Below are 268,494 nucleotides of genomic sequence, written 5' to 3' on the forward strand. Positions count from 1 at the left end.
AAAAATTTATTTCTTCCAAATTTACCATTCTAATCATTCTGAATTTTCCAGAGTTCTAGTAGGTGACTGAGCCCTAACTCAATCCTGAAGAATAGAGAATTTTATTTCAATTTTTTAGTAGTAGCACCCTACACCCAGACGCCATCAGACAATCAAAATTTGGTAAAAACGAAAATAAAAATTTATCTCTTCAAATTTAACAAATGCTATCATCTGAAATTTTCCAGAGTTCTAGTAGGGGACTGTAGCCCTACTCAATCCTGAAGAATGAGAAGAATTTTATTTCAATTTTTAGTATTAGCAGATCCTTACTGAAGGGAGTGGGGTCCACCCTACGTCCATCAGACAATCAAAATTTGGTAAAAACGAAAATAAAAATGTATCTTCTTCCAAATTTAAACAATTCTAATCATCTGAAATTTTTCCAGAGTTCTAGTAGGGACTGAGCCCTACTCATCCTGAAGAATAGAGAATTTTATTTCAATTTTTTAGTAGTAGCACCCTCACCCGAACGCCATCAGACAATCAAAATTTGGTAAAAACGAAAATAAAAATTTATTTCTTCCAAATTTAACAATTCTAATCATCTGAAATTTTCCAGAGTTCTAGTAGGGACTGAGCCCTACTCAATCCTGAAGAATAGAGAATTTTATTTCAATTTTTTAGTAGTAGCAGGTCCACCCGTACGCCATCAGACAATCAAAATTTGGTAAAAACGAAAATAAAAATTTATTTCTTCCAAATTTAACAATTCTAATCATCTGAAATTTTCCAGAGTTCTAGTAGGGACTGAGCCCTACTCAATCCTGAAGAATAGAGAATTTTATTTCAATTTTTTAGTAGTAGCACCCTCACCCGAACGCCATCAGACAATCAAAATTTGGTAAAACCGAAAATAAAAATTTATTTCTTCCAAATTTAACCATTCTAATCATCTGAAATTTTCCAGAGTTCTAGTAGGGACTGAGCCCTACTCAATCCTGAAGAATAGAGAATTTTATTTCAATTTTTTAGTAGTAGCAGGTCCACCCGTACGCCATTCAGACAATCAAAATTTGGTTTAAAAACGAAAATAAAAATTTATTTCTTCCAAATTTAACAATTCTAATCATCTGAAATTTTCCAGAGTTCTAGTAGGGACTGAGCCCTACTCAATCCTGAAGAATAGAGAATTTTATTTTCAATTTTTTAGAAGTAGCACCCGTCCACCCGAACGCCATCAGACAATCAAAATTTGGTAAAAACGAAAATAAAAATTTATTTCTTCCAAATTTAACCATTCTAATCATCTGAAATTTTCCAGAGTTCTAGTAGGGACTGAGCCCTACTCAATCCTGAAGAATAGAGAATTTTATTTCAATTTTTTAGTAGTAGCACCCTCACCCGAACGCCATCAGACAATCAAAATTTGGTAAAACCGAAAATAAAAATTTATTTCTTCCAAATTTAACAATTCTAATCATCTGAAATTTTCCAGAGTTCTAGTAGGGACTGAGCCCTACTCAATCCTGAAGAATAGAGAATTTTATTTCAATTTTTTAGTAGTAGCAGGTCCACCCGTACGCCATCAGACAATCAAAATTTGGTAAAAACGAAAATAAAAATTTATTTCTTCCAAATTTAACCATTCTAATCATCTGAAATTTTCCAGAGTTCTAGTAGGGACTGAGCCCTACTCAATCCTGAAGAATAGAGAATTTTATTTCAATTTTTTAGTAGTAGCAGGTCCACCCGTACGCCATCAGACAATCAAAATTTGGTAAAAACGAAAATAAAAATTTATTTCTTCCAAATTTAACCATTCTAATCATCTGAAATTTTCCAGAGTTCTAGTAGGGACTGAGCCCTACTCAATCCTGAAGAATAGAGAATTTTATTTCAATTTTTTAGTAGTAGCAGGTCCACCCGTACGCCATCAGACAATCAAAATTTGGTAAAAACGAAAATAAAAATTTATTTCTTCCAAATTTAACCATTCTAATCATCTGAAATTTTCCAGAGTTCTAGTAGGGACTGAGCCCTACTCAATCCTGAAGAATAGAGAATTTTATTTCAATTTTTTAGTAGTAGCACCCTCACCCGAACGCCATCAGACAATCAAAATTTGGTAAAAACGAAAATAAAAATTTATTTCTTCCAAATTTAACCATTCTAATCATCTGAAATTTTCCAGAGTTCTAGTAGGGACTGAGCCCTACTCAATCCTGAAGAATAGAGAATTTTATTTCAATTTTTTAGTAGTAGCAGGTCCACCCGTACGCCATCAGACAATCAAAATTTGGTAAAAACGAAAATAAAAATTTATTTCTTCCAAATTTAACCATTCTAATCATCTGAAATTTTCCAGAGTTCTAGTAGGGACTGAGCCCTACTCAATCCTGAAGAATAGAGAATTTTATTTCAATTTTTTAGTAGTAGCAGGTCCACCCGTACGCCATCAGACAATCAAAATTTGGTAAAAACGAAAATAAAAATTTATTTCTTCCAAATTTAACCATTCTAATCATCTGAAATTTTCCAGAGTTCTAGTAGGGACTGAGCCCTACTCAATCCTGAAGAATAGAGAATTTTATTTCAATTTTTTAGTAGTAGCACCCTCACCCGAACGCCATCAGACAATCAAAATTTGGTAAAAACGAAAATAAAAATTTATTTCTTCCAAATTTAACCATTCTAATCATCTGAAATTTTCCAGAGTTCTAGTAGGGACTGAGCCCTACTCAATCCTGAAGAATAGAGAATTTTATTTCAATTTTTTAGTAGTAGCACCCTCACCCGAACGCCATCAGACAATCAAAATTTGGTAAAAACGAAAATAAAAATTTATTTCTTCCAAATTTAACCATTCTAATCATCTGAAATTTTCCAGAGTTCTAGTAGGGACTGAGCCCTACTCAATCCTGAAGAATAGAGAATTTTATTTCAATTTTTTAGTAGTAGCAGGTCCACCCGTACGTCATCAGACAATCAAAATTTCGTAAAAACGTTTCTTGATTATTGACCATAGAGCGGCGTACGCTTGATTGTATATCGATACACTAGCATGTGTATCTTAACACTTTTAAATAGTTATGTGCGATTCCATGGGAGATTTTAGTTTTTTCGGAGTAAGTAAACCAATTGCAATGAAATTTTGGAATTTAAATCTACACATAAAAAGACATATTTCCACCAAATATTACGTCAAAATATTCAGTAGTTTTTGAGATGTCAAAATTTTGGAAAAATTTTGAAATCGTTATATCTTCTTTCCATCTTGACCAAATCACTTAATTTTTTTTGGAGAAAATTCAGCATAAAAAAACGAAAAAGTTTTTTATATTATGTTTCTACAAAATTTTTGTAAACAAAAAATTTATTAAATAATAATTGAATAACTTTTGAATAGCTTCACGGAATTGAATGAAATAAACACTAAAATAATCTTACTTTTGATTTCTTTAAGATTCCGAAAAAAATACCTGGCAACGAGATTGTCTTCATATAATATTTTTAATATTTTTGTTCACTTATGAGCGTAAACATTAGAAGTTTCTGCTACTTTACGTGCAAATTCAGGTGCGCGCGCAGACCTCTCTTTCTAATCATCTCCGAATTTCCGGTTTCAGAGAGAGAGGTCTGCGCGCGCACCTAAATTTGCACGTTTAGTAGCAGAAACTTGTAATGTTTACGCTCATAAGTGAACAAAAATATTAAAAATATTATATGAAGACAATCTCGTTGCCAGGTATTTTTTTCGGAATCTTAAAGAAATCAAAAGTAAGATTATTTTAGTGTTTATTTCATTCAATTCCGTGAAGCTATTCAAAAGTTATTCAATTATTATTTAATAAATTTTTTGTTTACAAAAATTTTGTAGAAACATAATATAAAAAACTTTTTCGTTTTTTTATGCTGAATTTTCTCCAAAAAAAATTAAGTGATTTGGTCAAGATGGAAAGAAGATATAACGATTTCAAAATTTTTCCAAAATTTTGACATCTCAAAAACTACTGAATATTTTGACGTAATATTTGGTGGAAATATGTCTTTTTATGTGTAGATTTAAATTCCAAAATTTCATTGCAATTGGTTTACTTACTCCGAAAAAACTAAAATCTCCCATGGAATCGCACTTATTCCAAAAAAAAATTATACAATAGGTATATATTGTATTAATGAAGCTAAATGATCATGAAATGATCAACTTGTTTTAATTTCTTCGCAAAAATAAATTAATCAAATTTTTTAGATAGTGTCAATTACAATAATAATAATTATAATAAATTATTTATTTTTGTATTTAAATTATTGAATTTTTGTAGAATTTTCTAATAAAAATTGTTTTAAAAATGAATTTTAGTTGAAATATGAGATAATAATTGAATATTTATAGCATTACAGAGTAATTTTTAGAAATAATTTAATTTTAAAAAAGTTTGAAATTAAAATCTTTGAAAATCTGAATTTTTCATACTTTTCCCTAATAATTTTTGTAAAATTATATTTTTTTCAAATAATAGAAATCCTGCGAAGAATTTTAGTATTTAGGAGAATAATTGAATTTTCACTTCGAATTTTTATTATATTGTTTTTTTAAATAATTAAAAACCTGTTAAGAATTTTATTATTTATGACAATAATTGAATTCTTGTAAAGAATTGTGTAAAATTTTTTTTTTTTAAATTTGTTTATGGCTTCTTAACTTAAATTTGCTGATTGTGCAAAAAAATATGTAATCGGCCTACGTGAGCAGCCTTGAAATATTTTTGTCCTAAAATGATTAAGTATACTAAAAGAATAACTTTCTGTTGCAAATTTATAACTTTTTTTTCGTTTACTTTTATTATTTTGTTACTTAATTATTTTATGTTTTTTTTAGATACTCATTTATGGTCCAAAATTGGACTGCGGGAGTGTATTTTGAATAAATAAATAAATAAATAAATAATTCAAATTCTGTAAAGAATTTTAATATTTATGAAAATGATTAAATTCTTACATCGAATTTTATTAAATTTTTTTTAAATAATTGAATTCTTTTGAGAAAAATTTATTTAAATAGTAGATTTTGAAAATATTTGAATTTCAGCGAAGAATTTCATTATTTTTGAAATATAATTGAATGCTTGGAAAATTTTTTTTTTTAAATTACATTTTTCAAGGAATTCATTTAAAATTTTATTAAAAAATAATTGAATTCATGTAAAAAATTTTATTACTTGTAAAAATAATTGAATTCTTATAACGAATTTTATTAAATTTTTTCAAATAATTGAATTCATGTAAAAAATTCCATTACTTGTAAAAATAATTGAATTCTTGCGAAGAATTTTATTAAATTTTTTGTAAATAATTTAATTTTTTTGGAAAATTTTAGTTAAATTTATATTATTATAAAACATGAAGATATCGATCTTTTTGAGAAATTTTATTTATTAAAATAGAAGATTTTGAAAATATTTGAATTTCAGCGAAGAATTTAATTATTTGTGAAATGTAATTGAATTCTTACAACGAATTTTATTCCATTTTTTTTTAAATAATTGAATTCATGTAAAAATAATTGAATTCTTGCTAGAAATTTTATTCAAATGTTTGTAAATATTTTAATTTTTTTGGAAAATTTTATGAAAATTTAAATTATTATAAAACATGAAGATATCGATTTTTTATAAAGGTTTGAATTTGACATTTTTTGAAAATCTTAATTGTTGTGGAAGAATAATAATGATTAAAATATTTTGTTGATAAAAGATAAATAAGTTACAAGAGAATTAGAAGCGATTATTAGTTTAATTTAATATTAATTGTTATTAACTAAATGACTTTTTATTTTTAGTACACTGATGGCGGGGATTTTGCCGTTTGGAGCAGTTTTCATTGAACTATTTTTCATTCTCACTGCTCTTTGGGAGAATCAATTTTATTATCTCTTTGGATTTTTATTCCTCGTCTTCTGCATACTTGTTATATCATGTTCTCAAATATCGATAGTCATGGTGTATTTCCAACTTTGCGGAGAGGTAAGAATTTTAATTGAAAAATTTCTAAAAACTTTAAATAATAAAATAATTTTATTTTTAAAATAATTTTTTATTGTATAGTTTTTTGCAAACAGTTTTTGTTTTTATTTTCAGGATTACAGGTGGTGGTGGAGAACATTTGTAGTGAGTGGTGGATCAGCAGTGTATATTTTAGCCTATTCCATATTTTATTTCATGACAAAATTGGAAATCACAGAATTAGTTCCAACATTATTGTACTTTGGCTACACGGCGTTAATGGTCTTAACTTTTTGGCTTTTGACCGGTACGATTGGATTTTTCGCTGCTTATGCCTTCATTCGAAAAATATACGCCGCTGTAAAAATAGACTAGTCAAAAAATCCCCCGAACTGTCAATAAGACTACAAGTATTCGTTATGTGTGAATGAATGGATGAGAAACTTAACGAGCAAAAGAATATGAGATCTTTAATATATCATTTCTAGGCGATACAATGATAATTTCCTCTACAATTATCATTTAACACCGTTTCTTTTTAACAGTTTATCCCTAAACTCGTGATTGTATCAAGTTTTTTTTTTATTTGTAAGAATTGAAATTTCTATGAAACTTCAAGTCGTATATTGTCACTGAAAAACTAAAAAAATTTAGAATTAATATTGTACTGTAAGAAATCAAACTATCACTTAACTCGAGAGTTGATAAGAAAAGTTAGTAATTTTTGTCAATGAATTTTGTTTATAAAAAAAATTAAAGATATTTTATATTCAAATCTAGTTTTATATTATAAAAAATATGAAGGAAATATGAAGGAGATGATTATTAACAATTTTGAGTCTCAAGCTATTGATTTTTGTTTGAAATCTAAATTGCAATTGAACTAAAGGTTATCCTTTATATTCTATTGATTCCATCCAAAATGAAACTAAAGAAAAAAGAGAATAACATATTTCAGTCATTCATCAATAGGTTTAATAACATTATCGTAGTTAGAATTTGAAAATATATTTTTGAAATGCAGTTTAATACTCCATTTTACTTTTTCTATAATTACAAACAATAATAGAACGGAAGTAGTGGATTATTAATTTAGGGAAATGAAAAAATCGTAATGGGGATAAAGAAGATTATTTTAATAAAATTTAAAGAAGAATCGTAATTAATTGTAATTTTCATATACGGGATTCGGATATATTTTTTTGTTTAATAATTTAGCGATGAATGAAAAATTCTATTAACTGTTTTGCGATTTTTGATTATATTAGAAAAAATATATAATGTACTTTGTAATCGACAGCAGAATTCATTCATACATAGCTCGTTGAAATAATTGTTAATATTAAGAATACGCATTGTAAATATGTACGTAAATAATTTAAGAATTTATTTACTTCAGCGAATTTTCTTTATATCTTTTTATTAATTACTTTTACTATTTGTGAAATAAAAACAATTCGATATTAATTGTTTTTTATTCTCGATAATTTATCTCTGTTACGAAACACAAATAAAATTGTTTTTTTGAAAGAAAAGGAACAATTTTTACAATATACAATTCAATTATACGTTTGTTTTTTAGAGATTATTTTTAATTCATTTTTTGTTTCAATATTTTTATTTATAAAATTTCTGTACAAGACTTATTTTACATTATAAAATATACTAATTACACTTTAAAATAATTTACTTTGACTCTTGCGCAATGTAACTTCGAACTGTCGTCAGTTGGCGCACTTCGCACAACTTTAAATAAAAGGAAAAAGAAGTATCGAAAATTTTTTTAAACTAAAATTGATTTTGACCCTTAGAAGCATACGATTTTTTATCTCAGTCAAAAATCTGCAAACAAATTGAATACTTTCAGTGAAAGTTGGTCGCCATATTGGATCCGCCATTTTGAATTCTTTTTTATTAAAAGTACTGGAAAAAAATTTTTTTAGAATTTATAAAAAAAACTCTGAATTTTGTGTTTTTTGTTGGCCTCATAAACTATAAAATTACCACGAATTCTAATACAAAACCTTCAATTTTTTTTTATTTCTGACAATAATTTCTTTTTAAATAACTTAATTTTTCAAAAACTATCACAAAATTATAACTCATAAATTATTTAATGAATAATTTTACTTCAATATTTCAAAATTAATTGGATTTCAAAAGAGTTGCGTTTATAAGTTTCATAAATAGATGAACTTTAAAAGATTTCAATATAAAATTTTATAAAATTTCAATTTTGAATGAATATAATTAGATAAAATTTTTCTCCGAAATTCAATTATTTTCCAAAATTCTAATAAAAATCTTGTCAAAATTTCAATTTTTTTTAAGAATTTTCAATAGTTCAATGATTTTCAATATTTTCTAATATAATAAAATTTTCCAACAGAATTTTAAAAAATTTTAATAAAATTCCATCTTCGCAAACATTCAATTATTTTCATAAATAGTAAAACTCATCGCAGAATTTTAATTATTTTGAATACAAGTTTAATCGAATTCCTCGAAAAATGTAATTATTCTGAAAATTTTTATTAAAATTCGTCAAAAACAATTTAATTATATAAAAATTTGATGATAAAATTCTGCATGAGAATTCATTTTCAAGAAACATTCAATTATTCAATAAATTATTTATTTTTTCTTTTTTAAATAATTGAATTCTGTTTGGAAATTTTATGAAAATAGTAAATATTAAAAATCATTGAATTACGAAAAGTTTTTAACAATAATTAAATTTTACAAAGAATTATATTAAAATTTTTGAGAATAATTGAATGTCTGTGCAGCATTTTATTAAATTCTTTTGAAAATAATTGAATTTCCAAGAAGAAATTTATTAATTTTAAAAATAATGGAATTTTCGGGAATAATTTTGTTATTTATCTTTAATAATTGAATTCTTTCAAAAAATTATTTATATATAAATAATTGAAATCTTGGGAAGAATTTTATTAAAATCTAAAAGAATAATTGAATTATTTCAAAAAAATTCAATTAAAATTGTATTTAAAATAATTAATAATTAATTAATTAATTTTTTCGAGAAATTTAAATTAAATTTTTAAGAATAATTACATTTTTCGATTAATTCCTGTAAAATTGTATTAAGAATAATTGAAATCCTGCGATAAATTTTATTATTTATGAAACTAATTGAATTATTGCGAAAAATTTTATTAAAATGTTTAAGAAGAATTGGATTTCTGTGAAAAATTTTGTTATTTTTGAAAATAATTGAATTCTTCATAATAATTTTATAAACATTGTTTTAAATAATTAATTTTTTCGAAATATAAAAAATATTATTATGAAAATTTAATTTTAAATAATCAAATTCTTGTGGAAAATTTTATTTGTGAAAATAATTGAGTTTCTCTATTAATTAATTTAAAATAGTATTCAAAATAATTGAAATTCTTCGATGAGTTTTATTATTTATGCAAATAATTGAATTCTTTCTTAGAATTTTATCAAAAATGTTTTTAAATAATTGCATTTCCATGAAAAATGTTATTATTAGTAAAAGTAATTGAATTCTTATAAAATTTCGAAATTTTTTTAGAAAATGCTATTCTTAGTTAATTGAATTCCTGTGGCAATTTGATTATTTATGCAAATAATTGAATTTTGGATGAATTTTATTATAAATTTTTTTTCTAAATAATTGAACTCTTTTGCGAAATTGATGAAAATACTAGATATTGAAAATAATTAAATTTCGTCTATTTTTTGAAAATAATTGAATCGTTTTAAAGAATTTGATTATAATTTTTAAAAATATGAATTTCCATGAAAAATGTTATTATTTGTGAAAGTAATTAAATTATTGTGAAGAATTGTATAAAAAATTTTGTTTAATAATTGATTTTTTCGAAATTTTTTTCAAAATTCTATTCTAAATTAATTGAATTCCTGTAGGAATTTTTTTATTTATGAAAATAATTGAATTTTTGATGAATTTTATAAATTTTTTGTTTAAATAATTGAATTCTTTTGCGAAATTTTATGAAAATAATTAAATTTCGAATATTTATTGAAAATAATTGAATCGTTTTAAAGAAATTGATCATAATTTTTGAGAATAGTTTTTGATTTCTAGTATTAGCGAATTTAAATTAGTGGAAATTCTCAAAAAAAAAAGAAAAAGAGAAATAGGAGCTTTTAGTGACTGAAATCTAAAAAAAGTACCCTGAATAAAAATTGATTTGAAAATGAATTTCAGTTAAAATTTTAGATAATAATTATCTTAATAATCTTAAAAAAAGAAGCAGTTTTTTTAATTAAAAATAAAAAAAAATGTAGTCAATAGTAATGACGACCATGCATCTAAGGGTTAAGGCAAGCTTTCGGTAAAAAAATGACAAAATTTATACAATATTTAAGAAATAAAGTGTGAGACCTAATTCGTGTGAAACTTCGAAGAAAAACGGCGACTGAGTGCAACACAGAAGCAAATAACAATGGCAATAATTCCAAATACATAAATACGAATAACAGTCGATTCCACTGGCATGTGACATTTAGATGTTGAATAATCATTAGGTGTAAACTCCCCCTAAAACAAAAAAGTAAATAAAAAACTATTTTTCAATAATATTTTGTCTTTTCTTCTATTATTCGTTTACCATTAGAAATGAAGGATTGTCTTTATTGCGCCAACTAAAGGAAGGAATTGTAATTTCTAAAATATTATTCCTGTGAATATTTTTACAACCATGATGAGTGTGGCCATCGACTATTAATCTTGGATTTAATATGTCTAAAAGCTGTAACATGAGTATAAAATGTTATTTATTTATTTTTTCTTTATTATTTATATTATTTATTATTTCTTCCAGTTTAAAAGAATTAAATATTACTGTAATATTTAGACAATATATTTCTTTAAATTGAAAGAAAAGTCGAACCTGATTCGTAGCTTCTTCTGAAAGACATTCCCACTTTTCTCGAAATTTACTATTCTTTATGTCTAACGGAGCTTCGTCCAATTCACTGCATATTTCATCAGATTCACGATACATTGGAAAATGTTGTAAAATAATGGGTCGACTGTAATGTTTTATGGAACTATTTTTTGTACAATCTACAACTTCAGTACCTCGTGCACAATTCAATTGTTCTGAAAAAATTGGTTATGGATTTTAATTTTTCGTATTTTCAAAAATACCTAATAAAGCGTAGAAAATAAAACTTACTTGCAATTTTTTTTACTGTAATTTCAGTTGATCGACAAAGAAAACATTCATCACCCTCCAAAGCCATACTGTTTATCAAAATAAAATGATTTCCTCTAATACTGATCCTTCGAACACTGGGAGCTTTCATTCCATTTACAAATCGTTGATGTAAATACGGTGTTATCACTGTATTGAAGTCAATAAATAAACTACAGTAAACAGGGTTGCCACAAAAAATTAATTTTACTTTTCCCTGATTTCCAGAAAAAATTTTCATTTTTTCCTTGACTTTAAAGAATAAGTTTATTCACTCTCAAAATTTTTATAGATACACAAAAAAAAGTTTCATTACATTTATTTATGAATTTCTTTAATTGTAAAATTATTCGATAAATTCTTTTTTAAATAAATATTTAATTATTATTATTCCATAGGAATTAAGATTTTCAAAAAATTTCAAATTCAAACCTTTATGAAATTCAACAACTTAAAATAATATTTTTTTATAAATAATTTTTGCAAGTAAAATTATTATTACAAGTAATGGAATTTTTTACATGAATTCAATTATTTAAAAAAATTTAATAAAATTCGTTGTAAGAATTCAATTATTTTTACAAGTAATAAAATTTTTTACATGAATTCAATTATTTTTTAATAAAATTTTAAATGAATTCCTTGAAAAATGCAATTTAAAAAAAAAATTCCAAGAATTCAATTACATTTCAAAAATAATAAAATTCTTCGCTGAAATTCAAATATTTTCAAAATCTACTATTCAAATAAATTTTTTTTAAAAAGAATTCAATTATTTTAAAAAAATGTAATAAAATTAGTTGGAAGAATTCAATTATTTTCATAAATATTAAAATTCTTTACAGAATTTCAATTATTTAAAAAAAATTTTATACAATTCTTTACAAGAATTCAATTATTGTCATAAATAATAAAATTCTTAACAGGTTTTTAATTATTTAAAAAAACAATGTAATAAAAATTCGTTGTAAAAATTCAATTCTTCTTCTAAATAATAAAATTCTTCACACGATTTCAATTATTTTTAATACTATTTTAAAAGTAAATTTCTTCGAAAAATGTAATTATTATCAAAAATTTTTTACAAGAATTCAATTACATTTCAAAAATAATGAAATTCTTCGCTGAAATTCAAATATTTTCAAAATCAATAAAGAATTTCAATTATTTAAAAAAAATTAATACAATTCTTTGCAAGAATGCAATTACTTTCATAAAAATTAAAATTCTTTACAGGATTTCAATTATTAAAAAAAAATTTAATAAAATTCGTTGCAAGAGTTCAATTACTTTCATAAATAATCAAAAATTCTTCACAGAATTTCAATTATTTTTAATAGAATTTTGAGTAAATATCCATGAAAAATGTAATTATTTTCAAAAATTTTAATAAAATTCTTCGAAAGAATTCATTTATCAATTTTCAATTATTTTTAATAATTTTTGCAACAGTTCCTTGAGAATTTTCGATTATTCGGAAATTCTTCAATTAAGTAAATATTTAGAAAATAAAAACATGAAATAATTTTTAATGAAAATACAATTAAACTTTTTGAAAAAAATTAATTCTATACAAAATTGTCAGTTAAAAAGTATGAAAAATTCAAATTTTCAAAGATTTTAATTTGAAACCTTTTCAAAATTCTGCCTTTATTGCTTTAAATATTCAATTATAATCTGAAATTTTAACAGAAATTAATTTCTAAATCAATTTTTATTAAAAAATTCCACAAGAATTCAATTATTTAAATACAAAAATAAATAATTTATTGAATAAATGAATGTTTCTCAAAATTGAATTCTCATAAAGATTTTAATCACCAAATTTTTAAATAATTAAATTTGTTCGACGAATTTTAATAAAATTTTTAAGAATAATAATTACATTTTTCGAGGAATTTGATTAAAATTATATTAAAAATAATTGAAATTCTGCAATGAGTTTTGTTATTATTTATGAAAATAATTGAATCTCTGTAAAAAAATTTATTATTTTTAAAAATAATTGAATTATTGCGAAGAAATTTATAAAAAATTTGTTAATTGAATTCATGTGAATTTTTTTGTTATTTTTGAAAATAATTGAATTTTTACGAAGAATTATTTCAAATTTTTTTTTAAATATTTGAATTCTTTTGGAAAATTTTATTTAAAATTTATCGAAGAATGTTATTGAAATTTTTGAATATAATTGAATTTCGTAGAAGATTTTGATTTTTAATCATAAAGATAATTGGAATTTTGACGAGATTTAAAAAAAATTTTTGAACATAATCAAATTTTTGCGAAGAATTTTTTTATTTTTAAAAATAATTGTATTTCGACAATGGTTTGTTACTTCTCCAAAATTCAATTTAAATAATTGAAATTCTGCAATTTTATCCTACTTTTGAAAATAATTGAATTCCTAAAAAGAATTTTATTATTAAAGTTTTTTAAATAATTCAATTCCTTTGACATTTTTATTGTGAAAATAATTAATTGTTTGCGTAGAATTCAATTAAATTTTGAAAAATAATTGAAATTTTGCCAAGAACCTTGTTAAAATTTTTGAAAAAAAAAATTAATTTCTAAAAATAATTTTATTATTCATAAAAATAATTGAAGTTTTGAAGAGAAATTTTAAAAATTTTTGAACATAATTGAATTTTTGTGATGAATTTTATTACTTTTGAAAATAATTGAAATAAATAAATAAATAATTGAATTTCTGCAATAATTTGTAACTTCTTCAAAATTCAATTTTTTCCAGAACTTTAATAAAAATCCCTGACTTTTCTCTGAATTCCCTGACCTGAGGCAACGCTGGTAAAACATTTGTTGATAATATGAATATTCACTAAAAATGATAAATACCATAATGAAAGCCAATATCATGATTGCCGGCCACCACATGCAAATTAGTACTCTTTGGAACGCTGAATATGGAACGAAATCTCTTCGTATAGCCTTCGAATACTTCTGGACTAGACCAAAGACCTTCATCAAATACATCACCTAAAATGAAATAAGAAATGCAAATAAGCAACAAAATTGTTTGTTAAATAAATAAATAAATCATTAGCATACAATCAACTAACCTAATATAAAAACTACGTCAGGTTTATGAATTGCCATCGCAGTTTGAAATGTTCTGTACATTTGCCATTCCCTAAGTAAAAGATATTACATTTAAATTTGTTTTCTTAATTTTTTAGGTGGGCAATAATTCCACGTGAAATTTTCCTACGACATTTTAAAATCGGTTAAATAGTTAAACATATTTTTTTATCTTTGTATAATTACTCAAATTTTCGAGTCATATGAATTTTCGAAATTTGCGGAAATTTTTAAAAAGTAGACCTATTTTCAGTAGCAATTATAAGTTTAAAAGTATTGAGTTTAGAAAAATGTTGTAGTAGAAAATTAGTCGCACCTTCTTAGCTTATCAAACCAATGTCCATTTCGAGGTCCAAGCAAGTGTGTGTCTGCCAGAAACATTGCTCGCACAGGTTTCTCCTCAAATGTTGGACGAACGATTGTTGGATCTAAGTTTCGATGGTCCATGACAGGCCAATGACACTAGTAACAAATGATACAAATTTATTTTTTTTGTCAATGAGTCTCCTACATAATCTGGATAATTATTAATGAGTCATTCCATTAAATTTCGACTAAATTTATTGCCGAATAATTTAAAAAATATATAATACTTTTCAGGAATTATTTTAAAGGTATTAGAATCCCAAAGAGATTCTTAATACCTTTGGTATTAGAATCCTCAAATTTTTTATCATTGATTATAATAGTAAAAATTGATGACAAACTGATTGACGTTTTTTCTATGAGATATCAAAATAAAAAGAAATTTTAAAAAATTTTTTAATTATAAATACAAAAATGTGAAATTTTAGAGATTTGTTGTCTATACTTTCATAGATAAAAAATCGAATGGTTTTTTGTTTTTCAAAATCGGTTCCGAAGATTTTGAAAAAAATGTCTCCCCCTTTTCAAAAATGTGTTTTCCAGAAAAACAAGTTTAAAGGTTTCGTATAACGACGATAAAAATTGTAGTAAACTTTTTTCTTTTGTATATTTCTTTAAAAATGTTTTAGAGCAGTTATTTTTTGATACTAAGGAACATTTTTAATGTGCCTTACATTGTTAATTGTTTACAAGGGGGATGATTTTCAAATAGAATGAATAGAATATTTATAATATTGACATAATACTAACCTGTATAAGAACAATATAATAAATAAAGTACTCGCAAAATGTCATCAAAATTAAAACGGAAGACATAGCCAACAGAATTAAATATTTGCAGGAATATCTCTTCGTTCTTATCATCTTGACGTGTAAAGTTTTTACACCTATTAAATTATTATTTGATGTAATAAAGTAAACACCAATAACACAATTTGTGGCTATTTTTCATGATTTTATTTAAAAAATATTTACAAAAATACGTGTAAATAATTATAAGTAACTATGTCAAAGAGAGATTTTTTAATGTCATTATATATCGTCATTTTAAATTATAAAAACTAGTTTTTATCTTATCTATTTGTTGTATTTGTTATTGTCCTGCAACAGTGCAACATTTGACAGCAGCCGACTACAGGTAGGAGATGAAGGTGCTTTCACAGCCGGCAACGAGCTAAACATAAGGGTGCATTTACAACTTTGTCGGTATTAGTACGTTGCGCCACTGACGAAACACGACAAGTTCCAGAACTACAACCTCCCTACAAGAATACAGTCATTTTATATGTACTACATTATTGCCGTTCAGAAATGCATATTTCATGTTCATGACGAGCAGGCACGAGCAGGTGATAGTAACCAAGGTAAACAACAACAAATTCGAATCATTTTTAACATTTTAACAAGTGATTTTAGTGGTTTATAACAATAATAGACTTTTAATTTACATCAAAAGTGATGTATTAAAAATATAGAAAGTTTCATTTATGACAAACAATTTATTTCTTTCTCGAAAGTTATACTTGGGAATTAGAAATCTAAACTATAAGTTTTCCGGTACTCGGTATTTTCAAAATAATAAGTACGCACGTAAGTATTATCCCATTTACGTAAAATTTTATCATTTTATAATTCTTGATTTTAGTTAAAAGTAATTATTAGTATATAATGCTATTATGAAATATAAAAATATTTATTTCAAGGATTGCAAGTGTTATTTTTTGTTCTATTTTGAGGTTGTGTCATTTTTCTTGACGATGTTATTTTTTAAAAATTTGAACTGAACACGTGAATCTGTTTAGTAAAGCAGGTGTTATGTATGTAACTGAAACATCTGGCAGGTGACAAGCATTAATTTATGTAACGAATTAAAAAATTTACAGGGAAATAAAATCAAAAAGTTGAAAAATAATAAAAATATGGAAAAAAATAACAATCTTTATTAGTTTAAATTTTCGAAGTGTCTATTTCGCTTGACAGAAAAATACACAGTGACGGGCGAAATAAGAAGAATAGTTTATTTTGCCCGTCAGAAGAATAATACAGAATAAAACAGGCGAAATAAGAAAAAAAGTCTATTTCGCCCGTTGGAAAAAAAAAGTTTTCAGAATAAGAAACTGTCGAAATAAAAAAAAACTAGATTAATTCGTCCGTCAGAGAAATTATAATGATACGATTTACAGAATAATGGATTAATTATAGAAAAAGTAAATTATTTTTGCGTATAAATAATTAATCATAACCTCCAATTTATAACAATTTACAAAGGTGTAAATTTTGATTTAATTACAATCGGAAATTTAATTTATGTTAAAATTTTAGGATATATTCATTTTTATATTATTTTATTATTTATTTCTTTACAAGAGACTTATTAATTAAATTTAATTAATTAAATTTATAAATTTATGGTAAATGCGTATAATTTTAATTAATGTAAATTATGTTTATTAATTTCAGGTAAAACTTTAAATAAAAAATGCTTTTAGTAGTCTGTCAATAAATTTTAAATATGGAAAAAAACAGGAAAACTTTAAAGCATTCGACACAATCTCAATCGATATCAAGTAACGATTTGACGGCTCGTAATAAAAAATATGCCTTATGGAAAAATTCTAAAATATCTCTGAACCGTGAGATAAGAAGTAAAAATGTAAATATCAGTGAACAATCTACAAGTCCGCAAAATTCTCAACAAAATGAGTCAAATTTACAAGTGCAATCTAAGTTCAATAAATCTACAGATCGAGGAGAAAAAAGTGACAGTGTATCAATAGTATCAACAAATAATACTGAAAGGGAAATTGCTGAAACGCTTTATTTACTGAAAAAGGAAATTAGCGAGTGGAAAGCACGCGACAGTTCGAGAAGTAGACTGGAAGGTAAATGATAATTTAAATCTTATATTTTCCTGACACTATAAAGAATATTCTGATTAACTCTCAAAATTATTAGATACTCAAAAAAATTTTATATTACATTTATTTACGAATTTCTTTAATTGTAAAATTATTCCAAAACATCAATAACTTCATTTTTAAATAAATATTTAATCACTATTATTTTTCCATAGGAATTAAGATTTTCAAAAAATTTTTAATTAAAACCTTTTTGAAATTCGACAACTTACAAACAATTGTTATAAAACATGAAGAAATCGATCACTCCGAGTCTTCGACTCGGAGCAATCGACTTCTTCATGTTTTATAAATTAAAGATGACCGAGTGATAAAATAATTATTTTATAGAATTATAAGAATATTGTTACTTTGACTTCTTAAAAATTAATTTCATATCTTCAATTCAATTATTATTTTCTAGAATTTTTAAATAAAATTCTTCTTCAAAGCAATTATTTAAAATAATTTTCAAAAAAGTTCTTTGGGAATTTTCAAAATTCAATTTTACGAAATTTATAATATTTGGAAATTCTTTGATTGATATATTAAAAAATAAAAACTTCAAATAATTTAAATAAAATTGAATTAAACTTTTTCAACAAAAAATAATTCTACAGAATTGTCAATTAAGTGTGAAAAATTCAAATTTTCAAGTATTTTAATTTGAAACCCTTTCAAAATTCAATTATATTTTCAAAACCTCAGGCTATAATGATTTTAATATTCAATTATCTAAAATTTTAACTAAAATTTATTTTTAAATCAATTTTTATTAGAAAATTCTACGATAATTATTCCAATACAAAAATAAATAATTTATTGAATAATACTTATTGTCTCTTAAAATTGAATTCTCATAAAGAATTTTATCAACAAATTTTTAAATGATTGAATTCTTTCGACGAATTTTAATCAAATTTTTAAGAATAATAATGACATTTTTCGAGGAAATTTATAAAAAAAAATTGTAAATAATTGAATTCCTGTGAAATTTTTATTGTTTATGAAAATAATTAAATGTCTGCGTAGAATTTTATCAAAATTTTTTTTTTAATAATTGAATTCTTTTGGAAAATTTTATATTTTATATTTTATTATTATTTTATTTTATTTATATATATATATTTATATATTATAATATATATATATATATATATATATATTTATATATTATTTATATATATTTTTATTTTTATTTTTTTTTTTTATTTTTTTTATTATTATTTTTTTTTTTTTAGACCAAAATTTTTGAAAATAATTAAAATTTTGCCAAGAATTTTATTAAAATTTTTGAAAATAATTTAATTTCGTAGAAGAATTTCATTATTTATAAAAATAATAACAATTTTAACAAAAACTTTCAAATCCATTTGTTTACAATTATTCAGTTTTACGAAATTTCGATTATTCGCAAATTCTTCAATTAAATGTATATTAGAATATAAAAACTTGAAATAATTTTTAAAAAAATTCAATTAAACTTTTTCAAAATACATACAATAATTCTACAGAATTGTCAGAAGTATGAAAAATTCAAATTTTCAAAGATTTTAATTTGAATCCATTCATTTATTTCTCAAAAATAACACTATAATGCTTTTAACATTCAATTAATTTATTATCTAAAATTTTAACTGAAATTCATTTTTAAATTAATTTTTAACAAAGAATTCTACGATAATTCAAATATTCAAATACAAAAATAAGTAATTTATTAAATAATATTGATTGTTTCTTAAAATGAAATTCTCATAAACAATTTTATGGACAAATCTTTAAATAATTGAATTCTTTTAACGAATTTTAAAAAAATCTTTAAGAATAATTAAATTTTTCGAGAAATTCGATTAAAATTGTATTAAAAATAATTGAAATTCTGCAATGAGTTTTATTATTTTTGAAAATAATTAAATGTTTGCGTAGAACTTTATCAAAATTTTTTTTAATTAATTGAATTCTTTTTGGTAAATTTTATTAAAATAGTAGATATTGAAAATCGTTAAATACAGGAAATTTTTTTGAAAATAATTGAAATTTTGACCAACATTTTTATTAAATTTTTTTTAAATATTTGAATTTCGGAGAAGAATTTTATTTTTTTTATTTTAAAAATAATTGAAATTTGGACGATAATTTGAAAAAAAATTTTGAAAATAATTGAATTTCTGCGAATAATTTTATTACTTTTGAAAATAATTGACTTTCTGCAATCATTTGTAACTTCTCCAAAATTCATTTTTTTAATTTGTTTTTAGCTAAAATTCTTCTATAAATCCATTATTTTTAATAATTAATTAAACAAATTTTAAAAAATTTAACTAATTTCAGAAGAATTTGAAATATTAAAATTTTTCAAAAATTCGAGTTCATAAAAATTTCTAATTAAATTAATTGAAAATTGAAATTTTAAAAAATTTCAAATTGAAAAATTTTGAAGTTCATCTATTTATGAAAATTGCAAACGTAACTCTTTTAAAATTCAATTAATTAATTTTGTATTAGAATTCGTGGTAGTTTCATAGTTTTAATGGCAAACAAAAAGTCACCAAAATTCAGAATTTTCTTATGAATTCTAAAAAATTAATTTTTTTCCAGTACTTTTAATTAAATTCCCTGACTTTTCCCTGATTTCCTTGAACAATTCTCCTTTCTCTGACTTCCCTGATCTGTGGCAACCCTGAAAATAAATACTTAATTTTTTAAAATTATTTTTTTAATTATTAAAAAAACAAAATGAAGTTGAAAAGTTCTAGAAAAATGACCTCATACGTGTTTCACGTGTATATGATACTAAAAATAAAACAAGAATTCATAACTTGTTACAAGAAATGTTAAAAGGCACCTATGTGTTCTAAAAATCGATTTTTACTTTTTTAACGATTCTTACAGTAGATTCTACGCTGAATTGTTTATTTTGAAGAAAAGAAAATTTTCCTTATTTTAAAAATTAAAATAAAATATTTTTTTAAATTTCAAAAAAATTTGTTTTGATACTTGATTTTGAATTTTGGAAATTCTGCTTAATATTTATAATTAACAATTTAAGGAATATCCGAAAAATAATAAAATTCAAACAAATTCAACGTTACAGTCTTTTGTTCACTGTCACTTATTTTCATGTCAAAGTATAACATTTCTACGAGTTAAAATAGTTCAAATACAGGTGTCTTTTATATAGTAAAAAAGCAGATAAACTTTTTGAATAACAACTTTGTTTGAAATTATTATTATTAGGTATTATTAAGCAATGAAATTTGTTGGAAATCATCTTTACCCCAAAATATTTAACTTTTAACAATTAATTTAGTCTTCCATTTTAAGAAAATATTTGTCAATTTTTTAATTAAAATTAAAAGTTTTATTAACTGTCAAATAGTATATTTATATAGTCGTTCCACGTGGAAGTATTTTCGGAAAAGCACATAATTGGAAATTCCTCAAATTACTTAAGGAAATTTTTCAGAATAGTTCTGGTCATTTTCGAAAGTTTTTGTCACGCTGATTATTAAAAATCTGCAAAGAAAAATGCCATATCATGTCGAATTTTTTTTAGAAAATTAGAGTTAAAAATTAAAAAAGCGTATTTTTGACCATCTTAGGTGTTGAATTTTTTTTAGACTAACTTCTTTCTTACTTTTTTTAAAATAGAATTATCAATTTTAAAAATAATAGAATTTTCGTTTTATTTGCCTTAATTAAATTTTAAAAGAGTTGCGTTTGCTGTATATTCATAAATAGATCAACTTATTCAATAGGATTTAATTTTAAAATTTATAAAATTTCAATTCTTAATGAATTATTGAATTTAAATAGAAAAATGAATTTAGATTTTTGAAAAATATAATAATTAAAATTCTAATTCTCTGAAATTAGTTAAATTTTTTAATATACAATATTTAATTAATTATTAAAAATAATGGATTTATAGAAGAATTTTAGTTAAAAATACTGAAAAAAATTGAGTTTTGTAGAAGTTACAAATTAGTGCAGAAATTAATTATTTTCAAAAGTAATAAAATTCTTCGGAGAAATTCAATTATGTTAAAAAATTTTTAAAAATTCTCTTTCAAACTTCAATTATTTTTATAAATAATAAAATTCTTTGTAGAAATTAATTTCTTTTTCAAAAATTTTAACAAAGCAATGATTTTCATTATCTACTATTTAAATAAAATTTTCGAAAATAATTCAATTATTTACAAAAAAATTTAATAGAATTCTACGCAAACAATGAATTATTTTCACAATAAAAATTTCAGATGAATTGAATTATTTACAATTTTTTTAAATAAAATAAATATTTATAAATTCAATAATTCAATTATTTTTATAAATAATAAAATTCTTTTTAGACATTTAAGTATTTAAAAAACTTTTAATAAAATTCATATCAAAATTTCAATTATTTTCAAAAAATTTTCCTGAATTCAATGATTTTCATGATATCTAGAGATACTATTTTAATAAAATTTTTCAAAAGAATTTAATTTTTTTAAAAATTTTTAATAAAATTCTTTTAAATTCCTTCACAATAATTCAATTATTTTCATAAATAATAAAATATTTTTCAGGGATTTAATTATTTTTATAAATAATAAAATTATTTTAGGAATTAAATTATTTTCAAAAGTAATAAAATTGCAGAATTTCCATTATTTTTAATACAAATTTTAATCGAATTTCTCGAAAAATTTAATTATTCTTAAAGATTTTTTTAAAATTCGTTAAAAGAATTCAATTATTTAAAAATTTGTCCATAAAATTGTTTATGAGAACTTAATTTTAAGAAACAATCAATATTATTTAATAAATTATTTATTTTTGTATTTGAATATTTGAATTATCGTAGAATTCTTTGTTAAAAATTAATTTAAAAATGAATTTCAGTTAAAATTTTAGATAATAAATTAATTGAATGTTAAAAGCATTATAGTGTTATTTTTGAGAAATAAATGAATGGATTCAAATTAAAATCTTTGAAAATTTGAATTTTTCATACTTCTGACAATTCTGTAGAATTATTGTATTTTGAAAAAGTTTAATTGAATTTTTTTAAAAATTATTTTAAGTTTTTATATTCTAATATACATTTAATTGAAGAATGTGCGAATAATCGAAATTTCGTAAAATTAAATAATTGTAAACAAATGGATTTGAAAGTTTTTGTTAAAATTGTTATTATTTTTATAAATAATGAAATTCTTCTACGAAATTAAATTATTTTCAAAAATTTTAATAAAATTCTTGGCAAAATTTTAAATATTTTCACAAATTTTGGTCAATTCTATGATTTTCATTATCTACTATTTTAATAAAATTTTCCAAAAGAATTCAATTATTAAAAATAAATTTTGATAAAATTCTACGCAGATATTTAATTATTTTCATAAACAATAAAAATTTCACAGGAATTCAATTATTTACAATTTTTTTTGATAAATTTCCTCGAAAAATGTCATTATTATTCTTAAAAATTTTATTAAAATTCGTCGAAAGAATTCAATCATTTAAAAAATTTGTTGATAAAATTCGTTATGAGAATTAAATGTTAAGAAACAATCAGTATTATTCAATAAATTATTTATTTTTGTATTTGAATATAATTATCGTAGAATTTTCTAATAAAAATTGATTCAAAAATGAATTTTAGTTAAAATTTTAGATAATAATTGAATATTAAAAGCATTACAGTGTGAATCTTTAAAAATAATTGAATTTTGAAAAAGATTCAAATTAAAATTTTTAAAAATCTAAATTGTTCATGCTTTTAACTAACAATTATGTAGAATTAATTTTTTTGAAAAAGTTTAATTGAATTTTTAAAAAAAATTATTTAAAGTTTTTATTTTCTAATATATATATTTAATTGAAGAATTTTCGAATAATCAACATTTCGTAAAATTGAATTATAAACAAATGGATTTGAAAATTCTCAAAAATTTTTTTCAAAAATTATTAAAAATAATTGATTTAGAGAAGAATTTTAGTTAAAAATTCTAGAAAATAATAATTGAATATTGAAATGATGAAAATAATTTCTGAAGAAGTTACAGTAACAATATTCTTATAATATAAAATAATGATTTTATCACTCCAACATCTTTAATTATATTACATAAGTTGTTGAATTTCAAAGAGGTTTGAATTTGAAATTTTTGTAAATCTTAATTTCTTTGAAATATTAATATAATGATAATAATTAAATATTAATTTAAAAAGATGTTTATAAATATATATATTTTTTTTATTCAAAATCAAAGATGGTTAAAAACACGCTTTTCTCATTTTTAACACTAATTTTCTCAAAAACTTGACATGACAGGGCATTTTCACTTGCAGTTTCAATTTTACTCTAAAAAGAATAAATAATATTTCAATTTTATGAAAACGTTGAAAGTGATGTATAATGCTTGCGATTAGAAGTCATGAAGTCTGACTGCGTAGTGTAATCGGCGGCAGTTTCTCAAGCCGAAATAGCTCAGTTGGGAGAGCGTTAGACTGAAGATCTAAATGTCCCCGGTTCAATCCCGGGTTTCGGCAATTTTTTTTTAAAAATATTCATATATGTATTTAAAATTCAATATAACATTTTTTTTTTTACAGATTCTGAAAAGTTAATAATCAGCTCTGATGAAGAGAAAGACAAGAAAAAGTTTGATGAAATTAATAGTCAACCTGAGTGAGTACTTTTTATTTTATATAATGTAATTTTATGCTAAAGTTTTGTTTAAAAAAAAAATACGGGTCATTTTGTTTCAAACCGTTTCACTTATAAAACACCATCAGCGAAAGGTTGACAAGCGAAAAAATAATTCTTTTTTTCATAAAACGTTTTGTTTATTCAATAAGATAAATTTATTTCATCTGAATGAGACTTTAAACTAAATATTAGAAAAAACATGATTTCATATTTCAGATAAACGCAAATATTTTATTTAGTCAAGATTCTAGTTCCTTTAAAAATGAGTTAGGATTCTACTTCGTACCACTTGTGAAATTTTTTTAAAAATACTTATTTTAAATAATTTTTATGTATAGGTATAAAATATCAGTCCCGGAAAATTTTAATAATAGATAAATAAATTATTCGGGACTATATTTTAACATAAAAACTCTATAAGAAAAATTCTGCAAATAGACATTTTTTACATAATTTCAAAAAATTCAAATACACACAAAAAATGATATAACATTAAAATTTTTTAGAATTATTTTTAACATTTCGGAGAACACACACAATTATTCTTAGATGTTTTATAGTAATTTTTTAACAATCAATTATTTTCGAACAAAGTAAATTAAAATTTAATTTTTTAGACTTAATAAAATTTTGGAAAAAACATGTTCATATTATTTTATAATTAAAATTCATTAAGGGGAGGGACCGGTGAAATTTCCACCTATCGATAATTACGTTTTAAAAAGGGGACAATTTTTTTTTTTTTGCATAATTTATTATCTAAGTCAAAATTAAAAAAAAAAAAATTTCGGACATTTTGAAAATTTTATTTTTTGAAAAAATTAAAATTTTCCAAAATCAATACGATTGATTATTCAGAATCGTAAAAAAAGACTACAAAAAATTTGGCAAAGAAAAATAATAGCAAAAATGTGGAAGTAGTTGAATTTTTTAAGAACTACTAGTAAAATAATTTTAGCCAATCAAAAATGACCATTTTTAGGGGTATCAAAATTTTTTTTTACAATTTTCCAGTACCTGAAATCATATTACACTATAGAAAATTAATAAAAGTAATTTTTAACTGATTTACTTTTTTTTTATTTTTCAATAAATTTCAATTTTTCGAAAAAATTAAAATTTTATGAAATAGTCAAAATTTTTGAAAATTGTTTAGAATTATGAAATAAGTATATAAAAAAATCGGCAATGAAAATTAATAAAAATTACGAGAGTATAGTTAAAATTTTTGTTTTGAAAATTTTGATAAAAAAAGTTTTTAACTGATTAATTTTTTTAAATTTTTCGAAGCATATTTGAATTTAAAATACCAAAATTTGTTAGAAAAAATATTAACCGCCCATAAACAACAAAAATTTAGATGAGTTGGAATTGCACTGGTCCCTTCCCTTAAAAATTTTATTATTTTTTTTTATATTTTTCAAAAATTCTTTCATTTTTAAAAGTATTTATTACCAAATTTCAATTATTTTTAATACATTGTATCAAATTTCAATTATTATTATTATTATTAGGTTTTATCTAATTTCAATTATTTGAAAATTTTTCAATTTGACATTTAATTAAAACACTATTATCGTTCAAAAATTATTTAAAAATATTTTTAAAAAAATAATTTTTAGAATTTCTTTATTACAATTTTTTTGAAAATATTATATCTACTTTAATATCTTTTTAAAATAAACAATTATTATAAAAAATTGAATTTTTGTATTTAAATAATTGATTTAGAGATGAAATTTAGTTAAAAACAGTAGAAAATAATTGAAGTTCGAAAGGACTATAGTTGGAATTTTTAGAAAGTATTCAGAAGGTTTTAAATTGAAATTATAAATTTTATTTTCTGTAGAAAAACAAATAAGAAGTATATAAATATATATTTAACAAAATTATTCAAGTTTTGAATAATATTGAATTCAGAAATCAGTGAAAGGTGAGGGAACCCTAAAAATTAAATTTTTGTGACAACACTGAATTAAATAAAACGACTTTTTTTGTTTTTTAATTGACTAAAGTGATTTTTTTTGCCCCTTGAAGTTGATCAGTATTCGCAGTAAACTCAAAAAGCTACTATGTCAATTTTTATAAGTTCATTGTTTATGGAAAAAATTTTCTGAAGTGTTCAAATAAGAAAGCGAAGGCCTAATGTTAGTAAAATTCATTATTTACTTTTTGCTACATTTGTTATCATTAATATATTTATAGCTATGTAATTGATTAACAATAGTTAATTTGTAATGTTAATTATTTAGTTACTATTCTACTTTTGTGTTAATAGGAATGGAAAGGATTATTAATTTTGTTGATAAATTATTATCACGATAAAATTAAAAAAAATTCTAATTATGAAACAAAAAATGTAACCCCAACAAAACGGTTCGGTTAATTTTTAATAAAATTTTTGAATTTGAATTGTTTGTGCAATAAATTTTTATTTATTAATATTATTTACAATATGGGTAATTTACCCTCGAAGGCTAAAGTCTTACGACAGTTCCGAGGGAGGGTAAAGGGCTCCAAAAGAAGGGTTACGGGTTTTAGTGGGTCGGGCTGGTAGTAGGTCGCCAGTTTATTAAATTTATTATAACATTTATTTATTTATCCTTTTTTTTAAATTCCCTTTTTTTTTATTTTACCAACCTCACATAACCTTGGAGTGCGGAATCCAAGGTATCTGTAGGCAGATTTCCCAAAATTCCCTAAGCAAAAAAAAAAAAAAAAAAAAAAAAAAAATATGGGTAATTTATAATTTTATTGTACATGTGAATTCGTGAAACAACTTATTTCTTACGTAACTTCTTAGCAACTTTGAAATTACGTGCTTCTGATTTTGTTTTATACAAAAAGAAGACTTCTGCAATGAATATTACAGTTGATAATAAATATCCGACAACAAGGATCATAAACATTTGCTTTAATATTGTTTGCGACTCTTTACTTTTGTTAAAACAGTGAACATTCGTGACTGCATTTTTCACCATTCTCTTCCTATATGGAGATTTCCATTTTTGAGCAATTCCAGACTGGATCATTTTTTGTAGTACAAAGTTGATCCTTTTCACGTAAGGAGATCGAGGAGTGAGCACTGTCTGACTTATGGAATGAGAGAGATGATCATTCTCCAATAGCTTTACTTTTGGCAAAAGACACTTGTCATTGGCATTTCGTAGAAGAAATTTAGCATTCATTGAAAATGCTACGCAGACGATATTTTTCTTCGTGACTAATTGTTCTAGACATTTTGCAGATAATCTCTCAGCTTTAATAGCTTTATCTATTAAAGTTTGGACTTTTGGTGAGCCGAATATTTGCAGCAACCGATAATAGTTTATATTGATTTCAATGTCTAGATCTGATTGCAGTACGTCGTCGATTGATTGTAAGGAGTAGGTGGTTTTCTTCTCCAAACCGATGTCTGTAAACGTTGTATAGATGACTGATGAATATAGAGTGCATGTTACTAACATGAAGATGAAAATAATCTTTTCTTGTAAATTCCGAGGTTCACGCGGTACTGCTGCTCCTAACAAGATTTGGATCATATATGTCAACTTTAGATCCTCAATTTTGATTTTAGCAATTCGCATGCATATCCAAATTATCACGGGTAAAATAATGAGGGCAAATAGGTTTAATAATTTCCAATAGTCGTTCAATATGTAGGACTGCTTTGCGAAAATTGGTACAACCAAGCATAACTCAGCCTTAGTAATTCCTGTACTCCATTCGAATATTTTGTTCTCACAGTCTGATAATTTTTGAAACTCCATTGAAATGAAGTGAGATTGTTTACTTATCATGTTGTAGTAAGCACCAGTGCTTTTGTTTTTATCTACGCAATTCAAGTAGCCCCAATTTTCAAGATACTCCGTTATTAGTCGGAAATTCATTATTTCCGATAAAGCATTTAACTTTTTCCATCCCAATCCTGAATACTCTCTACGACCCATTTTATCCATTTTTACAAAAATTTCTGGCTCATAAGCAGTTATGCTTACGGTCAGATTGTAACCGTGCAGATTTCGAGTTTTATCTGGAAACCACTCAACTTTAGGTGAGAATTTCTTAGACCGCGAAATATTCGTATGCGGATTGTAATAGTAAAGACGGATCTTCGGCAGACTTTTGGAAATTTCGTGATTCGTACCACCTTTTCTGGGGTAAACTGAAACTACAGTAGCATCCAAAAAGTCATGAGACCACATTTCACGAAGCAAACTGTTGCATTTTTGCAAAGTTATTTTCCTCGTGAAGATTACTAGAATCTTCGGTCGCGATCGATTTGGTTTAAGATTACTTACGAGGCTGAATGGCTTCTTCAGTGAAGAAAAATCCTGATCGTCAGCAATTAGCACAAAAAGCGCTTCTTGTGGATCACTGATTATCAGTTTTGAAAACTGATCGTCTGCTCCAGGTGAAATCTCCATCATCGCAGTAGGAAATCGCGACGCTATGTCTGACAAAGCATCATTTAAGTTGTGAATTTTTTCGATTTTATCTCTGCCTCCTAAAACAATCACTTGATTTACTTTTGCATCTTTTTCAATGTAATTCGTCAAATGTTGCGACCATTTGACATCATGACACAACTTGTGGTTAATTAAGAGAATTAACAGAAAAATTGAAACTTTGGAAATCATTGTTTTGGCGAAAATGTCCAAGTCGTATTAAAGATTCTTTAAAAAGTTTCCATTATAGAATGCAATCTTGTCTTACAGATTGACACCGTATCAACAACTAAAAGGCCAAATTCAAACTGAGACTTTTTGAAAACAGTGTTATTCTATTTCTGAAATATTGATTCAACTAAGTGAAGAGTTGATAGGAAAGATGGGTTATAATTTAACGCCGTTTTGTACTGAATGTTCTTAACCTACTTTTTCATGCACTGTAATTATAATCTTACTTTAGACAAACTTGTAATTGTAAAATATACAAAAATGAGTTGTTAGCAACTATGTTGATTGATATTTTTAGCGAATAAAAACTTTGCATTTGAGTTCAAAAATTAAATCGTAAACGCAGTCAAAGGTTTAATTTATTTTATGATAACAGAATGTTATTAAGGTTCTACATGGTTCACATGGGGACGCGTGATTCTATCAAAATGCATAAGAAATTACTTTTGTTTCACTTTTCTTAATATATTCTTTTGTGTTTTTACTTTTTAATGAATTAAAGTTCAATATTGATGATTTTATAATTCAGAGTTAATTAAAATAGGGATTTTATAAAAATAAAAAAAAAACAGAATCCATTAGTTATTTTTTTTTAAAAATACCGGAAGTTTTACAAAGAATATTGAAATTGACAGCAACCCTACTTCTTGCTTATATAGCTTATGAGAAAATTCACTTCCCGCTTCTAGGGTTAAGATTCTGATAGTCAATTACTGAGTTAATACTGTGCGGCCGATATTAAATTCTGACAGAGCAACAGACCCTTCTAATTGGATAGAAATACGATATTTCGGTAAAGTGAAATTTGAGGAATCTTCATTATTTAGCAAAAATTTGTCTATAGTCTTAAAAGGACACTTCAGGAATTTTGTTCCATAAATTTCTTTTTATTTATTGCGCAAATCAATATTCTATTAAAATCGTTCAAAAAACGCTGTGAGAATATTTTGGAAAAATTAATAATGAAATAAAATATACAACAACTTTTAGATTATCAATGTCAATAAATATTTAGTTTTTCTATTATTTTTTTACTAAGCGATTAAAAGTAATTAAGATAAGAAAAGATGGTTCTTTGAAGAGAATTTTTTCGCGTATAAAACACAATTTTGGTTAAATGTTACCAATTTGGCTCAATAACATTTTAGGTCGACTCTACCTCTAAAAATAATCAACAAAAAGAAATTTCTAATCTCTATATCATATAAAGTATTACAAATCATTTTTTAGGTAAAAGTGCCATTTTTTGAAATGAAAATTGAAATTTGACACAAATTGAAATTTGACACAAATTCAAATTTCTTTGAGATACGGACTTGAAATTATTTTTTAAGTTGATTTTTTTGGTTGTAGAGTCCTCCTGGAAATTTAAGCCGCTTCTGTAGCTTTTTATCAACAATTGTGCGTTCTACTCATATAGAATCTTTCCCTAAAAATATAAAGTATAATTTAGGTTGCTGATTTGAATCACTTAACGGAAATAATACATGAATACATTGTATAAATTACTATAGAGGTGCTTTATACTATTTTAAGTGTTTTTGTGTATGTTTGTAGTTTTTGGTGTCAGTGCTACTTGTTTGAAATAACTCAAGATTAACTCCAAGGTAAGTGGACAACACTTTGCATAAGTAAATACAGTATACATACTAATTGTGTATTATTTAATTTATCCCATTTACGGATATGCCCAATGACAAAGTCTATATCTACAGGCAGTATGTTTATTGGTTCAATTATGGAATTTCATGAAAATTTCTTAGTTGTGAGGTTATTTATAATATTTTTTAAAAGATACATATGCGGTATAATCCAGATGCATGCAAACTGGAGGATGAAAAATTGATGAAGAAAAAATAATAAATTACATAAGTAACTGTAAATAAATGATAGAAAGAAAGCGGAGATCATTTATTCTACATAGTAGGAGTAATAGCTTTCGTCACTAAGGAATTTTTGAAAGTTTCAATGAACCGGTTTTTAATTACATGTGCATACATGAGAATATTATACTCATCCTTATGTTTTTTTTATACTAACAACAAGTGAAGCTACCCAAAAGATACTTACCGATTGAAATGAAACAGCGAAAATGTTGTAAAACAATGGAAAAAATAATTTATATGTTTCTGAACATGTTTTTAAGAATTTCTAATTCTTCTTTATCGATAATAAATTAGGTATTTATTATTATTTATTATTTTGGTGAGTTTGTGAAATTTGCAAAAGTTCAGTCAATAGTTGGAGTTCGAGTTGGAGAGTAACATTAGGGTAGGTTTTCTTGTTGATGGTTATCAGTTTACGGAAGTATGGCAGTTGTCTGACTTAATATTGCACTAAACTTTCGATAGTCTGACCCATTCTTACACGAGACGCATCGCAAAAATCGACATTCTACACAAACTCTTTCTCTCTCTCTTTTAAAAATATATATATATATATATATATATATATATATATATATATATATATATATATATATATATATATATATATATATATATATATATATATTTAAACCGGTTTGTCCGCTATATAGTATACGAGAGAGTGAGAAAAAGAGTTGCAAATTTCATCCTGAATGGCTGAAATCTGATTACTATAATAATAATCATACTTGTTTTGTTATGAGTAACTTTACATGCCTATTAATAAAATTAATTTCTAACAAATTTAATTATTTACACTTAATATTTAATAAATGAAAACAGACATTTGATTATTATTCCCATATTACATTCTGGACATATATTTTCAATCTTATCGGGGAGGTAAGGCAACAATTAGCTTGATTTTTAGTAAAAAAAATTCTTGTTTCTTGAAAATTATAAATTTTAACCTAAGGTATGCTTATGGACACTATTAAAAGTTCCCTGAAGTTCGGTTATATTTTATATAACCAAAAAGTTAATAAGGAGAAATTATTTTATTTATTTCATATTTTGATGTTTTTCTGTCAAGAATATTCTTCTTTCATTTTCATTTTTTATGTTATATAAAAACAAATTACCTCGAATTCTAATACAAAACCTTCAATTTTTTCTATTCCTGGCAATAATTTCTTTTTAAATAACTTCATTACAAAGAACTATCATAAAGTTATTATCTACTTAGAAATTATTTAATAATGAATAACATTACTTAAGTAATTTAAAATTAATTATTCAATTTTAAAATAAGAGTTGCGTTTACAATTTTCATAAATATGAACTTCGATTCTTGAAACATTTTAATAATTCAAATTCTGAAATTAGTTAAATTTTTAAATATATACATTTAATTAATTACTAAAAATAAATAATTTATAGAAGAATTTTAGTTAAAAACACTAAAAAAATTGAATTTTAGAGAAGTTACAAATGATTGCAAAAATTCAATTATGTTAAAAAATTTTTTTAAATTCTCCTCAAAAATTCAATTATATTTATATTTTTATTTATAAATAAAAAAATTTTATAAATTATAAATTTTTTCCAAAGTTCAATTATTTTCAAAAATGTTAATAGAATATTCTTGGTAAAATTTCAATTACTTTCAAAAATTTCTCTTGATTATAAAAATCTACGCAAACATTTAATAATTTAAATAATAAAAATTTCACAGGAATTCAATTATTTACAAATTATTTATAAATAAATGAAATTTTGTACAGGGATTCAATTATTTTCGGAAATATTAAAATGTTTTTTAGGAATTCAATTATATATTCAAAAGTATATAAAACTCATCGAAGGATTTCAATTATTTTTAATTAATACAATTTAAATCGAATTCCTCGAGAAACGTAATTATTCTTAAAAATGTTATTATTTCGAAAGAATACCCAATTATTTAAAAATTTGTTGATATAATTTTTTACGAAAATTCAATTTTAAGATACATTTAATTACTCAATAAAAAGCGCGAATTTTTGTTTTTAAATAATTGAATTCTTGTAGAATTTTCTAATAAAAATTGTTTTATAAATGAATTTCAGTTAATATTTTAGATATTAATTAAATATTAAAAGCATTATAGCATGAATTTTTAGAAATAATTAAATTTCGAAAAGATTTTAAATTAAAATTTTTGAAAATATGAATTTTTCATACTTTTAACTTACCCAAAGAGAAATGGCTCATTTTGATCAAATTAATCGTCAAATTTTCGTCAAATTAATTACTCTAATTTCTCTTATTTTGACCCCATTTTTTGACATCAAGATAATATTTTTTAGTAGTTAATAAAAATAACTTTTGTTTTAATTTTCAATAAATTTTTCATTTTTAAATTTTTATTTGAAGATTTTTCATTAAAACTTTTGAGAATTTAATTATTTTCAAAATTTGCAATTAAAATATTCTTTAAATTTCAATTTTTCAAAAAAATTTTATAAAATTCTTTAACCGAGACGTGTAAAGTTTATATTAGTTAAGAAGTAATTATTCTTTAGTTGAAAAAAGTTTAACTCTTGAATTTACAAGTCATTATTTTTAATAGGGAATGAATTTATAGAAAATTTTTTTATTTTTACGAACTTTTATCTTTTTGAATTTTAAGTAAAAATTGATTGTTTTTTTTTTGTTTTTTTTGATGAAAATTGAAATTTAATAAAAAAAATGCATAAAACCTAACATACAAGTAAATTAATTTGATAAAATATAATAATATTAGTTATTTCAACTTATTAACACTTTAAATAAAATCGTCAATTTTTTTTTAAATTTTGATCATTGATGATAATAGTAAAAATTGACGTCAAGTTGATTGACGAGTTCTTTAAGGGTGAGCTCCAATTTTTTTTGGAATTTTGTAGCAAAAAATTTGCAGATATCTATTTTACCAACGGAGGTAAATCGGCTTCGGTGTCGATAAAATAAATTTCTGAAAAATTATCATTTGTATAATAAGACTAATTTCTATTTTGACGTATGTCCGTCGCGTCGGTAAACTAAACATCTGCGCTGATTTATCATTTGGCAAGCTCATGATGACGTCAAGTTTGAAAGTATCGAATGCTATATTGCTATATCGATGTCATGTCGAAATCAGCCATTGTGAGCTGTCCGCAAATAAAATGCGGCACGGCACAAATACATTTTTTACGTAACGCCACTCTACACTCCACACGCAACTTGTCGTGACGTCACCACAGGCAACAGTCAGAGTCGTTGTCGTCGTCGTCGTCGTCGTCTTTGCAGCAATCGACGCCGCCTGCAGCAGCAATGCAGCAGTAGTGGCAGCGGGCATGAAATTTTTGCGATGAAATCACATCATGTCGCAGGCAGGAGGCGGCAACGTTGCGAGCGTCTACTAGGTTCAAGGGTACGAGTGGAGGTTGGTTCCACGGTGAGCCAAATCTCGGAATCGTACTGGCTCAAGTCCACTTTTATTTCATTCAACGGGAATCTTCTCGAGCCAAGTGCGCAGGGCCGCAACGCCTCCAATGTTTTAAGCGTCTTAAGAGTCAAAGGGTTACGAATCGAATTCTATCATCTTTGCGAATATGGATCATTTCCTTAATGTCACTACGCTGGGCATAGTTTTCTTTTTCAAATTTTCGATTTCGAAAGCAGTATGACAAACAGCGTCTATCGATTTACTTCGGATATGGCAGGCTTCGCACTCATCTACTAAAACCTACTATTTACTACTTTTTTTACAATTTCCTACTATTTGCATACTTTTTTAGATTTATGACATTTTCGGTTGGAGGACAAAAGTTAAAGAAAAATGTTCCAGAGAAAAAAAGTTCCAATAATTCTTTGTTCCAAAAATCAAAAGGTTCAATAATTCTTATTTCCAAATACCAAAAGGTCCAACAGTTTCTTTCAAATTCACAAACTTTTTTGTGCTGTATTCCGTCACTTCCAAGAATTACGAGAAACAAAATGGCGACGGAGAAATAGAACAGCTAGCGATCCACTTGAAATTTTACAATTCATCTAAATTCGAAATTAAACGGAATAAAATGACGGTATTTTTTTATACCAATTTTTCCCTATGGCAAGAATGTGATCCATATGTAAATAATATTATTAAATATAATTCATTAAAATAATTTGATTAATAAAGTTAAATCATTCAATAAGATTATATTTATTAAAAATTTACTATTTTATTAATGTTTTTTTATCATTTAACTATTAACAACATGTGCTATACAATTACTATTAATAATTCTATTTAGTGGTTTTTTTTTCAAATTAATTCAATTTTTTATTATATGTTCTAATATTTCTAAAAATTGTAATATAAATTTCTTTAAAACAATTCAAATTATTCTCAAAAACTTTTCTAAAATCAATGATTTTCAATATCTATACGATTTTAGTAAAATTCCACAAATGATTTTTGATAAAAAAAATTCTTCGCAAACATTCAATTTTTTTATAATAACATTTTCACGCAGAAATTGAATTATATAAAATATTTCATAAAAAAAAAATCAATTAAAAAAATTTTTATAAAATTCTACAGCAAGAATTCAATTATTTTCCAAAATAATAATTTGTGAAAATAATCCTTCTATGTTTAAAAAATCTGTTTTAAGATTCGTAATCAGCGACCCCAAAAACCCCTAGATACCAAGTTTCATTAAAATCAGACAATGTTTTAAAAATTCGACCGCCATATTTGATCCGCCATTTTGAATTTTCAAAATCTGACCTCAGATTCGTAATCAGCGAGCTCAGAAACCTTCTAGACATCAAGTTTCATTAAAATCAAACAAATTTTTTTTTAATTTCGTCCACCATATTGGATCCGCCATTTTGAATTTTAAAAATTTGACCTTAGATTCGTAATTAGCGACCCCAAAAAACCCTAGATACCGAGTTATGGAAAAATCTAACCATGTGAAATATTTGTGCATTTGGAAACGACTTTAAGGGTTAAAATTCTTACGCAACGGTTAATAACTTTGTTAAATAAATTAAATATTTAAAAACTTCTTATTTGTCTCTCCATTAAAAGAATTTCAATTGAAAATCATTTGAAATTTAATTATTTCTCAAAATTACAACATAACCCTTCTAAAATTCAATTATTTTTTACAATTTTTAACTAAATTTCATCTCTAAATTAATTATTTTTAATAATTTTCCAAAAAATTTCCCAAAATTCAATTACTTACATATACAAAAACTGAATTTTTTATATAAAAATTGTAAGTAAAACTGTCCGTGTTTTTTTAATAGTTAAGATTATAATGTTCATTTTCAAAAAAATATAATAAATTCTTAAAATTAATCTTTTAAAAATGTTTTTTAATAATTTTTGAAAGAAAAAATTTCTAAACAATTAAAATTTGCTGTCAAATCTTTTAAGACTGATTGAATTTTTGAAAATATAAAAAAAATAATTTTTTTTAAGAATTTTGTGTATAAGGGTTTTTGGAGTCGCTCAATTCGAATTTGACCTTCATTTTTATAAATTCAAAATGGCGGATCCAAAATGGCGGACATAATTTTTAACATTCCTTTGGATTTTTATCAATTTCAGTATAGTGGGGTATTTTGTGTCGCTGAATTCAAATTTGACATTCATTTTTAGAAATTCAAAATAGTAGACGTAACTTTTTTAGGTCAGAATTAAAATCAGTTACCCTAAAATAACCTTTATATGACCGAGTAATAAAATCATTATAATTTTATATTATAAGAATATTGTTACTGTAACTTCATTAAAATTATTTTCATCATTTTAATTCAATCATTATTTTTTAGAATTTTAAATTATTTTTTATGCGAAAATAATAATTGAATTCCTTAAAAAAAATTTATTATTTATGAAAATAATTGAATTCCTGTAAAATTTTTATTATTTATGAAAATAGTAAAATGTTTATGTGCAATTTTATTAAATTTTTTTTTTAAATAATTGAATTCGTTTTGGGAAATTTTATTAAAATCTTAGATATATTGAAAATCATTAAAATTAGAAAAATGCATTTTATTTTTGAAAATAATTGAAATTAGGACAAGAATTTTTTTTTGACATTTATGAAAATAATTGAATTTTGGAGAAGAATTTTGTTATTTATAAAGAAATTGGGATTTTTTTTCAAATTTTGAACATAGTTGAATTTTATGAGAAGAATTTTATTTTTTTTTTTTTTTTTGAAAATAATTGAATTTCTGCAATTATTTGTAATTTCTCCAAAATTGAATTTTTTTTAGTGTTTTCAACAAAAATTTAAATTAGAAAATTTTTAAATTCTATTATTTTTAAAATTGCTAATTTTATTTTTAAAAAAAGGCAGTAAGAAGTTAGCGTGCTTTAGCGCGCGAATTGTTGCTAGTATCTGTTTAAAATTGATAAATTTTGTCCGTCGTATTGGATCCGCCATTTTGAATTTCTTTTTGATGTCATATTTGAATTCAGCGTTCGCAAAAACGCTTGTATACTAAGTTTCATATATAAAAATTCATCGACCTGATTTTGCTGGACATTTTAGGCCAATCATATATGAATATTTTTCCAAACAGCAAAGGGGTTAATTGAAAAAAAATGAAGCATTAGATTCGTGTATGAAAAGTTTAAATTTCTTGAGTTTGCCCATTGTTATTGACAATCTTATTATGTTTGTCACTTTAGGAGATCTCTTAATCTTATTGTTGAATGGAGATAATTGAAAAATTAGTCTTGGGTCTAGACAAAGTGTGTTAATAATGGAAAGAGTCAATATTGATTGACTAAAGTTGCATAGAGAGTAGTAGGTGGTGGATGATCGATGAGAAAGGAAACAATGGAGCTGATAATTGTTTGCGTACGGCCCTGTCGTCGGAGCCACGGGAAGTGGATTTACGACCTCCTGACACCAACGCGAAAGTGGGCTGAGCTCGCACGATTCGCAGAGTAGAACCCAAGTTATTGTTATTCTCGGTGGGATTGCGTTTAAAAATTTGAGAAAGGAATCCAATTAAAAGAATGGACGCCTCTTTGTCCGCAGCACGTAGACATCGTCACTGTGTGTGTGTGCACTGTGCATATTCATCATGCAGAACCGTACAGTAATAATGCGTCACACGTCTCACAAAATTCATGTACTTGCATATACATATATATAGTATAACTTTATTCCGTAATGCAATTTTTTTTTTGACATTGATAATTTACAAATTTTTGCTAGTGATATTTTTCTTTAAATTACACCATGAAATTTAAGTATTCAAAAAAAAAGTTATTAAAATCATTAGTATAATACAGGAGCATATTTTTATTATCCCCATCCCTTTGTGATTATTTTCCACCTTAAAATTTGGTCTAATTTTGTGCAGGTGTATTTTTTCACGTTATAATTACAAAATTTGCTTTATAGCTGAAACTTCAACCGTGAACTTCAAAATGCCGTTGCCGTTTGCCATATTTGTAATTTAATGATATACGTGAAAAGATTTCCGGGAATTTTTTGTGCAATAAATCCGGAAGTAGGTCTCCGAGAATTTCTAAATGTCAAACCGATCACAGGATATTTTTTTTTCTCTCAGAGAATGATAAACAAATGTGAATCCGAATTTGAAGTCAGATTTAAAAAATTCAAAATTACGGATCAAAATTGACGAGTAAAAATATTTCTGGACAAATTCGTCAACTTTTAAAAAATTTGGTCGCCATATTTGATCCGCCATTTTGAATTCTTAAAATCCGACCTCACATTTGTAATCAGCGACCCAAAAAACCCCTAGATATCAAGTTTCATTAAAATCAAACAATTTTTTTTTATATTCGTCCGCCATCTTGGATCAGCCATTTTGAATTTTCAAAAGAATTATCTATAAAATAATTCAGAGAACAAAAATAGAAAATACGAAACACGAAGACGTTAAATAATAAATAAAATAATAATAGCTACATAAAACGATAATGAGAATACACGAAGACTTTAAATATAATAATTTAAAAACATCAAATAATAAGTAATAAATAAAAATACAGAAATAATGTAAACTGAGGATAAAACAGAATTAACTTAATACAATACCAAAATTATAATGAATATAAAAATGAATGAAACCTTTTTTTAATATTATGTAAATTTAGCAACTAAATTTTGCATAATTTACTATACTTACAATATGCAAGTAAATACCAGTGAAATTTATTGTTATAAACAATTATACTTTTTGTTATGTTATATTAAAAAATTCTTTTATTAACAATTTTTATTTTTTTAACATAAAATTAATTATATTTTATCAACAATTATTATTACTAGTTACGATTGACAGAAAGTATTTTTTCAAAATTTTTTTTTTTTTAAATTTTAATAAATTTTAATAAATTTAATTTAATGCAAATTTTTTATTTTTTCAAAAAATTTCTCAATTTTTTTATTTAACATTTGGAGTTAGTAACTTAAATATTAAACTATACTAAATGACTAAAATGTGTTAATGAAGATAGAAAAATAAAGTTACACGGAAAGAAAAAGTCCGTCAACCATTAATGGATTAGTATATTACTTTGAGACGGGACTCTTTTTCCGTTGATGGTTACTTAACTTTACTTAACGATTGAAAACGAGTCATGGATTGATTAGAATGCCAGTATGTGACCAATTGTTTTAGATTTAATGCTGAATTGTTATCAATGGCTGTTTGAATGTTTACGAATCATTAGTGAAAGTTTGTGAAACGTTAGTTGACTCGTATTCTAGATCGGCGCTCTTCACTAGCGCATTGTTGCGCAGTGTACCGATGCGCATTTCTTCCGGTTTCTCTATAGTCCATGTGTTTTTGCTGTCTGCTATACATATCCCTATATACTATTATGTGTAATGTGAATATTTAACTTAACTAATAATTTGCAGTTGAATTGCGTCTAGAAATTGACCTCGATGAAAATATATTTTCTTTTATATTTCTCGCTAATTAAAAAGTAGTTATTAGTGCAAAATCATTTCTCACAAGTTGTGAAAAATTTTGTTATTAATTGGTATATAAGAACAGTTCGCTTCTAAACTTAAAGTGTTATAAGTGTGCGTTTCTACGTGTAGTTATTATAAGTGCGAAAATGTGTTGGTCTAAAGCGTCTAAGAGTGTAAATAAAATATCGGAACTGTGCAACGAAAAAAATGTGTTCATTCTGTACCAAATAGTGTCTAAAATTAGGGATAATTCTGAAAGAAGTTGAATTTTTTGAATGCTTTTGATAGTCATAGAAAATTTAATAGACAGTTTTCTAAATTTTAGTGAACGAGTTTTATATATTGATGACAGTTTTCTATATTTTAGCAAGCAACTCGTCACTGATTGTGACTCAAAGTATGTTATCCATTCAATGATTTTGTGTCCCGTCTCAAAGTAATATACTAGTCTATTAATGATTGACGGACTTTTTCTTTCCGTGTAATTAATAAAATGAAATTCAAAAATAAAAAATTAATAGACAGGTTTAATTTTTTGATAATTTGTTTCCAAAACTATGTAATTTTATAAATCATTGTATCAAAAGGTTTTTAAGATCTTAGATTAAAAGTCAAAAGTCTGTTCTTAAAAAACCCAAAAAGGCCGATCCAATATGACGATTTAATTTTGAAAAAAAATTTTAATTGTTTTGATAACTTGTTTCTTATAAATAATGGAATTTTATGAATCTTTGTATAAAAAAATGGTTTTGATTTCGCTAATTGCGAACCGGAAGTCTGTTTTTAAAGAATTCAAAATGGCAGATTTAATATGTCGGTTTAATTTTCGAAAATGTTTAAAATTTTTTTTAATAATTTATTTCTAAAATGATGGAATTTGATGAATCTTTATATCGAAGGGTTCTTTAGGTCGACTGATTACGAATATGAAATATTTTCAAATCTATTTTTTGCCGTATTAGCCGGAGATAATAAACTTTTAAAAATTTTTAATTTTCGGAAATAAGACTTAAAAATTTTGTTAAGAAATGTAGGAGTGAATTTAAAATCCGCATAACTAATTTGTAGAACCTTAAAAAAACGCTTCGATTGACCTATTTTTGAACCTAATTTGATTTAAAATTACGAAATTATTGGTATTTTAAAAATAAAAAATTGCAAAAAAGTCTTATTTTTGAAGTTTTTTTTTAATTGTGGAAGTAACTTTTAAAGTCTTAGAAATAACTTGCAGAAGTTTAAAAATCGTTTTGATTCACTTATTTTTTAACCTAATATGCAAATTTAATGAAATTCCAGATGAAATAAAAAAATCATGTCCGCCTTATTGGATCCTCCATATTAAATTTTTGAATTTTAACATCAGATTTTAATTCAGGGTTCCCGAAAACCCTTATACACTAAGTTTCATAAAATTTCGAGTAAAATAAAACTCATGTCAGCCATATTGGATCTGGATCACTGTGCCTTAAAGTGCCCATCAAGGAGGTATTCAAAATAGATATTAAATTCTATTTAATTCAAAGTAAACTTTCAGTTTGAATTGTTTTCGAACTTTTACATAGTACTAGCCTTGTAAGAAATAAAGATATCATATTCAATTTTATAATCATTATCACTAAAGAAAATAATTTAAAAATTACGAAAAATTTCGATTATGCCACTATATTCCAACTTTATTGGAAAATTCGGTAAAATATATAAGGAATAAATTTTCTCCCTGTATATACTATAAGAAAAAAAGTGAATTCCATTTTACCACCTTTGAAAAACATCAATTGCCCCTAGATCAGATTCTGAATGTACGCCCTTGTTGATCCTCGCAATTAGAAATCAAAGTTAAGAAATTCGGGAGCAAGGTCTTTCATGAATGTTTTCTTTGTCCTGAAACTTCCGGAGGGGGATCTTGAATTGAGTCACACAGGATGCCAGACATCGTCGTCAGACACTATACAATTGTTTGTCTTACTCCAAGCTTTTTTTTTCAAGTTAAAAACCCAAATTGTTACTGAATTTGATAGAATTTCTTCCGCTTCTATTTTTACGGATTGATTCCAATTGTTTCTGAACTTTTAGTGTATAGTTTCAGCCACATTTGAAGTAATTAAATTTTCATCCAAAAATCTTCTAATTGTATATGTTTGAAATTCGGTAAATAGAAAGTTTACGCAATATTAATTTTCAAAAGTCTCATTCTGTGACATTTTGAAAGAAGAAGAAAAACCGCAAAAGCTCTTTTCCTTTCTTACTGTTTCTTACGAGCCATTGATGGCTGAGACAAAAATAGTTGTGCGCTAATCCTTTGTCCATCATAACACGTTGAACATGCATACGGAATGTATTGCACACCGAAGGGATAACATCTGCTTTAAATTGTACAATGGCTCCAGGCATTATTGTACACATTACATTATTGTACTGAGCTTGAAAAGGTCTTTGGCCAAAATCTTAAGGACTGGGTCAACATCTGTCCTTTTTTTGGGGGAGAAATTGTCAAAGGAGGAAGGAAGAAAAGGGAAGAAGCTCCTCAACGTGACAAGCGGGAAATTATCATCAGGAAATTCCCTTTTTCTAAATTTCAACGGAAAGTGTCAATTGATATTCACACATTGCATCAGCAAGGATCTTTGACCTAAATAAGTCTCTTTTTAGGTTAGCAGGTCAAATCGATATTTTCTTCCGCTCCTGAAAATATAGAAGCTATAAACATTCAATGGATTTACCACCAATCAACCTAGTATGAAGCTCTGGTGAAATTTAATTGTAATGATTCAATTTTATTCCTTAAAGTAACAAATAACATTGCTTAAAAATTCAATTCATAAATTATATTCTTTAAAAAATAAATTTTTTTAAAATAGAATATATAATTTGAAAAGTGTAAAGGAAATGAGAGAAAAATCTGTGGCTTTGTGTATAGATAGACAATGTCAAAAGGTTAATAGATTAAATAGGTTATTAAACATTTTTTGACAATTAATATTTGCTAAGACTACTTGAAAAATAATTATAAATTAAATTTTTCATAACTAGGTATAAAACATGAAGATATCGATAACTCCGAGTCTTCGATTTCTTCATGTTTTATAATAATTAAAGATGACCGAGTGATAAAATCATTTACAAGAATTTTTAACTAAAATTCCTCTTTAAATCGATTATTTTTAATAATTTTCGAAAAAGTTCTTTGACAATTTTTCAAATCCATTTCTTTACAATATTCAATTTTACGAAATTTCAATTATTCGTAAATTCTTCAATTAAATAAATATTAGAAAATAAAAACTTAAAATAATATTTAAAAAATTCAATTAAACTTTTTCAAAAGAATTAATTTCGATATTCAATTATTTCTAAAAAATCACGCCATATTGCTTTAAATATTCAATTATTATCTAAAATTTTAACTGAAATTCATTATTTAAATATAAAAATAAATAATTTATTGAATAATTCAACTTTTTCTTAAAATTTAATTTTTCTAAAAAATTTTATCCTCAAATTTTTAAATAATTTAATTCTTGTTACGAATTTTAATAAAAATTTTAAGAATAATTACATTTCTCCAGGAATTATTTAATTAAAATTTCATTGAAAATAATTAAAATTCAGGGATGAATTTTATTAGTTATAGAAATAATTCAATTCATGAAAAATTTTATTATTTAAGAAAATAATTGAATTGTGGCGAAGAAGTTTTAAAAAATTTGTTCATTGAAGTCCTATGAAATTTTTATTATTTTTGAAAATAATTGAATTTTTGCGAAAAATGCTTTCAAAAATTGTTTTAAATAATTGAATTCTTTTGGAAAATGTAAATATTGAAAATCGTTGAATTGAGGGAAATTTTTCAAAATAATTGAAATTTTGCCAAGAATTTTATTAAAATTTTTAAAAATAATTGAATTTCAGAGAAATAAATTATTGAATCTATCTTAAAATTGAATTCTCTTAAAGAACTATATCAACAAAGTTTCAAAGAATTGAAAAATAATTTAATAATTGAGTAATTGAATTCTATCAATGAATTTTAATAAATTTTTTTAGAATAAATACATTTTTCGAGAAATTCGATTAAAATTGTATTAAAAATAATTGAAATTCTGCAATGAGGTTTATTATTTGTGAAAATAATTGAATCCTAAAGAAGAATTTTATTATTGTTGAAAAAATATTTAATTTTTCCAAAGAATATTATTATTCTTAAAAATAATTAAATTTTTGCAATAATTTGTAACTTTTACAAAATAAAACTTTTTTTCGTGTTTTTAACTATAAACATCTTCTATAAATCCATTATTTTTAATAATTTTCGAAAAAGCGTTCTTTAAGAATTTTCAAATTCATTTGTTTACAATTAAATTTTACAAAATTTCAGTTATTTATAAATTCTTCAGTTAAATATATATTAGAAAATAAATAAACTTTAAATAATTTCAACAAAAAAATTCGCAATTAAAGTTTCTCAAAAAAAATTAATTCCACATAATTGTTATTTAAAAATATGAAAAATTCAAATTTTCAAAAATTTTAATCTGAAATCTTTTTGAAATTCAATTATTTCTAAAAATTTTCGCTCTAATGCCTTTAAAATTTTTTTAAATTCAATTACAATCTAAAATATTAACTGAAATCCATTTTTAAATCAATGTTTATAAGAAAATTCCTCTAGAATTCAATTATTTAAATACAAAACTAAAAATTAATTGAATAATTACATGTTTCTTAAAATTTAATTCTTTTGACGAATTATTATAAAAATTTTGAGAATTTTTTTCGAGGAATTCGATTAAAATTGTATTAAAAATAATTGAAATTCTGCTATGAGTTTTATTATTTATGAATATAATTAAATTCTTAAAAAGAATTTTATTATTTACGAAAATAATTGAATCCCTGTAAAAATGTTATTATTTATGAAAATAATTGAATAATTGCGAAGAAATTTATAAAAAAAAGTTTGGAAATAATGAAATTCATGTGAAATTTTTGTTATTTTTTGAAAATAATTTAAAGTTTGTGTAGAATTTTATAAAAATTTTTTTAAATAATTGAATTCTTTTGGAAAATTTTATGAAAATAGTAGATATTGATAATCATTGAATTGAGGAAAATTTTTGAAAATAATTGAATTTCGGAAAAGAATTTAATTATTTCTAACATTTCTAATAATAATTGAAATTTTGATGAGAATTTAAAAATATTTTTGAACATAATTTAATTTTTGCGAAGAATTTTATTAATTTTGAAAATAATTGAATTTCTGCAATCATTTGTAATTTTTGTGACGTTCTGTAGAAAAAATGGCGCTAAGGCATGTAAAATTTGTGACGTGGGTAGGGGGGGGGGGGGTGGAAAAATTATGCAAAATTGTGTGACGTAGTTTATGAATGGCCCTTAAGTTAATAAGTTAGTTAGTAAGTTAGTTCGAAACTAAGGGGCCATACTTAAATTATTTAACGCCTCAGGGGGTATGGAGGGGGGGGGGGCAAGATATTTGTTAAACTCAGCAAAAAATGGCGCTAATGTATGGAAAAGTTTGTTACATGGGGGAGGGGTCTAAAATTGAAAAAAACGTTACGTAATTTAAGTACGGCCCCTAAAAGTTAATTAGTTAGTAAATTAATTAGTATAAGTAAGTTAGTTAGTATAAGTAAGTTAAATAGTATCTAAGTTAATTAATTAATTAATTAGTTAGTTAATTAGTTAGATTTTGAATTTGACATGATATTAAGGGGTCGATTGCCAACAATAGAACCATTTAGTCTGGATAGATAGAATAAAAGCCCATGCACGTGTTAGCAAGGGGTGGTACCAGTCAGGTTGCAGTGAGCGGCCCAGAGGCAGTCACTCCAATACCTGACTGGTATTATCCCTTGCAACCACACGCAGGGATGATTATTCGTGTCGGACCCTCATTTCCATTATTCGAAGGATCATATTTACAAATGTTTCTATCCGGCCTGGAGTTCACGGCCTCTTTAGCTCAGTGGTAGAGCACTGGTCTCGTAAACCAGGGGTCGTGAGTTCAAACCTCACAGGAGGCAGGATTTTTTTTTCCATCACACTACTTTCTTTTAATCGTTTTCTTATTTTAAGCATTCAAAATTAAACAATTTAACTAACTTTTACTCAATTTTAAAGGAAATAAAACAATTTTTGATGAAACTTAGAAATTTCAATTTGTATTTTTATACTTGTCGGCAAAATTTGAAATCGTAAATATGTTTACTAATTTGAATTAATTACTGACTTTTTGATTTTAAATTAGTAAATTTTACTAATAAATGAGTAGAGTTTACTATTTATAATTTGTAAATGTTACTAATAAGGGTCCATCCTCTTATCATAGACAACAGCTTGACACCTCCCCCCCCTCCCTTGAAGTGCTATGTATAATTTATAGACAACCCCTAAATAGTAATTTCTACTAATTTATTAGTAAAATTTACTAATTCAAAAGCAAAAAGTCAGTTACTAATACAAATTAGTATATTTAACATTTCCATTTGACATGAAATTCATTTGACAAAAATTACATTGGATATAAAATTCATTTGACATAAAATTCATTGAATATAAATTTCATTTGACATAAAACTCAATTAACATAATTCCTATTTGACATAAAATTCACGTGACATAAATTTCATTTCACATAAACTTTATTTGAAATAAATTTCATTTTACATAAACTTTATGTGATACAAATTTCATTTGACATAAAAATCAATTTACATATAAAACTCATTTCTGATAAAATTTATTTGGCATAAATTTAATTTGACATAAATTTAATTTGATACCTATAAAATTCATTAGATATAAAATTAATTTAACATTTTCATTTGACATAAAAATCGTTTAACGTAATTTTCATTTGTCATTAATTCTCATTAATTCTCATTAGACATGAAGATTATTTGACATAAAAATATAGGCGCGAATGTTAAACGTGACCAAACAAAAATATCTTGATAAAATCTGAATGGTCATTTTTAAAATTCGTGCCTTTATTTTTTTGTCAAAGAATTTTATATTAAATAAAATTTATGTCAACTGCAATTTATATGTCAAATAAAATTTATGACAAAATGAAATTTAGATAAAAATTATTTATACAAAAGTTATTTAAAATTTTCATAAATAAATAAATATCAAAAGTTTACAATTTGAAATTTTATAAAATTTCAATTTTTAATTAATGAATTTAATTAAAAATTTTAAAGAACTTAGTTTTTTGGAAAATATTCAAATTCTTCTAAAATTAGTTGAATTTTGTATAATATGTATTTAATTAATTACTAAAAATAATGGATTTATAGAAGAATTTTAGTTAAAAACTCTTAAAAAATTCAATTTTGGATAAGACATAAAAGCAATTCTTATAGAAATAATAATTGAATTTTGGAAAGGTTTCAAATTCAAATCTTTGGAAAAGTTGAATTTTTCATATACTTTTAATTAATAATTCTGTAGACGTAATATTTTAGAAAAATTTTAATTTCAATTCTGTTGAAATTAGTTAAATTTTTTTAACAAATATATTGAATATTATATTTCAAAAATTTTAACTCAATAATTCTTAAAAAGAATTCAATTATCTTGATAAATATCAAAATTATTTCCAGAAATTTAATTATTTGTCAGGAATTTTAATAAAGTTCTTTGCAAAATTCAATTATTTTCATAAATAATATAATATTCATCACAAGAATTAAATTATTTTCAAAAGTAATAAAATTCTTTGCAGAAATTCCATTATTTTAAATTTTTTTTCAAAAAATTCTAGTTAAGACTTCAATTTGCCATCTTTATATAAATAGCAAAATTTTTCGCCGAAATTCAATTATTTTCAAAAATTTTATTAAAATTCATGTCAAAATTTCAATTATTTTCAAAAATATTTCTCAATTCAGTGATTTTCAATATTTTTAAATTTTTTTAAAAAAATTTCTTCGCAATAATTCAATTATTTTCATATATAATGAAATTTTTTACAGAGATTCAATTATTTTCGAAAATTATTTTCAATTATTTTTAAAATTTTTGCTCAATCAGTGATATTTATATCTACTTTTAAAAAAATTTCCCTAATGAATTCAATTATTCAAAAAAAAAGTTGATAACATTCTACGCAAACGTTCAATTACTTTCATAAATAATTAAAAGTTCATAGGAATTTAATTATTTAAAATGAAAATTTTTAATAATAATTTCAATTGAATTCCTTGAAAAATGTATAATTAATGTTCTTTAATTTTTTTTTATTAAAATTCTTCGAAAGAATTCAATTATTTAAAAGTTTGTTAATAAAATTCTTTATGGGAATTGAATTTTAAGAAACATTCAATTTTTCAAGAAATTATTTATTTGCATTTTATTTGTATTTAAATAATTGAATGCTTTTAGAATTTTCCAATAAAAATTGATTTAAAAATAAATTTCAGTTAAAAATTCAGATAGTAATTTAATATTAAAAACATTGCATGGATTTTTAGAAATAATTGAATTTTGAAAAGATTTGAAATTAAAAACTTTGCAAATTTGAATTTTTCATACTTTTAACTAACAATTTTGGAGAATTAATTTTTGTGCAAAGGTTTAACAGGGTGTCTAACAGTCAGGGAATTTAGGGAAGTCAGGGAAAAGTCAGGGAATTTTTTTGGTCAGGGAAATGGCATGGAAAAGTTTTTTTAATGTCAGAGAATTTCATTGAAAGTCAGGGAAATTTCTAAAAATGTGTACAAAAATTAAAATTTTTGTGAATAAAAAATTTTTTTAATCTAACAAAACTTAGAAGATTTTGATTATTGTTTGTTTCTATCATTAGATATTAATTTATTATATGTCAGTTACCATATTTTCGTCCCAAGAAAGCAGAAGTAAAATTAGTAAAAAGTCAAGGAATTATTTTCTCAATACTTGTTAGACACCCTGCTAAAATAAGTAAAGAGTTATTAAAAAGCTAAAAAATAATAAAGCTAAATCCGTAAAAGAGAAGAAAAAATGTTGAAATTTAAAAAAATTGGGTTTTTGAATTTTTGATAATTTTTAATAATTTTAAATTTTTTACCTAAGGGTGGAGACTATTAAATAAGTGAAGTGTTTTTGAAGGGCCCAAAAATAATGAAGCTAAACTGCTAAATCCCGTAAAAGAGAAGAAAAATGTTGAATTTTTAAAAAATTGGGTTTTTCAGAATATTCTTTAGGGTCAGGAAAAAAGTCAAAATTGTTGTCTGGAAATCAGGGAAAAATAAAATTAAATATTTGTACCACCTTGTTATAATTATTTCTTTTAGTTTTTCATTTAAAGTTTTCTATTTTAAAAAAAAAATCTAAAAGATATTTGCAACAACAAGATGAAGAGTGGATGTGCGAGGATTTCACAAAGAGTTTTAAAGGAATATACGGCATTGTTTCAATTCAACTTTTTTTCAATGTGCCACCAACGAGAATAACTGGTTCTGCCAATAAAAAGGATGGTATTTTTCAGTCGATTCAGGCCACACACAGATCATGCCCTTATTAGGATAAACCTGTCGTTACCTTCTCGCTGGTCAGGCAAGAGTTGCAGTGTAATAAAGTTGCTTTGATACGATCGACGAAAATATTTCGATACTTGTTCTTCAACCTGATTTTCAATAAAGATTTATGCTCCTACACTGTGTATCTATATAGATGTATTTATGGGCAAATAATAATTTTTAATTATATCACAGAAATCAAATAAATCACTATGAAAGAAATTCATTTTTTCCAACCGATCTTTATAATTGCTTGTATTCGGAGAAATCATTTATAAGGTTCGAGAATGATTCTTTTTTTGGCCAATTTTATATTTATATTTAACTTTTCACTTTATAGTTGTGAGAAAAGAAACTCTTTGTAGACGTGCGGTAGTTTCAGGTAAAAGTATATGAAAAGCAAAACATTTTCTTTGAAATGTAAAATAAGAATCAAGTGGAAATTTCACCTATTTGACTACTCGAGGAACACGATGGCAGGAGAAAATCGATAAGTCCAGTTAAGCCTATTAAAAAGAATGGTCTCGTAGAAATGTGACGATTTCGTATTCAGTTTACGTGTCACGATTCTTGAAATGCAATCCACGTATAAGAAGAGAGTCCAGGAGACTCTCCTCTGTATTCTAGAGTTAGCACTGGTGAGCCGTACATCTTCCGCAAAATATTTTAAAAGTAGGAAGCCGGAGGTTCACTTACAAGGAAGTGAGAGAGGGCGAGAGGTACGTTTCAGAATAAAAAGTAAAAAAATAAAACATTGGCCAAAGTTCTGTGAGACTGAGGGGCGTTTTTCTTATTGTTTTTGGCGCTAGAGAATATTGCGCATCATGAATCTTAAGATGCGCGATTCAAATTATACTTTTATTTTATAAATACGCGAACTCTGATTTCAACCGGTTTCCCATGACAAGAAAGCTGGTTGATAATTTGTATTTTAAAGTGAGTGAGGTAATGGTCAAATTATTATTTTCAGTAGTTAAAGAAGTGCATAATATGCAAAAAAAAAAAAAAAAAAACAACTATATTATGTACATATTATACTATACATGAGAATGTTGTTAAATATTTTTCTTGTTAAATAAAAATGAGAATAGGGGTTCGGATCACGACATTCGACTTTTTCAAAAAAAATTAATTTCAAAATTTAATTATTTCTAAAAAATCACGCCATATTGCTTTAAATATTCAATTATTATTTAAAATTTTAACTGAAATTCACTTTTATGTTAAATGAAAATCAATTTTTATTAGAAAATTCTACGAGAATTCAATTATTTAAATACAAATTTAAATGTAAAAGTGCAAATAAATAATTTATTGAATAATTGAATGTTTCTTAAAATTCAATTCCCATAAAGAATCGTTATCAACAAATTTTTAAATAATTGAATTCCTTCGACGAATTTTAATAAAATTTTTAAGAATATTACATTTTTCGAGGAATTCGATTAAAATTTTATTAAAAATAAATAAATAATTAAAATTCTGCTAGGATTTTTATTATTTGTGAAAATTATTGAATCCCTATAAGAAGAATTTTATTACTTTTGAACAATATTTAATTTTTGCGAAGAATATAATTACTCTTGAAAATAATTGAATTTCTGCAATAATTTTCTAACTTTTACAAAATTGAATTTTTTTTTCGTGTTTTTAACTAAACATCTTCTATAAATACATTATTTTTAATAATTTTTGAAAAAGTCCTTTCAAAATTTTCAAATTCATTTGTTTACAATTTAATTTTACAAAATTTGAATTATTTGAGAATTCTTCATTTAAATATATATTAGAAAATAAAAACTTTAAATAATTTAAAAGAAAATTCGCAATTAAAGTTTCTTAAAAAAAATTAATTTCACAGAATTGTTAGTTAAAAATATGAAAAATTTAAATTTTCAAAAATTTTAATCTGAAATCTTTTCGAAATTCAATTATTTCTAAAAATTTTCGCTCTAATGCTTTTAAAGTTCAATTATAATCTAACATTTTAACTGAAATCCATTTTTAAATCAATGTTTATGAGAAAATTCTACTAGAATTCAATTATTTAAATACAAAAATAACAATTTATTGAATAATTGCATGTTTCTTAAAATTGAATTCTTATAAAAAATTTTATCTAGAAATTTTTAAGTAACTGAATTTTTTTGACAAATTTTAATAAACTTTTTAAGAATTTCTTCAAGGAATTCGATTAAAATTGTATTAAAAATAATTGAAATTCTGCGATGAGTTTTATTATTCATGAAAATAATTCAATGCTTGCAAAGAAAATAAAAAAATTTGTAAATAATGAAATTCCTGTGAAATTTTTGTTATTTTTTGAAAATAATTTAAAGTTTGTGTAGAATTTTATTTAATTTTTTTTAAATAATTGAATTATTTTGGAAAATTTTATGAAAATAGTATAGATATTGAAAATCATTAAATTGAGGAAAATTTTTGAAAATAATTGAAATTTTGCCAAAAATTTTATTAAAATTTTTGAAAATAATTGAATTTTGGAGAAGAATTTATCATTTCTAAAGATAATTGAAATTATATTTTCAAAAGTATTCAAAATTCAATTATATTTCTAAAAATTCATAGTACGATTTTAATGTTCAATTATTATGTAAAATTTTAACTGAAATTCATTTTTAAATCAATTTTTATTAGAAAATTCTACGAGAATTCAATTATTTAAATACAAAAATAAATAATTTATTGAATAAATAAATGTTTTTCAAAACTGAATCCTAATAAAGAATTTTATAAACAAAAATTTTTAAATAATTGAATTTTTTCGACGAATTTTAATAAAATTTTCAAGAATAATTGTTAATTATGTAATTTTTTAGGAATTCGATTAAAATTGTATTAAAAATAATTGAAATTCTATGATGAGTTTTATTATTTATGAAAATAATGTAGTGTAATCAACACTTTTTTTGAATAATTGAAATCTTTTAAAAAATTTTATTATAAAATAGTAAATATTGAAAATGATTGAATTGAGGAAAAGTTTTGAAAATAATTGTAATTTTGTTCAAGAATTTTATTCAAATTTTTGAAAATAATTGAAGTCTGGAGAAGAATTTTATTATTTTTTAAAAATAATTGAAATTTTAAAGTTGTATTTTAAAGAAATGTTTGATAATTGAATTTCTGCGAAGAATTTTATTAATTTTTAAAATAAATTGAATTTCTGCAATTATTTGTAACTTCTTCTAGATTCATTTTTTTCCAGTATTCTAATAAAAATCTCCGACTCTTTCCTCACTGAAAGAAATGATTTCCGTATGTTAGAAATTTGGTTATGTTTATGAATTTCTGTCAAGTTTTAAAAAACCAAATGTTGATTTCACCTCAATAGTTAGGTTAAATGAGAAATTTAAGAATGAGGAACACTTAACCTATAATTTGTAATAAGTTTCCGTAATTCAAATATCTGTATATCAGAATCACACGCATCTTTTTTGTGAGCGAACGAAACTAATTTCAAATCTGGTTAACAGGTTAGTGCGCTCTAGAAATTTTCGTCTAGTTCTAATGGTATGGTTGAAATATCCTAACTGTTGGGCTGTTTCTATTCCAGCAAAACTATATGGGTAATATAACTTAAATTATGCCTGTACCTTCTATTTTTTTCTTTCAGTGCTGATTTCCCTGACCTATGACAACCCTGGAAATGTTAAATGGTACCCGGGGGGCCTTGTCCATGGAATTTATCGACGTGGGAAATACCATGATGGTTGAAAATATGATGATGACGGTCACTATTGGTCAAACACGAGGTGAATAAAATAAAATAGAAAAAAAACTGAAAAAATGTATGTGCCAAGTTATATCAATTTAAAAAAGTTTGCAAAAAGTATCATATTACAAATTATAGGATCAGGTTTACTTTTAGGTGATAAACCTTTTATTTATCACTTTAATTATTGATATCATGCATTTTGGCACCAGACACTAAGTTTAAATGGTTTTTCACCAATTCCATACTGAAGACTTAATGCAAACCTGTAACAAATTACGCCAGCTACGGCAGTACTCGTTACGTGACGGGAATACATTGTCTGGCTTATATGTGACGTATAGTTACAGGAACTGACTGTATTCGGCGCACATTCTCCACGCTTCTAGTATGTATTCCGAATGTATCCTAGGTACCCTCGGAACTACTGACTACGTGACGAGCATCGTTCGCTATCTCTCAAGAAAGCCACCTTCCAGTCCACGAATTACAGAATATTCTGTAATTACAAAGAGAATTGCCGCTGCGTTTTTGCGCACACCCAAGTATATATGCTGATTTTTATTCTATCATGTTTAAAAGGGTTTTTAATCTCTACTAGGTTTTTAATCTAAATCTCTACGGATCTAATGTTATGAATTACAATTCCTTAAATTACACCGCGTCTTATGCATTAATGCTGCTGGTTTTTGGTAGTGGTTACTATTTTTTGTGAGTTTTCCTAAACGAGGTTTTGATAAATTATTGTCACTCAATTTTTCATACACTGGGAACGCTTTTCGGTAGAGGAATTGTATATAGTTCCACAAGCTTTCGCTTTTTGTTAACTGCACCAAGTTTTCGCAGTAAGTGATTGTATCGTTTTAGACTGAAATTCATCAGAAGGTATCCTAGAAAGAATTAAGATGGACCAGCCCTTTGAGTTAAAATTATTCGTCACCCACTATGTTACCATTTTCCACCCTCGAGTATAGAATCCTCGTACTCGGTACGTAAATTTAAGAGTAAGCAAACCGAAAACCATCTACCGTCACCTTCACCCTTTACCCCAACATCCATTCTTGTTTTAGCAACTTCTTCAATTCCTTCCCTTGCACACCATTTTATCCCATCAACCCAAATGCATTCCCTACCCATTCTCACCTATCTTTCATTTCTAGTCTCATTTCATGCTTTATCTCCCAGCAAGCACCTTATTCTTCTCTCCCTTCACGTTCTTTGTCTTTATCTATTCTTTCCACGCTTCCTTTCAACCTCATTACTTCTTCTTTCTCCTCCTAATTTTCCAACTTTAGTAACCATGACTTCGGTATTCTCTTGCCATTCTTTCCTATCGATTGTGCCCGTATGATATTTACCCCACCCATCACCCTTGTAATCAATCTTCCAACTTCTTGCCTAGCCTCCATATTAATCCTGACGTATTTCGGATTACTATTTTCTTTTTCATAATCTTCAACCACTTTTACTACTTTCGATTCTAAATCCTTACTTCATATTTCTTTCCTGTTCTCTTCAACCTCCTTCCACTTTTCTTCACCTATTTCATCTTTTCCTCCTTTTCTATTAAACATTTTCCAAATCTGTCCATTATCAGTTTCTTTTACAATAAAAATCTAACGCTAGTTTTCTACTACTAACTCCGACGGAATGTCAGTTAGTAAAACAAAATCATCTGCATAACTTAAGAGAATAATTTCGGTATAGAACAATTTACAGAAAACCCTCTACAGTTATGTTTCATGAATGCAGCGGATATAAAGGACTTATATTTGCTGCAAATATTATAAATTCAAGTGGCCTTAGAACTTCTCCCTGTGAAATCTCCTGAGTGACTTTGACGTCGTGGCTGGTACCCTCTCAAGTTCTAATGCATTAAAAGCTTCGTAGTAATTAAAAGTAGTGTCCACACTTCAAAAATAGTTTTATTTCGCCATTTCGGTTTTTGACTCTCTGGGTCACGGCGCGTGGAACGCCATTTGGAACGCCTTGTCAGTGAAGTGATTAATTATTTTAGTAACTTGCTCTAAAAATTAGGGTCCAGAAGGGAAACATTTTTTGATAATATCAGACAAGTGTGAATATAATCATTCACTGAGGGTATGCCAATATAAAATTAATTAACCTTCAGAGTTTCACACTTTCAAATGCGCAGAAGTGTAACTTGTGATTTACGCTTGCGCAGTAGTTTGCCTCTTATTCTACACATAAGAAGTGAAATTTACACGACTTACTGCGCAGTAGTTTGTTTTTTATTCTACACATGCGCAGAATTGTTATTTACAAATTAAATATTCATCCTGATACTTTTACAAGTACAGAACTTATTGTTTTGGTCACGAATACGTAATTTTTCTCCACATTCGTTTATAGTAGCGGATACGATTACTATTCCCTCAGACATTTCATATACCAAGTCGGCAACTTAGAACAACACTAAAGTCACATCACGTGTCATTTTGTGTCCACAAAACTGCTGTCTTGTGATTTTATATTTAGAGTGTCAATAGAACTGCACAAAATTATATCTATCGGTACAATTAAAAATATCTGTTATTTCGTGTAACAATTCTTTTAACTATATAAACAATGACACTGCAAGAGTCTGATATTAAAGTATCATTAGCTATTATGCAATAACATTTAGCCTCGACTTTTGAATACAAACTGATTAATCATTCACGTGATGGACTTTACCCAAAAGTACCAAAACGCTAATATTGATATTTTAAATGATGGAATACTAAATGCACAATAGTTTTAAGAGAGTTAAAGCGCAAACACGTGTGTTTGTTTCCAGCTGTACGGTGTTATGTGTACGCATAACAATTAGTACATATTTAAACAAGTTCATTTAAATTCAAAACTGTAAAGAATTCATGATCGGTTATCTATAATATATGTTAACAATTGTGTCACTATATAACCTTTTTTTTGGTAAAATTTTTCTTAATTTAATTAAGAAATTATTTAAATTGTATTAAAGAGAAGATAAGAATAATGTTATTGTAGCCGCTTTTTTATTATTATATTCCGTTTGCATGAAAGTATAGAGGATGTTTTTCAGAAATCTAAAATTTGAAAATAGTTTTTTTGCTCCATTATTATGATTTTGAACAATCAACGGATTTACGTCACTGGAGAAATAAATTGAATGATTAAATCTGCAATGTACATGCAGTCTGCTTTAAAGTTTCTTTACGTGTTCAAGTATTTGTCTTATCATTGTCGTATTATATCTATGTTTACGAATGTATGTAGTAAAGAATTTATCACTATCAACACGCAAGCGTAACGTGACTTTCACATTCAACTGACAATGAATCGATATCTTCCGCGTGGAATTCTTCCCAACTTCGCCCAAGTTATATAATTGGAAACCAAACTGGGTTTTCCTTTTGGAAAAATGAAAAAATAAATAATTGATTGCAACAATAATGTTACTTCAAAAAGATGTATGTTAGGCTTTTAATTCGTAAGCACAAGCAACAAAATTCTTTAAAATTTTTGTGTCAACTTGAGAAATGTATATACAGAATTGTTGTGTTGTTTTCAATCACATGAATAGTTACCCCAACCATATCTCTTCTTCCGTGTGCATATTTCTTTGCAACCTTTTTAACATACATACGAGTTTGAGTTTTTTATTATGAAGAAAGAAAGGAATTCAAGGTCATCTTCTTCTTGTACGGCCATGCTATGTGCACTGCTTAAATGTTGAGTTGAAGCAAGGAGGACATCGAACAATAAAGTGACCTTGATGAATCTTCCCCTTCAATGTGAACTGAAATTTCGTATCATTCTGGGAGTTGAATTATTTCAACAAGTTCGAATAATATATAAGGCTGACTCCATTAAAATTTTCTTATTCTTGTCCCTTGACAAAGAAACCTACTTAATGAATTTTTACAACTTTATTGAAATTCTTGTGTTTATTCAATAAAATATAATTAATAAATAATTATATTCTTAGGTGAAACCTTTTTTTAACTTACAAACTCTTGAAAATGATTTTTATACTTAATAATTCATTTATAGCATAACTCCTATTTGACATAAAAATCACTATACACAAAATTAAAAATGGTGGATCCAATATGGCGGACATTGTAATTAAAATTTGTAGAATAATTAATACGGTTAAACAAAAATCATAGATTGTAATTTAAAATTTAATCAATTTTGAAAAAAATGGCTATCAACTTGAATTTTGAAAATTTTGAAAACCTGACTTTAGATTCGTAATCAGCGATTCCGAAAACCCCTGAGTGAGAAGTTTTAAGCAACTTTGAGAAAATTTTGAAAATTAAATTTTGCTATTTTTTTTAACAATATATACCAGAGGCAGAAAAGGGTTAAATATTAAATTAAATAGAGTTAAAAAATACGTATTTTATTTTTTCCGCAATTGGAATAAAATGATAAAAAATTGAAAAGTTTACTTTTAACGACCACCCCAATATGTTCGTATATATATTGTGCTTCTGTATTTATTTGAGATTTATTGTTTAGGATTTAAAAATCAAATTTTGATTCTCTGTGAAGATATATATGGCTGCGTTGACTTTAATAAACAACAGGTGCCTTTTACGACTACCGATCCTACGTATGATAGGTGCTCTCCTAATCGTCTTCTAATATGCACGTTGGCAGCTGCTTTTTCAAACATTTTATCCAGCCTTCAAGTTTCGTGACACGTGCGCGACCGAGAAACTTCATTAATGATCTCCTTTTCAGTCCTCCAGATAAGCATCTAACAGATTTAGATTTCTATAGATTTTTTAAACCATACGTTTTCAACTTTCAGATTTTCTTATATAAATTAAAAATGAATAAAATTTCTTTTCTTCTTTTTAAAAAGAGTTCAGATGTTTAAAAGAAATAAAGTTTTCACGAAACTGAACAATTGGGTAAACTTTAATTAATTATGTAGGTAAATATTAAATTAAAAGTAATTGAAAATTAAATATTAAAATAACGTAACTAATAGGACTTAACTTATCTGAACTATTAAAATAGTGGTTAGACATTAATTATAACAATAAGTGTGCGAATTGCTGAAGTGAGAAAGTGAATTGTAACTCTTTTAGACTTTGGTATATTATATTACAGACGTGGAATTTATTGGGACATATAATAAATTCCTAAGAAGTAAGTTTTTATATTCAGAGTTATAATGTTAACGTCATCAACAAAGAGGTACGTTGTAATCGTCAAGGCCAATTTCACACAAGTCGTCATCAAAGAGTGAATGACCTTATGATTACAATGCTGCAATAAAAAAATGAAATGAAATTAGTTTGACTCATCGAGTTTATTTTACTCGAAAGTTAGCACATCGATGTAATAGATGACCCGTGAGTAATATTATTGGTTAAATTTAGTTGTTGAATTCGCAACGAAACGAAAAATCCGGCACGAGAGTATCTTCTTCTTTTTTATATATATAGGTACCTATACACATGTGTATAAATTTGCCTAATATAAGTCTGTGCGATGCGAACGTTAGTCATCGCTAGTAACCCACATTTATGATAGACCGTTTATAACGCTTTCTTTAGTAGACTCCCATCTGTTAGGGCACCTGACTTGATTCACCTGCCTCAGGTATGGACTGGCTGGCTTGGCTGGCGTCAGGTGTTGTTCCTTCTACCATACCAGCATAACGGCAAGTTCTGCGAGCCATATCTTGAAACAAAGAAAAGTGAAATTTTACGTCTCTCCTTTTGCGCAAACGGTTTTGTCAAGGAGGACTCTACGAATTCAATTAAGGAAGTATTATGCGCATCTATAAATTTAACGACGAAAACTGTTTCGGCGAACTTCAAAACAATTTTTTTAAATTAGTTTTTGTGAAAATAAAAATAAAGGTATTTTTGAATAAATAACGTCTGCTAACTCTAATCTAAAATTTATCGAAATGGACTTTCCTTTTCAACGTTGATAAAAAGGTTTAATTTTGAAATATTGATGATCTTACTTCGTTTTACAATCTTCCGATTCAAAACAAAAGCTCATAGAGATACATTATCTAGTTCATTACAGACGGAACTTCCTTCATCTTCAACTTCTTCATCAATAGCGACAGTTTTTTAATCATCAGGATGATTAAAAAACTGTTGCTATTGATGTAGAAGTTGAAGATAACAGAATCAGCTGCATTTGGAATCGAGATCCTATTCGAATATTTCTCGTGTATAAATTTTCGGAAATTAGTTGTGTCTTAATGAAATAATTTCATTTCTTAACCCGTTGACTATCGCTGACGCATAATTATGTGTATACGCCATACGAAAACTGGCTAAAAGTATATACTCATGAAGTCATGACGCATAAAAGCGCAACTTAATAAAACAAGTTGTTCATTTCATGCGACCATTTAGCTTCCTCATTATGATAAAAACAAATTTCTTCTTGAGATAAGAAAAAATATTCATGTTATGAATATAATTTTCAAAATGTTTTACGAATTTTTTGGTGAAATTTAAACCTTAGAAATACACGGGTGATTTTTAAACAATCAGTGGTCACTTTTTGATTTCAATTAGGGGATGACTATTCACTAATTCAAATTTAGAAAGTAATAACTTTAAAATATACAAATATTATATCGCAAGTCATGTACTAGACAAATTGTAATTTAGTAATCCCCGTGTAACTATTTTCATGCGAATTCAGTCGTTTTTTAATTTTCATATCCGACATTTTGAATTTTTAAAACTGACCCTAGATTCATATTCAGCGACCCCAAAAACCCCTGAATAACAATTTTTAAGCGAATTCAGTCGATTTTAAATTTTCATGTCCGCCATATTGGATCCGCCATTTTGAATTTTTCAAAAACTGACCCCTGATTGGTATTGAGCGACCCCAAAAAACCCTCGAGTAACGATTTTCAAGCGAATTCAGTAAAAAGAAAAATGCATGACTCAAATAGTTAAAAAATGTCATTCCGTATATTATGTGTGTAAACATTACATTTTCATAAATTCTCGAGATTATGAAGAGCTTTAAGGATGAATTTTTTTAAAAATTGTTTGAATATAATTCAAATAGAAATTACGAAATTATTATATTGGTATTTTAAAAACCAAAAATTGTAAAAAAAAGTCTTATTTTTGAAATTATTTTTAAAAAATGTGGCAGTAAGTTTTAAAGCCTTATAAATAACTTGTAGAACTTTTAAAAATAGCTTTGATTTGCCTATTTTTTAACCTAATTCGGTAAGAAACACGAAATTATTCTTATTTTAAAAACCAAAAATTATATGAAAAATATATTATCTTCAAAATTTAAAATAAAAATGATTTTATAAAATCAGAAGTGGTTAATGTAATAAAATATATCTATTTAATAAAAATTTATTTAATAATAAAAAAACTTGACTAAAAAAAATCTCTATATGAAAATGAAATGTCTATCAAAAATGTAATTTTAAGAAGAATCACCCACGTGAGTGTAAAAAAATTGCTAGAATATTAAGTCATTTGAAAAGAAAATTTTAACTCCATTTTTGTTACAAAATTTTGGGTCAATCCAATAAATTTTAATTTTGCGGACGGCTGTTTTTTAACAAATGCCTTATATATATAAATATGAGTATCACTTTCTTTGCTATCATCTATAATATCATGATTTTGGATGATACACGAATTTATAGTCTTTTTGAAATCGTATATATATAGAAAAGTCCTGTGACAATTTGCCGATACACGCAACTTATGGGTGCATATTGGACATTTGTAATGGAGAATTGGCGTGTTCTTGGCGTATAAACAAGTTCGAAAGAGAGGGTGGGTCCAGTGAAATTTACGAAACGCGATATCGCGTGTCTTGCGCATTTTGTCGCGTGCGTTGCAAGCACGCGTGCAACGACTGCGGTGCCTCGGTTAAAAAATGCACTGGTCTCTGAATTGTCTATTTTATGTTCGACCCTCTGCTCTCATCAGGTGGCTCTGACCAAATAAAATATTCAACTCACACGAAACCTTATTTACAACAAAAAAAAAAACCAAAAGAGAAATACACATGTGTGTATAAAGAAAGCACATATATTTAAAGAAACAGTTTTATTCAATAATACATAAAAAGTACTTAAACATTTATTTATTTAACAATTTATACGGGAATGTTGGACTTTAAATATGAGTCTATTTGTTTGTCGGTTTCTTAGCCAAATATTAAGAGGAGTCAGCAACGAGATCTGAGATAATAACTCCGGACAATCGATATCAATATGACTGTTGATAATATTATGAAGAAATTGAAGGTCCAATTTTATAAATCTGCTATGAATAGTTAGTTAGCATTTTTATAATTTAGTGCAATTCGGTATAATCATGCTTATAATGCCTAAAATAATCAAATGTTATATCTAACTGTTTTGCGTCAAATCTTAAAAATGTTGTATTTTTTCTAAACTTTCTTGTTGATAAATATATTGAGGATAATAGATAGTTGATAAGCATTCGATATGAGGTCTAACATGAGAAAAAAACAATATTTTTAAGGACTCGAAGGTTATGAAAAATTGCACCAAATCTTACAATCTGACCAAGTGCTCTTGATGATTTTTTAATGACATGATCAATATGATTGCTATAATTTAGAGCAGGGTCCATAATCAATCCCAAATCTCGCTGATGATCCATCCTTTCAAGCTCTGTTCCAGACTATATTATAGTAAAATTGAATAATTTTTAATTTTCTGTTAAATTACATTATGGTACACTTGGTGGTAATCAAAGGCAGACGATTTTCGACAAACCACTGGGAAACCCTATCAAGACAGATCTGCACTAGCATGAAACGGTGTTTTGTAAAATGTCTTGAATAATACAGGATAAACTTTGGAGCTAGTAGAATAAATACCTAATATGTCTGAAGTTAATTCTGTACTATTCACCACACTTTACGGAACTATCACGAATGTCTGGTATCCGCAAGTTCAGAATGTTCTGTAAAGTTCACAGATGAACTTTTTCCATGTATGCACCCTTGTGAGAAAATTGGAATTGATTTTTCTCTTAGGGTACAAGTAATAATTTAGTATTCTCAACCAAATTATTTGGCTACCCTAACCGAAATGTATTGTCTGCTGAAATAAAGTTTTTTTAGCAGGGTGTTCAGACGCTCCAAATAAAGTTTTCGTATATTCAGCTACACGGAATTATCTATACTATTATACAAATTTTTAAAATGCATGAGCAGTTGAAAATGGAAAATTAAAACATAACAAGCGTTTGTAAATGTTATATCGTCTGTAGGTAACAATGATAATCTTATTATAAAAAAAGTCATACTAAGACCAACTATTCATTAGTTCAGCCAATTTGTCAATTCAATCCTGCGTCTATAAAAATCATAACAGATTCAAAAGCTGAAAACTGGAGTGAATATGAGATGAGTATTTTTGAGAGAACTACAAGATTTTATAACATTCAATGATATTTTAAATTCAGAAATCAAATATGTTGTTCAAGCATGTTTAGATGGAATTGCTAAAGAGTGGCGAAATTTAGTTAAAGAAGAAAATGATCACTTTGATCATTTTAAAGAAAAATTTATTAATCGATTTTGGAATGAAGATATCAGATTTAAAATTAGTACAAAAGGTTCTTACAAACCCAACGGAAAATTGTCAAGGTCGGCATATGCAATCCCAGTATAATAAACAAAGCGAAAGACTTAATTCCGTCAGCCTTAAAAACGAAATTGTTTTGAAAATTGCAAGACATTTTAGTGATGATATTCAAACGGCAATAATAAGAGGAATTAAAAAACTAAATGATTTATTAGATTTGTTAGAAAAATTTAATAGAGCAGGTTCAGTTAACTATCAAAGAAATTTTTCAAAACTCTGGCAACTATCAAAACAATTCGAGGAGTGGTTCTGACAATTATAATCGTCACCAAAATTCGCAAAATCAATACACGAATGTTACAACTATAAACGTATATCTACTCAAATAAGGTTATTAAACATTTATAACTCGAGAATAATAATAAAAAAAGTAAAATATAATGTTGAAGTAAATCATCTTTGCCTTCCGTGTGGTTTGAAACCTGAAAATCGTGTTCACGTGTTAACTCTCTGTCCCACATATAAACACAGTTAGATACAAATATCTCAAGATTTTTAATTGTAATTTTTGTACATGATTTTCTAAAGGTATTTTCATTTTGATTGGTACAGTCTACTAATTTTTTCATCTCACGATTTTGATGTCATGATACTGAAAGTTTTACACTGGAAACTGCGGATTTATGTATATCGATTGGAGAAAGGTATGATTTATATCGAGAAAAGTAGAATAACATCGAAGCAGACGTAATCAGGAAGGGTCGAGCGAACTATATATGTGGTATATAGATTGCTTTTTTGTCGCTGCTATTTTAAAAACAGTGAGAGGAAGTTGTAGTTTTTTGTTCATACGTACGGCACTATGTATAGTATAAATCTAATCCTAGCATCTCTTCCCCTTCTTTTTGATCACCGAACCACAGTTTCCAATTGTGCACAGAAAACAAGAGTAGGTTGGAACATTCATGGATCAATTCCTGATAATTATTTTCTGTAGTTACCACGCATTCCTTTCTCAGCTTGACATGTATTTTTTATTGTGCAAGTTTTAATTTGATAGCAGAATGTTTTATTGTAATATTTTCTATATATTCGCGATTTGAAAAGAATTTCCAGAGAGTACCATGCGTTGTGCTTAAAAAAATTCGGTTTTAGAGTATATAGATGAACATCAGAGTGAATCTGAATGTGAAAGCACTCGTTTTGTAATCCTTTTCGGAATTCAATTGATGTTTTTAAATATAGTTGAGGTGGGCCTCAGATTTTCCAAGGTTTGCAATTTCACCATGAATACCATAAATATACCATATCAATACCGCGTAATCTTAAAAACTGGAATACTACCAACTTGGTAGTTAAAGAACTTGTCCAGGGCCTCCTGGACTTCTCCAACCTCGAGAAGGTAATTTACGTCGCGGATCTCCAGTGTGATTCGTATTATAATGTTTTATAATAATGTAATAATGTTATTACTTGCGCATCAAATAGTCTAGGGTAACAAGTTCTGCAAATGCTTCATGGGAGTACTTCGTTATGTGAATCGTAATCTCCATTTATAAATTTCTTTTTTTTATATATTTGCATTCATAAGAAATTTATTCGGCTTCGTTTTCCCAAAGAAAATTATTTTACTTCAACGTCCGCCTACTTTGCCTATGTAAGTTCAGGGTAAGAACAAGTTTTAGTCTTGTCCATTATATAGCCGTTATATGACAAACCTGATGGATTTTGATGAAATTTGGTAGCTAGGGATTTTTGAAGTCGATGATTACAAATTTGAAGTCAGATTGTAAAAATTCAAAATGGCGGACGAAAAATTTTAAAAATTGATGGTTTTTGATAAAACTTGGTATCTGGGGGTTTTTGAGGTCGCTGATTACGAATATGAAGTCAGATTTTCAAAATTCAAAATGGCGGACTAGAATTTAAAAATCTGTTGGGTTTTTTATGAATCTTGTTATCCGCGTGGAGATGCCCTGGATGTCAATGGATAGATGGAGCACATGTGTCTACATGTGGGGTATAAGAACAGTTGAATCTTGAAAATCCTACTTCAGATTCTCTATCAGCAACCCGAGAAACTACCAGATAGCAAGATTCATAAAAATCGAACAGATTTTTAAATTCTCGTTCTTCCATTTTGAATTTTGAAAATCTGCCTTCATATTCGTAATCAGCGACCTCAAAAACCCCCAGATACCAAGTTTCATCAAAATCCATCAATTTTTAAACTTTTGGTCCGTCATTTTGAATTTTTAAAATCTGACTTCATATTCGTAATCAAAGACCTCAAAAACCCTTAGATATCAAGTTTCATCAGAATTCATCATTTTTTTAAATTTTCGTCCGACATTTTGAAGTTTTAAAATCTGACTTCAGATTCGCAATAAGAGGCCTTAAAAACCCTTAGGTACCAAGTTCTATAAAAATCCACCAACTTTTAAGAAAATTTCTAAAAAATTATCAATTTCCAAATAATTTCGTTCGACATTTTTAAAATCTGACTTCAAATTCGTAATCAGCTACCCTGAATCCCTCCAAGTAATGAAATTTCAATCCAAACGCATAAATTTTCAAATTATACGCCATATTGGATCCGCCATTTTGAATTTTGAAAAACTGACCTCAAATTCGAATTCAGCAATCCCAAAAACCGTATATTTGATGAAATTTTATTTTTTTTGCGACATTATGCAATTAGGAGATCTGAACTATTATTTTTCTACTTAGATCTTTATTTGCGCTCTAGAAATTAGTTCTAGTATTAATTTGCACTTTAAGTGAGCTTTAGTTTTTAAATGTTTTACTGAATAACAAGTGCGTTTTTGTACTTTTTGTTAATTATAGATATGCCATTTCGTCTTGTGAAATTTTATCGTCAGTATATACAATTATACTCTAAGCTTGTTATGTTAGAAATTTGTTTAATTGGAGAAATAAATTAGTTGGAATTACTTTAGCAAAAATTGTAAATAAATCGAAATAATACTACAGTTTGGATATGCTGTCAGTATTCAACTTTCACTACCGTGTTTATACTCCACTGGTGGTTGGTACAACTTTTTTTTCCTTTGGGAATTAGATGAATAGAGACGTTCTAATGAACCTGAAAGAATAAGAAAGAGCTCTTGCGAGTTTTGCACAGCAGTATAGATCAAGAGCATTTCTTTTCCACAACCGGATGTTGAAACACAGCAATCACGAAAAACTGGTTGGAAATCTCGAGAACAAGGTTTTCGTGACTGAGAGAAAGAGAGGGATCTGGTATTAACTGTATGTATTTCCTTCCACGCGAATCATCATTGGCATCGACGAAACATCGATCAGACTCAGCAAGCATGGCTGACGTGACAACATGACGAAAAAAAGAGAAAAATTAATGAAAAATGGAGAGAGAGAGAGAGAGCGCAAGACGAGAATGCATTAGTGCGCAGTGCGCGTAGGTTGAACCTCATCGGGATATTGACCGCTTGCCGGGTTGATAACAACTATAGGTACGATAAGATTTTTTGGAAATGAGATGAGAAAGAAGAGATAATTTTTGTTTTGTAGAGAATGATTAGGAGAAGAAAATTTAGCGACGAACCTTTATTCATCAGGCAAACAAAGATAAGAGTCTTGAGCGGGAAGAATGGGCGAGAAGAGGAGCGACGTGGAGCGATGGGAATTGAAATGGTGGGCAGCAGCGGTAGTGGGCGAGCAGCTGGGGAGATGACAAGTTTGCGCGCGGCTTATAACCGGCTGTAGCGTGTTCGGAGGGGGAACTATCAAGACGACATCAGCACACAATTCCAACTGCGTGTGTGTAAGTAGGTAACAGACGGTCTGCTGTTGGCACGTTATATTGCATCGACCTTTGCGTGTGTAGCTGCAGTCTTTTAGCGGATCGGATGGTTCTTTTCCCTCTCCTTACAAACTCCTGCGTAACCAGCTTGCAGTCCATACGTGACGTCATGCGAGTACGAGAATTCTAGACTCGACACATATCAAGCAATCGAACAATGAGAATATGTAGTTCCAAAATTTTTCCGATTTTAACTGTGAATTGCCATCTTTCTCTTAATTGCAGTCCCTCCAGTCCTGTCTCCTGCTAATCACCTTTCCGAATGCCTCGGCTCACAATTTCATTAAAACCGACGACTCCCCCTCTTGTGTGTTACAAAAAGCATAAACTTGTGCGAATATATAGCCAAGCACACGCAAGAGGAAGAGAGCCACGGAAAGCTGGGTCTACTTTCCCAGGGCTCGTCGTTCGATCGAACGAAACCACGTTGCTTTCGTTTTTTCCCCTCTTTTTCCCGGCATTCGTTTCCGAGGCCGTCGCCACGGAGACTGCATCATATCCTCTGTAGCTACATCTACATCGTGTATGCTATGTCGTGTACTTGACAAACTTCTTCAGCTTTAGTCCTGGAATGCATGGCTCACGATAAGGACTCTACATTGAAATACAAAATTCTAATATCAGCTTCTTAGACTCTAAACATGGAGCAATTTTAAAATTACTGCTTGTAGAAATTGTTAGTAATTCTCAAAGTCAGAAGTGGTAGTAATTACCTTTACTCACGAAATAGTACTTCCATTCAATAATGGAAATATTTATCAAAAATGTCTTCAAGACACTGACAAGGAATTTATGTTTCAAGTTAGTTGTATTGTATCTAACAGGGATCACAGTCCCCTCCTTTATCTCAACCTTAATATTATGGATTATGAGTGAAGTTTAAATAATAATGCGTGAAATTATCACGAATTACCGAACTTCTTTGTTCGATCTTTAGTTTACGTTATGCAGATAATCATCCAATGTTCTGTCTCACAAAAATATAAACTAAACCTCACTCAGAACTAACTCATGGATAAACAAATATAGAATTAAATAAAGAAAAATGTTTGATACATTCCTCTGGGCACGGAAGCGTCTTTGTTCTAGAAACGTTCCTAAAACGTTTTTAGAACGTTTCATGTCCGCTACATAACTGCTTAAGAACGTCTAATATTTTAAAAATGTTTTTAGAACATAAAACGTTCTTAAGACGTTATGTGGAGGACATGAAACATTCTATAAACGTTTTAGGAACGTTTCTAGAACAAAGACGTTTCCGTACTCAGAGGGTATTTTTACTTTAATAAACCAACATTTAAAATAATAAAATCCCTTAAAACACCTAAAATCATGTATATTCTACTTTTCCTCCTCTTTTTTTTAAAAGAAAAATTTTTCACAAAATTGTTTTTTCTTTAAGTTAATCATCTGCTGATGCTAACTTACTCCGACTCTATCGCCATGGAACGTAACTCCCATAGACCCCACCAGGCGTCTAAAATGACGATTTTTAACGATGATGATCGTTACCATCAGCAGAGGGTTAAAACAAATTTTTGTTATTTTAAAGAAAAAAGTTTCTACTTCTTTTCCAAACTTCGGAAAAATGATCGTTTTTTTGAAATACCATTTAACGTCCAAATTTGTTTTTCATTCAAATTTTATAAAACTTAGTATCTAGAAGTTTTCGGGGTCGCTGATTACGAATCTGTTGACAGATTTTCAAAATTCAAAATGGCGGATCCAATATGGCGGACGAATTTTCAAAAACTCATTGGATTTGCTTTGAAACTTGGTATTTTTAATGTTGCCCAACTTTCACCACGAAGAGATATAAGGGGCCGTCGATAAATTACGTAAAACATTAAGGGGAGAGAGGGGGGGGGGGTCAGAAAATTCTTACGAACAATAGAAAAAATGGCGCTAATGTATATAAAATATCTTATGAGGACGGAGGGGGGGGGGTCAAATTTTCCAAAAAATAACGTCTGTATAGCATAATCTAACAGACTTCCTAAAGCACTCGATAATCAAGAAAACTAATTTAAAGACAAACTATAAATAACTCCAAAAACTCTCACCCTATGGAATCCCTATATAAATATTTCCCCAATCACATATATATAGTAAAATTAATCGAGAATTTTTTAAACCAGGAAGTGGTCTCTTTAAATATTTGAGATACTCGTTACTATGGCAATATTCAACCACATTCCCCGCATTATTCCCTCGAAATAAATTTCACAATTTTTTTTAAACCACGCAAACAGCTATATTGGAAAAAGTAATCGCGAGTTCAACATTGAGTGAAACTCTTAAGAAGACCGTGTTTTTGATTTTAAGTGGTCATATTTTATGTTTCATGCGCGAGATATCTCTCTTCGGATGCGAATAGTATAAAAGAAAGATATTTCCGATCTAGTTGGAGGTTTAAACCGTTAAGTAAAATTTTTTGGCTCTGATCTCTTCATGAAAGCATGAAGTGGTGACGTCAACCCATTGACACAACTCTCAACACTATAAACGAAAACTATTTTTGTCGACCAAAGAAAACTAACACGGTTCAAAAGGCCGAAAAAATTTAATAGAATTTCACGCGAATCGAAAATAAATCTAGGACGCTTTTAAACGCGCATTATTTTTTTTCGATAATATCACATAATATATCACATTTAGGGTGATTCTACAGTAGAATTCCTGTAGGCGAAAAGCGATCATAACCTCAAACTTTAGGGTCATTCTACAATAGTAACTATATTTGAGAATTTCAAGATATTTTTTGTTGTTTCTAAAAATTGTTTGTCTTCTGAATAGGATCTAAGGTCTGAAAATTGAAGATTTTTATAAAAAAGTAAGGGTGAAGAGGCAATAAACGTGTTTTTAAGAGAATATGTTAAAAACCCTTAAAGGCCCCTTTTATAAGTCTTTACCCCCACTTTTCTCAAAATCCTGACGTACTAGACAATTTCAGAATCCGGTATCGCATGTGTTGGCAAAAATACAACATGGAAACCATTTACATATTAAAAATTAAAACAAAACCATTCAAGCCGGTGTGATTAAATATCCTTTTATCCTTCAATGGTTTAATGTATTATTAAATATAATTGATCTGGGTAAGATAAGGTAAATGGAAATTTTATTTCATTTACTTCTCTCTGAACATTCATTTTTAATATAAAAATTTAGGTTACAGTGACAAATGGTCATATCAGAAAAAATAAACTAAGGGTTGTATGTAATAAATAATACTTCGTGAAAATTATATTTATGTCCTAATTATAGGAATTTGAAGAATTGTGTCAAATGGTTATTTGTAAATATAAAAATAGAAATAAGAAAGGATTATTAAATATAAATATAGTGTATGTTACATATGTATTTATTTGAAGAAATATAAATCGAAAAATTTGTAAAAATAAAAATAAAATTTCATAAAATTTCGCAAAACAATTCAATTCTTTTTAAAAAAAATTGATAAAATTCATTCAAATTTCAATTATTTTCAAAAATTTTCCTCAATCCAATGATTTTCAATAACTACCCACTATTTTAATAAAATTTTCAAAAGAATTCAATTATTTTCATAAATAATAAATCTCATCAAAAAATTTCAATTATTTTGAATACTACTTTAAATTAATAAATAGAAAAATTCAATTATTTTCACATATAAAATTTTCCACATAGAATTCAATTATTATTTTCAAAAATAACAAAATTTTTCACAGAAATTCAATTCTTTTTAAACATTTTAATAAAATTTTTCTCAATAATTCAATTATTTTCATAAATAATAAAATTATTCATACAGAAATTCAATTATTTTTAAACATTTTAATAACATTTTTCGCAATAATTCAATTATTTTCATAAATAATAAAATTATTCTCAGGAATTCAATTATTTTTGAAAATTTTAATGAAATTCTTAGCAATTATTCAATTATTTTCATAAATATGTAATAAAATTCATCGCAGAATTTCAATTATTTTTAATATCTACAATTTTACATGAATTGCTCGAGAAATATAATTATTCTTAAAAATTTAATTTCAATTCCTCAAAGAAATCAATTATTTAAAAAAATGTTTTTTTTTAAATTCTTTGAAATAATTAAATTATTTACAAAAATATTACAAATTTTTACAGGAATTCAATTATTTTCAAATATTTTAATAAAATTGTTTGAAAGAAATTAATTATTTTAAATACAATTTTAATTAAATTTTTTTGAAATAATTGAATTATTCTTTTCGATTTTAATAAAATTCTTCCAAATAATTCAATTATTTACATAAACAATTCTTCGGAAAAATTCCATTATGTCAATAAATAACAAAAATATTACCAAAAATCCAATTATTTTGACTTTTGAGGCATTTTAATAAAATTCTTTGCAAAATTCAATTATTTTCATAAACAACAATATTCATCAGAAGAATTCAATTACGTATTTTTAAAAGTAATACATTTTTTCTTGGAAATTCAATTATTTTAAAAAATTTTAATAAAATTTTTCGCAAAAATTAAATTATTTTCATAAATAGTAAAATGCTTTTTTGGAATTAAATTATTTTCAAAAAAAATTTAATAAAATTCCACAAAGACATTCAATTATTCTCAAAAATTTTAATAGAATTCTTTGTAAAATTTAATTATTTTTAAAAACTTTTCGCAATTCAATGATTTTGAATTATATCTACTATTTTCATAAAAATTTCAAACATAATTCAATTATTTAAAAAATGTTTTGTAAAAATCTTCGTAAGAATTCAATTTTTATCATGAATAATAAAAATTTCTCAGGAATTCAATTATTTAAATTAGAACTTGCATAAAAATAAGTCGAAATAAATCAATTATTTAAAATAATATAAATGATATAATATAATATAAAAACATTTCGCCGCCGCAGAGTTAGAATTTCTAAGGGCCCCCTCATGAGGGCCGTTACGTTACGTCAAAACATAGGTCAATTTTGTTTGACTTATTTTTTTACCTTCAGGTCAAAAAGAGGCCCCTATAAGGACCCTTCAAAGGGTGGTTACCCTAGGTCAAAATTTAGGTCAAATTTGACTGATTTTTTAACCTTCAGGTCAAAAAGAGGCCCCTAAGGACCCTTCAAAGGGTGGTTACCCTAGGTCAAAATTTAGGTCAAATTTCACCTATTTTTTAACCTACACGTCAAAAAAAACCTTTCTAACCGAATATACTTTATTTTCTACAGTAACTATAATAATTATATTTTTAATTAAAAGTACAACTGTTACTAATCCACTTAATCATCTCATTTCAGCACTGATTAAAAAGTAATTAATTATGATTTGTCGAGTAAAAAATAATCCGAATATTTAAATATTTTAAAGCTGATTCAAATAAGAATCATAATAATAAAAATAATAAAATTGAAATTTGGGGTCAATACTAAGTGGGTAAGTTTCCAGCACGAAAGTAATGAATAATAAAAAAATGTCAATTTATTTTTATACCTTTAATTCGATGGATAAAATAAAAATTGTATATGATCAAAATGAAAATCCATTAGACGAATGGAATTTTTTTTTCCACTTGAAAGTTGCCCTTGGCAATTGAAAGTAAATTAAAAAAAAAAAAGAAAAGAAAAAAAAAAGTATATTCGGTTAAAGATTTTTAAATGCGAGATTTCTTTCGCAATGCATTGAGCGAAAAATTAAAGTACCACGAGAAAAGAGCATGCAACATCCTTCGCAAGACTCAATCGTACCAATATGGGGCCAAGGACATTGGCGAAGGCTCAAATTTAAAGCCCATAATCATTGAAATCGTGTATATGATGTTGTGCAGGAACCGAAAACTTATATCTCTTTATAGACAAATGGATTATTTTTTTTTTCCTACTAAGAAAATTCTAGTTGACACACCTGAAAAGGTATATGAACTCAACAGAAATAACCTAACGCAACCTCGGGTCAATATCGCAACAGACTCTTAAAGAGCTTTATGTTTTCGCCGGCAGTAGTAGTGCAGGGAGACGCGTTTTTACGGCTATGTTAGTAGAGGAACCGGATTGATTTTCTCTGGCTGGCTGGCTGGCTGGCTGCCGCTTGTGACGTGACAGAATGGTTTTGTCTGCCCCCAGCAATGCTTCCCTCTCTCTTTCTTTCTTTCTCTCTCTCTCTCTCTCTCTCTCTCTTGAATTTCCCATCTCCTAAACAAAAAATAAATGCAGTAAAACAAGAGCGAGTATATGCACTAAAACAAAGTTGAAAATTGCTTAAATGAATTTAACGTCTTGAAGTATTAGCATAACGAAAGTATGAAAAACAACATACAACAGGCAGGCAGGGAGGCAGGCAGAATGTATGCCTCGAGATATAGACAATGGCAACGTCGCGAAACGCTGTTGCCAAACATGAGAGTGACGTCACGAGACATGACTCGCGAGCACGTAAAGCCGGCAAGCAAAGCGTGACTTACACTAGGAAAAATCATTCATTCTATTCCATCGATTGAATTTCCAACTAATTTCTGTCTTTTGTATTGATTTTCATACCAACTGTATATAGAGAAGCACATGTGTGACATATGATTTTCTTTATTTATAGTCTTGAATTTTGTAATTCTTTACCTACTTATAAGTCATACTCGGCAGAGCAGATTATCAATTTTCTCTGCTTGAGGGTGCATAATAATAACTATCACAAAACTTGGGCATACTTCTTATTAACCCATCGAGCATTATGCGTACACTTGTATTATGAATCATGCGTCTTACTTTCTTATAGTTGTCTAACGAAAAGATTATAAAGTATTCTTTACTGTACTTCCATATAGTAATACGCCCCATACAGCACCTAGAATTTACTGATTTGAAAATTTATTGAAGATTCAAGTGTAAACCACGTAAAATGCTTCCTTAAAGTTACCTTAAGGTTACCTTAAGGTTCTTCTTAAGCTGTTACTCTTGAAAAAATCTATAAATTTTCAACAAATTTTGAGGAAATGTTTCTTTTTGTACATTGATTTTAACCCCTTCGCTGTTAGGAAAAATATTCATACGATTGGCCCAAAATGTTCAGCAAAATCTGCTCGATGAATTTTTATATGAAATTTCATATACAAGCAATTTTTGCGGCCAATGACTTCAAATATATGACGTTGAAAAAAATCCAAGATGGCGGATCCAATATGGCTGGCAAAATTTATCAATTTTAAACAAATATTTATAGAAATTAGTATACAAGCATTTTTGTGGCCGCTGAATTCAAATATGACCTCAAAACAAAAATACAAAATGGCGGATCCAATATGACGGCTAACATTTTTCAACTTCAAGCAGATACTCATAAAAATAAGTATATAAAGGTTTTTGGGGTAGCTGGCTCTAATTCTGATGTAAAAAATTACGTCCGCCATTTTAAATCTTCCATTTTGAATTTCTAAAAATGAATGTCAAATTTGAAATTAGCGACCTAAAATACTCCTTGATACCTACTGAAATTGATAAAAATCTGAATGAATTTAAAAAATTATTATAAAATTTTGGATCCACCATAACGAATTTTTTAACAATGAATATAAAATTTAAATTCAGCTAGCCAAAATACCCCTCGATACTGAAATTCAAAAAAATCCGAATAAACCTTCAAAATTATGTCCGCCATTTTGAATTTTTAAAAATAAAGGTCAAATTCGAATTCAACGACCCAAAATACCCCTCGATACTGAAATTCATAAAAATCCGAATAAACTTTCAAAATTATGTCCGCCATTTTGAATTTTTAAAAATAAAGGTCAAATTCGAATTCAACGACCCAAAATACCCCTCGATACTGAAATTCATAAAAATCCGAATAAACTTTCAAAATTATGTCCGCCATTTTGAATTTTTAAAAATAAAGGTCAAATTCGAATTCAACGACCCAAAATACCCCTCGATACTGAAATTCATAAAAATCCGAATAAACTTTCAAAATTATGTCCGCCATATTGGATCCGCCATTTTGAATTTTTAAAATTCAACATCAGATTCGTAATCAGCGACCCCGAAAACCCCCGAGTAACGAGTTTCAACTGAATTTCATGAATTTTACAAAATTTGTCCGCCATATTGGATCCGCCATTTTGAATTTTTGAAATCCGACTTCAGATTCGTAATTAGCGACCCCAAAAAACCCCCGCGTAACAAGTTTCAAGTCAATTGAATCACAATTTAAAAATACTTTTGTGCCCTTTCCACACCTTTTTAAAAAAAAAAAAAAATACGCTTATCAAAGGGTTTCAAATATTATTTTTACTTGTAAAAATGTAGGTACATTTCAATCATTTGAATCAAAATCCCAAATGGCTCAAATGTAGGCCTCAGAGACCCTCCTTTTTTCCAAAAAATTGTGATTTTTCATATATAAGGTTTTTGGGCTCGCTAAACTCCAATTTAAGGTCAGTTTTTCAAAATTCAAAATGGCGGATCTAATATGGCGACCTAATGTGACGGATAATTTTAAAATTGATGTGTTTCGATAAAAATTCATTTCTCGAAGGTTTTTGGGGTCGCTAATTATGAATCTGACATCAGATTTTCCAAATTCAAAATGTTGGATCCAATATGGCGGAGAAGAAAATTAAAAATCATGCAGATTTGCTTAAAACTTGTTACTCGAGGGGTTTTCGTATTATTAAAATAATGCACTTTATCTTGGTCTAAACTTTATTTTTTCATCAAATCAAAAGGACAAAGCCTTTTATTACTTTTTGTCACCAGAGTGAACTAAATTATTTCGTAAATAACAAAAAAAATACAAAATGTAGGACAAAATTTTTAAAATCGTTAAATTTTGCTGAAAATAGTTACTTGAGGTTTTTTTGGGATCGATAAAATTGATTGTTTGTTAAATTTAAAAATTCAAGATGACAGGTAAGGATATTATCTATAGTACCTCCGAGTAACCATTTTCAGCTAAATTTAACGATTTTTAAAACTGTTGTCCTCCATCTTGAATCCGACATTTTGAATTTTTTTTTATTATTTACGACATAATATATATTGAGTTCACTTTAGTAAAAAAGGTTAATAAATGTTAGTCTTGATTCGATGGCAAAATAAAGTTTAGACCAAGGTAATAAAGTGCATAATAAATTCCAATTTTGTTGACATTAAACTTATGTTTTATAAAAATGAAAAATTTAAAAAATCGTGTTTTTTTTTGCAAAAAAAGCAATAAAAATAAATTTTTAAACAAATTTTTAGTGAAATATTTCGAAAGAGCACATATTCAAATACATAAGAAAATGGTACTTGAGATAAAAATCTTTCTTCTCGTTCTCGTTCACGCAGTAACAAAGCTTATTCAATGACGAAACATATCTTTTGCTTCCTCATGAAAGCATTATTTTACCAAAAATTTTCAATCTTGATTTTTTGTCATATTTTTATATTTTTTTACCTCAGGAATTGAAAAATGACATTTTTAAAAAATGTCATTCTGTATGTGTGTATATGTGTGTGTAAACATTACATTTTCATAAATATCTCGAGATTATGAAGGAGCTTTATAGGGATGAATTTTTTATTAAATTTTAGGTCTCAATTGTTGACATAAAATGAGAGTACTTTCAACAAGATTACGAAAGATTGAATATTTTTTGTTCATGATAGTCTGAGTTATTAAATTTTTTAAAAATCTAATGAAAAATAAAACTTTTTTGAAAATTTTGTTAAAAAATGTAGGACTTACTTTAAAAGTCGAGTAATCAACTTGTATATAGAGAATTATAAAAAATGCTTTGATTGATTTATTTTTTAATCTAATTCGATTAAAAATGACGAAATTATTGGTATTTTAAAGACAAAAAATTGTGCACGGAGAAAATTTATTCCTGAAATTTTACTGAATTTAGTTCGGTAAAACTGGGATGAAGTGTCAAAACAGTAATTTTTCAAGAACTAGACTGTAAAAGAAATTGCATTGAAAAATAATGTAAAAATCATAAAGCTCACGATACATGTATTAGCGCTTCAGTTACAGTTCGGTAAAACGTAAGCCAAGTGCTCGCTACATTCATATTTATTGAATAGTTCGGTAAAACGTAAGATAAAGTCTTCGGTAAAACTGACGAGTTGCAATTTATTGAATAGTTCGGTAAAACGTAAGATAAAGTCTTCGGTGAAACTGACGAGTTGCAATTTACTGAAAGTTCGGTAAAACTTGAAGAACAAAAATAAAAAATAATGTTACTTCAGTAGATCTATATTAATACTGCCGTAACTCTCAATTTACCTACTTTAATCACTACCTAAACCCCCTACAATTGTTTACGAACAAATACTAATTGATACACCTGCCTACAGTACATTCTAAACGCATACACTAATACACACATCGCACGCTTTACATTAATGCTTCAGAAAGTTTCAACTGTCCTTATATATTAATCTCAATTTTATTTTACCGCTTGTGAGAAAGATTCAAATTAATAAACTATCGTTGTACAAAATTAAAAATTATTTATATTAATGAATCATTTCTAACTATATTCAAGGTCAATTTATGAAATATTTTTAAATTATGTTTTTATTATTATAAAGAAAAATGTTTAAATTTGTATTTAATGGAATAAAACAATAATTTATGAAAATCCTTATTATTCTCAAATTTTTGTGTTTAAAATTAAAAATATACATATTAAAAGTGCAAGTTGGAAATTATTAAATTAATTAATAGAAAATTAATCTTTCTGAAATATTAAATAATAATTGTAAGGTATTAAAAAGCGAAAAGGAAATAAGCAAGTAAGCAAATAAGGAATGAAGTAAGCAAGAAGGAAATAAGCAAGAAAGAAAGTAAGCAAATAAGAAAGTAAGTAATCAAGAAGGAAATAAGCAAGTAAGAAAAGTAAGAAAGGAGGAAATAAGCAAGTAAGCAAAGTAAGCAAGAAGGAAATAAGAAAGTAAGCAAGTAAGCATGTAAGGAAGTAAGTAAGCAGAAAGGAAACAAGCAAGTAAGCAAGAAGGAAATTCGGAAGTAAGCAAATAAGTAGGTAAGCAAGTAAGCAAAGTAAGCAAGAAAGAAATAAGCAAGTAAGTATGCAAATAAGAAAGTAAGCTAGTAAGCAAGCAAGTTATTTCCTTTTTGCTTACTTGCTTACCTACTTATTTACTTACTTACACACTTACTTATATGTTTAATTGCTTACTTATTTATTTCCTTTTTGTTTACTTACTTATGTTTACTTGCTTACTTACTTGCTTTCTTAATTGCTTGCTTACTTACTTACTATTATTCATATTTAATTAAAATGAATAAATTATATGTTAAAAAAATAAGTATGTTATTGCCATTTTATATTTTCTTTTTACATGATTTAAAAGCATTTATTACATATTTGGCAATTAATAAGTGTTTAAAATAATTAATTAATTGAATTTTAATTTAAATAATAATAAAATGATTATTAATTAAGTCTAAATAAGTTGGAAAAATCAACTATTAGTGTGAAAGTCTTTCATTTGGCTGCGGGACACTTGAAATAAAGTATTTCAATCCAGAAAACTAAAACTTTAGGCAAGTCAAGGAAGTTTTACCGAACTATTCCTGAAAACTAACACTTTAAGCAAGTCAAGAAAGTTTTACCGAACTATTCCTGAAACGTTAGTGCCCATCAAGGAGGTATTTATTTAATTTGCATTAAACGTTCAGTTTCAATTTTTCTTCAACTTTTACAGTACTAGTTCTTAAGGAATAAAGATATCACATTAGATTTTAAATATTGTTACCAAAAAAATAATATAAAAATTATTAAAAATTACGATTATGCTACTATATCCCAACTTTATTGAAAAATTCGGTAAAATGTAAGGAACAAATTTTCTCCGTGTGCAAAATACCATTTTCTCAACATTTTTTAAAAATGTTTAAAATCTTTTCTTTATCTATTAAACTATATTATAACCATCTTATAGAGCATTTAAAAATATATTGATTGGTTTAAGTTTTAATCATATGTTTGACCCTATTTATGAAAAGTAATTTTTATATTTCAATTATTATTTTTAACTCTAAAAGGAAGCAAAGTGTTCATGAAGTGAATACAAGTTGGCTACGGTTTTAAAAATTTAAAGATGGCGGATGCAAAATGGCGAAGGTAGACATTTTTTTAAAGAAACAACATTAGTAAGCTAATTCTTAGAAAAATGTTGGACATTCATGTCACTTGCGGTTTTTAGAAGTCTTTTAGGTCCTTGATGATGTGTAATATAGCTTGAAGTCTCTGAAAATCCCGAGTTTTTAATTTTTGAAATCTGATGTGAAATTCATAATCATTGACCTTAAAAATCCTCAGGTAAAAAAGTTTCAAATAAATTTTAGTAATTTTTAAAAATTGATTTATATTGGATACGCCACCTTGAATTTTAAAAATCTGATTTAAAAATTCAAAATGTCGGCTCCGAAAACCCCCAATTGAGCATTTTTAGCCGAATCCGTAAGCTTTTAAATATTTTCGGCCGCCATTTTGAATTTTTTAATTTAAACCAAATATTCGAATATTCAGTGACCCCAAAAACCCCTAAGTAAGCATTTTTAGCCAAATCCGTAAACTTTTGAATTTTTGAATTTTGGTCAGTTCTTTTAATAAAGTTTCCTTATTTCCCTGACCTGTGTCAACTTTGAAATATTGTAAATTTCACAACAGAGTAAATTTTACTAAATTCTTGACTAAAATTAGAAATCAGGAAGTGTATGAAGAAATAGTAAAATTATAGAGACTAGATTTTACTAGAAAAGTATAGTATAGAAGTGATTCATAAAATAGGTATAAAAACTAAGAAGGACAGGCATCACGAAATTTAAGCAAGATTTTTGTAAATCTGCAAATACCGCATGATAAGCATTAATATTTTTGAAAAAATTCCATTTATATATACAATCAAAGAATAAAATTTTAGATATTCTAATCGAAACGGTTGAGAAAGAGAAAGAAATAAATAAGGAATCCTATCAACAACTCGAAGTAGCTTTCCATTGTATAAGTTTGACGTTATCAAAAAGCAAGTCTTATCGAAATGTCACGTGCATTGCAGCAGACGACCATCTGGCTCATTAAAACAACAAAGTTATATAATTTTTACAACTTTATCATCATTGCTTTGAAAATTTATTATTATCATTGCTTTGCAAAGCATATTTATTAATTTCTTGTTTGCGATGCAATGTTTAAATTTTCATATGAAACTTATTCCACTCATTCATGAGGTCAGAACGTGAATAGTTCTATCATTGGATGAGTTTCTTATTCATCTTTGATCAATATACGTATATGTATATACTCTAGTTAGAGATGGTACAATCGATTTACCGAGGCGGATACACGTATAAAGCGAATAAAGCGAATAAAGCGTATAAATATAGACGTGTGAGTGTTATTCGTCAGCCATGTTGCTTTTCCTCGTACTCCAAGTTTCGGGCGTCACACGTGCTGCCATATAGAAATCGATACGACTCAAGGTCGAGGGTATGATCACCCTCTTTTAATGGGTATCAAATAAAACAGATGCGATAGGTTATTGCTTATTTCTGGCCATCGTGCCATGCTCTTTGTATCCGTTTCCAATTGAACCTCCCAATTCTATAACTCGATCTGCGCTCGAACGATCAGCGTAAAGACAGTCAGTCGGGCCAAAGTATGAAAAAAATTAAAAGTTAAAAATAAATATTTTTAAAAACACTATCTTTTATAGAATGAAAATGCGCAACTTTTTTCTTTTTAAAATTTTTTTGTAAAGTGAATATTGTTGACAGTAGAGACAAAAAACTAGAAATTTTTTGTTACACAATTTCATTGAATTTTAAAACATAAATCGTCATAACTTGGACAAATATTGACGGATTTTGTCCAAAATTAATATGCAATTCCGTTAAGGTCTACTGATGAAGATAAAATAATAAAAACATGAAAAGTAACTTTTTTTAAAACAATATTTAATTATAAATAGGGGAGTGTCGGTAACGACGCATCCTATGTTTCGACGACAAAAAGTCTGCGGGGAACTTTTGAGTTTAATAAACTTTCAGTGACAAAGTTTCTCATTATGAATCAAGGAAGTTTTCTAAAAAGGTTTTAGACCGATTGTTTGAAAATTAACAAAAATATAGCCAGATTAAAAAATCATGCGGCGCAACGACGCGCCGCGCCGTTTGACATGTGTTCTCGTCCTATGTGTATCACACGTTACAAACGTATTTCCTTCCAATAAGGTAGTTCAAGTTGGGTGGGGGAAATCCAATATGGCTGACATCAGCTGATTTACCGGAGGACAAACAATGCATTGAATTCAATGGGACAAATCAGTTTTTTAACCATAACTTTTTAAATATTCATTTTTGAACCATAGTGTAGTGGAAAATTATTCTTTATTTATCGAAATCTATTTTTTAAAACAATAAAACCAAAAAATTAAATTTTATTGTTTTAAAAAATAGATTTCGATAAATAAAGAATAATTTTCCATTACACTATGGTTCAAAAATGAATATTTAAAAAGTTATGGTTAAAAAACTGATTTGTCCCATTGAATTCAATGCATTGTTTGTCCTCCGGTAAATCAGCTGATGTCAGCCATATTGGATTTCCCCCACCCAACTTGAACTACCTTATACCAAACACATGTCAAACGGCGCGGCGCGTCGTTGCGCCGCATGATTTTTTAATCTGGCTATATTTTTGTTAATTTTCAAACAATCGGTCTAAAACCTTTTTAGAAAACTTCCTTGATTCATAATGAGAAACTTTGTCACTGAAAGTTTATTAAACTCAAAAGTTCCCCGCAGACTTTTTGTCGTCGAAACATAGGATGCGTTGTTACCGATATTCCCCTATTTATAATTAAATATTGTTTTAAAAAAGTCACTTTTCATGCTTTTATTATTTTATCTTCATCAGTAGACCTTAACGGGATTGCATATTAATTTTGGACGAAATCCGTCAAAATTTGTCCGAGTTATGACGATTTATGTTTTAAAATTCAATGAAATTGTGTAACAAAAAATTTCTAGTTTTTTGTCTCTACTGTCAACAATATTCACTTTACAAAAAAATTTTAAAGAGAAAAAAGTTGCGCATTTTCATTTTATAAAAGATAGTGTTTTTAAAAATATTTATTTTTAACTTTTAATTTTTTTCATACTTTGGCCCGACTGACTGTCTTTACGCTGATCGTTCGAGCGTAGATCGAGTTATAGAATTGGGAGGTTCAATTGTCGATAAATCTAATTAAGAAACTACTATACTGTATTGAAAAATCATTTTTTACGCGTCTAATGTTAGGTTGCGTCCAGGACAAAATTCAGTCAAATATGTGGAAGATTTTAGTTTAAGAAAAACTGTGACATAATGAAATTTTTTTTTTTGTAATTTTCATCGAATTGGTACAACAATTTGCATCAAATTATATGATTAGAATAATCATATAATTTGATGCAAATTTTTGGGATCAATTTTATATATCTTCAACACAGTAGAAAGAAAATCTTCATTTCTAAGATCAGTCTTAGATTAAACACTGCCTGCAAAGCTTCGTACATAAATTACGTCACACTTTTTAGGGGGGAGGGGGTCTATGAAAATGTGACTAATTGTGACAAAAGGGGGGGTGGGGATGTTTTATTTTGTTATGTCACACTTTATACTCTATTTATTATAATGAGAAAATTGTAATAAATAAAAATATCAAATATATTTCTTGTTTTTAAAATATTAAAAAGTGTACTAATTATTATGAGGCATTTTACGTGAAATGTCCTAAGTTAAAATTGAAACTTCTTGAAAAAAATTGAAACTCGGGGAATTTGTTGTTCTATCAAGTAGAAATGACCCAAAAAATATTTTTGACTTTTTCGAAAATTTTGAGCCAATTTTACGAATTTTGATAACACCGGCTACTTTGTGAATTTTTTCAGAACATACTTGTAATGGAAAATTTTTTTTAGAATATGTTTCTGAAAGGTTTTTTCGTCCCTTTTCCAATGGTGAATTTTATTTTTTAATATTTTAAAAATTTACCCTAATTTTTGATAATTAATATTTAATTTTCAATTTCCCAAAAATCGGTCCGTTTTATTTAAAAATAAATTATTGCAAATATGTTCAGAAAAAATTCACAAAGTAGGCGGTGTTAGCAAAATTGGTAAAATTGACCCCCTCTACCCCCCCCCAATTTTCAAAAAAAAGTCAAATTTTTTAAAGGGGGGTTTACGAATTGTGACGTAATTTAGAGGGAGGGGGTTCCTTCAGATGTTATGTAGTGTGACAAAGGGGGGGAGGGGGTCAAAAATGGGCTAAAAACGTGTGACGTAATTTATGGACGAAGCCCATGGAAACCATCTTGAAGTTTTAAAAACTGACAACTGATTCGTATAATCAGCGACCCCAAAAACCCCTAAATAACATGTTTTAAGACAATCCGATTAATTATTAATTTTCTTTTAAATGTAATTATTCTTAAAAATTTTATTAAAATTCGTCGAAAAAATTCAATTATTTCAAAATTTCTTGATAAAATCCTTTATCAGAATTCAATTTTGAGAAACACTTAATTATTTAATATAAATTATTTATTTTTGTATTTAAGTATAATAAAATTCTCGTAGAATTTTCTAATAAAAATTGATTTAAAAATCAATAATAAATAATTGAATATTGGAAAGATTTCAAATTTCAATGCGTCTATACTATTTTATTAAAATTCGTCAAAAGAATCCAATTATTTAAAAATTTGTTGATAAAATTCTTCATCAGAATTCAATTTTTAGAAAAATGAATGAAAAATGAATTTTAGTTTAAATTTTAAATAATAATTGAATATAAAAAGCATTATAGCTTAAATTTTTAGAAATAATTCAGTTTGAAAAAGATTTTAAATTGGAATATTTGAAAATTTGAATTTTTCATATTTTTAACTGAAAATTCTGTAGAATTAATGTTTTTGAAAAAGTTTAATTGAAATTGTTTAAAGTTTTTATTTTTTTTTTATCCTATATTTAATTGAAGAATTTACGAATAATCGAAAATTTCGTAAAATTAAATTGCTATAACAAATGGATTTGAAAATTTTCAAAGGGAGCGTTCACAAATGATGTCACGCAATTTTTTGAGATTTTCAACCCCCCCCCCCCTACCCCCTGTCACGCAATTTTTGCAATTTCACATGAGAAAAATACATTGTGTCACGTTTAGTATGACCCCCCCCCCCCTAACCCCCAAAAGCGTGACATCATTTGTGAACGCTCCCAAAAGAAGATTTTCAAAAATTAAAAAAATTTAATTGATTTAGAGAAGAATATTAGTTAAAATTCTAGAAAATAATATTAATTGAATTGAAATGATGAAAATAATTTGAAGAAGTTACAGTAACAATTTGTAATATATAATAATGATTTTATCACTCGGTCCCCTTTAATTATTACAAGTCGTTGAATTTAAAAAAGGTTTGAATTTGAAGTTTTTGAAAATTTTATAATTTCCATGGAAAACTAATAATTATTAAATATTTATTTTGAAAATAAAACTATTGATATTTTCAACTATAATTTTACAATTAAAGAAATTTGTAAATTAATTTAATAGGACATTTTTTTTAAGTATATGAACTTTTTTTGAAATAAGTATAATTAAATTTTTAAGGAACTTTAGCAAAAAATATTTAAAATAATTGAATTAAAATCTTGAATATAATCGTTTTTTTAAAGATATAACAACTTTTAATTTTCTTCATAAAAATTTTTAGGCAAAATTTGATTTTAGAAAGTCGTCCATCTGATAGTTATTCAGAATATATATATATGTATACTGGAAGAGTAATATTCAAAGAACTAAATTTTTTAGGCCGATTTTTCAATAAATTTCATGAATTTAATTTTATTGCATGATTGTAAGTCTAAAAAAGATCCATTGGTCCCTTTTTGAAAAGACTAATTTTTTGAATTCTTTAAAGCTACTGATAATCAGAATTGAGTATAGCCATACTGAATTCTGTTTCAGTAGCTTTAAAGAATTCAAAAAATTAATCTTTTCAAAAAGGGACCAATGGATCTTTTTTGGACTTAAAATTATCAGTAGGCAATTAGAAACAAAGTACATCAAGAAATAACAAAAATTTTTGAAGCACTTTTTGGGTCTCAACCCACCGTGTTTACTTTTTTTTAATATGAAAATATTCCATTTTCCGCAGACGTCTTCAAAAAGATAACGCACCCTGGCGCAAATTGTTTTCGGCATTTTTGCAACTGTTTCACTGTGCGAGACGTGGGGGAAAACAGTTATCTGTTTATTTATTTATTGATTGTTATTTCTGTGTTGAAAAGTAGCGTGAATGACGTGCAGTTGCACCTTGAAAACCAATAAAGCGCGCAAAGGTCGAAATCAAGCACGAATTGGTCATTTCTTTGACATATGAATGAAACTTTATCTAGATAAAAGTAAAGCGAAGACTAATATGGAATATTATATTGACTTAGCCTCAGTCTCTCTCTCTCTCTTTAGCGTTATCTATATACAACAAGTCGGAGTTAAAAATTGAAATATTATGATATGCACACTGATGGAAAGAAGCCGTATGCACTAATCATTTATTTATGTCTGTGGGGGAAAATAAAAAAAAAGTTGCTTGCGATGATCGGAGAGGACATTATCACGGATTCACAACCAATCTCTTCAATAAGTAAACGCGGTTCACGTTTCTGCCTCATGTTGCTCATCATGCATGATGTCATAGTGATGTCACTTATGCACCAGCGAGACAGTGGGTGACAAATAATAAACTCATTTAATGCTCAACAAAGACCAAGCATCATTTAAAGCATCATTTCTTTTAGAAAAATTAGGTACCTAAATAAACCCAACCAAACCGACTAGACTTTTGCATATACTGCAAACATGGAACAATATTTACAGTTATTGCATAAGCACGATAGACACAAAACTTAGGGAATTAGCATTTCAATGGATACAACTATTTTTAAATTTTTAAGCAATTGTACAAAAAATCTTGAATGATCATCTTATTCTTCGCTCTAAAAGAAAGTCTTCTTTAGCTTCAAAATCCTACTATAATATAAGATGTTTCTATATTTTTAAATTTCATAACTATACCTGATTATAATTATTTTTGTGTTTAGGTTCTAATTACTCTGTAAATCTGAATTAGCAAAATTTCACTGATTCCCAGCAATAGGCATACCAGTAATTTAAAAAAACGTATAAGCAGGCTTCGCACTCATCTACTAAAACCTACTATTTACTATACTTTTTTTATGTTATGCTATACTATTTGGAAACTTTTTAGACTTCAATCACTAAAAGCTAATATTTCTGTTTGTTTTAGACTTTCCACTACTTTAAATTCACTAATACCGGAAATAAAAAAAAAACTATTCTCAAAAACTGTAATCAAATTCTTTAAAAAGATTCAATTATTTTCAAAAAATATGCAAAATTCAATTATTTTCAATATCTATAGTATTTTTATAAAATTTCGCAAAATAATTAAATTATTTATCAAAAAAATTAATAAAATTCATTCAAAATTAAATTATTTTTATAAATAATAAAATTTCCACAGGAATTTAATTAATATAGAATATTATCAAAAAAATTTCGAAATATCAAAATAATTCAATTACTTTCACTAATAATAACATTTTTCATGGAAATTCAATTATTTAAAAACATTTTTGATAAAGTTCTAAGGAAGAATTCAATTATTTTCATAAATAATAAAACTCATCGAAGAATTTCAATTATTTTTAATACAATTTTACAGAAATTGATCAAAAAATGTAATTATTCTTAAAAATTTAATTTCAATTCCGCTGGAAAAAATGAATTATTTAAAAAAATGTTTTTTTTTAAAATTCTTTGCAAAATTCAATTATTTTTAACAAATATTCGAAATTGAATTGTTTTCAATATCTAGTATTTATATTAAATTTCCCAAAAGAAATCAATTATTTAAAAAAAATTGTTAAAATTCATCCAAAATTCAATTCTTTTCATAAGTAATAAAATTTCCACAGGAATTCAATTAATTAAGAATAGCATTTTCAAAAAAATTTTGAAATTTTATAATAATTCAATTACTTTCTCTAATTATAACATTTTTCACGGAAAGTCAATTATTTAAAAAGATTTTTGATAAAATTTTAAGCAAGAATTTAATTCTTTTTATAAATAATAAAACTCATCGAAGAATTTCAATTATTTATTAATACAATTTTACAGAAATTGATCAAAAAATGTAATTATTCTTAAAAATTTAATTTCAATTCCTCGAAAGAATCAATTATTTAAAAAAATGTTTTTTTTTAATTTTTTTGAAAAAATTCAATTATTTACAAAAATATTAAAATTTTTTACAGAAATTTAATTACTTTTAAATATTTTAATAAAATTAATCGAAAGAAATCAATTATTTTACGTACAATTGTAATTAAATTTTTTTGAAATAATTCAATTATTCTTTTAGATTTTAATAAAATTCTTCGAAAGAATTCAATTATTTTCATAAATAACAATATTCATATTAAAAATTCAATTATTTTAAAATTATTTTTAAAAATTTGAATAAAATTTTTATTTTTTGCAAGAATTCAATTATTCTTATAAATAATAAAATTCTTCTCAGGAAATAAATTATTTTTGAAAATTTTAATAAAATTCTTAGCGACTGTTCAATTATTTTCAAAAAAGAATAAAATACATCGTAATAGGATTTCAATTATTTTTAATACAATTTTACAGGAATTCCTCGAAACATAATAATTTTTCGAAAGAATTCAATTATGTCGATAACTAACAAAATTATTCCCGAAAATTCAATTAATTCATCACAAGAATTCAATTATTTTCAAATTATTTTTAAAAATTCTAATAAAATCGCTCGCAAGAATTCAATTATTTTCAGAAATATAATAAAATGCTTTTTAGGAATTCAATTATTTTAAAAAAAAATTTAATAAAATGCCACAAACGAGGCCACAAAGACATTCAAATATATTGTCAAAAATTTTAATAGAATTCTTTGTAAAATATAATTGTTTTTAAAAACTTTTCGCAATTCAATGATTTTCAATATCTGCTATTTTCATAAAATTTCCAAACAGAATTCAATTATTTAAAAAAATTTTGTAAAAATCTTCGTAAGAATTCAATTCTTTTCATGAATATATAATAAACATTTCTCGCAGGAATTCAATTATTTAAATTATAATTTGCATAAAATTAGTCGAAAGAAAGAAATTCTTTAAAAATTTTAATAAAATTCTTGGGAAGAATTAAATTCAAAATGGCGGATCCAATATGGCGGACGAGAAAATTACAAATCCAACGGATTTTTTTGACATTTCGTACAGAAACAGAAAGTGTTAGTTAATAATTGAAATGCTCCGAAATTGAAAGGGATTGAATTATTAAGGAATAAATTATCTAATAAAGTAAAATAGTGCTTTAGAATATTATTTGCAGTAAACAAGTTAAGTATATAGGAATGATTAAAAATATTGTAGAGCACAGAACAGTTATTTCTGAAACGGTCGAGTTTTATCAAGTTTTCTGAATTGATAAGAGGTTTGCGATAAATAGTTGATAGGAGCGTGTATACCTGGAGCAGTGTAGAACCCCAGTGACTGTTTTGTATAATTATTGCAATATTGGAACGAATGTAGACGGGACATTATGTAATGTGCTTCTCAAAGCAGCTGGAGTCGTTGACCGGCTTTCATAATATTGTTGCCTTGTGTACCTTATTATTGTCAAGTTGATATAACTGTCATACCCGTCTCTCATGCAAATCGAACAAAATAATTTCCCAAGCAATAAGTTGAAAACTGTACTAAAATCTATTTAATATGGAAAGGAATTATTAAAAATGCATTTTCACACCGTGTATATGCTATCTACTTTTTTGAAAATGCGTGCGCAATACAAGGAAATAGAGGATCCGGTCAGGGAAAGTAGAATTTGTCAAGGAAATCAGGGAAAAGTTGGAGATTTTTATTTAAAGTACTGGAAAAAATTTAATTTTTAGAATTCATAAGAAAATTCTGAATTTTAGTATCTTTTTTGTTTGCCTCATAAATTATGAAATAACCACGAATTCTATTACAAAAATATCCAATTTTTTTCTATTTCTAACAATAATTTCTTCTTAAATAACTTAATTCTTGAAGAACTTGACTTTTTAAAAAATTTTAATATTCTTCTGAAATTAGTTAAATTTTTTAATGTATATTTAATTAATTACTAAAAATTATGAATTTATTGAAGAATTTTAGATAAAAACACTAAAAAAAATAAAATTTTTAAAAATTTAAAAAAAAAAATTAAATTAAATAAAAAAATAAAATTAAAATAAAATAAATAATTATAATAAATAATAAAATAATAATAATTTATTATAATAATAATTATAATAAATAATTTTTTTAATTAAATTAAATTTTTTTTTAAATTTTTTTTTTTTTTTTTTTTTAAATTAAATTTTGGAAAAGTTACAAATGATTGCAGAAATTCAATTATTTTCAAAAGTAATAAAATTCTTCACAGAAATTCAATTATAGGTATGTTAAAATTTTTCAAAAATTCTCGTCAAAATTTCAATTATCTTTATAAATAATAAAATTCATTTCCAAAAATTCAATTATTTTCAAAAATTGTAATAAAATTCTCGTCGAAATTTCAATTATCTTTATAAATAAAATTGGATTCGTCTCCAAAATTCAATTATTTTCAAAAATATGTTAATAAAATTCTTGGCAAAATTTAAATTATTTTCAAAAATTTTCCTCAATTCAATGATTTTTAATATGTATTATTATAATAAAATTTTTGCAAAAGAATCAATTATTTAAAAAAAGTTTTAATAATATTCTAGGCAAACATTGAATTATGTTTATAAATAATAAAAGTTTAACAGGATTTCAATATTTATAAATTTTTTTTTTTTTATAAATTTCTTCGCAATAATTCAATTATATTCATGAATAATAAATTTTTTTAGAGGGATTCAATTATTTTCAGAAGTAAAAAATTCTTTTCAAGAATTCAATTATTCTCAAAATAACAAAATTCGGCTCAGAAATTCAATTATGTTCAAAAATTTTAAAAAATTCTTGTCAAAATGTCAATTATCTTTATAAATATAATTAAATTCTTCTTCAAAATTCAATTATTTTCAAAAATTTCTCTCGATTCAATGATTTTCAATATCTACTATTTTAATAACATTTTTTAAAAGAATTCAATTATTTAAAAAATTTTTAATAAAATTCTACGCAAACATTTAAATATTTTCATATTAAATAATAAAAATTTCACAGGAATTCAATTATTTACAAATTTTTTATGAATTATTTCATTGCAATAATTCTATTATTTTCATAAATAATAAAAATTTTAACAGGGGTTTCATTGATTACATAAATAATAAAACTCATCGCTGAATTTTATTTATTTTTAGTACAATTTTCATCAAATTCCTCAAAAAATGTTAAATTTTTAAAGTTAAATTCTTAAAAATTTTATTAAAATTCGTCAAAAGAATCCAATTATTTAAAAATTTGTTGATAAATTTCTTTATTAGAATTCAATTATAAGAAATATTCAATTATTCAATGAATTATTTATTATTTAAATAATTGAATTCTCGTATAATTTTCTAATAGAAATTTTGATTTAAAAATGAATTTTAATTAAAATTTTAGATTATAATTGAATATTAATTAAGCATTATAGCATGAATTTGTAGAAATAATTGAATTTTCGTAAAATTGAATTGTAAACAAATGGATAATTGAAAATTCTGGAAGAATTGTTTCAAAAGTTATTAAAAATAGTTGATTTAAAAAAGAATTTTAGTTAAAAATTCTAGAAAAAAATAACTGAATAATTGAAATAATTAAAATAATTTTAAAGTAGTTACAGTAACAATATTCTTATAATATAAAATAATTATTTTATCACTTGGATATTTTGAATTATTATAAAACATGAAGACATCGATTGCTCCGAGTCGAAGACTCGGAGTGATCGATTTTTTCATGTTTTATAACAATTTTTTTATTAAATTGTTTAATTTCAAAAAAGGTTTAAATTTGAAATTTTTGAAAATCTAAATTCCTATGGAAAAATAATACTAATTAAATATTTATTTAAAAATAGAAGTTGTTGGTGTTTTCGAATAATTTTACAATTAAAGTAATATGTAAATAAATGTAAGAGAATATTTTTTTTGAATCTTATTATTTTTAGAGTGAATCAAAATATTTATTTTTAGTCTCAGGGAAAAAGTAAAAATTGTTTCTGGAAATCAGGGAAAATTCAAGGAAAAACGAAATTAAATTTTTGTAGCAATAACCCAGTTATTAACTGTTTCGTATAACAAAATAAATAAAATTAGAAATTTTTATTCCTTATTTGAGTAATTTTGAATTAATTCTTTGACTTAAAACTAACTCTAAGTCTCTAATAAAGCAAATTTGTTAAGACAAAATTTTTGAATGTGCCATTAGAAGCTTATAAAGTAGATATGACCGGTTTTCCAAAAAAGTTGATCTTTCTTCATTTCATCGGGATTTTGTTAAAAAAAAAATAAATAAATGTCAAAATTTCTTCACTCTAAATAATTTTTAATGGAAGATAATAAGCACAAAAAGGAAAAAGTCAGTAATTCGAATGTTAAATATCGGTAATATGTATAAATGAAACTATGTTACTTACGAAGCAATTCTATTTAAAATTCTTCAAAACAATGATGTAAATAAGAAAAGAGAAATACAAGTCGCTTATCTATTATATACACATATATAGAAGGAATGATATTGTGATGTAACACACATCTAATAGATTTAATCGTTTTCTCAAACTGTATGGAATGAATAATAGAAAATGTGTGAGTCCTTTTAAAGAGCATTAGAGTTGCAGACAGATAATTAGCTCCTTAACAGTGTTTGAGAAAGTCATTTAGAATCGTATTAAATAAGATTCAAATTATTTCCACAGGATGTTAAATACCAATTAAATTTATCGAATGAAACAGTAATTATATACAGATTTAAAATCTACTTCGAGTAATGTGTGTGTAATTATACTTTTACTCAAAAGAAAATGAAATTTTAGAGACTTGTAGATTTCATTTCATTTCCTTATATATACACATACTTTGAATCGTTTTATAATTTTTTAAAAGTTGTTATTTTTATTCTCATTTTAATGTACTTTGATTAAACACTTGAGGCATTACAAACATTTTGTATTTGTTGCTTTATTAATATGTGAAAAATTGAGTTTCAAAGAAAATACGAATTTTAATTTAGGAATTTTTCAATAGGCAAAATACAGTGGAATAATACTATAGTTTATAAGTTTTTAATTCAGTTGTTGGACTAGATTTCATTAATAATTACAAAAAAATTTTTGAGGGATAAAATGGTGGTTTAATCTCTCCACTTGAGAACGCCAAGGTCACCACTAGATGTCAGCGAAAATTCCAAGAAAAAACTCAAGTGCCATCTAGCGGTGACCTTGACGTTCGCAAGTGGAGAGGTATCATCTCCATATTTACTTTCCTTTTCCACATTTTTATCGTCTCCAATTTTTTTACAGTCTGAGAATTAATTTCTCCACTAAATAAATTGATATTTAAAATTTTGGTTTGAGAAATAGTACAATTATTGGCTTTTTTTTAACGAAATAAGATGTGACTTTTTATTGCATATTGTAAAAGAAAAGTGCAAAAAATTGAAAACTCAGAATTTAGGTAATTAAACCCATTATTTAAAGTTAACTAAGTATGTTTTAACTATTTTATTTTTTATACTTTATTATTATATTATTTTATTATTATTTTTATATTTTATTTTTTTTAACTATTTTAATTTGTAAATAAGTTCATCGTTTTTGTACATTGTTGACATACTTTTGTGTCAAATAGAGTAAAAATAGAATAATAGACAATAAGTATAAATGGTAAGTTTACAAGAGGTTCAAAATAACCTCAAAATAGTAACTTTCATTAATATTTAATATTTACATGTTTTCCAAGTTGAATTTCAAACCTTTTCTTTTCAAATAACTAAAAAAGATTATTATTTTGTGAAAATATCGATTCCTAACCTAAAAATAATCTATCTAAAGCATCTAAAGTTATTTCCATAAATGTATGTCAATTGTCAAAGTTATTAAAAAGTATTTCAATGATAAACTTTGAATATAATAATAAAGATTTTTAAAAAAAAGTTTTTAATATTATAGTATTTATTTCCAGGTGGTTCGAAATGCTTTTTAATTAATTAATTGAAAATCAATTCTTTTTAAATAAATCTCCATTTCAATAGAAAATCAGTGTTTCAATTTTAAATTTATTGAATAATTTCTACAGAAGGAATTATTTTTAAAGCTTTCTTTTTTATTGGACTCTATAGATTATCTACAGAAAACATTTCATATAATATATTAAAACAAACGAAAGAGATTGGGTTATTTATAATAAATAAACGTAAACGCTTTCGCCAAATTGACGTCAATTTGATAAAAATCAAAATTTCTCAATTCAATAATAAAATGAATTGAAAATTGGATAAATTAATAATAAACATTCTAATATTCGTTAGAACAAATAATTTTTGCTTAAAATCAAAAATTAATTTAAAATTGAAAACATTGTCAAAATTAAAATTTTTTTTTATAAATTCATTAAATTTTATTTTTTATATAAAAAGTATAATGACTTTATAACTATTATTCACTTTGCAGGTCATGGTTTTAAAGAATTTCATAAAACTTTTAAAATTAAAAAAATTAAAAAAAAAAAAAAAAAAAATTTAAGTTTTTTGAAGAATTTTAATTGCAAATTCTAAAAATAATTGAATTCTCAAAAGTTTTAATTATGAAAAATCTTCAAATGAAAATTTGAAAATTATCAACTTATTCAAAATTATATCTTCAAAAATGTGACGTCAATTTGACATCAAATAATGTTTTCATGAAAAATCTTCAAATAAAAATTTAAATATGATAAACTTATTGAAAATTATCTTCAGAAATGTGACGTCAATTTGATATCAAATGATAAGCCTTTGGACAAATTATTTAAATAAAAAACTAAATTTTTTATATTAAATTCAAACTGTTTTAACTCCTGATTTTTAAAAAGTTATTAAGGTATATAATATAATATTTTCAAAAAATTTTATTAAAAAAATAAAAAAATTCTTAAAATTATTCTTTTAAAAATATTTTTAAATAATTTTTGAAAGATATTTAATATAGTTTTTCAATTACATACAATTAAAAAATTTCCAAACAATTAAAATTTGGTACACTAAAAAGAAAATTTATTTGATTCAAATAACCGATTAATTGACTCTATTATCAATTAAATATTTTCTTGAATCAAATAATATTTATTGGAGTCAATTAAAATATTTGAACCAATAATTTCAGTATTTGAAGCAAATATGAATTAAACCATTTAATTGACTCCAATAAATATTATTTGATTCAATTAAATATATTTAATTGATAATAGTCAATTAATCGGTTATTTGAATTAAATACAATTTTTTTCAGTCTAAAATCTTTTTAAAATGATTGAATTTTTGAAAAATATAAAAAATAAGCAATTTTTGGAAGAATTTTAATTAAAAATTTTTAACATGATTTGTTTTCTCCAAAATGTGAAAAATGATTCTAAAAAATTTTAATGTTGTTATTTGAATTTTCGGAAATATTCATTGAAAATAATTGAATATTTTAAAAAATTAGAATGAATTCAATTATTTTCAAACTTTGCAAATAAAATTCTTCAAAATTTGATTTTCAAAAATTGGAATAAAATATTTGAAAAATATAAATTATTTTGAATTAAATTTTACTAAATTTCAATTATATTCAAAATCTTTTTAATTATATTTTTAAAATTTTGTTAATTGTAAAAGATTATTCAAAAATATAATTTTTTTTTTTTGAAAATAAGTCGAAAAAAGAAATTATTTGCTTTTATTAAATAATATATTTGCATTGAATAATGCAATATTTGAATTAAATAGTTTAGTTTAGTTGTATGAAAGTTGAGTGAAATAAATAAATAAATTCTTTCAAATAACTCATTATTTGTATTAAATAAATTTATTTATTAAAGTCAATTAATATTATTTAATTGACCCAATTAAGATTCATTTGATTTAAATAAATGTGATTCAAATAATTCAAGTTATTTGAATCAAATAATTTTTTTTCAGTGTAGAAAAAAAAGTGTTTTTGTGAGTTTTATTATCCAGGTAGACGGTAAATAATAGATTTTAGTTTTAAAAATAATAGTAAAACGGAATGTTACACTATTACATAATAATTAGGTAGAAAATGAATGAATGAATGGTGAATGCAGCTTTTGTCGGTGCATCTGGCGTTTGTTGTGGAGTAAAAGTTTCTAGTAACTGAGGTCAAGCTTTTGTTGACCAGAATGGATTAGCGACCACTCGAAAGAAATGTTGGACTCCTGGAGGACAGGTCTCTAAATAGGCTATTTGTGAGCCAACTGGAGGGCAGGTACAATGGTTTACGGTTTACGGTACCAACTACCGTTAAAGGGAACCCCCTGTTTAGGCTCGTCTCCGATTAGATTACAATCTTTTTGGATTAACTCATAACTGTACTTCTCCATTTTTCTCATTTTAACTTACAAATGTCAATTATTGCTTCATATCATATTATCAGTTACTTTCGGTATTTGGAAATTTTATTTTCTAATTATGAATTTACGATTCGTCATCATCAGGTTTGCAATTTAATGATCGAAATACGATGTATTTCGTGACTTATTATTAAAAAAAAGCAGCGTCTATTCTAAAAAAAATTATTTGATTCAATTAATTCAAGTTATATTTGAAAAAAATATTTTTTTTTATTGAAATAATTTTTACTTTGACCTAATAAATATTTATTTCCTTCATATATATAACTGGAATTATTTGAATGACAATTATTTGAATCAAATGAATCTTAATAGGGTCAATTAAAAAACTATAATTGAATCTAATAAATGAATTTATTTAACACAAATAATAAATTATTTAAAACAATTAATTTATTTCACTCAATTAATTGGATATTTGTTAAAAATAAAAATTATTTGACACAATATTGCAGAAATTCAATTATTTTCAAAAGTAATAAAATTCTTCCAAGAAATTCAATTATGTTAAAAAATTTTAAATAATTCTCGTCACAATTTTAATTATTTTCAAAATTTTCCCTCAATTCAATTAATTTCATGATTCATAAATTTTTTTACAAGGATTAAAATAATTTTCAAAAATAATAAAATTCTTTTCAAGAATTCAATTATTTTCAAAAGTAACGAAATTCTTCGTAAAAATTCAATTATGTTACAAAATTTTTAAAAATTTTCGTCAAAATTTCAATTATCTCTAAAAATAATTAAATTTTTCTTCAAAATTCAATTATTCTCAAAAACGTTAATTAAATTCTCGTCAAAATTTCAATTATCTTTATAAATAATTAAATTCTTCTTCAAAATTAAATTTTCTAGAATTCAATTATTTAACAAAAATAAAAAAATTCTACTCAATAATATTTAAAATTTTTCATAAATAATAAAAAATTCACAAGAATACAATTATTTATAATTTTTTTTTTATAAATTTCTTCGCAATAATTCAATTAATTTCATGAATAATACAATTTTTTACAGGCATTCAATTATTTTTAAAAATAATAAAATTCTTTTCAGGAATTGCAAATATTTTCAAATGTAATAAAATTCTCGTCAAAATTTCAATTATCTTTATAAATAATTAAATTCGTCTCCAAAATTCAATTTCAAAAATGTTAATAAAATTCTTGGCAAAATTTCAATTCAAACTATCTTCATAAATTTTCCTCAATTCAATGATTTTCAATGTCTACTACTTTAATAAAATTTTCTGATAAAATTCAATTATTTAAAAAAATTGTAATTACATTCTACGGAAACATTTAATTATTTTCATAAATATTAAAAATTTCATAGGTATTGAATTATTTGCAAATTTTTTAGAAATTTCTTCGCAGTAATTCAATTATTTTCATAAACAATAAAATTTTTTACAGGGATTCAATTATTTTTGAAGATAATAAAATTCTTCATAGGAATTCAATTATTTTCGAAAATAATAAAATTCGTTTTAGGAATCTCATTATTTTCATAAATAATAAAACTAATCGCAGAATTTCAATTCATTTTTTAATCAATTTTTATTGAATTCAATTATTTACAAAAGTAACAAAACTCTTCGCAGAATTTCAATTATATTAAAAAAAAAATTTAAATTACTTCTGAATATCAATTATTTTTATAAATAATAAAATTCTTCTACAAAATTCAATTATTTTCAAAAATTTGAATAAAATTCTTGGGAAAATTTTAATTATTTTTAAAAAATTTCCTCAATACAATGATTTTCAACATCTATTTTAATAAAATTTTCCAAAAGAATTCAATTTTAATTTTGGAGAAGTTACAAATGATTGCGGAAATTCAATTATTTTATAAAGAATTTTAAATTCTCGTCAAAATTTCAATTATCTTTAAAATTTATAAATATTTATTCGCAATAATTGAATTATATTCATGAATAATAATAATATTTTTTACAAAGATTCAATGATTTTTAAAAATAATAAAATTCTTCTCAGGAATTCAATTATTTTCAAAAGTAACAAAATTCCTCGCAAAAATTCAATTATATGTTCAAAATGTTTTTAAAATTCTCATCAAAATTTCAATTATCTATTTAAATAATTAAATTTTTTTTTCAAAATTTCAATTATTTTCAAAATTTTTCGAAAAATTTACTTACTTATAAATCACATATAAATTTTTTCTCAATAATTCAATTATTTTCGTAAAATAATAAAATTTTGTACAAGTACTCAATTATTTTCATAAATAATAAAATTTCTTTGAAGAATTCAATTATTTTCATATATATAGTAAATCTCATCATAGAATTTCAATTATTTTTATTACTGTAGTTTAATAGAATTTCTCGAAAAAATTTAATGAAAAAATTTTATTAAAATTCGTCAAAAGAATTCAATTTTTTTTTTAATTTGTTGATAAAATTCATTACGAGAATTCAATTTTAAGAAACAGTCAATAAATTATTTATTTTTATATTTAAATAATTGAATTATATTAGAATTTTCTAATAAAAATTAATTTAAAAATTTACCGTGAATTTAAAAAAAAAAATAATTGAATTTTGAAAAGGTTTCAAAATGAAATATTTGAAAATCAATATTTTTCATACTTTTAAGTAACAATTCTGTTGAATTATTTTTCAGAAAAAGTTTAATTATTATTGATTTATTTTTTTTAATTATTTGGAGTTTTTATTTTCTAAAATATATTTAATTGAAGAATTTTCCAATAATTGAAATTTCGTAAAATTGAATATTGTAAACAAATGGATTTGCAAATTCTCAAAGAACTTTTTCCAAAATTATAAATTGAAATGATGAAAATTAAATTAAAGAAGTTACAGTAACAATATTCTAGTATAAAATAATTATTTTAATTCTCGAGTCATCTTTAATTATTAAAAAACATGAAGAAATTGATTACACCGAGTCGAAGACTCGGAGTGATCGATTTCTTCATGTCTTTTTTTTAAATAATATTCTTGTAAGTTGTTGAATTTTGAAAAATATAAATTTTTTTGAATTTATAATAGACAAGTAAATCATTTAATTAAATCAAATAATTTTTTTACTTGATTCAAATAATTATCTTTCCAATGTCGTGATTATATTTTATAATTTTGAAGAAGTTAAAGTTAAAGTAACAATATTTTAACTTTTATTTTTTCGAGAAATTCTATGAAAATATTTAGTTAAAGTTAAAGTAACAATATTCGTGTAATGTAAAATAATTATTTTGTTTCTGAAAAGAAGAAGAAGTTGAATGGAAAAATTTGTGTTTGGTGGAATAATAAAAATGAGACGCAGGCAGGCAGGCAGTACAGGACGAATGGACCTTTCCGCGCTGAAAAGACTCTCTCGTAGCACTCACGAATGCCTGGAATGACCCAAAAACAGTTTGGCGCGTACACACGATGCGGTTTTGTGCGGGTTTTCTTGGGTGTAAAGACGGCCTGGATTGCCTCAACCCTTCCCTCCCCCTCCGCCATCGCCCCCACTCCCCCCCTCTGTAATCGTAACGCGCCCGGTCATATTCGCAAAAGAGTCCCGGTCGCTGCTACGTGTTTCCCCCCCGGGTACGCACAGCGCGCCTGCGCTCTCAATTATGACGTCGCACGCTGTGACGCCACAAGCTCCCATTGGTCGAGGCTGACGCCGAGGGAAGTGGGAGGGGGGCGCACCCATGAACCCGCTCCACCGCTGCCTGCATTCTCGAGCGTTCGTCTCCGTGCACAGCAGCAGGCAGAACACGTCTCGCGCGCCAACCATTATTCCGCGTCTCGTGCACTTCCTACTATCACAATAATAAATTCTCTCTCTCTCTCACTCTCTTTCGCCTTCGTCAAGAGTTTGTTCGCGAAGAAAATATTCTTTTTCCAGCTCTTCATTATATGAGTAAAAATATTTCTTCATAAAACAGTGTTACTAAGCGGAGTGAAATTGCCGTGACCGCGATTCTTTTCCACCTCCCGAACGGAAACCTAACGGTGAAGTTGTATTCTTTTTTTTGGTTTTTTTACAACTCCATGCAGTGTGAATAGAATTTTTTGTTGGTGTTGTGAATATATACGCAGTTCGTTTTGGAAAAACGTGTGGAGTATGTACTAGGGGGGCGGAGAGGTACAATAGTTCGTGAAGTGTGAATAACCAGTGTCCGAATAAATCTCGCGAAAATGATGGGCAAACGTACCCAGTGTTATTTGTGCGATCTACCCAGAATGCCCTGGGCAATGATTATGGATTTCTCAGAGCCCGTTTGTCGTGGTTGTGTCAATTATGAAGGCGCCGATAGAATAGATCTCGTTCTCGAATCCGCCAAACAATTGAAAAAAGCTCATGGCTTTCAAGATTCACGACCATCAGCATCGAAAACCTACAGAACGTCAACACTCACCGAACATAACGGCGGCACGAACATCGACGTTCTTCCCATACAGAATGCCGGGCAGAGCCATTCGCGGCATCACAACATTGCTGGCTACTCACAGCTCCATCACAGAAACTCCATAACGGAATTTAATTCTAGTTCTAGGCAACAACAGCAGCAGCAGCTGACTCGCCAACAACAGCAACAGCAGCAACAACAACAACATGAGGAGCCTCACGAAATTGCCAATGGCTTGAGAAATAATAGTGTTCAACGAATGTCAAATGCCCATTTAGCGGCAGTCGCTCATCATGTGAATTTGAGTCACAATCGTGGTATCACACAATTGAAGAGAGGAATATCCACAATCGATGAGGACGAGCACGCTGAGAAGCGTCTCTCTCTCGAGGAGCAGCATCCTGTTAGACCACCCTTGACCAGGGGGGAATCTCTTCCTGCAGTGAGTCTTGCGGTTAGTTACGTGCAAGACAGAACCAAGGAGAAACATCCCGTGAGGGCTCCAAGTTTTGAAACGGCCACCACTTTCAAGGCCAATGGTAAGTCCCCCACCCCCCTCTCCATTATGGGTTCATTAAAAACTCATTGACTCTCCGATATCGGGAGTCTATTTTCGATTTAAATGGAAGGAAAATTGTACCTCAAGTTTTCTTGCAGATTACATTAAAGTATGGAATTCTATGAATTTTAAGAAAAAAATAAATCCGTCGAGCACTTTTTGAGAAAAATGAAAAAAAAAACGAAAAACTTTGGATTTTTACGAAATATATATGCAATCGACTTGCAAGACAATCAAAATGTTTAACATTGACAATGTTAATTAATATTTTTCACATTTAATTACTGTTCATCCGCGAAAAGTTCATTAATGACTATTAAAAATATTGCAAATTATAGAAATACCAAAAACATTTACGTTAACCTACAGCATTTAAAATATAAAGTAATCATTTAGAAAGAATTTTTAAAACTATTAGTTTTGTGACAAAAAAATGTTTCCACATTTTTTATTCTTAAAAATTAATAGATTTTAAAATCCATTCGTATAATTTTGTAGAAAATTTTTTTTTTGTATCTACAAAATAATTAGCGAATGAAAAAAATTGATTTTTACAATTTTTGAAGCACCTTTTAAAAAAGACATTGTTTTTAGGTTACAAATGCTAAAAATCTATTGTTATTCAATTTTCTTTTGTAGAAATTAACTTGTTTATTTTTCTATAACTAATTTCGAATTATAAATAGTTTTTTAAAATAGAAAATATAAAGTAACAAAATTATGATTTGAAATTAGTTATAGAACAATAGACAAGTGAATTTTAATTCAATTATTTTCAAAAATTTCTATAAAATCTTTGAAAAATTCATTTATTCTACAAAATTTCTATAAAATCTTTTAAAAATTTTTTAAAATTCAATTATTTTCCAAATTTCCTAAAAGATTTTGTAAAAATTCAATTATTTTACAAAAATTTCTATAAAATCTTTTAAAAATTCAATTACTTAAAAAATTTTAATAAAATTTATCGGAAAAATTCAATTACTTTTATTACAATTTTAATAAAATTCTCTTCAGAATTCAATAATAATTAATTTAATAAATTAATTAAAATTTCATAAACAAAAATATGATAAAATTATGACTTGAAATTAGTTATAGAAAAATAAAAAAGTGAATTTCTATATAAAACATTGAATAACAATGGTATTTTTTATCTTTTTCAACATAAAAATAATGTTTTTTTGAAATATGCTTCAAGAATTGTAAAAATCAATTTTTTCATTCAGTAATTTTTTTGTAGATATAAAAACATATTTTCTACAAAATTACGGTTAAATTTTAAAATAATTAATTAATATTAAAAGAATATAATATCTATTAGACATTATATTAATTTAATATTAACTAATTAATAAAAATGTTAATAAAGAATATAAAAATTTAAATACTTTAATGTAATCTGCAAGAAAATTTGAGTTTCCTTCGATTTAAATCGGAAAAACACACCGTGCGATAATTAAACAAAGAAACACTATTACAGTCTCAACACCAAACAATTGTCAATAACAAAAGGCAATTTTTACATTTTTGCCAATTTTTGAAAAAAGTCATTTTCAAATTTTAAGCGTTTGGAAAATAATATTCAAACTTCGACCCAAATACGTGCAACTACCTAACTGGTTTTTCAAAAGCAATTTTGAAGAAACTTTGTAAGAAAAATTCCGACAAATATCGATTTTGAAACTTGAAAAAGTTATTCAACGTACGTGCGAAGAACAAAAACTTTAATTAGTCTTTTAAAGTTTTTATAATTTTGAAAAATCGATTGTGAGTTTGAAACTTGAATGAGAAATATTCGACTAATTTCAACGTAAACATGTGGGAAAACAAAGTTACAAGGTTGCCACAAAAATTTAACTTTGTTTCTCCCTGATTTCCAGAAAAAATGTTGACTTTCCTTTTTTATTAGAAAATTCTACGAGAATTAAATTATTTAAATAAAAAAAATAGATAATTTATTGAATGTTTCTTAAAATTGAATTCTCATAAAGAATTTTATCAACAAAATTTTAAATAATTAAATTCTTTCGACGAATTTTTAAAAAATTTTTAAGAATAATTATTCGAGGAATTCGATTGAAATTGTATTTAAAAATAATTGAAATTCTGCAATGAGTTTTATTATTTTTGAAAACAATTGAATTCCTAAGAAGAATTTTATTATTTATGAAAATTATTGGAATTATTGCGAAGAAATTTATAAAAAAAATTTGTAAATAATTATTGAATTCCTGTGAATTTTATTCAAATTTTTTAAAATAATTGAATTTTGGAGAAGAATTTTATTATTTATACACGAAGAAAAATATAAAGTATAACTTTTACTATACTTTTATAGTAAAACATTTCTTTACTCCAAAAGTACTAAAAATTACCAGAAATGCTTTACCGGAAATTTTTTTACTATAAAAGTAGTAAAAGTTATATTTTATATTTTTCTCCGTGTAAAGATAAATAAAGATAATTGAAATTTTGACGAGAATTTTTCAAAAATTTTTAAATAATTGAATTTTTGCGAAGAATTTTGTTATTTTTGAAAATAATTGAATTTCTGCGAAGAATTTTGCTACTTTTGAAAACAATTGAATTTCTGTAATCATTTATAACTTCTCCAAAATTGAAATTTTTTTTAGGTTTTTTTTAGATAAAATTCTTTTATAAACCCATTATTTTTAATAATTAGTTAAATTTAACTAATTTCAGAAGAATTTGAATTATTAAAATTTTTCAAAAGACTAAGTTCTTTAAAATTTTTTATTTAGATCATTAAAAATTAAAACTATAGAATTTCAAATTGAAACCTTTTGAAGTTTATCTATTTATGGAAATTGTAAACGCAATTTTTTAAAAATTGAATTAATTTTGAAATATTTAAGTAAAATTATTTACTAAATAATTTATATGTAATAATTTTATAACCATTTTATAATAATTTTTTAATAATTTTTCAAGAATTAAATTATTTAAAGAGAAATTATTGTCAGAAATAGAAATAATTGAATTTTTTGTATTAGAATTCGTGGTAATTTCATAGTTTATGAGTCAAAGAAAAAAGACACAAAAATTCAGAAGTTTCTTATGAATTCTAAAATTTTAATTTATTCCAGTACTTTTAATAGAAATTGTAAAGAAAGTAAAAAAAAAGTGGTCAGTGTTGAATAACTGTTTTGTACGCAGATTTTAGTTATTTTTACATAACCTAAAAACGATTTTAAAAAGTAAATGTTTAGTATAGAAATATTCCTATTCGAATCAGCAACTGACGTCTTATAATATTAGTTATTTTTATCGAATTCAAATTTAGAAAGTCGATTCTAAAAATACTAAATTTTTGAAACAGTTGCTTTTAACCTTTTATCTACATCAGATTATTGCAGAGGTTAAGATAAATTTTGTTTCTTTATAGTCGGAATTCTACACACTATTTTTTAAAAAAAGGTTCGGTTCATCTTCGTTTTAATGACTTCGACATAGTTAGGACAATTTATAGGTTAGGTTCCTTTACAAATTTAAATTTAAATGTTTCAAAATTTAAAAAAATTCTTATAACGACAAGTTAGGTTTATTTTATTAAAAAAAAATTAACCCTAACTTGTCGTTATTAGAATATTTAAAAATTTAAATTTTTAAAGATTTTAATTTTTAAAGGCAGAAGCAAATTTTAACCTTTTCTCATCACGAGAAGGTATTATTTATGTTTAAAATTTGAAGACTTTTAGAATTCAAACCCAAGAAAGAATTTTCAAAAATTCTGACAATAAGCTGAGATTTTATCAATTCTTTTATTTTAGCATTTTTTTCAGTGAATTTAAAAGCAAAGATAGAAATTACAGTTCTTTTTGAGAAGAAAAAGAAACATTTAGAAAACGCATAACTTGGAAAGGAATAGTGACCAATTAACGAACCGGAAGTGAGGCAATTCTTTTATTTTTATATGTTTGTAAAGCACGTTCGAGAAACGTTTTTAAAAGTGCCTCTTGTCACGTACGTTAGTTTCGCAAATTTAGAGCAAGCAGGAATACGATAAGAGATATCTTGTATCTTTCGTGAGCGAGACACGTCACACGCATGTTTTTTTTTATTCTTTCTAATCTTGTTTCTCCACCACACACGAATAAAAGTAGATGCGTGCGCAACAACACATTACGAGATGTTTATATAGATCATTGTTACGAACAACTCTTTAGGAATTCTCCCGGTCAACACGTGATTTCTTTATTTCTTATCAGCATTAAAAATAAAGAAGCTATTGTATACGTATATATATAATATGAACTGCGCTCTCTTGGAATATAAAAGTTATTCACTTTTTATCTCAATGGCGTAGAAATTCACTTTTTATGCGTAAATTTTCAAAAAAAAAAAAAAAAAAAAAAAAATACTAAATTTTTCAAGTCTTTCTCTAAATTCTCAAAAAAGACAAAAAGATTTTTTTATAGTAATTGAGACAAAAAAAAGAATCAAAATTGTTGCAAAATTTTTTTGAAAATTCTGAAAAATAAGATTTTTGAAATTTTTCAATTCTATTGTTTCAAGATAATTGAATTTTTATAAACAAATAATTAAAAAATTTTTGAAATAATTAAAAATTCTTTACATTCTATTAAAAATAATTAATTTCGTTTAAAGAATTTTATATTTTTTCGAAAATAATTAAGGAAAGTTAGTCACCGTAATTATAATTTTATTTTTAAAAATTCAATTATTTTCATAAATTGCAAAATTCTTCAGATTTACTAAATTATTTTAAATATTATTTTTAAAAATTATTCTTCACAAGAATTCAATTATTTTCGTAAATTTCCATAGAATTCTAAAAAATAAACGATTCAATTATTTTCAAAAGTAATATAAAATTCTTCGCAGAAATTCAATTATGTTTAAAAAATTTTTTTAAATTCTCCTCAAAATTTTTAATAAAATTCTATGCATTTTCATAAATAATAACATTTTTTTTGAAGGATTTAATTACTTTTATAAATAATTAAAATTCTTTGCAGAAATTCAATTATTAGTATATTAATACATTTTAATAAAATTGAATAAATCAAATTTTCAATTATAATTATAAACAGACAAGATTATTTTAAAAATTGTTTAATTCAATTATTTTCCAAATTTTTCATTAAAATTATTAAAAAAAACATTATTTTCAAAAAATTTAAAGAAACTCGACAAAAGAATTTAATTATTCATAAAAACTCTAATAAAAATTTTAGAAGCTTTATTTCGATTTTTATAGTGTGAAAACTATGGACAAATCTTTGAAAAATTATTTTTGAATAATTTTTCTAATTTAATTTTTGAAATATAGAATTAAAAAGATTTTGAATAATTGAAATTTTGTTAAATTTAATTGAAAATAAATCTTTTTTTCAAGTTTTTTATTACAATTTTTGAAAATTAACTTTTAAAGAATTTTAATTGAAAATTTTGGAAATAATTGAATTCTCAAAAATTTTAATGATTTATTTCAAGTGTAAATTGAATAAAAATGAAAATGAATAAAGATTAGGTTCTAAAAATAATATTAAAATAGTTTTGAAAAAAGTCATTCTCTGATTTATTTCGTTCTAGTTTTTTAAAGTTCAATTATTTTCGATTTTATTTTCGATATTCAATATTTTCAATATTTCCGAAAATTCAAATACAAACACAAAATAATAGCACTGAAATGTTTTAGAATTATTTATAACATTTTGGAGAAAATAATCATATTTATAATTTTTAATTAAAATTCTTCAAAAAATTATTTTTTTTTTGAATTATACCAAAATTCTTCTATTATTTTCGAAAAATTACATTACAGTATTTGTAAAAAACTAATTCTTAGAATTGTTTTATCATAATTTTTTAAGATTTAATTACCTTCGAAGTTCGAACAAAGAAAATTGAAATCTGTAAAAATTTACCCATTTAGAATTTTCGAGAAATTATTTATAATTAAAATTCTTTCAAAATTTGATTATTTTTTTTCAATGTTTTAATAATTTAATTTGGTTTAAAAAAAGCTGAAATTAAAGGAAAAAGTAAAAAAAATGTTTAAAATAAATTTTATGCGCTAAAATATAATAATTTTTACTTAATTTAAAAATTCACTGTTTTTTAAACTAAATCTGTGCTTTTTTTGCTTTCGATCGAAGTTTGCCCCTTGGCTTTTAGTGAGAGCGTCGTGTTAGTTCCTCTTTAATTCGGGCGGGGTCATGTGAGAGAGACGCCTTGAACAACGCTTCCTCGAAAACTCTTTGTTCCGATAAAATTAAATTCTTCATTTCTATTCTCGAAAGCTTCTTATTTCACATTATTTATTGCTCTAAAAGGTATTTCTTTTTTAAGTTTTAACATAAAAAAATCAAATTTTTTAAAAAATTTTTACTACATAAGAATATTTCAAGAAATATGTCTGTATAGTTAAAATATTAAATCGATATTTCGTCCTGAATTTTGAACTCTATGGAATTAGCAAGTCCCTGAAGTTAGCGTCGAAAAATGTTTTTTTTGTTGCAAAAATGAAAAGATTAAAACGGATTTTTTAAGGTTTCAGGTTAAAGAATTGTGTTGTGATCTTATTTTTAACTCTTGAAGTAAATGAAAGGATTGATGACATTTTTCTCTCTAACAACCCTAAAAAATAGTTTTCGATGATGAATGTCAACGCTAATTTTAGGGAAATGAAAAATGTTTTAAATTTAAAATTTATATTTCAATAAATATATAATATTAAATTTATATTTCAATAAAACTTTTTAAAGTTTTTGACAATAATAAATTAAAATTATAAAATAAATTAAATTAATAATCTTTTAGAAGAATTTAATTAAAAATAAATTAAATTGAATTCTTATACAGAATTTTATTAAAATTTTTGAAAGTAATTGAATTATTTAATGAAATTTTGATAAAATTGCATTAAAAATAATTGAATTTCAGCGAAGAATTTAATTATTTATGAAATTAATTAATCTTTTGCGAAGAATTTTATCAAATATTTTTGAAAATAATACAATTTCTCCGCAGAATTTTATTATTTAAGAAAATAATTGAATTCTTGAGAACAATTTTCTTAAAATTTAAAAAATAATTTAGTTGTTTCAAAGAATTTTATTAAATTTTTAAAAAAATAATTGAATTTCCCTGAAGAATTTTGTTATATTTGTGAAAATAATTGAATATTTCTCTGAAGAATTTTATTATCTATGAAGATAATTGAATTCTTGTCAAGAATGTTATTAAAACTTTTGAAAATAATTGTATTTATACGAAGAATTATATATTAAAAAAATTCTTTCATGAAATTTTAATAAAATTGTTTTGAAAATAATTTAATTTCTTTAAAAAAATTTATTATTTTCGAAGATAATTGAATATTTTTGTGCAGAATTTTATTATTATGAAAATAATTTATTATATATATAGAGTTTCATGAAATTTTTTGAAAATAATTGAATTGCTATACGAAGAATTTAGTTATTGAGGAAAAATAATTGAATTCTTTCGAAGATTTTTATTATTTTTAAAGATAATTGAATTCCTGCCACAAAATTTATTAAATTTTTTTTAAGTAATTGAATTTCTGTGAAGAATTCTATTATTTTTAAAGATAATTGAATTTTTGACAGGGTTTTTATTAAAAATTTTGAAAATAATTGAATTCCTTCAAATTTTTTTTAGTAAAAATTTTTTATTATTTGTAAAATGAATTTTCTGATTAATTAATTCGAAATTTCACTAATAATCAGTAATATTTTAACTAATTCAGGTTTAAAGTCACTTTAAAGTTTTCATTAAATTTTCAAGTGTTAAAATAAATTTTTAATGAAATATTTTTCAAGTAAAAGTTTAAGTATTTTGTAGGTAATGTTATACTTTTTTTTTGTATCAAACTTGTAAATATTAAATATCTACCTTTAATTAAAAAAAAATTAATAAATAATTACAAGTTACTTTCAATTCAAAGTAGCAATTGATTGAGAAGTGCTTTTAATTGAGACTATTTCCAATATAAAATTATTAATCCAGACGGAGAAACTAGTAAAATCATTGCTTAAAAATAAAAGAAACTGTAGGTACAGAATTATTTATTTGATTAAAATTCTCTCATTCTTATTTTCTTTTTATAAAATTTCAACTATTAATGAGATAATGTTGAGTTTTAAGAATTTCATAGATAAAATTTTCAAATTTCGATTCATTTAACTTTCATTTTCGAAACGAAAAAAAATATGTATATCGATTGAGGCCCCAACAGCTGGTACACTAAACACAAAGAGAGAGAGAGAGAGAGAGAGAGAGAGCAAGTTTTACAGCTGTCCTTCCGCATTTGAGGTTCGATTTTTCAAATACACAAAGGCACTTAAAATGGTTTGGAATTTTCCAAATCTTCGCTTCTAAAATTGTCATTGAAAAGTTGAGTTTGTTTATTTTAGAGAACGACACGATTTAAACTGTTGACCTGCCCTTTTGTCTTTTTATAGAAGAAATGTGTATATCCGTCTGTGTATAAAGAGGAGAAACCAGTTTGACTCTCTTGTATTGAAAAAAAAAAAAAAAAAAAAAAAAAAATGCCACAAGATGTAGGTTTACCACCGAAGAAGAAAAGTTAATGGTACACAGGGACATTAAAATCTTAAGTCTGTTAGTAGGTGCCTCTCTTCTCGCTCCAGACTAGATATACAGTTATTCCTCACAGGTAGTCTTCAACGCCTTTTTTTATATTGAAATAAACATCGAATTAAAGTACCGCTGTTAGATGACAAACGAGGTTCGTTAAATAATTCATTTAAAAAAAAATCTATCCTATCTAGTAGTCATTTATTTCATCAAGAATTCCGGTAACTATCTTTTCATCTTTTGTACCGTTAGTACATATTTAAATTTTATTTCCTGCTCAAATTTTTTCCTTCTTAAAACAAGATAATAAATTTTTGTTTTACTCAAGTTTTTAAAAAAAAGTAGTAACTAAAGTTTTTTGATTTTTGTTTTAGTATAAATTTATTTTTTTTTTAAATTTCTTAGGAGGGTGTTAAAGTCGATGCGATTTTCACATTAAAACTCTATAAAAAAATCGCATCGTATCCCCTTCGGAATTTTATTTTATTATTATAATCTGAGAGAGGTTGTGAATATTCAGAAACAGAAAGACGAAAGGTGACAAAAAACAATTGAAATTATATCAATATAATTAACTAATTAATTATTGTTTTTAAAAGTTTTAATAAAATTCTGTGAAACAATTCAATTATTATTTTCAAAAATTTTATTAAAATTTTTCGCAAGAATTCAATTATTTTCATAAATAACAAAATTCTTCGAAGAAATTAAATTATTTTCATAAATAACAAAATTCATCGAGGAAATCCAATTTTTAAAAAATTTAATAAAATTCTTCGAAACAACTAAATTATTTTTAAAAAAATTTTAAATTTTAAAATTGTTCTCAAGAATTCAATTATTATCTTAAATAATAAAATTATCCGCAGAAATTGTGTTATTTTCAAAAATATAAATAAAATTCCTGTCAAAAATCTAATTATATATATTTAAAAATAATACAATTCTTCATAAAAATTCAATTATTTAAAGAAAATTTAATAAAGTTCTGGCAAGAGTTCAATTATCTTTAAAAAGAATCAAATTTTTCGAAAGAATTCAATTATTTTCATAAATAACTAATTCTTCGTATTGGAATTCAATTATTTTCAAAAAATTTCAGAAAACTCTTTATAATAAGTCATTTACATAAACAATAAAATTCTGCCCAAAAATTCAATTATCTTCAAAAATAATAAAATTTTTTAGAGAAATTCAATTATTTTCAATAATTTTAATAAAATTATTGACAAAATTTTAAGTATTTTCAAAAAATTTCTTCAATTCAATGATTTTTAATTATGTATCTACCTATTTATATAAAATTTTCCTAAAAAATTTAATTATTTGCAAAAAATTTTAATACAATTCTACGGAAACATTCAATTATTTACAAATTTTTATAAATTTCTTCTTCAAAATTTTTATAAAATTTCAATTATTTTCTACATATATAATAAAATTCTGCAAAGGAATTCAATTATTTTCGATATAATTTGACTAAAATTTCAATTATAAGAATTTAATTTATTATTTTGATTACCTACAATTTTAATTAAATTCCCCAAAAGAATTTAATTATTTTCACAAAATTTCCATAAAATTCTTCAAAACAATTCAATTATTTTTAAAAATAAATTAAATTATTTCAGATTCAAAGTTATAAAAAGTTACAAAAATTACAAAAAATAATAAAAATTAATATAAATTAATTATTATAAATTAATTATTATTAATAATTAATTATTATTAATTATTATAAATAAAATTTTGTTATTCAGAATGTTATATTTTAAAATAGAAAAAATTTTACATTTAAAATAGTGAAAAATAAATTAATTAAAAATTTTGTTAGATTCTCTAAATTTGAATTAGTAAATATTTAAACTAATTACAACAAAAGAGATACGAAATTTCTAAAAATTAATTTTTTAATACTAAATAGAACATTAAAATAAATAAAATTATAGTTTTCTTTGAAAATTTTTTTCATTTGAAAAATTTTCAAATTACAGTGAGTTCTCGCGAGTCGTTCAATTCTCGAAAATTTTCAAGATCATAAAACTCACGAGTCGTTCAACGCATAAGCCACGCCTCCAAGGCGATTTCAGGGATGTGTGAAACATATTTATCGCCCCGAAAGACACAATATTCAATGACTTTGGTCCGTTTAAATTACACAGCACTGAGCACCGGCGCGCGCATGCTAGAAATTGAACGACTCGTGAATCGGACACTGATCAGCTGTTGAACGACTGGCGAGTTTGAACGACTCGTGAGTTGAACGACTCGCGAGAACTCACTGTAATTCGAAATTTTATGAAAATTGCCATGTAAACAAGTTGATTTTAAAAATATTCTAGTTTTGGGTGAACTTTTTTTGAAATAATTGAATTTTTAAGGAATTTTTTCCAAAAAATATTAAAAATAATTCATTTTTTTTTTTAATGAAAAAAAGCGGTCATCCTGAAGAAACTAATAAACAGTCAAAACAAAAGTCAGTTCAATGCCATAATTTCGTATTTTAAAATAAAATAAAATTTAAAAATGAGATTTTCTTAATAATTTAATGTGCTTAATTATAGTAATGGATATATTAAGAGGACATTTATTTAAAAACCAGTTGACATTAATGTAATAATGAGTGAAACGTAGGTTGTGCACGTAATTAGAAGTCCGGAAAAAATGTCGTGACGTATGACCACCTGACGTCACAATACACATTTAGGTGTGTTGAATGAGTTTATTATCGTTTCAATAGTGAAACTATTTAGAAAGTGTATATTTAAAGGTATAACCAATTAGTATGAAACTAAAATTTAAATTTAAAGAGACAGAAATAAAAGAAATCCATAATAACACATTGTCACCATTCAAAATAAACGCGTAACAAAAATGAACCTTTTCGGTTTATTTTTAAGTTGCCTGAAAACCAAAATGGATTAATTTCAACATGAATTCTTTATTTTTGAGTCAGTTACATAAATGTCTGATATAAACAAAACTATGTAAAAAAACAATAATGTTACAAAAGTTGCGGTCAGTTTTGATCACAACAATAGTTTTTTTGATTTTTAATTTAAATTTATTAAATAATTTGTTTGGGAAAGAAAACTATATGAGATGCGGAAGAGAAAAGAGATAAAATGTTTCAGAAGTTAAATATTAACTAAATAATTAATTTATTATTATTACTTAATAATTAATGTAGAAAATTCAATATTTCGATGTTAAGAAATTGTCGTCATCCAATGTATTTTTTTGCAATATTAATTGTTTTCCAACGTCAGTTTGAAGTCATTTCTACAAAACTGTTGACGAAAAAACATTGCGAGACAGTATTGTTATATTTTGGTACCGCACGCAATGTTTACTGGAATGTATAATACAAAGTTTTTGCACTCTCCAGAACTGTGATGACATTTAAGTTTAAATTTACTAAAGAGTGACCGAAACATAACCTAACAAATAATTTTTAACTCCTGTGAAGTATAATAGAGATTAATTTTAAATATTGGAAGATTTCTACTTATTTTCATGGGGTAAAAATTATTTCTCAGTTTTGAGGTTATGTTAGGGTGACTATCATATTTGCATGTTGTATATAAGAAGTGTTTATTGTCGTAATTGTAACTTTCTCTCTTAACTTCTAGATGTTTAAAAGTATCAAATAATTTTAGGAAAAACCTTCGGAATATCGGATGAGAAAATTTTGGTTCAATTTAATTGAATTCACTGGGTCAAATTGTCGGGTAATTAAGGTCATGCGATCTATATATAGAGACTGATTCATAATTACTGTTTTTGCCATATAAAAGGATGAAATGTGGAAAGGAAATAATATGTAAATTTAAACATATACCTAGAATTGTGACTATAATGGTGGAAAATTTCCTATTTTAGTTTAGTGGAGTGAAAAGTAAAAATAAATTGGAAATCGACTGGAAACGGATACGTGGATATAAAATAATAATAATGATAATAAATGAAAAATGTAAAAGTGTCTGAAGTGCATCGTTCGCATCGTTCTGGTTTCAATATAGAGTTGAAGATTTTTCTTCTCATTTGAGCAGGTTTGATAGGTCGATGAAGGATACCTTGACCAGCCTGTGAATTGGACTGTGGAATAACTGCGATGCGCCCTCCTTTAGCCAACCGGTTCATTGACGAAGCTACTGGCATACCGGCCAATGCTGCAAGGTTTACTCAGCAGGTTCGCGTCCATTCACTCATATGCACACGTGAACAATAAACGCGACCAATTCCGAGGAGAATTACACGTCCTTGGTCTTCAACCTTTTTGCCAGACTGTCATTACATACTTTCTAAATCTAAACACATTCAAATACGTTTGCCGATGCGATGCGATGCGATGCATGGTCGCATCTCTTGGAGAAATCCTCAGGCATTTTTATGAGTATCTGAATTTTGTTTTCTCTTATTACATTAAAATACCGTCCCAGTGAAAAAACTAAAAGACACTAAAGAAGACAGTAAAAGACATTAAAGAACTAAAGACACTAAAGTGCTGCTCAATTCTACTAGATTGACAGTTCATATGTAAACATAACCTCAAAATATGAAGAAAGTTGGGCGTTAAAGGGGTCCCACTTATCGACAATGCAGATCTAAAATGGTTAAAAATCTTCAACAGTCTTTTCTGACAATTTTTACAAAAATAAATTTTTTTTTGATGAAAAAATTTATCAACAAATTTACGGTACTCCGATGGGATCACCAATATCACAATTTTTTGTGGATATTGTAATGGATGACATGGAATCTGATTATTTAAATTTGCTTAAAAATAATTTCAATTGTGTTCCTTTATTTTGTTATAGATATTATGGATGAAACGCTTTTGTGCGTCCATAAAGATCAAGTCGAACTTTTCATTAATACTTTTAATTCTTTTAAATATTAATTTAAAATTCATTCATGAATTGGAAATGAATAATAAAATAAATTTCTTAGATTTTAATAGAATTCTTTGTAAAATTTAATTATTTTGAAAAACTTTTCGCAATTAAATGATTTTCAATATCTACCTACTATTTTCATAAAATTTCCTAGAATTCAATTATTATTTAAAAAAAATTTTCGTAATTTATTGATTTTCAATATCTACTATTTTCATAACATTTCCAAACAGAATTCAATTATTTAAAAATCTTTTTGTAAAAATCTTCTTAAGAATTTAATTATTTTCATGAATAATAAAAATTTCTCAGGAATTTATTATTTTCAAATAATGCGACTTTTTCGATTTTTCTTTCAAATTTTGCGATAAAATACCATATTTTTGGTATAAAATGCAACTTATTTCGATTTTTATAGTGTAAAAAGCATAAATATAGACAAATCTTTGAAAATTTATTTTTGAATAATTTTTCTAATTAAATTTTTGAAAACTATATACAATTAAAAAGATTTTGAATAATTGAAATTTTTGTCAAATTTAATTGAAAATAAATCATTTTTTCCAGTATTTTATTATAAAATTTTTGAAAATTAACTTTTAAAGAATTTTAATTGAAAATTTTGGAAATAATTGAATTCTCAAAAAATTTTAAAGAATAATCTTCAAATGTAAATTAAATAAAAATGAAAATTAATGCAAATCAGGTTATAGAAATAATATTAAAATAGTTTTGAAAAAAGTTTTATCATAATTGCTTAAGATTCAATTACCTTTGAATAAAGTTAATTAAAATTTTTAAAACTTTGCTATTTTAGAATTTTTTGAGAAATCTTTCATAATTAATATTCTTTAAAAATTTGATTCTTTTTTTTAATATTTTTAAAAACCTTAATTATTTTTAATAGATTTTATTAAATTAAAAAATTTTTTTTTAATATTTTACTAAATTTTAATTATTTTCAATTTTTGGACATTTTTTAATTATATGTTAAATTGTAAAACTATTCTCTTTCAAAAATTATTTAGAATTGTTTTTGAAAAGTTAATTTTAAGAATTTCTTTATTAAAATTTTTGAATAAAAAATGGACGGTTTCAAAATTATTATAAAAAATTGAATTTTTGTATTTAAATAATTGAATTCTCGATGAAGTTTGGGAATAAATTATTAAAAATTAATATAGATAATTGATTTAGAGATGAAGTTTAGTTAAAAATTGTAGAAAGTAATTAAATTTTTCGAAGGGTTATAGTTTTATTTTTTAGAAATTATTAAATTTCAGAAGTTAAAATTTAAAAAAAAATTTTTCCTGTGGAAAAAAATTAGAAGTATTTAAATATTTATTTAGCAAAATTATAAAAGTTTTGATTAATTGAATTTAGAAATCAGTGTAGAATCAGTGAAATAGAAAATAAAATTTTTGTGGCAACACTAAATTAAATAAACGATTTTTTCGACTTTTTTTTCTATTTTTAATCGACTAACGCTACTTTTTTTGCTCGTTAATGTTGATCCGAGGCCTGCGCAAGTATTAAATTATTTTTTTTAAATGTTTAAATTCTTTCATAAATAATAAAATTCGTTGCAGTAATTCATTTTATTAGCAGGATATAAGAAAGAAGTAAATATTCTTGATGGAAATTAGGAATAAGTCAAGAAAATAAAAAATATGGAATAGAATTCATCTTGTCAGTTTTGTAAAGTGTCTGAAACGAGTTTTTTTGGTCGACAAGTTCAAAAAATTTTAATTTAGGCAAACTATTTTGTAAAGCTGTTTTATTGATTGAATATTTATATTATTGTTGGTTTTACTTTAAAAAAATGAGTTAACAATTTTATAACAAAAAAATTTGTGTTTAATGTAGAAGAGGGGTTAATTTAGGAAACTGCCACCGAAGGTGTTGCAATTTTGGTTAAAAGTAACAAAAAAAGTATAAACGCTGTAAAAACAATATCGGAGCTATAAATTTTACAACGTCGTACGTTGGAGAAAATTTAAAAAAAGTGACGGCACGTCGGGCTGTGTAAAAGTAAAACTAAAAATAAAACATAACCTGTCTGTTATTTTATAACTTGAAATAAAAATACACCATCAGCACATATAAATTTACAAGAAAAAATTTACAAGAAAAATCGTGAAGCAAATTACCTTAAAAGTTGGCGTAAATTTTATTTTATAGGTTACGTTACTATACGGTACTTTTATTTCATCAATTTTTATTTGCTGTCCTCTCAGATACATATATATATACAAACTGTTCGAAATGTCAGAGTAATTTTACAACATCGAACTTTGGAAACAAAACTGACCACATGTTCCAAGTTGTAAAAAAAATACTTTCAACACCCGCGTATTAAAATACAGAAATTGCTTTTTTCTAATTAAATATCATACAAATACTATTTTTCTTAGAAATATTCCATTTCAATAATATTAATTCTTGATCATCTAATTCAGTAGAAAAAAATCACTAATTTATTTTTCCATTTTTTCTGTTAAAAAAAATTTAATAACTATAATTAAGAAATTGAAAGAATTTTTTCTCGAAACACGAAACTATTTAAATAAATTCTTCGACAAACTGAATTAAATCAAGTAATGAAGAAGCAATTACGTCAACCGGTAAAAATAGTTATCTAAAGTTAAGAAAATAAGAGAATTCTAATTTCCGATAGCGATAATAACAATGCTTTTCTTCAAGTGCAATGTTTACATTTTGAAGGTGAATCATTATCATATTTTGAATATATGATCCACTCTGCTGTATATTTATTTACTTTCCATTTTGCTTGTTGTACAGGTGCCCCTAATTCTTCATTCTTCTTTTTAATTTCGGCGACTATTTCCGCCTCGAAAGATACATGCTCTGCTTATGCCTACGCGTTCCCGTCAAAAATAGATAGACTCTGGCAAGGATGACTATATAGTCATCTGGAAATAAACGTGAATAGTGAAGCGTGAAAAAAATATTTTTTTTTTTCATAAATTGAAAAGCTATAGTTTTCCTAGTTATTCATATATTATTATTATTTATAAAAATTGAAAGCGAAACTTTTATAAAATTCAAATATTTTTTTTGTGAAATATATTTAAAAAACATCAGCCTTTAAAAAAAAGATTTCATTTAATTTTAAATTCTTTCTATATTTCTATAACAATAATTGAACTTTACAGATTTGAAATTGAATTTATTTTAAATATAATTTTGCAAATAATTTTATTCAAAAAGTAATTAAATTTTATAAAAGTTGGGCTTTTAATTTTTATAAATAATATATAAATAACTAGGAAAACTATAGCTTTTTAATTTATTATAATTGTGTAAATTACAAAATTTTTTATTCACAAAAGTCAACTTCAATTTTTGAATAATTTCAGATACAAAATTTTTAAAAATTCAACTTTAATTAAATTATTTAAAACAATTCAATTTTCAAAAAATTTAATAAAATTCTTCGCATGAGATTCAATTAATTTTAATACAATTTGAATTAAATTGGTCGAAAAAAATTTTCAAGAAATTAAATTATTTTCATACATATAATAAAATTTTTCACAGGAATTCAATTATTTTCAATTCAATTTTAATAAATTTTCTCAAAATAATTCAATAATTATAAGAATTTAACTATTTTCAATACAATTTTAATTGAATTCTTCAAAAGAATTTAAATATTTTCACAAAATTTCCATAAAATTCTAAGCAAAAATTAAATTATTTCATATTCAAAATTGTAAAAAGTTACAAAAAGTAATATGAATTGTTTTAAAAAATGTTATATTTTAAAATAGGAAAAATTTTTCACGTATAAAATAGACGAGAAAAAAATTAATTTATACATTTTTTAGCAATTTAATATTATATCACAACACTTATTCTCTGAAGAATTAGTAAATGTTTGAATTAATTGGAACAAAAGTAATACGAAATTTCTAAAAATTAATTTTTTAATGCTAAATAGAACATTAAAATAAATAAAATTCGATTTTTCTTAGAAAATAAATTTTTAAAAAACTGGATTTTGCTGTAATATTGTTTCGTTTTTCTACAATAATTTAAAAATGACTATTTTTATATTTTAGAATGTTGAATGAATATTATTAATATAGATTGAATTTCAATATTTTTCAAATTAAAGTTTTAGAAAAGTTGAATTTTAAAAAATTTTAATTAAAAAATTCTCAATAAGTTAGTTTTTTAAAACATTTTTATTCACATTTTTTTGAAATTAGTTATATTTTTAAATTTATACGTTTTATTGAAAAATTTTCAAATTATTCGAAATTTCATGAAATTGTCTTGTGAACAAGTGGATTTTAGAAATATTTTAGTTTTAGGTGAATTTTTTTTTTTTTTTTGAAATAATTGAATTTTTAAGCAACTTTCTCAAAAAATGGTAAAAATAATTAAATTAGAGAAGAATTTTAGTTAAAATTTCTAAAATTAATAATTGAATTGAAATATTGAAAATAATTTTTAAGGGATTTTCTTTATGACCTGGGAAAATAATTCATGGCTGAGAATTTTGTTTTATAAAAAAACGGTCATCTTGTAATTAACTGTCTTACAGTGGATATTTATTATTGTAAAAGAAAATTAATTTTCTTGTTTAATACTGTTTTATACTATTTTTCTCTGCTTTAATATTAGAAAACTTTTAGAAAAATATATATTTTTAGTCTTCTAATTAAATATTAAATTTAGTTAAAGTTAAAATTTAGTCTTATATAATTATTATAGGAATCACAGACTGTCACTTTTTTTAAATTTTCTCACCTATTTCACTTATTTTGTAAATTTCTGAATTGTTTTTAATCAAAAGTTTAGTTTCTAAAAATTTGTAGGTAATTAATTTATATTTTAACAAATTAAAATTTTTTACATAAAGTTAAAAGTTTTATCGATTACAATGTTGACTAGATAGATTAAATGCGTCGAAATTTTTAGTAACAACATTCTAACACATCTAGAAATAAATTATATGACGGACACATGGCAGAATAGCAGATTGTATTTATCGAACATATGATGTCATCTTGTGTCCCCATCAATGAAAAATAGGAGATTAGTAATTTTTTTATATAACACCTCATCAAAATCTAAATCAAAGAATGAAAAATTCAAACCACATATCGTAATTTTGCACGAGAAAAAAAAGAATGGATATCTTTAGTCCTTTTCGAGAAAAAGGAAACGATATTTTTATCCTTTTTTCTCTCATGTAAAAATTATTATTTGGTCGAAGTTCGCAACTTTTTTTAAAACGAAAAATCAAGAAACAATTTTTTTTCAAGTTAAAATCATCTCTAATGCTTATCCTTATTATACACGTACTTTTAAAAGCGGAAGTTTCCAAATATATTTAAAAAAATAATCATTTGAACAATTTAATGCAATAAAATTTTGAGTATGTTTAACATTTCATGTTATCATCCATTGTACGACAGTCTCCTTTAATATATTTATAAAGCAAAAAATTTATCTGCACGAAAAAGAAAATATGAAAAAGTTTTAAAATTCAGTGCTCGATTATCTTATGCTTTTCTTATATTCTAGACAATTAATGCTTTAAACGTGTCACGAAGTGAAATAAATAAACAACTTAAATAACTTATGTTTTTTTTTATTGATTAAAGATCAGACTTTTGTCGTAACAAAAGTCAGTCTATTCGTAGGTATAGTGTTAGGTACAATGCTGTTAGATGGTGGGTGAGCTTGGTATTTAACCCATCAATTGTTACTCAATCCCTTGATTCTAAACCTTATCTTATTTAATATAAATTAGGTTACTTAAATACAGAGTTTCGGCTGTTTTCCTAAAATTACCAAATTGACATAAAAATAAGTAGTTCAAGGGTTTACAAATACAAAAGTTTTACACGTGCGTTACACCCTCTTTGCTAGATATGTTTTACACCTGGAAAACGTTTATTTTGATAATTTCCTGAATCTTATAGGTTTGTCATCTAATTTACTTTCTTCGGACGTACTGGGTGTATATGTTACTAATTGAGGTGATATATCGTTTTTAATTTCGTTTTTTGTACAAAACAAATGGATACAAATTTTTGGGATATTATCTTTTACAATTTTAAAAAATCCACATTTACATAACATAAATACAGTGGTACATATTATAAAAATATATCCTAAATAACTGAGTGTTTCATTAACCGTTTCCTTCCAAGATTTAGTCCTTCTTTCCAAATTTATATTATTGATTGTATTTTCTATTTCATTTAATGTTTTTCCTAAACTAGTTATTTGATTTGAATCTACTTGGTTTTGTAACGGTATTATTCGGTCTTTTAACATATTTAACTCGTTCTCAGAATAGGGAATAGTTATATTTTTGAAATATTTTTTATATTTTACTATTATATTACTTTTCTTTAATTTTATTATTGAATCATCGAGGCTTAAGATGCAATTTTCTTGGGTTGTAATTAATGTTGGGGAGCTAATTGATTTTTCACTATTCTGAGAATTACATAAAATTTGTAAATTCATCGGAGATTGTGGTATAAAGATATATCCTTGTTTGTCCTTTAATTGAATAAAAACATATTTATCAATTTTCAACACACTCATTTCACAAGTTTTAATATCAATAGATTTTGTTTTTGATTTAATGATTTGTGTTTCGCATGTTTGTACGTCCGATAAAATATATGTAGGATGATTTCTCGAACAAATAAAACTTTTATCAGCTTTTTTACATTTTTCTATTTCGTTTTCGGATATAGGAACATAAAAGGTTTTAATGGAATTTATTAGGATATATTGTTCTCTAGGAACTGGAATAATAAAGTGATCTCCAATCTTTTGAGGAATAGGGATTAAATGTTGGATATAATAATCATCGGACTCTAATATAGGAACTTTAATCGAGTAGATTAAGGTTTGACTATGAATAACAATACTTATTTCAGACATATCTATAATATGTTGAAACATATTTTTATTTAATGGTATACTGAATTTGGTGTTATATTTATTTTCAAATTCTATTAATGCTTCTATTAGTAATGATGGTGTTAAAATTTGTGGATGCACTATACCGTGCTTTCCATCATTAATAGAATTTATCAACAAACCAACATCTTGACTTAATTCGCCAATAAGCATCGCTACTATAGTAATTTGATTAGAGAATATTATATTTTTTGTGTTATTATTTACTCCTTCTGTTAAACGATTAAATTTCTCTATATTTTCTTTACTATGTCTTAATAAGATCTCGGGATTGTAGGATGATTCTAGAATGCTTTTTATAACTTTAGTTTGGTTTTTTATAGCGCTCGCGAGTTTTGCATTGTTGTCGTATAATTTATCTAATTCTGAATTGACATATGATAGATCATTTTCGTCTAATGATCCAAATAATGTTTTTGATACAGTTCCGACGAAATTAAAGAGACCGCGTTTGTTTCTATTGACTTTTCCTATTATTTCATTAAACAGTATTATTTGATCGTTTAATCTTTCCAATCTAGCTTTAAGTAATTTTAATTCGAAGTGTTCTGTGCATCTTAAACATATGTTGTATGTAGCGGTGTATATTTTCTCAATTTCTTGATAACGAGTGTCTATGTTGTCGGTTTGTATAGCAAAGAATAGATGCCAAACTTCGTGGTAAAGTTGGGCTTTTCCTAAATTTTCTGCGAAAATTGTTGTATCCGCTAGCGGTGTAAATGTAATGGTCGTTATGTTAGGGATGATGGTGAGAAGTATCAGTAGGATTTTATTTATAAAATCCATTTTCTGTAAATGGAAAAATATATTTTTTTTTATATAATGTATGTATTTTCACCTTCTCTTTTTTTTTTTTTTTTTTTTTTTTTTTTTTTTATTTATTGATAATATGGCTTTAAGCGGTTAGCGTGTGTTAGATATGTTTTGTTGTTGATTTGTATTCTATAATTTGCGTTGTGTAGAGCTTCTAATATGACTGCGGGTCCGAACCATTCTTGTTCTAACTTTCCTTTCCTAATATTGTCATTATGTATAAGCACTAAATCTCCGGGTACATATATTTCTTGTGGAATTACTATTCTTGAATCTTGTATTCTTTTATGTTTTTCTTTTGATTTTAAAATGTTATCTCTAGCTGTTTGAATGTATTTTTCGTGTCTTTTTTTCCATAGATTTATTAGATCTTCTTGATGTAAAGAAGGGGTTGTAGCCAGTGCAGATGGTAAGTTTGCTTTTCTTCCGAAAGTTAGTTCAAACGGTGTGAAGCCTGTGGTTTCATGTTGAGTTGTGTTATAGGCCATACAAATGATTTTTAAATTTAAATCCCAATTGGTGCAATTGTCTGCTATGCTTGTTTTAAGCAGGTCTTTAACTACTGCATGAGCTCTTTCTAGACTACCGTTACTTTGAGGGTGAAATGTTGTAGTTTTAATATGTTTGATTCGGAATAATCGTTCAAACTTATCGACTAAATCAGAAATAAAATTTCGTCCTTGATCTGTAAGAATGTGTTTTGGTGAAGAGAATATGTAGATATAATGATCTAGTAGTTCAGTAAGAATAGATTCGCTTGTTGTAGTTTTCAAAGGAATTAATAACAAATATTTTGTTAAAACATCTTGAATTGATAAGATATATTCGTTACCTTCTTGTGTAACTGGTAACGGTCCAAATATATCCATAGCTATTTTGTCGTTTGGCTCTAAGGGTGTGTCTGGGATTATTGCTGGTTCTCTTCTTCTGATTCTGGTCAATTTTTGTTCTTGACAAGTTTTACATCTTTTTACTGCTTTAATAATATCTTCTTCCATTCCTTTCCATATCCCTTTTTCTCTTGCCTTTATTATTGTTTTATGTTCTCCAAAATGTCCTGTGGAAATATTTCCATGTGCTTCTTGAATAATTGCATCCCTTTCTTCTATTGTTAATTCTCTTGTCATACTAATACAAACATTTGTTTTTAACTCTTCTTCTGTGATGTTCATTCTTTGTCGAAGAAAATTAATTATTGTTTTTATTTCTTGTTGTTCTAAAGTTGAGAATAGAGGATCGCATATGTGAAATCTTAATGTTTTAAATCCTTTATTTAATTGTTGTGTGATACATAATTGTAATTTATTTATCCAATTTGACAAATGGTATTGTTCTAAACAGATAAAATTCCTTTTTGGTTCAATTAGTGGAATATCTTTGTAAATTTCTGTCCAAAGTTTTCCATTCGCATTTGGTTTGATTGTGATAATGTCATTTGGAGTAGTCTGTTTCCAGATTTCGTAATCATTTATCAACAATGCATCGTCAGTGGTTGTGTTTAAAAGTTTCTTCAAATTTTCAAGTTTATCTGGATCACCTGTGAATTCTTGATCTAATATTTGATCTATTTCTTGTGTTGTCAGATGTAATCTAGATAGTGCGTCTGCTGCTTGATTCTCTTTACCTTTTTTATATTCGATGACATATTCGTATTCCTCTAATTTAAGTCGCCAACGTAATAGTCTTGATGATGGATCTTTAACATTAAATAGCCATTTTAATGCTTGGTGGTCTGTTTGAATAATGAATTTTTTTCCTAGTAGATATTGCCGTAATCTTTTTACTCCCCAAACAATTGCTAATAATTCTTTTTCTGTAGTGCTGTAATTCGTTTCCGCTTTATTTAATGTTCTAGAAATATAACAAACGGGATGTCCGTCTTGAGAAAGCACTGCACCAATACCTGTATTACTTGCGTCTGTGGTTAAGGTGAATTCTTTCTCATAATCTGGATATCGTAATACTGGTGATGAACATAAGAGTTTCTTTAATGCATTGAAACTTTCTTCACATTGATTTGTCCAATTGAATGGTTGATCTTTCTTTGTTAATTCTATTAAGGGTTTAGCTACTGTTGAGTAGTTCATGATAAACTTCCTGTAGTATCCTGAGAGACCGAGAAATGATTTAACTTGTTTTTCATTCATTGGTTGTTTAAAGTTTTGAACTGCTTCTATTTTATTTGGGTTTGGTTTGACTCCTTCTGATGTAATTAGATGTCCTAGATATTCTAATTCTGGCCTTAAGAATTCACATTTGTCTGGTTGAAGTTTCAACCCAGTTGCTCTTAATCTGTCGAACAATGTAGTTAAATTTTTATTGTGTTCTTGTAATGTTCTTCCGAATACAACGATATCGTCGAGATAGGCAAAACAAATTTTTCCGATGAGCCCTCTCAATGCTGTATCAATCATTCGTTGAAATGTTGCGGGTGCATTTTTAAGTCCAAATGGCATTCTGTTAAAATGAAAATGTCCATCAGATGTAGAAAAACCTGTATATTTTTTTGACTCTTCTTCCATTGGGATTTGGTGAAATCCAGAACTCAAATCAAGTGCTGAAAAATACTTTGCTTTTCCCAAATGGTCGATAATATCTTCGATTATCGGTAAAGGATATGCATCTAAATCAGTTTTGTCATTAAGTTTTCTGAAATCTATCACCACACGCCATTTCGTTATACCTGATGCGTCTTTCTTTTTTGGTACTATCCACAAAGGTGAATTGTACGGCGTGTTAGAATGAGAGATTATGTTTTTCATTATCATATCATTTACCTGAGTATTTGCTTCATTGCGATGTACTTCTGGTGCGCGATATTGTCGTTCATTTACAGGTATATTGTCCTTTAATATTATTCGATGTGAAGCAAGGTTGGTACAAGGTAAAGGATCTCCTGGAAGTCCAAAAATGTCGTGATACATTGTGATTATTTTCTCTATTCCTTCTTTGTTTTCCATTTCTATGTGATCAAGCCTAACATTCTCCTTTAATAACTTAAGTCGTTTATTAAACTCTTCTATTGTTAATGCATGAATAACTTCTCTTCTATCTGGTAGTGTCTTTATGTGTTTGTATTTGATTTCTTCTTTACGAATTTGCATTGGTTCGTTTGTTGGGTTACATAAAGGTACTTTTATTTCAGAATTGCGAATGCGAAAAATTCCATCAGGTACATAGGGGCAATCTTCTATAATTATATCCCCATGTTTCTTATGTATTTCTATAGTAATTAGTTGAATAGAATTTTCTGGTAAAATAATCGTGTCAGTTTCTAAAGTGTGTGTTATCTTATCTAGAGTGAGACTATTGTTACAAAGATTAAAATTGTAATTTCGTAAAAACGGTAACCCAATTATTCCATCTTCTGGCATTGGAAAATCGTTTGGAACAATTAGAAATACATGTGTTTTTTCTTGAAATGTTAAATTTACTATTTCCGTGGTTGTGTGAGTGTCCTTACCCATTTTAAATGTTTTTATACTACTTTCTTTTTTACAGTTTTCATCAATCAATTGTTCTTTAATTAAATTAACTGATGCTCCACTATCTACTAATAATCTGGCTGGTCGTACTGTTCCTGATAGGTTTCCTCGTATTGAAACGAGTTGTCCTGAGATGGTTGATACTCGGTTTCCTCTATCGTGTTTAGTTCGTCTATGTCTGATTCTGTCTCCGTCTCTGGTGTTTCTAAAGACAGGTGGTTCACTCTTTGAGGTGGTCGGTTTGTGGAAGTTCCCGAAGGAAAATTTTTTTGTTTAGCATAACATTGGTTTTCGTTGTGTCCTAATTTTTTACAAAAGCTACATTGCATTAAAAGTCTTTGTTGTAGTGGGATGTTATGGTTTGGAACCTTTTTATCAAATGATTGATATTTTGATCGGAATTCTGGTTTTGGAACAGGAATCAAATTTTTTTTAAAGTTTGTAGTTGTCGCAGGTTGTGATCTTGCAATTGGTTTGTTTCTTATCTTATTTCTTTCTATTAACCAAACTTCAGATTGAATAGCTAATTGTTGAGCTTCTCTGATATCTTTAGGATTTTTTGATAATACCTTATCAGAAATGTCTTCCCGTAAATTTAAAATGTATTTTTCTAAAATGGTTTGCTCCTCGTTGTTTATGGATATTTTTCTCTCCAAATTAGTTGGGTATTTTGCTTGTACAGCATACAAAAGTTCGTTTCTCTTTTGATTGAATCTTATGTTGTAATTTTGGGTAGATTCTCCAGATCCTTGGATAACTTGAGCTAATTTTGTTCTATGTGTTTCTAAGGAACCTGTTGCCCCGAAATTAGTTCTTAAAACTTCGAATAATTCTTCGTAAGTTTCGATATTTAGAAATCTAATTGCTTTTTCTGCTTCTCCTTCTATTCTTTCGGATATAATCCAATTTAACAATATTCCTGGATTACTACATTGTTTTTTAATTTTTTTTATTAATGTAATAAATGATTCTACACCTATGTCGTCTTGTCCGTTGAATTTCTTTATTAATTTTACTGCGTCTCTTGCTGGGATTAAATCGAGATGAATTTCTTCCGTTTTGTTTGTACTGTGTAAAGTGTCATCTTTTGTTTGTTTTGTGTCATGTTCAGTCGTATTGGATTCTTCGTCAGATCGGAGTAAATTAAAATTTGCGGCTAAAGAAGAGATTTCTTCTTTTCTTTGATTAACTGCTAACTCTATTCTTTCCATTCTGTCTACAATAGCTTGAAGAGTGTTTTTTATCTCTCCTGTATTTGATTCACTCATTTTTATAAGTGTATAAGTGTATAAGTGTATGAAAAAGTTTATATATTTTATAAAATGTTATATTTTTTATTAAATGACGAGTGTAAATGTCGCGTCACGATAATAAATAATCAATAGCAAAATTTTACAAATAATAAATCCGTAGAATAATTATTGTAATATAAATACATTCATAGAAAAATCTAACGTTTTAATGTTAAAATATTATTTACGTGATTTTTGTAAACGTTGAAAAGATGATCCTTGAGATGTATGACTGCTAATGATGAGCAAGACCTTTGAGTTGGATGATGTTCCTGGATGATCCGTAGAAGTCCGGGTAACAGCAAGGATGTTCCAACTTATGTTCCTGGCAGTTGATGATGTCACGCCTTTTCGAGTTTATTCTCGAGGAGTTACTGTCAAACCTACTTAATTCAGCCTGATTACGTATTCTCCTGATTTGTTCTTTTATTCCCAGGATAGAACAACGTATTGTTCAATTGAGAATCCTGGCAGGATCGCCAAATTTTTATGTCACGAAGTGAAATAAATAAACAACTTAAATAACTTATGTTTTTTTTTATTGATTAAAGATCAGACTTTTGTCGTAACAAAAGTCAGTCTATTCGTAGGTATAGTGTTAGGTACAATGCTGTTAGATGGTGGGTGAGCTTGGTATTTAACCCATCAATTGTTACTCAATCCCTTGATTCTAAACCTTATCTTATTTAATATAAATTAGGTTACTTAAATACAGAGTTTCGGCTGTTTTCCTAAAATTACCAAATTGACATAAAAATAAGTAGTTCAAGGGTTTACAAATACAAAAGTTTTACACGTGCGTTACAAACGCTTTTATCATTTATAAAAGAATGGCGATTTTATCAATGTTTCACCTCATATATCAGCTGATACTCAGAAATATACAGTTTTACATTGCTTATACTTTGATAAGATATAATTTGTAAAGATATCCTTTCGATGAATGAAACTCGATAAGGAAAAAAAAAATTTCCCATTCCTTGAAGTGATGGTGCAATAAAATTATTATTGAAAGTCAATAATTGAATATTATATTTAAAGCATGTGACAAGGAAAAGCTTCTGAATAAAAGAAACATTCAATTTTATTTTGACATTTTTTCGCTTCAATAAGGAAAAGATGTTTTTTTAAAATCTTTTTTCAGGAACTTTTTCCAAGGAAATTTCGAAAGTTTGTTTTAGATATAAAAGCAATTTATTACCTAAAAGTGCACATATATATTGAACTGAATTTTTTTTTTTAAATAATAAATATTATTTAATTACTATTATTAAATATATAAATATTTAGGAATTAAGATTTTTAAATAATCAATTTAAGATTTTAGAAATTTTCAAATCTTTTGAAATTCAATAATGAAGTTAGTTTTTTAAAAAATGTTTTGAGTTTTAAGATTAATAAAATTCCAATTCAACATTTTCTAGATTAAATAATATAACAAAAGGTAATCAAACAAAATTTGAATAAAAAAATAATAATGAATAAAAAATAATAATTTTTAAAAATAAGGTTATTTAAAAATTTATTTTTTAAAAGAACAACTGGATTTTGTTTATTTTAATGTCTTCTGCGTATAAAATTAAAAAACTGATTTTCAAGAAGCTCATATCACTTGTTTTTATTAGGTTTAAATCTTTATTAATTCAAATTTAATTCTTGTATTGAATTTTATTAAAATTCCTAAGTTTCATTGTAATTAGTTTAGGTACTTACTTCGAAATATCAGAAATTTTACTTGGAATCGCACAACTTTTAAACCAGGTTCTGAAACTTGATAAAATTTGACAGGAATATTTCTACAAATAAATTATCATTTAATTTTAAGAATTAGGAATATGAACAAAGTTTTTTCATTTTAAAAATGGGGTCAATCATCCTTACCCAATGGGAAATTTACAACTGGCGTAGTACTGCGCCAGCACTGGCAGCACTGGCGGCAAGGCTGAGAGCCAGCACTGGCATGGCACTGGGATGATAACGCCGTCTGGCGCTGCCGAAGTACTGTCTGTCAGTGCTGCCAAACAGCGCTGGCGCAGCACTGGACCAGTGCTGGCTGAGAATATTGCCGCAATAAATGCCGTATTGCTATTAATTAGTCGTAAATTCATAATTATAAATAATTTAACAACAAAATGGTAAATAATATTAATAAATAGTTATTATTCATAAAATATTTCTCTTCTTAAAGAAATTGTATTAAAGATGGAGACTAACAATGGATATAGTAAATGAAGTAGAAAAAAATTGTTTATAACATTTAAAAATTAAATAATAAACAATTACAGTAAGTGTGCATTAGATTTTCATATTTTAGTACCTAACGATTGGAATCTAGAAATATCGCAAACCTATGAAAATAAACAAAATTGCTGACGAGGGGAATCGAACCTACGACCTACGGACTAACAGACTAACGCTCTAACGACACATGTGTACAGTAAAGTATTAACATCTCAGTATCATTCAGACATACAATTATTGAGTCAAAGATGAGAAAAAAATAGGATACGTTAGAAATAATAAATTGAATTAAAATAAATTAAACTAAATTTTTAATAATTAAATTAAATTACTTATTGCATTTAACATTTTACGTAATTCTTAAATTACGTGGTAATTTTTTAATAATTTTTTATTCATAGTAAGAAGTATAATAGTATTTTAATAGGAACCAAATTATTATTGAGATTAAAGTTTAAATTTTGTTTATAATTTTAATTTGTTTAAATAATTTATTATTTACAAAATTAGACAATTGTGTTAAATTGTTATTATTAAATTTAATAAGAATAAAAAATGAACAACTGAAAAGTAAAATATTAATTTTTTTCAATAAATTTATATTTATAAACATTGATAAACTTTTTTTATAATTTTTTTCAAGTTTATGTCAAAAAAGCAATGTTGGCAAAGAGCGTTGTGAACAATTTTTCTATACTCAGCCAGCACTTGCCGCCGTGGCTTGTCCAAGCTTTGGCGAAACAAAAATTCTGTACTGCGCCAGCACTAATTGTCGAGGCTCGGCTAGACTACGCCGAACAATCGTCTGAGTACTAAGCCAGTGGTGAACATCGGCACTACACTGGCATTTCCCATTGGGTAAGTATATAAATCAGTTAAAATTGAAAATTGAAAATTATTACAGTGAGGTTAGTTAGTGAGTAGCGTCGGTAGCGTCATAAGATGCTGCGCATTGCATAATTTTTTTTAGTTACTTCAGACACGTTGGTATGTTGGTAGACATGCGTTAGGTTAGTCATGAGAATTTCAGTTTCGCAACAATGAACACGTAAGTTGCACTTTTATGCGATTGATTTATCATAAGCACAGCGTATATATATATATATACAAATACTGTCCTACTACAACGTCATAATGCGAACGAGTCGCGTACAAATGCATACGTGGTTATGGCATGTTATGGCAGGAGTTATACTTTCGAAACAAGGCCACTATATTCTCTACGCAGTGATATTATGCTGACTAAGCCGTTGCCCACCTACGTATTATTACTATCTTTTTTTTTCATCACACGAAACATGTAATATAACTCGTTCTCTACATTCTAATGCTGAAAAAATAACTATTTTTCTTCACATTCTTCTCACTAACGGTACTCGTATAATTTTCAACTATTTGATTCAGATTCAATACAATTACAGAAATTATTAATTCTTTCAGGAAAATATAAATCGAATTCAGAGCGGAATATTCCATATTGAAATATTTTTTTCGGTGAAGAAACGATAAAATAAACCTTGTATCTGTTTTTCATTGTGCGTTATGTTTATGATAATCGTATATATAACTAAATATAGTATAGTTTGATGTAATTTATATTCAAAGATATGAATGTCATATCTTTGGGAAATTATAATTTTATTTATATTCCGATTCGATGCCTCTGGATATTAAAAAAAAGTGACTTGAATTATCCATACGTTATTTGTAAATTACAAATGTCTTGATATACATGCGATTTGTTATGTAACTGCTGAACATGATTTGTCTTTTAAAACAGACAAGTGGCTATAATGTGTAAAATATGCAGGCTTCGCATTCTTCTACTAAAACCTACTATTTACTACTTCTTTTACGTTATGCTACTATTTGGGCACTTTTTTTTTAAATTTTAGCCACTAAAAGCTACTGTTTCTGTTTTTTTTTTTTTTTTTTTTTTTTTTGAGAATTTCTACTACTTTTTCGCTAATACTAGAAATCAAAAAACTATTCGAAAAAATTATAATCAAATTCTTTAAAACGATTCGATTATTTTCAAAAAGTATTCGAAATTCTATTTTCAATATCTGGTATTTTCATAAAATTTCGCAAAATAATTCAATTATTGAAAAAAGAAATTGATAAAATTCATCAAAAATTTAATTATTTTCATAAATAATAAAATTTTCACATGAATTCAATTAATTTAGAATAGCATTTTGAAAAAAATTTCGAAAAAATAAATTATTTAACAAAATTCTTATACATTTCTTCACAATAATTCAATTATTTTCACTAATAATAACATTTTTCATGGAAATTCAATTATTTAAACCAATTTTTGATAAAATTCTAAGCAACAATTGAATTATTTTCGTAAATGATAAAACTCATCGAAGAATTTCAATTATTTTTAATATTTTAAATTAATTAATAGAAAAATTCAATTATTTTCACAAATAAAATTTTCCACACGAATTCAATTATTTAAAATAAAATTTTCATAATATTTATTACATTTCGGAAAAATTTATTATTTAAAGCAATGTTTATAAAATTCTTATGAAAAATTAAATTATTTTAAAAAAAAAACCAAATTTTTCACAGAAATTCAATTATTTTTAAACATTTTAATAAAATTTTTCGCAATAATTCAATTATTTTCATAAATAATAAAACTCATCGAAGAGTTTAAATTATTTTCACAAATAAACTTTTCTACAAGAATTCAATTGTTTAAAATAAAATTTCCATAATATTTATTATATTTCTAAAAAATTAATGATTTAAAACAATGTTTATATAAAATTCTTATAAAGAACTCAATTATTTTCAAAAATAACAAAATTTTTCACAGAAATTCAATTCTTTTACAAAATTTTAATAAAGTTTTTTTTGCAATAATTCATTTATTTTCATAAATAACAAAATTCTTCTCGCGAATTCAATTATTTTTGAAAATTTTAATAACATTTTTCGCAATAATTCAATTATTTTTATAAATAACAAAAATTTCTTCTTAGGAATTGAATTATTTTTTTAAAATTTCAATATAATTCTTCAAAAGAATTCAATTATGTCGATAAATAATAAAATTATTCCCGAAAATTCAATTATTTTGAATTTGGCTTTAATTTTTTTTGGCTTTTTAATTAAATTCTTTGAAAAATTCAATTATTTTCATAAATAACAATATTCATCACAAGAATAATTCATGAATTATTTTTAATTTATTTTAAAAAATTCTAATAAAATCGTTCGGAAGAATTCAATTATTTTCATAAATAATAAAATTCATCGCAGGATTTCAATGTTTTTTAATATACAATTTGACATGAATTCCTCGAAAAACGTACCTAATTATTCTTAAAAATTTAATTTCAATTCCTCGGAAAAATTGATTGTTTAAAAAAATGTCTTTTTTTTAATTCTTTGGAAGAATTCAATTTATTTTAAAAAATATTAGATTTTTAAAATAATCCAATTATTTTTTTAGATTTTAATAAAAAAAATTTTGAATAAAAATTCTTTCCAAGAATTCAATTATTTGCATAAATAATTTTTCGAATGAATTCAATTATGTCGATAAATATCAAGATTATTCCCGAAAATTCAATTATTTTGAGGAATTTTAATAAAATTCTTTGCAACATTCAATTATTTTCATAATAAAATATTCATCACAAGAATTCAATTATTTTTTAAATTATTTAAAAAATTATTCTTTTAGATTTTAATAAAATTCTTCATAAGAATTCAATTATTTACATAAATAATTATTCTTCGAAAGAATTCAATTATTAAAGATTAAATAACAAAATTATTCCCGAAAATTCAATTATTTTGAGGCCCTTTAATAAAATTCTTTGCAAAATTTAATCATTTTTAAAAACTTTTCTCAATTCAATGATTTTCAAATTTCAATATCTACTATTTTCATAAAATTTCCAAACAGAATTCAATTATTTAAAAACTTTTTTGTAAAAATCTTTTTAAGAATTCAATTATTTTCGTGGATAATAAAAATTTCTCAGGAATTCAATTATTTAAATTAGAATTTGTACAAAATTAGACGAACGTTTTGTGAAGTGTTTAAAACTAAAACGAAGTTTTTTTGTTCGTCAAGTTTAATTTTTCGATAGCTACACTTTTTTAAATTATTAATTATCGAGTGCGAAGTCTAATTATTTAAGAAAAGTGATGCTAAAAACTTGTACATAACACCTGAAAAGTAAAATGAGACGCAGACGATGCGATGGTTTAAAGTAAATTGTTTTTTTCTTCAAATCGAGACTTAAATATAACTCGATTTTTAATGCAGTCTTGTGAATAAGTCAGCTTGAAATAATATATGATATATGATAAAGTATATCTTATTTCGCTTTTTCATTACTTTGTATGGAGTAAGGCAGAGAGTAAATTATCGATGCCTTGTATTTTACACAAACTAATGTCGAAGCATGCCTTATATGCCTTGTATTGATTACATGTGACTGAACACTCGTATAGTCAGTCCTTGTGCGTTATATGCTAAAGTCGTCACGGAAAAGTACCAGTCACATGCCTCTTCGACTGCTGCGTGCTCTTTTATATGTTGTGCAGTTTCTACCTGTTAAACGACAAGTTTAATCTTAATACACACTTTTTATCCGATATATATTTTTAGACTATTGCAGGCTTCACACTTAACTCGTTAGTTTATAGAAAGAAGGTAAAAAGTAGCTTCAACTTTCAAAAAAAGAATTTCAGGAATAGAAATCTGAAAATACGTATAGAAACCGTGATGTGATAACTTGAGCTTGTTGAATAACGAATTCAAAATGAGTCATTTTGTTTAAACAACTGTTTTGGTTTTACTAATTTACGTTTAATTATATTTACAAAAATTTTAATTATTTATGAAATAATCATTTTTCTTTAATTTGATCTAATTTTGCAGACGTTTCTTTAGAAATTATGCTGAACGTAAAAATTAACCACACAAATTGTGTTTGAATTTTAAATCATATTTTATTGTTAAAAATTTGTATTTTTAGCAAATTTATTGGTAAATTTAAGCAATGGAAATTAATACTTTTATTAAAAACTCAAATTTTTGGATCTATAAATCTCAAAAAATTCAAAAGGTTGTAATTTGAAATTTTTAATGAATGAATTAAATAATAAAAATTTCCCAAGAATTCAATTATTTACAAATTCTTTATAAATTTCTCCGTAATAATTCAATTATTTTCATAAATAATAAAAAACTATAGGATTTCAATTATTTTCATAAATAATAGAAAACTATAGGATTTCAATTTTTTTTTAAATAATAAAACTCATCGCGGAATTTCAATTATTTTTAATACAATTTTAATAGAATTTCTCGAAAAATGTTAATTATTCTTAAAAATTTTATTAAAATTCTTGGCAAAATTTCAATTATTATCAAAAATTTTAATGAAATTCTTTTTAACAAATCAATTATTTTTCAAAATAATTTTAATAAAATTCTTCGTAGAAATTTAATTAATTTCAATAATTTATCAAAATTCAATTATTTTCAATATCTAGTATTTCAATAAAATTTCACAAAAGAATTCAATTAGGTATTTAAAAAGAAATATTATTAAAAAATTCGTCTGAAGAATTCAATTATTTTCAAAAGTAATAAAATTCTTCATAGAAATTCAATTATATTAAAAATTTTAAAAAAATTCTCTTCAAAATTTCAATTGTCTTTATAAAGAATAACAATTTTCTCCAAAATTCAATTATTTTCAAAAATTTTAATAAAATTCTTGTCAAAATTTCAAAAAATTTTATAAAATTCTTGGCAAAATTTCAATTATTTTCATAAGTAATAAAATTTTTCACAGAAATTCAATTATGTTGAAAAATTAAAAAAAAATCTCGTCAAAATTTCAAATATCTTTATAAAGAATAACAATTTTCTCCAAAATCCAATTATTTTCAAAAATTTTAATAAAATTCTTGGCAAAATTTCAATTATTTTCAAAAACTTTTCTCAATTCAATCAAATTTTTTACAGAGATTAAATTACTTTCGATACAATTTTAATCTAATTTCTCGAAAAATGAAATTATTCTTAAAAATATGCTATTAAAATTCGTCAAAAGAATTTTAATTACCTATTTAAAAATCTGTATTGATAAAATTTCTTTATGAGAATTTCATTTTTAAGAAACATGCAATTATTCAATAAATTGTTATTTTTATATTTAAATAATTAAATTCTAGTAGAATTTTCTCAAAAACATTGATTTAAAAATGGATTTCAGTATTAAAATTTTAGATTATAATTGAATTTTAAAAGCATTAGAGCGTTTTAGAAATAATTGAATTTTGAAAAGGTTTCAAATTAAAATCTTTGAAAATTTGAATTTTTCATATTTTTAACTAACAATTCTGTGAAATTAATTTTTTTTTGAGAAACTTTAATGGCGGATTTTTTTAAAAATTATTTAAAGCTTTTATTTTCTAATATATATATATATATATATATATATATATATATATATATATATATATATATATATATATATATATATATATATATATATATAATTGAAGAATTTACGAATAATTGAAATTTTGCAAAATCCAATCGTAAACAAATGAATTTGAAAATTCTTAAAGAACTTTTTCAAAAATTATTAAAAATAATGAATTTATAGAAGATGTTTAGTTAAAAACACGAAAAAAAATTCAATTTTGTAAAAGTTAGAAATTATTGCAAAAACTCAATTATTTTCAAGAGTATAATAATATTCTTCGCAAAAATTAAATATTCTTCAAAAGTAATAAAATTCTTCTTAGGGATTCAATTATTTTCAAGAATATTAAAACTAGTTGCAGAATTTAATTATTTTTAAAATACAATTTTAATCGAATTCCTCGGAAAAATGTAATTATTCTTAAAAATTTTATTAATATTCGTCCAATGAATTTAATTATTTAAAAATTTGTTGATAACGATTTTTACTAATTCAAATTTATAGAGAAAAAAAAAATAAAAATAAAAAATAAAAAAAAATAATATTAGCGTAAAAATAATAATAATAATAATAATAATAATAATAATTATAGCGTGAATTTTTAGAAATAATTGAATTTTGAAAAGGTTTCAAATTATAATCTTTGAATTTTTGAAGAATGTTAGAGTAACAATATGCTTATAATATAAAATAATTATTTTATCACTTGGATATTTTGAATTATTATAAAACATGAAGATATCGATTGCTCCGAGTCTTCGACTCGGAGTGATCGATTTCTTCATGTTTTATAACAATTTTTTATAAGTTTTTTAATTTCAAAAAGGTTTGAATTTAAAATTTTTGAAAATCTTAATTCTTCTGGAAAAATTCCATTAAATTAAATTCTTATGACTAATTATTTAATTTTGTAAAATATATAATATGTATAAAAATATATAAAATTAAAAACCTGGAAAAATTTTGTTTTTTAACCTGGAAAACCTGGAAAACTCAGGGAATTTGAAATGAGCAAAAGCGTGTCAACTACGCGCTTACGTTTTTTTTGAAACAAAAAAGAAAATATGCTTTTAATGGATATAATAATATAAAGTGTAGATTATCTTCTCCGATATATTCACCTTATTTACATAAAATTAAATTATCGAATTGAATTTGGAACGATACATTCCCAATTAGAGTATAATTATATTTTATTATTTATACAATTTACAAAAATATCTTTCTAATGGAATTTGGGGAAATCCCGATAATTTATTACACGCATGGGCTGATGTAATTTTTCTGTTTTTATTTATAAACACGGAAGTAAAATATTATAAAAGTGAAAATATCATTATTAAAAAAAGGAAAATTAGATAAAAATTGTGTATTTTTATAAAAGCGAGAGAATTACGTTATTTATAGTATATTATTGATAAGTATATATATGAAAAATCTCACATAGATGGAGAAATATTACATAATTTTGTTGTCGGTGGTGAAATAAAAACAGTTACAAAATATTTCATAATGAATGAAAAATATAAAGCCATGAATGTGAAAATTGGACATGTACAGTGAAAAAAAAAATTTATTTGATAACCGATTAATCGACTATTATCAATTAAACATTTACTTGAATCAAATAATATTTATTGGAATCAATTGAATGGTTTAGTTCATATTTGCTTTAAATACTGAAATTATTGTTTTAAATACCATTTAACTCCAATAAATATTAAATTAAATATTAAATTAAATTTAAATTAAATTTAAATTAAATTAAATTAAATTTAAATTAAATTAAATATTTAAGTTTTGAATAGTCAATTAATCGTTGAATTTAAATCAAATAATTTTTTTTCAGTGTAGTATTTATGCGGACATGTAGTATTTTGATTTTTGTTTTCTTCATTTATTATACTAAAATGAATGTTTATTTATATTTGTGAAAATTTACACATGCGTCATATAAAGTCACCTGATATTGAGAATGATAGTCATGTCTGTCAGCGGCTAAAAGAGACAACAGTTATTCCAGACAGCCACGTGTTTGAGGAGAAGTAAAGTACCAATTCCCAGGATTACGTCATTCGAATATATTTGAGTACTACTACTACTACTACCACTACTACTACGAAGACCGGTAGTGCATAATTTCTAGGCGTTTGTGTGTGTGTGAGTGAGTGTGAAGACGGTGACAAACATTGCGACAGACACGAGCCATTAAGAAACCATCGTTTGCCCCTATCCCCACACCCTTTAATCGTCGTCAACATTCAAGCTCAACGTTCAAGTTTCAACTCTGCTCCGCCACCGCGTCATGATAATTGCATTCAAGTTACGTACGTAAACAAGCGAGCGTTTTAATTCCACGAGTACCCTGACTTCATATACTTCGTATATATGAGACAAGACACAAAGAAAGGGACGTAAAAAAGCAAAAGGTTGTGTTTATGATCGCTTTACCTTGAATAATGGATTCTTTTACATTTTCTAAAAAAAATGAAAATTTTAATGGATATTTTTAATTTTATAGACACTAAAAAATAACTCTTGTTTTAAGAGTCTAATTTTGACTAAAACAAAACTTATTATATTACCTAGTTCAAATATTGACGAAATTTCTTAGGAAACTGATTTTGACTTATTTTTATTTTAAGCCCAAAAATAAATTGCATTAAAGAAAAAATTCGGGAAGTGACAAGGAAATTTTTTCTTGACCGGGATATATGAATTTTTTTTTTTAAATAAAAAGCAGGCTTCGCACTCGTCTACTAAAACCAACGATTTACTACTTTTTTACGTTATGCTACTATTTGAAAACTTTTTTTAGATTTCAATCACTAAAAGCTAATATTTCTGTTTTTTTTAAATTTCCACTACTTTAAATTCGCTATTAGTAGAAATGAAAAAGCTATTCTCAAAAATTATAATCAAATTTAATTCTTTAAAACCATTCAAATCTTTTCAAAAAATATACGAAATTCAATTATTTTCAATACTTAGTATTTTCATAAAATTTCCCAACTGAATTCAATTCTTTTTAAATATTTTAATAAAATCGTTCGCAAGAATTCAATTATTTTCATAAATAATAGGTAAAATTTTCCTGAGGAATTCAATTATGTTTTGAAAATTTTAATATAATTCTTACCAACTATTAAATTTGAGGCATTTTAATAAAATTCTTTGCAAAATTCAATTATTTCCGCATAAATAACAATATTCATCATAGGAATTCAATTATTATTAAAAGTAATAAATTTCTTCTTCTGAAATTCAATTATTTTTAAAAATTCTAATAAAATCGTTCGCAAGAATTCAATTATTTTTAAAAAAAATTTAATAAAATACCACACAGACCTTCTATTATTGTCAAAATTTTTAATAGAATTCTTTATAAAATTTAATTGAGTTTTTAAAAACATTTCGCAATTTAATGATTTTCAATATCTACTATTTTCATAAAATTTCCAAATAGAATAAAAAAAAAAATTTTTTTTTTTTCAATTATTTAATAAATTTTTTGTAAAAATCTTCGTAAGAATTCAATTTTTTTTCATGAATAATAAAAATTTCTCAGAAATTCAATTATTTAATTAGAATTTGCATAAAAATATGCCGAGAAAAATCAATTATTTAAAAAATTTTATAAAACTCTTCATAAGAATTTCATTATTTTTATAAATATTTAAATTCTTTTATAAATAATAAGATTCATTGCTAGATTTCAATTATTTTTAATAAAAATTTAACAGGGATTGCTCAAAAAAATGTAATAATTCTTAAAAATTTAATTGCAATTCCTCGAAAAAATTATTAAAAAAAAAGTTTTTTTTAATTCTTTGTAAGAATTCAATTATTTACGAAAATATTAGAATTTTGCACAGGAATTTAATTATTTTCAAATATTTTAATAAAGTTGTTTATAAACAATGTTTATAAAATTCTTCATGAAGAATTCAATTATTTTCAATAATAACAAAATTTTTCACAGAAATCCAATTCTTTTAAAATATTTTAATAAAATCGTTCGCAAGAATTCAATTATTTTCATAAATAATAAAATTCTTTTCAGGAATTCAATTATTTTTGAAAATTTTAATAAAATTCTTTGTAACTATTCAATTATTTTCATAAATAATAAAATTGATGATTTTGAATACAATTTTACAAAAAAAAAAAAATTCTCGAAAAATGTAATTATTCTTAAAAATTTAATTTCAATTCCTCGGAAAAATCAATTGTTTAAAAAAGTGTGTTTTTTTTAATTCTTTGGAAGAATTAAATTTATTTAGGAAAATATTAGATTTTTAAAATAATTCAATTATTCTTTTAGATTTTAATACAAATTTTTTGTATAAAAATTCTTCCCAAGAATTCAATTATTTACATAAATAATTCTTTGAAAGACTTCAATTATTAAAGATAAATAACAAGACTATTCCCAAAAATTCAATTATTTTGAGTCATTTTAATAAAATTCTTTGCAAAATTCAATTATTTTCATAAATAACAATATTCATCACAAGAATTCAATTGTCAATTATTTTTAAACTATTTTAAAAAATTCTAATAAAATCGCTCGCAAGAATTCAATTATTTAAACTAGAATTTGCATAAAATAATAGTCGAAAGAAATCAATTGTTTAAAAAATTTCATAAAATTCTCTGGCAAGAATTAAATTATTTTTATAAATATTTAAATTCTTTGATGAATAATAATATTCTTTGCAGGAATTCAATTTATTAGCTGTAGGATAAGATAGAAGTAAATATTTTTGATGAAAATTAGGAAAAAGTCAGAAAAATAAAAAATATGGAATGGAATTTTTGTCAGTTTTGTGAAGTGTCTAAGGCGAGTTTTTTTTTGGTCGTCAAGTTTAATTTTTCGATAGCTACTTTTTTACTACTTTTTTTAGTTTAAAAGCTACTTTTTGCTAATTTTTTAAAAATTAATTATCGAGTGCGAAGTCTGCATTTTCCTTAATAGTACGTATGAACTCATAACATCACTTATTTTGGCTCGTTCGTTTGTATAATTTTAAGGCCTAACTGCTCTTATAACGAAGCAGTAAAAAATTATCTCTAGAAAATAATACAAAAGCCCGATTAAAAATTGAATGGATAATTAAATGAATTATTAAAAGCTCGCGCTGATTAACTACGTGACCTTTCAATTTAAAGATATAAATTTATAAATCTGGAACAACCATTGACTTTCACCTGAAAATAAAAGTCGTCGTCAATTATAGATGACGTTTTTAACGAGGACTATATAATTTATTTACTTAGCCTGTTAACACCTATAAATATAATGAAATAATGATCGAAGGTCAACAGATTTAATTTACCAAACAGAGAATCACGTGCTTTGGGTGTTAACTGGAAAATTTCATTACAGCCAGCGTCAGAAATGTCGGCTACATGTATAAACAATTTATCAAAATGCGTGATGTATCGCCAAGTCATAAAATGCGTATTTAATATTCAAATGGCCAGGAGAATGTTGTGTCATGAATATAGAAAAAAAAGTGTACTGAGAATGATGATTAAGTTTTTAAATATTAGCGACGACAGCGACATTTGAAAATGACTTTTTTCCAATAAACATTGGGCAAATCCGTATATTTTACATTCTTTTTCGTCTATTTAAATTAGATGTCATACCTAATGTGAAAAATAGTTAATTGAAATTATTCTTTCAGGTGGATATGTTGGACCATCGATTCCTCTCGCACCTGCAAATGTGGCAACAAACGGAGGAGGATCTCCTCTTCGACCCAGAACGAGTCCTCCTCCACCACCACCGCCACCACCTCCTCAGGAAAGTGCAGGGGAAACACAGCAACCTAATCATCATCAGGTTAGTACGTATTCATATTAAAATAATTTTTATTCGTCAGGATGATTCATTTATTCAAATTTATTATGGTCATATAAATTCTAGTTTTTGTCAACTAAGGAAAATTCCTTTCTATAGTCAATATAATGGCAATTTAAAATTTTTAACTTTTGTTTGAATCTCGGAGTATTAAGACTAGAGCTTCATAAATTTATTAACACTTTAAATTAATCCATTGAATTTCGTCGAAAAAATGTTGTAACTTCATCTTTTCTTGAAATTTTTAAATATATTTTTTGGTACTTAACTAAATTCACTTCATTCTGCATTTAAAAATGATCCAATTATTATAAAAATAGTGTTTAAGAACATTGGTTCACAAATTTAAAACTAGAATTAAATGAATAGTATAGTATATTCATTTCTTTTTAAAACAATTCACTAAAAATTCATCTCATATTAGCTTCAGGGAACTTAGTTGACGCTAACCTCTGCGCATTTCTGGTAACTTTTACTATACTTTCGGAGTAAATTTTGCTACGTTCGAAGTCAATTTTACTAATTTTTTACAAATTTTACAATTTTGAACGTAATTCAAACTAAATTTTACTAATTTTTTACAAATATGTTCTTTGAACTACGTTCAAAATTGTAAAATTTGTAAAAAATTAGTAAAATTGACTTCGAACGTAGCAAAATTTACTCCGAAAGTATAGTAAAAGTTACCAGAAATGCGCAGAAGTTTTTGACAGTTATAATCAAGAAGAATTTGAATACTAGGAAAAATAAGAATAGGAAAGAGAAAAAGTAGGAAAAAGAAAAGAATATTAAACTAAGAATGAAATATTTTAGGGAGCTACAAGTGGTCAGTCCCCAATGGCCGCGCTGATGTCAGTCGCAGATAATCTCACGTCTCCAGAATCAGTACCGCAACCACCAAATAACACAAGTCCCACTAGCAGAAGCCCACCAACAACTGCCACCAATGTTCAACAACAACAGCAGCAGCAACAACAACAACAACAACAACGCAGTGCTTCTAGAGGATCCCAACACAGCCCCAATGGTTCCGGTAAATAGTTTTTTACTTTTTAATAGATTATAACATTATCATTAATATGAATTTTTAGAATTCGTAAGAAATTTCTGAATTTTTGGGTCTTTTTTGTTTGACTCAAAAAACGGCGAAATTCAATTTTTTATATTTCTGCCAATAATTTATTTTTAAATAACTTAATTCTTGAACAACTAACATAAAATTATTACTTATAAATTATTTAATGAATAATTTTACTTCAATATTTCAAAATTAATTCAATTTTAAATGAGTTGCTTTTTCAATTTTCATAGCAGAAGGTTTCAATATAGAATTTTAGAAAATTTCAATTTTTAATAAATTTAATTAGAAATTTTAAGAACTTAGTTTTTCGAACAATTTTAATAACTCAAATTCTTCTGAAACTAGTTACATTTTTGAATATGTATTTAATATTATAAATAATGAGTTTATAGAAGAATTTTAATTAAAAACACTATAAAAAGAATTGAATTTTAGAGAAATTACAAATTATTGCTGAAATTCAATTATTCTCAAAAGTAATAAAATTCTTCTCGGCAATTCAATTATATTCAAAAAATTTTTTAAATTCTTGACAAAATTTCAATTATTTTAAAAAATGTTCTTCAATTTAACGATTTTTAATATCTATTTTAATAAAATTTTCCAAAAATTTAATTATTTAAAAAAAAATTTGATAAAGTTCTGCGCAAAAATTTAATTATTTTTATAAATAATAAAAATTTCCCAGAAATTCAATTATTTATAAATTTTTTATGAATTTCTTCACAATAATTCAATTATTTCCATAAATAATAAAATTTTGTTCAAGAATTCAATTATTTTCATAAATAATAAAGTTCTTTTTAAGAATTCAATTATTTTTATAAATAATAAAACTCATCGCAGAATTTCAATTATTTTTAATTCAGTTTTAATCATAGTTCTTGAAAAATGTTATTTTTATTAAAAATCAAATTTTTATTAAAATTCGTCGAAAGAATTGAATTATTTGAAAAAAATGTGGATGAAATTCTTTATTAGAGTTCAATTTTAAAAAAAATTTTTATTAAAATTCGTCGCAAGAATTCAATATTACAATTTTAAAAAAATGTTGATAAATTTCCTCATTAGAATGCAATTTTAAGAAATATTCTAATAAAGATTAATTTAAAAATGAATTTCAGTTAAAATTTTTAGATAACAAATTAAAGCGTTAATTGTTAGAAAATAATTGAATTTTGAAAAGGTTTCAAATTAAAATCTTTGAAAATTTTAACTTTTTATACTTTTTAATTAAGAATTTGGTAGAATTAATTTTTTTTAATTTTAATTTAATGTTTTTGAAATTATTTGAAGTTTTTATTTTCTAATATTTAATTGAAAAATTTCCAAATAATCGATATTTCGTAAAATTGAATTGTTAACAAATAGATTTGAAAATTCTCAAAGAACTTTTTCAAAAAATTATTAAAAATAATTAAAAATTCTAGAAAATAATCGAAGTGAAATGAAAATAATTTTGAATTATTATAAAACATTCTTGTAAGTTGTTGGATTTCAAAAATATTTAAATTTGAATGTTTTGGAGAATTTGTAGGATTCCTATCGATTAAATATTTATTTAAAAATGAATTTATTGATGTTTTCGAATAATTTGACTTTTGAAGAAATTTGTAAATAAATTTTAGTTAAAAACGCTAAAAAAAATTTAATTTTGGAAAAGTTACTATAATAATTGCAGAAATTCAATATTCAAAAGTAATAAAATTATTCGCAAAAATTCAATTATATTAAAAGATTTTTTAAATTTCTAGTCAAAATTTCAATTATCTTTACAAATAATCAAATTCTTCTCTGAAATTCAATTATTCTCAAAAATTTTTATAAAATTATTGACAAAATTTTAAGTATTTTCAAAAATTTTCCTCAATTCAATGATTTTCAATATCTACTATTTTATTAAATTTTACAAAAAAATTCAATTATTAACAAAAAATGTTGATAAAATTCTACGCAAGCATTTAATTATTTTCTTAATTAATAAAAATTTCACAAGAATTCAATTCTTTACAAATTTTTTATAAATTTCTTCGCACTAATTCAATTATTTTCATGAATAATAAATTTTTTAAAGAGATTCAATTGTTTTCGAAATGTAATAAAATTCTTCTCAGGAATTCAATTATTTTCAGAAGTGACAAAATTCTTCTCAGAAATTCAACAATTAAAATTTTTTTTTAAATTCTTGTAAAAATGTCAATTATTTTAATAAATAAAAAAATTGTTCTCCAAAATTCAATTATTTTAAACATTTTTTATAAAATTCTTGGCAAAAGTTCAATTATTTTCAATAATTTTTCTCAGTTCAATGATTTTCAATATCTACTTTCTACTATTTTAGAGTAATTATTGAATTAAGAAAAATTTTTTTTAAAGTAATTGAATTTTTGAGAAGAATTTTATTATTTTTGAAAATAATTGAATGTCTGTAAAAAATTGTATTATTAATGAAAATAATTGAATTAGTGCAAAGAAATTTATAAAAAATTTGTAAATAATTGAAATCTTGTGAAATTTTTATTATTTTATGAAAATAATTAAATGTTTGCGTAGAATTTTATCAAATTTTTTTTTTCAAATAATTGGATTCTTTTTGAAAATTTTATAAAATAGTACCTAGATATTGAAAATCTTTGAATTGAGGAAAATTTTTGAAAATAGTTGAAGTTTTCCCAAGAATTTTATAAAAATTTTTGAGAATAATATTGAATTATTTATTTTTTACAGAGATTCAATTATTTTCATAAATAATAAAACTCATCGTAGAATTTCAATTATTTTTAGTATACAATTTTAATCGAAGTCCTCGAAAAATGTAATTATTCTTAAAAATTTTATTAAATAATTCGTTGAAAGATTCAATTATTTAAAAATTAGTTGATAAAATTCTTTATGAGAATTAAATTTCAATCTGTGAAGGAGCTCAAAAAAAATGTGAAATTTCTCTTGGACTCGCACCTGATATTTTAAAAAAATTTTAATTATAAACATATGATACATTTAAAGTTGAGAAAAATTTAACTTTTAAATTATATTTCAATTAAGTAACTACTTAATTTTAACGACAATTGACAAAGAAGTGAAGTTTTAAAAGTTACATTAATTTCCTATCAATATTAATGTCGATTGCTCAATGTATATATACAGCAATAGTTTGGAATAAATTTGAATTGAATTTAACAGTTGATTAAGGTGTTATTTACACGATATCATTTTTTTTCGATAATTTAATGAAATTTTATCATTTTTACGATACGTGTGTTTTTAATCTTTTAATTTTTTAAACTTGTTTCGAAAAAACTATTTTGCAAAAGGTAAATGTCCCAATATAGAGATTTATCAAACGAAGAAGTAATATAACAAAAAGTAGCTAATAGCAGAAAGTATTTTTCGAAAATTCGAAAACACAAAAGTAAAAAAGTAGTGTTAGATTTTAGATTTCCAAACTGTCCAAAAAGGTCAAAGAATAAATTAGTTTAATTAAGTTTTTGTGAAAAATAGTTTTTGTTTTGAAAAATTCACAAAATATAAAATACTTATGAAATAGTGATAATTTTTTAAAAAACCTCATTAGATGAGTTAAGACATTATTTCTTTTTGTTCTTGCAGGTTCATCTGGTAGAAGGTCAAGTGGTTCTCGACATGTGTCATCGACAACAGTGACAACGTCCTCGGAAGGAGCAGTGGCTCAATCGGCCGGAACTGAACCAGTCTCGGCGCCAACTTTAAAATGCACATTGTGTCAGGAACGTCTCGAGGACACGCACTTTGTGCAATGTCCGAGTGTTCCACACCACAAATTTTGCTTCCCCTGCAGTAGAGACAGCATAAAGAGGCAGGGTGCTGGATCTGAGGTAACATTCTCATTTTATTCTACTCATAGAATTATAAGACTTTAATCCTTCCCCTTATAGACCAACGGTCAATAAAGTGACCATTATTGCCCTAGGGCAATAATAGTAACTTTACTGATTAATTTAATCACTTTACTGATTAAATTATTGCCCTAGAGCAATAATGGTCACTTTACTGATCGCTTGCAGGTCAATAAAGTAACCATTATTACCCTAGGGCAATAATGGTCACTTTATTGATATTATTTAGCAAGAATAAAATTCCTTTGAAAACTTTTATTATTTAGGAAAATAATTGAATTCTCGCGAAGAATTTTGTTAAAATTTTTGAAAATTCTAATTGAATTCTTTTTGAAGAATTTCTTTAAACTTTTTTTTTTAAATAATGGAGTTTTTTTTAATAATTTTAATTACAAATTTTGAAAATAATTGAATTTTACGAACAATTTGTTTCAAGTTTTTAAAATAATCGTGTTTGTTAAAAATTGAAATTAAACATTTAATTATTGGATTTTATTAAAATTTTAGAAAGTAATCCAATTCTTTTGAAAAATTTTATAACATAAATTAAAAAAAATTAAATTCTTTCGTCGAATTTTTTTGAAAATAATTGAATATTTTCAAAGAATTTTACTATTTATAATAATATAATTGAATTGTTTCTAAGGATTTATTAAAATTTTTGAAAAGAATTGAATTTTTACAAAGAAATATTATTAAAATTAAAAAAATTGAAATCTTTAATGAAATTTCATTAAAATAATTAAAAATAATTGAATTTTTGCAAAGAATTTTACTATTCATAAATAAAATTGAATTTTTTCGAAAAATATTGTTAACATTTTTTTTTTAAATTCAATTCTTTCTTGAAATTATTTTAAATATAATTGAATTTTGATAAAAATTTTATTATTAATAGATATAATTGAATTTTTCCAAAGATTTTACTATTTAAAAAAATAATTAAATTGTTTGGAAGGATTTATTAAATTTCTATAAAATAATTCTATTTGTTCGTGAAATTTTATTAAAATTTTGTTTAAAAATAATTGAATTTTTACAAAAAAATTTTACTATTTATAAAAATAATTGAATTCTTACGAAGAATTTCATTAACATTTTTTAAATTAATCAACAAGAATAATTAATTAGCAATTTAATTAATAAACTGAATTTTTTTAAAGTTTTAAAAAATTTTTATTCACATTTTTTTTAAATTAGTTGTATTTTATAATATATACTTACGTTGAATTGAAAAATTTTCAAATTATTCGAAATTTCATGAAATTGTCTTGTAAACAAGTGGATTTTAGAAATATTTTAATCTTGGGTGAATTATTTTTTAAATAATTGGATTTTTAAGTAACTTTCTGAAAAAATATTAAAAATAATTTAATTAGAGAAGAATATTCTGTTAAAATTTCTAGAGACTAATTGAATTGAAATCTTGAAAATAATTTTTCAGTTTTTCTTAATATCGGGAAAAATAATTCATGATCGAGAATATTTTTTATGAAAAAATTAAGTCAATTGTAGTAAATATTAGTAAAATGTGCTTCGAAAGTTTACAAAATTTATTCCGGAAATAAAAAAAGTAGTAAAAAAGCAGAAATGTGCAGAAATTCCCGATAGTTTAGAATTTGGGGTTAGTGTGACAATTACTGCGGTATTGCAAGCAAGATATCTTGAAAAAAAATTAAATGTAGAAAAAAAGGATTTATGTTAAAAGAATTAAACTTAAAATTTATTGAGAAAAATATGCTAGAAAAATACTGCTCACTTGTTAATTGTCAAATGTTAGACTTGCATAAAGGAATATTTTCTGGAAATTAAAATAAATTTTTTTCAAGTATAAAATTGAGAAAAAAAGTTGAAAAAATGACGCACACGCAGTAATTGATGCACTTACCCCAGCTTGTAAATTATAAAAGATATTCTATATTTTTTCCGTGTTCGTTTTGAGATATTAATTCCTTATTATAAATTCAAGTCTGGAAAAATTGAACTATCTACATAATTTCGGAACTAAATTCTTTTGAAGAAAAATACTTTGATTTAATTAACATAGTCTGTTTTAAAGTAGAGCTAATTTTTAAGCGAATAAATTTGAATTTTTTTATTTTTGTCGTTACACTTGTCGAATTTAAATTAAGAATTTTCACAAATTTTAAATATTTCGAAGAAGAAAGGTACTGTCATCTCTGTTGTCTATTAAAAATGACACTTTAGTGTGAGATTATGTCAATGGATTGAATCTTTTTTACAATTGCGACATTGTATATTTCTTTCCATACAAAATTAAATATTCATAGTAAAATTAAACTTGTTAACGACAAGATAAGACAATACAAACTTGTCAAAGATAAGCTTAGTGGTTTGAAATAAATAAGAACGAAACATTGCACGATAATGAAGTAATGTTTAATTTTAAAATAAAATGAAAACATTTATAAATATTTCTAAAATATCAAGACTAAAAATCAAAAATTTCTTAAAACTTTTTTTTTAATTTTGACACTCTCTAAATTTGAAAAGCGATGAGTATTCTTTGAAACAATTCAAAAAATTTTAATAATTCTTCTTTAAACGATTCAATTATTTTCACAAATTTTTCGAAATTCAATTATTTCCAATAAAAAATTTCCCAAAAGAATTCAATTAAAAAGAAATTTTTATAATATTCTTTGTAAACATTTAATTACTTTCATAAATAATAAAATTTTTCTTAGGAATTCAATTATTTTTGAAAATTTTAATATAATTCTTAGCAACTATTCAATTATTTTCTTAAATAATAAAATTCATAGCAGAATTTCAATTATTTTTAATACAATTTTAAAAAAATTCCTAGAAAAATGCAATTATTCTTAAAAATGTTAATAAAAATCTTCAAAAGAGTTCAATTATTCAAAAAAAAAAATTGATGTAATTTTTTTATTAGAATTTAATAATTATTTTCAATACATTTTTAATTAAATTTCTTGAAAGAATATTATTTCCAAAAAATTTTAATAGAATTTTTCGAACACTTCAATTATTTTTATAAATAACAATATTCATCACAAGAATTCAATTATTTTCAAAAGTAATAAAATTATTCGCAGAAATTCAAGTTTTCAAAAATTTTAATGAAATTTTTCGAACAATTCAATTATTTTCATAAGTTATAAACTTCTTCGGAAAAATTCAATTATATTAAAAAATAACAAAATTTTCCACAGAACTTCATTTTTTTTTAAACATTTTAATAAAATTTTTCGCAACAATTCAATTATTTTCATAAATAATAAAATTCTTCTCAGGAATTCAATTATGTTTGAAAATTTTAATAAAATTCTTAGCAACTATTCAATTATTTTCATAAATAATGAAATACATCGTAGGATTTTAATTATTTTTAATACAATTTTACAGGAAGTACTCGAAAAAGATAATTATTCTTAAAAATTTAATTTCAATTTCTCGAAAAAATCAATTATTTTAAGTACAATTTTAATTCAATTTTTTGAAATAATTAAATTATTCTTTTAGATTTTAATTAAATTCTTCCCAAGAATTAATTTATTTACATAAATAATTCTTCGAAAGAATTCAATTATGTCGATAATTAACAAAATTATTCCTGAAAATTCAATTATTTTGGGGCATTTTAATAAAATTCCTTGGAAAATTCAATTATTTTCATAAATAACAATATTCATCACAAGAATTCAATTATTTTTAAATTATTTTTAAAAATTCTAATAAAATCGTTCGCAAGAATTCAATTATTTTCAAAAGAAATTAATAAAATGCCACACAGACATTCAATTATTGTCAAAAATTTTAATAGAATTCTTTGTAAAATTTAATTATTTTTAAAAACTTTTCGCAATTTAATGATTTTCAATATCTACTAATTTCATAAAATTTCCAAACAGAATTCAAGTATTTAAAAAAAATTTCTAAAAATCTTCGAAAGAATTCAATTATTTTCATGAATAATAAAAATTTCTCCGGAATTCAATTATTTAAATTAGAATTTGCATAAAATTAGTCGAAAGTATTAAATTCTTTGATGAATAATAAAATTCGTTGCAGGAATTCAATTTATTATCAGGATAAGAAAGAAGTAAATATTTTTAATGAAAATTAGGAGAAAGTCGCGGGAAAATAAAATATGGAATGGAATTTTTGTCAGATTTATGAAGTGTCTAAAACGAGTTTTTTTGATCGTCAAGTTTAATTTTTCAATAGAAACTTTTTTTTAGTTTGATTATTAATTAAATTTATAAAAATTAATTAATTTTTTTTTCTTAAAATTAGTTATCGAGTACGAAGCCTGATAAAATTATTAGTACATGAAGAATATCCGTTTGCGAATAATGCTTTGAGCAGGGAAGAAATTAATTAGCAATTAAAAATGTTTTTGTGATGCATATTTTAAAAGAATTTTCTTTTTTTAGGTCTATTGTCCGAGTGGTGAAAAGTGTCCATTGGCAAACAGTCAAGTACCATGGGCTTTCATGCAGGGAGAAATTGCGACAATTTTGGGCGAGGACACAACAAACACTGGTCTCAAAGTAAAAAAGGAACGAGAAACTTAAAAAATCTTGAATGAAAATGAAATTTGAGGCTTACAAATTGTACTACTCAATAAATTGGGTACATTTCTTTTTTGATGAAACCGTGAAGGTTTGTCGAAAAAAAAAAATTTCTTTTTGGTAATGGTGGAAGACATACAACAATTTGGTTCGAAGGACCAAAGTCGTCGACAAGAGCCGAAGACGTGTGGACGTGATTTAACTGTGATGTTATATTTCAAAGTCGATGGGGAAAATTTTGTATCGACACTTCTCGATCCAAGTTACCGCGCAAAGAGATGCAAATTGGGTTGGTTTTTGAGCAGCAGTCTTTGGCATTCGCGTATGAATGATTTCGGCTCTGTATATAAATGTGATAAGGGAGGAGAAATGAGGAGCTCTCGGATGAGTTGATATTTTCATCTTTGAAAAAAAACGAGAATTTACATCTTTTTTGAACTCGTACTTAGGCTTGATCGCCTTTTCTTTATTGTATTTGTATCTCAAGCTCCTAAATTGGAGCGTTATTTGTAAAAAGTCCCCTTTTTGTACCATATTTTTAGCCACCGGATTAATTCATTAATTTCGGTTTTTCTTTGAGACGATAGAATCGTTTCTCAGACCTCTTTTTTTCTTGTATAATAAAAATAAGCACGACAAAAAAAAAAAAGAAAACAACAACCCAGCGCTAGGGTTTTTATGTAAATGCTGTATATGTGTAAATACTTTATTATAGATTAAAATAAAAAAATAAAATCGTATGATTGAACAGTAAAACATCTTTCAATGTACAAAAAAGAAAATCGTCATTTCATGCTTTTTTTAAATTATTATTCGTAGATATTGCACAAATTGTGTCCAATAGTGTATTTCTATTTCACTAAGAATGTCACTAGAATTTTCGGGAATGAATGTTTCTATATGAAACAAGTTGCCTTTTATTTAAACGCTAGTCTGAAAAAAGGGCTTTTTTGGTTTTTTATTTCTTAGATTGAAAAAAAGGGGTGAATGAGACCCTTTCTTTCATCTAATAGGAACCGCACACTCGCTATGTCTGAGAAATAGAAACTAAACGTATTTCACTGGCGTCCAGAAACTTTTCAAAGTTCTGGACAATATTGTGTATATATTTGTAAAAAGGAACAGGACAAACTTATTGTATATGTATAAGCGTATATTTGCAAAAAAAAAAAAAAAAAATGGAGGCATTGCGAATTCAACGATTTTAAGAAAGAAAAAAAAATACACGCAATAGTCTCAGGTAGTGATTTTTTTTGCAAATTGTACTTTTTAAAATTTGGTTCGATAGTCAAACGACGAAATGAAAAGAAAAAAATGAAGGATAAAAAGTAATGAAGAATATCTATACTTCGGGGAAATTTTAAAGATTTTAAAAGGCGTACGTCATTTTTTATGTCAATGTTGGTGGTTTCCGGGGGCGCATGCACATTGTTCAAAATAAATTTGACAATCACATTTGTCACAAATAGAGATGCAAAGAGGTAAAATATTACCCAGAGTATGAGACTATAACCGAACGAAATTCTCCGGTAGAATTTATGAGAATTTGTGTGCTTGTATACAGGCCTCGGATATTATCACTTTTCGACTTTTTTCGACTTATTTTCAAAAACTGCGACTATTTCGACTTTTTTCAACTATTTAAAAAAAATGCAACTTATTTTCCAAAATTGCGACTTTTTCGACTTTTTTCCGCAAATAGTGTGAAAAATAACTATAGACAAATTTTTCAAAATTATATTTTTGAATAATTTTTTACAATAATTAAATTTTAAAAATATATGTATAATTAAAAAATTTTTAGAATAATGGACATTTTGTAAAATTTAATTGAAAATAATTAATTTTTTCCAAATATTATTATTACAATTTTTGAAAATCAACTTTTGAAGAAATTTAATTGCAAATTTTGTGAAAATAATTGAATTCTCAAAAATTTTAATGAAAAATCTTCAAGTGTAAATTTATGAAAATGAAAATTAATGAAAATTTGCTTTTAAAAATTAAAATTAAAATATTTTAGAAAAAAAAGAATTCTTAGAATTTTTCCATTCTAATTTTCTCAAATTTTAAATATTTTAATATTTTCACTTACATTTTTTAAAAAAAAATTCAAATACACACAAAAAATAATAGCATTACAATTTTTTAGAATTATTTTTAACATTTTGGAGAACTCAATTATATGTTCAAAATTTGTAATTAAAATTCTTCGAAAAAATTTATGAGTTTTCTAATAGATAACTTACAGAAATTCTTTTAAAAAATAACAAATACTTGAAAAAAAATTACAGTACAATATTTTTAAAATCAATTTTATCATCAAACAAAATAAATTAAAATTCTAAAGAAAATCAATTTTTTAGACTTAATAAAATTTTGGAAAAAAACATGTTATATTATTTTATAATTAAAATTCTTTAAAAATTTTATTATTTTTTTTTTTTATATTTTTCAAGAATTCTTTTATTTTTAAAAACATTTATATCAAATTTCATATTATTTTTAATAGATTTTATCAAATTTCAATTATTATTATTAGATTCTATCAAATTTCAATTATTACTATTAGATTCTATCACATTTCAATTATTTGGAAATTTTTCAATTGTTCATTTAATTAAAACACTATTACCTTAAAAAAATTATTTAAAAATATTTTTAAAAAATTAATTTTAAGAATTTATTTATTACAATTCTTTGAAAATATTAAACCTTAATAACTTTTTAAAATAAAAATAAACAATTATTATAAAAAAATTGAATTTTCGTATTAAAATAATTGATTTAGAGATGAAATATACTTAAAAATCGCAGAAGATAATTGAAATTTGGAAGGACTATAGTTGTAATTTTTAGAACGTATTCAAAAGGCTCTAAATTGAATTTTTAAAAATTTAATTTAATGTAGAAAAACAAATAAGTATTTAAATATATATATTTAATAAAATTATTCAAGTTTCGAATAATTGAATTTAGAAATCAACGAAAGGGGAAAATCAGGGAAATAAAAAAATAAATTTTTGTGACAACACTGCATTAAATAAAACTACTTTTTCGACTTTTTTAGTACATATTTTTAATCGACTAATCCGACTTTTTTTGCGCCTTTAAGTCGATCCGAGGCCTGAAATTGTTTTAAGTTTTATATACTAATTTATAATTGCAAAATTAAACGTTATGAAATGTTTAACTAATTTATATTTCTAATTTTATATTTATACCAATTTTTATTTGAAAATCGAAAAATGCGTTTAGAAAAAAATCCTCTCATATTTCTTCAAAAGGAGAATATTCTCGGGCATATCCTTGAAAATTTAACCTGACTTTATATTACCGAGAATTTTGCATCTCTACTCAAAGCCAAAGCGAATAGAAACGAGAATTTTAAATTAAATAAATATGTGACGCGCTCTCAAGGAAAGTACGTAGGAAAAAATTTAAGGTTATGTTTATAATTTTTGGAGTAAAAATACAGAAAGAGAATCAATTACTATTACAAATTACTGGTTCATGTATTCATTATAATCCAAAATATTCAATAAAAAATTGTTTCAAATTTTGATAATTAAAAAGGAACTTTTAATCGCAAGATAAAAGTAAGATAAACATAACCTAAAATTCTTTTGCTTCTTGTGGGCGCGTCAAATATGTGAAATAAAGTTTATGTCAAAAGAATATTGTGTTATTTCAAACTTAAAACTTATCAAATATCTTTCATGTCAAACAAGTTTTGAGGAATATTCATGCACCTCGTGGTTCCTGCCCTTTGATGTCAATACAACTTTTTTATTTAAAAAAAAAGTACACTTTTCTTCCTCAAAGGGAATAGAAACGAAATAATTGTATTTTTTTCTATGTTCGTGGACGTTTTATATAGAAAAAAAATATTAAAACGCATTTAAAAAACGAATTGATTTCTGATTATCAGAAATCGGAAAATTGAGGACAACGTTTATTTTCATTACTTTTTCTATAGGACGAATTGTAATTGTTTGTCGAGAAATTATTTTCTTTTAAAAAAAAAAAAAAAACAAGTATTCGATGTAATGTACTATGTCTCGTGAGCAAGCGAATCTTGTTTGGAGCTCTGGCAGAACCGCTGTTAAATTTTGGTTACAAGAGAAACTTCGCCTTTCTTCAGCTGCTCTTTATAAATTTTACTCCTGTACTAAAACATCCAACCACCATATTTATTCTTATTTTATTTGTTAAACTGTAAAATTTGTAGCAAACTTTCAAAAGCATTATATTAATGAGAAACGTTAATTAATTTTATTTTTTATTTTGCAAAAATGGGTGAAGTTTCTAACATAACCTAGAAATACATTACAGAACTCATTGCGCAGACTCGAGGTATTCGATAATAATCGAATACCTCGAGTCTGCGCAATGAGTTCTGTAATGTATTTCTAGGTTATGTTAGAAACTTCACCCATTTTTGCAAAAATAAATAAATAAATCAATCAACGTTTCTCATTAATATAATGTTTTTTGAATTATGGAAGCAATTTCTTCAAACACAAGGCGATAGATTAAATTTTCACTTTTGAATTTAATTAAATTAAATTAAAATCACATTACGTAAAGTTTTCTAAATTGAACTCTTCATTCAGTATCTTAAATAACAGACGGTTCTGATAATGCTCACTAATTCATAGTCGTAGGTCGTACAACGCTAAAATAATTAATTCGAACTTTTCTCATATTCAATCAAAGTCCTGGACACATACTTATTCTTGTATATATTTGTACAAAGGAACAGGACAAACTTATTGTATATGTATAAGCGTATATTTCCTACCCTTTGATGCCAATACAACTTTTTAAGAAACAAAAAAAAAAAAAAGAAGTAAATAAAATAAGTACGCTTCTCTTTCCTTAAAAGGAATAGAAACGAAATAATTGTATTTTTTCTATGTTCGTGGACGTTTTATAGAAAAATTCTCCCCCCTCCCCCACCCCCAAAAAAAGAAGAAGTCAAGTATGTAACATCTTTTTGAAAAGCTTTTTTTTTCCGAAAGTGATTAAAGTGAACGCTTGTTATCGATAAATGAAAAACGCTCCTCAAAAAATGATATAAGGTACTTTCGTCCGATATTTGTTACTACAAAAAAAAGCTCAGATTATTCGTATATATATATATAAATATTTAAAAAAAAAAAACGAAAAGATTTCTGATTATCAGAAATCAGACCATTATAATTTTTGAACAAAAATTCAAATTTTGTCATCATTCGTCAAGTTTCAAAACAAATATGATATTAAATATTAAAAATTATTCATCACCTCCAGATATTAAAGAATGAACATTTTTTTGCTTTTTTTGGTAAATTTTTGAAAAATGCTACATAATAATGAAAATTTGTTTTTTGAAATACATATAATATTATAATTTGGATGTGAAGGATAATTTTACTATTTTTCGCGCATACTTTGTTACGTACAAAGTAGGTACGTCTTCCTAAATAAACATTATTTATTTAAAATGATTAAAAATTGTTTTCTATATTTATTGTATGATCACAAAAAAAAAGCGTACGTTTAATAGCAATTGCAGTAGTGGATAATAAAAATTTTCTAGTGTACCATATTTCGAGAAACGCGTTACACTGTACTCTTTATCGTATGTATGCAACAAGCAAAAAAAAAAAACAAAATATATGTGTTGATGTGTAACCAATTTATGTTCTTATTAATTATTCAACCTAATCACCTTTATTTTCAAACAATTATACTTTTTTTTAGAATTATAATTTTTTTTTATAATTTTTATAATTTTTTTATAATTATAATTTTTTTATTACTTTCATATCTAAGCAAAAATATGAAAATTTAAAAAAAAAAATAAACAGTAACTGATTACGAATCCAGTGTTGGTTTTTTAAAATTCAAAATGGTGGATCCAATATGTCGGACACATAGTAGGACCATATACACGAGTTTAGACGAAAACTTAAGTGCTTCAATTTCTAACGAAATTTAATAAGTCGATTTCGAAGTCGATTTTTAATAAACAATTTCTAAAATTTTTTTTACAAAAATTAAAAAAAAAAATTTTTTTTTTAAATTTTTTCATGCAACAATGGCTAATTTTTGTAAAATCAACATTTATATTATCCTACTTTGAAATATTTGAACCACTGTTTTATTTAATAATTTTTAAAACATTTGTTATATAAAAATTAAAATTGGAAAATTACTTTTTCGGATTTTTTTTTATAACATTTTTTTACAAAAATTCAATTATTTTCATGAATAATAAGACTCATTATAAAATTATTAACTTTATTAAAGTCTGTGGTTTTTCATTCTGTCCGTTCGCAGTATGAAGTTAGTTGTTAGTTATCATTTGCGAATTATTATCATGATTTTTTTGTTTGTTTATATTTTTCGTGATGTTTTGACATTTCCGATGTTATGTTATGCGGTAGTGCGGGTGTTTTTAAAAAACGTTAAATTGTGACAAGAATTATTGTGTTTGAAAAATCGTGGAAAAATATCTGGTATCAGGCGAGAGGTTACCGTTTTCAGTGGAAAAAAAACTGTAGATTGGTAAATTCTAATTATTAATTAAAATTTTCTTCTTAATTAAATCATTTATATTATTTCATTTTATTTTGTTAAATAAAAATCTCAAAATAACTTAAAAACAAATTTTATTCGTATATCTTATTATTATTATTATTTTTTTTTTTTATTTATAATTATAATTGATAATATTTATTGTATTTTGATTTATTATTATTATTGAAAATTTTATGCATTTTTAAAATCTAAAAAAACTGAAATATCGAATTGTCAATAAAAGTTGTATTATTTTCAATTTTCAACGATTATTAATTTTAATTAAAAAATTCAATTTTCCTGAATCAATAAAAAATATCGTTCTAAATTTTATTACATTGGTCGTTTTCGTAAATTACTATTCAATAATATTAATTATTCAAAATAATTAATTTTTTAATATTTAATTTTTCAAAAATTTAATTAATCTTCAATTATTAACTTATACAGTGCAGGATCTAGAGTCTAAATTTTTTGGGAAGAGCGATCCCTTTAGTGTGTGCTTTTTTTGATTGCTATTATGAGTGATAATAGCTCCTGGTTCTTTTATGTTTAAAAAATTGTTCGAAATAATTAATTTTTCAAAAATGAAAAAAAAAAAATTCAATTGTTTCAAATTTTAATTAATTTTAAAAAAATGATTTTACACAAAAAATTTATTTATTTTTAAAAATAATTGCAATTCAAAATCTATTTGAATTTAGTATTTTAATAAATTACTTTTTTTATTATGTTAAAAATAAATTGTTTTTTTAAATATTTTATTAATTTTTTACAATATTTGAATTTTAAATAATTCAAAAGTCAATTATTAATTATTCAAAAATAAATCAAACAATTTTAATTAATTCAAAAATAAATTATTCTGTTTTTAATAAAAATTTAATTATTTTGAAATCATTGAAAAATGTAATTGTTCAAAATAATAATTAATTATTCAAATATCAAAAATACAATTAATTCAAAATTAAATTATTTCATTTTAAATAAAAAATTGAAATTAATTTATTGGCACTTACGTAAAAAATAAACGTATTTCTGTGTGTGTTTGTGTGTAGAATTAACTTAAAAGTGCTTTCTTTTGCAAGAATTAAACTTATCGTTATCTTCTGTTCAAATAAAATATAAAATGTTAACGTTTTTTTTAACACAATATTATAGAAAATAGATTTTCTAAAAAGAAAAAAAAATAATGAACTTAAAAAAAATACTTTAGGCACCGCCTTTCATTTCAACTATTTAAATACTATCAAGTCTTTTAAAGACTATATAAAGTCTTCAAATCATGAAAAATACATAATAAAAAATTGAATTATTCCGAAATAAAATTCAAAAATCAACAAAACAATCAATTTACAATTAGGGCCATTTGGGGTAATTGTAAACAAGGGATAAATGTAAACAATAGATGTTTCAACTAAATTTACAAATTTAAAAATTAGTTTTAAAAACTTGAAAAAAATTGTTCATAAATTTAAATTACTTTAAAAATATCCAATTAAAATTATTAAAGAAACACAATTATTAAACAAAAAATAAAAAATAATTCTTCAGAAAAATTTAATTAGGGTTTCCAAAATTGATTTAATGATTTTTAGCGAAAATTGAATTATTTTCATAAATAATGACATTTTTTGAAGAAATTCAATGATTCTCAAATTTTTTGCAAGAATTTAAATGAAATTCAATATATTAATTTTAATTAAAATTAAAAATATTGAAACATAAAATTATTAAAGAAGATAGGAAACAAAAAAGTAAATTACAACTAAATCAAAGAAGATAGAAGAAGAAGAAGATATTAATATAGAGAGAAGATATAAAGATAGAAGATGTTAATTGAATAATTTTATATTTCTAAAAAAAATGTATTTTTCATTCTTTCCAGCATTTCCATTTTTTAAATTTATTTAAAACATTATAACGTCATAATAATAATTAAAATACCCTTAAAAATAATAATAATCATTTTAAAGAATTGCTATTTTAATAGAAAAAATATATTTATATATATATTAAAACATAAAATTATTAAAATATTAAACAAAAAAAAAAATATAAACTGCGAACAGTAAATAAAAATTTTAATTTATTTATATAAAAAAAGAAAATGCAAAAATATATTAATTAATAGAAGATGAAATAATTTCTTTAATGGCATTTGAACCATAATGACGTCACAATTTGTTCACAGCATTTGCTAAAAAATTGTGACATCATAATGGTTCAAATTCGCTGAAAAAATAAAGTTTTAATTATTTAAAATAAAACGTTGAAAAAAAAATGCACGCGCGCTCGCGCGCGTCAGTTTTTGCTAGTTTTAATTATTTTTAAATAATAAATAAATAATAATTTTCAATTATTAATTAAATACAATTTTAAACAAATTCCTCAAAAAATTTAATCATTCTTGAACATTTTATTAAAATTCCTCGAAAATTTAATTTTGTTTATAAAATTCTTTATAATTCAATTTAGAGAAACATTCATTTATTTAGTAAATTATTTATTTTTGTATAATCGAATTCTCGTCGAATTTTGCAATAAAAATTGATTTAAAAATGAATATCAATGAATGTAATAATAGCATTATTAGCATGAATTTTTAAAAATAATTGATTTCTTTTGAAGAATTTTAATAAAATTTTTAAAAATAATTACATTTTTCAAAGAATTTACTTAAAATTATTAAAAAACTATTATCTTTCAAAAACTGTTTAAAAATATTTTTATAAATAAATTAATTTTAAGAGGTTCTTTATTCCTATTTTTTTAATATGAGGGAGGGGGGGGTCAAAAAGTGATAAAATTTTTTAAAACCTTTATTGTAAAAAATTTATTATTTATTGAATAAATTATTTTTGGATATTGTTACACATATTACAAGAGAATTAAAAATATTTATTTTTGAGTATTTGTAAATTCCATTTAAAACAATGAAACCGGGGGAAATTATTAATTAGGAGAAATTATTAAAACGCATTTAAAAAATTGTTTGTTGCAGAGGAATTGAAGCATTATGCCTTGAATTGGATAAAATTCGGACTTCCGGCAGTGCAATAATTAGCACATTTCGGCATCAGTGTGATTCCGAAAGATTTAAAGATACTGAAGACGAGGATAAACATCATCACAAACCTTCTGTACTGCCAAAAGAATTAAAAGCTCACGAAGAATCTAATGAAAGAGAAGAAGCAGCAATGGAAACAATACCTACCTTTGAATATTCATTTATTAATAAACCTACATTACTCAAAGAAACCAATAATCAAGATATTCTATTCTCCGAGAAAGGAACTTCGCAAAAAAATTTATCTCTCAGTCCACAAACGACACAGTTGTTGAGTAACGTTGAAACGCTACTACAAAATGCTCAGAAACAATTGTCCGAGATTAAGGATAATATTTCATTTCACAAGAAAAATCCTGAACTGTAAGTTGATGTTAATTTTTAATATGTGACGCTATCCTGCTCTTATCCTGCTGTTAAATTGAATGACTGCGTAACGAATTTTATTATTCATGAAAGAATTTAAATGTTAAAAATAATTTAATTTTTCCGAAATGTTTATAAAATTTTATAAACATTTTTAAATAATTCATTATTTATTATCTATTTCAGATCCAATGCTCAACCAACAATCGATGAGGATCTACTGCGACTTCGACAAATTGTTGCCATTAAATTTCACGAAGCAAACAACAAACAATCAAAAATGTTCAAAGATCATTCAAATTTTTCCACATTTTCTCAAGTGCAAGAAAATAATACAATTAAAGCACCAAGATTATTAAGACTCATGACTATGCTACCGGAAAAATGTCATTCAAACCTAAAAGCCACCGAATGCTGTAAAAACAAATCACATTATTTAATGAACAGAATGACACATTATTCTCAATTTTCTCATTCTTGTAATAAAGCTGACATCGTATCTGATGAAAATAAAGCCATTCAAACTGACGCTAAAGAAATTGAGGCAGAATCTCCAAATTTTCAAATACAAACCGGTCCAAACGTAATTATAAAAAGAAGTCTACAAGTTCAAAATCTCGATCACTTTCACGTCTCACCAGAATCATCATGTCAAGAAACAAGAAATGTTGGACTCTACAATTTTCAACATCATTCAGAGCAAATTGGAGAAAAATGTACTAAACAAACTTATCAAAGTGATGGTGAAAATTCAGAGAAGAAACAAATTTTTAAAAAGACAGTTGTACTAAAAATTCCCGAAGACACGAGAAGAGGGACCTCCAATGTAACTACCAAAGGGAATAATTTGAAAGAAACTAATAATGCTATAATCACCGAATCACACACTTCCAATGAATCTGCTCTACATCCAAAAATATCAAAAGAGTGCAATACAAATCTTCCATATTCAAGTAATCTTGAAAATTCCCCAAAGAATCCGAAAGAGAAGGAATTTTATAAGGATGACATTTCTCAAATGGAGAATTCAGCTGGAAACAAAAATAAGCCAACGATTATTGCCAACGAGAAAGTTAATTTTCAATATAGAGATATTTTCAAAAGACAACAACCAAAGAGTCTAATTCCAAAGTTGTCGATTGTTGGGGAGAAATTATCGCAAGAAAATACCACAATTGATCGTATTAGTTTGGAAAAACTCTCCCTTCTTGATTTGAATACGATCATAAAAAGGAATAATGAGACGATTGAGAATGTTATTCAAACAACGGATTTGTTTCTAAAGAGTATGTCACCAAAAATCGAAATTCGAGATGTTGACTACATCAATGAAGCCAGTGATAAATTCGTCAGGAATGGGAATAAGGAAGACGGCAGTAAAAAAATTAATCAGGAACTTTCTTTGGAAATTTTCAAGTCCCCCATTCAACAGTTAGAATCAATCAAGTCCACGCTCGTTGAAAATTTTCCCGAAATCTATTTCTCCGAAAAGGAGAATGAATTAATTCCTGAGAATAGAAAACAGCTCGAAGTGAGTAAGACTTTTAACATTTCTCCCAAATCCGAAACAGTCACTAATAGTCAAAGTATAAATTTATCGCAAATAAGCCTCAGTCTGATGTCCTCGACGAAGAATATGATTTTCCAAAATCTACTACCATCGACAGTCACAAAGTCATCAAAAGATGCCTCAAAAGACGAAACCCTGAATGATCTTAAAGATTTGAGTGTGGAAATATTTTCCGACAAAGCGGAAAGGTTTTTCCCACCGAAGAGTTCGGAAAAAACTGATGATGATGATGAAAAAACTGATGATGAAAAAACTGATGATGAAAAAACTGATGATAAAAAAACTGATGATGAAAAAATTGATGATAAAAAAACTGATGATGAAAAAGAGTACGAAATTCTGGAGAAACTAGATAAACTGAATGTTTCTGATCCAAACGATAAATTTCGGCAAAGTCTTCAAGAATCTCCAGAGAGGGAAAAAACCTCAAAAATTTTCTCCAAGGCAAATAAAAATGAAACTTTCCACTTCGAACTTTCGGCAAAAGATGAAGTAATTGTTGATGGAATCTCCAAGTTAGAAAAAGACGACGAAGAAATACAACTAGAAGAAATAAAGATTCTCGACAAACAGGATACAAGTTTTTTTCCACAAAATTTAAATACTTTATTTGTCGATAAAGATGATAAAGACAACATTAAAGAAGAACAGAAACAAAGAAGCAAAGAAGCAGAGAATCAAAGTAAGGAAATAGTTTTAAAAGCAGAGTTTCTAGAAACAGAGAAATTGAACCAAATGAAAAGTCCCACGCCAAATAGTTACGAGCAAGAAACATCTCAGGACAACTATTCTCAAAATTTTACCGAAATTTCAACTACTTCGAAGCAATACAAGAGTCTCGAAAGTCATGTTTCGTTGAAATTATCCAATTCATTTATGTCTAAAGGAGAAAATTCGGGCAAGAAGGAGACAAGTGTTGAATTCGGAATTCAACGGAAATTGAATAGTTTATTGGACATGGAGAAGCAAATTTCACAGAGTATTGAAGAATCGTTAAAAATGGAATCGAAAAAAAGTGATTCGCAAAGTAGCTTGAAGAGGAAATCTTTAACACGAGCTGAAACTTTTATAATTAAGAAATCGAATTTGGATAACAAAGAGGAAGGTGGAAAATCTCAGGAAGGAAATAAATTAAAGTGAGATAACAATGTTTATTATAATATTATTATTATCATCGTTCGAATTTTCTTAGAGAATAATTTACAATTTTTTTTTTGATTTCAGAAAGCCATTAAAGATTTCTGAAAGGAGTAGAAAAATTGTAAGTAACTATGAAATTATTTAAATTACTTATTTGTTTTTTACTGTTTGTATTTATTTATTTATTATTCATAATTTATTATTTCCTCTTAGTAAAAATAAAATATCTAAATTTGGTACTTCAACCTCCTATCGACATCTAACATCTTTTTTTTATGAAACGAGATGTAAAAAATCAGTTTTTAGCAAAGTGTCGCCTTCCATGACATTTTAGAAGAAAAATAGTTATTATAAAAATAAAAAAAAATAAAATAAAAAAAATAAAAAAAATGTATAAAATTACGTGTAATTTAAGGGAAGGTCCTTATTTTTAATTAAATTCTAATATTCTACAAAATTATTTTTAAGATATAATTTTCTGTGGTGAATTCAATAGTCATAAAATAAAATCGATAAGAAAATATTTTTATCCTTTCTTAATTTTTTTTTAAAAGTACAAAAAAATTTGATTTTCATCAGTTTTTAAGCATTTTTCTTGAAAAAAAACCTTGTAGGCTCAAAATACTAAAATAAATTTTATTATTTAATTTCCATATATACAAAAATTGAATAACAGTATTTTTTTAGCATCTTCAACCTAAAAACAAAGATTTTTTTTTAAATTCTTCAAAAGTTATGAAAGTAAATTTTTTTATTTGGCAAATTAATTCTTTCGATTTTTGGAAGACATATAAATGGTAAAAGAAAAATATTTTCTGACCGATTTTATTTTATGACCATTACATTTTTTACAAAAAAATTAGTTGTAAATGTATCTAGAATAATGAATAAAAACTGATTTTAATTTTACCCATAATTAAATAGAAACTACTATACACAAACATATCTCAAAGAGAAATCGTCAATCAATTTGACGCTAATTTTTACTATTGTAATCAAAAATCAAAATTTTTGAAAAATTTGACGATCTTTCGTAAGCGTTAATTAATTGTTATAATTTATACTATTATATTTTATTACATAAATTTACTTGTATATTAGATTTTTATGCATATTTTAATTAAATTTCAATTTTTGTCACATTAACATCAAATTGGCGACGTCAATTTGATGAAAGACAAAAATTCTCAAATTACTGATAAAAATACAAAATTGGATAAATTAATAATATATTCTAATATTAGTTAGAAAAAATAATTATTAGGTACTTAAAATTAAAAATCTCAAAACTTCATAAAAATAATAAAATTTTTTTTTATAAATTTATTAATTTTTTATTTTTAACTAAAAAGTAATTATTTTAACTATATACAGGTGTCGGTTAATGTATTTCATGAAAGTTTTTAAAAAATCTAAAGTTTGAAGAATTTTAATAGCAAATTCTATTAATTAAAATCGGGACGCATGATTATTCCTCAAATGTCATTTTTTTTTACCGAACTGCACTTTTGCGAATAGTCATTTTTGCGAAAAGTCATTTTTACGAATTGCCATTTTTCCGAATTGTCAATTTTCCGAAAAGTCATTTTTGCGAATCGCCAATTTTACGATTTGTCAATTTTTCGAAAAGGCATTTTTGCGAATTGTCATTTTTGAGAAATGTCATTTTTGCGAATTGTCACTTTTGCGAATCGCCATTTTTACGAATCGCAATTTTTACGAATTGTCATTTTTGCGAATAGTCATTTTTACGAATTGCCATTTTTCCGAATTGTCAATTTTGAGAAATGTCATTTTAGCGAATTGTCACTTTTGCGAATCGCCATTTTTACGAATTGTCATTTTTGCAAATCGCCATTTTTACGAATTGTCAATTTTCCGAAAAGTCATTTTTGCGAATCGCCACTTTTACGAATTGTCAATTTTTCGAAAAGTCATTTTTGCGAAAATTCCTATAGTAAACTTGTATGCATATATAGATTCACTATAGGAATTTTCGCAAAAACGACTATTCGGAAATTTGACAATTCGTAAAAATGGCGATTCGCAAAACTGAATTTCGGAAGATTGACAATTCGTAAAAATGGCTATTCGCAAAAATAACAATTCGCAAAAATGACCATTCGCAAAAATGACAATTCGTAAAAATGGCAATTCGTAAAAATGTCGATTCGCAAAAGTGACAATTCGCAAAAATGACATTTCTCAAAAATGACAATTCGCAAAAATGTCAATTCGTAAAAATGGCGATTCGCAAAAATAACTTTTCGGAAAATTGACAATTCGTAAAAATGGCGATTCGCAAAAATGACAATTCGCAAAAATAGCTTTTCGAAAAATGACAATTCGCAAAATTGGCTTTTCGCAAAAATGAGTATTCGCAAAAGTGCAGTTCGGTAAAATGACATTTCGGAAAAATGACTTTTCGCAAAAATGGCTTTTCGCAAAAATGACATTTCACAAAAATGTCTTTTCGTAAAAATGACAATTCGCAAAAATTACTTTTCGGAAAATTGACAATTCGTAAAAATGGCGATTCGCAAAAATGACAATTCGCAAAATTGGCTTTTCGCAAAAGTGCAGTTCGGTAAAATGACATTTGGGGAATAATCATGCGCCCCGAAAATTGATGACCCATTTCTTTTAGTGTTGGATTGAAATGCATTTCTCTAATTAAAATTTCTCAATTTAATGATATAAAATGATTAGAAAATTGGATAAATTAATAATATATTCTTATATTATAATAGAACAATTTTTACTTAAAATTGAGAATGTCCAAATTTCATAAAAAATATTTTTATTTTTGTATCAAGTTGATTGTATTTTTTTAATTTTACTTATTTTCTAATTCTTTATATTTATAGTAATTTTTATGCGTGTTTGTTTACTATTCATATAACAACTTTTAATTCATTTAATCCAAAATATATCCGTTATGGCTAATCATGAATCTAATGTCAGATTATAAAAATTCAAAATGGCGTATTCAAGATGGCAAATAAAATTAAAATTTTGATCGGGCTTTGCACATTAATAATAATTTGTGAAAAGGAAAACAAAATGGATATTTGGAACTAAATGAATTAAGGTAAAAGTCAAAATAAATTAGAATTAAATTTTAATAAGTAGTGTTTGTTATTTAAAATTTCAGGATGATTTATCTTCTGAAACATATTCAGAGGGAGAAATTAATTGGCCTAGTTCTTCGTCTTATTCATTGGGGGAAATAAGAGGATCGCAAGGAGAGAAAATTAGTTTGAAAATCAAAAATCGAAAGCAAAATTCAAGCAGCAGTACTGTTCTTAGTAACGTATGTTTTATTTTGTATGCATTACCTAAATTAAATTATTATTTTCATATTAATTTGCTATGAACTGTAAGTTTACTATACAAAAATGCAAGGGATCAATTTTGAAAAATTTAAACTGAAAGTTATAATAGAATTTGCACATCATTATTTTTTATGTTTATTAACATTTATGTTAATTAACGGGATCTAATATTTTTGTGAAGACGTGTTTTACATTATTATATACATTTTCTAAATTTCAAAATTTGTATTTTTTCAGTCTGCGTCGCGTAGTCTTGGAGAGTTTTCTTCTTTGAAATGAAGAAAAAATATTTTCATCTGTAAAGAATTAAGTTGATTGTAAAATACTCGTCGTTACAATTTTTATTTTGTACGCACGTACGTTTTTAGATATAAGTTGTTACAGTAAAATTAATGTTGAAATTTAATTGTTCATAAAAAATTATGTGGAACCGAAATATCGAATTTTTTGTCCTTCAGTGCACATACTTTGCACTTGCCTAATGCGTAAAAATGAAACTCAAATTGAAAAGAGCATAAATTTAATTTATAAAAATTTAGTTTTTTGCTCTGTCTAATTTCTAAAATGTTAACTTGTCGCAAATGACAAATGCGATACAAGTGAGCGAAATGTTTCTCTTGATTGCTTGCAAATGAAAAAAGGCTATAAGTATTAATTTTTTTAATTGAATTATTAAAACATTATTTATAGTCATAAATTACCGTTTTTTTTTATCAAAAAATACTTTACACTATAAGAATTAATTACTCGCAACTTTATATTTAAATTTGCACATACCTATATGTGCAATGTTCACAAATTGGGACATTCACCTTATAATTTCTATTTTTTAATCATAATTTTTAACGATATTGTCAATTTCTAAAAAAAAATCCAATTAGAGCATATTATTTTAATTTACAAGAAAAATTTATGTGGGAGTTGGTTTTTAACACTTTAAGGTCCGATGATTTTCGCCATACTCCGTACTTAAAGAGTTTTTGGGGTCACTGATAACGAATCCGATGTCGCAGTTTCTGCAAAATTTTCAAAATTAAAAATGTCGGATCCAATATGGCGGACGAAAAAATTGAAAAATTGAGCCAGGCTCATGAAAATGAGCATTTAGTGTTTTTTGAGGTCGCTTATTGCGAATCTGATATCAGTTCCTAAAAATTCAGAAACTAATTCCTAACGCTAAAATATCGTCAGAAACGAATAAGTGATTCGTCCGCCATATTGAATTTTGAAAAACTAAACATCAGATTTGTAATCAGTGACCCCAAAAACCCCCGAGTACTAATTTTCATGAGCATATATCTCAATTTTAAAATTTTTTCCGTCCGCCATATTGGATCCGCCATTTTGAAAAACTAACAACATATTCGTAATCAATGGCCCCAAAAACCCCCGAGTAATAATTTTCATGAGCTTTGCTTGAAGTAATTTATCAATTTACAATTTTTTTACAACCCTTAGTAAAAACATTTTTTTTATATTGTTAAAATTATAAGGTTGATTGTTGTTAATTTTTTGCACTATTATAATTTTTTTTTACAAAATAATATAAATTTGTATGGATCTTTGGTGTTTAGAAATCGAAAATTGATTAATTTTTGACAAAGTTATGAATGTTCAAACACAAAAGTGGTTTTAATCGAAACCATTGGGCCTTAAAGGGTTAAAGATAATTTTGAAGCTTAGAATAAATTGATAACTATTATCAATAAACTAAATACATATACAATTGAACTAGAATTTCATTTATGTGACTATGACGAGTCGACTTCTTTAAATTGTAGATTAATGCCATTGGCGGCAGCAGTAAATGTTGATCGATTGTCCAGACTTATCTTATCGATGGGCAATTGTCTAATTTCATACTTTCTTAAAATCATTGCTATGCTAACTTTGGCGTGTAACTGACCAATTTTCATACCTGAAAAATAAATTAAAATAGCAGTTTAGTTAGTTATACCGGAGAAATGTTTTTGAAAAGCGATTTTTTTTAAAAATAAAGTAATTTTTGTCATAAGGGTTCAGATGTAATAGGAATTGCAAACATAGCGGTAAAAAATTATGTACATTGGGTTTATGATGATGAAAAAGTTCGAAAACAATGAATCACAGTTCGGACAATCGAGGTTCAATATTGACTTTTACTTTATAGAAATGGTTCTAATTAGAGTCGATTTAGCAAAAATGATAGTGTAAACTTACCAACACACATTCGGGGTCCTACACCAAACGGAATATAAGCCTCGGAAATATTTACTCTCTCATTATATCGCTCAGGATTATAGGCCGATGGATCTTCAAAGTATTGTGGATCTTGATGCAGTCCGTAAAGTGAAATGTAGACTGCAGTTCCTTTCTCAAGAACAACATCGGTGCCGGGAATCTAAAAACAAAAATACATTTTCAAATCGTAAAAGTAATAATACTTAACCTGAATACTGCCCACATAGCATCGAAACTTTTCTAAAAGTTGAAATTACCTTGACTGCAATGTTCGGAATCTTTAGTTACGCGGCTCTTTAAAGTTAAAGTAATTCTTTAAATTTCGACTGATTTACAATGTTTGACGCGAAAACATTGCATGAAAGTTTATAATTTCTTCAACTCTCATGCTGTTTAAATTTGATATTAGGAATTAGTTTCGTATCTTTCTGGTTTCTTTCTAAGTAAAAGTAGTGCAAAACGAAAATGCAAAAAGTAACTAGTACCTGATAATCTTGTCTGGTGTTTCGGTCGATTGTGGCTACTGGAGGATGAAGTCGAATTCCTTCAGCAATGCACTGGTCGAGATACTTCATGTCGTTGAATGCATTATAAGTCAGTCCATGTTTCTCTATTGCTGCATTTATATCCTCCCTCGCTTTCTGCTGAAATTCGGGATGTTTCGCCAATTCCATTATTGAAAATGACGAAGCAGTCGAGCTGGACTCAAATCCAGAGAAAAATGTTCCCGATTGATAAAAAAGATTATCACCATCGAATCCTAAACAAGTGTTTAGAGAAATTTAAATAAATTATTGTAATAATTATAATCAACATTTGATGATGAATTTTATACTTCAGTTTTTGATGAATTTCTGACTGTTACTCACTAAAATCTGGATTTTGTTGTTCATGCTTTATTTTAATTAGCGAGTCAATAAAGTCTCCATTTTTAAGTCCTGATCTTTCCCTATGTTCCACTTCTTTAAAGAAAACCTTTTTTAAGAAACTCGAGTCAAAGAGCATAAGTGAACCAAATAATTCAACTAATTCCGGCATGAAGAAAACAGTAATCAATGCTATCATTCTTTTCAGACTGTGGAAAAATCGGTCCACTGAAAAATGAAAAAAAAAGCAAACTTACTTATTACTGGGAATTATAAGGACGTTTTGCTACTAATATCAAAACTTGCACTGCAAATTTTCCAAGTTGCTCAAAGTTTCCTCCAAGTTTACAGATTAAAAATTCAAAAAATTTTAGCTACTCAATTATTTCTTGTCACATAGAAAGAAACGTTTGTCAGACTTACCAACTTTGGTGAGTTTATTATTAGGATCCAGGAATGAATTCAATTTCGTTCCGAGTGCAACAATTGAAATCAAATCGGTTGTATATTTGTAATTCAAATCTTGAGCGTCGAGTTTTTTAATTCCCTCGCTATCCACCGGCTTACTATCAATATACTCTATCATATTTTCCCCAATTTCAGTCATCAAAGGCAACATTAATTTTAGTTTTCCTTTCGTTAAAGTTGGAGTGATTTTTGATCTCACATATTTCCATACTGGATTCTTTAGACCAAATAAATTAACCATTCCAATACTGTCGGTCTGCTTGGATCCACCAAAGTGACGATCGGAGAAATTCTCAAAATCGGTGACCATAATTTGACGAATTAATTTTGGATCTCTTAGAAGAACGCAGGGTTTGTGAAAAATATAGAATCCCAATAATTTCGCATCAGCTGCGGCATCCTTGTGCAATTTACCAAGATGCCATCCTGGGGCTGTTCTAAAGAGTACAGCATCCTTAAAATTACCGAATATTAAATCCGTTGGCAGTGACTGGACTCCACGTCGTTTCCAATAATTTAATTTGTATTTCGCGTAAAATCTAAAGAGGAGGACAACAGCTCCTACTAATAATAATGTTGTACCGATCATAGACATAGTTGAACATAAACTGAATATTATTATAAAACATGAAGTAGTCAATGACTCTGCCTCTGGATCGATGACTCAGAGTGATTGATTTCTTCCTATTTACTAATAATTAAAGATATCAAGTGATAAAATCATTACTTTGTATCATAAGAATCTTATTACTGTACCTTCTTTAAAAAAAAATTTCATCATTTCAATTTAATTATATTATTTTTTAGAATTTTAACTAAAATTCTTCTTTGAATCAATTATTATCTATAATAATAATCGTTGTATTCCGATAATCTTCAGTTTGAAGTTTTTTGTTGTTTGCTTTTTTCTTTACTAACTTATAAATTACTTAAATAAAATAAATAAATTAATAATTTATTGAAAATCATTTAATTATTGCAAGGAATTTTATCAAAAAATTTAAGAATAATTGAATTTCTCCGAAGAATTTTATTAATTATGAAAATAATTGAATTCATGACATGAATTTTAGTAAAATTTTTGAAAATTCTAATTAAATTCTTTTGAAGAATTTCTTACAAGTTTTAAAAATAATCGTGTTTCTTAATTGAAATTAAACAATAAGGTAAATTATTGAATTTTATTAAAATTTTTAGAAAATAATTAAATTCTTCTCAGAATTTTATTACAATTTTCTAAAATAATTCAATTTATTAAAGAAATTTTATTAAAATATAGAAATTAATTGAATTTTTTCGAAAAATTTTATTAAAAATTAAAAAAAATTTAATTGTTTCGAAGGATTTTTAAAAATTTTATAAAATAATTTAATTCTTTTGAAAAATTTTATAACGAATTAAGAAAAAAAATTGAATTCTTTCGTGAAACTATATTGAAAATAATTAAATTTTTGAAAAGATTTTACTACATATTGAAAAAAAATTGAATCATTTCGAAGGGGTTTAAAATTTTTTTTAAATAATTGAATTCTTTCGTGGAATTTTATTAAAAGTTTTAAAAATATTGAATTTTGTCAAAAAACTATTTACTATTTTTATAAAAATAATTGAATTCTTCCGTAGAATTTATTTATAAAAATAATTGATTTTTTGCCAAGAATTATATTTAAACTGAATTTAACAAATTTTTATTATGAAATTATTCAAAAATTTATATTTGAAAATAAAAAATTTTAATGAAAAACAAATTTTTAAAGCTATGAAAAAATGAAATTTTAATAATAATAACACCTTATATTTTTAATAATTTTTTAAAAAATACTTTGAGAATTTTCAAACCCATTTCTTCACAATTCAATTTTACGAAATTTCGATTATTCAGAAATTCTTCAATTAAATATAAATAAAAAGTTAAAATACCAAAAAATTCAATTAAACTATTAAAAAAAATAATTTCACAGAATTTATTTATTTATTTAAGTTTGAAGGGACAAAAATATCCTTATAAAATAAAAAATCTTAAATTCTAAAGGAAATTACCAAAAGAAATGGATCGCAATACATACTGGCTGAAATAATAGAAATTTAATCATGTGAGAAAATCAGGTTTCTCAGATTACTGATAAATTTGTTTTCGTTTGAGTAAAAAAAAATGAATGTCATCCGAATAATTGGTTGCTTCCACACTAATTCTTGAAAATACCGAATTGGCAGCTTTTTAAGAAATTCGATTAGAATATTGTATTAAAAATAATTGAAATTTTGAGATGGGTTTTATACTCATAAATATAATTGAATTCCTAAAAAAATTTTTCTTTAAAAACGTTGTACATAACTATTGTTCTTCATTCAATTCACGAGAATTTAAGATAGGGTAAGTATAATATACCCAAGAAAATTAAGGTACATAATTTCATTTTTTCAAAAGAATATAAAGAATTTAAGTTTGTTTATTTAAATAATGTATATTTATTATTATATATTATTTAATAATTATATTTATTTGACATCAGAAATTCAAAAATGCCATTTTTAAAAATTGTCATTCATTATAGTAGGGGAACATAGTCTAGGTCGGCCACCTTTTTGACTTTTGTTTATAACTTTTTTTTAAAAATGAATTTGGACAATTGAAGTATATGGTTGGAAAGTCCTGTTTAATAGGAACATTTTTTCTGTACAAAGTAAATTGACAGGTTTAAAAATGAAAAAGTTATGAAGATTTAAAAAAAAAAAATTTGTAGTCCAGGTTGGCCATTACAGTCAAGGTCGGCCATGTTTAAAATTCAAAGGGCATTAATCGTTAAAAAATAAAATAACATGTTTGGAGTTACGGAAAATTGATTCTTTATTGTTTACAGTTTGTAACTTAATGAAATAACAAAATAATAAAAATAAACAATATAAAAAAATAAATATAAATAAAAAAAAATTTTGCACTAAAATATTAATAAAATTAAATAAAAATATTAATAAGATGATCAATTATATTATGAGTTATACAGAATTGCAGTTTTTGCAAATGAAGTAGCTCGTCCTCATCTTTGCGCATTTTAAACACAAAGTGGCCGACCTTGACAGTAAGTAACATTACCGAATTGTTGTAACCATAAAGAAATACGTTTCGGGATTCGATTTTTTACTTTGTTTTCCTTTCAACCATGAGTCCCACAAATTTTCTGCATACTTGCCTTGACGATTCAATTTGTTTTTTATCTTTTATTAATGGTTTTTCACATTATGCACAAAACTTTTTTTGAGCTTTTTTTGTACCGACGTCACAGAAAACACAATTTTTGATTTTCCGAAAATGTAATTGAACAAAAAGTTAGGTTTCACTAAGACAAGCTTCGACAAATATGCGCGTAGGTGGCGCTAGTCAACTTGACAAAAAAACGCGAGTGGCCTACCTAGACAGTAGACCAACCTTGACTACATTCCCCTAACTATATTTTTTTTTATTTCTAATTTTGAAAAAAAACGTTTTTTGCCCTTAACCTATTTTTGAACATATTTCGATTAGAAATTATCGAAATTATTCGTATTAATTTAAAAACCAAAAATTGTAAAGAATGGTTTATTTTTGAAATTTTTTAAAAAAAATGTGAATTTAATACCTAGACCACTCTTAGTATTGTTAGAATGACGGCAACCGTTGGATTAAAAGTATTCATTTTGTCAAAAACCAGGAAAACACATTGATTTAATACCCATATCATCATTACAATCGTTAGGATGACTGCAAGTATCGGAGTTCGCTTAGAGAGAAATATTCCCTAATAAAAATAATCACGTGGAGATTTGGCCATGTGTAATACACGAGAAAAAGTTTTTACATGTGTAATAATTTTTTCCTCGTGTTATATAAATTAAATAAACATGTATTTTAACATTATATCACCGCCAGTGTTTTTTTGATTTTTATCTTGATAGCCATTTAATAAATTCTTGGAAAAAAATTAATGTCACATTTGACAAAAATATGATAAAATAAAATTATAAAAGAGGTCAATTTTTATTTTGACAAATTGTAAACAGAATCGTAAATATGATAGTTCATATCGTAGACGATACTTATCACCACGTTGTTAGTCTAGGTAACTAAACGACCATTCAGTAAAGCGAACTTATTTTGTTTTGTTAAACGATAATATCACCATATATTGTTTAGCAACTATCACTCAGGCTGAGTATGATTGAGTAATTTCTTCTTTCCGCGTTGGAAAATATAAATTTTATTAAATAATTAAACAATTTTAAAAAAAGAAATAAACTAATGAAATGTAAATAAATGTGGACGTCCACATGAAAAGGGCCCATTTTGGCACTATTGGAGTTATCTATATGGGCGTATTCCTGGCAAAATTTGGAAAATTTTGAGTGGTCTTAGAACTCTTTTGGTTAAAAATTCGCTGAGTTACGGAATTTCAAAGTTTAGAACGCCAAAAACCTCATTTCGAGAAAAACGGAATTAAAGATTGCGATACCAACTAATTGTTGTATCTCTGGTTCTTCTTAGAAGTTATTCAGATAAGAATTGTTTCCAGTTCAGGGCACCTTGGAGATAAAAAACCAACAGGTTTTAAATTTTTTAAACCACCCCCTCCCCTTAATTAATTAATTAATTTAAAAACCGACAATATGGGCCCTTTTCTAAAAAGGACAGTTTTTCTATTAAAAAACAATTTTTTTACAAGATTAATGATTGGGTGGAATTTTATTGTGTCATTTGAAAAAAAATAATCGAAATTAAACTTATTTAAAATTTTTTGCCAGTCTCTATTATAAAAAAATTGACGCAATATCCAAATTTTCATTTTGACAATTACGAAAAACAAAATTCTAACATCAATATCTCTGGTTCTTCTGGGAAGTTATTCAGATAAGAATTGTTTACAGTCCAGGGTACCTAAAAGATCAAAAACCAATAAGTTTAAAATTTTTAAAACCATCCCCCCTCTTAATTTAGAAAAATTTCGTTTTTTAAGTACGAAAAACCGACAATATGGGCCCTTTTCTAAAAAGGACAGTTTTTCTATTAAAAAACCATTTTTTTACAAGATTAATGATTAGGTACAATTTTATTGTGTCATTTGAAGAAAAAGAATAGATATTAAACTTATTTAAAAATTTATGACAGTCTCTATTATGAAAAAAATGACGAAATATCCAAATTTTCATTTCGATAATTACGAAAAAAGACTCTAACATCAATATTTCTCGTTCTTCTAGGAAGTTATTGAAATAAGAATTTTTTACAGTCCAGAACACCGTAAAGATGAAAAATCAAGAGGTTTTAAATTTTTCCACACCTCAATTTTTAAAATACGGATTACTTTTTCAAATGACCGACAAAATGGGCCCTTTTCATTTTTCTAAAGAACCAATGAAATCAAACAGTTAAATTATCGATAAATTAATGAAAACCGCATGATTCGACTTGTCAAAACATGTAGATTGATAATAAAAAGTAAAAAAAAAATTAAGATTTTTCTCCAAAATTACTAAATTGCGATTATCTCGAAAACTAGAACCGACAATATGGGCCCTTTTCATGTGGACGTCCACAAATGATTAAATTTGATTAATATGAATTAATTATTAATTTATTTAAACAAATATAAACTTACCAACACATAATCTAGCTCCAATTCCAAATCTAAAAAAAATTTTTTTTTTATAGAAATTATATTTTTGAAATTAATTTGGAATTAAAAAATTTTTTTCAAACGAAATTAAAATGTACTTTTTATTAAAAGTGGAACAATTTTTTGTTTTTTTTATTTTGAAACATAGAAAATAAAAAAAAGAAAAAAAAATTAAAAATAAAATAAAAAATAATTTAGAAAAAGCACGTGAAGATGTTAATGTAATTTAAAGAATAGATATTAATTTGGGTTGTCTATTTTCAGGTGATCATTAACATTTTACTTTTGTGTATGTTTGGTTGCCTATTTTCAGGCGCTCATTAACATTTTACTTTTGTGTATGTTTGGTTGCCTATTTCCAGGTGTTCATCAACACTTTACTTTTGTGTATGTCTGGTTGCCTATTTTCAGGTGCTCATTGAAATTTTGCTCTTGTGTAAATCTTGATAGTCCTTTAAACCTATAAACTTTCTTTGAATTCAAATGGCCACAAGTTTTATGGTATGCAAGATATCAACTTCCAGTTGGTACTAAAATGAAGCTTGACTCTTTCCCCAACTTTTATCTTATTACGAGTATAGGCTAGGATAAATATTTGAGAATGTTTTTTATGACTTTAGTAATTTGATATTTTCAATTTTTCATTTGGTTTGTTTTTTTCATTTGGTTAATACCAAAATGAAGCTTGACTCTTTACCTAACTCTTGTCTCATTACGACTATATGCTGGGAAGAATATTTGAGACCGTTTTTTACGATTTTAGGAATTTCATATTTTCAACATGTAAACTTGTTCTGAATTCAAATGGCCATAACTGTCTAAGTATGCAAGATATTTAGTTCCGGTTGGTACCAAAATGAAGCTTGACTCTTTCCCCAACTTTTATCTCATTACGAGTATAGGCTAAGATAAATATTTAAGAACGTTTTTTATGATTTTAGGAATTTGATATTTTCAACAGTTAACTTGCTTTGAATTCAAATGGCCATAACTTTCTAAGTATGCAAGATATCAAGTTCCGGTTGGTACCTAAATAAAGCTTGAGACTTTGCCTAACTTTCATCTCATTACGAGTATAGGCTAGGAAGAATATTTGAGAACGTTTTTTATGATTTTTGGAATTTGACATTTTTCAACATTTACACTTGTTTTAGTTCAAATGGTTCAAACTTTTCTGGAATGCAAGATATCAAGATCTGGTTGGTGCCAAAATAAAGCTTGAGACTTTGCCTAACTTTCATCTCATTACGAGTATAGGCTAGGATTAATATTTGAGAACGTTTTTTATGACTTTAGGAATTTGATATTTTCAACAGTTAACTTGCTTTGAATTCAAATGGTTCAAACTTTTCTGGAATGCAAGATATCAAGATCTGGTTGGTACCAAAATGAAGCTTGAGACTTTGCCTAACTTTCATCTCATTACGAGTATAGGCTAGGATTAATATTTGAGAACGTTTTTTATAACTTTAGGAATTTGATATTTTCAACAGTTAACTTGCTTTGAATTCAAATGGTTCAAACTTTTCTGGAATGCAAGATATCAAGATCTGGTTGGTACCAAAATGAAGCTTGAGACTTTGCCTAACTTTCATCTCATTACGAGTATAGGCTAGGATTAATATTTGAGAACGTTTTTTATGATTTTTGGAATTTGACATTTTTCAACATTTACACTTGTTTTAGTTCAAATGGTTCAAACTTTTCTGGTATGCAAGATATCAAGATCTGGTTGGTACCAAAATGAAGCTTGAGACTTTGCCTAACTTTCATCTCATTACGAGTATAGGCTAGGATTAATATTTGAGAACGTTTTTTATGATTTTTGGAATTTGACATTTTTCAACATTTACACTTGTTTTAGTTCAAATGGTTCAAACTTTTCTGGTATGCAAGATATCAAGATCTGGTTGGTACCAAAATGAATCTTGAGACTTTGCCTAACTTTCATCTCATTACGTGTATAGGCTAGGATTAATATTTGAGACCGTTTTTTACGATTTTAGGAATTTCATATTTTCTACATGTAAACTTGTTCTGAATTCAAATGGCCATAAGTTTTTTTGTGTGCAAGATATCAAGATCCGGTTGGTACCACAATGAAGCTTGACTCTTTCCCCAACTTTTATCTCATTACGAGTATGGGCTAGGATAAATATTTGAGAACGTTTTTTATGACTTTAGGAATTTGATATTTTCAGCATGTAAACTTGTAAATTTGTCAATCAATTTTTTGATTTTTTAATATTAATTTGCCAAATATAAATGATATGTAGTAATATGAAAAATTGAATTTTATTAATTAATACCAGAAACTAAAAACAACTCAATAACTGAGATCCCGGATCGAAAAACTCGATTTGTGCTTTAGGATGTACGCGCTGATACCAGTCTATTCATTTTTCACTAATCTTCGTTTAAAATTGTTTATCTGTTTCTACACCATTAAAACTGCCATAAGAATATCTTTGTCTGAAAATCTTACTGTTCTTTACTTCGTGTTCCAGTAAAACTGACATAAAACTATCTCTCTTCAAATTTAACCATGATTTCTTTCTCTTTCCAAAACAAAATTCATAGGAGTGCTTCACTTTACCTAATTTGCATATCTACTCGTTTCTAAATAAAGATATTTATTAATAATCTGTCCCTGATTTATAGATTAGACTACTGCAGAAATGGAACAATAGATATCGAAAGATTAATTCTCATCACAAATGAATGTAGAAATCATACAAGAAAAATGATAAAAGAATTGATGAAAATGATCTTAGGTGATGATAAATTACGACGTATGATAATACTAGGAGAGATAGGTTGTCAAGGTGTACCTAAAAATGTTGTAAAATTTGTTTTCGGTGAGTTTTTCCCAATAAAACATCATTGTTTCGTATTATCCTTATAATGTTAAACATAACTTCATGATGAAATTTCAGAATATGTGAACTCACATGCCAGATCACCTATTCTTTTATCAAGATTTTATAAGATAATGAGACAGTTTTGCTATGAAATTCGACATAGACACAGTGATCAGTCACTTTGGAAAGGTATGCTATATTTCTTTCAACATTCCCATATTTAATATTGCGCATTCTTCTTTCTTAATCCCTACATTGCTTCAGTAAAATATTTCTTTAATTTTTATTTTGAATACTTTTCTTATAATAATAAGATAACTCCAGAATACGACAATGAATGCACTGTAAAAAATTTTTGGGGAAAATTCCCCAAAATCTTGGTGACGCAATTTTAACCAAAAAAGGTAAATTTCCACCAAGAAAACTTGGGGAATTTTCCCCAAGAAAACTAGAGGAATTTTCCCTTTAAAATCTTGTGGAATTTTCCCTTTAAAACCTTGGGGAATTTTCCCTTTATAATCTTGGGGAATTTTCCCCAAAAAACTTTAGGAATTTTCCCTTTGAAATCTTGGGGAATTTTCCCCAAGAAACTCGAGGAAATTTCCCTTTAAAATCTTGTGGAATTTTCCCTTTGCATCCTTGGGAACTGTTCCCTTTGAAATCTTGGGGAATCTTCCCTTTGCAACCTTGGAAAATTTTTCTTGTAAATTCTTAGAAAATTTCTCTTTTAAATTACTTATTATGGAATTTTTCTCTTCGAACGTTGGGATATTTTTACTGTAAAATAGTACAGAATTTTTCAGTAAATTTTATCCTTTCATATTTGGGAAGATTGGTTTGTAAGGTTGAATAAATCTTGAACAAATTTTTTAAATACTGTTTATTATATTAGGTACTGTCAGTGAACGATAAGTACTTCAATTAAAAGTACTACATCTGAACTTTACAACATTAATAATTAATTTTTTGCTTTCGGATCGCAAATAGTCTTTGTGTAATGCGAAAGTTCTCCGTTTATATTGCCTTTAGGGGGTTGATTGTCCAACAACATACTGTAAAAATAAATTATTATTTACCTTTTACAATTGACAAAAAAATACATAAAAATTAGATTGAACAATAATATATTTACCAAAAACTATGAATATATAGTAGTAATAGGGTTATGACTTTTCTAATTAAATATTATATTTCATATTTTTATTTATATATTTTTAAAATAAATTAAAAAATTTTTATTTTGATTAAAATATAAAAAATACCTAAACTACTTTATTTTTAAAATATTAAAAATTAATTGAATTCTATAAGTCAATTGTTAAATTAACATTATATGGCAAAATATGAATAACTAACTAAATTTTTTGATAAAACCAAAAATAGTTTTAAAAAACTTTACAATACAATATGTTACACTTACAATATAATTATAATATATCTTTAAATATTATTTACCTTTTTAATAATTTTTAAATCATCCTTAAATATCGTTCTAGAATATTATTAAATATTGTCGAATTGTCCACTTCACTATTATACATATAACCATCACTATATATTTAATAACTTTGAATATTTTTTTCACTCAAGGTTTTACTCTTACGAAGGCTGAAAAGCAACTAACATGTAAAATCATCTTGAAAGACTTTTCGAAGAAGACTTCTTGAGAATTTCTCAAACATTCTAGCTAAATAAATTTATAAGAAAAAAACGGGTCCTGCGAGAAACTCATAAAATACGTCCCCTTGCAACGAGAAACCCTTAGGTATTGTTGGTCATCCAAAGACAAACCAGATGTGCCAAATCTTTCAAAATGAGAAAATGCTTCAAAACATTTTATACTTTTGACAAAGAGCAAAAAAATTTTAAGGCCCCCCATAGTATATATCTTTTAATAAACCTAACTATTTATGGCAATGCTTTTTTAAGTGAAAAATAGTTTATAATTGTTTGTTAAACATGCTTTATTAAAAAATTTTTTACCAAAGTATTAATTGTATTTTTAAGATAAAATTTTTACTATAAGTAGAACAAAAAATTTATGTAGTTCATAGTGAAAGTATTTTTTATTATATAATTATTAAATTATTAAAATTATAATAATTGTAAAGTTTAATTAATTTCATTTCTTCTAAATGCTTTTTCTAGTAAAAATTGTTATTTAAATTATAAATTAGACAAAGCTCATTTGTTTAAAACATTAATTTAATGAAGTATTATAAAAAAACATTTCACTGTAATATAAATATTAATTTTTTAGCCCCTAAATCATACATTTTGTAAAAATGTTAATAATTTTGTACATGCAATTTAGTAAAAATTAACCCATTTTATAAAATTTAAAAAAGTTTTTTCAACTTTGTGGAAATTTTTATTAAATTTGGGAAAATTCCACAAAGCTTTCATAAAATGACATTTTCTTACTAATATGTGGAAAATTCCCTAAAATTATATACAAATTTCCCTATAATATTGTTGAAATTTTCACTATTATGTGGAAAATTGCACAAAATTGTAGTGAAAAATTTTTTCCCCTTCGCTTTGTAGAAAATTCCCTAATATTTTATCACTTTTCCCCAAGTTTGTTCAAAATTTCACTAATTTGTGGAAAATTCCCCAAAATCGTAGTGAAAATACTTTTCCCCGTGAATTTGTGGAATATTCCACAAGGAACCTCAGGGAAAAATCCCCAAATTTTTTACAGTGTGTATACTAATCAGAAAGAGTGGAAAATTTTACGTCCGAATATGTTTTGACCGTTTTTGAACCAACCTTTAAAGGTCAATTTTGATCAAATATTGATTTTTTTAATCTTCATTACATTACTTGAAAGTTTGAAAGTACATATTTACCCAATGATATAGCCATAAAGATTTTTTAATTTATGCAAAAACTCATTAAAATAATTTTAATAAAGAAGCTCAAAAATCTTTAAATTGCAAAATATGTTATAAATAATTAAAAAAATTTCAAAATATCCACTGAACATATTACCAGATACTAGTACTTGAAAATACAAAGACTAATTTTTACGTTTTGCAACTTTTTAAAAATAGGGAGTTCCACTTTAGGAATTTTTTACTCATATATAAGAACTATTGCATAAAAATAATTTATTTTATTTTTTGCAGGATAACTTCAACCAGGACTACACCCAGTAAAAAAAAACTAATTCAAATGAATTGAAATGAATTAACATTTTTGGTAGGCTCCAATTCGTATTTGTCACAAAGCGGGATTCACGAAAGCTCTTTGTGAATTCTTTTTAATTCATTTCAATTAGTTTTCGTTTACTGGGCATTTTATACGATTAGGAATGGCAATAATTTTAATTTAAGGAGAGAGAAATTTTTTTTTAATATATAAATCTATTTTAATTGGATAAAGAATTTTATGAAATATACACTTTATATAACATGATTTTAATTAACACATTTTCCTAGTCAATAAACATAAAAATTGAAAGCATATATACGGGTTCTTCTATCCCCGATGAAATAGAAGAGGGAAATGTTCCAAATTTACCTAACAGGAATTTTATCCCCCGTAAGCGCATGCGTGGTATCGACCTGCAGGTACCAGAAATGGGTATAATTCATGGGGAGAGAGCTAAAAGAGTCGTATACTCCCTGACGTTGATATCGTGATGAGGATGCTGTTGGTGGTAGTGGATTGATGCGGAGGTAGAGGTGACACGATATAAAACTCTCGGCAACGTGTGCTGCTGTTTTGCGGCGTCCTGTGATCTCCACCTCAGTCCGTCACCAACCGCTGCTGATACCGGCAATCCTTTTTTTTCCTTATCACGTCAACAAACTCGCAATTCACCAAACGGCATGTTTGGTCCAAAACAATAACAAACCATCATTCACAAAATGCCCATAACTAATGAAAAAGATAACATTTTAAAAATTATAATACAAAAGAGGAAAATTTAGATAAAAGTGGATTTTAGGACGAAAACAAAAATTTCTAAGTTTCTTTGTTTTTATCTGATCATAAGAGGGTGTTGTGTTAGTCCCCTGAGCAGTGGACCATGTTCGTATGTTATCGGTGTAAAAGGGTGTGCAGTTTATAGAAGTTCTCGGTCAATGAACTGTAACTATCAGCTTCACAGAAGGGTTGATTTGAAACTGAAATCTTCCTTAAAGTAATTAAACCGTTTCTTGATCATGGAGTGTTAAATAAAACGATCGCTCAATGATCAAGAAATTCGTTTTCCAGCTTCAATTAAAATATAAATGAATCATATAAGTTAATCTTACGAATCATTCACATCCAACCTGTAATATTATTAAAAAAATTTAATAGTTTATTAAAATATGAAAGTATTGTGAAAATTAATTATTAATTTTAACAAATTTCTATAACAAAGAACTTTACTTGATAGGTATAAAAAAGAATTAGAAAATGTTGCATCCATCCTTAAAATTAGGAATATAACATTAAGAATGATAGTATCGTAATTTTCTAATCAGTAAATAAATTCTAGTCCATTAATCCATAGAATTGAATTTTTACATATAATTAATAAGAAGCTTGAATAATAAAAATTAAATTAATAAATTCATTAGTAAAAAGAAAAAGTATTTTATGAAGTAATATAGTCTTTGATGAAAAAAAACATTTAGGTAAACAGTAATGAAGAGGAAATTCATTTAAATTGTATTAGACTGAGTAATTTTAAATCTTTAATGCAGTAAAATAATAAATTCAATAACAGTAAATACTACATACCTACCTGTTGTCTATAAACAGAAACATATACATAACAAACGAATAAGAATTTCATAAACGAAATAAATAATAGAAATTAACAAAAGTTTTTTAAAAGTAGAAAAATGTGTATTCTATGGAGTTAACAAAAGATATATATCTTCTAGTAGATCCCCTTTATGATACAAAGTAAACTTCCCCTTGTGTCGTGAAAGTTTTCGTGTGTGTAATCGTACAGTCGTCAAGCACGTGTACTAGAAAAAATTTTAGATGATCAGTCAGTAGTATTTTCACCCTCGGCAGCTGAAATACATTTTTCCCTTTTGTTGTTAAAGTTTGAGAAAATAAATACTGAGGAATGGAAAAAACTTTTATACAATCATATTTTTTATTAACAAACCGTTAACAAGATTTATGTCTGAATGAGAAATGATCTCAAGTGAATAAGAATAATGAAGAGACACTATTGTAAAATTAAGAATAATGTCGGGTACTAGTAATGGATGTATAAGAAAAAGTAGAAGTAAAAGCCAATGTTATATTAGTTCAGCAGTAATGACAGTGCAAGAAGAACTTTTGACGAGTGGAACTCGAGATGGTTTAGCTACAGAAGCATCGCTACAGGTAATTTTTCTGTTGTTAAACTCTCTAGTAAAGAATATACTATTTTCTTAAAATTACCTTTGCCTAAGGAAAAGTATATAGGTATTATAAAAGTTATTAGATTTCCTACTGATTCTTTGGAGAAGTACAATTTTTATATTTTTTTTATTTACACCGCACAATATCTTGTAAGAACAACTATTGATCTTGTTATAAATTTCTCCATTCGTAATATCAATGCAAAACTTGTAATCAAGTTAGTTAGAAACTTTAGAAACATTATTGATCTTCTTACTGATTTCCCCATTCATATCAACAATACAAAAATTGTGATCAAGTTAGTTAGAAACTTTAGAAACATTATTGATCTTCTTACTGATTTCTACATTCATATCAACAATTCAAAAATTGTGATTAAGTTACATAGTTAAAAACATTAGAGAGTATTAGATGAACTAAATGTATATTGCACATTCAACAAAACGATTGCATGTGAAAAGATAAGTTTCGTGTACCATTGAAAAGTTGTTAAGTTTAAAATAGTATCATATACATAAGAACACAATCAAAGAAACAAACCACACTTAACAAAAAACTTATTCATAACAGTGATCAGTCTTACAACGGTTGACAGTCACAATGGATTTTCGAGCTAAATTTTTCTTTGAGTACCAAGGTTGCAACTTATTACTAAAATAATTCGTAAAGTATTTTTTACCATCACTCAAAGCTATATTGTCAATTGTACATTTTCTTGCTCCTTTTTTAAACTGTTCATAAAAATCAGTAAATGGAATCCGGGTAGAGTGCGATTATTAAATTCAAATGGGAATAAAGATGTGTTAGCAACAGCAATATGAAGCATTAACCACCTTTGGATTCATAGGTTACAGATTGATGAAAATTAAAGAAATAATTATTCTTCGAAACTGGGAAATAGTAAGAAAGAGATTTTGAATATAACAATTGCCTTAGTAGTGCAAAGGTTTGGTTTGATGATAAAACGATGTATTCAATAAATCTTTAATAAATTTTAACTCACTTTTCATTCAATAGATGCAACTTTTTGTATTACTTCAAGAACGTGGAATAATATTCGATGTTTGGTTGGTTAAGTTGAAATTGAATACTGAATTCTGGATACTTTGGTTAGAGAAACTAAGTAATGATTATTGAATCTTGAATACTAAAGTTTGAGTACTGAATGATTATGTATGTTGATATGATGTATGTTGAATAATTGGTCTCTTTTTTTAATCTTCTCAAATGTTTCCTACTTTTATTTGGAGAATATCAAAGTTTAGCAGGATAAAATTAATTTTGTTATAATATTTACCATACTTTTAGGTTTTGTGATTTGAACGAAATCGTTTAGATTAAATATATATATAAATTCTTATCCTGTTAAAATAATTGATATTTCCTATTTATTTGTAGTGTAATATTTCTTGGAAAATTTAAAAGAATTTTGATATGGAAATATATGGAGGATGTAACAAGAAATATAAATGGGTGGAATAGTATATAAATATAGTGAGGCGCAGAGAAGAGATGAACTACTTAAGAAAATGGAGAAGATGGGAGAAATGGATAACAGAGTGATTAGGTTCAGGATGGGCGAAGTGTTGGAGTAATTAAGATGTATTCTTGAAATGGTACTAATTCACAACTCAAACATGTACGTGACAGTCATTTGAGGAAGAAGAGGCATTTTTCACAAATTTTTGTTATTTTTGTACCCCAGTTGTACTTCTATACGTATGAGCCAGCTATGTTGTATACTGTCTAGGTTTCAAATAAGATTTCGAGCTTAATTTTCTACAAATTTCAAAAATAATACTAACTTTAATTTTCTAATTAATTGAGGGTCCCAATCAAAGAACCGGTTATAAGTTTTTGAGACTCAAAATTCTCGACCTCTAAATAAAAAAAAGAATTTAAAATTTCAATTGCTTGAAAACATTTCGTATTTGTATAAAGATTACCAAAATGTTTCTCAAAAAATTGGGATTAAAAACAGTTTAATTTGTGACTTACAGGGCAATGATTTTGAGCTTAAAAAAATTATAACCGGTGTTCTTTGATTGGGACCCTCAATTAATACTGATATCTTATCAATGTTGCAACTAGAAATCCTCATCTAGAGACATTACAGGATATCCTAATTTCCGAATATGACTAGTATATCCGTATGGTATCTTGGAATATTCGATGCTTCTGGATAATCTGTGAGCAACAATCTTGTACGGTCGTTGATATTAATTAGAATTAATTATTGTGTTCCTAATTAAAACGCTAATATAAATTTGATAAATTTATCACCCGTTAAATGAATATTGGATGAGAAATTATATGTCAATCTTTCCGAGTCAGGTGGTATAATAAAGTTAATAACACATTACTTTTGACAAAGTTTCAACAGCACAGCCTTCCTCTTTAGGAAAGTAATTTGTTATATAAAATGTTTACGTCCAGTAAAATAGACATAATTCGTTATAATGTGTCTTTTACCATTTATATAAATTTTCTCAAGGAATTAGGGATTTAATAATATTCTTAACAGAAAGTTATTTCTGTAAATTATTTTTAGTATTTTATGAATGTTTACAGGTGACACATGGTCCCCGAGGTGCGACAACAAGTATTTTACATCATCCCAGCATTAGTAGAGGTGCTTCTATACAACGACGTCATAGAAGATCGACTAGTAGACAAATGTTACTAGTTGTTGTTGCAATTATTCTACTAGTAATCACTTCATTAACAATTTTACTACTCATTTTAACACGAGACTGCAATCAAGAAGCACGTAAGATTATTAAATTTAACTTCTTTTCTAATATTATATTATACGTGGTAAATAAAATAAATAATATACTAACTAACATTGGGAAATGATTTTCCTTTTCATTGAACTACAAGACCTATAGTTAAGCCACTAAACGAATTCAAATCTAATTGTAGTTCAATCAGAATTGCGTACAAATCGTATCATTCTCCTGGATAAAATACTACCAACAAATCCATGGTACTTCCATAGGTTTATTGATTTCAGGACTTTTTACAGTCCAGAGTGTGTTTACTCATCATGTATGGGTTTAAATTTTTTTACACGGACTTTCTTATACAGATACGCAAATATTATAAATTAAAGTATAAAAAATTGAAATTCTAAAAATAATTTAAAATTACGACAGCTCTAATCAAAAGTTTTAACTTACTTAAGAAGTGTTAACTAACAACATAAAATTTAATAAAAAAAATAAAAATTAATATAACCAATCTTTAGAACTTTATATAATTATCAAGAAAAAAATTTAATTAACCATCCGTCACTCGTTTATAGTATGAAAATACTCCACACCCAGCTTTTTCTTTTACTTCTGTTAAAATACATAAAATTATAATCTCATACTTTCATTATCTTTTAGAGCAATTTTCTTTTATAAAAGGTACTTTAAGTATAAAACTGACCATTCTAATGAATGACTACGTAAGACAATTTTTAAGTAAATACTTCTTCTACTCAATAAATCTAAACTTTCATTATTAAGCATTTCCATGGTAAGGGATCATGGTTATTTTCTCTTTGTATGGGAGTTGGATGAAACTATGATTGATTGTTTTCTTAAGGGGATGTCAAAGTCGATTGGATTTTTATATTGAGCTTCAATGGGAAAATCGCATCGACAACTAAGAAAAGTGAATATTTTTTTTTTGAAAAATATTCATAAATATAGAAGGTATACAAGTTTGAAATTTTTTTATTAATTTTTGGAAACCGCATAACCTTTTATGTAAAAGATCATAATGTGAATTTTTTAAAATTGGTTATCAAAAACATTTCAATAAATCCCAAAAAAATGAGTTTTAAGCCATATAAAGGTGCAGTTGTACTAATATCGACTTATTGTTAAATGTCATTCTCTTAAATGAAAGTTCGGTTATTTGTTCGTTGGGGAACATTATTCATGTGACCCGCATTGCGAATACAGATTGTGAGTATATAAATATTACGCGGGTGACTGAGGGTTGAAAAAATACAAAATTATTCAGATATTTAAAAATGCCTATAAATAATGTACCTAAGGTTGGTCGTTGTCATCCTGTTCCCCCTCATAATGTACCTAAGTAGCACGCAGCATTGATCAAAGTTTACATTACCTGTAATATTATTTTGAAGAGAACACTTTAAAATTCCTCTAAAATCACAATAATACTACCATATCTTTAAGGTCTACTAAGGTATGTTACAATTTTGAACGATTTTTGAAAATCATTAAAGAAAATAATTATTTTGATATATAAGTTCTTTCTTTTTTTAAACTATAAAATGCTTGTCATTTTGTCATATAAAAGAAAGAAGTGTTTAACATTAAAAATTACTTTAATTTTGTAGAGAAATAACAATGAAACTCATCTTGATAATTACACTTCTCAACTTTTTATTAATGCGTCTATAATGTTGAAAATGGAACGACGGAATAAAACTTTTTATAATGCCTTTAATCGTTTTAGAGTGCGGGGAAAATTACATCATTTAATTTTGTCCACTTCTCTTAAAGAAAATAAATAATTTTCTTAATAATATAATGTAAACTTTGTTTTTTTAATAATATACGTAAAATGTTTCAGATCCAAACCTTTGTCTAACAGAGGAATGTGTTCGAACAGGTTTGTATACATTATACTTAGAAACTTATAAAGTTCATTATATTCCATTTAATATTTCTTAATTTTAGTTATTTATTTACATTATGTATCCTATGTACAGTGTTTTTGGAACTAGTTTCTGGAGATAAAAATTTTATCAGAATAACTTCGAAAGCATAATATATATTCGCCAATTTATTATTAATCATTTATAATTAAAGGAATAGTGTTTTGATATGTTTATCTTTCCATGATAAGATTGTAATCAACTTATACAAGCTCTCAACTACTATGTAGTTATATTCCTTTAATGGATTTACTTTTTATGATATTAATTACAATCGGCAAGAAACTCATCATAGTCTATTAAATATCTTGTTGGGTTAGGGCGCTGTAGTTAGAAGCTTATTTGCTTACACTATATACATTTATCGACTCTACAGAATTTTTTACTAAATTTTTTTCCCTTTACTTAAAATAAATTATTAAAGAAATCTCTAACTAGACTTAATAATAAAAATCAAATAGTCATTATAAATGTAATAGAAATTTATAATTAAACTAATATAAAATAACATTCTCCATTCAAAAGTTACGAATTATTTGTAAATAAAAATTATTTGTAAACACTTAACTTGAAAGATTTACAATGTATGTTAATTAACATTAGAATTTTCTTTTTTCATTTTTTAGCTGCCAGTTTATTATCAGCCATGAATCAAACAGCATCGCCTTGTGACGATTTTTTTCAATACGCTTGTGGAACATGGAATCGCCTTCATGTTATACCAGAAGATAAAAGTTCTATTAGTACTTTTGAGGTGATGGCAGATCAACTTCAGGTGATCTTGAAAAGAGTTTTGGAAGAACCAATTAACAACTATGACAACGATGCAACTGTCAAGGCAAAGATGTTTTACAAGTCCTGCATTCACATCCGTGGGTACAAACAAAAGTAACAACGAAAATAAGAAAACCAAAATTGCATGCACACCGTAAAGAAAGATATTTAAGTATAGGTGATTTTGTTCTTGTTGCAAATTATATACACTCTAACGTTCTTTTTATTTTTAATTATTTTTCAATAATTATTTAAAGACTTTAAACAATTTAAATATTTATTTTTAGATTTTAATTCTATTTTCAAATTTTATTTAAGCAAAAAATCAAATAAATATTTGGCAAAAGGTTAGGTTAGGTTAGTTAGACTCAAACCAGCTAACATAGATTGTTGAGAAACTCAGTAAGGTCGTGCAGACAGCGGATCGAAATGTAATACTCGAGATCCACGACCAACATTACTAAGGTAACTAATTAATTACTAAGTTTGGAGAAGTCCAGGAAGCCCTGCACTCAAAAGTTCGCTGACTCTAAGAAAAGTCCGAACTGCTTCTATTCCTTTGTAAAGAAAAGTACGGAAATAAGGTAAATACGAACCACACTGATGGTGGAGTTTGCGGAGTCCTCCGTGTATTTGCGAAAGAGATAGATTGCTATTCCCTAAGGCAAAAGTTTTACGGGCGTTCCGAGGGTGGACAAAAGGGCTCAAAAAGAAGGGTTACGGATTTTAGTGGATCGGGGCTGACAGTAGGTCCACCACCTATATTAGTTGCAATGTTTTAATTGCTTATTTATTTACTCTTTTCGATTCTTTTTCTTGTTTCATACCAACCCCCACACAACAATAGAATCCAAGGTATCTGTAAGCTTTCCCACAGGTCCCTAAGCACAAAAAATCTACCGAATATGATCTGTTTTTATAATGCAAGTCATATAATTTACCTTTCAATATCCATTAAAATCCAATAACTGAAATTAAGAAAAATATCAAAAGATATTAAACATAGAGTGATATAATTTAATAGAAAATCCGTATTTTCATTATTCCTATGAGCATCGATGTTATTCAGCAATACATATGGAATTTCTCGTTATGTATGAAGAGAATGACAGATGCTGCTTTCAGAGTGCCTCTCAAGTTACTTCCGTTCCCATTTTCCTCTCACCAAGGGAATACCACTGAGGTATGCTGAAATTGAAAAATAATATTTTACGCTATAGCATGTCACTCAATTTTAAAATTATATTTTTCAATTTTCTCCTATATCCATTTCTAGTCTATCTCCAATTTCGGCTTGTATAAATTTTAATACCAATAAATTAATGAAAAATAAAAGCTTTCTTGTGTCCTTGTGATTCGATAAAATTTATATATTTAGTTCACTTTACGTTACGAGACTATCAAAATATAGGTAATTTTTTATTAACAAAATTTTATGATCAGGAAATAATGTTTTTATTAACTATATCACTATAACTTTAGATACGACATTTTTATATTGTTCTTCTTCAATAATGTCCCATTAAAGAGTTTTCCATGTTGGGAAATAATGTTCACAAAATAATGCTTCGGAAAAGTAAAAAATTAATTTAAAAATTAAGAACTCTCAAATAGTTATACGTAGAGCGATAACGTTGTTTTATACATACGCCCATCACGTAATTAATTTGAAACTAGAAAACTAGAACTCAATTTCACACTAACCAAAATTATTAAGAGAATTTTGGCGCAGTTGAACGAACTCGCCTACCATAAATTAATTTCAGTGCATCAACACTTATAATCTGTACGTACACACATCTACTCATATACCCTTTAATTTTCTAATGTAATAGGAGAGTTTGCTGACAGTTATAGATACTCCTCGATGTTTCAAAATACCTCATGATAATGTTATATTTTAAACTATAAAATGTTTTTCTCATTTACATATAGGCTTCTTCTGAATTTATTTTAAAAAAAGGTGAAGATGGTATTTTTAATTTTCTATGTAGTCTGTATAGTTAGATTATACGGTTAGTTTACTTCATAAACGAGAAAAGTTAATTTAATCTAATATATATTATAAACTTTTTTATTATCTTGCAGCAAGATATTGTACTATGTAGGTAACAATGAACCTGATATGATTTAACCAAGATACTTTTAGATATCTTATAATACATACTTGAATTTAACCCATTAATGCCCAAATGTCCAATATTTTTTAATGAATCGAAGTTCAAGTTAACAAAAATACACCTAACGTTCGTCGTCTTAAATTAGTTTCAAAATTGAATCTAATTTGTGCTGAGGATAAGTCAATGAGCCTACTAAATGTTTTTTAAGAGAATAATTTATTTGAAAATCAACAAGAAAGAAAAGAATTGCCAAAATACAATGAGTATAATTAAAATTATGAATCTTACTTTAGAATAATAACAATTACTAGTGGTGTATGAAGTGGCGATGTAATCTCTATCTCTGATCTTGAATGTTGATGAATTTTGTCGAACTTGATTTAAAAATTATACTTGGAGATATAGTTCACTTGTTGATAATGTATTTTTAAATTCACTTGTAGGTGATGTACTTTTAAATTCACTTGTAGATGATGTACTTTTATATTCACTTGTAGACGATGTGTTAGGGTTGGGTTCTAAAAAGTTACTCTCTTAAACGATGTGCTAAGGTCGGTTTCCAAATTATTACTCTTGCCGAAATAGAACCCGTCAAGAAAATCTTATTGAAGTTAAAATTTTGGATAAAAATTCTTACCTTGAGCTTCAGTAAAAAATTTTGGACATTTGCCGTAAATGGGTTAAATATTTTTAGGTTGTATAATAATAGAGTAAAATTGTTGTAAACCTCTTTTTTATTAAAGTTAATCACATTTTTAAAAAAATTTCAGCTGAGATTCGAAAATTCGGAGATGAACCTTTACGAAGAGTATTAAAATCACTTGGTGGATGGCCTGTTGTTGAAGGTGCTTCGTGGAAAGCTCCTACATATCCAGTGGAAGTTCTTTTAGGACGACTGCGTGGAGAATTTAATGAAGGAGTTTTCTTTGAGCAATGGGTCGGTCCCGACGACAAGAATTCCTCGATGAACATCCTCCAGGTGCGCCCTCAAAGTAAGACCTTAGTCAATGACTAAAGGAATATAGGTAGTTTTTTGTAATTTTTTTATTTAGAAATTTAAGTTAGTATATTATTTCAGTTATTTACTAATTTCATTTTTATCCAACAGGCACAAACTGAATATACCTTTAGTCCTTGTTCTCAGATATTTAAACACGACAAGTTTGTGCCTTATTTGGAATAAAAGGTATTGTAACTAAGTAGAAACCGAAGTCAGTTCTTTTTATTTATATCAGTGTTTATACTGTTTAGGTGTCTTGCTAATATCCAAGACTGAAGCAAGTGGTCTAAACACCAAAATAAATAAATTTCTTCCTTTGGTCCCTAATTCTACCTAATATCTAGCTTTTATATTATGCTTTATATATATTGTTTCATATACTGCTTTTATTTTTATTTAATAAAAATTTAAGTTTTACTTTTAGTTGGACCAATTGCAACTGGCATTACCAAGTCGAGTTTATTATTTAAAAGAACATAGTGAGGCAGAATTGGAAGCTTATCATCGTTACATGACAAGCATAGCAATACTTTTGGGAGGGAGTTCGGAATCTGCGTCCGAAGAATTCAAAAAAGTGATTGCACTTGAGAAGGATTTGGCAAATGTATGTTATTTTACGAATTTATATAAATTTCTGCAAAAACTATTTAAAAAATCGGTATGTTCGTTAAAGAGGTTGTACATACCACTTGATGGAATTGTTCACACTACTTGAGTCAGAATCCTATTCCAGAAATCTAATTTATCACTCAATATTTTCCACTGTCTCTCTCTCTCACTTCAAGCAACCTAACTTCACAATTCCCACTTCACTTCTCTTTCTTACTTTTTTATCATTCACACATTCACTGCTTTATACAAACATACCTTACACTATACAAACAATTCTCTGATACAATAAACTCAACATGAATCCAACACTTTTTTGATTCTCTTTCTCATCAGAGGAAATTCTGTCTGAACAATTTGGCAAGCAGAAATACTAACGACGAGGCACTACTAGAAAATTATATAAACTTTATCTACTAGTGCATGTAATTTGATAAAAATGATCATGTTAACACTGTACACAAATGAACCTCCTTAATTAAATAATATTTGCTATTGAAACAGCTATTACTAGCGCATCAGGTGCTAAGCCAATAATTAGATAATAGTTTTAGTGTTTTAAAATATTTATACATGATTTATTTGGTTAAATTTTAGGCTTCCCTTCCAGAAGTTGATCGTCATGATACTTCGTCTGTGTATCGGAAATTAACTTTACGAGAACTTCAAAAGGAAGTGCCTCAAATAAAATGGCGAACATATTTTGAAGAGTTCATATTTGTACCTGTTACTGACGATGAGCCACTTGTAGCATACGCTATGCCATACTTTATTGAAATGGGAAAAATCATATCAAAAACAGACCGCAGGTAACATGTGATAATTAATAGACAATTCAAAATAAGAAAGTTGTCCGCATCGCTTCGATTTTTGGTTTTTGTTCATAAATTCATAGTTTAGATATAGAAGAAGTATATAAATATAAATTCTGACTACAGTTCTTGAAATTTATTTCATTAATAAGAAATTGAAATTATTTTTCAGAACATTGCATAATTATATCATTTGGCGATTAGTGATGTCGATAGCACCTCATATGATTGACGAGTATCAACAGAGACGGATAGAATTTCGTAAAATCCTTATTGGCGTTCTTGCTGAGAGGGCAAGGTGGTCTCAATGCGTTGACTGGACAAATAAGAAGTTAGGCATGGCAGTTGGAGCTCTTTTCATTCGTGAAAATTTCAACCACGAAAGCAAGGTGACTTAGCATTAAACTTAGAAAAAATCTCAAGTCAATTAAAAGTTCACAAGTTATTTCTGCCTTAAATCTAATTCCACAATATTTAACACTAGTTTATTACACCGTCAACTTTAACGATGACTAAAACTCTAGCTATAAAGCAAAACTACTTAATAAATGTAAAAATAATATTTGATGACTTTGAATCAACTTTTTAGGAAACTGCTCTACAAATGATACAAACAATTCGTCAAGCTTTTAATGAGCTTCTAATAGAAAATCAATGGATGGACGATGAAACGCGAGCGGTCGCAAAAAGTAAGGCTGATTCTATAAATGAGAAAATAGGTTATCCCGAATTTTTAAAAGATTCGAAGAAATTGTCTGAGGAATATATAACGGTAAAAAATTATGCTTACTATGAAACTGTTCAATTAAATATTTGAATAAATATGCATTTATTTATTCAAATAAAATGCAGGATACATTTAAATACGCGAGTAATTATTTATGACACTGAATAAAATAGTCCCATATTTCAGCTGAACATCACTGCTGATCAATATTTAGAAAATATATTAGCAGTATTGAAATATGAAGCATATCACGTATTGATGAAATTACGTCAACCAGTTGATAAGGAAAAATGGTCAACGGAACCAGCTGTTGTAAACGCTTTTTACAATCCAAACAATAATGATATTGGTAATATTTCTCTTTTAAAATACTATTTTTTTTAAAGATTTAGAAGACTTGTATATTATTTTTTTTTCTACAGTATTTCCAGCAGGAATTTTGCAGCCACTATTCTACTCTCAGCACTTTCCTAAATCATTAAATTACGGAGGGATCGGTGTAGTAATAGGACATGAAATTACTCACGGCTTTGATGATAAGGGTCGTCAATTCGATAAGGATGGAAATATGATGCAATGGTGGAATAATGCAACGATTAAAGCTTTTCGAGAAAGAACTCAATGTATCGTTGATCAATATTCAAGGTACAAACTTCAGGAGGTCGATCTTTATGTTAATGGAAGAATGACGCAGGGTGAAAATATTGCAGACAATGGAGGTCTCAAACAATCCTTTAGGGTAGGTCAAACAAATCAACAATGATTGCAATTGATTTCATTCTTTTTTAACGAAGAAGCCTATTTTCTTTGAATTTGAGTAAAACGAAAAACTTTGAATAAAACGAAAGTCATTAATCTTTTTAATCCGAATTAATTTTAACAGGCCTATAAAAAATGGGTATCTAGTCATGGAGAGGAATCTTTATTACCTGGAGTAAATCTTAATCATGATCAACTATTTTTCTTAAATTATGCACAAATTTGGTGTGGCACTATGAGACCAGAAGATGCGCGAACTAAAGTCAGAAGCAGTGTCCATTCTCCAGGTCGAGCTCGTGTATTGGGTCCACTCTCGAACAGCGAGGACTTTGCCAAGGCCTACAATTGTCCTTCGGGTTCTCCAATGAATCCTACACACAAATGCAGCGTTTGGTAATACTAATAATCTTCCTTAAGCCTGCCTACATGCAAATTATAAAGTTATTTAAACAAATGTTATGAAGTATTTGTCATTATAAAACATTTTAAAAACAATAACTTTTAAAGTATATATTTTTATTAAACCTTTTTTTTAACAGGTAATGAAGAAAAATTTAATCCTGGAATTCTACTTATAAATAATAAATAATAAATTCACGTCAAAACTATAAATTTATAACATCAAATGTGTCAATAAATGCAGTATAAAAAAAAGATTTGTAAAAAACTAAAGTAATAACATAAAATAATGAAACGAGAGACGAAATCTCAAAAAATACCAAAGTATTATAAAATATCTTTAAGATACTTTTCGCTAAAAATTAGCATTTTAAAAAATGTCTAGTTTTTTCAATGTATTTCAATGCATTTCTACTAACAAAATATTTGTCCTTCAAGTCGACAGTAAAAGAATAATATTTCTCCTGTTTTTTCTTCTTGGTGTAAATAAAAATAAATAAGGAAAGTTTTTAAAACAAGTTTTTATTACTACAGACAGTATAATGTTTATTTATTCCCAGATTTATTTTAATTTCAGTGATTAAACTAAAAATGAAAACATTCCAACTTTACAAATAGTTTTAGTTATAAAAAGGAAACACGACAATGTTCCTATTAAAAATTAAAAAACTTACGTTATTATATAATCAACTTATAGTAAATATAATATTTTTTAACTGAATCCATTCAATTATTTCAAGTTGAGACTGCTAATCCACGTAAAACAAAATGTCTTCTGAAAGTATATTACTCAGAAGTTGTATTAATGTAACCATTACATTCTCCTTTGGTGTCTCAGCATCTTTCAATATTAGGGTATAAACATCCCGTCCTGCAATTGTTGTTTTCCTCATAATATCCTTCTTCAATTTCATTGCTTTAGTTACAAAGCATGAAAAATCTGCATTACGAAATATACGACTGACGCCCGCTATTCCAGCTTGGCTCTTAAGTTCCATTTGATACAATACAAGTCTTTCGGAAGATGTAGTTGTCAAACAATCTTTCAAAGCAGCTTCTTCAGTGAAAAATCCGAAATTTATCGAAGAAGAATTGATTATTTCGCCTCTAGTTTTGTCTACCATTTCCCTAAAATTTTCGATAGGAATATTTTCAGCAAAATAAAGAGTTATTGGATTTTCGATCCACCTCTCATCACATTGCATTATAGCAAGTCTGTATAGAGCTGCCAAGACTCGCACCTCCCTATATTTAATTGTTTTAAAACTTGCAGAGAATTGTGAGTAAATTGCAAAGTAATCCTCAAACCGCATATTGTTAATTATAAAAAGTTTCTTATAATTGTACCACACATTTAGAACTTCATCTTCTCTGTAAGCACCATCATATATTTGGTTAATTTTTTCAACTCCAGATACCAAATCAAGGTGCCTTAGATTTTCTTTATACAGAACATCATCAATATAAATATTTCTTTTAATTTTCCACACATCATACGTTTCTGGAATTGTGATAGAGGAATAAATATCATCTGCCAGCATATCGTAAGTCGGAACAAGATTTTCTTTCTGATCAATTCTTAAAATATATTGTTTCAAAATTTCCTCCGTATCATGTAATCTGTGTAGAGGAGTTTTTAGGGCAATATCGAAAGCACTATTTTTAATACTTTCCAATCTTTTACGTTGAAATGATTGCGGTACTGAACTTAATGCATATTCCTTATTTCTGATGTTTAGCCATTCCTCTTTGGGCATCAGTTTTTCCTCCAGATGTAGAATTAAAATATCCTTTCCATTATGATATCGAGTGTCCACAACCAAAAACTCTACTTCCGGAAATACAATGTATTGATTTTTGAAACTATGATGAAATTGGACTAAATCAACAAGTCCATAACGAGAATAAAATTTCATGTGATAACGAACTTCTGTTTTTAAAGAGATCCTTGATGGTTTCTTAGGGTGAATCGGACCGGGGTGAATATCTGTCAGAAGAGTAATATCATTAAAATAAAAGTCTTCTTTTATGTTTTTCAAATAATCAACGAATGATGGTCTGTCTATAATGTGGCTAAACCACAGATCTAATGTGTTATTATTATCAGTTTCTGAAATTTGTTTCATGCTTATAAAATTGACGGAAATTCGAAGAGACTCTAACACAAACATGTCATTTCTGAAAAAAGACAGTCCCTTTTGCTGAAATAATTGAATTGCCTCTAAGCCTTCATAATAAAATTCTTCTCCCAACTCTGAGAAAAACTCCATGTTACTTTCACTTAAATCGTTTGATTCTTCTGAAACTTCAAGACTATTATTATTTGTTAAACCTCTTTTAGAAATTCTGTGCTTATTGTAACTCCTAGTTAAAAGTGAATGTTTCTCTTTTAATAATGGCCAAATAAAATCCTTAAAAATTGTCGTAGATGCCAAAAGAGTAAGTTTTGTGCCTTTTCTTTGGGATGAACAATAGTCCTCATTGGTGTAATTTTGCAAGAGATGTTGTAATACTGCTTTCTTGAGAGCTGTGTCACTTTTATTTTGGATCCCTTTAAATATATTTGTCAAATATCCGTCAATGTTTCCATAAGGTGAAAATAAAGCAGTGTTAATAATATGATGATATGTTTCCTTTACATATTTCATATCAAGTGGTTGATATTCGCGATTGCCATAATGACCACCACTTTGATTCAATACATTTTGCAGAAACTGAAGTTTCGTTTCGGATTCATTCTCGGATTCATTGAGATATTCAAAGAAGGTATTTAGCACAGGAATTGTCTCACTTTTCTTCTTTAATGTAATTAAGCCATTTTTGTAAAAGATGATACCAAAAATGGTAATGTACTGACAAACAGGAAGGAACTGATTACTTAGTAAATGTTGAGTTATAATCGTGCTATTCATAATGACTCAATATTGACGCTGACTTTCAAATTTTTGTAGTTTTGGTATCTTTCCACTTCATTTAGCCTTCACTCTGTACGAGTATACCTGTAATAGTAGAATTTTTATTTAAACACCTAATGTCACAACAAAATGATTCGATAAAAAAAATTTCAACGGACACTTGGTGCGATCTTTCTGATAGATAGTTCAACAATAATTTTAACAAATTTTCTGGTAAATCTAAAATTTTGAATTAGAATAGGACGATAATTGTTAATAATGAACTTATTTGAGCTTTTTTAAATTGGTATTATTATCAATGATTTCCATTCCTGCGGAAAGACGCCGGTCACCAAGGATGGTTCTATAGGGATATGGCTCAGTGAAATTAGGAGATTTCTAAGATGTTCAAGGTGTGACCACGGACTCCACTGGGATATCTTAGAAATATCCTAATTTTCCCGGGTTAATTCTGAAATCATTGACAACATCTTGTGGATCACCCATAGCATAATTATATTATATAACATACAATATTTATAATTTTCCATCAGCTAAGTCTATAAATTATTTTGTCTTATCAAACAGGTGTTCCTTGACAACAAACAATATGAATATTAACTTTCTCTACAATAAATAGTGTTATACAGACATTGCCAGGTTGTTAAATGTAAGTGACTATCCGATATGGATATATATATATAACCATATTTTCTTATTTTTGATACTTAGAAAATTAATATAGCTTGTACTTTGGCAAAACTATGCAAGAAGAATCCTTATTTTTTAAAATAAAAAATTACTAATCTGAATTTTGGCAAAAACATGGGTCCCTGTGGGCAATGATTGGCTAGATTTTACTGATAACTAAAATATTGTTGAAAACTGATCAACTTTTTTGCCGAAATATTTGCCCATGTTTTTTTTTATTTAAATACACGCAAAATAATTTACAACAATACACATACTTCGATCAAAAAGATACATAAAATTTTACCTCGTATTTTTAATAATTTAGATGACCAAGTAGCTACTCGTATAACTGGTAGAATTTGTGTTACTGTTTAACGAAATAATTACAATTTGTTGAATGTTAAAATTTATCGATATAAGACTTTCTCACAAAGCAATTTATGACGCGACGGTCCACGACAAAACGTGCTTCAGCTACAAAAAATTATTTTTGTGTTATCAGTAACAGTATTTTCCTATGTAAAATTCATATTCAGTCACGTTTCCTCATCCAGGTAGATCATCAAAAATTTAATTCTTTTATATGGTTAGTTGTATAATATGTCAAAAGTTTACTATTGTTTCTTCACATCGCTTACACATTATGGTTTCATATAGAGTGGAGTTACAGTTTATTGGAATTTACCATGGTTATAATTACGTTACTTCAAGGGGTTCCAGTATATGTCCATCCATATGCTTACTAGGTAAGTATGTAAAAAACGTCTTCTTGAACCATAAGCTGGGAAATTTTCCAAATTCCATAGCATTCCATAAATTTGCAGATCTTTTTACTCTGTCTTCGCGTATTTGCTTATAGAACAATTTCTTGTCTGCAGCAATCTGCAATTAATTACCACATACATATAAGTAACTGTAGTTTAAATAAAAATTTGATCAATTTAAAAAATTTACTAAACACTTAGATACTTTGAGTTTAAGGCTTGAAACATTATTAAAATTTAATTCAGATTTCTTCTGTTTATTGAAATTCATGTCCACGGGTTTCAGTAATGATTTATGTGCTTTTAATTTGGCCCATGTGTGCATACTTTGTAGCATAAGCTTTTCTGAAAATAATAACCTAGAATGTTATTGGTTTCTATTTTCTTTATTTCGAACAATTTTCTTCTTTTATATTTAATTGTTGAGTGTCTTAGTTTTTTATAAAAATTTAAATAAGGCATCCGATTCTTATATAGATGTGCTTTACTATACATTTACAGGGTAATAACTTTCTTTTTGTTATTAAATTTTAAGAACTGTGTTTTTGTATACCTTTATCTTGATGGGAAAAAAATACACCTCTCCTGTACATTATCCAGTAATTTAGTTGTGGAAAATCGAAACATCTGGGCAACTTGGCGAATATAAATCCTTCATGTGCCATTTTCTTGAGTTCATTCTATATAAATTATTTTTCATGTAAACAAATACGTTTGTAAATATTTCAGTTTAATTAAAAATTGGTTCATAATTACTAAATCATGTGTTATTTAAAAAATGTTGTTTTAAAATATATACATAACTCTTTAATGGCTTGTAGGAAAAATACCCTTTATAACCCTTTCAGTGTCATTGACACCATAAATTAACAAAAAAAATTCAGCCATTAAAGGGTTGAAAAGTGTATTAACCCTTTAACACCCGAGCAAAACAGAGAAAACGTATAAACCAATAAAACACCATTCCTAGGGTTTTTTGGGACGCTGATTACGAATTTGATGTCAAATTGACAATGTGGCAGTTGACAGCTGTCAAACAAACTGTCAACTTTTATAAAAGTGATTAATTTTTATAAAAATGACTCTAAAAGGGTTTTTAGGGTCGCTGATTACGAATTGACCTCAAATTGACAATTTGACAGTTGACAGCTGTCAAAACCACTGTCAACTTTTATAAAAGTGATTAATTTTTTGTAAAAATAACTCTAAAAGGTTCTTAGGGTCACTGATTACGAATTTGAACTCGAATTGACAATTTGACAGCTGTCAATTTTATAAAAGTAATGTTGTTTAGATAAAAGTGTAAAAAAGAGTTTTTACAGTTTCTGATTTCGAATTTAGTGTCTAATTTGGTCTAATTGGCAATTTTAAAATTGGCAGCTGTCAAACCAACTGTCAACTTTTATAAAAGTGATTATTTTTCTATAAAAATGACTCTAGAAAGATTCTTAGGGTCGCTGATTACGAATTTGAATTCAAATTGATAATTTGACAGTTGACAGCTGTCAAAACAACTGTCAAATTTTATAAAAGTAATGTTGTTCAAATAAAAGTGTTCAAAAAAGGGTCTTTTCAGTTTCTGATTTCAAATGTTTGTGTCCAATTGTCAATTTTAAAATTGAAAGTTGTTTTGACAGCTGTCAACTTTTATAAAAGTGAATAATTTTTTGTAAAAATGACTCTACAAGGGTTCTTAGGGTCACTGATTACGAATTTGAACTCGAATTGACAATTTGACAGCTGTCAAAACCACTGTTAAGTTTTATAAAAGTAATGTTGTTTAGATATAAGTGTAAAAAAGGGCCTTTCCAGTTTCTGATTTCGAATTTAGTGTCTAATTGACAATTTTAAAATTGACAGCTGTCAAACCAACTGTCAACTTTTATAAAAGTGATTAAATTTTTATAAACATGACTCTAAAAAAGTTTATAGGGGCGCTGATTACGAACTTGAACTGAAATTGACAATTTGACAGTTGACAGCTGTCAAAACCACTGTCAACTTTTATAAAAGTGAATAATTTTTTGTAAAAATGACTGATTACGAATTTGAACTCAAATTGACAATTTGACAGCTGTCAAAACCACTGTCAAGTTTTATAAAAGTAATGTTGTTTAGATAAAAGTGTAAAAAAGGGTCTTTACAGTTTCTGATTTCGAATTTGGTGTCAAATTGACAATTTGACAGTTGACAGCTGTCAAACCAACTGTCAACTTTTATAAAAGTGATTAATTTTCTATAAAAATGAGTCTAGAAGGGTTCTTAGGGTCGCTGATTGCGAATTTGAACTCAAATTGATAATTTGACAGCTGTCAAAACAACTGTCAAATCTTATAAAAATGTTGTTTAGATAAAAGTGTTCAAAAAAGGGTCTTTTCGGTTTCTGATTTCAAATGTTTGTGTCCAATTGTCAATTTTAAAATTGACAGCTGTCAAATCAACTGTCAACTTTTATAAAAGTAATTAATTTTTTATAAACATGACTCTAAAAAAGTTTATAGGGTCGCTGATTATGAACTTGAACTGAAATTGACAATTTGACAGCTGTCAAACCAACTGTCAACTTTTATAAAAGTGAATAATTTTTTGTAAAAATGACTCTAAGAGAGTTCTTAGGGTCGCTGATTACGAATTTGAACTTAAATTGACAATTTGACAGTTGACAGCTGTCAAACCAACTGTTAAATTTTATGAGAAGTAACTTATTTTTTATAAGTGTCCATAAAAGTATTTTTGGGGTCGCTGATTACGAATTTAGTGTTATAATCACAATTTGATAGTTGACAGCTGTCAAAGCAACTGTCAACTTTTATTAAAGTGATTTATTTTTTATGAAAATGACCGTCAAAAGGATTTTGAGATCGCTGATTACAAATTTAGTGTGAGAATCACAATTTGACAGTTGACAGCTGTTAATCGAACTGTCAACTCTTATAAAATCTTATAAACTTTACTCCAAGGTTCCGTTACTAGCGTTAGATTTCGCTAGCGTTGGCTACAGACTCGCTTGGTAAAATTTTCATTATTTTTTTATAATAAAAATTTTTTCTTTAGTTTACTTTTATTTTTTTTTTTTGTACCTTGACGGATTCTGAAGAAATGAAGTCAACTCCGATTAAAAATTATTAATATTTAAAAAAGTTACAGTGGTTTTTGTAAGTGGGACACATATATGTCCCGCAGGCGTTAAAGGGTTAAAAAGGCAAATTCATGCAATCAAATAACTTACTGTTACCAATTCCTTTAATTCGAATTCGTTTTCAACAGTTTTTATAACTTCGTTACTTTCTGATGGTTTCAAATAAGAAAGATTTAATTCTTTTTCATTTCCTTCTTGACCATTTATATTACTTGAATTAATAGTTTTACTATCAGTAACTTTTTTTTTAATTATCACGTCTTGAACATTTATTTCTTTTTCATTTTTTCTCTCATTGTCAATTTTATTTCTTTCTTCAACCACTTTATATTTTTGAACATTTGCAACCTTCTCATCGATATCAAATTTTTTATTCTCTCTCCTATTTGTTTTCTTAACCTTTTTAACAATTTTTCCTTTTTCCTTGTCAAATTTCTTAAAATTATTATTCTCAGATTTTTGCCTTTGTTTTTTGCTTCTATTTTCATTAATATTCGTGATGGGGATAATAGTTTCAACATTTGATTGATCTGGTAAAATATTTGCATCATGAGAAACATTTGTAATGCTCTGATTTGGTGTTACGATTGGAGTGTGCATACAAACTCCATTAACAAGATATTGAAGTTGTCCCATTTTTAAATTTTCTGCCACTCCACTTATGCAATATTTTAATTCATCCAGTCCATTTTCATTGGGAATATTTTTTACGCCCGATATGATGAAAGTTGTTTCTTTTTCCATGGGTCTTGAAATTCCGGCAATGTGAGTGATTGGCACTTTTTTGTAAGTTTTCAATTTTTTTCTACGATTCAACCATTTTTCAGTTTCTTCTTTTTTCATAACAATTTTCCGCTCGTACTGACATTCACAAACTGGTATTTTTACTTGTAATTTTCGAATTTTTTTGCTGTAGGAATTATTCGTCTGTTTTGAATTCTTTAGCCAACAAGGTGTTTTATTTTCATTTTGAGTATAAAAATTCATTAAACCGTAATCTTTTAATGCATCGTCCCATTTCTTTGAATCGAATTCTTTGTCTCTCAATTGATTTTTATTCTCTATCGAAATAATTTCATCTTTTTTAACTTTATTTTTAACGCAAGTGCCATATGGTGATTCGTATAATTCATATTCAGGAATATAATTATCACTTCTTCGAGGACTGAGTGGAGGAATAAATTCTTGATTTATCGGTTCACTGGCGTTAGTTTCGAGGGTTTTTTCATTTTCTCTTTCACGACAATGACAAAGTTTACCGCCAGGCTTTACTGCTATTGATTCAATAGGACGAATTGGATCCTCAAGGTAAATTAATGTTTTTTCAGGCGCTGATATTTTTTCTAAATTCGCTTTGCAGTTGAAAAGTTCCTCTTTCTTTGGAATTTCATTTGATAATTCATCATCGTTTGGTACAATTGCGATTTCAGTTTTATTTCCTTCAAGATTTTTCCGATTTTCCATTTTCAATGCATTTAATTGCTTTCTAAACACACTTGAATTTCTGCTTATTTTTCTCGATTTTTTCCTTTCTGCTTGATTCAGTTTCTTATTATTTTTCATCCGATTGTTATTTTTAACTATTTTTGATTCATTTCTGACCGAAAAATTTCTATTTACTTCTTTTAAAATATTTTCTTTTTTATCATAATCTTTTGAGTTTATTTTATGTTTATTTTTTGAAGATATAAAAGTATTTTTCGAAATTCTGATAGACGTTTTATTTCCTTTTAAATCAGTTTTAATATTCTTTTTTGAATCGTCTTTATTATTTTTCATTCCAATTTTATTGTCTTCTTCCAAATTGTTTTTTGGCAAAATTGTTTCGGTATTGTTTTCTTTTTCTTGATCTAAAATTTGATTTCTATTTTGGAGAGAAAAAGACTGTTTTTGATTAAAATCAAAATTCTTTTCGTAAAGGACTTGCATTTTTTTTGTAGAAAAAATTTTTTCTACTTCTTCGTTTTCTTCTTCATTTTCTGTTTCTTCTTCGTTATATTCTGCTTCGGCTTCTAATTCTTCTTCATTATCGATTGTAAATCCATTTATAAGATAATCAGAAGTAATATTCATATCAGAATTTTTTACCTGCTTGCAAGCACAACAATTATCGCATGGAGCATTTACAAGTTTCATTGTAGTTTCAACACTTTCAATCAATTTATTAGCTTCTTTTGAAAATTTCAAAAATTCTTCATCTTCATTTTGCAGCCAAAATTGCCAATTTTTCGAGAGATTCTGTCTTCCTTCAGGATACATTTTTTTGGACTCATCACCAATTTTTAATTTTTCCAATAGGTTTTCTTTGCTGTCACTTGACGTTAATTTTGTATCTGTGAAAAATTCGGGATGGATTTAGATACATTAGATAGATGTTTAGACAATTTATTATTTATTATTATTATTATTTTTTACTAAAATTTTACTTTCACTCCACTTTCACTTCACTTTCACTCCAATTTTGCTTTTACTCAAATTTTATTTTAACTCCAATTTCAATTTTACTCATACTTTTTTTCACACTAATTACACTGTCACTCGAATTTAATTTTCGGTCCACTTTCACTCCACTTTCACTTTTACTCAAATTTTATTTTCACTTCACTTTCACTCTAATTTCACTTTTACTCGAATTTTATTTTCACTACAATTTCAATTTTACTCGAATTTTATTTTCACTCCACATTCACTTTTATTCAAATTTTATATTCACTCCACTTTCACTTCACTTTCATTCCAATTTCATTTTTACTCAAATTTTATTTTCACTTCACTTTCACTCTAATTTTACTTTTACTCGAACTTTATTTTCACTCCACTTTCATTTTTATTCGAATTTTATTTTAACTCCACTTTTATTGCACTTTCACTCCAATTTCATTTTTACTCAAATTTCATTTTCACTACAATTTCAATCTTACTCGAATTTTATTTTCACTCCACTTTCACTTTTATTCAAATTTTATTTTAACTCCACTTTCACTCCACTTTCACTTTTACTCGAATTTTATTTTCACTCCACTTTCATTTATATTCGAATATTATTTTAACTCCACTTTTATTTCACTTTCACTCCAATTTCACTTTTACTCGAATTTTATTTTCACTACAATTTCAATTTTACTCGAATTTTATTTTACCTCCACTTTCACTATTATTCAAATTTTATTTTAACTCCACTTTCACTCCACTTTCACTTTTACTCGAATTTTATTTTAACGTCGAATTTTATTTTCACTACAATTTCATTTTTATTCGAATTTTATTTTAACTCCACTTTCACATTTACACAAATTTTATTTTCACTCCATTATCACTCTACATTTATTTTCACTCAAATTTTATTTTCACTACACTTTCACTTTCACTCATATTATATTTTTACTCCACTTTCATTTCCACTTTCACTCAAAATTTATTTTCACACCACTTTCGTTTTTATTCAAAATTTATTTTCACTCCACTTTTACTTACAGTCAAATATTACTTTTACTACACTTTCACATTCATTTTCACTCCACGTTTACTCTAATTTTATTATTACCCCCCTATCACTTCATTTTTATCCCTAATATGAACTTTTTATTTCATTTCCTATTGAGTTAAGATAAAATTTGAGTAAAAGTGAAATTGGAGTGAAAGTGGAATGAAAGTGGAGTAAAAATAAATTTTCAGTGAAAGTGGAGCGAGAATAAATTTTTAGTAAAAATAAAAGTGAAGTGAAAATAAATTTTGTGTTAAACTGAAAGGTGAATAAAATTTAATTCAATATGAAAGTGGAGTGAAAATAAAATTACAGTGAAAGTGATAGTGGAGTGAAAATAAAAATTAAGTGAAAGTAAAATGAAGTGGAGTGAAAATAAATTTTGAGTGAAAATGAAGTAAAAATGGAAATAAAGTAAAATTTACTTGAAAATTAAAGTGGAATGAAAAAAAAATTTTAGGGAAAGTGAAGTGAAAATAAAATATAAGTGATAGAGAAAGGATGAGTACAAATAAAATTTAATGGAAAATGAAAGTAGAGTGGAAATGGAGTTAAGATAAAATTTGAGTAAAAGTGAAGTGAAAGTGGAGTGTAAATAAAATTTGATTAAAAGTGAAAGTGGAGTGAATGTGGAATGAAAATAAAATTTGAGTAAAATTTAAATCTAAGTGAAAGTGAAGTGAAAGTGGAGTGAAAATAAATTTTGAGTAAAAATGGAAGAAAAGTAAAATTTACGTGAATTTGAAAGTGAAGTGAAAATAAAATTTAAGTAAAAGTGAAGTGAAGCAGAGTGAAAATAAATTTTGAGTGAAAGTGGAGTAAAAGTGAAAGAAAAGTAAAATTTACGTGAAAATGAAAGTGAAGTAAAAATAAAATTTTAGTGAAAGTGAAAGTGGAGTAAAAATAAAATATGACTGAAAACGAAAGTTGAGTGAAAATAAAAATTGAGTAATAGGGAAAGTGGACTAAAAGTGAAGTAAAAGTGGTGTGAATGTGAAGTGAAAGTGGAATGAAAGTGGAGTGAAATTACATACAAGGTATCGATTTTGTAACTTCACTTCACTTTACTTTCACTGTATAAGTTTAAAAATTAATTATTAACTTAAGTTTACAAACGAAATTTATACCGGAAATTTTCTTTTCAACTGGTTCATGATTTTCATTTAATTGATCCAAAATACAAACAGAATGTTTTTCATCAGCTGCTATATAATTCTTATCTTCTATTTGTCGATTTTCTTCTCCTTTTCGTAGTTTAACTTTTTTAAAATAATTTACAATATTTTTTCGTTTATGCTTGATTGGTACCCTTTTCACTCGATGTTTTAGTACTTTTTTAATGTCTTTACTCTTTCTTTTTATAGTTTTTTCATTAATTTCGTCTTTGGCATTTTTAAAAATAAAATATTTATCATTCGATGGCAAAATTACTTTTGGTTTTGGTGTCTTTTCGCAGTTTTTGCGCCAGGTATTTAATTCTACTTGATACAGACGCAAATTTGGTGGTATGAATAATGTTTCTGAATAAGGACTATATTTCTTCTTGGGATAATCAACTTTTGGTGGTTTTGCTATATTGAAAAGTTAATAATAAAATTGTAATTGTTAATATTTGTTTAGAAATTAATATAATGGTTCGATTATGTCAATTTATTTCGATAATTTCAGTTTCATTTTCACTTTTAATTTCACAGAGATTTACACTTTAATAGACATTCATTTTCACTTTGACAAATATTCGTCTTCACATTTACTGTCACTTTCATTTTGACAGATTTTAATTTTAATTTTTACTTTCACATTGACTATCTATTGTTAATTTTTACTTTCAGTTTTTACTTTCACTTTCACTTCGGCAGATTTTTTTAAGTTTAAGTTTTATTTTGGAAGTGAACATGAAAATACTCGAAGTTAAAGTAAAAATTACAGTGAGAGTCGAAATAAATTTTCATAATCGAATCCCTGAAAGTTTTATTAATTTTTATAATTTACGTTTTGGAGGAATTCCCAATGATTTGACTGGAGGAAGTCTTTTATTTAATTCGATTATAGTTTCCGGAAGACTTAAAAAAGCAATTGCAGATAAAGTTAATCTTTCATTGCAATTGTAATTGTTTTCTAAATAGTGGAAAGTTAAATTAAATTTTAGAAATTATTCAAATAAATTTAAAGTTTTCAACGTATTTTATTATTTATTTTTTTTATTTATTTTTTTTATTTATTTTTTTATTTATTTTATTCTGTATTTTTTATTTTAATTTAGTCTCGTAATCAAGAAACTCGATAAATATCTAAGATATAAAATTTTGAAAATAAAATTTAAAAAATTTTCAAAGCATTACAATTATATTTAATTCTTATATATTGTTTTTAAAGTATAAAAAAATGAATAATTGGCTATTTTATTTAAGAAGCATAAATAAATAATTAAATAATAAGATTATACTTACTGTGACCTTCTATTTCGAAATCAGTACCTGATGCAATTTTATAGATTTCCCGCAAAAATTCTGCAGGATTTACGTTACTTTTTTCTTGTAAATATTTTATCTGTTTTGACAATAGCTTAAAAAAGGGGGAAGTTATTCCTATTTCCATTAGAATATTTCGCGTTCTGAATGTTTCTTGTTCCTTATAATCCTCAAGCAAGGCATTTTTTAATATCATCAAATAACCCATCTTTTCGTTAAAATGTAATTATTACATATTCATGCAGAAAATAGTTCAAAAATTTTTATTCTTTTCAGATACCTGTGAATTTGAAAAGTCCTGATACCAATGCGGATATTTTTTTAGTTTTACTTTCTTTTTTCTAGCTATGAAAGAAAAAGTTTGATAGTTACTTTGTTTAAATATTTTTTATTTGGATCTAAATTTAATTTATTTGATTCAAATAACTTGAATTATTTAAATCGCAATAAATTTCAACCTCCTCGAGGGTCAGACCATTTGTAATTTAGATAATAGACAAGTAAATGATTTAATTATGAATCAATTAAAGTTTATTTGATCCAAATAAATTTTTCTTTTCAGTGTAAAAAGTGTTTTTAATTAATTAAAATACCTTTCTTTCTACCAATTTCAATACTGTTTCGTCTGGCTTTTTTGAAAGATAAGAATTTTTTTAATCTTTCTCTTTCCAGAATTTGTTGAATATCATCTTCAATAAAATTCTCTGAAGTATCAGGTACAGACACTAAACTATCTGTATCTTTCGATTCTCTTTGATCTTTAACTAATTTTTGTTTAGCTTTAGTCCCCTTCTTGTTGGAAAATGTTATTACATCTTGAAAAAATTGCGTTCTTAATCTTAGTACTGGACATTCGTGAATTGCTCCTATAGCTGTTAAAGATGATTTAAATGGCGGATTTTTTTGGTCATATTTAAATAATGGATCAAAGTCACTTTTCCCACAACAAAAACCAATCTCTTTTTTACTCTTTACACTAACGGTTTTCTTTCTAAAAGAATTTAAATGTTTTATAAACAAAGAATAATAATTAATAATAAAATAATAATAAAGTAAGAATAACTACAAATAATGGAAGGAATTAATAGGTAAAATGATATAGAAGATATTTAAAACGTAAAAAAGTAGAAACTAAATAATACAAAATAAGTACCTTCAATATTAAAAAAAAAATGTAAAATCAGTTTAGAAAATGATTGTACAGTAAATTAAATACATTAAAATAATTCTTTTCAAATTATTACAGTTACTTACTTTTTTTGTCGAGATAAAGAACGAATTGATAATTTTGATCTTATGGAACTTTTAGACATAGTTACTAATAATTTTAATATCCAAAAATATTTAGACCATATTAAGAATAATTTCGATATTAGGGCCAAAATTCATAACATTTATTATTTTTTTATTGAAACATTTTGAGGTTTTTTTTTTAATTTGACATAGTAAATATTGATTTTTTTTAAGTTTTGAGGTTTGATTTCTGATTCTTGCTTGTTTATATAAAATAGAGTTTCTGTTTATTTTTTTTAAATAACAGGTAATAGAAAACTAAATTTGGGGTTTCTGATATTTTTAAAAATTATAGTCTTACTGCTTATGTGAAACTTGAACAACTTTCTAGCGTATTAATTATTATGTAAATTTTATTCCTATTGTATTTTTTATTATAAATGAAAGTTAAAATATCGTGGTTTTTATTTCAAAACCTATATAATTTTAGAGTTTATTAAAAATTATTACAAAATTATTTTAATTTTTTAAATAGATATTAACTTATATTAAGTTTATATAAAAATAACAAATTTAAAACTAAAAGTTAACCCCCCGACACACACATGAGAAAAAATTACAACTTTACACACGTTTAGAGGGAATCCCTCACCACATTTTAAAATAAGCAACATTAAAACATAAACAAAGGAATCAACAAAAATTTAGTTTTAACACAAACTTACAAATATGTAGTAAATTATTCTAAATTATAAAATTAATAAAATTAATTTTCGGTCTCAAAAATAAAAATCAATTACACGAATGCACATCTTCGAAGGAATTCCACTTGACATGTAAAAATAATGTAACATTAACAAATAAGCAAAAAAATCATTAAACAATTCATTTTAATTATATTTGTAATATAATTTTGTCATTAACCAACAGTAGAACAAAAAATGTTTTGAAAACTTGATTTTTTTATTTAACATAACCTCACTTTTTCGAGTTTTTCTGGCTTTGAAGCTTCATAATTAAATATTAATTATATGTTTAAACTAAATGTTTTTTTAGAAATGTGTTGAGGAGTAAATTGTCAAAAGGTATATATAGAAACTGATTTTATTTTGCAATGAGGAAAACAAAAGTTATTTAAAAAATACTGAAACCGTAGAGGGAATCCAGGGAATCCCTCCCTAGGTGTGTGACGGAGGGTATTTAATTTAATTAATTTAAATTCAGAATCTCCTGCAAATTGGAAAGCGGTCGGTAACCCTATAGACATTTCAGTCAGACGTCTACAGAGGGCAGAAGCATGCAGAGAGCGCAAAAATTCAACGATAAATATAAATTATCCAGTGCGACATTTTACTCGATAGCGAAAATTTTATGTACAACCAACGCTCAAATCACGCTGGGTGCACCAGTTCTCGTTTGATCACTGAAGTTAAGCAGCGTTGAGCGCGGTTAGTACTTGGATGGGTGACCGCTTGGGAATACCGCGTAGCGTTGGTTTCATTTTTTATTATTTTTTTTTAAATATTTATTCAAAAATTATTTATGAATCATAATTGTTTAAAAGTATTAAAATTTTAAATATTAAAAATAAAAATTTGACCATTTTTTATCAAATTGTTTTCCCCAATTTTGTAAAATACTTTTAATATTTATTCTCTCTCCGCGTGTATAACTAAACTTCTTCTATTTAAAATTAAATAATTCAAATTAAATTTTTAAAATTTAACGTTAAAAAAAATTTTTTTTAATTTATATTTATTTTGATAGCGAATTTTGAAAAATTTGAAAATACATCACGGACACCTGCCATTTCACACACGTGGACATGAGTAGGAATCCATTGAATGACGTCAACTGAAACTTTTCAAACTATATTACGGTAAAGAAATCGAATGACTATAGCATAAAGAACGCCAGTGCAACGTTGAATTGATGAGTGTGTAATAAAGTGTTGGGCGTTGTCGTTTATTCTTTTTTATACCTGCCTTTTCGGCGGTATTAAAAAACAATGGATTTTTTTATAAAAATGAAGTGCAATTGTTATTTTTTTAGTGCCTCTCTTCTTTGGATTTTTATAATTTATCTTCAAAATGTTCAAGCTGGTAAAATACTTACTCATGTCTAAATTCATTTCAAAACATTCGAAACCTGGTCTGTATTTGAAAGAAAAACATTTCATTTTTCCTTTGAAACTTTAACAAAAATACAAATAATAAATTAAAATAATAATTATTTTTCTAATATGCATTAGCTTTAAATTCTTCGTTGATTAATTTTTGATGATTTTTGATGAAATTTGAGTTTATTTCAAAAATTGTTTATCGCATGTAAAATGTATTGTATATTTAAATATATACTTAAAAAAATGTAAATTTCTCAAAAATATTTTTGTTTAAATATAAATTAAAGGATTAGTTTAGTAAAATTTATTAAATTTTATACTATATTTATGAAATATTGTGGAATAAATTAGAGAAAAGGTTTTTTGAAAATTTGTTATGGCTTTACTTAACAAGTGGGTGTGTGAGCTCCATACAGATGTACACAATTATTTACTAATGATTCATTGTTCAAAAATATAATACTAATTTCATCTTTTAAAATATTCATTATTTTCTATTTTGTACGATATTTTTTTCAGAAAGAAAATATTAATTTCTCCATAAATTCAATGTCACATATTAAACAAAATTTTTTAATTATAAATTTAACGTCTTTTGTAATTTTTTTAAAAAAAGAGATTTTATAAATAATAGTAAATTATTGATCTTTATTAATTGAAAGTATTTCAACGCAGTTTTTTAATTTAAAAATTGTTTAATGTTAATAATAAAATGTTCATAATTTGAATAAATGAAATGTTTTATCTTGAACATCTTCAGATTTCTTCAATTTTTAACACTATCACTATATTTTATCACTATTTTAACACTATATTCGGAACTACACCAAAAAAATTTCCCAAAAGAGTTAAATAATTAAAAAAAAAATTGTTTATAAAATTCTTCACAAACATTCAATTATTTTCATAATTAAAAAATTTCCACAGGCATTCAATTATTTAAAACAGAATTTTTCTAATATTTTTCGAAAAAAATCAATTATTTAAATAGATTTTTATAAGAATCTTCGCAAGAACATTGAATTATTTTAAAAAATGTTCAGAATAATCGTTGTAAGAATTCAAATATTTTTATAAATATTAAAACTCAACGCAGGATTTCAATTATTTTTAATACAATAATTTAAATGAATTCCGCTAAAAACGCAATTATATTTCTTAAGAATTTGAATAAAATTTTTCGAAAAAATTCAATTATTTAAAAAAATTTGATATAATTTATTTCTTAGAGTGGTAATAATTATTTTCAATTCATTTTTAAATACATTTCTTGAATGAATTTAATTATTATCAAAAATTTTAATGAAATTCTTCGTAAAAATTCAATTATTTTAGAAAATGTTGATATAAAGTTCTTCATAAGAATTCAAATATAAAAAATATTCGCAATTATTCAATAAATTTATTTTTGTATTTAAATAATTGCATTCTCGTAGAACTTTTTAATGAGAATTGATTTAGTATTGAATAAAATAAAATAATTGAAGTTTTGAATAATTTTACTTATAAATTTCAACAAAAAAATAATTGAATTTTGAAAGAATTACTTTTGTAATTTCTAGAAATAGTTGCGTTACATTGAAATCATTTGAAATATTTTAATTCCTGTAGAAAAAATAAATATTATAGGTATTTAGATATTTATTTTAAAAAATTATTCCATTTTTAAATGTAATTAAGAAATTATAAAAAATGGAGTCGTCAAGTTTAATTTTTCGATAGCTAATTTTTTACTACTTTTTTTAGTTTGAAAGTTACTTTTTGCTGCTTTTTAAAATTAATTATCGAGTACAAAGCCTGATATTTTAATATTATTAATATTTTTTTTTGAATTTCACACCAATAAAATTCTTTAAATTACCGCCTAGATGGCATGAAAATTCACTCATAAACGAAGTGAAGAAAATAGTATTTTTCTTTTTTTCTACATTTTCTTTTCTTCAGTGTTTATTAGAATAAAATTCCTGTAGAAATTGACTTGTAAACTAATTATAAATTATAATTGACAAAAAGTGACAACTGAAAATTAATTAATAAAAATATTTTTGTTTACAGGACAAAATGACACAATTGTCACTTGGTGCACTGTGTCAAAGGAGGAATTTGAAAAGTGTAAACAATTTTCGAACGTAACAATGAAAGATAGAGCATACTTTGGTGCACACTTTATTCAACTGAATTGCACTCATGCTTTTAATAAAGAAGAATGTATGTTTCTTCTTGATCAAGAAAAAGCACAATTAACCACTCTGGATCCCGGTGAAGTGTTTACAGCAGGAAGATATCACAGTTTAATTCCAATAATGAAGGAAATTTACGAAAATAAATTAAATTATCAATATGCAGTTGCAGTTGTTAAGAAAAACACTTTAACTGATGTCTCGAGTCTTTATAATTTACGTGGCAAGAAGGCATGTTTTCCTGGTGTGGGAATATTGGGTGGATGGGTCATTCCACTAAATCAGGTATGCATAATCCAAGTTAAAAATATTAAAAAGGGTAATTTTCAAAGAAGAGTCAAAATTAAAAATTTTTTCAAAATTTCTTTTCCGCATTCACATATTTTAATTAAAAAATAAAATTATTTTAAACTGCATACAAGCTCATTTCTAATAAGAGGCTTCACACTCTATAACTAATTTTAAAAAAGTATCAAAAAATAGATTTAATATTGAAAAAAGTAGTAAAAAAAAATAGCTATCGAAAATTAATTTTAACGAATAAAAAAAATTGTTTTTAGACGATTCACAAAAATTTAATTCAATATTTCCCTGATTGTTTCCTGATTTCAATTGAAAATATTTATTTTTATTCCAATCCTGCTGAGAATTTTAATTCTAAATTTTTGAAAAATTCAATTATTTTCTAAATTTTTATCCTAAAAAATACAATTGTATTTAAAAGTAATTTTCAAAAGTAAACAAATCAAATTATTTAGTAAAATTTGATTTAAATTCTTCACAGGAATTAAGAAAATAAATTTTAATAATTTTTCAAAGCAGAAATTTAAATGTTATTACAGTTTTACAACAATTAAAATTTTCGACGATTTCAATTTAATACCTATTCTTTTAAAATTTAGTTATTTCTAAAAAAAATGGTACTATAACGCTTTTAATATTCAATTTATATCTAAAATTATAACTGAAATTCTTTATCAAGAATTTATCAATTTTTTAAAAAATAACTGAATTTCTGAGAAGAATTTTATTATTTATGAAAATAATTGAATTCTTGCGAAGAATTTTATTTAATTCCTTTTAAATAATTGAATTCTCGTGAAAAAATTTATTATTTACGAAAATAATTGAATTCTTGTGAATAATTTTATTTAATTTTTTTTTAAATAATTGAATTCTCCTGGAAAATTTTATTATTTGGCAAACTAATTAAACAATTGTGAAGAATTAAAGAGAAAGAATATTTATCAATTTCTTTTAAAAAAATAATTGAATTTCTGAGAAGAATTTTATTATTTATGAAAATAATTGAATTCTTGCTAAGAATTTTATTTAATTCCTTTTAAATAATTGAATTCTCGTGAAAAAATTTATTACTTGGGAAAATAATTGAATTTTTGCAAAGAATTTTTAATTTTTTTTTTAAATAATTGAATTTTCGTGACAAATTTTAATATTTAGGAAAATAATTGAATTCTTGTGAAGAATTTAAGAAAGAATTCAAGAATTTATCAATTTTTTAAAAAATAATTGAATTTCTGAGAAGAATTTTATTATTTACGAAAAAATAATTGAATTTTTGCGAAGAATTTTATTTAATTTTTTTTTAAATACATAATTGAATTTTCGTGACAAATTTTAATATTTAGGTAAATAATTGAATTCCTGTGAAGAATTAAAGAAAGAATTAAAGATTTTATTAATTTTTTAAAAAAAATTGTATTTCTGAGAAGAATTTTATTATTTACGAAAATAATTGAATTCTTGCGAAGAATGTTATTATTTCGGAAAATAATTGAATTCTTGTGAAGAATTTTACTAAAATTCTTAAAAGTAGGTGTAATTGAATCGTTGAGAAGCATTTTATTATTTATGCGAAAATAATATTATTCTTGCCTGGAATTTTATTTAAATTTTTAAAAGTACATAATTGAATCTTCGTAAAAAATATTATTGCTTGTAAAAATAATTGAATTCTTGCAGCTAGAATTTTATAGAAAGTTTTTAATTGATTTTTTTCGAAAAATTTTACGAAATATTTTCAATACAAATTCAATTCCTGTTAAAATTTTATTACTTATAAAAGAAATTGAATGTTTGCGAAGAATTTTATCAAAAATCTTTTGTGGAATTTTATTAAAATTGTATAGGTATTGAAAATCATTGATTTTCGAAAAGTTTTTGAGAATAATTGAATCGAATTGAATTGAATTAAAGAATTTTATTAAATTTTTAGAATTTTTTTTTTATTTCAACTATTAACGAATTTAAAGTGATGCCTGTAATAATTTTAATAAAAATAATTTTATTTTAAAAATTCGCTTGTATGCAGTTTCTCCAAAATAACTCCAAATTAGGGAGTTTAGGATAAATATTAAATAATATTTTAATATAACGAATATAATTATTAATGGATTCTCTTATTATTTTGCTAGTTGTTAAAAAACGGAGGAATGGAAATTCATGACTGTAATAATCACGTGAAGTCTGCAATTCAATATTTTGGACCAAGTTGTGCTGTGAATTCGCTGATCGACAAATACAATCCATTAGGTAGGTTTTAATAATAATAATAATTTTTAAATAATTAATAAACTTTAAAATGATTTATTTGTAGAAGACATTTTTTAAAGATAAAATACTTTACGATTTTTAGGTGACAACTCTCATCAACTCTGTAACTTGTGCATTGGAAAATTACCTGGTGGTAAATGCACCAATGCAGATCCTTATTCTGGTTACGAAGGAGCGTTCCGCTGTTTGTCTGAAGCTGGAGACATTGCTTTTCTAGTTCATACGACCGTACAAGAAATGACATCGAAAACATACGAAAATTGTGAGTTTAATTAATATTTTAAATATTATTTTCTTTTCTAAAGATGAAAAAAAAAATAATTTTTATTTTTATTGATATCAATTTTATAAAAACGAACCCACCATATTGGATCCGCCATTTAGAATTTTTAAAAACAGTCTTTAGATTCGTAATCAGACCTCAGAAACCGTTGACAATTTATTTAAAATTCTAATATCATACTTTTATAATCCGCGAAAATTATAAACTTTTTTCTTTGTTTCTTGCATATTAAGCTCTACATACGAAAAACGATTACGAATTACTTTGTTTGGATGGATCACGAAGGCCAGTGGATGAATATCGCATTTGTAATTGGGGTGAAATTCCATCGCGAGCAATTGTCACATCTTCAGCGACAAATCATTTTACAAGAAAATTGTATCAAAGATTTTTAGAGAAAGCAGCTCGACGTTATTCGACAGAGAGGCATAATTCGACTTATGATTACAATAGTCGACCTGATTATTCATCGAATAATAACTCAGGTTATGATAGAAGAAAATATTATGGCAATAATAATAATAATAATCCCTCTGGATACAGTAATTACGATAATCCAAATGAATTCGGCAATATGGACTATCGTGAAGGATTTGATGGATATCAGAATAATGACGATAGAAGATATTCAACTGAAGCGCCGTTTATCAAAAATCCTGATAATTTCAATTTGTTTGAATCGCCATCGAATTATTCAAAGCACAATCTTCTCTTTTCCGTAAGACATAATTAATTATTACAAATTATTCTTTTCTTTTTCACATAATTTTAATTCCGTTTCTTAATTTTCTTAACAAAGGTTTCGGATATTATAAAAATTATATTATTTAAAGTATTTTTTTAAAAAAGTAATTCTCAGAATTTTTTCATTTTAATTTTTTAAACTTGAATTATTCTCAATATTTTCGTTAACATATTTCAAAAAATTCAAATACAGACCAAAAATAATAACATTAACATTTTTGAAAATTATGTTTAACACTAGCAAATTACAGAATTTTTTTATTTTCAAATATCAATTTTTGAACAATTTCATAATCAAAATTTTAAAAATTCACTTATTAAGTACATAAATAATTATTATGATTAACAATTTTTAAAACTTCAATATAATATTCAATATAATTCTTCGCAAGAATTCAATTATTTTCCTAAATAATAACGTTCTTCGGAAGAATTCAATTATTTTTGTAAATAATAGTAATTTGTTGCAAAAATTTAAATTTTAACAAATCCAACGAAACAATTCAATTATTATTTTTTTAAATTCGTTTTAAAATTTTTAAAAAGAATCCAATTATTTTCTAAAATTTTAATAAATCTTTTGAAACAATTCACGATTATTTTAAAAAAAGTTGAAAGAAATTGTTCATAAAATTCAATTACTTCCAAAATTTTCAATTAAAATTATTAAAGGAAATCGATTATTTTTAAAAAAAATTTAAAGAAATTCTTAAAAAGAATCTAAATTTAGGATTTTTAAAAATTTTAATAAAATTCTTCACAAGAATTCAATTATTCTAAAATTTATACAAAAATTCTTTAATATTTTCAGTATTTTTCGAAAAATTACATTAGAATATTTTTAAAAAACTAATTTTATAATAAATAAATAAATAAAAATTTTATCATCATTTTTTTTAAATTCAATTATCTTTGGAAAAAGAAATTAAAATTTCTAAAAATTTATTGTTTTAGATTTATTAAAGTTTGAAAGAAATCAATTTCTTATTTATAATTATAATTCTTCACAAATTTGATTATTTTCTTTTAATTTTTAAGAAATTCAATTATTTTTAAAAGATTTTACCAAGTTTCAATTGTTTGGAAATTTTTCAATTGTGTATATTTGAAAAATTGTTGTCTTTCAAAAATTATTTAATAAATATTTTTTAAATATATATTTTAAAAAAATTTATTTTAAGAATTTCTTTATTATAATTTTTTGAAAATATAATAACATTGAAAAAAATATGGATATTAATATAGTTGCAATTATTCTAAAAAATTGAATTTTTATATTTTTAAATAATTGAATAAAGGGACTAAAAGGGACTTTTTTTGGACCTTGAATAGTGGATCCGAGGCCTAATAAGAAAATTTCAAAGAGAAATATATTTTTACGTATATTGTTTGTAAATAAATGAAATTAATAAATATTTTTTAGGACGTAGCCAGAGATTTTGTCTCCTTACCAGAGAAAAGTCAAATCTATTCGGAATATTTGGGAAAGAACCTTGATTACGTTCTGGCGTTGAGGAACTGTCCTGTTAATAGAATGAAAATTTGCGTAACATCAGATCCCGAATTGGCAAAGTGTTTCAAAATGAAGGTAAAACTTGCGATATACATAATATTTAATATTAGATGTATTTTATAAGTTTCTAGGTAAATGTTAAATTTTTCTTTTCAGATTGCTTTGGATGCACAATTATTGAAGCCACAAGTTGTATGCCACAAGGGTTACAGTCACATTAACTGTATGCGCGAAATAGAAAAGGGGTGAGTATTAATTTAAAGAAAAAAAAGTTATATACAATTTGGAAAAATGTTAAGTTTTCTTTAACCGAAATTTTATTTCTGAAAATTTGCAAATTTTTATTTACTATAATATTAAATTAAACGAATTTCCATAGTACAAAATTTTTTATCATAATCACAATTTTATTTGGAAGAATTTACATTACGTCGAATTTTAATTTATCGAAAAATTTTCATTTGCTAGAATTCTTATTAAACAGAATGTAATTTAGACGAATTTTTAATTGACATGAAAAATATTACAAAGAATTCTTTCTTAGCCGAATTTTTATTTCACAAAAATTCCATTATTGAACAATTTTCAATATTACATAAATTTCATTTAACCAGAATTTAATTAGACAGAATTTTGTATTTAAAACAATTTCTGTTTGTCAGAATGGTCGCCATGTTGGATCCGCCATTTTAAATTTTTATTCTGATGAAAAATAGTCAAATTCAGCAATCTCAAATTATTTTTAACCGATTTTTTATTCTTTGAAATAAATCAAGCTTAAATGTTGAATTTAATAGAATCTAGAGTTTAAATATAAATTTAAAACAAATAAATCGGTTTTATATACTCAAAAATGAATGTAGAATACAAAACAAAATTTATAATTTTTTATGGGACTTGAATTTATTTATTTTTTTTGAAAACGGACTTAAGTAATAAAACTATTTAAAATTTTGTAGATTTGCCGACGTTGCAGTATTGGATGCGAGCGATGTTTACACTGCCGGTCTACGCTTCAATTTAATTCCTTTTATTTCCGAAGTGTACAATCTTGGTTCTCCTGAATATTACGTGGTCGCCGTTGGAAAGGAAGACGATCCCGATACGGATTTAACATATTTGAAAAATAAATACACTTGTCACACTGGAATTAATACGGCTGCTGGTTGGGTCTATCCTCTTTCCTATTTACTCACCAACAGATGGATGAGAGGATATGGCTGCGATTCGGTTCGCGCTGCTGCTGAATATTTCACGAAATCTTGTGTACCTGGAGCCCTCAGTCCAGAATATAATATAGGTAAATTCTTATTAATTATATTTATTATTCAATATTAATTAATTATTTAATGATTGACAAATTTTAGGACAAAATCTGACTAAATTTTGAATTTTTTCGTCCGCCATCTTGAATTTTTAATAACTGACAATGAATTCGTAATCACCGACCCTTCAGAATTTTATAATCTTTAATTCAAAGCAAGGAATATGAAAATCGATCACGATTTCTGACCTCTAGACTTTTCTGAACGAAAAATTATTGTTCCACAGTTTAAAAGCTCTCGTAAAACGGGAAGCTTAAATTTGGACCAAAAAATTAGGATTTTTAGAAATAAATGGGTTGATAAATTGCCACGAATAATTTTAATTTTTAAATATTTTTTCATTAAGTATAATTTCCTTTAACATAATGACAGGCCTCGGATCGACTTTCACGAACAAAAAAAGTCGAAAAAGTCGTTTATTTAATTTAGTGTTGTCACAAATATTTTATTTTCTATTTCCCTGATTCTTCACTGATTTCTAAATTTAATTAATCAAAATTTATATAATTTTTCTAAATAAAATATTTAAATACTTATTATTTCTTTTTTCACCAGGAAATAAAATTTTAAAAATTTCAAATTCTGAAATTTAATAATTTCTAATAATTAAAACTGTAACCCTTACAAAAGTTCAATGATTTTCTACAATTTTTAACTAAACTTCATTTCTAAATCAATTATCTAAATTACTTTTTAATATTTTTCCCAAAGTTGTTCAAGAATTCAATTATTATTTAAATACAAAACTTCAATTTTTTATAAGAATTAAAACCGTTCATTTTTTTTTTAAGATATTAAGGTAGAATATATTCAAAAATTTTAATAAATAAATTCGTAAAATTAACTAAATCATTTTTGAAAGACGCAATAGTTTTCCAATTACATAACAATTAAAAAATTTTTTTAAAAAATTGAAATCTGGTAAAATATTTAAAAAATACTTAAATTTTGCAACGAATTCTAATAAAATTCCTTAAAATAATTAAATTTGACAAAAGTTTAAATAAAATTTCTGAAAATAATTGAATTTTGCAAAGAGTTTTATTAAAATTATAGATAAATTAGAATTTTAATAAAATTCCAGAAAAAAAATTAAATTTTGCAAAGAGTTTTATTAAAATTCATGAAAATAATTGAATTTTTCAATAAATTAAAAAAAAAATCCTAGAAAATGGAATTTAGACAAAAATTTTTATTAAATTTCCTGAAAATAATTGAATTTTGCAATACATTTTTTAAAAATTCCTGAAAATTAGATTCAGATAAAAATTTTATTAAAACTTCTGAAAATAATTGAATTTTGCAAAAAGTTTTATTAAAATTATAGATTTATTTATTTATTTATTTGATGTGTATACGGGTAAATACCCTTTCGTACAAAAGTACTGTAATATTGCTTAAATTAAAAAATAAAAAACGAAGCAATGACAATAAATCGATAGATAGATGAATTAGAATTTTAATAAAATTCCAGAAATAAATTAAATTTTGCAAAGAATTTTATTAAAATTCATGAAAATAACTGAATTTTTCAATAAATTAAAAAAAAAAAAAATTGGATTTAGAAAAAAATTTTATTAAAATTCATAAAAATAATTGAATTTTGCAACGAATTTTAATTAAATTCTTGAAAATTGGATTCAAACAAAATTGTTATTAAAACTTCTGAAAATAATTGAATTTTGCAAAAAGTTTTATTAAAATTATAGATGAATTAGAATTTTAATAAAATTCCAGAAAAAGAAATTAAATTTTGCAAAGAGTTTTAAAAAATTTCATGAAAATAATTGAATTTTTCAATAAATTTTTTAAAAATTCCTGAAACTTGAATTTAAATAAAAATATTATTTAAATTCATGAAAATAATTGGATTTTGCAACGAATTTCAATAACACTCTCTAAAATAATTAAATTTTGCAAAAGTAATATTTAAAAAATAATCAAATTTTTGATGAATTTTAATTATAAATAATTTCTCAAAAATTCTGAAATAGTAAATTTTAAAAAATTTTAAATTACTTTGTCAGAGAATTACTTTTTTCAAAACTATTTTAATATTTTCATTTTTTATCGAATTTACACTTGAAGATTATTGTAATTCATTAAAATTTTAAAAAATTCAATTATTTCCAAAAATTTCAATAAAAATTCTATAATAGTTAATTTTCAAAAATTATTATAAAATACTTGAAAAAAAAGGATTTATTTTCAATTAATTTTACTAAATTTAAATTATTCAAAATCTTTTTAATTGTATATTTCAAAAATTTAAAAAAAAAATGTTCGAAAGATTTACCTACAGCTATTTTTTATACTGCGCGTAAAAATCGAAAAAAGTTGCAGCATTTTGTACTAAGAATATGGTATTTTGTCGCCAAATTTGGAAGAAAAGTCGAAAAAGTAGCAATAAATTTTTTTAATATAAGCCGATATAAAAGTCGCATTATTTGAAAATAGTTGAAGAAAGTCGAAAAAATCATAATATCCGAGCCCTGTAATGATAAAAAAAGAAATCATATCATAAAAAATAATCTTTAATTCTGTCTTAGGAGTGCCTTATGACAACATGTGCGACCTCTGCCACGGAACAGACAACAAATACTGTCGAAGAGATCATTCTGAAGATTACTTTGGCTATACAGGAGCTTTCAGATGTTTAGTGGAAGGTGGAGGCGATGTTGCTTTCGTGAAGCACACAACAGTCGCAGAAAATACGGACGGCAAACGAAAGGAATGGTGGGCTCGTAACACTTTTACAAGAGACTTCCAACTTCTCTGTCCGGATGGAACACGTCGCTCGACTCACAAATATAAAGAATGTAATTTAGGAAAAGTCGCCGCCAACGCAATTGTCACACGAGGAGGAGAGGCCTACAACGAGACACAAGTTAACGCATTCATTAATCTTTTTATTTACGCCCAACAATTCTATGGAAGAAAGGATCAGGACGACTTTAGCTTCAGTATGTTCTACAGTGTTCCCCCGTACAGTGATTTAATATTTCAAGACGCAACTCAACAGTTGGTTGTCATTCCAAGGGAGAAACGTGAATATAGCTCTTATTTAGGTCCAGATTTTATGAGAGCAAGAAGAGTCGTTGATTGCGCCGCCGGAGCTTCATCAGTAACATATTCTTTATTGGGAACTTTTACCATGATCACTCTTGCTTTACTTTTTAGCAGATAAGTATTTTTCATAATGATCAAAGTTCAATTTATCCCTCAAAATTTTTGAAATAAATTTTCAAAAATTCCTGTTCTCCAAGAAACAAAGAAAGCCAGTAGAATTTCAAAAAAATACTCCTTGATAACGAAAAAAAAATCGTTTTTGAATCTCAAATTTTACAAACAAAGAGAAATTCTACAAGACTGTATTTAATAGTGTACATAAACTAACTGCCTACGTCTGATACCAAAACAATTTTCTTCGAAAATTATTTTCATTTGCAATTAAAATTAAAAATTTAAAGAAAAATGTATTTGGATCAAAGACTTGAAATTGAATTTACAAAGTAGCTGAAATCGATAAAGTTAAAGTCCACAAAAAATTGATGAATCTATTCGAATATTACTTTTAAGAAATGTAGAAAAATTGAAAGTCTCGTTCAAAGAACCGCTAAAAAGCTAAAATATATTAAAAATTAAAGTTTTAAATCATAATTTTTAAAGGAACTTTTTCGTAACAAGAAATTGAAATTCCGAATTCTTTTTTAATTTAGGAAGGAAGGAGTTTGAGTTTTAGAAAATTATAACGTTGTGGACTTGAACTTTTGGTTGAAAATTGTCCGTCGGCTAAATTTTATAAAATAAAAGTTAGTCTTTTAATAGAATGTGGAGATTTTAAAACAACTTTATTTGAACAACTTTAGAGAATTAGACTTCTTATTTACAAATTTTTAATGCTCTTTAAAAAGAACTTTTATACAAAATTATTGCTTTGTATATATTTTATACACATTCATAAAGTACAAGTGACTATGAGTCAAAAACTATGTAGTTTGTAGATATAGTTGAAAATAGTTAAACTTACATTTTATATTGTGCCTTTGAAACAAAAAGATGTTAATAAGAAGAAAATAGTTTCTAATTATTAATTATACATTAAATTTACGTTTTATATTAATAAATCCGTCCATTTTTAATATTTGAATGTAATTTTTATATATTGTACTTCTATTTTAATGTACTATGCCGTCCATGGAAAATTTTGAAATAAAAATTTCTTTATATAGTTTCCTAAAAAGATTTTTCGTTCTTTCGTTTTTCCATATATATTTAAAAAAAATTTTGAAGTTTTAAAAATATTTTAAAAACCGTCATCGAACATCATTGTCAATATTAATAATAATCGTTGTACTATAAGTTCGTAATTTAAAGTCAGTTATTTTTTATTTGTTTCTTTGTTTTCTAATTTTTTTGGTCATTTTTCTTTTTAAATGTTTTGAATTTTGGAATTTAAGAAATTCTAATTTAATGTTTTGAAGATTGAAGAGAATATAATGTGTGATACTATTTTTGCACAAAAATGTTAGAAATTATTTTAATTTCCACAATTTTGCGATAATAATCAAATTCCCTTTTTAATTTCAAAAGATAACATTTTTGATTAAAAAAATGTTATAATTTTTACAAATTTTATAATTTTTAATCTAAAATCATTTAATTCCTGCATAAAATGTTATTAAAATTTTAAAAATTGAATTTTTTTGAATAATTTTATATTAAAATTTTTTATACTAATTATCTAACATCTTTCAAAAAACTTTATTAAAATTTATAAAATTAATAGAATTGATTCCAATAATTATATTAAACTTTTTGAAAATAATAGAATTTTCGCAAAGAATTTTATTATTTATATAAAAATACCTATAATTAAATTATTTTTCGAAATTCTATTAAATTTTCTTAAAATTTTTAAAAATACTTGAATTCATTCGAGAAAATTTATAAAATTTAGAAAAATAGTAATTAAATTTCTGTAAAGAATTTTATTATTTATAAAAATAATTGAATTCATCTAAAAAATTGTATTATTTATAAAAACAATTGAATTTTTACGAAGAATTTATTAAAATTGTAAGGAAAATAATAAAAATTTAGCGAAAAATTTTATTAAAATTTTTTAAATTAATTGAATTGTTTCGAAGGATTTAATTAAACTTTTTGAAAATAATTGAATTTTCCATGAAGAATTTAATAAAAATGAAAATAAATTAATTCATGGGAATAATTTTAATATTTTCGGCGAAATTGAAATAGAATTGAAAGAAATTAAATTCAAAAATATTTTTCTATACTACTTTTGAATAAGAATAAAAAACAAATAAAAAATTTTGACCAAAATAATGAATCAACGTTGACTTCAGTTCATTTCGGAAAATTGTTTTGATAAATTCTCATTTGGTCCAAAATTTAAACAAAAATTAATTTGGAAGATTCAAAATTCTCTTTTTAATAATAATATAAAATTACAAGTCTCATAAAATGTCTGAAAGCATAAATTCAAAAACCAATTTAGACACAAATGTGAATAATAGAAAGAAACCGAGATTGGAAAAATTGGCGGTGCCAAGAAAACGGATTGACAATAGTGTAAGGTTAAATGCTTTTCAGGTAAAAACAAAAAAGTGTATTTAATAAACGAAAATTTACAAAATATAAGTTTTATATGTAAATTAAGAAATGATTTTTTTTATTTTTAAGGTGAAACCAGGAGCATTAACTTACGAAATTTCTGAAAATGTAAATAAATTGGCTCAACCAAAATTGAGAAATTTATCCGATAAGTTTCAATATTCCAGCTCATCCTTTTTCTCAATGACACCTTTTTTGAAACCTGGTAATAAATACATTTTTTCTACTACGCTTTTAAATTAGTAAATTTATAATTAATTAAGAATTAATTAATTTCACTATTTTTGAAATAAATTTTTCTAATTATTAAAAAAAATGTCTTTAAAAATATTAGTGAAAGTTATTCTGGAAATAACAATTTTTAATATTAAATTTTACTATTTAAAGAATGAAATTTTTCCAAGTAATAAAAATTTTTATGAACTCGAACGCCATGTTGGATCCGCCATTTTCAATTTTAAAAAAATGACAATGATTCATGCAAAGAAATGCGGCCTAAAAAAAATATTAATTAACATTTAAAAAATTAAAATTTTATTATTAATCGAATTTTCTAAAGGAATTTTTAAGAAAAGAAATTCCAAACCTACGAAATTTATTTGTTTATACAATTTACATACGGTCAAAATTTTTTTTTCTTGAAAATTTATATTTTTCTTTTTCAACAAAATACTATTAAATAACATTATAATAATTATTTAAATGTTTTATTTTTCTAAAGGTCTGCTTTCTATTAGACAAACTTAAAAAATTTTGAAAACTTAATTTAAAAATTTTTTTTCATCATTGAAAACATTTAAAAATCTTTTGCACCAAGTTTCAAAGAACCACAATGAAGTTTAATTTTTTTTAAAGAAAAATTTATTTTTTCTTTAATATTTTCTGTTAAAGAAAATTTATGTAAAACAATTTACAAAAATAAAACAAATTAAGAATTTTTTACAGAAAATTTAGTAAAAGAATCGCCAATAATGAATTCGGCCAACGAGGAAAGTACAAGTCAGAAACAAAATATCGAAACTTATGCAAAAATTACAGCAAGACGTAAGAGTGTTTATCTTAAACGATTGCATCATTTTTCAAAACCAATGAAAAAACCACAAGAACCAGGATTTGGAAGTTTTAATTCTGAAAATAATTTTTCTCAGTTGCTAAAGAATTTTCCAGGAAGAAAAAAATTATAAAAATTAACATTACACAAAATAATTATTCATTTACATAGCAATATAGTTACTTCAGTTAATAGAATGTAAAATTATGTTTCAAAATTATTAAAAATATTATTATTAATTAAATTGTTTTATTGTTTCAATTTTAATTATCTTTTTCTTCATTTAATATATTTACAACTTTATAATTAAGTATGGACATTTTTTTTATTTTTTTTTACCCTGTAAGAAGAAAGAAGTTTTCAAAATTGAGAAGAAAGAAATTAAAATCAATTAAATTAGAATGAAATTACGCAAATAAAATTAAATAAAATTAAAAAAATAAATTTTTAAAATAAAAGAATCTGAATTTTAAGAAAATTGAAAAGAAAGAAATTAATCACTTTTGCAAAAAGTTATTTTTTCGAATTGTTATTTTTGCGAATTGCCATTTTTACGAATTGTCACTTTTGCGAAAAGTTATTTTTTTGAATTGTCATTTTTGCGAACTGCCATTTTTTCAAATTGATATTTTTACGAAATGTCACTGTTGCGAATTGTCATTTTTGCGAAAATTGCTATAGTAAATCTATATATATATATGCATACAAGTTTACTATAGCAATTTTCGCAAAAATGACAATTCGCAACAGTGACATTTCGTAAAAATGACAATTCGAAAAAATGTCAGTTCGCAAAAGTAACAATTCGTAAAAATGGCTATTCCAAAAAATGACATTTCGTAAAAATGCCAATTCGAAAAAATGTCAGTTCGCATAAATGACAATTCGTAAAAATGACAATTCGCAAAAATGACTATCCGCAAAAGTGACAATTCGTAAAAATGTCGATTCACAAAAGTGACATTTCATAAAAGACAATTCGAAAAAATGACATTTCGTAACAATAACGATTCGTAAAAATGACAATTCGTAAAAATAGCGATTCACAAAAGTGACAATTCGTAAAAATGGCTATTCCAAAAAATGACATTTCGTAAAAATGCCAATTCGAAAAAATGTCAGTTCGCATAAATGACAATTCGTAAAAATGACAATTCGCAAAAATGACTATCCGCAAAAGTGACAATTCGTAAAAATGTCGATTCACAAAAGTGACATTTCATAAAAGACAATTCGAAAAAATGACATTTCGTAACAATAACGATTCGTAAAAATGACAATTCGTAAAAATAGCGATTCACAAAAGTGACAATTCGTAAAAATGGCTATTCCAAAAAATGACATTTCGTAAAAATGCCAATTCGAAAAAATGTCAGTTCGCATAAATGACAATTCGTAAAAATGACAATTCGCAAAAATGACTATCCGCAAAAGTGACAATTCGTAAAAATGTCGATTCACAAAAGTGACATTTCATAAAAGACAATTCGAAAAAATGACATTTCGTAACAATAACGATTCGTAAAAATAGCGTTTCACAAAAGTGACAATTCGTAAAAATGGCTATTCCAAAAAATGACATTTCGTAAAAATGCCAATTCGAAAAAATGTCAGTTCGCATAAATGACAATTCGTAAAGATGACAATTCGCAAAAATGACTATCCGCAAAAGTGACAATTCGTAAAAATGTCGATTCACAAAAGTGACATTTCATAAAAGACAATTCGAAAAAATGACATTTCGTAACAATAACGATTCGTAAAAATGACAATTCGTAAAAATGACAATTCGTAAAAATAGCGATTCACAAAAGTGACATTTCGTAAAAATGACAATTCGTAAAAATGATCTTTCGCAAAAGTGACAATTCGTAAAAATGTCGATTAGCAAAAGTGACAATTTGTTAAAATAACAGTTCGAATAAAAGCAATAATTCGGTAAAATGACAGTTCGGTCAAATGACATTTGGAGAATAATCATGAGCCTTGGGAATGAAATCAAACTGAAGAAAAGCGAGAAAAAAACCAAGAGGAAAAATAGTTTTAAATATTCGCCTACATGATTTTGGTAAACTTTATTCAAGAACGATTTGTTAATCATAAAATTTACATTTACTTCTGTTTCATTAATTACGAAGTAGTTTTTGAATTGTTTTAAAAACATTTAGTTCCCTTCGTAAGATCTTTTACACTTAGTTTCATGATTCTATAATTGATGTCTGTTAAATTCAAACCATTGAATACACATTCCTGGTATCGATTTGAAAGAACCCATAATTCTTCTTCTTTACCTTTTGTAGTTGATGAATTGAATGTGTGTGCTGCAGATATAAATTGCAACTTTTCAGGATCCTTATCAATTATTTTCTGAAACAAAATCACAATAAAGTTGAATGACAATTTATATGTTAGAAATATATTACCTACTCTTAATAAATATTTGTATACATATTTGCTTTTTATTATACAAGAGAAGAAAAAGAAAAAATTGTCTTACAAAGAATGGAATATTTGTACTGTTCGCTGTACTCTTTGCTGTTGAGTTGCTACAACCCAAACTCGTCAAAGAATTAATACCAACAAATAGAATTCCTCTAGAGTCAAAAGCAAAAGCAGCCGATGGATTTGGTAGTCTGTATTCGTGCCGTATAAAATCGATAGATGTATCATTTTCCTGATGTTTTGATCTTCTGAAGAAATTAACAATTGGACTGAACAACTATTTGAAAAATCCGACTTTTGGTTCCGAAGCAATAATGTCATCGATTGTTGCAGTAAAAACGTGAAAACTTCCTAAAGATGACATTGCCAGGAATTGGGGAGTTTTGTCGGTTTTTGGAGACAGAGTGAAACCGTAAATACCAATCGGTGCGTCCATGTATCTTTTACCTACTGCTAGAGGTCCAACCATGAATTTTGGATCTGGACCCTTTATACGCCAGAACTTGCGACCATTCCAAACAAGCAATGCACTCGATTTTAAATAACTCATGTAAATCTGCGATTTAATTATATAAATTATTACTCGGTTTCCTACTACTTTATTTGTAAAAATTGAACTGTCATATCAAAGAAGGCCTACTTTTCAATTTTTTTGATAAAAACGGTAACTTCTGGCCATTTTAATTAAATTCAACTTATTTAGATATTTAACATTGACTGTTAGCAAAATAGACATCAATTAATAAAAATATAAGTAAACATAATTTTAAACTTTTGTGGCAAGTATAATGACCTTATTTGATTCGACCTAATTTAATAAGCAATGTTCGTTTACTGTTGTTGTTCTACAACTGCGTCCACTTGTTTGCACTATAAATCCAAGTAATTCTCCCTTGCCGTCGCTTCCCGTTGCAAATTTCTTTGGAATGGAATATCTGCTAATTAGTCGATTTGCGGATAGATCAAAAATTAATAATTGAGGTTGACACATATGGATTCCCTCATCATTTTGACCGTTGTCTAGAACCCATAGCCAATTTTTATTGCATGGATCTGTCTGTAAAAACAAAATAGTAAATTGTGAAATTGAAATAGATTCTATAAATTATTACATACTTGAATTGTACGTGCTCGGTAGATTCCGATACAATCATGTTTCAAGTGCCACTGCCAATTTGGGTAGGGTTTCAGTAAAGGTCCATTTGGTGCTGTTTTATTAGATATCGTTGCTAAGGTAACAGGAGATTTGTCGTTTTTATTGAGAACAACGAATGTTCGTCCATCTGCAATTTAAATTGAATAATTTCCAGAATAAGAAAATAAGTTGTAAATCCAGATGTTCGAACTACTTCCTATCTACAATCAGCAAAAAAATTTACTTCCTCGTGAAGAAAGCACTAACGATATGTATATTTAATTTTTAAGTAACTTTTTATACAATCTAACTGCTACTTCTTAAAAGTCGAAATAAAATATTCCATCATTCAGGATTTAGTAAGGCTCAGTCCCTACTGTAAATCAAGTAATTTGCCGATGAAGAAATTTTAAAAATTAAAAGAAATAAATGTTTAATAACTTTTTTCAATAAATTTCGAATGTCTGCCAGAAAACGGATGAACCTGCTACTACTTAAAATTTGAAATGAAGTTTTCTATCCTTCAAGATTGCGTAAGACTCATTACCCGATACAAATCGAATGATTTGCCGATGAAGAAATATTGAAAATTAGAAGAAATAAATGTTTATAATTACTTTTTTCAATAAATTTTGATTGTTTGCTAGAAATTGGATGGACCTCCCACTTCTTAAAAGTTGAAATAAAATATTCTACCCTTCAGGATTGCGTAAGGTTCAGTCCCTACAACAAATCAGGTGATTTACCGGTGAAGAAATATTAAAAATTAGAAGAAATAAATTTTTAATGACAGTTTTTAATAATTTTTGATTGTCTGAGTAAGGTTTAGTCCCTGCTACAAGTCAAGTAATTTACCGATGAAGAAATATTAAAAATTGGAAGAAATACATTTTTAATGACTGTTTTCAATAAATTTCGATTGTCTGCAAAAAAAACGGATGGTTGCTGCTGTTTCTTAAAAGTTAAAATGAAATATTCCATCATTCAGGATTTAGTAAGGCTCAGTCCCTATAAGAAATCAAGTGATTGGCCGATGAAGAAATATTCAAAATTGGAAGAAATAAATTTTTAAAGAGGATGGTGATACCATACATAACCTCAAAACTAACAATAACTTCTTAAAATTATAACAACAAAAAAATATATAAGAAAAATTAATTTTATCACATTTTGAAAGATTTAGTTACAAAATATTTTTAAAAAACATTTAGGTATTTTGAGTTAAAATATTTTGACCAATAACAATTTTTAAACATTTTATATTTTTTCTTTCAGCTTCGGAGAAAAATTACAATTTTTATTCAAATTTAACTAACAATATAGGTAGCTCATTTTACTCGTTGAAATATTATCTGCAATCGTAATCTTTTTAATGTTGTTGAAAATAACATTGTTAAAAAATTGTTTAAAAAATAAAATTTGAATTGTTTATAATTATTTTTTAAATACAATATTTTCAACAACATTAAAAAGATTACGATTACAGATAATGTTTCATCAAGTGAAATGAGCTACCTATATTGTTAGTTAAATTTGGATAAAAATTGTATAATTTTTCTTTGAAGCTGAAAAAAATATAAAATGTTAAAAATGACATTATTTTTGTAAAAATATTTTATAATATAAATGTTTCCTTAACATTTTATAACTAAATCATTCAAAGTGTGATGAAATTAATTTTAATTATATTTTTATTTGTTGTAAAAACAATTTCGAGAATATTTTAATTTTGAGGTTATGTATGGTGTCACCATCCTTCTTAAAGACTATGGATAAGCTTGTATAACCTCGGATAACCCCATGTGTTATACGAGGGTTAAACGTCGAAAAAAAATATTCTATCCTTCAGGATTGCGTAAGGCTCTGTCTCTACTACAATTCAGTTGATTTGCCGGTGAAGAAATATTAAAAATTAGAAGAAATAAATTTTTAATGCCAGAATATGTTTGAATTAAACATATAATAATTATTCAAACAAATAATGCTTTTAAATCAAAGTAGGTAGTAAATATATTTTCTATATTGGAATTAAGCTTACAAACTAATTTTAACTGAACAAAATCACTTAAAATTATTTTTGCATTTGAATTAAGTATAATATTTTCTCAGTGCGTAAAAATATTAAAAGTCACAGTAAAAGAAAAGTCTTATTTTAAAATAGAAAAAAAGTTTTAAATTAAGTTATTTGAAGAAGTTAAGAATAATTATAAATTAAGACTTTTCTTTTACTGCATTATTGTAACATTACTTTACCTTCAACTAAATAAAACTCTTTTATAAGAATACTAGTTTTACTGTAATTTCCATTTTTAAGAATTTGGTCTTTTCTTTCTTGACTGTCGTATTCAAAATCAACATATTGCCAATTATAAACATCTTGCAGCTTTGTTTTTCCCTTAAGTTGCTTCTGTTGATTACTTAATCTTGATAAGAATAATATCAGAAGTGCCAAAATATGAAATCTAGCATTCATTTTGACGACGTTCTAATATTTTATAGAAAATAATTAATAATTATTCATAAACAATAATTTTAAATGTACGTAATTTGAAAATACTATAATACACTTTAACAACCCAGTAAAAAAAACTAATTCAAATGAATTGAAACGAATTAACATTTTTGGTAGGCTCCAATTCGTATTTGTCACAAAGCGGGATTCACGAAAGCTCTTTGTGAATTCTTTTTAATTCATTTCAATTAGTTTTCGTTTACTGGGAATATATGACATTTTTATTTCCTACTTTTATATTGAAAACCGAAAAAACGACATTTAGGTTTTGAAATAAAGGGTTTTAAATTTTTATAAGAGGGTTTTCATTATCGATTTTCAGTTTTTTTAAAAATTTTCTGTTTTTTTGGTTATCATATTAATTTCCACACTAATTAATCAGTTTTTAATAAGAAATAACAAGCATTCCTACCTGATAATACAGAATAAAAGTCGATTGTTTTACTTTTGTAAAAAAAACTTATGCCACGAACAGTGGGGTAATGATTAGACAAATTTTGAAATAATAGACAATGCTTTCAATATTGCTGACGCATATTATAAATTTACTAGTAACAGATAAATAAAACCTGTTTATTAATATATTTATAATATTTTACATATTAAGATAAAATATAAAAGAATAAATTGAATTGGACTTAAATTCAATTCAAAATTATAACTTTAAAAAGATATTATGTCACTGTAAAAATGTCCTTACAGTACAATTGTTTATAAAAATTGTTTATAACAATTTTTAAGATGTTAAAGACAAAAACTTTTTTTTTACTACTTACACACCCCCAGACATTATACATTTATACAATATTAAGTATGCAAGGATTTTTTTGAGCAAAAGAAATCGAAAAAAAACTTTCAGGGAAAGTAGAATTGGTCAGGGAAGTCAGGGAAAAGTCAGGGGAAAATAAAGTTAAATTTTTGTAGCAACCCTGATTACGTTTATCAATAAAAAAAGATTCTTTGATTTTACTTAAAAAACTTTGAATCTAAAGAAACAATTTGAGAATATAAAAAAGGTGATAATCGAAATAAATACAACACATTTGTACCTCTACCTTAGTTTATTAACATATATAATTGTTTTATGGATAGTATTACATAAAGGATTTAAACTTCACCTGCTTTATAAAAAAAATGTCGAATACTCCAGTTTTATTTATTACAATATCATTATAATTATATATAAGAAATAAACAACAGTCGTTCTGCTTGTAAGACTTAATTTCTAAAACTCAAACGTTCATTTCGAGACAATTATTTTTATTATTATAAGTTCTAACTTTAATCTTCTATAAATGATTCTAATAGACGTAAATGAAGATTTCACGTTTCTCATGATTTATATACTAATGAAAATAATTTACATACTATTTAGAAATTACTTCTAATGCTTGTCGATACATATAAAGCTACAATATTAAGCTTCAGCTTAATATCATCATAACAGGGATGAGTAATATCAGTCAAATAAAATCGACCTTCATTATAATAAATCATTTCTAAACTCAATTTTCAGGATCGTAAATTCTCCATATTTTATTTTTCCTTAACTAATTATATATAACTGGAATTAAACTAATTATAATTCTCACATTTCATAATTTTCTTAAAATCATTTGCATGAAGAAATAATTAAGTAAAAGAGAAAAAAAAATGCAAATAATTATGCGAAGAACCCATCAAGAGAATTTCTTATTATCATCTTCTTTGGTTAAATAATAACATCCAGTCATTAGTTTTAGGACAAAAAATTGATTCATGATTGGTAAAGGTTGAAAAGAATGGTTAATAATTGAAATAAAATTAATAAAATGAAAAAAATAATAATTATGATAAAATAAATGTAATATAACCGTTTACATTATAGAACCACTTTTGACTTAATTTTAGCCATGAGAAAATTTTTTTAAGTCCTAAAATATACTTGTAATCAATTAAATTATTATTTTCAGGAATTTTAACTAAAATTCTTCTTTCAATCAATTATTTTTAATAATTTTCACAAAAGTTCTTTGACAACTTTCAAATCCATTGCTTTACAATACAATTTTACGTGAAATTTCGATTATTCGTAAATTCTTCAATTAAAATAAAAATTCTTCAATAAAAACTTGAAATAATTTCAAGAAAAAAAATCTGCAATATTAAACTTTTTCAAAAAAATTAATTTCAAAATTCAATTATTTCTTAAAATTTACGCTACTATTTTGCTTTAAATATTCAATTATTATGTAACAATATTCAATGGAAATTCATTTTTATGAAATGAAAATAAATTTTTATTAGAAAATTCTACTAGAATTCAATTATTTAAATACAAATAAAATGCAAATAAATAATTTATTGAAGAATTGCATAGGTATTTCTTAAAATTGAAATCTCATAAAGAATTTCATCAACAAATTCTTAAATAATTGAATTCTTTTCACGAATTTTAATAAAATTTTTAAGAATAATTACATTTCTCGAGGAATTCAATAAAATTGTATTAAAAATAATTGAAATCCTCTGAAGAATTTTATTATTTATGAACATAATTGAATTCCTAAAAATAATTTTATTATTTATTAAAACAATTGAATTAATCCAATAATTTGAAAAATCTGAAAAATTCAATTATTTTTTAGTGTTTTTAACTAACATTTCTCTATAAATCCATTATTGTTAATAATTTTTGAAAAAGTTCTTTTAGAATTTTCAAATTCATTTGTTTGCAATTCAATTTTACAAAATTTCAATTTATTATTCGTATTATTATTATTCGGACAAACTTAAAAAAAAAAAATAATTTGAAGTAAAATTCAAATAAACTTTTTCAAAAAAATTTATTCTTCTGCAGAATTGTTAGTTAAAAGTATGAAAAATTCAAACTTTCACAGATTTTAATATGAAGCCTTTTTAAATACTCCATTATTTCTAAAAATTCACGCTAAAATACTTTTAATATTCAATTATTCTATAAAATCTAAACTGAAATTAATTTTTAAATAAATTTCTATTAGAAAATTCAACAAGAATTCAATTATTTCAATACAAAAAAAAATAATTTATTGAAGAATTGCATATTTCTTAAAATTGAAATCTAATAAAGAATTTTATCAATAAATTCTTAAATAATTGAATTCTTTTGACGAATTTTAATAAAATTTAAGAAAAATTACATTATTGAGAAATTCAATTAAAATTGTATTAAAAATAATTGAAATTCTGCTATGAGTTTTATTATTTATGAAAATAATTGAATTCCTAAAAAGAATTTTATTATTCGCGAAAATAATTGAATCCCCGTAAAAATTTTATTATTTATGAAATTAATTGAATGATTGCGAAAAAATTTGTAAATAATTAAATTCCTGTGAAATTTTTATTATTTTATGAAAATAATTAAAGGTTTTGCGTAGAATTTTATTAATTTGTTTTTAAAATAATTGAATTCTTTTGGAAAATTTTATTAAAATAGTAGATATTAAAAATCATTGAATTGAGGAAAATTTTTCGAAAATAATTAAAATTTTTCGAAAATAATTGAATTTCAGAGAAGAATTTAATTATTTCTAAAAATAATTGAAATTTTGATGCAAAATTTAAAAAAAAAATTTGAACATAATTGAATTTTTGCGAAGAATTTTATTACTTTTGAAAATAATTGAATTTCTGCAATCATTTTTAACTTTTTCAAAATTTCCAAAATTATATCGTACAATTTACAAACTTTTCGTCTTTTCTCAATCAAATTACGGACCTTTTTTTTGAAAAAAACTGACTTTTACGGACTTCAAGCAAATTTACGGACTTTTACGGGATTTACGGACCTAGTTCGAGCCCTGACAAGCTGATATTAATGTTTTCATGATGTTCATGAACAATAAAAAGTTGTATGACCATTTTTTTGGGCGACTATAAAATGTCCCATCAACAAAAATAATTATACTTAGATTACATAAGAATGAGAAAAATTACTATGTACTCCTCTGAAGAATGTTTTATAACTGCTGGGATTCTTGAAAGTATCAGTGAAATTTTCTAATTTTCTAATTTTCTAATTTTGGTTTTTATCTCAAGAGCATAAAAAGTCAAAAATGGATGCTAAAAATAATCCAATGACAAATTGCAAGTAAAGTTGTAATACTAATTTCTTTCTGAAGATTATAACAACAAAAGGATAGATATTCCAAACGGATCAACTGTTAAGATTGTAAAAGCTAATTTAGAACAAAAGGCGCAATGATTCAAAGTGAAAAGGCCAGTGCAACTTCATCAGCGACTGAAAAGAAAATTCTTGTTAAAATTAAAGAACTAATCAAAAATATTCAAAAAAAAAAAATTATTTCTTTAAAAGAAAAGTCGGGACAAAAGTTTTTTTTGATCCGCGTTACACATCTTCGTTAAATCTATTTCCAGTTTCTGAGACTCAACTACTTATTACATTCTGAATTATAATAATTGGGAAATTATTCTCAATTGTATTACTTTCTTTATTTTCTATTTTATCAATGTTAGGTAATTTTAACTTTTAAACAAAGTCTGATGTATATTTTATACTTCTCTGGCCAACCACCACAAGACCACAACTAAATTGGGATAAGGATATATCGCCAGAAGTTAAGAGTGTACCAGTAGATATTTCAGTAATATCTGTACGTTTTACTGGCATGCCAAATTGTGAGAAATTATTTATTCTTCACTTTTCCTATTTTTAGATTGTACATGATAAGTGGATTAGTTATTTTAATGAGATTCTTAATCATCAGTTTCTTTTGTGATGTGCCGCTTGTGATTAACTTCTGCTTCTGGTGTGTGTTCACGTTTTCGTCCAGACGAACATGTAGGAGATGATTTTTCATCGGTTTCATTATCAGGTCTGCAAAATAAACATTTATTACATATCTTAATTTTTTTTTTTTTTTTTTTTTTTTTGAAACTTTATTTTAAACATTTAATTTATAACGGATACAAAGGAATATTATTTGCAAACAATTATATATAAAACTAACCAAAATAATTAGAAAAATTGTATTGATACTTATTTTTATTTTTTACTAAGTATTTGCATTAGCAATTTTCATGACAAGTTCATATCACAGGACCACATAATTTTTTTTTGGAAAATATATATTAGACAATATAAGCAAATAGATAAAATGCGGAAGATTCTAAAATTTGTTCTCTCTTTTAAAAATCAAGAAATTAAAAATTTATTTACTGTGACGCGCTTCTAAAAAAAAAGGTATACCTAAAAAGCAAAATTTTAGGTTATGTTTATAACTTTTGGAGTAGAAATTCAGAAAGAAAATCAATCACTATTACAAATTTATTGATGTTCAAGTCTTTATTACATCCAAAATATTCAATAAAAACTGGTTTCAAATTTACATAATTAAAAAGGAATTTTTAATCAAAATAAATCTAAAACGAACATAACCTATAATTAGTTTGCTTCATAGGCACGTTTATTATGAGCGCGTCACAATATTTTGGAAAACTTTAAATAAATTTTCTTAAATCTCATTTTATTTTCTGACTGTTTGGATAATGAATTATTTTCAATTACTTATACAAAAATAAAAACAAAAACTTAGGATATTTGGTATTTTTCCGATTAGGAAAAATTAATATCTTTTACAAATTTAATATTTGAGTGACCAAAATTTACACATATAAAATCCTAATAAATTTTTATTCAAAAAAATTTTATCAACTATTTCTTACGATACCATAAAAAACACATAAATCGGAGTTAATAACATCAGTTGTAAAAAATTAAATAGCAAATTTCTAGTATTTTCAAAATTTTCAATTGAAATTCTTCAGAAACTATTATTTTTTAAAATTTTAGTAACATTTTTTCAAAAAAAACTAAAATTTTACGAAATTTTAATTGTTTACAAAATTTTCAATTAATTATTTTTCAATTATTTTCAGAATTTATCATTCAAAAATATAATTAAAATGTAAAAAAAAAAAATTTTTTAAGAAATTGAAATAAAATTTTAATGGTTTTTAGAAATTAAATTCCTGTTTATTTATAAATCTCCCGAAATTAAATTATTTTAGATGCATTTTGAATTTCTTGATGTTGTTTTCTACACTAAAAACTAAATAGAAATTGTGGTTCTGCGTTAAATTCAAAAATTGAAAAACGATGCAAAGAAACATTCACTAAAATTCAATTAGTTTAGTTCAAAAAACTAGAATTTTAATAGCAACTGTAAAATTTTAGAAAAATAAAATAACAAAAAATTAATGTCAATTGATTGAAAATAGCAGAAGATTTGATGAAATGGTAAAATCATATTTAAAAATTGAATTAGGAATTTTTTTTTGAAAATATTTCGATATTCACTTTTTTTCTTATCCCGGTGATAACTTCAATTCTAAATTTTTTTAAAATTCAATTATCTTCCAAATTTTTGGTTAAATTTTTCAGAAACTAATTCAATTTAATTCAATTCTTTAAATACAAAAATAAATAGTTTATTGATTATTTCTTAAAATTGAATTCTTATAAAGAATTTTATCAAAAATTTGATAAATAATTGAATTCTATCGAAGAATTTTAATAAAATTTTTAGGATTAATTGCATTTTTCAAGGAATATTATTTAAAATTATATTCAAAATAATTGAATTTTTGTAAAGAATTTTATTTTTAAATATAATTGAATTCTTGCAAAGAATGTTATTAAAATTTTTTTTTAAGAATTTTAATTCCAATTGTATTAAAAATAGACAATTTTTTATGAACAAATTCTATCAAAATCATAAAAAAATAATTGACTTCTTTCGGAGAATTTTATAAAAATTCTTTTAAATAATTGAATTTTTGAATAGAATTTTATTAAAATTTTTGAGAATAATTTTTTTATTTCTACTATTAGAGAATTTAAAGTAATGCCAATTTTTTTAAGTAGCCTTTAATGTCAGCAATCTATGTAATGTATGTTAATAAAATTTCTGTAGTAAATAAATATCAGAATTTCATAATTTTAACATTCATGAAAAGAAATATTTTTTGCATATTAAAAAAATATGCTTTCTTCAAATAAAATAAATAGGAAATTTCTTAAATATATTAACCGACTTAGAAATAATAAACAATAATAGTAATAATAATAATAATCTGAATATTTTTGAAAAGTATGAGTTGTTTTCTTAGAACTTATACGCTTTTCATTCGTGTTCTAATTATTTTAACTTAATTATTTTTAAATGGTTTTCTAAATGATAAAAAACTAAATAACTTCAGATTTGAAGAAAAGTTAAAAAGTTCTTAATGTGAAAATTTGTTTATGTAATTTTAAAAAAGCGTTCGTTCACTTTAGTATAAAAAACTGAATATAAAAAGAATAAATAAAAATAATTAAAAAAAAATAAAAAAAATAAATAAATAAATAAAAAAATAAATAAAAAAAATAAAAAATAAAAAAAAAAAATAAATAAAATAATATAAAAAGAATATAAGCAATAATTTCTTGTTTTTAAATAATAAAAATTGCATAATTTCAAAAAGCCATTAGTCAGTCCAGAATGTCAAGAATATTTCTTTTTTTTTTTAAATAATGCCATTTCTTTTATTCAGACTACTTGTATCCCATTCAGAAAATGAAAAATATGACCTACTAATTACGAATGTGATATAAAAGTGAAAATTAATTTATTCTACTCAATGAGATTCATGCTACGATGAACAATATAGTTAGACATGAATGATATTCACATGCCTGAAGATGAAAAAGACGACACTTCCGCAGTATTTTTTTTCTTTTTCTTATATTTAATTATAAACACGAGCAGTCAATTATTGACAATTAAAATTGAAACAATACTTTACTTTTATAAATTTATTCAACTAAAGAAAAATTTAAATTATTATATTAATAAATTATTTAATTTATTTTTAATTTAATTTTATTTAATTTAATTCAATTTAATTCAATTTAATTCAATTTAATTCAATTTAATTCAATTTAATTCAATTTAATTCAATTTAATTCAATTCAATTCAATTCAATTCAATTCAATTCAATTTAATTTAATTTAATTATTTAATAAATTATTACATTAGAAAAAAGAAAATATTGAAATACTGTGGTAATGTCTGCAAATGATGTTGCAGAAAAAATGAGAGTAAAGAAAATGCAAATAAAAAATGTGAAGCACATACGAATCATAATGTAAAGAATGATAAATACTTACAATCATCTCTGTTGCGAACAATGCTTTTTTTAATTATTTAATTACTTGTGGCTGTACCTGAAATACACAATAATGGAACATTCCTCATAATATTCCACTTTTTTTTGCAAAGAATTTTAAATTTAATCACAATGGAAGAAACAAAGAAAAAAATATTTTGTAAAAATAATGCTCGGAAATTTCATTTTATTTTATTAATTCATATTATATTGTGTTTATGTATATTTTGAATTTGTTTTTAAATGTTTAACATTGTAATAGCAGTTCAAAGCATGAGAAAGTGTAATAAAGCTTGAAAGCAAGTTAATGAGTTAATGAGTGAATTTATAATTCCAAACAGATTTCATTTTTTATGTAAGTATTATATATATATAAGCGAAAATAGCGAAAATTTTTGCAAGCTTCCCAATCAAATCTCTAAGAATTCATTATTTTTATATGAAAAGAAAAATAACAAGACTTCGATATGATCGGATGCAAAATACTTTGTTAATGTTTAACGAAAATTGAAAGAATGTATATAAACAATGGAAAAATAATGCAATATATATGGATACAGTTTTTATTTTAAAAGAAAAATTAGTTTCTTCCACTTTTATTTTTTTGTATTAAAAATTATTCCAAGAATGAGCTTTCTATTATTTTAAATCAATATTTCATCATTTTTAATAAATAAAAAAAAATTATACTTTTAGAGTCATTCCATAATAGTTCGACTAAAGTCGTCGCTGACTAATTTTAAAAAATTATAATAAAGGTATTAGGATCATTAAACATAAAAAATTTTTTAAATATTTTTAATATTTATAGTAAAATAATTTCTTCAAAATTATTTTCATCATTTCAATTAAATTATTATTTTCTAGAATTTTTAACTAAAATTCTTCTTTAAATCAATTAATATTTTCAATAATTTTTTAAAAAGTTCTTTGAGAATTTTTAAATCCATTTGTTTACAATTCAATTTTATGAAATTACAATTACATATTGGAAGATTTTTCAATTAAGTTAAAAACTTCAAATAATTTTTAAAAAAAGTCAATTAAACTTTTTCAAAAAAACTAATTCTAAAGAATTGTTAGACAATAGTATGAAAAATTCAAATTTCCAAAGATTTCAATTTGAAACAATTTCAAAATTTAATTATTTCTAAAAATTTTTGGAAAATTTTTGAAAATAATTGAAATTTTGCCAAGAATTTCATTAAAATTTTTGAAAATAATTGAATTTCGGAGAAGAATTTTATTGTTTATTAAGATAATTGAAATTTTTAACAGAACTTTAAAAAATTTTTGAACGTAATTGAATTTCTACGAAAAATTTCATTACCTCTGAAAATAATTGAATATAATTCTCATAATATTCAATTATTATCTAAAATTTCAACTGAAATTTATTTTTCAATCAATTTCTATTAGAAAATTATACGAGAATTCAATTATTTAAATACAAAAATAAATAACTTATTGAATAATTGAATTGAATTGTCATAAAGAATTTACCAACAAATTTTTAAATATAATTGAAGTCATTCAACAAATTTGAATAAAATTTGAATAAAATTTGAATAAAATTTTTAAGAATAATTAGATTTTTCGAGAAATTCGATTAAAAATAATTGAAATTCTGCAATGCGTTTTATTATTTTTAAAAAATAATTGAATTCCTAAAAAGTATTTTATTATTTATGAAAATAATTGAATTATTGTTAAGAAATTTATAAAAATTGGTAAATATTAGAATTCCTGTGAATTTTTTTACTATTTATGATTGAAAATAATTAAATGTTTGCGTAGAATTTTATCAAATTTCTTTTTAAATAATTGAATTCTTTTTGGAAATTTTTATTATATTTAAAATAGTAGATACTAAAAATCATTGAATTGAGGAAATTTTTTAGAAAATAATTGAAATTTTGCCAAGAATTTTATTTATCAAAATTTTTGAAATTAATTGATTTTCGGAGAAGAATTTCATTATTTTTAAAGATAATTGAAATTTTGACGAGAATGTTTAAAAAATTTTACGAAATTTCAATAAATTATTATAGGAAAAATAAAAACTTCAAATAATTTCTAAAGAATTGAAATTAAAATTTTTCAAGAAAATTAATTCAACAGAATTGTTAGTCAAAAGCTTGAAAAATTCAGATTTTCAATGATTTTAATTTGAAATCTTTTCAAAATTTTATTATTTCTAAAAATTCATACTATAAATCTTTTAATATTCAATTATATCTAAAATTTTAACTGAAATTCATTTTTAAATCAACTTTTATTAGAAAATTCTGGAAGAATTCAATTATTTAAATGCAAAAATAAAAAAAAAATTTTTAATTGAATTCCCATAAAGAATTTTATTTATAAATTTCTAAATAACTGAATTCCTTCGACGAATTTTAATAAAATTTTTAAGAATAATTACATTTTTTAAGCAATTCGATTAAAATTTTATTGGAAATAATTGAAATTCTACGAAGAATTTTATTATTTATGACAATAATTGAATTATTAATATTTAAACATGAAAATAATTAAATGTTTTCGTACAATTTTATCAAAAATTTTATTTAAATAATTGAATTCTTTCGGAAAAATTTATTAAAATAGTAGAAATAAAAAATTATTAAATTGAGGAAATTTTTTTTAAAAATGTTGAAATTTTACCAAGAATTTTATTAAAATTTTTAAAAACACTTGAATTTCAGAGAAAAATTTTATTTATTTATTTACAATTTTTCTTAAAATTGAATTCTCGTAAAGAATTTTAATATAATTTTTAAGAATAATAATAAAAATTTCGCAGGAATTCAATTATTTACTAATTTTGTTATAAATTTCTTTGCAATAATGCCATTATTTTCATAAATAATAAAATTGTTTACAGATTCAATTATTATCATAAATAATAAAATTGTTTACAGATTCAATTATTATCATAAATAATAAAAATTTCGTTTTAGGAATTCAAATATTTTTAATACAATTTTAATCGAATTCATAAAATATAATGGCATTACATTTTTTAAAATATTACATTTTACATTTTTTCATTACTTAAAAAAAAATTTGTAAATAATATGAATTCTAGTAAAATTTTTATTATTTATGAAAATAATTGATCGTTTGCGTAGAATTTTATCAACATTTTTTTTTTCAATTGAATTCAATTAGAAAATTTTGTTAAAATAATAAATTGATATTGAAAATCGTTAAATGAAGTAAAGTTTTTGAAAATAATTAAAATTTTGCCAAGAATTTTATCGAATTTTATTAAAATTTTTGAAAATTATTGAATTTTGGAAAAGAATTTTATTATTTACAAAAATAATTGAAATTTTGACGAGAACTTAAAAAAATTTTTGAACATAATTGAATTTTTGCGAAGAACCTCTGAAAATAATTGAATTTCTGCATTCGCATATAAATTCTCTAAAATTCAATTTTTTTTATTGTTTAAAAAATTCTTCTATAAATCCATTTTTATTTTTTTTAAATAATTAATTAAATACACATTAAAAAATGTAACTAATTTCAGAAGAATTTGAATTATTAAAATTTTTCAATAATCCAAGTTCTTTAAAATTTCTAATTAAATTCATTCAAAATTGAAATTTTATAAAATTTGAAATTGAAACCTTCTAAAGTTTATCTGTTTTTGAAAATTATAAACGCAACTTTGTGAAAGTCAATTAATTTTGAACAAAAAAGACCCAAAAATTCAGAATTTTCTTATGAATTCTAAAAATTTAATTTTTCCCAATACTTTTAATAAACCTGACTTTTCCCTGATTTCCCTGACCAATTCTACTTTTCCTGACTTTTTCCTGAATTTCCTGACCAGTGGCAACTATGATCAATTTAGTTGTCAATTAAATATTGTCCAAGAATTGGAATTTTTCATTTTTCTCCAAGAAAGTTATTTATATTTAAAAATCGTGAAAATAAGCAAACAGACAATAAATTCTTTACATTTTCATAGTAAATTATGTGTTTTCTTTAATATTTTCTAATAGACGAAAAAGTGACAGTTTTTACGACCTCATATTCTTTAGATGCTTTTTTCACAATTAATATTAAAAATATTTAAAAAATTCTTTTAATTCAGTGATTCTAATACCTTTAAAATCATTCCATCAAAATATTATAATTTTTTTTAAAATTACTGAGCGACGACTTTAGTCGAAAATCGAAATATAATGGAATTCTGGAAATTATATTTTATTCTGGATTGATGGATTTTCGGTTAAAATTGACTATCCTATTTAATGGCTAAATTGAAATACAATTATATAAATAAATACTGACAGACAGAATTATAAACAAACACATAACACAAGCTGTTTCTAAAACATTCTAAAATGTTTTTTTTTCATAATTAGATCAACACTTTCCCCAGACAAATGTTTCTTGACTTGCAAGTTTTCCTAGAGTGAACATAAAAGGAAACAATTGGCAACTTACCGAGACGTTAAAGCTCGTATTGCTCTTCTCGGTGAGGGTATCCATTTTGAGTGACTAGACTGTCGACTACTAAGAATGCACCATTAACCGGACCAGTAACAAAAAAGTTTCGAGTAATAAACATAGAAATGTCTACATAAAGCATGCATTAGCAAATTTTATATACTAAAAAAAAACCAGAAAATAATATCAATAAAAGAAATATTCTACGATACTGCAAAAGAAGAATTTATTCCTTTCTCATGCATCTAATTTCACAATTATCATTTTTCCAGAAATAAATATCAAGTAAAGACGTATTCAAATTCTTCATATTTCTTTTTTCATTTTCTCCCTGATTTCTTGTTTTTAACAAATCTCCCGGACTTCTTGTTTCTGTGAAGCAATTAATTTTGTTTGCAAATTTATATCTACAATTTCTATAAAGATAATTAAATTTCAGGTCTCGAATCGACTTTAAGGCTCAAAAAAAGTCACTTTTGTCGATTAAAAATACGAAAAAAGTCGAAAATTTAAAGTCGTTTATTATTTGTATTTCCCTTTCATTGATTTCGAAATTCAATTATTCAAAACGAATAAAATAATTTTCTTAAATAAATATTTAACTAATTTTTGTTTTTCCACGAGGAATAAAAATTAAAAATTTCAATTTCAAACCATCTGAAATTTAATAATTTCTAAAAATTGCAACTTTTAAAATTCAATTATTTTCTATAATTTTTCATTGAACTTCATCTCTAATTCAATTTTTAATAATTTTTCGAAAGTTGTTAGAGAATTCAATTATTTAAATACAAAAAATCAATTTTTTATAATAATTGTAACTGCATCTGTCCATGTTTTTTTTAAAGTTATTAAATTATAATATTTTCAAAAAATTATAATAAAGAAAATGTTAAAATTAATTTTTAAACAATTTTTTAAAATAATTTTTCAAAGACAATAGTTTTTCAATTATATAAATCGAAAATTTTCACAAATAATTGAAATTTTGTGAAAACTTATTAGAAAAGAATTGAATTTTTAAAAAATATTACAAAAATAATCAAATTTTTAAAGAATTTTTATTTTTATAAAAATAATTTCTTCAAAATTTTAATAAATATAAAAAAGAAAATTTTCAAAAATTTTAATTTACTTTATTCGAAAATAATAGAATTTTAAAAAATGATGATAAAACAATTCTAAAAATTAGTTTTTTAAAAATATTCTAATGTAATTTTTCGAAAAAATTTTAATAATTATAAAAAAGTAAAATTTAAAAAAATTTTAATTTACTTTGTTCGAAGATAATTGAATTTTAATAAATTATGATAAAACAATTCTAAAAATTAGTTTTTTAAAAATATTCTAATATAATTTTTCGAAAGTAATTGAAATTTTTAAACGAATTGTAATATATAAATTAAATAAAACCAATTTAATTTTATGAAAAATTGTAATTAAAGCTTTTGAATGCTTTAATAATTATAATAATTCAATAATAAAAAATAATCGTTTTCTCCAAAATGTTGAAAATAATTCTAAAAAATTTTAATGTTATTATTTTATATATGTTTTTGAATTTTCGGAAATATTTAATTGAAAAGTATTGAAAATAATAGAATTTTAAAAAATAAGAATGAAAAAATTCTAAGAATTACCTTTTTCAAAAATATTGCAAGTAATATAATTTTTAGAAGCTAATTTTCATTAATTTTCATTTTTAAATTTACACTCGCAAATTTTTCATTAAAATTTTTAAGAATTCAATTATTTTCTACAATCTTTAACTAAACTTAATTTCTAAATCAATCATTTAAAATCAAATTTTAATAATTTTCTAAAAGTTCTTCGAAAATACAATTTTTTTAATACAAAAATTCAATTTTTTATAATAATTTGAACTGTAACTGTAAAAGTTTTAAATGTATAATATTTTCTTAACATTAAAATAGATAAACTCTTTAAATTAAATTCTTAAAAGTGTTACAAAATAATTTTTGAAAAACAATTTAGTTTTTCAATTATAAACAATTGGAAATTTTCCAAAAAAATTTAAATTTGGTAAAATCTTTTAAAAAGAATTTAATTTTTCAAAAAATATAAATAAATCAAATTTTTAAAGAATTTTGATTACTTTGTTCGAAGATAATTGAATTTTAATAAATGATGATAAAACAATCCTAAGAATCAGTTTTTTAAAAATATTCTAATGTAATTTTTCGTAAATAATTGAATTTCTAAAAAGAAGTTTTGTATAATTTAAGAAAAAAACTAATTAATTTTTTGAAGAATTTTAATTAAAAAATGTTGAACATGATTCTTTTTTTCAAAATTTTGAAAATAATTCTCAAAAATTGCTATATTATTATTTTTTGTATGTATTTGAATTTTTGGTGAATGTTGTAAATTCTAAGAATAATTTTTTTCAAAAATATTCTAACACAATTTTTAGAAGCTACTTGTCATTAATTTTCATTTTTAAATTTTCACTTGAAGATTTTTCATTGAAATTTTTGTGAATTCAAATATTTTCAAAAATTTGCCATTAAAATTTTTTAATGATTTTTCATTGAAATTTTTGAGAATTCAATTATTTTCAAAAATTTGAAATTAAAATTCTTCAAAAGTTAATTTTCAAAAATTATAATAAAATACTTGAAAAAATCAATAATTTTCAATTACATTTTACAAAATCTCAATTTTTCAAAATCTGCTTAAAAAAATTTATTTTGAAAAATTATTCAAAAATTATTTTTTAAAGTTTTGTCTAGTTATTTTTCAATCTATAAAAATAGAAATAAATTGCATTTTATACTAAAAATGTGGTATTTTGTTGCAATATTTGAAAGAAAAGTCGAAAAATTCGCATTTTTTGTAAATAAGTCAGAAAAATCGTATTTTTTGAAAATAGTCGAAAAAGGCGAAAAAGTCAGAATATCCGAGGCCTGAAATTCAATTAACATGCCATTCTACTATTTTAACATACTAGAGAGAAAAAGGTACGAATTTTATGCAATTATCTACAAAAACAATAATTCATGCAAATTTAAAAGAATTTTAATTACACATTCTTGAAAAATTTCACAAAAATTGGAAACATTTAGAAAAAAATAAAAAATAAAATGGAGGAAAATTAATTTTCAAAGTTGAAACGGAAGATGTTCTTTCAATTATAAATTCACTCAAATAAAAAATGCATTTCTCGACTAATAAAATAGATAAAAATATAGTTTTTGAGTAAATTAATGATTTAATTTCAATTTTTCTCGTCAATTTCTTACCTTTGAAATTGAAAAATATTTAAATCTCAATTACGTATAAATTAAAAAATGTGAAAAGGACACAAACCTTGATGATGGACTGGGTAAGGCTAAATGCCTTTGATCTGATCGACGTCTGTTGTGTGAAGTTCCTGGACCACCTCCGATTGCACCAACTGAGCGTCGTGTACGTGTTTCCCATTCTTTATTAAAATCATCGGCCTCCTCTAAAAAAATAAAATTATTTCATAACAACTATTATTTCATTATTATTAATAATATTTTTCACTTGTGAAAACTTGTACGATATCTTCATGTTTTATAATAATTAAAAATGACCGACTGATAAAATCATTATTTTACATTATTAAGAATATTGTTACTGTAACTTCATAAAAATTATTCTCAATTCAATTATTTTCAAGAATTTTTAACTAAAATTCTTCTTTAAATTAATTATTCATTCATTTTTAAAAATTTTTGAAAAATTTCTTTGAAAATTTTCAAATCCTTTTGTTTAACAATTCAATTTTACGAAGTTTCATCGATTATTCGGAAATTCTTCAATCAAATATATATATATATTAGAAAATAAAAACTTCAAATAACTTAAAAAAAATTAAATCTACACAATTTTTAGTTAAAAGTATGAAAAATTCAAACATTCAAAGATTATAATTTGAAACCTTTTCAAAATTCAATAATTTCTAAAAATTCACTACTTTCTCTCTAAATTTGAATTAGTAAAAATGTTTTCTAATTGGAATTAGTGACTGACTTTTTGCTTTTGAATTATAGTAAATTTTACTATTAAATTAGTAGAAACCACTATTTATTGGTAAAATCTGATAATTGAAAAGCAAAAAGTCAGTCACTAATTCAAATTAGAAAACATTTTTACTAATTCAAATTTAGAGAGTTTAATATTCAATTATTATCTTAAATTTTAACTGAAATTCATATTTAAATCAATTTTTATTAGAAAATTCTACGAGAATTCAATTATTTAAATACAAAAATAAATAAGTTCTTGAAAAATTGAATGATTTTTAAAATTGAACTCTCATTTAAAGAATTTTATCAATAAATTTTTAAATAAGTAATTAAAATTCTTTTGACGAATTTCAATAAAGTTTTTAAGAATAATTTCATTTTTATTAAATTAATTAAAAGTAATTAAAAATAATTAAATCTCTGTAAAAAAATTTGATTAAATTGAGACAAGTTTTTGAAAATAAATGAAATTTTGAAGAAAAAGTTTATTATTTAAAAAGATAATTGAATTTTGAGGAAGAATTTTATTATTTATAAAGATAATTGAATTTTGAAGAAGAATTTCATTACGTTTGAAAATAATTGAATTCTTGAGACGAATTTTAATAATATATTTCTATTTTTAAATAATTGAATTCATTTTGTGAAATTTTATTGAAATAGTAGATATTAAAAATAATTGAATTTTGATAAATTATTGAAATTAATTAAATTTCTACGAAGAATTTTATTAAAATTATTTTAAAAACAAATTGAATTGTTAAAGAGAATTTCTTCAAAAATTTTCACAATAATAAGCATTTTAAAATAATTGAATTTCTTTGATGAATTTTAATAAAATTTTCAAGAAGAAATTCCATTAAAAATTGTATTAAAAATAATTGAAATTTGAAGGTGAATTTTATTACATATTTATGAAACAAATTTTTAAATAGGTTCATAATTAAAATTCTTTTGACGAATTTCAATAAAATTTTTAAGAATAATTTTATTTTTCGAGAAATTATATTAAAATTGTATTAAAAATCATTGAATCTCTGTAAAAAAAAAATTTGATCGAATTGAGAAAAGTTTTTTAAAATAATTGAATTTTGGAGAAAAAGTTTATTATTTTTTGAAGATAATTGAATTCTTTTGTGAAATTTTTATTTTTTTATTTAAATTGAATTCTTGAGACGAATTTTTTAATAATATGTATTTCTTTTTTAAATACCTAATTGAATTCTTTTGTGGAATTTTATTGAAATAGTAGATATTGAAAATAGTTGAATTTTGATAAATTATTGAAATTAATTTAATTTCTACGAAGAATTTTATTAAAATTATTTTTAAAAAAAATTTCATTAAATATTTTGAAATTAATTGTAGGAAGGTTTTATAAAATAATTGAATTTCTTTGATGAATTTTTTCGTAACTATTCCAGAATTCACTTAAAACTTTAATTGTTCAATTAATTAACAATTTATTTTGCTTAAATAATCATGAATTTTTTAAATTCTTGTTGTCATTAGTAGATGTATTATTTTTCTATTTCTCTACCAAATATTATTAAATTTTATCAAAAAAACAACGAAGCAATTGTGAATTTTCTAAAAAGGTACTTGTTTATAACTATAATTGAAAAATTAAAATTTTTGAACAAATTATGTATAGACATAATATTACCTTCTTCAAGATTGATGTATTCTTGATTCTCCTCCTCCTCCCCACTGCGCAAGTTCTTCTTGCGTTCGAGAATGTGTGCCCTGTCTCCAATATGATGACCAATTGACATTTCCTTTGTTCCAGTGCGAGAATCGCAAACAGTCTTTTTTGTTTCCTTCACGCCTCCAGGGGCGACTCTTGTTGATGTTGAAGCTTGATAAACTTGTGGCTTCCCATCCGGACCATTAGTCATCGTCATCACAGAAGTGCTCGCAAAGGAGTGACAATTTCCATTTCCCTTAAAAAAGAAGAAAATATTTTACAATTTAATTACTTACACCATCAGGGTTGAGACAAAAATTTTAATTTTCTTTTTCCCTCATTTCCAGACAGAATTTTCATCTTTTTCCCTGACCCTAAAGAATATTCTGATTCACTCTCAAAATTATTAGATACTAAAAAAAAATTGTCTGCTACATTTATTTACCAATTTCTTTAATTGTAAACTTATTCGAAAACATCAATAACTTCTTTTTTAAATAATTATTTAATTATTATTTTTCCGTAGGAATTAAAATTTTTCAAAACATTTAAATTCAAATCTTTTTGAAATTTAACAACTTATAAGAATATTTATTATAAAACATAATGAAAGATGACCGAGTGATGAGAAAATTATTTTATATAATTATAAGAATATTGATACAATAACTTCTTCAAAATTATTTTCATCATTTCAATTAAATTATTATTTTCTAGAATTCTTAACTAAAATTCTTCTTTAAATCAATTATTTTTAATAATTTTTCAAAAACTTCTTTAAGAATTTTCAAATCAATTTCCTTACAATTCAATTTTTCAAAATTCAATTATTTCTAAAAATTCAAAATTTTAATGCTACTAATATTCAATTATTATCCAAAATTTTAACTAAAATTCATTTTTAAATCAATTTTTATTAGAAAATACTACGAGAATTCAATTACTTAAATATAAAAATAAATAATTTATTGAATAATTTAATGTTTCTGAAAATTGAATTCTCATAAAGAATTTTATCAACAAGGTTTTAAATAAATGAATTCCTTTGGAAATATTTATTAAAAAAGTAAATACTAAAAATCATTTAAATAAAAAAAAGTTTTTTAAAATAAAAAAAAAATTTTTGGAAAATTTTTATAAAATATAGTAGATATTGAAAATCATTGAATTGAGGAAAATTTTCCAAAATAATTAAAATTTTGCCAAGAATTTTATTAAAATTTTTGAAAATAATTTAATGTTGGAGAAAAATTTTATTATTTATAAAGATAATTGAAATTTTGACGAGAATTTTTAAAAAATTTTCAACATAATTAAATTTCTGCGAAGAATTTTTATTATACTTTTGAAAATAATTGAATTTCTGCAATCATTTGTATAATTTCTCCAAAATTCATATTTTAAAGTGTTTTTTAACTAAAATTCTTCTATAAGTCCATTATTTTTAAAAATTAATTAAATATTTATTAAAAAATGTAACTAATTTCAAAAGAATTTGAATTATTAAAATTTTTCAAAAAGTCAAGTTCTTTAAAATTTCTAATTAAATTCATTCAAAATTGAAATTTTCTTAAATTTCAAATTGAAACCTTTCGAAGGTTTATGAAAATTTATGAAAATTGTAAACGTAACTTTTTTAAAATTGAATTAATTTTGAAATATTTAAGTAAAATTATTTATTAACTAATTTATAAGTAATAATTTTATGAATGTTCTTAAAAAATTAAGTTGCTTAAATTATTATTCGATCGTCTTAATAATTAAAAACTTTTGAAAACATGTAAAGAATAAATAAACATGTTTATTTACCTGAACTCGGAGCAATTGTTATAATCTTTTTTTAATCGCAATTGATTGAAATGAATGAATGAATAATTAATTTAATTAACTTACAAAGTTGGACATCATCATTGCCGGATTGGGCATTGCTGGCATTGATGGCATTGTGGGCATTGTTGGCATGAGAAAGCCAAACGAAGGGAAACCAAAGGGCATCATTTGCATGTCAGCAAAAGGTCCTCTCGATCGTTGGCGAGAACCGGCGGAGAGAGCGGGAGGTCCCATCATTCCAAAAGGATCCGGAAACATTGATCCCATGGCGAATCTTTGTAATCTATTTTTTTAAAAATAAAATCAAACATGTACCATTTTTCTCAATTCAAATTTCACTTTTCACCAAAAAGAATTATTGTAGAATTAAAATTTAATTTCTTTTTGATCAAATTTATTTTTATGGTTCATTTTACTTAATAGAAACAAAATAATGTCATTGTCATGCGAACTAGAGTGAAGTCTGATTGACAAGAGAGATTTGCGAACTTTCATCTGTTTACTACAAAACCGTGAAAATTTGTGCGCAAGATTGCACCCAAATCTTAATAATTGTTATTTAACGGAATTTTAAACTTTATAATCATTATTTACTCGAATGGTTTAAAAATTTATTTATTTTAATAAAAATAATTGAATTCCTTCAACAAATTTTATTATTTATGAAAATAATTTAATTCTTTCGAAGAATTTTATTATTTATGAAAATAATTGAATTCATCTAAAAAATTGTATTATTTATAAAAAAAATTGAATTTTTACGAAGAATTTATTAAAATTTAAAAAAAAAGAATTCTTACAAATTTTTTCCACGAATTAAATTGAAATTCAATGGAAAATAATTCAATTCGTATATATATTTTATTAAAATTTATTAAAAATACTTGAATTTTTTAGAGAAATTCTATTAAAATTGTATTAAAATTAATTGAATTCTTGCGATGAATTTTATTATTTATGAAAATAATTTTTAATTAAAAGTATGAAAAATTCAGTTTTTCAAAGATTTTAATTATTATTAATTAATTAATTATTATTATTAATTTAATTATTTCTAAAATTTGCAAATTATTAAAAACCTTCTTCAAAATTTAATTATTATCTAAAATTCTAAAACTTTAACTGAAATTAATTTTTAAATCACTTTTTATTAGAAAATTCTACGAGAATTCAATTATTTAAATACAAACATAGATAATTTATTGAATAATTGAATGTTTCTTAAAATTCAATTCTTAAAATTCTTAAAAAATTTTATTGACAAATTTTTAAATAATTTAATTCTTTTGACGAATTTTAATAAAACATTTTCAAGAATAATTATATTTTTCGAGGATTTCGGTTAAAATTGTATTAAAATAATTGAAATTCTGCAACAAGTTTTATTATTTATAAAAATAATTGAATTTTTATTTTTTTGGGAAATAATTGAATATTGTGACGAAGTTGAAGTCTACAACGTTTATCAACGAAAAAACTATATTTAATACATTAAAGTATTATTTTTAATTTAATATTTAATTGTAAAATAATTATTATCAAAATATAAACATCAATCTTTTTTTCTAAATATTTTTGTGACAATATTTTCTGCGTATTTTTAATTAATTTACTAAGTAAACAATTTTTTTTCGTTGATCAACGTTGTGGATTTCAACTTGGTTATTTGTGTAGAATATTATCAAAATTTTTGTATAATAATTGAATTCTTTTGCGGAAATTTTATTAAAATAGAATATTGAAAATCATTAAAATGAGAAAAATTTTTCTGAAAATGGGTTTTGCCATGAATTATATTAAATTTCCTGAAAATAATTGAATTTTAGCGAAGAAATTTGCTATTCATTAATAAAGATAATTGAAATGTTGACAATTTTATTTAAATTTTTTGTTAAAGTAATTAAATTTCTGCGAAGTATTTTATTAATTTCAAAAATAATTGAATTCATCAGATGAATATTGTTATTTATGAAAATAATTGAATTTTATTAAAATTGCTGAAAATAATTGAATTAAAAAAAATAATTCTCAATATTTTAATATTAACATTTAATTATAGACAACTAACTTTAGAGTAAAAGATGATTATTAAGTTTAAAATTCCGATATATGACAATTATAAATATAAAATATAATTTGGGTGAAATCATGCGCCTCTGAAAATTGAGAGAAAATAATAAAACGCAGAGCAAAGTGAGACAAAGCAATAGCTTAGCAACAAGTTATTCTATCATTATTCCTTGCTATTAACATTAGAAATTTTATAAATTTCTCATAATAAACAAGATCAATGTCAAAACGTCAGTGCCAAATAATGTCAACGCTCTAAAATGTACCATATGAATTTAGGCCTAGGCCAATTAATTAAAAGCAGTAATTATATTCATTAATATTATCATTATTTATAAGTAAATTTATAGGTTAGGGGAGAAATTGAAAAAAATATTTACGCCACAGCTGGATCATCATCAAAGTCTCCAGTTAAAGCTCCAAAAATGGACATGTTGAAAAGTTTTCAATGCACTGTAAAATCACAATTATCAGCTGTTCCTTCAGGATAGGTATAATTATTATTTTACACTACGCACGATGAATTTCACTATTCAATGAAATCAAAACTTCCTAACTATAATTTTCTCGCACTGAATTAACAAATTTAATCGTAATCGTCACGTTATTTTATGGAAAATTCTCGAAATCTGTATCACTTAACTTTCCAATTATTTTGACAAAAAATTGTGTACTAGTATGATAGTAAAGTAAATCTTTTCCAAGTCCAAGTTGCAATGCCACAAAATGGAACAAATGATTGAGAATTATCAACGAGTGACATCTAATGGTTATAGCGACAAACGTCTAATTAAAATGTCGATACTTATTGGCGGGAGAATTCAATTTATTACGTATAACCTCCAATAAAAATTGGTTGTGACGAGCGACTACTATCTCGCTCGAATCACATTTCGAGATTAATCGAATCGCGATTTTTAAGTCGCGGCTTAATTAAATTTATTAAAACAAAAGTATAAAATACATATTTCGAAATATAAACCTGAGACTGAGAACGACTAAAGAATATAGTATAATAAAGTACCTAAACACATTTTCATGTTTTAGCGGATGTTATTTTAAACATTCCAAAGAATGAGTAATTGTACTTTAAGAAACTCAAAATATTTCTAAAACATCATAAAGATAATCTGGATTAAGAAACAGATGTTTTAATAAATCTAAACTCTTCGATTTCCTTCCAAACCAATATGTTTTTCTAACACTATAGGTACAATTGAAAAATACCCAAAAAGTATACTCCTTTAAGAAGTCATAAAATTAGAACAGCTTACTTTTATAGACCAGATCCTTTGTTCAGGTAATACTACCGAAATGGTACACCTAAAAACTTTCTATCCTTTTAACTTCAAAATTGTCACGTACTGGAAAAACCCAGTTTTCATTACTTTTTAGAATTGTTAATCGCTCAACTACTTTTTATAAATAATCGTAATTTCTATATTTCATTATTTCTATCAATCTAAAATTTAATCAACTATTATAATATTACTAGTAGTGAATTAACACTTGTAAATAAATTACCTTTAAGAGTTATAGTTAAACAATGAATTTGTTATAACTATCATGATCATCAGCATTGTATAATTTATTTATATAATATTTATTATAGTTGTAACACGTATGTGAGCATCGAATACAAGAGTAAATATACTTATTATAAATGTAAATATTACTATTAGTTTATTAATTGTATATAAACTGAATAATTAAAATAACTATAATATGATAAGGATAGGAATAATAAAGCTATGACGAATGTGTGTGTATCAACACCGACAGGTGTGACGTATGAAACAGTATTAGTATTGGTGAAGTGCATAAAGTGTAAAGTGGGGGATACGCGTCACTTTGAACATGCGCATTTCCCCCAACCTGGACTAACAGCGGAGACCAACTCCAATTGACTATAACTACAAGTTAGATTTAAGTTGACTATTGACTAGAAAGGTTGCTTCTCAGTTTCCTTAGTCATTTTTGTACTATTGAACTTTTATTTAAATAAATTTATTGGGTTTACTCACAAGAAGTCTGATATCCATCAATAATTAATATTATTAATTATTGATTGATTCTTTCTTGTTGTGAGGTTTTTCCCTCCGTTTTAACGGAATATTATTGTTTTTATTATTTGTAATTCCCGGTTCCTCTTAAGGATTCAGCCAAAGTTGAACTCAACGAATCATATCAGAGCACTTGAGTTTGCGTATTAAAACCCATATGTGCTCGTAATGGGCCGTATTCTCGAAAGCATTCGACAATTCTCGCATGCGTAAAATGTCGAATGGTTAATGTCGCATGCGACTCTGAAAGTCTATTCTCAATGACCGTTCGAGATTGGGGATTTAAAATTGCAATGCGACACATAGTGACCATAAAGTGAACTAAAAAAAATGGCTGCTGTGGGTGTACAAGGTTGAAAAAAATGTTAATATTTAAAGTATTCTAATGTTTAAGAAATATTTGTTAAGATTGTTGTTCATTATTTATCTTTTTATTGAAAAACTACTTAAAATTAAAACCGAAAAGTCACAATTTAAGTTTATATTTTTTTAAATTTGTACACCCATTTCGTCCATTTTTGGTGTAAAACACTAGCGACACCGAGCCCGCGGTGGTAATTTTCATTGCCAATAGGTTGTTCGAAAATTTCCGTGTGCGACATTCATACATTGTTGCCGTCGTTTCCAAATACTTATCTGCCAATCATAATTGAGGAGGAAGAGAACTTGACATATGAGAAAAATACAAATAGTTATCCGTTCATTTAAATATTTCAAAATCAATTCAATTTTGCGTTTACAATTTTTATAAACAAATTAACTTTAAGCGGTTTCAGTTTGAAATTTTATAAAATTTTAATTTTGAATGAATTTAATTTAAACTTTTGATAATTCAAATTCTTTTGAAATTAGTTATATTTGGCAATATATATTTAATTAATTATTAAAAATAATGAATTTATAGAAGAATTTTAGTTAAAAACACTAAATACATTGAATTTTGTAGACGTACGTTACAAAATGATTACAAAAATTTAATTATTTTTAAATGTAATAAAATAATGAAAAAATAATAACAATCAAATATTTATTTAAATAGAAGTTACTGATATTATTACGAATAATTTTATAATTAAAGAAATTCGTAAATAAATGTAACAACATTTTTTTTATATTAAAGTTTTAATATTAGCATTTGTAAATTGAGAATTTTTTACAAAAATGTTAAGAAACTGGAATATGTAATATTTTTTTTTTAAAGAAAAGAATCAGTTTGTGAACAATATTGTTATTGAAAAATTAAAATTATGCATAATAAAGGGATATATCCCTTTATATTATGCATAATTTTAATTAATAAATATATATATTTCCTATTTTTGCAAAAAGAAAATTTATTTGTTAATCAAAATTTTTTGTAATTTTATAATTTTAAATTTTATTTTATTTTAAATCTTAAAAAAGAGCATACTTTCAATTTGTGAAACAATATTTTGTAAAGAAAAAAACAAAAGCATACACAAAAACTAACTTTAAAGTGTGAACAGACAGAAAAAATGAAACGAAGATTAAAAAATTAAAAAAAATAAAAAATAAAATAAATATATTGTTAACATGATTCATTCACAAAAATAACACAAACATGTGCAATTTATCCATTATAAATTTTGCATATTATAAATTATTTACATTAAACTTTTATTTCACAAGTTTACTTTTAATTCTTAAACATTACATTTAGGTTATTTTGTATAGTTTTTCTACTTTAGCATGCGGTTCATGTACACTAATACTACTTTATATTATATACGTTTATTACAAGGATGACACACAACCTTATTTTTTACTAGCATTTCGTATACGACTTTGCATCTCGAATGGCCACTACCCACTCGAGATGAACCATTCGGAAATTATCGCATACGACATGAAATCTCGCATGCGACAAGCGTTCGAGAATAGCTTTTTCCATCTCGAATGGTCTGTCGCATGCGACATCTAGGGTCATCGATTCGAGAATACGGCCCATGGGGCCGTATTCTCGAAAGCATTCGACAATTCTCGCATGCGTAAAATGTCGAATGGTTAATGTCGCATGCGACTCTGAAAGTCTATTCTCAATGACCGTTCGAGATAGGTTGTTCGAAAATTTCCGTGTGCGACATTCATACATTGTTGCCGTCGTTTCCAAATACTTATCTGCCAATCATAATTGAGGAGGAAGAGAACTTGACATATGAGAAAAATACAAATAGTTATCCGTTCATTTAAATATTTCAAAATCAATTCAATTTTGCGTTTACAATTTTTATAAACAAATTAACTTTAAGCGGTTTCAGTTTGAAATTTTATAAAATTTTAATTTTGAATGAATTTAATTTAAAATTTTGATAATTCAAATTCTTTTGAAATTAGTTATATTTGGCAATATATATTTAATTAATTATTAAAAATAATGAATTTATAGAAGAATTTTAGTTAAAAACACTAAATACATTGAATTTTGTAGACGTACGTTACAAAATGATTACAAAAATTTAATTATTTTTAAATGTAATAAAATAATGAAAAAATAATAACAATCAAATATTTATTTAAATAGAAGTTACTGATATTATTACGAATAATTTTATAATTAAAGAAATTCGTAAATAAATGTAACAACATTTTTTTTTATATTAAAGTTTTAATATTAGCATTTGTAAATTGAGAATTTTTTACAAAAATGTTAAGAAACTGGAATATGTAATATTTTTTTTTTAAAGAAAAGAATCAGTTTGTGAACAATATTGTTATTGAAAAATTAAAATTATGCATAATAAAGGGATATATCCCTTTATATTATGCATAATTTTAATTAATAAATATATATATTTCCTATTTTTGCAAAAAGAAAATTTATTTGTTAATCAAAATTTTTTGTAATTTTATAATTTTAAATTTTATTTTATTTTAAATCTTAAAAAAGACCATACTTTCAATTTGTGAAACAATATTTTGTAAAGAAAAAAACAAAAGCATACACAAAAACTAACTTTAAAGTGTGAACAGACAGAAAAAATGAAACGAAGATTAAAAAATTAAAAAAAATAAAAAATAAAATAAATATATTGTTAACATGATTCATTCACAAAAATAACACAAACATGTGCAATTTATCCATTATAAATTTTGCATATTATAAATTATTTACATTAAACTTTTATTTCACAAGTTTACTTTTAATTCTTAAACATTACATTTAGGTTATTTTGTATAGTTTTTCTACTTTAGCATGCGGTTCATGTACACTAATACTACTTTATATTATATACGTTTATTACAAGGATGACACACAACCTTATTTTTTACTAGCATTTCGTATACGACTTTGCATCTCGAATGGCCACTACCCACTCGAGATGAACCATTCGGAAATTATCGCATACGACATGAAATCTCGCATGCGACAAGCGTTCGAGAATAGCTTTTTCCATCTCGAATGGTCTGTCGCATGCGACATCTAGGGTCATCGATTCGAGAATACGGCCCATGGTCGCAGAGAAAAGTCAGGAATTTTTATAAAAAAAATACTGGGAAAAAATTAATTTTTGGAATTCACAAGAAAATTCTGAATATTTGTGTCTTTTTTGTTTTTTCCTCATAAACTAGAAAATTACCACGAATTTTAATAAGAAAAAAATCAAAAGTTTTCAATTTTAACTTTCATATAAAATTCCATTTTTTAGAAATTTTAAAGAACTTAGATTTTAGGAAAAATTTTAATAATTCAAATTCTTCTGAAATTAGTTAAATTTCTTAATATATTTTTAATTAATTATTAGAAATAATGGATTTATAGAAGATTTTTAGTTAAAAACACTAAAAAAAAATTGAATTTTCGAGAAGTTACATACAAATAATTGTACAAATTCAATTATTTTCTAAAATAATAATATTCTTCGCAGAAATTCAATTATGTTAAAAAATTTATAAAAATTCTATTTAAAATTTCAATTATCTTTAGAAATAATTAAATTCTTCTCCAAAATTAAATTATTTTCACAAATTTTAATAAATTTTCTAATTCTAATAATTTTTTATTCAAACAATTTTAAATTTTGAAAATTTTCAACTATTAAAATTTTCGTTGACTTTGAATTTAATTTGTTAAAATTTTTTAATCTTTAGAATTCTAATTCATCTTATTTTTGATTAAATTCAGTTAAAAATCTTAATTTCAATTTTTAATCTCAAATTAAATTTTTAATTACGATTATTTTAAAAATTCTCGTAAAAATTTCAATTATCTTTAAAAATAATAAAATTCTTCTCCAAAATTCTAATTGTTTTCAAAAATTTTAATAAAATTCTGGTTTAAATTATTTAAAAAAATATTTCTCAATTCAATAATTTTCATTGTCTGTGTACTATATTTTAATAAACTTAATTTTCCAAAAGAATTCAATTATTTAAAAAAAATTTTAATCAAATTCAACGCAAACATTTAATTATATTTTCAATCATAAATAATAAAAATTTCACAGGAATTCTAATACCTATTTACAAATTTTTTTATTCTCTTCGTAATTATTCAATTGTTTTCATAAATAATAGAATACTTTTTAGGAATTAAATTTTTTTTTATAAATATAATAAATATAATAAAATTATTTTATAATTTTTATAAATATAAAAATATTTTTATAATATAATAAAACTCATCGCAAAATTTCAATTATTTTTTAATCGAATATCTCGAAAAAAAATTTTATTAAAATTCGTCGAAAGAATTCAATTCTTTAAAAATTTGTTGATAAACTTTTCTTCATGATATTTCAATTTTAAGAAACATTTAATTATTCAATAAATTATTTATTTTTGTATTTAAATAATTGAATTCCAGTTGAATTTTCCAATAAACGTTGATTTAAAAATGAAATGCAGAACATTTTAGATAATAATTGAATATTATAAGCATTAGATCGTTAATTTTGAGAAGGTTTCGAATTAAAATCTTTGAAAATTAAAGTTTTTCATACTTTGATATTTTTTATTCTATTTATAAAGGCGTTATGGCAGAGAAAAGAATATTTTTGGACTATTTTTGAAAAAAAAGAAGTAGGATACGGATGTTTGAATATGAAACTTCACAAAGAAATTTTTTAATATTCAAAAATATAAATTCATGTTTATTAAAATCAACATTTAAAACAGTAACTTTTCCAATAATAGTAATAACAATGTAGAAAACAGTATAAATATAGAATCTTCAGTCTTATACAAATATAATTATTAACAGTACAATAAATATTTTTTTTTCTTCAGAATCTAAAATAAATTTTTACTTAATACTTAATTTTTCAAGAATTTAAGGATTTAAAAAATTTTATCATGTTTTTTCATCTTTTTTCACGACCTTGATTTCTAATGTTATGTCCATAGTAGATTCGTCATCTACATCGATCTCAAAGGGGAATTGAAACATTTTCTTAGTTGATTTGTTATTCACAATTAATTTACCAGTAATTTCGGAATTAGAATTTCTTTTTGCTTCTGGTTCTTTATTTTCTTCGACGTTCCTTGAAGTCTCGTTTTCTATTTTTTTACTTTTCTCTCGAATTAATAAACTATTTTTATTTTCTTCCGTTTCTTCTAAAATAGTTTCTAATTCATGACCATATATCATTATATCTTCTTTAACTTTCGATTGGATTTGTAAAACTTCTTCAATTCCAGGCGATTCATTATTTTCATTCTCTACCAAAATAGTTTCTTCAAGTGTATTTGTATATTCGTTTTGCACTAAATTATTCTTTGTTAATAAATTAGAATCTTCGTTAGCAATATGTAGAGTTGAATTAACTGTAGGAGAGAATTTTTCAAATTCTAGATGATCTTCTATGGATAATTGATTAGTTTTTTTCAAATTGCAAATACTATCTTTAAAAGGAACTAAATCTTCTTCCTCCTCTTCTTCTTCTTCTTCTTCTTTTTTCTCCTCTTCTTTTTCTTCCTCTTCTTCTAATTCTTCTTTTTCTTCCTCTTCATATAATTCTTCTTTTTTTTCCTCTTCTTCTAATTCTTCTTTTTCTTCCTCATCTAATTCTTCTTCTTCCAATTCTTTTTCTTCCTCTTCTTCTAATTCTTCTTCTTCCTCTTCTTCTAATTCTTCTTCTTCATTTTTTTCTTCATCTTCTTCAAATTCTTTTTCTTCCTCTTCTTCTAATTCTTCTTCTTCATTTTTTTCTTCTTCTTCTTCAGTTAATGTGTCATTTTCCTTTTTCTCTTCATCCTCAGATAAATTTAATTTCACAGTTTCTTCAATTTCGAATTTAGGTATTTTTCTTTTATTGACGAAGACAAGATTTTCACCAATGTCAACATTTATATGGGGACTACTATTTTTTCGTGAACTATAATGAATATGTACATTTTTATAATCCTTCTCATCGGCAGCTTCTCTGGATTGTTTCGATCTCTTTGGTTTATTACACATATCTGTAATTTAAAAAGTTATTTATTTCTAAGCAGGTACATAATAAATTTATTTAAACTCTTAGTCAATTCGATTTTTAGGGGGAAGGACTCGTGAAATTTCAACCCAACTAAATTTTTGCTTTTTATGGATGGTCAATATTTTTTCTGACAATGTTGAGTATTTGAAAATATAATATACTTTGAAAAAAATTATTCTTTTTTTCAAACAAGACTCGAAATTTTCAAAAAATTAAAGTTTGAACTTCTCTTGTAATTTAGATTATTTTCTTTGCCGATTTTTTATACGCTTTTTACTTTATGATTCAAAACAATCAATCGTATAGATTTTCAAAAATTACAATTTTAAAAAATTAATTTTTTCTAAAAAAAGAATTTTACTGGTGTTACTTTAAAAATTCAACTTCTTAAAGAAATTCTATTTCTAACTGTCGAATTTTTTGTAAACTTTTTTCAAGACTGTGATCAATGAACTGTATCAATTTCAAGAAATTTTAATTTTTTCAAAAAATGAAAGATTGAAAATAGTCAAAAATATTTTTTTTTTTAATTTTTAATTTAAAGAATGAATTTAGATCCTAAATAATACCAGAAAAAAATTGTCGCACTTTAAGTAGTTTTTAAATATCAAAAGATTGAAATTTCACCGGTCCCTTTCCTTAATTTATTATTACATGGTTGCCACACGTCAGGGAAAATAAAATTAATCAGAGAAATATCAGTGAATTTCATCAAAAGTACTGGAAAAATATCAAATTTCTAGAATTACAACAAAAAAAACAAAAATTCTTTTTCAACATTTCGATTGAAAAGAAATACTTTATATTTTTCGTGAAAATTTTACGAATTCTGACCCAGGTTTAAAGATATAAATCAAATTTTCGATTTTAAAAATTATCTTTTTGTTTTCTATCGCATTTAATTTTTTTAAAAGAGATCGGGGAAAAAATTGAAATTCTGTCTGTAAATTAGAGAAAAAGAAAATTAAATTTTTGTGGCAACCTTGTTATTAAAAATACAAAATAATTATTCTCTGTACTTTACCTTCTAAATAAATCGCTTTTTTTGTATAAAGTCTAATTCCTGAAGCACCTTCTTTTAAAAAAATTGGAAACAAATTTCGTATATGATCGTTTGTATCGCTCTCCCTTATCGTCTGATTTATTGCATTCTCCAATGATTTTAAGTGCTCCATAATAATTTCAGGAATTTCCCCAACATTCAAGTGTGAATCTTCCAAAGATGAATCTAGAGAATCATCAGTTTCTTGACTTTCATTTTGCGAGTCATTTATAAATGAATTTATTCCTGAATCTACATTTGTATTCTCATTCAAAATAGGTTGTAATAAATTTTTAATTTTATGATAAATATTCACAGGTATGTCCGATATAATTTTTGGTTTTACTCTCACTTTTTCTGTAAAATTTATGGAATATCTTTCAGAATCTTTCCTTATAGTTATCGATCCATCATTATCAGCATGATATTTTATTCTTTCATTTTCCGGTGAGAGGAATTCTAGAGAAATATCATTTTCTTCCGGAGAAGATAAATTTATAGTTCTTATTGTTTCTTCATCTCTTATTGTTAGTGCATTCATACAATCACTTAAATTTAAATTAGTTTCGTTAGATACTTTTGCAGCTCTTTTTCTCGTGTTAACAAATGAATAGGTGGTTTCATCTTCACTATGTGATTGTGTACTCTCTTCAGTCGACGATGAAATCTGAAGTTCTCGTAATTGAGGATTTTTGCTCGATAGTAAAATTTCTTCTAAGTAATTCATATTGTTTTTAGTTTATGAATTTCATTACAACGATTTATTCGGTGAGTAATATTTACAGTGGAGGATCTGTAAATAAAAGATTATAAATTATATTTTCTTAAAAAAATTATTATTAAATTATTATTACGACTTTCACGACTTTTTCGACTTATATTAAAAAATTGAGACTTTTTCGACTTTTCTAATTTTTCTAATTAAATTTTTAAAATATACAATTAAAAATATTTTAAACATTTGAAATTTTGTAAAATTTAATTGAAAATAAATCATTTTTTCCAGTATTTTATTATAATAAATTTTCAAATAAACATCAATTTTCTTCAAAGGGAATTCAATTATTTTCAGAAACAATAAAACATTATTGAAATTCAATTATTTTCAACAATTCTGGTAAAAAATTCTTTGAAACAATTCAATTATTTTTAAAAATATTATTTAAATTCAAATATTTTCAAGATTTTTAATAAAAATTAAATTATTTCAACAATTCTGGTAAAAAATTCTTCGAAACAATTCAATTATTTTTAAAAATATTATTCAAATTCAATTATTTTCAACGATTCTGGTAAAAAATGATTCTAAACAATTCAATTAAATTTTAAAATATTATTTAAATTCAATTATTTTCAAGATTTTAAATAAAAATTCAATTATTTTCAACAACTCTGGTAAAAAATTCTTCGAAATAATTCAATTATTTTTGAAAATATTATTCAAATTCAATTATTTTCAACGATTCTGGTAAAAAATTATTCTAAACAATTCAATTAATTTTAAAAATATTATTTAAATTTAATTATTTTCAAGAGATTTTTAATAAAAATCTAATTATTTTCAACAATTCTGGTAAAAATTCTACGATACAATTCAATTATATTTATAAATATATTATTTAAATTCAATTATTTTCAAGATTTTAAATAAAAATTCAATTATTTTCAACAACTCTGGTAAAAATTCTTCGAAACAATTCAATTATTTTTAAAAATATTATTCAAATTCAATTATTTTCAACGATTCTGGTAAAAAATGATTCTAAACAATTCAATTAATTTTAAAAATATAATTTTATAATTTATAATTTTTGGAAAATTTTTAAAAAGAATTTTATTAAAATTGTATTTAAAATAATTGAATTCCTGTGAAAAATTTTCTATTTTTTATTGATATTATTAAATTCTTTCGAAGAATTTAAAAATAATTTAATTTTCCCTGGAATTCAATTAAAATTGTATTTAAAATAATTTAACTCCAGCGAAAATTTCATTATTTATGAAAATATTTGAATTCTTGAATTGAATTTTATTAAAAGTTTTTTAAATAATTGAACTCCTGGGAAAAATTTAATTATTTTGTAAAATAATTGAATTTTCTCGAAGAATTTTTCCAAGATTTTAAAAATAATTGAAATTTTCGGAGAAAGCAATTAAAATATTGAAGTAAATTCTTAAAAACAATTCAATTATTTTATATTTTTATAGACTCCCTGAAGAGGAAATCATTTAGATTTCGAAACGTTGGAGTAAACTAATTTTAAAAACTATTTGTCCGAATGTTTTCGTTTTATTCTCCCTCACTATAATTATTTTCAAGAATTTTAATATAAATCTTGTCAAGAATTAAATTATTTTCAATACAATTTTATTTAATAAATTATTTACAAACATTTTTATAAATATACTTTACAAGAAATCAATGATTTTCAGTACATTAATTTCAAAATTTTATATATTTAAAATGAAAAATAATTATTTAAAAATTTAGGAAACGAGAAAGCAAATAGCAACTGAAATTACGAACAGATTACTGGAATAGTATAGATTATAAATATTATATATTAAATTTATATTTTAAAATAACTGTCAATAAATATATAGGTTATGTTTAGAATGTTTTGTAAACATTGTAAACAATAAAAATATATAATTTATACCTTTGCCGTCATTGCACCAGAAAATATGTAAAAATCTACATCTTAGTTTCCAACAATTAAATTCTAATATTCCATTATTAATTATAAAAAAACATTGTTATAAAATTTATCCAATTTATCCAACCATTTAATAACGTATTTTCGGTATTTTCTTTCCATT

At 24.8% G+C, this 268,494-nt stretch overlaps 11 protein-coding genes and 3 non-coding genes across 28 annotated transcripts; 9 read left to right on the forward strand and 5 right to left on the reverse strand.

The window, feature by feature from the left end:
• Window positions 1–5,821: 5,821 nt before the first annotated feature.
• On the forward strand, window positions 5,822–7,451 carry LOC122498141 (transmembrane 9 superfamily member 4-like; the record flags this gene model as incomplete). The annotated part of the gene is given in 2 exon segments (XM_043605749.1): window positions 5,822–6,005; window positions 6,120–7,451. Coding segments are annotated over 2 exon segments (424 nt in total), but the record flags the coding sequence as incomplete, so codon positions are not given.
• Window positions 7,069–15,792, reverse strand: LOC122498142 (metallophosphoesterase 1). Of its 2 annotated transcripts, none has more exons than XM_043605751.1 (9): window positions 15,416–15,792; window positions 14,616–14,761; window positions 14,281–14,351; window positions 14,057–14,197; window positions 11,183–11,350; window positions 10,895–11,106; window positions 10,613–10,753; window positions 10,387–10,542; window positions 7,069–7,826 (listed from the first exon to the last, which is right to left on the reverse strand). In XM_043605751.1, the coding sequence occupies exons 1-8, from the start codon at window positions 15,527–15,529 to the stop codon at window positions 10,387–10,389; spliced, it is 1,149 nt and encodes a 382-aa protein (XP_043461686.1). In that variant the 5' UTR covers window positions 15,530–15,792; the 3' UTR covers window positions 7,069–7,826. The 2 variants fall into 2 exon arrangements, with proteins under 2 accessions (XP_043461686.1, XP_043461685.1); XM_043605750.1 differs by having other exon boundaries at window positions 7,069–7,907.
• Window positions 15,793–16,000: 208 nt separating this feature from the next.
• On the forward strand, window positions 16,001–166,806 carry LOC122498180 (titin homolog). 3 transcript variants are annotated; one of them, XM_043605807.1, is made up of 8 exons: window positions 16,001–16,255; window positions 17,126–17,547; window positions 24,169–24,244; window positions 159,894–160,322; window positions 160,512–163,031; window positions 163,120–163,156; window positions 166,190–166,348; window positions 166,608–166,806. In XM_043605807.1, the coding sequence occupies exons 2-8, from the start codon at window positions 17,178–17,180 to the stop codon at window positions 166,647–166,649; spliced, it is 3,633 nt and encodes a 1,210-aa protein (XP_043461742.1). In that variant the 5' UTR covers window positions 16,001–16,255; window positions 17,126–17,177; the 3' UTR covers window positions 166,650–166,806. The 3 variants fall into 3 exon arrangements, with proteins under 3 accessions (XP_043461742.1, XP_043461744.1, XP_043461743.1); XM_043605809.1 differs by having other exon boundaries at window positions 16,005–16,029; XM_043605808.1 differs by lacking the exon at window positions 16,001–16,255 and adding an exon at window positions 16,390–16,506.
• On the forward strand, window positions 24,033–24,105 carry Trnaf-gaa. Its single transcript has one exon. It is a non-coding gene; the product is annotated as a tRNA-Phe (tRNA).
• Window positions 45,766–45,837, forward strand: Trnat-cgu. Its single transcript has one exon. It is a non-coding gene; the product is annotated as a tRNA-Thr (tRNA).
• Window positions 98,897–150,976, forward strand: LOC122498181 (interferon regulatory factor 2-binding protein-like B). Its single transcript, XM_043605811.1, has 5 exons — window positions 98,897–100,116; window positions 140,629–140,786; window positions 141,618–141,837; window positions 145,495–145,739; window positions 150,185–150,976. Exons 1-5 carry the CDS (start codon window positions 99,366–99,368, stop codon window positions 150,323–150,325), a joined length of 1,515 nt encoding a protein of 504 aa, XP_043461746.1. The 5' UTR covers window positions 98,897–99,365; the 3' UTR covers window positions 150,326–150,976.
• Window positions 166,807–167,103: 297 nt separating the features above from the next.
• LOC122498203 (cytochrome P450 6k1-like) lies at window positions 167,104–170,519 on the reverse strand. Its single transcript, XM_043605840.1, has 5 exons — window positions 169,880–170,519; window positions 169,460–169,684; window positions 169,076–169,350; window positions 168,570–168,750; window positions 167,104–168,288 (listed from the first exon to the last, which is right to left on the reverse strand). Exons 1-5 carry the CDS (start codon window positions 170,517–170,519, stop codon window positions 168,122–168,124), a joined length of 1,488 nt encoding a protein of 495 aa, XP_043461775.1. The 3' UTR covers window positions 167,104–168,121.
• Window positions 170,520–178,511: 7,992 nt separating this feature from the next.
• Window positions 178,512–196,129, forward strand: LOC122498183 (neprilysin-1-like). Of its 4 annotated transcripts, none has more exons than XM_043605814.1 (14): window positions 181,959–182,583; window positions 183,435–183,773; window positions 186,363–186,561; window positions 188,388–188,426; window positions 189,099–189,344; window positions 192,137–192,345; window positions 192,791–192,970; window positions 193,573–193,784; window positions 193,960–194,176; window positions 194,377–194,559; window positions 194,701–194,863; window positions 194,937–195,253; window positions 195,398–195,666; window positions 195,813–196,129. In XM_043605814.1, exons 2-14 carry the CDS (start codon window positions 183,633–183,635, stop codon window positions 195,814–195,816), a joined length of 2,379 nt encoding a protein of 792 aa, XP_043461749.1. In that variant the 5' UTR covers window positions 181,959–182,583; window positions 183,435–183,632; the 3' UTR covers window positions 195,817–196,129. The 4 variants fall into 4 exon arrangements, with proteins under 4 accessions (XP_043461752.1, XP_043461749.1, XP_043461750.1 ...); XM_043605815.1 differs by having other exon boundaries at window positions 183,485–183,773; XM_043605816.1 differs by having other exon boundaries at window positions 181,959–182,531; window positions 183,485–183,773.
• Window positions 196,130–196,208: 79 nt separating this feature from the next.
• LOC122498184 lies at window positions 196,209–199,704 on the reverse strand. The gene is made up of 2 exons (XM_043605819.1): window positions 199,564–199,704; window positions 196,209–198,671 (listed from the first exon to the last, which is right to left on the reverse strand). Exon 2 carries the CDS (start codon window positions 198,582–198,584, stop codon window positions 196,422–196,424), a length of 2,163 nt encoding a protein of 720 aa, XP_043461754.1. The 5' UTR covers window positions 198,585–198,671; window positions 199,564–199,704; the 3' UTR covers window positions 196,209–196,421.
• Window positions 199,705–199,887: 183 nt separating this feature from the next.
• Window positions 199,888–225,297, forward strand: LOC122498182 (melanotransferrin). Of its 2 annotated transcripts, none has more exons than XM_043605812.1 (9): window positions 199,888–200,005; window positions 214,528–214,937; window positions 217,088–217,205; window positions 217,309–217,488; window positions 217,743–218,227; window positions 219,677–219,841; window positions 219,923–220,011; window positions 220,726–221,066; window positions 223,641–225,297. In XM_043605812.1, exons 1-9 carry the CDS (start codon window positions 199,903–199,905, stop codon window positions 224,276–224,278), a joined length of 2,529 nt encoding a protein of 842 aa, XP_043461747.1. In that variant the 5' UTR covers window positions 199,888–199,902; the 3' UTR covers window positions 224,279–225,297. The 2 variants fall into 2 exon arrangements, with proteins under 2 accessions (XP_043461747.1, XP_043461748.1); XM_043605813.1 differs by lacking the exon at window positions 199,888–200,005 and adding an exon at window positions 212,225–212,452 and having other exon boundaries at window positions 223,641–225,296.
• LOC122498204 lies at window positions 211,729–211,847 on the forward strand. The gene has a single exon (XR_006301209.1). It is a non-coding gene; the product is annotated as a 5S ribosomal RNA (ribosomal RNA).
• Window positions 225,298–226,435: 1,138 nt separating the features above from the next.
• Window positions 226,436–227,929, forward strand: LOC122498188. Of its 2 annotated transcripts, none has more exons than XM_043605823.1 (3): window positions 226,436–226,707; window positions 226,798–226,933; window positions 227,674–227,929. In XM_043605823.1, exons 1-3 carry the CDS (start codon window positions 226,579–226,581, stop codon window positions 227,910–227,912), a joined length of 504 nt encoding a protein of 167 aa, XP_043461758.1. In that variant the 5' UTR covers window positions 226,436–226,578; the 3' UTR covers window positions 227,913–227,929. The 2 variants fall into 2 exon arrangements, with proteins under 2 accessions (XP_043461758.1, XP_043461759.1); XM_043605824.1 differs by having other exon boundaries at window positions 226,436–226,686.
• Window positions 227,930–229,700: 1,771 nt separating this feature from the next.
• On the reverse strand, window positions 229,701–233,829 carry LOC122498107 (major royal jelly protein 3-like). Its single transcript, XM_043605690.1, has 5 exons — window positions 233,610–233,829; window positions 231,338–231,504; window positions 231,057–231,278; window positions 230,277–230,777; window positions 229,701–230,146 (listed from the first exon to the last, which is right to left on the reverse strand). Exons 1-4 carry the CDS (start codon window positions 233,827–233,829, stop codon window positions 230,499–230,501), a joined length of 888 nt encoding a protein of 295 aa, XP_043461625.1. The 3' UTR covers window positions 229,701–230,146; window positions 230,277–230,498.
• A 4,154-nt stretch (window positions 233,830–237,983) lies between these two features.
• LOC122498140 (myeloid leukemia factor) lies at window positions 237,984–256,860 on the reverse strand. Of its 7 annotated transcripts, none has more exons than XM_043605746.1 (7): window positions 256,513–256,860; window positions 254,126–254,345; window positions 252,212–252,488; window positions 249,860–249,998; window positions 246,527–246,592; window positions 242,064–242,120; window positions 237,984–238,729 (listed from the first exon to the last, which is right to left on the reverse strand). In XM_043605746.1, exons 1-6 carry the CDS (start codon window positions 256,563–256,565, stop codon window positions 242,105–242,107), a joined length of 771 nt encoding a protein of 256 aa, XP_043461681.1. In that variant the 5' UTR covers window positions 256,566–256,860; the 3' UTR covers window positions 237,984–238,729; window positions 242,064–242,104. The 7 variants fall into 7 exon arrangements, with proteins under 7 accessions (XP_043461681.1, XP_043461680.1, XP_043461677.1 ...); XM_043605745.1 differs by having other exon boundaries at window positions 246,527–246,595; XM_043605742.1 differs by lacking the exon at window positions 242,064–242,120.
• Between the last annotated feature and the right edge of the window lie 11,634 nt (window positions 256,861–268,494).

Source organism: Leptopilina heterotoma, unplaced genomic scaffold, assembly GCF_015476425.1.
Source record: "Leptopilina heterotoma isolate Lh14 unplaced genomic scaffold, ASM1547642v1 Lhet_142, whole genome shotgun sequence".
Lineage (NCBI taxonomy): Eukaryota > Metazoa > Arthropoda > Insecta > Hymenoptera > Figitidae > Leptopilina > Leptopilina heterotoma.

What these genes read in the sequence shown, in the direction of transcription:
- LOC122498142 (XM_043605751.1), bottom strand. Translation starts at nt 15,529, where the DNA reads ATGATAAGAACGAAGAGATATTCCTGCAAATATTTAATTCTGTTGGCT. An exon ending in TGACGTAGTTTTTATATTAG is followed by an intron (nt 14,198 to 14,280) that starts GTTAGTTGATTG and finishes ATTTCATTTTAG; the next exon opens with GTGATGTATTTGATGAAGGT. An exon ending in TGATATTGGCTTTCATTATG is followed by an intron (nt 11,351 to 14,056) that starts GTATTTATCATT and finishes ACTTCAATACAG; the next exon opens with TGATAACACCGTATTTACAT.
- LOC122498180 (XM_043605807.1), top strand. Translation starts at nt 17,178, where the DNA reads ATGGAAAAAAACAGGAAAACTTTAAAGCATTCGACACAATCTCAATCG. An exon ending in TTCGAGAAGTAGACTGGAAG is followed by an intron (nt 17,548 to 24,168) that starts GTAAATGATAAT and finishes TTTTTTTTACAG; the next exon opens with ATTCTGAAAAGTTAATAATC. An exon ending in CTGAAAGGAGTAGAAAAATT is followed by an intron (nt 163,157 to 166,189) that starts GTAAGTAACTAT and finishes TTAAAATTTCAG; the next exon opens with GATGATTTATCTTCTGAAAC.
- LOC122498181 (XM_043605811.1), top strand. Translation starts at nt 99,366, where the DNA reads ATGATGGGCAAACGTACCCAGTGTTATTTGTGCGATCTACCCAGAATG. An exon ending in AGCAACCTAATCATCATCAG is followed by an intron (nt 140,787 to 141,617) that starts GTTAGTACGTAT and finishes GAAATATTTTAG; the next exon opens with GGAGCTACAAGTGGTCAGTC. An exon ending in ACACAGCCCCAATGGTTCCG is followed by an intron (nt 141,838 to 145,494) that starts GTAAATAGTTTT and finishes TTGTTCTTGCAG; the next exon opens with GTTCATCTGGTAGAAGGTCA.
- LOC122498203 (XM_043605840.1), bottom strand. Translation starts at nt 170,519, where the DNA reads ATGTCTATGATCGGTACAACATTATTATTAGTAGGAGCTGTTGTCCTC. An exon ending in TAATAAACTCACCAAAGTTG is followed by an intron (nt 169,685 to 169,879) that starts GTAAGTCTGACA and finishes TTCATTTTTCAG; the next exon opens with TGGACCGATTTTTCCACAGT. An exon ending in ACAACAAAATCCAGATTTTA is followed by an intron (nt 169,351 to 169,459) that starts GTGAGTAACAGT and finishes ACACTTGTTTAG; the next exon opens with GATTCGATGGTGATAATCTT.
- LOC122498183 (XM_043605814.1), top strand. Translation starts at nt 183,633, where the DNA reads ATGTCGGGTACTAGTAATGGATGTATAAGAAAAAGTAGAAGTAAAAGC. An exon ending in TTGAGAAGGATTTGGCAAAT is followed by an intron (nt 192,971 to 193,572) that starts GTATGTTATTTT and finishes GTTAAATTTTAG; the next exon opens with GCTTCCCTTCCAGAAGTTGA. An exon ending in ATTTCAACCACGAAAGCAAG is followed by an intron (nt 194,177 to 194,376) that starts GTGACTTAGCAT and finishes TCAACTTTTTAG; the next exon opens with GAAACTGCTCTACAAATGAT.
- LOC122498184 (XM_043605819.1), bottom strand. Translation starts at nt 198,584, where the DNA reads ATGAATAGCACGATTATAACTCAACATTTACTAAGTAATCAGTTCCTT.
- LOC122498182 (XM_043605812.1), top strand. Translation starts at nt 199,903, where the DNA reads ATGGTTTCATATAGAGTGGAGTTACAGTTTATTGGAATTTACCATGGT. An exon ending in ATCGAAAACATACGAAAATT is followed by an intron (nt 217,489 to 217,742) that starts GTGAGTTTAATT and finishes TTGCATATTAAG; the next exon opens with CTCTACATACGAAAAACGAT. An exon ending in AGCACAATCTTCTCTTTTCC is followed by an intron (nt 218,228 to 219,676) that starts GTAAGACATAAT and finishes AATATTTTTTAG; the next exon opens with GACGTAGCCAGAGATTTTGT.
- LOC122498188 (XM_043605823.1), top strand. Translation starts at nt 226,579, where the DNA reads ATGTCTGAAAGCATAAATTCAAAAACCAATTTAGACACAAATGTGAAT. An exon ending in TAAGGTTAAATGCTTTTCAG is followed by an intron (nt 226,708 to 226,797) that starts GTAAAAACAAAA and finishes TTTATTTTTAAG; the next exon opens with GTGAAACCAGGAGCATTAAC. An exon ending in GACACCTTTTTTGAAACCTG is followed by an intron (nt 226,934 to 227,673) that starts GTAATAAATACA and finishes AATTTTTTACAG; the next exon opens with AAAATTTAGTAAAAGAATCG.
- LOC122498107 (XM_043605690.1), bottom strand. Translation starts at nt 233,829, where the DNA reads ATGAATGCTAGATTTCATATTTTGGCACTTCTGATATTATTCTTATCA. An exon ending in ACCGAGCACGTACAATTCAA is followed by an intron (nt 231,279 to 231,337) that starts GTATGTAATAAT and finishes TTGTTTTTACAG; the next exon opens with ACAGATCCATGCAATAAAAA. An exon ending in GCAGTTGTAGAACAACAACA is followed by an intron (nt 230,778 to 231,056) that starts GTAAACGAACAT and finishes ATTAAATCGCAG; the next exon opens with ATTTACATGAGTTATTTAAA.
- LOC122498140 (XM_043605741.1), bottom strand. Translation starts at nt 256,565, where the DNA reads ATGTCCATTTTTGGAGCTTTAACTGGAGACTTTGATGATGATCCAGCT. An exon ending in ATACATCAATCTTGAAGAAG is followed by an intron (nt 249,999 to 252,211) that starts GTAATATTATGT and finishes TTATTTTTTTAG; the next exon opens with AGGAGGCCGATGATTTTAAT. An exon ending in ATACGAGCTTTAACGTCTCG is followed by an intron (nt 238,730 to 246,526) that starts GTAAGTTGCCAA and finishes TTTATTTTGCAG; the next exon opens with ACCTGATAATGAAACCGATG.